General features: G+C 45.3%; 2 protein-coding genes, 1 long non-coding RNA gene and 1 pseudogene across 8 annotated transcripts in view; 2 read left to right on the top strand and 2 right to left on the bottom strand.

Moving 5' to 3' along the window:
* LOC139237912 (uncharacterized) overlaps nt 1-21,966 on the top strand; it is a 40,692-nt gene extending 18,726 nt beyond the window's left edge. For 2 of the 6 annotated variants that reach the window (XR_011588541.1, XR_011588546.1), the window contains 3 exons: nt 3,116-3,308; nt 13,886-13,997; nt 20,589-21,966. This is a non-coding gene — a long non-coding RNA (uncharacterized lncRNA). Of the gene's footprint in view, nt 1-1,598; nt 1,742-3,115; nt 3,309-13,885; nt 13,998-16,870; nt 17,026-20,326 lie in introns of all 6 variants that reach the window. The other 4 variants (XR_011588543.1, XR_011588545.1, XR_011588542.1 and 1 more) reach the window with 4 other exon arrangements.
* LOC139237911 (retinol dehydrogenase 8-like) overlaps nt 1-24,330 on the bottom strand; it is a 30,222-nt gene extending 5,892 nt beyond the window's left edge. Inside the window, exons 1-5 of the mRNA XM_070867204.1 lie at nt 24,225-24,330; nt 11,366-11,527; nt 9,077-9,256; nt 1,940-2,033; nt 1,007-1,190 (exon numbers count right to left, since the gene is read on the bottom strand). Coding sequence (XP_070723305.1) covers nt 1,007-1,190; nt 1,940-2,033; nt 9,077-9,256; nt 11,366-11,527; nt 24,225-24,330 — 726 coding nt within the window. The remainder of the gene's footprint in view (nt 1-1,006; nt 1,191-1,939; nt 2,034-9,076; nt 9,257-11,365; nt 11,528-24,224) is intronic.
* A 46,596-nt stretch (nt 24,331-70,926) lies between these two features.
* LOC139237910 (complement C3-like) lies at nt 70,927-206,942 on the top strand. The gene is made up of 25 exons (XM_070867203.1): nt 70,927-70,994; nt 74,551-74,743; nt 82,418-82,580; nt 84,549-84,619; nt 86,411-86,505; nt 90,823-90,905; nt 94,285-94,372; nt 94,450-94,549; nt 100,274-100,394; nt 101,105-101,220; nt 101,337-101,483; nt 113,984-114,196; nt 115,708-115,911; nt 118,618-118,782; nt 121,713-121,842; nt 131,228-131,299; nt 140,887-141,084; nt 149,849-149,957; nt 151,271-151,356; nt 158,626-158,765; nt 174,984-175,196; nt 175,483-175,537; nt 184,762-184,848; nt 190,788-190,991; nt 206,894-206,942. Exons 1-25 carry the CDS (start codon nt 70,927-70,929, stop codon nt 206,896-206,898), a joined length of 3,126 nt encoding a protein of 1,041 aa, XP_070723304.1. The 3' UTR covers nt 206,899-206,942.
* A 46,544-nt stretch (nt 206,943-253,486) lies between these two features.
* On the bottom strand, nt 253,487-287,749 carry LOC139238020 (retinol dehydrogenase 8-like; annotated as a pseudogene).
* Between the last annotated feature and the right edge of the window lie 609 nt (nt 287,750-288,358).

Raw genomic sequence — 288,358 nt, 5'->3', positions numbered from 1 at the left:
CTATGCCTCGGCTAATAAAGGCAAGCATTCCGTAGGCGTCCACCTGGCCTGCTACTTTCAGAGAAATATTTGTTGTCAGCTGTAGCTCAGTGGGTAGCATCCTCACCTCTGAGTCTGAAGATTGTGGGTTCAAGTCCCACTCAGGACTTGAGCACATAATCAGGGCTGATACTTCAATGCAGTGCTGAGGGAGTGCTGCATTATCTACCTGACCCCTTGTAAAACACTGTGTGAACAAGCACTCCAAGGTCCCTTTGTTCATCTACACTATTAAGTGGCCTACCGCTTAATGTGTATACCCTTTCCTTATTAGCCCTCCCAAAGTGCATCACCTCACACTTCTCTGAAATAAATTCCATTTGCCACTGCTCTGCCCACCTGACCAGTAGATTGATATCCTCCTGCAACCCATGACTTTCCTCTTCATTATCAACCACACAGCCAATTTTAGTGTCGTCTGTAAACTTCTTAATCATACTCCCTATATTCAAATCTAAACCATTGATATATACCACAAAAAGCAAGAAACCCAGTACTGAGCCCTGCGCAACCCCAATGGAAACATCCTTCCAGTCACAAAAACATCCATCAATCATTACTTTTTGCTTCCTACCTCCAAGCCAATTTTGGATCCAACTTGCCACTTTGCCCTGTATCCCATGGGCTTTAACCTTCATGACCAGTCTTAACATGTGGGACCTTATAAAAAGCTTTGCTAAAGTCCATATATACTACTTCGTACGCACTACCCTCATCGACCCTCTTGGTTACCGCCTCAAAAAATTCAATCAGGTTAGTCAAACACGATCTTCCCTTAACAAATTCCTCTGTGATTTGAGTGGAGATAGTAAACGATTTAAAATAAACTGGTTAACACCAGTGTTAAAATAGTCAACAGAAATCTATCATACAAACACGAAGTAATTTGCTCATTTTGACTTTAGTAATTTCTGTACTTGTACATTTTCAGCTTACGGTTTTCAGGCATTTTGACAAAACTGATTACCTTAGCAATTGTATCTGGAGTCTGCCCCATTGTCACAAAGATATCATGAGAAGCAGGCAGATAGACATCTTTAAAATACTGGATCGTCTCGGAGTCTGTTCCTGGAAATTCTGAGTGTGACACTTCTTCCATGAGTTTCATTTCGAATTCTGTGTTTACAGGACCAGGTTCAATCATTGAAACACTAAAGGAAAAAACAAAATACCCTTGTTGATATAGAATTGATGTTCTGAAGTTGATTGTATACTTAAGGGGTTTAGGGAAGGAGCTCCAGCAAATAGGATTAGTCCATCTTAACGCTCTGCTGTCAGTGATGGAATGGGGAAGGGGGGTGGGGTGGGTGGACAATATGCTACAGTCCGAGGAACACAGGGTGGGGGATATGGGAAATGGAGGACTGGAGGATATTGTAGAGATAGTGTGTTAGGCAATGGAGGGACTCTGTCCAAAGAGAGGAATCCTGCCCTTGATCTCAATTGGGAAATAGTTTAGTTCAGTAGTTCAATGACTTATTGTATTGATTTAGGCTGACTTTTTAAAATTTCTATTTGTATGGTAGCACTGAGGTACTTTTTTACATTTTTTGTTTCAGTGCTTTTAAGTGCCTTTTATTTCATCTGTCTGGCTTGATGGCTGCAGCTGACAGAGAAGATACGCATCCTGTTCCCAGAATGCTGTAGCCAGCAGCAAATGGCAAGAACCAAGAGACAGCACTGGCTCAGTTGAAACTTTTGGGTGACTCAAATTTGGAAAATTAACACTGAATAAAGAGTAAAAGAAACTATGCAAATAAGATTCATCTCTGTAAAGTTTTTTGAAGGGAACAGTATACATATTTATCCTAATCCTGATCCCTTCCTCTTCTTTGTGCAGACCAGAAAATACCTGCAATATTCTTGTTAATGGTATACCCAAGTAAATATATTTACTTACTATATATTGAACTTCAGAAGTTGAACTGCAAGACTTTCACAAAATCCCTCCATGGCAAACTTAGAGGCAGCATAGACATCATTGAATACAACTCCTGTGCAAAAGAAAGAATAGTTTCTTCATATTTAGGTTTTTGAAGACTAATTTATTGGTTTCATGTATTTTCTGACTTCCAGAATTAAACTTTATGGCACTCTTTATCTGCAATTAAGATTATTTGTACCTAGTAGCACTTGCTTTCCTTGGCATTTCCTCGATGTTGCAAAATTTAATCGAGTTTGTGTTTAGAAATTTGTAAAACTGGTGGGAGACATTGTTTGAAGATTCATTCACTGAAGTGGAGTGAGGTCATGAAGCTTCTTTGGGCACTGATGATGTGGTCCCACATTGTCCTTTCTGGAGGGCCTCCTGGCCTCTGTGGGTAGAGGACCACTCTTAAAGTGTTGACCCCCTGCACAAAGCTGGTGTTGCGTGCCCCTTCCCTGGCTTGCTGAGCTATTTGTGTTCCTGCTGAAGCGCTTTCCCCATTTTTTTTTTAGGCGTGGATGGCAATTGAGCTTTAACAGCTGAAGTCTCCTGTTATATATGTAAACTTGTATTTACTCTGTACAGCCATCAGAGGGCTCATCCCCTGGAATCCCAAGGGATCCCATAATCCCTTGGGAGCACAGGTATTTAAGGAGGCTTCACAGGTTGGAGAGGCACTCTGGAGACCTGCAATAAAAGACTAAGGTCACACTTTACTTTGAGCTCCCAGTATTCAGTCTGACTCTACATATATTTGAGAATTTGTTTTAATGCTAATTTATCTTCAGAATGCAGTTGAGCTGTAAGGGCTAAAAGCTCCCTATTTTTATATTAGATTTATTTTTTTCATTTCAGAAGGTTCCTTTAAGAGAGCGAACTGTTTTCTGAAATGACAGCCTCGCTTTCAGAGCAGGCTGTTCTATTTAGGAATAGGACCATAATAAATTTATATAATAGAAACAGTTACTGATATGGCAAAAAACAGGCATTACATTGGTTGATGACTTAGAGCAAAGGTGCAGCATAAGGCTTGACCAAGTGGGGCTGTGAAGTTTAACATTCCAGTTTAGTGTCTGAGCTATTAAGACGAACATTCTCGTAGTATTGTGCTCCTTTGGTTAGTGATGGTGCTGTGGTTCTCCTTCGCAGATACAACCGCTCTCCCAACACCTGACTGATGCTTCAAGTGCAAGCATCTTGGCATGAACAATCAAAGTTTGTTGGTATGGACTCAAGTCTCCCATTTCAAGGTCCCAGCTGCAGCACTGATACTGGTTTCTGTAGCCTGCAGGCCAGCAGAGGCCCTTCGACTTCAGAAAATAGAGGGAGTGAGGCAGAGCAAGTAAGCGACATTTTTTGACTGTTGAGTAAAAGAGAGAAACAGCTGTGCTGAATTCAAAAAAATAGATGTTTTTATTGGTGTAGTGAATTTCATCCTTTTATTTTTCCTTTGTCTTTGGAACCATTAAGTTCTTTCCTTTGTGGCCAGCTTTAGGGTTTCCTGGTTTAATTTTGCCGATACTTGATTTATTTGGGTTTATTTCTGTGGGCGCACTTTGGGTTTACAAGGTTGTTTTGTATGGACATCCTATGGGGTTTACATTTAAAGAGTGCCCTCAAAAAAAAAAACAGTCAGAGGTGCTTCACAGGATGGGGAGGAATAGACACTGATCAGGAGTTAGCTTTTGGTGGCTGGTTTTGATGGTGGGATGTAGTAATGCAGACAGGTTTAGGGGAGGAATTCCAGAATGCAGGAAAGCGAAGGCTGTGCTAGTAATGATAGAGCGGGAGATACACAGTAAGCCAGAGCTGACAGAATGAAGGGTATCAGGTGGATTGTAGAACGGGAAGAGGTTGCAGATACAGGGTGGGGCACGACCATGCAGGGAAATGTAAATCAGGTTAAGGATTTTGAAATAAATGCTTTAGAGACAGGAAAATACTGAAGGTTATTGAGGACAGGAGTAGATGTCTGATTTTGTTCAACCATACTAGTAAATAATGTCATCTGCCTTGACTTGGATAATTCCTGTGACTAAAATGGGTGAAGGTCATCTTTTGCTAAATTTTGTGTTGGTAAAGTTCAGTGCTGTGCTGTAACTAGCTCTGCTGAAGATTTGATCCTTTTAGAGCTAGCTCTAAGTTGAACCTAAAGGACCAGGGCCCTTAAATATGGAGAAACTACAACATGGTTTGCCCACCTCAGTTAATGAACTTAATTTGTTTTATAGGACAGCTCTTGTAACTTATTCTGACTTTGGAAATAAACATTAGAAACTTATAACCTTTGGCTCATGGATGAACATGTTAACACATTGAACATGGTAATTTCTGGGCGTCATACTGTTGGAAACATTCCAAGCCTGCAAAATTTCTTATTAAAAAGAATTGCAACTTCTAAGAATAAAATACAATACGGTAGTATTTCTAAATCAAACTTCTCTGAAACAATGTAAACTCAATTGATTTTATGTATTAGTTTACTGTTATGTATGCAATAAAGATACAAACTGAGTACTGTTTAACTGAACAAGGTACAACCTTGGCTCTGCTTTATTATGGCCTAAAGTGCCTGACTCACAAAATGGCTGGCCTTTTATACCAGAGCAGCACCAGGTGCATGCTGTTCAGTGGCCTCCAACAGTGACACCATCCGGTGGCTACAAACAGCATGTACATACATGACATACATACATTTTCAGAACATAAAAACAAGCTAAATTTAGGTTGTATATCTACCTACTGCGACTTTCTGAATAGGGTGTGTTTTGATATTCTGACACCTCTAATTATATTGACAAGTAGCTAGTTGCTATAGTTGCTATTAAAGACAAAATATTTTACACTGGATTTTCTCAACATGTAAATTATACAGAGCCCTAAAGTGACTGGATAATGCTCAGTTCCTACAAGTGTTTTCATATGAAGAAAGGTTGAGCAGGTTGGGCCTAGACTCATTGCAGTTTAGAAGACTGAGAGGTGATCTTATTGAAGCGTATAAGATCCTGAGGGGGCTTGACATGGTAGATGCAGAGAGGATGTTTCCCCTCGTGGGGGAATCTAGAACTAGGGGGCATAGTCTCAGATTAAGGGGTCGCCCATTTAAAACGGAAATGAAGAGACATTTTTTCTCTCAGAGGGTCGTGTATCTTTGAAATTCTCTACCCCAGAGAGCTGTGGAGGCTGGGTCATTGAATATATTTAAGGCAGAGATAGACGGATTTTTGAGAGATAAGGGAGCCAAGGGTTATGGGGAGCGGTCAGGGAAGTGGAGTTGAGGCCAAGATCCATATCAGATAGGGGGAGTGTTTGCTAGTGCTGTTGGGGAGGAGTTAAACTAATATGGTAGGGGGATGGGAACCAATGCAGGGAGACAGAGGGAGACAAAAGGGAGGCAGAGGCAGGAGACGGAGGGGAGATGGGGGGATGGGGGGGCGGAGAGGCCTGGGGCGGGGAACAGGAAGGGCCACTGTGCGGCAGAATTCTAAAAGGTCAAAGCGTGTTAAAAAAACAAGCCTGAAGGCTTTGTGTCTTAATTCAAGGAGTATCCGCAATAAGGTGGATGAATTAACTGTGCAAATAGATGTTAACAAATATGATGTGATTGGGATTACGGAGACGTGGCTCCAGGATGATCAGGGCTGGGAACTCAACATCCAGGGGTATTCAACATTCAGGAAAGATAGAATAAAAGGAAAAGGAGGTGGGGCAGCATTGCTGGTTAAACAGGAGATTAATGCAATAGTTAGGAAAGACATTAGCTTGGATGATGTGGAATCTATATGGGTAGAGCTGCAGAACACCAAAGGGCAAAAAATGTTAGTGGGAGTTGTGTACAGACCTCCAAACAGTAGTAGTGATGTTGGGGAGGGCATCAAACAGGAAATTAGGGGTGCATGCAATAAAGGTGCAGCAGTTATAATGGGTGACTTTAATATGCACATAGATTGGGCTAGCCAAACTGGAAGCAATACGATGGAGGAGGATTTCCTGGAGTGCATAAGGGATGGTTTTCTAGACCAATATGTCGAGGAACCAACTAGGGGGGAGGCCATCTTAGATTGGGTGTTGTGTAATGAGAGAGGACTAATTAGCAATCTCATTGTGCGAGGCCCCTTGGGGAAGAGTGACCATAATATGATGGAATTCTGCATTAGGATGGAGAATGATACAGTTAATTCAGAGACCATGGTCCAGAACTTAAAGAAGGGTAACTTTGAAGGTATGAGGCGTGAATTGGCTAGGATAGATTGGCGAATGATACTTAAGGGGTTGATTGTGGATGGGCAATGGCAGACATTTAGAGACCGCATGGATGAATTACAACAATTGTACATTCCTGTCTGGCGTAAAAATAAAAAAGGGAAGGTGGCTCAACCGTGGCTATATAGGGAAATCAGGGATAGTATTAAAGCCAAGGAAGTGGCATACAAATTGTCCAGAAATAGCAGCGAACCCAGGGACTGGGAGAAATTTAGAACTCAGCAGAGGAGGACAAAGGGTTTGATTAGGGCAGGGAAAATGGAGTACGAGAAGAAGCTTGCAGGGAACATTAAGGCGGATTGCAAAAGTTTCTACGGGTATGTAAAGAGAAAAAGGTTAGTAAAGACAAACGTAGGTCCCCTGCAGTCAGAATCAGGGGAAGTCATAACGGGGAACAAAGAAATGGCAGACCAATTGAACAAGTACTTTGGTTCAGTATTCACTAAGGAGGACACAAACAACCTTCCGGATATAAAAGGGGTCAGAGGGTCTATTAAGGAGGAGGAACTGAGGGAAATCTTTATTAGTCGGGAAATTGTGTTGGGGAAATTGATGGGATTGAAGGCCGATAAATCCCCAGGGCCTGATGGACTGCATCCCAGAGTACTTAAGGAGGTGGCCTTGGAAATAGCGGATGCATTGACAGTCATTTTCCAACATTCCATTGACTGGATCAGTTCCTATCGAGTGGAGGGTAGCCAATGTAACCCCACTTTTTAAAAAAGGAGGGAGAGAGAAAACAGGGAATTATAGACCGGTCAGCCTGACCTCAGTAGTGGGTAAAATGATGGAATCAATTATTAAGGATGTCATAGCAGCGCATTTGGAAAATGGTGACATGATAGGTCCAAGTCAGCATGGATTTGTGAAGGGGAAATCATGTTTGACAAATCTTCTGGAATTTTTTGAGGATGTTTCCAGTAGAGTGGACAAAGGAGAACCAGTTGATGTGGTATATTTGGACTTTCAGAAGGCTTTCGACAAGGTCCCACACAAGAGATTAATGTGCAAAGTTAAAGCACATGGGATTGGGGGTAGTGTGCTGACGTGGATTGAGAACTGGTTGTCAGACAGGAAGCAAAGAGTAGGAGTAAATGGGTACTTTTCAGAATGGCAGGCAGTGACTAGTGGGGTACCGCAAGGTTTTGTGCTGGGGCCCCAGCTGTTTACATTGTACATTAATGATTTAGACGAGGGGATTAAATGTAGTATCTCCAAATTTGCAGATGACACTAAGTTGGGTGGCAGTGTGAGCTGCGAGGAGGATGCTATGAGGCTGCAGAGTGACTTGGATAGGTTAGGTGAGTGGGCAAATGCATGGCAGATGAAGTATAATGTGGATAAATGTGAGGTTATCCACTTTGGTGGTAAAAACAGAGACACAGACTATTATCTGAATGGTGACAGATTAGGAAAAGGGAAGGTGCAACGAGACCTGGGTGTCATGGTACATCAGTCATTGAAGGTTGGCATGCAGGTACAGCAGGCGGTTAAGAAAGCAAATGGCATGTTGGCCTTCATAGCGAAGGGATTTGAGTACAGGGGCAGGGAGGTGTTGCTACGGTTGTACAGGGCCTTGGTGAGGCCACACCTGGAGTATTGTGTACAATTTTGGTCTCCTAACTTGAGGAAGGACATTCTTGCTATTGAGGGAGTGCAGCGAAGATTCACCAGACTGATTCCCGGGATGGTGGGACTGACCTATCAAGAAAGACTGGATCAACTGGGCTTGTTCAGAAGAATGAGAGGGGACCTCATAGAAACGTTTAAAATCCTGACGGGTTTAGACAGGTTAGATGCAGGAAGAATGTTCCCAATGTTGGGGAAGTCCAGAACCAGGGGTCACAGTCTAAGGATAAGGGATAAGCCATTTAGGACCGAGATGAGGAGAGACTTCTTCACCCAGAGAGTGGTGAACCTGTGGAATTCTCTGCCACAGAAAGTGGTTGGGGCCAATTCACTAAATATATTCAAAAGGGAGTTAGATGAAGTCCTTACTACTCGGGGATCAAGGGGTATGGCGAGAAAGCAGGAAGGGGGTACTGAAGTTTCATGTTCAGCCATGAACTCATTGAATGGCGGTGCAGGCTAGAAGGGCTGAATGGCCTGCTCCTGCACCTATTTTCTATGTTTCTATGATCTTATTGAATGACGATGCAGGCTTGAGTGGCCAAATTGTCTACTCCTGCTCCTACTTCTTATGACAAGGGGAGGATGTCTTTACCCCCATTACATTGCACCAAAATTCCCAGCGCTCCCACGAGGATAGCAGAGTTCCTGTGCATACAACAGACATGAACAGTAACGGCATGGAAATGGAGAGTGGGTCTAATGGCACCTTGCCTTATTTTTCTCTGGGGAATGTTGTTTGGACACTTGTATGTAGCAGTGCCCAGAGAAGCTGTAACCCTTGCAACTGGTATCGCTTAGCTTCGTGGGTCTGAAAGAAGTGGGCAGAAAGGTCAAGGAGACCTAAATAGGAGCCTCACAGGTGCAAATTGATCCTGATTGTCCTTCTGGCTGCTGTTTTTGGTCAGCCAGAATGCCCCTTAGTCAGCAGATTTGTAGTAGGAGCTGCTCCTCTTCTCCCAATCCTGAGTGTATGATCCTGCCGGCCGGTGGGCCTGTGTATCTGGTCTATTTCAGTGGCTCTGTCCCTGGCATGGAGTGAGAGGAAACTTTGTTCTATATGTTTTCAACTTCCAGCCCAGATCATTTGAAACAACAGAGCTCAACTCTTGATTCTAAAATTAAAAGCTGTGAGGTATCCCATATCTAGTTTCAGAACATTCAATATGCTTAATGAAAGAGTTCTATTCATCAGTTGAATTGCAGAGGTTATGATACCTTGAAGCCCCATCACACTGCTCATCATAACAATGTGACCACTCTTTCTTCTCTTCATATCTGGGAGCACGGCCTTGACCATCCGAACAACTCCAAAAAAGTTTGTGTCAAACATACTTTTCATTTCCTGGATGCTTAGACTTTCTATTGGTCCAATCTTTCCAACCCCCGCATTGTTCACTAGACAAATGTATAAGGCAAAAATATTTCTTTGTAATGGTCAATATTACCATGAATGATAAATGAACAAAAATGCCTTGTGTAGAATGGTTTCCATTGCAGTCTATAACAAGTAAACACAATTTTATTTTTGTGAAAATACAAAGTTGAACATTGTTTATAGGCTCAGATCCTGAATTGTGTAATATCAAGGTGGGAATGAGGTAACAATATGAAATGTAATCTCTGTAGCACCCAGAGGACTGGGCTGCAAATGTGGAAGATGACAGACCTGAGGAAACGTGCCAAGTTAATGCCAGCATACTTTTATAGTATGCTGATATAGCTTCCTTCGAATCTGTTAATCTTATACTGACGTCTCTGTGCTCCTCCAATTCTGACCTATCGCACATCTCCTATTTTCTTCACTCAATCATTGGCGGCCGTGTCTTCAGCTGCCGAGACCCTAAGCTCTGGAATTCTCTCCTTAAACCCATTTGCCTCTCTACCTCTCTCTCCTCCTTTAAGACGCTCCTTCATACCTACTTCTTCGACCAAGCGTTTGGTCACCTGTCCTTCTGTGGCTCAGTGTCAAATTTTGTTTTATAATCGCTCCTGTGAAACTATCTTGAGACTTTTTACTACTTTAAAGGTGCCATATAAATGCAATGTTGCGTGCCCCTTCAGAAAATTCAGAACTTTACAACCCTTTGAATGATTACCATGCGTGGTCACACAGTAGCATGTCACACGTACAGGTTGCAGCTTACATTTGAACTGTTGTTACACTGAAATCTTTAAGGTGCTTCATGAGGGGTTGACTTATGAAGATAGGTTGAGTAGGTTGGGCCTATACTCATTGGAGTTTAGAAGAATGAGAGGGGATCTTATTGAAACATATAAGATACTGAGGGGGCTTGACAAGGTAGATGCAGAGAGGATGTTTCCCCTCGTGGGGAATCTAGAACTAGGGGGCATAGTTTAAGAATAAGGTGTCGCCCATTTAGAACTGAGACGAGGAGGAATTTCTTCTCTGAGAGGGTCGTGAATCTTTGGAATTCTCTACCCCAGAGAACTGTGGAGGCTGGGCCATTAAATATATTTAAGGTGGAGATAGACAAATCTTTGAGCGATAAGGGAGTAAAGGGTTACGGGGAGCGGGCAGGGAAGTGGAGCTGAGCCCAAGATCAGATCAGCCATGATCTTATTAAATGATGGTGCAGGCTCTAGGGGCCGAATGGCCTACTGCTCCTATGTTCCCATGTTCATCAATAATTCTTCCGAACTAAGTTGAGCTTCGCAATGCATGTTTAATTACTGACACACAGGATGGCCTGCAGGTTGGCCATGTAACATAGAAATTACAGCCAAAATATGAGACCCACGTCCACGCTCCTTATAGCTCAGATCATATCAAGGCTAGTAATGTGATCAAAATGAAAGATGGCAAATAAGGGGATAGACCTGAACTGGGGGAGGTGCTGCTTAAGGAGGCCACCTTTCTTGCCTAAGAGAGCTTTGAGGGAGCAGGGGAAGATGGAACCAGATATCTTCCCAAACTCAGGATCTGTACTGTTGTACTAGTAATGTCTTGATTCCCTTTTCTCACTCACTGACATACAATAAAGACACAGTATACATACAACCACATAAATATTACAACAATGCAATGTAAGCTGAGGGTCTTGTCACCAGCATCCCCACACATGTTCCTTGTAATTGTAGGCTTGGTAGATCAGGAATGTGCAACCTTTTCAAGCTGAGATACCAGTGTTACAATCATGGAGTAGGCCACATATGATTACACAGAAATGTGAACCCTTGTGTACAAAAGGTTAGGCCCCATGTATACAAATTCTAAGCCCCCATACAAAAAAAGAGACCCACATACACAAAATTGAAATTTCAATACGGAACCATTTCAAGTCCCAATTGGAAGACCTCAATACACAAAAAAGGTGAGGGCCCCATTCACAACAATTCCAGGTCACACTCACCAAAGTTTGCAAACACCAACAAAGCTACACAAATCTGGACGATGCAGATATTGATCTTGTGGATGTAGCAGCCAAAGAAAAACGTGCTTGGGAACGTTTACTATTTAAGATGTGTAATGCTTCATTTCCTTACCCAGTACGTCAATTCTTCCATCTTGAATACTGTTGAGGCATTCCATCACTGACTCATCACTGCAAACATCTAGCTGGTTGATGTGTAATGTCTTGTTCAATGTATCTCCAGCAGCTGCTTGTAGCTTTCCTTTTCTACTTAAATTTCTCATAGTGGCAATAACTTTTTTGAAAAGAAAAATGTAAAAAATGTATCAGCATGTATTGTACTATCTCTATCTTAACCATCCATCTACATGGCACTTCCTGACCACTTTCTGTGTCAAGTGTTTCATAGAATCAAACAGCACAGAAGGAGGCCATCGTGTCTGATGCGGCTCTTTGAAAAAAACATTTAATTAGTCCGACTATGCAAACATTTCTAATGCAAATCCAAATGTTATAAGATCAACAGTCATCTGTAACTAATATAAAAACAGAATGCTGGAAATCTCAGCCGGTCAGGCAGCATCTGTGGAGAGAAAAACAGAATTAACGTTTCGGATCGATGACCCTTCGTCAGAACTGCCGAATGTTCGAAAAGAACACATACTTCAGCACTGAAAGGGAAGGGGAAGAAAGAATAAAAGGGAAGTTCATCTGTAGCAATTGCCTGTCGCATCACGAGCTGGAAATTCTAATTTTAATAAAATGACATGGACCTGCAATGATTACCTGTGACCAATAGGTGGCACTGTATTATCCACTTTTGGAAAATATTTTCATGTTTTTTTTTCTCAGTAACTGAAATTACTACATGGTTCAAAATAATCGTTTTTAAAAAAAAATTACATAGAATGTACAGCACAAACAGGTAATTCGGGCCAACAGGTATATTTATGCTCCACACGAGTCTCCTCCCACCCTTCTTTATCTAACCCCATCAACATATCCTTCTATTCCTGTCTCCCTCATGTGTTTATCTAGTTTTCCCTTAAATGCATCGATACTATTCGCCTGAACCACTCCCTGTGGTAGCGAATTCCACATTCTCACCACTCTGGGTAAAGAAGTTTCTCCTGAATACCTGGTTGGATTTATTAGTGACTGTCTTATATTTATGGCCCCATATTTTGGTATCCCCACAAGTGGAAAGATTTTCTCTACCTTATTGAAGCCTTTCATATTCTGAAAGACCTCTATCAGGTTACCCCTCAGTTTAAAAAAATCACATAATTAGATATTCCTCAACAACATGATTAATTCTATTGTGTTTTTTTTAATGCCCTCATTATTTTCCTTCATTTGAAAGCCTGATACTCTCTGAAATATCTGGACTTTGATTTGATATTTTTGCCCAGAACTATGACACTTATTAGCTGAAAGCACATTATGCTGCTCGAATAAATGCCTTTTACCCAATTTTCTAGGATTCATCAGTAACCAAACTGTTGGAATATTTTTCTTCAGCTTCTAACAATTTCTGCTCAGTTATTATGAGAAAAGTTAGAGAACAAACTTAATAATCAGGTAAATTTACACTGAATGTCAATGTGTATTGCAAATTTATGTGTCGTATTTGGAAAAATAAAGAAACATAAGCAGTAGTGGAGTCTGCAATGAAACGTGCAGAAATACAAGTCTATACCTTTTTAAATGTAAGTTTCTCACAAACAAATCCAACATTCTCATCTCCAGCCTAAAAAGCAAGTAACCTATAAATGAACTCAGACCGGGGTTCATTCATCAATTTCTTGTCTTAAAGGGACACTCAACTACACTTTCATAGAAGAATAATACATTGTGTTTCAGATGGTATAGTGTTCCTGCCCTTAATAAATGTGCAAAAATTGCCTCACCATGATCAGCGCCATCGAAGATTCACAAGTACCAGTGGTACATAAAGTGTACATTTTCTGTCCATTACACTATGACACATAAGAATAAACAAATAGAGCATTGTATACAGAAGCTCGCAGGAACAGAAAACATTGGAGTCAGAATTTCTGCATCCCCTTAATTTAGCTTGCCAATCACACTTAAATATAAAACAAACGTGTAAGTTGAATAAAAGGGAAACGTGCCCAGTATTTACGTATCAGCAATTAGACTTTTGAGCATAGAGACACTTCTTAGCAGCGAAATAATGCATTATACATAATGTTCTTGCCCCTTATAAAACAATGGGGACCATTTTAATAAGTAGCATTAATCGGGCGGGCATTGGGTGAGACCTGACCGAAGGAATCGGCAGTGAAAAGCACTTCCTATAGGGAGCTTGCCAATTGGGAGGGTGGGAAACGGGAAATCCAACGGAACTGCAGCACCCTAAAGGGGAGGTGCTTTTTTTGGTTTTGGATACAGACGGTGATATTGTGGAGCAACTTTGACCAGTGCCCCACAATTCACTAGTGGAGATGCTCATTGACCAGCAGGCTCATTAGGGGCATTTTCCTTTTTCTGTTCAACTCGCTCTCTCACACTCATAGTCACTCACTTGGTATGACAACCTAGTGGTGTACTGTGCTACCACTCATCTGCTATTGCTTACTCTTTGCCACTGTGTGTTAATCCTATCCTCCCCTTTTTCTCTGTCCATCAGATGACTCGGACTGTCATAGACGGAAGGGAAACTCTACAGAAGATACACCATTACTTGCTCTTGCCCTTCCAAGCACCCAGCACAGAAATTGTCTTCCTATGTGGTATAGATGGTGAGTTACAGAGAATATACAGCACAGAAACAGGCCATTTGGTCCAACCATTTTGTGCTGGTGTTTATACTCCACACAAGTCTCCTCATATTCCACCTACCTCATCTCAGCAATTCAGCATATCTTTCTGTTCCCTTTTCTGTCAAGTGCTCATCTAATTTCCTTTTTGAAAGCATCAAAGCTATTGGCCTCAACCACTTGCTGTGGTAGTGAGTTTAATATTCTAAGCACTCGGAGTAAAGATGTTTCCCCTTCGATAGTTGGAGGGCAGAAAGCAAAGGATGGATCAAAGGAAATTCTTTGGCCTGGAAAGATATGGTGAAGCATGCTCCATATCTGTGTTGGAAGCACTCTTTGAATAACCACCTTCGTTAACATCTCCATCCACAGTCCCAAAGTCCACCTGCTGCCTGAAAACATGGGGAAAGTACTTAAGTATTTCTACTGTTCCCTCACTCTCTGCAACAAGCTTGGGAGGGGTTTGCACTGGGTTATGCATTGAGTTAAAAGAAGGATGCTTTCTGCACATCAGTAATTGCTGAATGTATTGGACTGCATTGCAATATACCAGAGGGTTGAGTTCTGTGGCGATCTGAAAATAGCATTGACACCCTGCAGTCCACCATGGAGTGGGTGGTCACTTCAATAGATGATGCATCTGGTCCCTTCCTGCAGGAGTATCTGGCACGAGTGACAGCCTTTTCAGGGTTATGCTTGTGTGGATATCTGAACGGAATATATGGAATTAAGGACAGTAAAGTAAACGGGATATATGAAAATATATAAGCCATGGAAGAATAGCTGGGAGAATGTCAGATTGCAAATAGTGCAACATCAGCATAGCTAGCAGTCTTTCTCAAGGTTTCAAGTCACTAATCCTGCCAATAATATATAATTGTAACATGAAATACATCTGCAGAATTGCAAGGTCTCAGTTAATAGTCACACCATTAGATTGAAACATTTAGAGGCAATGCTTGAGCTTTCAAGAAGAACATCTCATATAGATTGACTAATGAGTGGCTGAGTTAGACTGTCAATCCATTTGTATTTTGTTATCTGATTTCAAAACTGTATAACTGTTAACGCTTTACGATGTAACTTCACCTATCCGTAGGGAGTGTGTACGCTCTATCCAGAGAGTATATCTTCTGTCTGATGGGTCTTACCGGCCGGTAATAAAGATTACTTTGTTCAAAGCACAAGAGGTATTCGACTCAGTAATTTTACTGAACCAGATTGAGGTAAAAGAATCCAGGAATTTACATTTGGTGTCAGAAGTGGGATCTCAATGGACGACTGCCGAAAACTTGCGAATTAAGAGCCAGACTAGCCTTGGACGAGACGAGGGGAAAGTGGCCACTGGAGTGAGTATGATTTCAATACTACTCCAGTTTCCCCCGGTTTCAAAAGTCTGAGGAAAGTTTAGCCACTCGCTGGTTCTCAGGTAGTGTCTGAACGAGATCCAGGACAATCTGGTGAATACCTTTCAAACTTAGAATAGGGATAGAGATAGGGAAATTGCGCGATGACGCAAACCAAGCGGCGACTTGGAAAGATAGGTTATAGTTAGAGCTAGATAGGGATAGATGATCAATCATGGATCCAAAAAATTAATAGGAAAGAAAAGAGACTCTAGTGAATGTCTGTTTAAATGAGAAATGCTTCTGTGATTTTTACTGAAAAAAAAAGCCGGGGAGTTGTGGTTTGTTTTATCTCAAACAGAATGAAAGTTTGTTTTAACCCTTCGTAGTGTTGTCCTGTATGTGGGAAGTTTAAGAGTGTGAACCTTATTGAATTACGTATATTCGGATGATAAGTTACGGAGCCAGGAAATGCACAAAGGATAGGTTTGTTAAAAAAAAAAGAAAAAAATTACATGGTCCCGGTAGTTAAAAAAAAGAAAAACTTGTTGAAAGAAAACATTCAGAGAAGGCACAGCAAAACAACTGAGATGGATTCAAAAGGATTAAAAAAAAATTATATTAAATAACACGACCTTGAGGCTGGAACAATTGAGATAACGAAAAGCAGTCCACAGCCTATGTGCCAGGCTTCTCTCTAGTCATGAAAAAAAAAGTAACGTACTAAATAGGTGCTGAAAGAAAAAAATGTTCTGAGATTTTAAATTATGAAAAAATTCCACTGCAGTAAAAAAAAAGAAATCACTCCTGTCCAGTTGGCAGAAAAACTCCATTAAATTAGGGCTTTCATTGACTGATTGGATTTAAACTGCGCAGTAATGCGAAAGGATAGGGAAATTTGGAGACTAAAAGAAATTAATTGAGGCTCATAAGAAATCAAAATTAGAAAATTAGGCTCAGAGGGAATAAAATGGGGATTTAAATAGAGGATAGGTGTTCAACTCAGGTATGACGTCGACCTTGAATATCACTTGGCCCGTCTAGACTCTGATTGAATTAAAAAAAAACCCCGCAGCAACTCGGAAGGTAGGGCCGACGCGAACGCGCAGCGGCGCAGACGCACAAACAACGCGAGACGCGCAGCGGCGCGAGTGTGCGGCCGAGAGGAGAAGGGCCGAAGCGAACGCGCAGGAAAGCGAATGCGCAGTGAAGCGAACGCGCAGCGACACTAACGCGTAGTGACGCAAACGCGCAGTGACGTAGACGCGCAGTGACGCCGACGCGTAGTGACGCAGAGGCGCAGCAACGCGAATCGCGAAAGTCAGTGCTAATGTCAGTAAGTCCTTGTAAGTCTTAAGTGTTTAAGAGTTTTAAGTATTTAAATCGCGCGGCGACGTGGTAAGTGTTAGAAGTCTTTGTCTATCTTGTATTGAAATCGCGCGGCGACGCGAACAGCGCGGCGACGCGGGTAAGTGTTAGAAGTCCTTGTTTATCTTTTAAAATTTTAAGTATCTTAACTCGCGCGGCGACGCGAGCCACAGGTTGACGCGGATTGCGTGGCGACGTGAACTGCGAGGCAACGCGGATTGCGCGGCGACGTGAACTGCGGGGCGACGTGGGATTTTTAAGAATCGCGCGGCGACGCGAACCGCGCGGCGACGCGGGTAAGTGTTAGCATTAGTAAAGTTTGTTTATTTGGAGTTAGTTAAAGTCAGTGTTAGTTCCTGTAAAGTCTGTGTCTATTTTTAAGTTTGTTTAAATTGCACGATGACACGAACGCGTAACGACACGGTAATACGAGGGGCAGCGTGAAAATGGGTAATCAGTTAGATAAAACCACGGATGCGGATAGTCCGCTACAAAAGTTATGTGAGGAATTCCCTGAAAGAGCTGAAGACTTTAGAAAATTATCAGGAGCCCTAACTAAATTATTAGGGGATGACCAGTGGCCTCTAGGTGGCACTAGAAGTGTAGAGGTAGAAAAAAAAGCACAGGGATTGTTAAAAAAAAAATTAATTAAAAGATGCATCACTTCTGTCAAGTTGGCAAACAAATGCTATTAAATTAGGACTTGCATTGACAGAGGGAACACATGTTAAAACTGTAGATGTCTTAAAGAAAGAATGTGCGCACGAGAAACTTGCTAAGAGATCCTCTGGGACCTCTGAGAAAGGTATTGATCAACTACAAGTTAAAATGGCTGGCTTTGTGTTAACCGAGGCTGATGATGAAATTGATGAGTGACCACTGACTCAGCGCCCAACGGCGCCTCCCGCACCCCCTGGCCTCTTGCTCCAGTCCTCTTCCCAACACCCTCCACCTAACACTCCGGTAAAAAGAGTTAGGAACAACCCCATATCACCAAAGCAACTAACCCAAACTGACTCCTCATCCTCTGATAGCGATTCGGATCCCCAGTTTATAAGCAATATAGCCGAAAGGACCAGATCTCACACTCGAAAGGGCAGAACTATATCTTGACATCACAAACAGTCCCGTAAATCTTCTAGTCAATCTACCAGTCCAAGTTGTGAAAGACATAGCAAACACCCCCGCCGATCGAGACGCAGAACTGTCAAGCAGTCAGACAGCTCCGAAACATCCACCGACCTAGAAATGATGGGAAGAGGCCGGGACTGGGTAAGAGGAATTGACTGTTTTAATTGTGGGCAGGAAGGACATTGGAATAAAAATTGCCCCTACCGTCAGCATGGAAAAGGAAGAGGAGGGGGGCAAGGGGGGAGAGGAGGATCTTACACTAACTTCTCCCAGAAACAACCCCTTTGGTCAATTGTCCCCCAATTGACTACACAGCTTGATTGTGCAGGGATCCTCCCCGGACGACGAACCCATTCTGAATGAGTGGCAACCCTTTTTGATAGATACGGGAGCCTTCATGTCTTCTGTACAATCAAAGCTTAAACTCCCTGCCTCTACTGAAACACAGGAACTTTCAGGATTCCTGGGACAAATCTCGACATTCCCAGTGTCAGAACCGGTTAAAATGGGTTACCAGGAAGAATCGGTGGAACATCGAGTTGTTATCACAACCAATCTGGACTGTAACTTGATAGCTCGAGACCTCCTTTGCAAATTCCAGTTGCATTTGGAGTGTGGAGATGATGGAATTATTGTAAAACAGGAAACCCTTAAGCGGCAGTATTATACCACTAGAACCCCTCAGTGGTGGTCTCCGGACCTGCCGCAGGCACCCTATCACGTGACCCTAGCATACGATCCCAGTGGAAAGAATCAGGACCTGCAGAACTTTTATCAGGATCACGAAGGGGAAGTGAAGGGAATTCTATTAAGGACTAGAGTGACTGGACTGGAAAGAGAGGCAGATTTTGTGGAAGTGGATAAGAATCTGTGGAAACAGCCCCTAACAATGGCACCGTATATTGCTCGTGAAGTATTAGCCCCTCACCATGCTAAAGATTTGGGAGTTATGGTACGCAAGGCCATAGATGAGGCTGACCCTACCAGCCGGGATGTGCAAATCGTAAAACATGGCCGAACAGTCCAATACTGGCTCGGACATACCTGACTATGTGGATCCTCATGTGTGGGCAGAGGACCCCTCCCAAGTGGGTTATACTCCCATTGATCCGATTGAGATCCCAGTGCAGGGCAATGTGGACTGGCCTTCTATCCGACAGAACCCACTGAAATCACAGGCAATCCTAAACTGACCTTTCGGCACTGTACTGCAATTAATCCAGCCTGTTTCCTTACTGAGCCACCCCAAGATGAGGAAGAACCCAGTCATGATTGCTTATCTTTAACTTAAGAGGCCACATCAGTCAGGGAAGATTTAGTTGATGTACCAATGGAAGATCCAGACTGTATTCTTACTGAGCCAACCCAAGATGAGGAAGAACCCAGTCATGATTGTTTATGTATGTTGACGGAAGTACTTCTATTAATCCAGAAGATACACGAATCTCAGGATACGCCATAGTAAACCAGGAGAATCAGGTCTTGGAATCTGCCGCTTTTGAAACCGCCTATTCTGCTCAACAAGCTGAACTATTCGCCCTCACCCGAGCCTGTATCTTGGCCAAAGATCTCAAAGTCAATATCTATACCGACTCTAGGTATGCCTTTGGGGTGGCCCATGATTTTGGACAATTATGGAAAAATAGGGGATTCCTAACCTCACAGGGGAATGAGATATCTCATAAACAGTTAGTATCTGATTTGTTGCAAGCCCTCATGTTCCCCAAACGCATTGCCATTGTCAAATGTACCGCCCATACTACCGAAAATTCTCTGGTTGATATAGGGAATCGTTGTCCTGACCAAGAGGCCAAACAGGCCTCTCGTGACCAACAGATGGTAGTGCCCAAAATTATGAGTCAGACTAAAAATCCTGCGAAGGATAAGTTAGCCTCGGAAAAACCAATGCCAACCATCCAAGATGTTATAAAAGCACAGGAGGACGCTCCTGAAAAAGATAAACTGTTGTGGAAATATTATGCATGTACTTATGACAATGTTTCTAAACTCTGGACCACTCCCGCGGAACAGACTTCTGACAAGTTGGCTCTATGAGTTATTGAATGTATGCATTTTGCTACTCATTGTGGAGCAAGGACCACGAGTGACACACTTTTGGCTACTTGGGGGCACCCTAGACTCCAGGCGCTCACCCAGAACATCAGTAGTCGTTGCCTGGTTGGCCAGCAACATAATCCAGGGAAGGGAGTCCCCTGTGATTGGGGTAAAAAGCCCCTACCCGAAGGTCCCTTTGAGACATTTCAGTTGGACTACATTGAGTTGCAAAAAGTTCAGTGTTACAAATATGTGTTAGTAATAATAGATGTGTTTAGCAGATGGATTGAAGCCTACCCTAACCTGGACAATAAGACTCAAACTGTTGTTAAGGTGTTAATGAGGGAAATTGTTCCTAGATATGAGATCTCAGCTCGACTGATGACCACCTATGTTCTTTCTCTGACTCAGGCTCTGCGACTAGTTCACAACCAGGTTCAAGATGCTCACCTCGACCTCCCAGTTTTACCCGAATTGTCCCTCGTGGCACCAGGGAAGTATGGATTCAGAAGGGATTAGAGCCACAATGGGAGGGGCCTTTTTAGGTGTCACTCACTACCCCCACTGCAGCCAAGGTTGAGGGGAAAAGTGCCTGGGTTCACCTGCACCACTGCAAGCTCATCACCATTTAAACAAATTTTGCTGGTTAGTCTAATTCCTGTTTCTGTTCCAGATCTTCCCCATAGCTGAACAAGGCAGTTGAAGGAGGATCAGTTTGAACTTTTACCCGTAAGACAGCCAAATACACTGACGGAGACCTGAAGAAGGGAAACGGGAAAACAGAACTCTTTTTATCAGCTAAATAATAGTGTTGATATGACAATTTTAGCGCACGGGAAGGAAGACAAAGGCGAGAGCTCCATGTAAACACCTTTTTGTATATGTCTTACGTTTATGCGGAAAAAGGGCACTTCACTAGATGCTGGGTGTGTTCACATATCCCTATACATTCCAAAGGGGGAATTCCTTTGCGCACCGTTCTCCTGACCCTAACTGAGACTGTTAGATGGATTCAAAGAAACGATATTGGAACAGGTAGCTAACCGCACTGCTGAGGCTCTGGAGGGCATCACAGCTGAAATGGTAGCGATAAGGACCGTAGCATTACAAAACCGAATGGCCCTCGATTACCTGTTAGCTGAGAAAGGGGGAACGTGTGCCCTGATAGGATCTGAATGTTGCACTTACATTCCTGATAGTTCAGAAAACATAACCCACCTTGCCGATCACATAAGGTGGGAGGTGAAGAAGTTATCCACACCAGCAAAGGAACTTAGCAGGTTTGATTGGTTTCTGGGTGGATCTTGGAGATCCTATCTAATACATGGGGCAATTGTTCTCATCGTAATTACCTGCTGTTTGATTGTTCGTTGCCTTAACCTCTGCTGTAAAGTAATGATGACAAGGTTAGCAGACCCTCTTGTGGTCAAGGGTTCCCGGGTTATGATCCAACAAACTAGAGAACTACTCAACAATGCAATACTCCTAGAATGATCCGAAATGTTATCATAGAATGATAAAAGGAGGGATGTGGATATCTGAACGGAATATATGGAATTAAGGACAGTAAAGTAAACGGAATAAATGAAAATGTATAAGCCATGGAAGAATAGCTGGGAGAATGTCAGATTGCAAATAGTGCAACATCAGCATAGCTAACAGTCTTTCTCAAGGTTTCAAGTCACTAATCCTGCCAATAATATATAATTGTAACATGAAATACATCTGCAGAATTGCAAGGTCTCAGTTAATAGTCACACCATTAGATTGAAACATTTAGAGGCAATGCTTGAGCTTTCAAGAAGAACATCTCATATAGATTGACTAATGAGTGGCTGAGTTAGACTGTCAATCCATTTGTATTTTGTTATCTGATTTCAAAACTGTATAACTGTTAACGCTTTACGATGTAACTTCACCTATCTGTAGGGAGTGTGTACGCTCTATCCAGAGAGTATATCTTCTGTCTGATGGGTCTTACCGGCCGGTAATAAAGATTGCTTTGTTCAAAGCACAAGAGGTATTCGACTCAGTAATTTTACTCAACCAGATTGAGGTAAAAGAATCCAGGAATTTACACTTGTTATTCAGGTACTGGGCTGGAACATCTTTTGAGTTCTCGGATGCAAACTAATTTCTAACCCATAGTTTTTTGATGGCTTCCCAGGAGAGAAAAAAAAGATGTGATTTTAAAGTTACAGAAGGATCGAAAAAGATCAACTAGAAAACAAAGTAAAATGAAAGATTAGAAACGAATATTAATGCCGATAAATAGGTTTGGAATTTGCGGACTGTGCCGAAGCAAACGCTGACCCCGGAGAAACCTACCCACAGAGATCTTGCAATTTCTGTGATGAGAAGTTTGCCTTTTCTGACAAGCAAGAGATTTCAGTGCAATATACTAGCGAATCCCGAATGCGATCTGCTGTGACGTCAACAAGCTGTCTAAGCAACCAATTACATGCAGAATTTTAACAGGCAGGAAATGAGAACTTGCTTTTATCCTGATTTTTACAAAATGTTAAGAGAATAAAACAAAGATTGGTGCTCTCATGGGGAAAAGGTAAACCTGAAATAAATACAAACAAACTTTAAAAAAAATTAAAACTTTTCTTAAAAATTGTAATTTTGAAATATGATTTAGTAGTTTAGGAATGATATTACAATAGTAATAACCTTCTTACTGTAATATTAATGTTTGCTTTCATGTCACAATGTGCGAACTGAAAATATAAAACTGGTCAGCCCAAGGCCACAGAAATATCCTTGTATCTGTTGATAGTTTAAGAGTTACATGATAGAAATCATATTTTTAAATTTGTAAAGAAAACTTAGCATTCATAGGGTTAATTTTGTTGATGGGGATTCCTGCATATTAATCACAGTTAAATAAAAGGGGTTTTAATGCAAGAGCACCACATGCTTCTGTAAAGAGAAATCCTCTTACGATAAGCAGCTCTTGGTTTCAAGCCTACAGAGGGCATACTGTGCATTTTAAATAAACAAGACAATTTGAATTACTGTAACTCTTAGTTAACATAGAGAATTAAGCAGTTGAAGAAAAATATTTAAAGAGGAGGGAAAAGGGATTAGATAGCTCTGGCTGGGAGTTAGCATCAGCACCAGCACATGACCTTGTATGTCAAAATGCAAGTGATTATTATGGATAAACTTGTCTATACCTCTCAAGTAATTTTGCTGAAATAAAAAAAAAGATGGTACCAAAATGATACAAGAAATTTAATTTGCTGAATATATGTACATGTTTACAAATTAATTTATTGAATACATTGATCTGTATCATATCTTTCTATCTAGGTAATTGTAGCTACTCGTATCCTCTCCAAGTGAATCAGAGGAGAATTGTAGTGGCTTATAAATTTTGGCTCAATGCCATTGTCTAGCTTTCTTTTCAAGATTGCTTTGAAGATAAGTGTTTGAAAATACTTGTGATCAACTGCCTTCCCTCATGGAGATTACATGAACACTGGCCTTCAAGGACGGAGTAAGTTTGCAGCTAAATGTCACAGGGTTAATTTTTGGCTTGTGTATTCCTGGCATGGATGTCTGCCCAGTGAGCGTACAGTCTACAGTTTTCCAGCTATTAACTTTTATTACTTATTAGATTACTTGTGTGCAATGCCATGGAGATCAATAGCATTCTGTCCCATTGTAAAGTTTTCAAATAAGATTAAAAAATACAGCAGAGATGGATTACCATTATCGAATAATAAATTGACAAAATTGAAATGTTAAATCATAGTATTGTTGAGAAAAGTGCACATTCAGAACCTTTGGTGCGCTTTCATACAATAGTGGTCAAATCTTGAACATTCAAAGAAAAACGTGCGCCTTTAATAAAGAATAATAGTTACCAAGGAGTATTTACATGGCAACAATTTAGTCAAGGGCTTCAGATAATACCATAACTAGCTAGATGCAATCTAGTACAGTTTATAAATTGTTTGAACTCCAAGGTTAGATTAGAGACTAGTTTTGAAATTACCTGCATTCTTTGGAGAAATTTTACTTGGTTTTGGCTCCCCTATCTCTGAAAATTTCTGTCAGAATGATTGTGCATCACAATGTACCTTTGTGACGCACAATAATGATCTCTTTAGAAACATCACTGTGGAAAAAAGACTTAAAAATCTATTAAGATAAAAGTAAAGATGTAATTCATATTTAGGAAAAAAGATCTCAATGTATTTAATGCACTTAAAAATGTAACATGACTAACCTTTATAATATACATTTGCAATACTAAATACTTTCTTTTGAATTAGTACTGAGTTAACCAAACACCTACCATAAAATTGCTTCTTGGCATCATTTGCAAGTTGTATAGCAAGCTTTAAACCAATTCCAGAGGAGCATCCAGTAATCAGTACAACCTTTTGCCTAGTATTTGCCATTGGTACTTCTATTGGAGAGCAAGCAAGGAAACTGAAGAGGATTAAAACTTGGACAAAGCAGGTCAGTCACATGATTGCTACAGTCAGCTGTTAATAAACCTGTAGACCTTATATAACCTTGCACACCAGTACTATACATGCATCCCAATAGTCTTCACTTAAGGGTCACGGAGAATTTCTACAGTCTGATTTTGTGTGATCTTATTTTGTTTTAACATGGTTTGAACGTCTACAGAAATGAAGTGAAGTTTGTGTCTTAATTTTAGTGAAAAAGCAGGCATGGGCACAAGTGGTAAAATACTGTTTTGTCTAGCCTTTTGCCAAAAATAATGGTCAGGAATGTTACCTTTCAAATGTACTGATGTTTTTGTGTGTACTCGAGTGTGTAAATAAATAAATAAATATATATGTATAAAATGATATTTATATATAAAAAAATCCTGTCCATATTTGTGACATAGAAATTTATAATAACAACTAAAAAAATGAAGGCTAAATTGTATGACTTTAAAATAAGTATCCAGTTGTATACATGCACCTTGGTCTGATTATGGCACACCCTCTAACTCCACTTCATCTGAAGACCACACTTGTTCTGATTCCCTGCATGTAACACCACAGGAGATCAACTATTTTATAAATACAGATATTGCACCGATGCACTGTTAAGACGATTAGGTTTCAAAACACCATCGCTTGGAAAAACGGACGGTTTGTGGCCTATTACATCCCCAATATGCCGGGCAGGAGGTGCGCGCACTAGCAGAAGTGCGCTGCCCACCCTATTGATAGTGGAGATTTTGGTTTTGTTGGCGGCAGGAGCACATGCTAATAGCATTCTTAGCTTTTCATAATCTATTTAAATTAGGGACCTGCGTTTCTTGCGGGACCCATTTGCCATTTTGAATAACCCCAGGGCTTGAGTTGCGATGTGCTGGCCTCACTCAGCAAAGCATGGTGCTAACCAGCAGTACAGTCTATTTATAGGCATCATGGTTAGTTGCTGGTTTAATGTTTCTGGCTACTTCTTGACTACTAGGCAGATTTTTGCTGTTGTATGACTGGAAAGTTCACTGTCTGCACAAAAAGGTATTGGTGCTCTTGCACTGTTGCTCTTTGCCTCACAAATAGTCTGGCTGCAGACATATGTGGTCCCATAGGACTGCCTTTGGGCTGGAGTACGAGGGGGAGCAGCAACGAAGACACCACCGAATCAGGAGAAGCTGCCAGAAGAGGAGGAGGGCAAACAGAAGGACATGTCAACAGAGGGTCTTCAGGAAGCACTCCTCCGACATCTTTACCAAGGAGGCTATTGCTGAGCCATGTCACCTGCTGCAGCCACAACTCCAACCTCAAACAAGGGCATGGACAGCACTTCCTGCAGCTGGCAAGGTCACTGGCGCTCTCACTTTTATGCCATGGACTTCTTTCAGGCTGCAACGGATGACACGGAGTAGCAGATTTAATGAAGTATGATGCCCTGATTGCAGGGTACTGGGGGAGGGCAGTGTTGAGTGCTGTCAGTGTTGCAATTAATGAGGCTGTAAGCGGTGTCCTCAGTGATTGTTTCCCATTGCCTCCTGAGGAGGGCTTCCTGTCCCCTGGGTGAGGGTGGGGGGGAGGGGTGTGAGGGGGAAGGATGTCCTTCCTCCTGGCCACTGCCTGCACCAAGGCACCATCAGAGAACCTTGGTACCCACTTGCTCCCTTCTTCAGCCATTTCTTCCATAACTTGTTGCACACTCTTTGCAATTAGAATGCATCTAGAATCATTGTAATTAGCACGGATGCTGAAAGTCAAATTGAACGGTTTTCTGGTATCAATGGAGTTGGACACGGGGGCGAGTCAGTCAGTTATGAGCCAAAAGGCTTTTGAGAAACTGTGGGGCAACAAGGCACAAAGGCCCAAACTGAGCCCGTTTCAGACAAAGCTGCGCATCTACACCAAAGAGTTCATACCAGTCATTGGCATTGCGGCAGTTAAGGTATCGTACGATGGAGCTGTGCATGATTTATCACTGTGGATTGTATCAGGCGATGGCCCAAAGCTATTCGGCAGAAGCTGGCTGGGAAATATTAGATGGAACTGGGACGACATCAAAGCACTATCTTCAGTGGATGAAACCTCGTGCGCCCAAGTGCTGAGCAAGTTTCTGTCGCTATTTGAACCAGGCATTGGCAAGTTCACTTGCGCCAAGGTACAGATCCATCTAGTCCCCGATGCATCACAAGGCTCGAGCGGTTCCATATATGATGAGGGAGAAAGTTGACATTGAACTGGACAGACTTCAACGAGAATGAATCATATCGGCAGTCGAGTTCAACGAGTGGGCCAGTCCGATTGTTCTGGTGTTGAAAAGCAATGGCATGGTCAGTGTCATGTATGTAACCTTCATGTAACAACACTGCATACTGTATACACCTAAGAAATGCACACCTTGACCACAGGGGGTGACCTTGTGGGAGACACTCTTCACCTCGTCATCCAGATATATAAAGGGAGGTCCCACGTAGGGTCATCACTTCTTGGTCTTGTGAATAAAGGTTCAGGTCACAAAGTGACCTTGTCTGCAGAATGTGCCTCATGTGAATTTATAGTAGTCGGTGAGCAGTGTACACATAGCCCAACACCGATTCTATACACACCGGCGTCAGGAAGGACAGAGCATTCCGGACTTAGGCGCTTGGCCAGCCTCTAAGTTCACAGACGCCTTCAGTGGGGAGATGTTAAGGGATTTCTTTATTGAGGGCATTGGTCATGCTGGGATTTTCAGAAAGCTAATTGAGACCAAGGACTTGACCTTGGAAACGGCGGCGTTAATGGCTCAGACCTTCGTGGCGGGGGAGGAGGAAACCAAGATAATATTCACGCGCAACTCTGCTTCCAAGGTGGCGATGGATCAGGGAGTTAACATGGTATACGCGACTCAGAACCCCGCAGGCAGGCAAGGGCAATTCGAAACCATCCAGGCAGCAACAAACTCTAGAGTGGGTCCTCAACAGAGACAATGGCAGGTTGAACGGACATTTACGTCATCGCGGTGGACAATGTGTCCCGGGATGGGGCCATTGACACCCACTAACAGAGTGCTCAAGAGTAATCATAGAGACAATCAGAGAGGAATGCCTGGTTCAGTCCTTTTGTTCACAACAATCTCAGCTCATGCTGGAGGTGCGGGGGCAGACATGTTGCAAAAACCTGTAGGTTTCAACAATTTATCTGTAGAATTTGTAACTGCAGTGGACATTTAGCCAGAATGTGCAGGAAGCCCCCAGTGAGGATAATTTACGAGGCAGATGAACCAGAAGAGGGGTCTGCAAAGCAGGTTGATGCTTGGGACAAAGCAATGGACGCTGAAGTTCAGCGGGTTCATGTGGCAAACATTCACAGCTCATATACCAAAACGTCACCTATGATGATGAAAGTCCTATTAAACGGCATCCCGGTCGGCATGGAGCTGGACACAGGGGCCAGCCAGTCACTTATGAGTGGCCAACAATTCGAGAAACTATGGCCACTCAGAGCTAGCAGACCCAAACTAGAACGCATTGACACGCAATTACGGACGTACATCAAAGAGATCATCCCAGGCAGTGCAATGTTGGTGGTCACACATAATGGATCAGAGAACCGGCTGCTACTCTGGATTGTCCCGGGAAATGGTCCCGCGCTTTTGGGGAGGAGCTGGCTAGCCGAGATGAACTGGAAATGGGGGGGATGTGCATGTCATTTCATCTGTGGAGCTAAGTTCATGCTCACAGGTCCTACAGAAATTTGAGTCACTATTTCAACCTGGTGTCGGGACTTTCAAGTGTGCCAAAGTAGTGATACGCATCACCCCGGACGCCAGACCAGTGCACCACAAAGCCAGAGCTGTGCCGTATGTGATGCGGGAGGAAATGGAGAGTGAGTTGGACAGGTTGCTAAGAGAGGGCATAATTTCGCCCGTTGAATTCAGTGACTGGGCAAGCCCCATCATCTCTCTCCTAAAAACGGATGGCTCGGTCAGGATCTGTGGCGACTACAAGGCCACTATCAACCGAGTGTCACTGCAAGACCAATACCCGCTTCCGAGAGCGGAGGATCTTTTTGCCACGCTAGCAGGCGGCAAGCTGTTCACCAAGTTGGACCTCACTTCAGTCTAAATGACCCAAGAACTGACCGAAGAACCCAAGCTACTGACCACCATCACCACGCACAAGGGGCTGTTTGTCTACAACAGGTGTCCATTTGGCATTCGATCAGCGGCCGCTATTTTTCAAAGGAACATGGAAAGTGCTCAAATCCATCCCTGGAACAATCGTATTTCAGGACGACATGCTTATCATGGGTCGAGACACCGAGGAACACCTCCACAACCTGGAGGAAGTGCTACACAGACTGGACTGGGTAGGCCTGCGACTAAAGAAGTCCAAGTGTGTGTTTTTGGCCCCAGAGGTCGAGTTTTTGGGCAGGAGGGTTGCCGCAGACGGGATCCGGCCCACCGAATCCAAAACTGAGGCGATTCGTCGTGCGCCCAGGCCCGGCAACACATCGGAGTTGCATTCATTTCTGGGACTCTTGAACTATTTTGGGAATTTTCTGCTGAACTTAAGCACATTGTTGGAGCCGCTACACGTGCTCCTGCATAAGAGTCGCGATTGGTTTTGGGGGGACTGTCAGGAACAGGCTTTTAATCGATTGCAGAACCTGCTTTGTTCGAATAAGCTGTTGACCCTGTACATCCCCTGTAAGAAATTGGTTTTGACATGTGATGCATCCTATGGGGTTGGGTGCGTGTTGCAGCAGAGTAATGATGAGGGCCAACTACAACCTGTGGATTATGCCTCCAGGTTGCTCTCCCAAGCAGAACGGGGATATGGGATGGTTGAAAAGGAAGCACCCGCATGTGTCTACGGGGTGGAAAAGATGCACCAGTACCTTTTTGGCAGAAGGTTCGAGTTAGAAACGGACCACAAGCCGTTAATATCCCCGTTGTCAGACAGCAAAGCTGTCAATGCCAATGCGTCAGCTCACATACAGCGATGGGCTCTCACGCTGGCTACGTATGACTACACCATACGGCAGCGGCCAGGCACCGAAAATTGCGCTGACACGCTCAGCAGGCTTCCATTGGCCATCATTGAGGGGGCAGCGGAACAAAGTGCTGAGATGGCCATGGCCGTTGATGCCTTTGACAGCGCAGGCTCCCCCATCACAGCCCGCCAGATCAAAATCTGGACCAACAGAGATCCCTCCTATCCTTGATTAAGAAATGTGTCCTGACTGGGGATTGGGCGCCCGCACACGGAGCATGCCCTGAGAAGGTTAGACTGTTTAACAGACGGATGGATGAGCTCTCCATCCAAACCGACTGCCTACTATGGGGCAGCCGGGTAGTTATGCCCCAGAGGGGCAGGGAAGCATTCATCAGGGAACTCCACAGCGAGCACCCAGGCATCGTGCTAATGAAGGCCATTGCCCGCTCACATGTACGGTGGCCGGAAATTGACTCAGACCTGGAACACTGTGTTCGCAGGTGCACGATGTGTACCCAGCTGGGTAATGCCCCCAGGGAGGCCCCACTCATCCCGTGGCCCTGGCCCACCAGGCCATAGTCACGTATTCACGTAGACTACGCGGGTCTGTTCATGGGAAAAATGTTCCTCATTGTTGTTGATACGTACTCGAAATGGATCGAGTGCATCATATTGAATTCGTGCATGACATCCACCACTGGAGAGTCTGCGTGCGGTCTTTGCGACCCACGGCTTGGTTAGCGACAACGGCCCGTGTTTCACTAGCTATGAATTCCGGGAGTTCATATCGGGTAATGACATCAAACGTGTCAGGACGGCACCGTTCAAGCCGGCTTCCAATGGCCAGGTGGAACGTGCGGTCCGAATCATAAAACAGGGCATGCTCCGGATTCAAGGACCCTCCCTTCAATGCCGCCTATCGCGCCTTCTTCTGGCCTATAGATCCCGACCGCATTCGACCACGGGGGTCCCGCCAGCGGAACTACTCATGAAACGTACAGTTAAAACTTGGGTGTCCCTCATTCATCCAGTCCTGTCAGACATTGTTGAGGGCAAGCGCCAGTCCCAAAATGAGTGCCATGACCATAACTCAAAGGGGAGATGTATAGAAATCGATGACCCTGTATTTGTTCTTAATCAAGCTTTGGGGCCCAAGTGGCTTGAGGGTACTGTAATTGGCAAAGAGGGGAATAGGGTCATAGTGGTCAGACTTAACAATGGACAGATATGCCGCAAGCATCTGGACCAAGTAAAAAAAAAGGTTCAGCATGGACACTGAGTAACCTGAGGAAGATCGTGAGATGGTATTCACACCACCGCAGCAAGTACATTCAGCAGCATGCACAGTCCCTGCAGCCAGCCCGGACAGGCCGGAATCACCACAGGTGACAGACACGCATACCAAGACTCAACAACCAAAGCCCCAGCTGCCACGAGAGAGCGTCGACCGCCTGAAAGACTTAATCTTTGACCCCATAAGACGTTGCGGGGGGAGGTGATGTCATGTATGTAAGCTTCATGTAACAACACTGTATACACCTAAGGAATACACACCTTGACCACAGTGGGTGAACTTGTGGGAGACACTCTTCACCTGGTCATCCAGGGAGGTCCCACACAGGATCATCACTTCTTGGTCCTGTGAATAAAGGTTCAGGTCACAGAGTGACCTTGTCTGCAGAATGTGCCTCGTGTGAATTTATAGTCGTGTGTAAGGACATTACAGTCAGAATCTGCGGAGAGTACAAGGTAACGGTCAATAGAGTCTCGTTACAGGACCAGTACTCACTGCCCAAGGTGGATGACCTGTTCACAACGTTAGCGGAGGTTAAGTCGTTCACCAAGTTGGACCTAACCTCCGCCTACATGACACAGGAGCTGGCTGAATCTTCGAAAAGATTGACGTGCATCAACACGCACAAAATACTGTTTATATACCACAGGTGCACTTTTGAGATTCGCTTGGCTGCTGCCATCTTCCAGAAGAAAATGGAGAGTCTGCTGAAATTGGTTCCGCACACCGTTGTATTTGAAGACGACATCCCGATCACCGGTCGTGGCACTCCGAACACCTGCACAACCTGGAAGAGGTTCTAAGTCGAATAAACTGTGTTTTCCTGGCGCCAGAGATCAAATTTTTGGGGAGAAAGATTGCGGCAGACGGTATCAGACCCACGGACTCAAAGACAGAGGCCATCAAGAATGCACCCAGATCACAGAATGTGACGGAGCTGCGTTCGTTCCTGGGACTCCTCAACTATTTTGGTAACTTTCTACCCGGGTTAAGCACTTTGCTGGAACCGTTGCACATATTGCTATGTAAGGGTGACGACTGGGTTTGGGGTAAATCTCAAGAGACAGCCTTTGAGAAGGCCAGAAACCTACTTTGTTCAAATAAGTTACTTGTACTGTATGACCCGTGTAAACGATTAGTGCTAGTTTGTGATGCATCTTTGTACGGGTTCGGCTGTGTGTTACAGCAAACCAATGTATCGGGCAAATTTCAACTGGTTGCATACGCATCTAGAAGTCTGTCTATGGCTGAAAGAGCCTACAGTATGTCGATGAAGCGGTGTTCGCATGTGTATATGGGATTAAGAAAATACACCAATACCTATTTGGATTTCGGTTTGAGCTTGAAACCGACCACAAACCGCTCATTTCGCTGTTTGCAGAAAGCAAAGGTATAAACACCAATGCTTCGTCCCGCATCCAAAGATGAGCACTAACATTGTCGACCTATGACTATGTTATCCGCCATAGACCAGGCACGGAGAACTGTGCTGATGCCCTCAGTTGGCTGTCATTGCCCACTACCAGATGAAAATGGCGCAGCCCGCAGACTTGCTTCTGGTCATGGATGCTTTTGAGAGCGAGGGGTCACCTGTCACTGCTCGCCAGATCAGGACCTGGACCAGCCCGATCCTGTGGTATCACTTGTAAAAAGTTACGTCCTCAATGGGAGCTGGTCGGCCGTTCCTGGGGAGATGCAAGATGAAATTAAACCGTTTCACCGACGTAAAGATGAAATGTCGGATTGTCTCTTATGGGGTAATCGCGTGGTTTTGCCAAAAAAAGGCAGAGAAACATTTATACGCGACCTACACAGTACCCACCCAGGCATAGTCATGATGAAGGCTATAGACAGGTCACATGTTTGGTGGCCCGGCATTGACTCGGACTTAGAGTCATGCATACACCAGTGCAACACGTGCTCACAACTGAGCAATGCACAAAGGGAGGCTCCATTGAGTCTGTGGCCATGGCCCTCCAAACCGTGGTCCAGGATCCACGTAGATTTTGCTGGCCCCTTTCTCGGAACGATGTTTTTAGTTGTAGTGGAATTACTCTCAATAGATTGAATGCATAATCATGTCATCCAGTACATCCACTGCCACCATTGAAAGCCTCCGGGCTATGTTCGCCACCCATGGCTTGCCCGACGTCCTTGTCAGTGACAATGGATCGTATTTCACCAGCTCAGAATTCAACGAGTTTATGACTCGCAATTGCATCAAGCATGTCAGGTCTGCCCCGTTTAAGCCCGCATCAAACGGTCAAGCGGAATGGGCAGTCCAAACTATCAAGCAGAGTTTGAAACGTGTGATGGAAGGCTCCTTGCAGACTCGCTTATCTCGAGTTCTGCTTAGCTACCAGACATGACCCCACTCGCTCACTGGGGTTCCCCCTGCAGAATTGTTAATGAAGAGAGCACTCAAAACCAGGCTCTCCCTAGTCCACCCGGATCTAAATGACCATGTGGAAATCCGACGTCAGCGGCAAAACATGTACCACGATCGCACGGCTGTATCGTGTGACATTGATGTTAACAACCCTGTGTTTGTCCTGAATTATGGTCATAGTCCTAAATGGGTTGCTGGCACTGTCTTGGCCAAGGAGGGGAATAGAGTGTTTATAGTCAAACTATTGAATGGACAAACGTGCAGAAAGCATTTGGATCAGACCAAACTGTGATTCACTGACAACCAGGAACAACCTGAAGAGGACATTACCATCATCGATCCACCAACACACACCCTGTTGTATATGTAAACCTGTAAATACCTTGTGTAACCACCAGAGGGCTCATCCTCTGGAGTCCCAAGGGATCCCACAATCCCTTGTGAGTACCTGTATTTAAGGAGGCCTCACAGGCTGGAGAGGGACTCTGGAGATCTGTAATAAAAAACTAACGTCACACTTTGAGCCCACAGTATCTGGTCAGACTTTTTATTCACACATAACAACTGTTGATGAGATACAGATGACGCACCCAACGATGTAGAGAACAGTGGGCATCCTTGAGAAATTTTCGAGGGAGATGATTGGGAAACCTTCATGGAGCGACTCGACCAATACTTCGTGGCCAACGAGCTGGAAGGAGAAACGAATGTTGCCAAATGAAGGGCGATTCTCCTCACCGTTTGCGGGGCACCAATGTATGGCCTCATGAAAAATCTGCTTGCTCCAGTGAAACCCACAGAGAAATCATACGATGATTTGTGCGCACTGGTCCGGAAGCAACTGAACCCGAAGGAAAGCATTCTGATGGCAAGGTTCTACACGTACAAAAGGTATGAAGGTCAGGAAGTGGCGGGCTATGTTGCCGAGCTAAGACGCCTTGCAGGACATTGCGAATTTGAAGGACATTTGGAGCACATGCTCAGGGACTTCTTTGTACTTGGCATTGGCCATGAAGTGATACTTCGCAAACTTTTGACTGTAGAGACCCCAACCTTGAGTAAAGCCGTAGCGATAGTCCAGGTGTTCATTGCTACCAGTGACAATACCAAGCAAATCTCTCAGCACACTTGCTGTTACAAGTACTGTGAACAGAGTAATGTTGTTTTCGAATCGCAACGTACAGAGCAGGCCTCACATGCCTACAGCTGCACATCTGCAGATGTCAGAGTCCACCATCAAGGGTGATGAATGCTAGGCCATTAACATCTTGTTGGCACTGCGGGTGTGATCATTGTTTCCATTCATGCCTCTTCAAAGGATACATTTGCAAAGTCTGGAACAATGGGACATCTCCAACGTATGTGCAAGCGACCTGCAAACCCTGCTAATCCTGCAAACCACCAGGTTGCAGAGGAGGACAGACCCACAGTGGATCACGACAAACCAGAGCTTCAGACTGAGGAGGCAGAGGTATATGGCGTGCACACATTTACCACAAAGTGTCTCCCGATAATGCTGAAGGTTGAATTAAATGGACTCCCGGTGTCAATGGAGCTGGACACTGGCCGTGAGCCAGTCCATTATGAGCAAAAAGACTTTCCATAAATTGTGGTGCAGCAAGGCCTCAAGGCCAGTCCTGACTCCCATTCGCACTAAACTGAGAACTTACACAAAGGAACTGATACCCGTAATTGGCAGTGCTACTGTAAAAGTCTCTTACGATGGAGCGGTGCACAAGTTACCACTCTGGGTGGTACCGGGCGATGGTCCCACGCTGCTCGGCAGGAGCTGGCTGGGAAAGATACACTGGAACTGGGACGACGTCCGAGCGCTCTCGTCCGTCGACGACACTTCGTGTGCCCAGGTCTTAAACAAGTTCCCCTCGCTGTTTGAACCAGGCATTGGGAAGTTCCAAGGAGCAAAAGTGCAGATCCACCTAATTCCGGGGGCGCGACCCATCCATCACAAGGCGAGAGCAGTACCGTTCATGATGAGAGAGAGGGTGGAGATCGAGCTGGACCGGTTGCAACGAGACGGCATCATTTCGCTGATCGAATTCAATGACTGGGCCAGACCGATTGTTCCAGTCCTCAAGGGAGATGGCACCATCAGAATCTGTGGTGATTACAAAGTAACTATCAATCGTTTTGCCCTGCAGGATCAATACCCACTACCAAAGGCAGACGACTTTTGTGTGACGCTGGCGGGAGGAAAGACATTCACGAAGCTGAACTTGACCTCGGCCTACATGACGCAGGAGCTGGAGGAATCATCGAAGGGCCTCACGTGCATCATCACGCACAAAGGTCTCTTCATTTACAACAGATGCCCGTTTGGGATTCAATTGGCCACGGCGATATTCCAGAAAAACATGGAAAGTTTACTGAAGTCGGTCCCGTGCACCGTGGTCTTCCAGGACGACATCTTGGTTACAGGTCGGGACACAGTCGAACATCTGCAGAACCTAGCGGAGGTTCTTAGTCGACTGAACCGAGTGGGGCTCAGGCTAAAACGCTCAAAGTGTGTTTTCCTAGTGTCTGAAGTGGAGTTCCTGGGGAGAAGAATCGCGGTGGACAGCATCAGGCCCACTGATTCGAAGACGGAGGCAGTCGAGAACGCACTGAAGCCACAGAACGTGACAGAGCTGCGGTCGTTTCTAGGATTCCTGAACTACTTTGGTAACTTCTTACCGGGTCTCAGCACACTGTTAGAACCACTGCATGTCTTACTGTGTAAAGGAGATGAATGGGTTTGGGGTAAAAGCCAAGAAAATGCCTTTGTAAAAGCTAGAAAACTGTTATGCTCAAACAAATTGCTTGTGTTAGACATAGAAACATAGAAAATAGGTGCAGGAGTAGGCCATTCGCCTCTTCGACCCTGCACCACCATTCAATAAGATCATGGCTGATCATTCACCTCAGTACCCCTTTATAGAAAACTGTTATGTTCAAACAAATTGCTTGTGTTAGACATGTGTGATCCATATAAGCATTTGGTACTAGCATGTGATGCATCGTCATATGGTGTCAGGTGTGTATTGCAACAAGCTAATGAATCTGGGAAATTGCAACCGGTTGCTTATGCATCCAGAAGTCTGTCTAAGGTTGAGAGGGCCTACAGCATGATTGAAAAAGAAGTGTCAGCATGTGCTTATGGGGCAAAGAAAATGCATCAATATTTATTTGGGCTCAAATTTGAATTGGAAACTGACCATAAGCCACTGATATCACTCTTTTCTGAAAGTAAGGGGATAAATACAAATGCATCAGCCCGCATGCAGAGATGGGTGCTCACGTTGTCCGCATACAACGACGCCATCCGCCACAGGCCAGGCACAGAAAACTGCCGATACTCTCAGCAGGCGGCCATTGCCCACCACGGGTGTGGAAACGGCACAGCCTGCAGATTTAGTCATGGTAATGGAAGCATTCGAGCAATTACCCATTACCGCCCGACAGATTAGAACCTGGATGAGCCAGGACCTCATACTGTCCTTCGTAAAAAAGTGCTTCCCGGGAGCTGGTCCAGTGTCCCATTAGAAATGCAGGAAGAGTAAAAGCCATACTAGTGGCACAAAGATGAAATGACTATACAGGCAGACTGCCTTCTGTGGGGTAATCGGGTAGTGGTACCCAAAAAGGACAGGGACACTTTCATTAGTGATCTCCACAGTACTCACCCAGGCATTGTAATGATGAAAGCGATAGCCAGATCCCACATGTGGTGGCCCGGTATCCATGTGGACTTAGAGTCCTGCATGCACAAATGTAACACATTTTCACAGTTAAGCAATGCACCCAGGAGGCGCCACTAAGTTTATGGTCTTGGCCCTCCAAAATGTGGCCTAGGGTCCATGTCGATGCAGGCCCGTTCTTGGGTAAAATGTTCCTAGTGGTTGTAGATGCGTACTGCAAATGGATTGAATGTGAAATAATGTCGGCAAGTACGTATGCTGCCACCACTGAAAGCCTGCGGGCCATGTTTGCCACGCACGGCCTGCCTGATTTCCTTGTGAACGACAACGAGCCGTGTTTCACCAGTGCCAAGTTAAAAGAGTTCATGACCCGCAATGGGATCAAACATGTTCAAATCAGCATCCAATGGTCAGGCAGAGAGAGCAATGCAAACTATCAAGCAGAGCTTGAAGAGTGTAACTGAAGGCTCACTGCAGACTCGCCTATTCCGAGACCTGCTGAGTTACTGCACGAGACCCCACTTGCTCACTGGGATTCCACCCGCTAAACTGCTCATGAAAAGGGCACTTAAGACAAGGCTCTCATTAGTCCACCCTGATCAACACGAACAGGTAGAGAGCAGGCAGCTTCAACAAAGTACATATGATAGCGCAAATGTGTCATGCGAAATTGCAATTAATGATCCTGTATTTGTGTTGAACTATGAACAAGGTCCCAAGTGGCTTACCGGCACTGTTGTGTCCAAAGAGGGGAGTAGAGTGTTTTGGGTCAAACTTTCAAATGGACTCATCGACAGGAAACACTTGGAGCAAACCAAACTCAGATTCACGGACTATCCAGAACAACCCACATTCGACCCGACCTTTTTCGACCCCCCAACACACACACACCAGTGGCAACTGACACAGCGGTTGACCACAAGCAGAACCCATCACCCGCAGCAGCCCAGCAGGACCCACAAGGCCAGCTGCACAGCAGCCCAGCGAGGGCCCAACAAACGACTCACCAAAACCAGCATTTGCACCGAGATGACCAACCAGGGAAAGAAAGGCCCCAGATCGACTCACCTTGTAAATAATTACACTATTGACTTTGCGGCGGGAGTGTTGTTGTATATGTAAACGTGTAAATACCTTCTGTAACCACCAGAGGGCTCATCCCCTGGAATCCCAATGGATCCCATATTCCCTTGGGAGCACCTGTACTTAAGGAGGCCTCACAGGACTCTGGAGACCTGCAATAAAAGACTAAGGTCACACTTTATTTTGAGCTCACAGTATCTGGTCAGACTCTTTATTCATCCATAACACACCCAACCAGCAATCGAACTCGATGTCAATCAAGAGGATGAACAGTCCTGTCAGACCAGCCACACCGCAGTGCAGCAATGGTCTGACCAACTCACCCATGCCAGAGTTTGAACTCAGACGATCAACCAGGGAGCGTAGGGCGCCGGATCATCTCAACTTATAAATAATTTGTATCAAAGACTTTGTGGGGGAGTGATGTTATGTATGTAAACATTGTAAATGTGTAAGACTTGCCACCAAAGGGCACAACTGTTGGAGGCCCAAGGGTCACCTGCACACCTCGTGCAAGGGAGTATAAAAGGTTGTTTGCCATGCTGCTTGGGCACTCTGGAGTTGTATTAAAGAGACTAAGGTCACATCAGTTTTAGTTCACAGTACTCAGTCTTGTGGAGTTCTTCCATACTTAACAGACGCCGCTTGCGTCTGCGCACACACAGAAGTCGAACTTCAAGCCATTGTCAACACCTTCACCAAGACGTACGGAAGAATGGGCCTTACGCTAAACATCCGTAAGACAAAGGTCCTCCATCAACTTGACCCCGCCACACAGCACTGCACCCCCGGTCATCAAAATCCATGGCACGGCCTTGGACAACATGGACCATTTTCCATACCTCGGGAGCCTACTATCGGCAAGGGCAGACATCGATGACGAGGTCCAACACCGCCTCCAGTGTACCAGCGCAGCCTTCAGTCGCCTGAGGAAGAGAGTGTTTGAAGACCAGGCCTCAAATCTGACACCAAGCTTATGGTCTACAGGGCAATAGTGATACCCGCCCTGCTATATGGCTCAGAGACGTGGACCATAGAAGCAGACATCTCAAAGCGCTGGGAAATACCACCAACGATGCCTCCGCAAGATCCTGCAAATCCACTGGGTTTGCACCAACGTCAGTGTTCTTGCTCAGGCCAACATCCCCAGCATCGAAATACTGACCACGCTCGATCAGCTCCATTGGGCGGGCCACATCATCCGCATGCCCGACACGAGACTACCGAAGCAAGCGCTCTGCTCGAAACGCCTAGACAGCAGGTGAGCCCCAGGTGGGCAGCGGAAACATTTTAAGGACACTCTCAAAGCCTCCTTGATAAAATGCAACATCCCCACCGGCACCTGGGAATCCCTGGCCCAAAACTGCCCAAAGTGGAGGAAGAGCATCTGTGAGGGTGCTGAGCACCTCGAGTCTTGTCGCCGAAAGCATGCAGAAATCAAGAGCAGGCAGCGGACTCCCAACCCACCCTTTCCTTCAAACACTGTCTACCCCACCTGTACCAGAGACTGTAATTCCTGCAATGGACTGTACAGCCACCCAAGAACTCATTTTTAGAGTGGAAGCAAGTCTTGATTCTGAGGGATTGCTTACGATGATGATGCTGCCCTTGTCCTTCCAGTTGTTAGAAGTCATGGGTTTGAGAGATGCTGCTGAAGAAGCCTTGGAGAGTTGCTGCAGTGCATCTTGTAGATGGTACACACTGCAGCCACGGTGTGCCGGTGGTGGAGGGAGTGAATGTTGAAGGTGATGGGTAGCGTGCCAATCAAGCGGGCTGCTTTGTCCTGGATGGTGTTGAGCTTCTTGAGTGTTGTTAGAGCTGCACTCATCCAGGCAAGTGAAGAGTATTCCATCACACTCCTGACTTGTGTCTTGCAGATGGTGAAAAAGCTTTGGAGATGCAGGAGGTGAGATACTCGCCGCAGAATACCCAGCCTCTGACCTGCTCTTGTAGCCATAGTATTTATGTGGCTGGTCCAGTTAAGTTTCTGGTCAATGGTGATCCCCAGGATGTTGATGGTGGGGGTTTCGGCAATGGTAATGCCATGGGGTGGTGGTTAGTACAGCACAGAACTTAAGAACATAAGAATTAGGATCAGGAGTAGGCCATTCGGCCCCTCAAGCCTGCTCCACCATTCAATAAGATCATGGCTGATCTTCTACCCCAACTCCACTTTCCTGCGCTCTCCCTGTATTCCTTGATTCCCTTAATATCCCAAAATCTATTGATTTCTGTCTTGAATATACTAAGACACAGCCTCCACAGCCCTCTGGGGTAGAGAATTCCAAAGATTTACCACCCTCTGAGTGAAGAAGTTTCTCCTCATCTCAGTCCTAAATGGCCGACCCCTTATTCTGAGACTGTGACCCCTGGTTCTAGACTCCCCAGCCAGAGGAAAACATCCTCCCAGCATCTACCCTGTCAAGTCCTGTTAAGAATTGCGTATGCTTCAATGAGATCACCTCTCAATTCTAAACTCTAGAGAATATAGGCCTAGTCTACTGTTAATGCTAACTCTAAATCTAATGCTAACCTTAAAACTAACGAAGAATCTGTCATGCCAAATCTAAATCTAACCCTAACTCTAAACCTAAGCACCAACATGAAGGAAGTAGACTGAACATAAGAACATAAGAATTAAGAGCAGGAGTCGGCCATACAGCCCCTCGAGCCTGCTCTGCCATTCAGTAAGAATATGGCTGATCATCCTCCTCAACTCCACTTTCCCGCCCGATCACCATATTCCTTGATTTCCGCTAGACCCCAGAAATCTTATCGACCTGAGGCTTGAATATACTGAAAACTGCTGGTCAATTCCGGATCATTCCGCTGGCGATATTTATGTGTGGAAGGGGATTGAAGTGTGCACTTGCCTGCACAGGTTGGCCAGCAGGCTGATGGGGAAAGATGCAGGAGAAAATGATGTGCTTTAAGGAACTTAACACGGTAAGAGCATCCAACATAACCATGTAGCATGTTGAAGTGGAAGCTGTTATGTCTTGAATAAGGAGTCAGACGAGATACTGCAATCTCAAAGTAAGGTGTGACTGTAGTCCTTTATTACAGATCTCAGAGTGCCTCTCCAGCCTGTGAGGCCTCCTTATATACAGGTGCTCCCAAGGGATTGTGGGATCCCTTGGGTCTCCAGGGGATAAGCCCTCTGGTGGTTAGACACGGCATTTAAAGATTTACATACATAACAACAGTCCCCATTCCCCCAGCCCAAAGTCAATAGTGTAACTATTTACAATGTGAGTTGATTTGGGGCCTTTCTTTCCCTGGTTGATCGTCTCTGTGCAATGCTGATTTTGGTGACTCGTTTGTTGGGCCCTTGCTGGCCTGCTGCGCAGCTGGCCTTGCTGGGCTGCTAGGGGTTGTGAGTCCTGCTGGGCTGCTGCAGGTGATGGGTTCTGCTTTGTGGTCAACCGCTGGGTCGGTTGCCACTTGTGTGTGTGTTGGAGGGTCAAAAAAGGTGGAGTCTATTGTGGGTTGTTGTGGATAGTCCGTAAATCTGAGTTTGGATTGGTCCAAGTGTTTCCTGCAGGTGAGTCCATTTGAGAGTTTGACCACAAACACCCAACTCCCCTCTTTGGCCAAAACAGTGGCAGAAAGCCACTTGGGACCTTGTCCATAGTTAAACACAAATACAGGATCATTGATCTCAATTTCGCGTGACACATTTGCGCCATCATATGTTTTCTATTGAAGCCGCCTGCTCTCTACCTGTTGATGTGGACCAGAGTGTACTAACGAGAGCCTTGTCTTAAGTGCCCTTTTCATGAGCAGTTCAGCGGGAGGGACCCCAGTGAGTGAGCGGGGTCTGGTGCGGTAACTGAGCAGGTCTTGGGATAAGCGAGTCTGCAGTGAGCCTTCAGTTACCGTTTTCAAACTCTGCTTGATTGTTTGAACTGTTCGTTCTGTGGATATCTGAACGGAATATATGGAATTAAGGACAGTAAAGGAAACGGGATATATGAAAATGTATAAGCCATGGAAGAATAGCTGGGAGAATGTCAGATTGCAAATAGTGCAACATCAGCATAGCTAACAGTCTTTCTCAAGGTTTCAAGTCACTAATCCTGCCAATAACATCTAATTGTAACATGACATAAATCTGCAGAATTGCAAGGTCTCAGCTAATAGTCACACCACTGGATTGAAACATTTAGAGGCAATGCTTGAGTTTTCATAAAAACATCTCATATAGATTGACTAATGAGTGGCTGAGTTAGAATGTCAATCTAATTGTATTTTGTTATCTGATTTCAAAACTGTATAACTGTTGACGCTTTACGATGTAACTTCACCTATCCATATGGAGTGTGTACGCTCTATCCAGAGAGTATATCTTCTGTCTAATAGGTCTTACTGGCCGGTAAAAATAAAGACTGCTTTGTTCAAAGCACAAGAGGTATTCGACTCAGTAATTTTACTGATCCAGATTGAGGTAAAAGAATCCGGGAATTAACATTTCTGCCTGACCGTTTAAACGGGGCAGATGTGACATGTTTGATCCCATTGTGGGTCATGAACTCCTTGAACTCGACACTGGTAAAGCACGGCCCATTGTCACTTACAAGGACATTAGGTCGGCCGTGTGAGGCAAACATGGCCCATAGGCTTTCGATGATGGCAGCGGACGTGCTTGCCGACATTATCACACATTTAATCCATTTGGAGTATGCATCTACAATCAGTAAGAACATTTTTCCCAAGAATGGGCCTGCATAGTCAACCTGGACCACGGTTTGGAGGGCCAGGACCATAAACTTAGTGGCGCCTCCCTGGGTGCATTGCTTAACTGTGAACATGTATTATATTTGTGCACGCAGGACCCTAAATCTGCATCGATACCGGGCCACCACACGTGGGATCTGGCTATCGCTTTCATCATTACCATGCCTGGGTGGGTGCTGTGGAGATCACTAATGAAAGTGTCCCTGCCCTTTTTTGGCACCACTACCCGATTACCCCATAGGAGGCAGTCTGCCTGTATCGACATTTCATCTTTGCACCGCAGGTACGGTTTTATTTCTTCCTGCATCTCTATCGGGACACTGGACCAACTCTCGTGGAGCACACAGTTTTTTTTACTAAGGACAGTAAGGCGTCCTGGCTTGTCCAGGTTCTAATCTGTCGGGCGGTAACAGGTGATTGCTCACTTTCGAATGCTTCCATTACCATGACTAAATCTGCGGGCTGTGCCATCTCCACCCCTGTGATGGGCAATGGCAGCCTACTGAGAGCATCGGCTCAGTTTTCTGTGCCTGGCCTGTGGCGGATGGCGTCGTTGTATGCGGACAACGTGAGCGCCCATCTCTGGATGTGGGCCGATGCATTTATCCCCTTGCTTTCAGAAAAGAGGGATATAAGCGTCTTGTGGTCCGTTTCCAATTTAAATTTGAGCCCGAACAGATATTGATGCATTTTCTTTACCCCGTAAACACAAGCTAACGCTTCTTTTTCGATCATACTGTAGGCCCTCTCGGCCTTAGACAGACTTCTGGATGCATAAGCAACCGGTTGCAATTTACCAAATTCATTAACGTATTATGTAGGGGAGGACGAAAACCCCCTCATTTTACCCAGAAGAAAAAGGGCTGTGGGATCAGCCTGTGCTGTGAATTGAAACAGATAACAGTTTGACCTTGGCAGAGCAGTGATTGGACGGGGGAGGACACCGGAGGGCCAATGGTGAGACAGAGTCAGCCCGAAGCATGCGGCTTTCAAGCCAATGGGAGAGCACTTGCTCGAAAACAGCCATTATCAGACTATAGTCTTCCCCATGTTTACACTATGGAAGGAAATTATGCAGGTCTTCAGAAAACTAGGGAACCCAAAACAAACCAAGGACCTACACAATGGCTACAGGAGGCCAACCCAATTAACACCTACTCAAACCTTGAGTAGGTTAGAAAAACTGAATTGAAGGAAAATTATGCAGACCTTTAGAAACCAGGGAACCCAAAACAACCCAAGGGCCTACACAATGGCTACAGGAGGCCAACGCAATCAACACCCATTCAAACCTTGAGTAGGTTAACATCTGTGGAAAAAACCCGCAATAATCTAAAACTGCTGCATTTTTCAAAATCACAAAGCCCACCAATGGGAAGAATCGATTTCAGCAGGAGAGGCGGATTGTATAATCTGGCTATAAAAAGGGGTTTCTGACGTAGTGTGGGCGGTTCCCTGCCCTCGTCATCCAACAACCACAACCAGCAAGACACTCGACACTGAAGGAAAACCAGTGTCCGAAGACACCAAAGATAGAAGAAACAAACCACTAGACTGCAGAAGGCACAGTAGTGAGTATAACCTCTGGTCTCCAGAACTCCCAACTCAGTTAGGCCAGGAAAGGTGAGAGGTTGGGCATTGTACTGCTAAACTTGTGTAAAGATTTTCGTTGTGTCCGTTTAGTGGGATTTAGGGGGATTGTTTTGTTGGTGTATTGCTGTTTGTTGAGATACACCTTGTCAAATAAATTAGAAGCCTAAGTTCCTCTTGGAATCACCTTGTCTCAGTTCTATTGTATTACATCTCCTGATCGTAAGGGAAGCTAGCAGCGCCTCGAAAACGCTCAACTGTGTGTCACAGGCGAGGGAAGAAGGGGTTAGGAGTGTTTGACACTCACAGGTGCCTCACAGGCTAGGCATAAGTTGTGGGGACGCACGAGTCTCAAAACCCCCTTCATAAGCTGTGGACACAGTCTCTCCAGGGGTGCTCTTGCAGCACTCAGGGTACCTCACAGGCCAGGCATAAGCCGAGAGGACAGAAGCCCAGAGAGCGACACCCAAGGCACAACAACACTCCCTGAAAACCCCTTACAATTGCAATACACACCCAACCCCATACGACGACGCATCATATGGTAGTACCAAACGCTTACATGGATCGTACAACACAAGCAATTTGTTTGAACATAACAGCTTCCTAGCTTTCTCAAAAGACATTTTCTTGGCTTTTACCCCATACCCATTCATCTCCTTTACACAGTAAAGAGTGCAGGCATTCTAACAATGTGCTAAGACCTGGTAAGAAGTTACCAAAATAGTTCAGGAGTCCTAGAAACCACTGCAGCTGCTTCACATTCTGTGGTCTCGATGTGTTCTTGATTGCCTCCGTCTTCGAATCGGTGGGCCTGATGCCATCTGCCGTGATTCTTCTCCCCAGGAACTCCATTTCAGGCGCCAGGAAAACGCACTTCGAGCGTTTTAGCCTGAGCCCCACGTGATTAAGCCGACTAAGAACCTCCTCCAGGTTTTGCAGGTGCTCGACAGTGTCCCGACCTGTAACCAAGATGTCGTCCTGGAAGACCAAGGTGCGTGGAACTGACTTCAGCAAGCTTTCCATGTTCCTCTGGAATATTGCCGCGGCCGATCGAATCCCAAACGGGCATGTGTTATAAATGAAGAGACCTTTGTACATGTTGATGCAGGTGAATCCTTCAGATGATTCCTCCAGCTCCTGTATCATGTAGGCCGAGGTCAAGTCCAGCTTTATGAACGATTTCCCTCCCGCCAGCGTCTCAAATAGGTCGTCTGCCTTCGGTAGTGGGTATTGATCCTGCAGTAAGAAACGATTGATAGTTACTTTGTAATTACCACAGATTCTGACAGTGACATCTCCCTTGAGGACCGGAGCAATCGGACTGGCCCACTCATTGAATTCAATAGGCTTAATGATGCCCGCTCTTTGCAGCCTGTCCAGCTATAGCTCCAACCTCTCTCTCATCATCTCGCCTTGTGATGGATGGGTCGCACTCCCGGATTCAAGTGGATCTGCACTTTTGCTCCTTGGAACTTCCCGATGCCTGGTTCGGACAGCGAGGGGAACTTGCTTGGGACCTGGGCACATGAGGTGTCGTCGATGGGCGAGAGTGCTCGGACGTCATCCCAGTTCCAGCATATCTTTCGCAGCCAACTCCTGCCGAACAGCATGGGGCCATCGCCCGGTACCACCCACAGTGGTAACTCATGCACCGTTCCATCGTAGGAGACCTTTACGGTAGCACTGCCGATTACGAGACTCCGTTCCTTTGTGTATGTTCTCTTAGTTTAGTGCGAATGGGAGTCAGGACTGGCCTTGAGACCTTGCTGCACCACAATTTATCGAAAGTCTTTTTACTCCTTATGTACTGGCTTGCGCCCGGGTTCAGCTCCATGGACACCGGGAGTCCATTTAGTTCAACCTTCAGCGTTATCGGGGGACACTTTGTGGTAAATGTGTGCACCCCATATACCTCTGCCTCCTTGGTCTGAGGCTCTGGTTCGTTGTTATCCACTGTGGATCTACCCTCCTCTGCAACATGGTGGTTTGCAGAATTAGCAGGGTTTGCAGCTCGCCTGCACATGCGTAGGAGGTGTCCCATTGTTCCACAGCCCTTACAAACGTATCCTTTGAAGCGGCATGAATGGAAACGATGATCACCCCGCAGCGCCAACAAGGTGTTATGGCCTTGTATTCACCACTCTTGATGGTGGATTCTGAGTCGTCTGTAGACGTGCAGTTGCAGGCGTGTAAGTCCTGCCCTGTACATTTCAATTCGAAAACAACGTTACTTTGTTCACAGTACTTGCAGCAGCACTCGTGTGCTGAGAATCTGTTTGGTATTGTCACTGGTGGCTATCGCTACAGTTTCACTCAAGGTTGGGGTCTGTACAGTCAAAAGTTTGCGAAGTATTACTTCATGGCCAATGCCAAGTACAAAGAAGTCCCTGAGCATGTGCTCCAAGTGTCCTTCAAATTCGCAATGTTCTGCAAGGCACCTTAGCTCGGCGACGCAGCTCACCACTTCCTGGCCTTCAGACCTCTTGTGCATGTAGAACCGATATCTCGCCATCAGAACGCTTTCCTTCAGGTTAAGATGCTCCTGAACTCATTGTATGACTTGTCTGTGGGTTTCGCTGGAACGAGCAGATTTTTCATGAGGCCATACGCTGGTGCCCCGCAAACGGTGAGGAGGAATCGCCCTTCATTTGGCAGCGTTCGCTTCGTCCAGGTCGTTGGCCACGAAGTATTGGTCGAGTCGCTCCATGAAGGTTTCCCAGGATGCCCACTGTTCTCTGCATTATAGTGGTGGAATTCGTTATTTGTATCTCGTCGCCAGTTGTTATGTCTTGAATAAAGAGTCAGACTTAGATACTGCAAGCTCAAAGTAAGATCTCCCGAGTGCCTCTCCAGACTGTGAGGCCTCCTTATATACAGGTGCTCCCAAGGGATTGTGGGATCCCTTGGGACTCCAGCAGATCCCATAGGACGCCAGGGAATAAGCACTCTGGTGGTTAGACTTGGTATTTACAGGTTTACATACATAACAGAAGCAACATATTTATAACAGATTCCTTTTCCTTATGACCTGCTGCACTGGCCAGTGCTACATCATTGCAGCTTTCATCATCCCCCACCCTGCCCCCACCCTGCCCCCACACACAAAAAGCTCTGAAATTAGAAATACGATGGAAATAAAACTTTGATAAATTAATAATTTAATGATGTGCCTACATAAAACTGACCTAATGTACTTCCTGCTCTGTGCTTTCCCCTTATGACTGATGAGGGAATGGTGGGTCCATTAATCAATCTTACACTAATGTGACGTGTAATGTGATGTACACAGGCTGTATTTTATACCTACCCCAGTATTAGCGAAAGGATAAATCTAATATTTCAGTTGGCAATAGTATATTCCCATTGCCCTTTCTTTTATGCAAAGAACCTTCATAAATTGTGCCTGAAAATGATAACTCTTAACTGTTAAGGGAAATATCCTAACAGTGTTTATGTTGGAAGTCCCTGATCATCGATTGCAGGGTCATGCTATCTGGTTCATTACTAGATAAATATGCCCTGTTGGATTATTTCTGATGTAATTTTTTATCAGACAGGATGAAGTCTACAATCTCATTTCGTGTTTACATATGTTGTAATATCGAATTGTTGTTTACAAGGGTGAAGACATTTGGTAATGCCGAACATTTCCTAAGCAGACTTTAGTTTGAAGGTTTATTCTATTTGCCATTCTGTTTTGTAAAAAATGTCTTTTTATAACAAACCTCCTTCATTTTACTGGTAACAACAGATCTTGTTTTAGTAGCAACTCAACCCTACCTACTTTAGTTAATGGAATTACTGTTACTTAAATTAGACAGCTTTCAAGAAGAGGTATGTGGTGTCGAAGCAGATGAGGTGAACCTGCAGTCTTCTGAACAGATTATGATTAGAATAGAGGGCTAGAACTTCCGACTTCAGCACCACCGCCCGAATCTTCGCGGTATTCCGGCGGTTGCGTCTTTAGAACCACCGGAATATCGCTAAGGTCCGTTCCTGCGATTTTTGTAAGTCTGATGTCGGCGGTACTGGGTGGTAGCGGTCCAGAGCGGGCGGTGGCGTTACTCCCCCGGCGTCGGTGATCTGCTTGCCTGTGTAAAGGCAAGTACGCCCCTAGCAACCAGCCTCTCTCCTCTGTGCACGCGCGGACATTCACCCGCGATTTCGGGGGTCAAGGGTGACCCTGCGCATGCATACAGTGTAATGTCTCTGCACCTTGTTACAAACTCACACGAGACATGGACACATCAGACACGGTCACTCTGACCTTCACTTTATTTCCAGGACTGAAGAGTGTTCATCCTGCGTGGGACCTCCCCTTTTATACCTGGAAACCCAGGTGAGACGCTCACTCCCTGTGGTCAGGGTATGCATTACAAGGGTACAGGTACAGTATGCATGAGTTACAGTTACATACTTATGGTCATTGCAAGATGGTGAAATACATGACATCACCTCCCCCCTTAGGTCTTTCAGTTTCAGAGGTTAAGCCTATCGGGTGGTCGGCAGTTGTGACTCTGGTGGTTGAGCCTCAGCTCGTGTCTCTATCACTCGAGGTGATTCGGGCCTGTCCGGGCTGGCCGCAGGGACTGTGCATGCTGAGGGCTATCTTTGTTGCTCGTGCGCTGGCAGTGGTGTGGGTGCTATCTCATCATGCTCTTCTTCTGGTTCCTCCGTGTCTGCATTGAACCTTGTCTTAACTTGGTCCAAGTGTTTGCGGCATATCTGCCCATTGTTTAGTCTGACCACCATGATCCTGTTTCCTTCTTTGCCAGTTACGGTGCCCTCAAGCCACTTGGGTCCTAAAGCATGGTTAAGAACAAATACCGGGTCACCTATTTCTATACACCTCCCCATTGAGCCTCGATCATGGAGCTTGGTTTGGGACTGCCGCTTGCCCTCAGCAATGTCTGCCAGGTCTGGGGGAATGAGGGACAGCCGTGTCTTGAGCATGCATTTGATGAGGGACTCCCGTGAGCGAGTGCGGCCGGGACCTGTAGGCCAGCAGGAGGCGCGATAGGCGCTACTGAAGGGAGGGTCCTTGGATGCGTAGCATGCACTGCTTTATGACTTGGACCACCCGTTCTGCCTGGCCATTGGAGGCCAGCTTAAACGGCGCTGTCTGGGCGTGCTTGATCCCATTGCCCGACATAAACTCCTGGAATTCATGGCTGGTAAAACACGGGCCATTATCGCTGACTAGGATGTCCGGCAAGCCGTGGGTCGCGAAAACCGTACACAGACTCTCCACAGTGATGGATGTCGTGCACGAGTTCAATATGATGCACTCGATCCACTTCGAGTATGCATCGACAACGATCAGGAACATTTTCCCCATGAACGGGCCCGCATAATCTACATGAATACGTGACCATGGCCTGGTGGGCCAGGGTCACGGGCTGAGTGGGGCCTCCCTGGGGGCATTGCCCAGCTGGGCACACATCGTGCACCTGCGAACCCTGTGTTCCAGGTCTGAGTAAATCCCCGGCCACCTCACGTGTGACCGGGCAATGGCCTGCATTAACACGATGCCAGGGTGCTCGCTGTGGAGTTCCCTGATGAACGCTTCCCTTCCTTTCTGGGGCATGACTACCCAGCTGCCCCATAACAGACAGTCGGCTTGGACGGAGAATTCATCCATCCATCTCTGAAACGGCCTGATTTCCTCGGGGCACGCCCTGTGTGCGGGCGCCCAATCCGCAGTCAGGACACATTGCTTTATCATGAATAGGAGGGGGTCCCTGTTGATCTGACGGGCTGTGATGGGGGAGCCCGCAGTGTTTAAAGCCTCAATGGCCATGACCATCTCGGCGCTCTGCTCAGACGCACCCTCGGTAGTGGCCAGTGGGAGCCTGCTGAGCGCGTCGGCGCAATTTTCGGTGCCTGGCCGTTGCCGTATGGTGCAGCCATACGTAGCCAGCGTGAGGGCCCATCACTGTATGCGAGCTGACGCATTAGCATTGACAGCCTTGCTGTCGGACAACGGGGATGTTAACTGCTTGTGGTCCGTCTCTAGCTCGAACCGTCTACCGAAAAGATGCTGGTGCATCATTTTCACACCGTACACACACGCGAGTGCCTCCTTCTCGACCATGCCTTATCCACACTCTGCCTGGGAGAGCGACCTGGAGGCGTAAGCCAACAGTTGGAGTTGGCCGTCATTGTTACCCTGCATCAAAACACACCCAACCCCTTAGGATGATGCATCGCATGTTAAAACCAGTTTTTTTTACAGGGGTCATACAAAGTCAACAGTTTGTTGGAACAAAGCAGGTTCCTCGCCTTATTGAAAGCCCGTTCTTGACAATCCCCCCAAGACCATTCACAACCTTTACAGAGGAGCATGTGTAACGGCTCCAACAATGTACTTAAGTTCGGCAGGAAGTTCCCAAAATAGTTCAAAAGTCCCGGGAATAATCGCAACTCCGACATGTTGCCGTGCCTGGGCGCCCGGCGAATCGCCTCAGTTTTTGATTCAGTGGGCCGGATCCCGTCTGCGGCAACCTCCTGCCCAGGAACTCGACCCCTGGGGCCAAAAACACGCACTTTGCCTTTTTCAGCTGCAGGCCGACCCGTTCCAATCTGCGTAGCACCTCCTCCAGGTTGCGGCGGTGTTCCTCAGTGTCTCGACCCATTATAAGGATGTCGTTTTGGAACACGATCGTTCCAGGGATGGACTTGAGCAAGCTGTTCATGTTTTGCTGAAAGATAGCCGCTGCCGAACAAATGCCAAACGGGCACCTATTGTAAACAAATATCCTTTGTGTGTCGTGATGGTGGTCAGAAACTTGGATTCTTCAGCCAGTTCCTGAGTCATATCGTGAGGTCCAGCTTCGTGAACAGCTTACCACCTGCCAGCGTGGCAAAAAGGTCCTCCGCTCTCGGGAGCAGGTATTGGTCTTGCAGCGACACTCGATTGATGGTGGCTTTGTAGTCGCCACAAATCCTAACCGAGCCATCTACTATGAGGACGGGAACAATGAGACTTGCCCAGTCGCTGAATTCAACGGGCGAAATTATGCCCGCTCTGAGCAGCATGTCCAGTTCACTTTCAATTTTCTCACGCATAACGTATGGCATCGCTCTGGCTTTGTGGTGCACTGGTCTGGTGTCCGGACTAATGCGTATCACTACTTTGGGTCCCTTGAACGTTCCGATACCGGGTTGAAAAAGTGACTCGAATTTTTCCAATACCTGCGAGCATGAACTTCGCTCCACGGATGAAATGGTGTGCACATCCCCCCATTTCCAATTCATCTCAGCTAGCTAACTCCTCCCCAAGAGCGCGGGGCCATTTTCCGGAACAATCCAGAGTGGCAGCCGGTTCTGTGATACATTATGCGTTACCACCAAGTTTGACTGCCCAGCACTGGGATGATCTCTTTGGTGTACGTACGTAGCTGCGTCTCAATGCGTTCCAATTTGGGCCTGCTAGCTCTGTGTGGCCATAGTCTCTCAAATTGTTGGGCGCTCATGAGGAACTGGCTAGATCCGGTATCCAACTCCATGTGCACCGGGATGCCATTCAGTAAGACTTTCATCATCATGGGTGGCGTTTTGGTGTATGAGCTGTGGACGTCGGCCACATGAACTCTCTGAATTTCAGCATCCATGGTAGCTCCCCAGGCCTCATCCTGCATTTCAGACCCCTCGTCTGGTTCGTCTGTCTCGCAGACTAGCCTCGCTTCTGCCTTTTTGCACATCCTGGCCAGGTGTCCCTTGACATTACAAACCCTACAGGTGTAAAGTTGGAACCTGCAGATTTTGTCTGTCTGCCCCTACATCTCCAACATGAGCTGAGATTGCTGTTAACAAAAGGGCTATTCCCAGACATTCCTCTCTGATGGCTCGTTTGGCTGTTTCTAATCGCTCTGATGGAGGGTGTTAATTGTCCCATCACAAGATGCATTGTTCCTCGTGATGGCGTGAATTGCCGATCCCTTTTCCATTGTCCCTGTTGCAGGCCCACCCTGGCTGCCTGGACGGTGTCTAATTGCCCTTGCCTGCCTGCCTGGATGGTGTCGAATTGCCCTTGCCTGCCTATGGGGTTGTGTGTCCTTTTTACAACATTAACTCTCTGGTTCATCGCAACATTGAAACCAGGACTGTGTGCGTAAATTAGCTTGGTTTCCTCTTCCCCTGCCATGAAGGTCTGAGCTATCAACGCTGCCCCTTCTAAGGTCAAATCCATAGTCTTTATGAGCTTCCTGAAAATGCCGCATGATTAATGCCCTCGATGAAAAAGTCCCTTAACATCTCCCCCCTGCAGGCATCGAAGAACTTACAGGGACTGACCAGACGCCGCAGATCCGCCACGAAGTCCGAGATGTTTTGACCCTCTCGACGCCGCTGCGGGTAGAACCGGTGCCGGGCCATGTGTATGCTACTTGCCGGCTTGAGATTCTCACTGATCAGGTGGCTGAGCTCTTCGAAGGACTTGTCTGCTGGCTTTTGGGGTGCGAGCAGGTCTTTCATCAGCACATACTGGTCAGTAGATGCGCCCTCCGCTTGTCAGCCGCTGCCTCTTCCAGCCAGTCCTTTGTGACAAAGCTCTGCTGGAGTCTTTCCACAAAGTCGTCCCAGTCCTCACCCACACAGTAGCGTTCCTCTGCCACCAGTGGCATCCTCATGATGCGGTGATTCTCGATTCTCGTCGCCAGATGTAATGTCTCTGCACCTTGTTACAAACTCACATGAGGCATGGATATATCAGACACGGCCACTCTGTGACCTTCACCAGAACCAGGGGAAGCAGTCTTAGGATAGGCCATTTAGGACTGAGATGGGGAGAAACTTCTTCGCTCAGAGAGTTGTTAACCTGTGGAATTCCCTGCCGCAGAGAGTTGTTGATGCCAGTTCATTGGATATATTCAAGAGGGAGTTAGATATGGCCCTTACGGTTAAGGGGATCAAGGGGTATGGAGAGAAAGCAGGAAAGGGGTACTGAGGGAATGATCAGCCATGATCTTATTGAATGGTGATGCAGGCTCGAAGGGCTGAATGGCCTACTCCTGCACCTGTTTTCTATGTTTCTATGTTTCACTTTATTTCCAGGACTGAAGAGTGTTGATCCTGGGTGGGACCTCCCCTTTTATACCTGGCAGCCCAGGTGAGGAGCTCACTCCCTGAGGTCAGGATGTGCATTACAAGGGTACAGGTACAGTATGCATGAGTTACAGTTACATACTTATGGTCATTGCAAGATGGTGAAATACATGACATACAGAGAGGCTCGTTGCTAGTGGAAAGAGAGAGGCTCGTTGAGAACAGTTGAGGGAAGTCTGAACCTTTGCATTGTATTTAAAACATTATAATAATACGACATAAATAATAATACATATAAATAATTTATAGAGTTTATAAAATATGCAAGGAGAAGAGATGGAGGTGGAGTGGGAGGAGGAGGGCCATGCAGTTTTCGGAGGAGGCGCAGGAATCGTTGGTGCACAAGGTGGAGGCTCGTTGGGAGCAATTGACCCGGAGTGGGCGCAGAAAACCTGCACCAATCGTCTACCAAAGAATCTGGCGAGAGATCGCAGAGGCGGTGTCAACTGCTGCACCCGTGATGCGGGGGCCAAACCAGTGCCACAAACATTGGATGATATCATTGGGTCGGCAAGAGTAAGTAATAACTTTTATCATGCACTGACTAATTACTCTTAATGTAGTGCCACGTTTAATTATTTTATACAGCTAGGTGTCACGCATTATTCCCATCATCGATCTCATTGGGTTAGTCTGTACTTTACTGTGTTCATCATGCATCACTTGCGTGCTAATGGTACTTAAATGATGCACTCATTGACAAAACGACTGGGGATGGTTAATTGGGGATGTCTTATCCATCTATGTGTTCCGTAATAGTAGCTGTGAAATTAGTTTACACATAGCTTTTCTCACCTTTGCAGAAAAGATTAGCCAGCAAAAGAGTGGAGCTCCGTAAGACGGGCGGAGGTCCGCCGAAGACGGTCGAACTGTTTGACCTACAGGAGTGCGCTGTAGCCCTGACGGGCGCACATGATCGCACTGCCACGCGTGTTGGTGCTGAACTGGTTCTCAAGGGTAAGTCCTGCATAATCCCTGGGCTGTACTGCGGTCATACAATTAAATGTTATGTCAATATAATGTAGAATGTAATGCAATGCTGGGAACACTAAATGTTGTTAGTTCTGACATGAATTTTTGGCTGATCACACTCTGCCACTTGGAAAGCAACGTACTGTTCGGGCCTCAAGTTTTTGTTATGTCATGTAATTTCTGTCTACTCTGCTTATGGTAATTTCATGTAACGATTCTTGGTAATATATGATGCAGCGATGTTGCTCCTCTACCGAAGCCTCCGCAAAATGAAGTGTACTCATGTCACCTCTGACCCCCTCCCCGGCCGCTAACCATTAATGTTATGTTTTACAGTTACACAGGAGGAGCTGCCTGCTCCTCCCAGAGAGGAGTTATTAGAGGAAGAGACGGTGGTGGAAGAGATGGTTGAAGAGGAGGATACTCCTCAAAACTTTGTGACAGGGGTGCTGGTGATGGAGGAGGAGGGAGGGATGGCGGGACTTGAAGTGTTCTTTCTACCTGCGGCTACCGGTTCCTTGTTGGAATCCAACTTTCTTGGATTCCGGTCCGAGGAGCCAGGACCAAGCGGCATGCAGCAGCGCACACTGACTCCCTTGCTGAATCCGCGGCGGCTGATCCGGCAAGGTGGGAATGCTGTAAGACAGGCAGTTGCGAACCGGGACATTATAGGACTGTAGGATGAGCATCGACGTGAGTCGAGAACTCCTCCAGGCCATTGCTGTCTTATCTGCCAACATCGGCGCTTTAGCAATCGGAGGACATGATTGTGGCGGTGAGGGAGAATAACCAGTCTGTCAGTGCCGATGCTATGCGGTAATCGATGGTCCTGGGATATGGCGTGAAGGGTGCAAAATTCACAGGAACTCCCTAGTGTTTGGGCTCATTCAAAAGGAAATTTAATTTGGGATTACCTACCGGAAAGTTTGAAATCCTAAAGTGCTTATGGAAAAAACAACGAATTTTAATCGAATTTTGGACTTTTACAAGACAAATTCAAGCCCGTGGGCGGGCCTAGGGAACTAAAGAGGCCCACTTGATTATTGGAACTGTCTGGTTGTTGAACGAAGTTAAATTGTCTGGAGGAATGGACATTCAAAAACCCTTCTTCACAAGAGACATTTACATTACAACAATAACTCAGAGATGGCCAGCCATCAAACTAAACTGAGAAAAGCCATCTTCAACATGAATAAGAACAAAGTGCCCACAGCAGCCTGTATGCGAAAAACTAAGCACAAAAGGACATTGCGATTACCAAGCTAATATTTCCATCAGGAAATAGATTTAAAAATGCAACCCACCCAAGACATATTAACTTTTAATGAGCCCGCCAAAATATTACAAAGAAAAGTCAAGCCCGCCAAATTTAAACAAAGAATTCTGGACTGATTTGGCGTGAAGATTAGAACAACTCACACCGTATAACTGGCCCCCTTTTTATAACAGAGGCTAAGTTGCTCCTACGTTAGGAGACACTGTATGCCATACTACATCAGGTGCGATACTGCGAGTATGTCATCAGAAGGGAGCGAAACCAATGCGAGTTGTAAACTAACTTCTCCAGCCTCGAAGTCCTGAAGTCCTGAAGGAAAGAAGAACATCACCATCGCGGCAGCAACCGAACACAGCCAACGTGGTACCAATGAAAAACCACCGCGATCGACCAAATGCGAAACAAAACTCCAACAGGAAGAAACCTAAGAATCGAAAGTTTCCACTCTACAATCTAAGGCCTATCTACCAACAGGTGAAAACATTACCTAAAGAGGCTTTGAACCTATTTCTAACAAAGAAAACCGGGTACTTACCACATAGATCCAAAACGCGTCTTACCGCATCAGCGGACTCAACCCAACTGAAGATTGCGCAGTAAGAAATCTTCTCCGACGTTCGTGGTATGGCAAGCAGAACCGACAGAATTCAACGAACCCCGAAATTGCGAACTATCGCTAACTGACCAGAAAGGATTGGTAAGCATAGTCCCTGCCCGCCCTGAAGTCTAACCTAGCTAGAATTAGGTATTGGGAGGTGGGAAGGGTAAATTTTACTGTAACCCCCTTTGAATGTGTAATGTATTGTTCTTTATTATAGTGATTATAAGTCTGACATTGTATTTTCTTGTCTGTAATAAAGTCAAAGTTCCTTTGCATCAAACCAGTTGTCCTTTGCACTTTATCATACCCAACAAATAAACCCAGAGTCTAGAACCCAAGAGAGTGGGAGCGATTCAAACCATTCAAGTAGGTCAGAGGTGAACCTGACTCCCGGGACCACCCCCTTACAGACGCGGCACCCCAAGGTGCCATACCACTGATGGCAACGGCACCTGGTCGTCGGAAGGATGTACTTTCTCCACAACACCACCCGCTTCTCCAGACCCCACACATATGGTACTGCCATTGTCGCCGCCCCCCCCCTCACCCCCCCCCCCCCCCGCCAGCAGCTGCACTCGAGATGCTCTGTTGCATGAAGTCCTGGGCCCGACGTGGGAAGGGCCAGGGGTAATAATAATGGGAGGAGGAGGGCAGGGCCAAGGGTCGGGGGATGGGGAGGAAAAGCATTGGGAAAGGTGGCTCCTGGTAGAATCCTAGAGGAGTGGGGAAGGTGTTGCTTTTACTGATTGTTGTTGGTGGTGGTTGTAGGTGAATATAATGTTTTTGTTTGTAAAAATGTTACTGAAAATAATTAATTATTATTTTATTTATTTTATTGTGTTGGGGAGATTGATGGGATTAAAGGCCAATAAATCCCCAGGGCCTAATAGGTTGCATCCCAAAGTACTTGGGGAGGTGGCCCTGGAAGTAGTTGGATGCATTGGTGGTCATTTTCCGGCATTCTATTGAAACATAGAAAATTGATGCAGGAGTACGCCATTCGGCCCTTCGAGCCTGCACCACCATTCAATAAGATCATGGCTGATCATTCCCGAAGTACCCCTTTCCTGCTTTCTCGCCATACCCCTTAATCCCTTTAACCGTAAGGGCCATATCTAACTCCCTCTTGACTACATCCAATGAACTGGCATCAACAACTCTCTGCGGCAGGGAATTCCACAGGTTAACAACTCTCTGAGTGAAGAAATTTCTCCTCACCTCAGTCCTAAATCGCCTACCCCTTATCTTAAGACTGTGTCTCCTGGTTCTGGACTTCCCCAACATCGGGAACAATCTACCCGCATCTCATCTGTCCCGTCCCGTCAGAATCTTGTATGTTTCTATGAGATCCCCTCTCATCCTTCTAAACTCCAATATATAAAGGTCCAGTTGATCCAATCTCTCCTCATATGTCAGTCCAGCCATTCCGGGAATCAGTCTGGTGAACCTTCGCTGCACTCCCTCAATAGCAAGAATGTCCTTCCTCAGATTAGGAGACCAAAACTGAACATAATATTCCAGGTGAGGCCTCACCAAGGCCCTGTACAATTGCAGTAAGACCTCTCTACTCCTTTACTCAAATCCCCTAGCTATGAAGGCCAACATACCATTTGCCGCCTTCACCGCCTGCTGTACCTGTATGCTAACTTTCAATCACTGATGAACCATGACACCCAGGTCTAGTTGCACTCCCCTTTTCCTAATCTGCCACCATTCAGATAATATTCTATCTTCGCGTTTTTGCCCCCAAAGTGGATAACCTCATATTTATCCACATTATACTGCATCTGCCATGCATTTGCCCACTCACCTAACCTGTCCAAGTCACCCTGCAGCCTCTTAGCGTCCCCCTCACAGCTCACACCACCACCCAATTTAGTGTCATCTGCAAACTTGGAGATATTACACTCAATTCCTTCATCCAAATCATTGATGTATATTGTAAAGAGCTGGGGTCCCAGCACTGAGCCCTGCGGCACTCCACTAGTCATTGTCTGCCATTCTGAAAAGGACCCATTTATCCTGACTCTCTGCTGCCTGTCTGCCAACCAATTCTCTATCCACGTCAGTATATTACCTCGAATACCATGTGCTTTGATTTTGCACACCAATCTCTTGTGTGGGACCTTGTCAAAAGCCTTTTGAAAGTTCAAATACACCACATCCACTGGTTCTCCCTTGTCCACTCTACTAGTTACACCCTCAAAAAATTCCCGAAGATTTGTCAAGGAAAATTTCCCCTACGTAAATCCATGCTGACTTGGACCGATCCTGTCACTGCTTTCCAAATGCGCTGCTATTTCATCCTTAATAATTGACTCCAACTTTTTCCCCACTACTGATGTTAGGCTAACCGGTCTATAATTACCTGCTTTCTTGCTCCCTTCCTTTTTAAAAAGTGATGTTACATTAGCTACCGTCCAGTCCATAGGAACTGATCCCGAGTCGATAGCTTGTTGGAAAATGATCACCAATGCATCCACTATTTCTAGGGCCACTTCCTTCAGTACTCTGGGATGCAGACTATCAGGCCCCGGGGATTTATCGGCCTTCAGCCCCATCAATTTCCTGAACACAATTTCCTGCCTAATAAGGATATCCTTCAGTGCCTCCTTCTCACCAGACCTTCGGTCCCCTAGTACTTCAGGAAGGTTATTTGTGTCTTCCTTCGTGAAGATAGAACCAAAGTATTTGTTCAATTGGTCTGCCATTTCTTTGTTCCCCATAAATTCACTGAATCAGACTGCAAGGGACCTACGTTTGTCTTCACTCATCTTTTTCTCTTCACATATCTGTAGAAGCTTTTACAGTCAGTTCTTATGTTCCTGGCAAGCTTCTTCTCGTACTCTATTTTTCCCCTCTTAATTAAACCCTTTGTCCTCCTCTGCTGAATTCTAAATTTCTCCCAGTCCTCAGGTTTGCTGCTTTTTCTGGCCAATTTATATGCCTCTTCCTTGGATTTAACACTATCCTTAATTTCCCTTCTTAGCCAAGGTTGAGCCACCTTCCCCGTTTTATTTTTATTCTAGCCAGGGATGTACAATTGCTGAAGTTCATCCATGTGATCTTTAAATATTTGCCATTGCCTATCCACCGTCAACCCTTTAAGTATCATTTGCCAGTCTATTCTAGCCAATTCACACCTCAAACCATCTCAAACTTACCTTTCCTTAAGTTCAGGACCCTTGTTTCTGAATTAACTGTGTCACTCTCCATCCTAATAAAGAATTCTACCATGTTATGGTCACTCTTCCCCAAGGGGTCTCGCACAACAAGATTGCTAATTAGTCCTTTCTCATTACATCTCTAGGATGGCCAGCTCTGTGGTTGGTTCCTCAACATATTGGTCTAGAAAACCATCCCTAATACACTCCAGAAAATCCTGCTCCACCACATTGCTACCAGTTTGGTTAGCCTAATCAATATGTAGAGTAAAGTCACCCATGATAACTGCTGTACTTTTATTGCATGCATCCCTAATTTCTTGTTTGATGCTGTCCCCAACTTTACTACTACTGATTGGTGGTCTGTACACAACTCCCACTAGCGTTTTCTGGCCCATGGTATTCCGCAGCTCCACCCATACCGATTCCACATCATCCAAGCTAATGTCCTTTCTTATTATTGCATTAATTTCCTCTTTAACCAGCAATGCCACCCTGCCTCCTTTTCCTTTCTGTCTATCCTTCCTAAATGTTGAATACCCCTGGATGTTGAGTTCCCAGCCTTGTTCACCCTGGAGCCATGTCTCCGTGATGCCAATTACATCATACCCGTTAACTGCTATCTGCGCAGTTAATTCGTCCACCTTATTCCGAATACTCCTCGCATTGAGGCACAGAGCCTTCAGACTTCTCTTTACACTTTGCCCTTTTAGAATTTTGCTGTAATGTGGCCCTTTTTGCTTTTTGCCTTAGGTTTCTCTGCCCTCCACTATAAGTTTTCTTCTTTCTATCTTTTGCTTCTGCCCCCACTCTACTTCACTCTGTCTCCCTGCATAGGTTCCCATCCCCCTGCCATATTAGTTTAACTCTTCCCGAATAGCACCAGCAGACACTCCGCCTAGGACATTGGTTCCGGTCCTGCCCAGGTGCAGACCGTCCGGTTTGTACTGGTCCCACCTCACCCAGAACCGGTTCCAATCTTCCAGGAATTTGAATCCCTCCCTGCTGCACCACTCCTCAAGCCAAGTATTCATCTGAGCTATCCTGCGATTCCTACTCTGACTAGCACGTCGCACTGGTAGCAATCGTGAGATTTTAATTTAGCTCCTAGCTCCCTAAATTCATCTTGTAGGACCTCATCCCTTTTTTTACCTATATCGTTGGTATCTATATGCATCATGACAACTGGCTGTCACCCTCCCTTTTCAGATTGCCCTGCACCCGCTCCGAGACATCCTTGACCCTTGCACCAGGGAGGCAACATACCATCCTGGAGTCTTGGTTGCGGCCGCAGAAATGTCTATCTATTCCCCTTACAATTGAATCCCCTATCACTATAGCTTTCTCACTCATTTTCCTGCCCTCCTGCGCAGCAGAGCCACCCACAGTGCCATGAACTTGACTCTAGATCGGTTCCTATGGTCTGGAGGGTAGCTAGTGTAACGCCACTTTTTAGAAAAGGAGGAAGAGAGAAAACAGTGAATTATAGACTGGTTAGTCTGACATCGGTGGTGGGAAAAATGTTGGAATCAATTTATTAAAGATGAAATAGCAGAGTATTTGGAAAGCAGTGACAGGATCGGTCCAAGTCAGCATGGATTTATGAAAGTGAAATCATGCTTGACAAATCTTCTATAATTTTTTGAGGATGTGACAGAGGGGAACCAGTGGATGTGGTGTATTTGGACTTTCAAAAGACTTTTGACAAGGTCTCACACAAGAGATGAGTATGCAAAATTAAAGCACATGGTATTGGGGGTAATGTATTGACATGGATAGAGTTTTGGCTTGTAAAAATGTTACTGAAAACTATTATTTTATTTATTTTATTTAAACTTGTTAAAGTTAGAATTTCAAATTACAACATTTATTAAAAAAAATGAACCATTCTTGTGCAGTGTCTCACTCACTTCTTGAAAATGAGGAGTAACAATCATTGTAAGGGTTACATACATGGCCATACAAGGGTGAAACGTAACTCTCAACGTTCAAGCAAAGCGTTCATTTATGAGCTGCTGACGTAACAGTTTTGCAGTTGCTAAAACGCCAAGAGGCTTCCCCTTTGGTGTCAGGTCGGGGGGGGGGCGGGGTGCGGTGGGGGGAAGGGGGCAGGTGTTACGGGTTCCTCGGCAGGCTCCTCGTCCTCCTCGATGTCCCTGTCTTCCTCCTCATCATCTTCCTCCACACCTCCTGAGGTGGTTTGGCAATCCCATCTGACAATTCCTGTCCCCTCTTGATGGCTAAATTGTGCAATATGCAACACACCGCAACGAACTCAGCGACCTGCTCAGGATGGTCTTGCAGGCTACCTCCGGCGTGATCCAGACATCGGAAGCATTGCTTCAACACTTCAATTGTCTTTTCAACTATATTGCGTGTGGCTATATGACTTTCGTTGTAGCGTTTCTCGGCTTTTGAGTCTTTTGCAGGGGGTTCATGAGCCAGCTGACAAGGCCGTATCCTTTATCCCCCAGCATCCAGCAGTGACCTTGTGGCTGACTCTTAAACAGGTCAGAGCCAATGCTCTCAATCAAGATGAATGCGTCATGGATGCTCCCTGGAAATTTTGCATTTACTGCCATGATTATTTGTTTGTGGTCGACAATGAGCTGCACTTTCAGGGATTAGAATCCCTTTCGGTTTCGGTACACCTTCGCTTCCTCTAAAGGTGCTCGCAGGGCAATGTGCGTACAGTCTACTGCACCCTGGACCTTGGGGAAGTTTGCTGTTCTCAATAATCCCAAAGCCCACTCATTCTGTGTCTCTCTGGTCATTGGAAAGTGAATAAAATCTATCCTATGTGCCTCAGTTACCGACTGAATGCAGCGATGTATGGCATACTGAGAGATTCTGCATAAAAAATTATTTCTACTCACCGACGACGCCGACGACAATTCAGGTGGGGCCCGCCCCCAGCAAGATGCCGGGCGGGCGGGCCCTGCTGGCGAGGAAGAAACCGGGCCCCCGCCGAGGACTTCGGGCGGGGCCCGCATGCAGACGACGCCGACGACAATTCAGGTGGGGCCCGCCCCCAGCAAGATGCCGGGCGGGCGGGCCCCGCCGGCGAGGTAAGATGTGTCAGGCCACTTGGACCGGCATAGGGGCGACCTCCCTTTGGCCTGGGATAGGGTTGTCGCCCGGAGACAGGACACGCTGCAAGAGTCAGGAACTACTGCGCATGCGCGCAGCCTCCACTGCGCATGCGTGCAGCTGCAGGCACTGTTTTTGACGCAGGACTGTAGCTCCACCCCCAGCAGCTCCTGTTGTGCCGTGCTGAGCTAGAAATGGGCCTACAGCTATCTGAGAATCGCGAGGTAAGTATTTGGCGTAATTTCTGTTCTACAAATTAGGCGGATCTTTCTGATGTGCGCCGTTCTAGCGGGAGTCCGAAACTTGAGCCCATCATTACTGAGCTTATATTAGTATTGGGTTGAAGATTCAGAATATTCCAAACTGCCCAGAATTTTCCATTCATGTCACCTGCCCTCTTGCTTTGTATCTCTCAAGGACAAAGTGACATTTTCTTGTATGGAGCAAGGCTTGGATCATTGCCTTGTTAAAATTAGGCGGGGGGTGAAGAGAAATCTACTTTAGCAGAGTACCGAGTAGAAAACTGGCAATAACATTCAAGTTGAGTTGAAATATTCTGTTTTCTATTCTAAATGTGGTGAACGCAGCTGCAGTTATATTTGTGTCATTGCTGTGTGAATAGGGATTTATTTAAGATTATTTGTTAAACTAGATTTTTCTCAGTGTTGACCTCTTTTCAGAAGCACAGCCTTCTAATGCACTGCATATTGGTCAGGTGCAGGTACGAGTGGTGCTCCCTGTAATTTCGTTGAGGGTAAGGTCTCCTCCTCCTCAAGAATCTGCATCCTATTTGATTGAGCACATAGTGCTCTTCAACGCATCTTCCAGCTCTATTCTGCATCACCTAAGTAGTCAGCAATATTGGCAGTGAAAGTACAGGCCTTATTTCTTTTAAAGTACTCAAAAATGTTCAGATGTCCACAACATTTTTTTTTGATTTAACGTCAATGCTATTATTATCCAAAATATAATCAAAATCAAAATTCCTTATTAACTACTCCAGAAATCACTCAAAAAATCAATTCCTGCTGCTGGCAACTTGACACAGCTTTTTCCGCCACAAAAAAAAGATTTTCAAAGATGGAGCCTACGCTGGGATAAGGCATGTTAAGTGTGTAAAAAATGGGCGGTACGTTTCTCCAGCGTAGCGGGCGGTAAAAACGGGCTATTTGGCATATTTCGCGGGGAGTTTTAGCGTTTTTTGGCAATAAAAATGGGCGAGCAGTCTCCAGCAACGCCAGCAATAATTGCATGCCGAAATTACCGCTGACGATGTACGGGCGGTAATTTCCATTTTGACCATATCCGGGCGGTAAACGGGCAAGCTAAGTAGAAATTCTAGCCCTCTGAGAATCTTTTGAGATATGTGTGTATAGAAAATATAATTTTATAAAAATATAAGTTCTTTCTACAGAATATGGGCAGGAATTTTAATTGGGGGGCGGGTTGGGAGTGGGGGCGGGCTAGGAAATGGTTGGGAAACTGATTTCCCACAGGACCTGCTGAATTTATTTGCATTTTAAACCTCTGTTTACCACTCACAGCCAGATAGCAAGAAAGGATAGCTGGCTGCGACTGTGTTGGCCTGCGGCACTAGGCTGCAGAGAGGAGGGAGGGAGGGATCGGCTGGGGGCCAGGTAGGTGATCGGCGGCCAGACCCAAGCATTGGTGGCGGCGGGGGGGCGGTGTTGTGAGATAGGACAGGATGTTTGGGGGGTGGTGGTGTTTCGGACATGGGGGCAGTGAGAGGGGACATCATGAACCGGATTTGTCCAAAACAGGTTCGGTGGAGGCTGGGGGGGGGAGGGGTGGGAAAGGACATTGCCGGAGGAGATGAGAGAGGACATTAGGGACCGGACTCAACTATCAGGCGTTTGGAGGAATGGGATAGGACATGGGGGGCGGGGGAGAGGGAGGAGTGAGAGAGGACATCAGGGACCGGACTCGACCATCACAGGAGAGGTGGAGTCTGGGAGGGTGGGATAGTACACTCAATCATCGTGGATGGATATTTGGGAGAGTGGAATAGGACATTGGGGGGTGGTAGTGGCACAGTGAGAGAGGACATCAGGGACCGGACTCGACCATCGCAGGAGGGGGTTTGGGAGAGTTGGAGAAGACATCAGGGGGTGGGAGAAGATATCAGGTGCCGGTCGAGCATTGGGGGTGGGGGGGGGGGGGTCGCGGGAGTTGGTGGGAGGTTTGAGAGAATGGGAGAGGACATCGGGGGTGGGAGCGATGGGAGAGGACATTGGGGATCATATTTGAACATTGGGGAGGGACGATGGAGGAAGAGAGGAACGGCCGGCCTCAAGATTATCGGGTGTGGGGGGGTAACGGATTTGGTAGGGCGATCGGAGATCTCTGGGGGGGGAAACGGCAGGGGGAATCGAAAGCCTGGGTGAAGTTTTAGAGGCCTTGTGGGCGTCTCCGATCGCGGGGGGTAGTGAGGCAGCAACGTTGGATCCAGAAGGTAAGTGTAAAGGCACATAGCTCCTGGATCCAGCAGTCTTCGCCCTTCCATTAGCTGTTGGCTTTCCTGAGGCCTGCGAAACCTGACCAACCACAGTTAAATTTGTAATGGTGATTAAATCTGAGGCATGTTAGCCTCATTATAATATTTCAGTGGGCGACCTGCCTCCTGGTAGCGGTTCGGTTGCCCGTCCCATTCCCCACCCCCTCCCCCGTCCCGCTCCGTTAAAACCAGAAAGGGTGGGTTGGAGGTGGGTGCTGGTCGGGATTCAGTCTCCTAACACTTTAACTTCTCACCAGACCCCAACCCAACCATTTTCTGGAGTTAAAGTCCTCCCCACATGGTGTTCCAATGCTGTTACTCTCTGCTACTTTCATGGCTTCTGGTGATGGTGCATCCAGGAGGGCGCTGAGCACCTCGAGTCTCATCGCCGAGAGCATGCAGAAATCAAGCGCAGGCAGCGGAAGGAGCGTGCGGCAAACCAGTCCCACCCACCCTTACCCTCAACGACTATCTGTCCCACCTGTGGCAGGGACTGTGGCTCTCGTATTGGACTGTTCAGCCACCTAAGGACTCATTCTAAGAGTGAAAGCAAGTCTTCCTCAATTCCGAGGGACTACCTATGATGATGATGGTTTGATTCAATGGCCTGCTAACCCTTTGATTTCAAATTAATCAAATTATAGGTTCTACCTCCATTTCAGCCATCCTGATAGAATTGTATTTTGCAATCTTAGATCTTAGGCTATGCTGAACCAAATCCACCTAGCATACCTCAGTGTCAAAATTGTTAACCTTTTGATTGCCTGACTATTGAGAAGAAAATTGATCTGTGAAGAAAAAGACAATCTGTAATGTGCGGAATCTCGTGGTCTTGCTTTATCTAACCTTTACAAGAATAGAATAGATGAGAAACTGTTTTAAGGCTGTATTTCAAGAATTTGCCGAGTAAAAAATTTACAGACTCTGGTGCCGATTTTCATCTCGCCGCTGGCCTGCTTACACATAATTGGGTAGATCTCGATTTGGGTGGGACGGCCTAAATGACCTCGATGATTTTTGTTGATGAATTTCAACACAGGCGTCATATATATATACTCTGTGTATATACCTTTTCTACTATACCCATGTTGTATTTTGATGTGGGTTCTCCCAATCTTCTGCTGTGGTGTCGGTTGAGATTCGATGGAACTCCAGAGAAATACTGGGACATCGGGAGAAACCCTCTGAAAATTGAGGATCCTTTGAGGTAGAAATTCAGGTCCTCCCGAAATGGATCGCACCTACCACTTCTGTTGTGTTTTCGCCGCCGCGGCGGATGAGGTGGCCTCTTTTGCAAATATCAGCTCTTTGGCATTTTTTTCCGGGTGGACCAGAAGTGGGTCATAATGGGGGTGGTAGTGCAGCGGTGAGCACTTTAGAGGAGTGGCGAGGTCGGAGCCCAGAGGTGGAGCAAGTGGACAAGACCAAGGGAAGGCGCAGCACGGGCCAATAGCGAGGCTGAGAGGTCGTGAGGCTCACATTGCGTACTATGAATTCCACATGGTGAGAGGTTCTGTGGGAAGGAGGGAAGGAAGTGGGACAGTAGGAGTATGATTGAGTTTGTGTGTACATATTGACACATGCGGCGGAGCCTGGTGGCCAGTCATCTTGGATCCTCTTGCCACTGGACCAAGACCTTACTCCGTCAAGCCCGAGTGCAACGGCCACCCCACGTTAAAAGAATTCACGTGAGTTCATCAGTTACCTGAGTACTCATTTTTAGTGTGGAAGCAAGTCAACCTCGACCTGGAGGGACTGCCTATTATGATGAGAGGGGCGGAAGTGGAGGTGGGACAGAGTCTCCGCTGCTGTTAGTCATCAGCCTGGCACCACTACGTCGCTCCCCTTCCCTTAAAGGGGAGAGCCGCTGCGAGCCACCAGGGAGGATTTCAGCCAGGCCACCAAGAGGAGGTGCCAGGCTGCCTGTTGGCGACCCGGCCAAAACCGGGGGCATAATTGTTGGGCCAACCTTGCAGTTGGCCGCCAAAAAAAATAAAACGGCGGCCACAGCAGTGAGCCCTTCCCTTGAATAGCCACCACACAGCTAAGTCGCACACACTTCGACCATAGTGCACCGACAGAATTGCTTGGCGTGCCGATGATTTTTGTTGCTGAATATCGATACAGGTGTCATATATGTATACTCTGTGTATATACTATGCTGGTACCACTAGAGGGTGCAACTGTGGGAGGCCCAGGCAGGAGCTGTATAAAAGGCTGGTCACCACGCAGTGAAGACACTCTGCAGTTACAATAAAGAGGCTAAGGTCACAGTAGTTCAAGCACAGCACTAGGCATCGTGGAGTTATTCTACAGATAAGTAGAGACATATTAACTGGCGACGAGTACAGATCACGGACTTACACGCAGAGATGGCTTCCGTTGATAGTTTAGCAAAGTTTACAGAGGGTGAAGCCCTTACTCGGGTATCGCTGGCCAGGTATCGCTTCTACACACACCGCCACACTGAGGGCTAAATGTCGTAGACCTACAAAGGCTTACGGAACCGTGCGAATTTGGCGAACTCCAACAATGTGTTGTGGGACGTTTTCGCGATGGGACAGGACGTGAAGCGGACCATCACCTCAAGCCAGGCGTTCACGACCTCAACGTTGAGATTCTCCCAGAATCAAAACTCACTGGCAAGTACTGTGCAGAAAATAACTTGATCAAAGAATTAGTCCGACTCAGAGTCTGCCAAGGGGCGTAAACGTGAATCGTTTCACATGCTGGCGTTGCGGAGGTAACCGTCTGTGTCAATTCAGACACGATGTGTGCAAAGGCTGCGGCCAAAAGGGCCACCCACAGCGAATGTGCAAAAGAATTGCGACTCAAAACGTGGTAGAGGATTCAGCAGGAGGTTTCCGATCCAGCAAGGATCACAAAGTACAAGCTAGAGAGGTGACTCAGCCCGAGGAAACAGTGCACGGGGTGCACACCTTCACTACCAAAAGTTCCCCCCCATGATGATGAAAGTCAAGATTAATGGCATTCCTGTTTCCATGGAGTTAGACACGGGGGCGAGTCAGTTACTTATGAGTCAGAAGGCATTTGAGAGGCTCTGGTGCAGCAAAGAACAAAGACCCAAGCTGAGCCCGATTCAGACAAAGCTGCGCACTTACACCAAAGAACTGATCCCAGTTATCAGCAGTGTAAGTGTAAAAGTATCCTATGATGGAGAGATACACGAATTGCCACTGAGGGTTGTACCAGGCGACGGTCAACGCTGCTTGGCAGAAGCTGGATGGGGAAGATTCGGTGGAACTAGGAAGATGTCAAAGCACTATCTTCAGTGGACGATGCTTCCTGTGCTCAAGTGCTGAGCAAGTTCCCATCCTTATTTGAGCCAGGCTTCGGCAACTTCACAGGCGCCAAAGTGCAGATCCACTTGGTCCCCGAGGCACGTCCTGTTTATCACAAGGCTCGAGCGGTCCCTTACATGATGAGGGAGAAAGTGGAGATCGACTTGGACAGACTTCAACACGAGAGAATCATATCACCAGACGAATTCAACGAGTGGGCCAGCCCGATTGTTCCGGTACTAAAGAGCGATGGCACGGTCAGAATCTGCGGCGACAATAGGGTAACGATCAACCAAGTATCATTACAGGACCAGTACCCGCTACCCAAAGCCGATGATCTCTTTGCGACATTAGCAGGGGGAAAGGTGTTCACCAAGTTGGTTCTAACCTCCGCTTACATGACCCAGGAACTGGCTGAGTCGTCGAAAAAATTAGCGTACATTAACACACACAAGGGACTGTTTTTATATCACATGTGCCCGTCGGGATCTGCTCGGCTGCAGCCATCTTCCAAAGGAACATGGAGAGTCTGTTGAAATTGGTTCAATGCACCGTTGCATTTCAGGATGACATCCTAATCACTGGTCGTGACACCACCGAACACCTGCACAACCTGCAAGAGGTTTTAAGTCGACTAAACAGTGTTGGAGTCCGGCTGAAACGAACCAAGTGTGTCTTCCTGGCGCCTGAGGTAGAATTCCTGGGGAGGAAGATTGCGGCAGACAGCATTAGGCCCACGGACTCGAAGACAGAGGCCATCAAGAATGCACATAGACCACGAAATGTAAAGGAGCTGCACTCGTTCCTGGGACTCCTCAACTATTTCAGTAACTTTCTTTCAGGGTTGAGCACCTTGCTCGAACCGTTGCACAAGTTGCTACGCAAGGGAGAGGGGGTCAAAATCAAGAGGCCGCCTTCAAAAAGGCCAGATACTTGCTGTGTTCGAACAAGTTGCTTGTATTGTATGATCCAGGCAAACGTCTAGTTTTAGCATGTGACGTGTCATCATACGGTGTCGGGTGTGTCTTACAGCAAGCAAATGTAGCGGACAAACTCCAATTAGTTGCATATGCATTTAGAAGTCTATCCAAGGCCGAAAGAGCCTACAGTAAATTGCGAATTACAGGTAACCAGGAACTACCGGGAGAGGACCTTATCTTCAGCGATCCACCTACACACACCCAATCAGCAACAGACCTAGCTGCCAATCACGAGGATGATCCCACCATCTCCAACAGTCCAGTCAGACCAACAGCGCTGCAAGACGGTAGTGGCCCGACCAGCTTACCCATGCCAGAAGTGACACTCAGATGATCAATCAGGCAGCGCAGATTTTTGGATCACCTCAATCTGTAACTAACTCGCATCAAAGACTTTGGCGGGGGCGGGGGAATATTGTCATATATGTATACTCTGTGTATATACTATGCTGGAACCACTAGAAGGTGCAACTGTGGGAGGCCCAGGCAGGAGCTGTCTAAAAGGCTGGTCACCACAGGGTGAAGACACTCTGCAGTTACAGTAAAGAGACTAAGGTCACAGCAGTTCAAGCACAGCACTAGGCCTCGTGGAGTTATTCTACAGATAAGTAGAGACATATTAACAGGTGTGGGAAATCAGCGGCATGCGCTTTGATGACGCACTTAGGAGGGATCAGCAGCAGCGGGGTGAAAGTGGGGACTGCCGGAAAAATCACCGAGGAGAATTTCACAAGCGGCGGACATTCGATTCCAAATCGGCGGTCACTCGACTGCCGCGTGGCTGCTGCTTTCTGGCCGTAAGAGGCATTTTCAGGAGGCTAAATTTTGGTCCCTTTGTCTTTCCAATTTTTTCACCATCTTTTCCTAAAGGCATTAAATTGCTGAGGTATGTATCATGGCAGGCACTAATGCATTAGTATCTCAAAATGATAGCTATTATTCTCTTGCAAGTTCTAATAGTGAGCGTCTACAGGCTGTTTAATTGGAGCATGACAGGGGAACTGAATCCTTATTTATGTTTGTATTTCAGAATAGCGCCTTTTGGCCAGCATTCAGAAGTGGGAATCTTGTCTGATTTATTTTTTTATATATATATCTATATATCTTCAACCCAATCGAGATGGTATTGGCTAGTTGAACTTGTTGCTATCCAGTAACTCAGCACAGATTGGGGGTTGCACCTGGGACCTTTCTGATCTAGCTCAGCTATTCATTGATAAACCCACTGAGGCAGGATTGGAAGTTTTGAGCAGTCTAGTCTGTGCTTTTATGCTTGAATTTAAAATGTTGTCGCACAAAATTATGACCAAAGCACTGTCCTTCATGGGGGCACCTCACACCTGATGTACGATGTGAATTTGAACTGGTCTGACTGCATTTTATGACCATTGCATCACTGCAACACTGAAATCGCATTGCATTGACACAAAATGTGAAGTACCTGTATAACGGCCATAAAAGTGTTCATCCCAAAACTTTGAAAACAGTATTTTGTAAGGCGTATTTATGCTTCTTATCTTAGGTTGCCAAGGTCAAACTCTAAATCCCAGGCAAAAAGCCATCAAATGTCAGGAATCGACTGTTCTTCCCGTAATTTCGGCAACCATTGGGTTTAAATTAACTCTTAATTAAAGAAGTATGAACAGAGAATATTTGTTTTTTTAAGAGCAACCAGCAGTACAAACATTCCAATTGTTAAAGATTAATAGAGCTGTGCTCGATTTTTATATAAACCGATAATATTATTTGGAAAAGGTTGCCCCAGTGAAGCAGTCTGCCACCATGAGGGGCACCTCTCTGTTATTTGCTCTGTTGGTGTTTTTTCCCGCACTATCCCAATGTGACCCACTGTAAGTATGAGAAAATGTTTCTGTTTTACGTTGAAATATACATTGTTTTCTAGTCCATTTAACTTTTTATATTAGACAACTTCCTTAGGTTATCTGAAAAGAAGTGGGATGTCTCCCTCTGTTTCCGATGTATCACTCTCTTAATTGGCTTTCTAGTTTATTTTAAAGAATCTTATTAGAGTACTATTATGTTTTGGTAAAAGGAAGGAATTCAAGGCCTTAGAGATTGTGCAGAGGAATGAAAGACATCAATTACGTGGGAAGACTAGAAAACTCGGGCTGTTCTCCTCGGAGCAGAGAAGGTTAAGGGGAGATATGATAGAGGTATTCAAAGTCGTCAACGGTTTTAATAGAGTAATAAGGAGAAACTGTCTCCAGAGGACACAGATTTAAATTAATTAGCAAAGAACCAGAGGAGATGAGGATTTTTTTTAACGTAGCGAGTTGTTATGATCTGGAATGCTCTGCCTGGACGGGTGGTGGAAGTAGATTCAATAATAGCTTTCAAAAGGGAATTGGATAAATACTTGAAGGGGAAACATTGATAGGGCTATGGGGAGAGGGATGAATTGGATAGCTTTTTCATAAAGCCGGCACAGACACGATGGGCTGAATAGCCTGCTGCTACGCTATATCATCATCATTAAATGCTAACTGGAACCACTTCCCTGCTGACGGTTATATATGCTGAACACAGGGAACAGCATCAAATAAGGGAAGTCATCTCAGCCAGATAACTTCCATGGAGAAGTAGATAGCTGTAATAACTTCCGTAACAGTAGCCTGCTCACAGAAAGACAAAAGAACTGAGGTCAACTTAAAAAATTTATTAAAGACACCTTTTATTTAAGGTCAGATGGAGATCTGCCTCCCTCAGATCTAGTCTAAAATCATTAAGAGCTATTGTTGTTGTTTGGTGCTGAACTTTGAGATAATTCGGGGCCGAAATAACCCAAACGGTGCGGATAATTCAAATAAAATTATTATTCTCTGCCCCAATCCATGGGGTGTAAAATAGAGGGGTTATGCCCTCCTTTCCTCTGTGATTTCGTTGGGGCGGTGTTTCGGGCGGCTGCGGGGTGGCAGTGAGTCATGAGCAGGACTGGAAGGCTGGCGGTGTCATCAGTGCCGCGCTGAGCATGTTAGTGGAATGTCAGCTCGATGCAGACATGTCACGCTAATGCGGAGCAAGTCCCTCCCCTTCAGTTACAGAAGAGGCCGCTGTGAGCTCTGCAGGCACTTTAGTGGCGCCTGCTGGGCTGCCAGGGAGGGCTTTGGCCGGGCCAGCGGCCCGGTACCCAAGAGGGGGTGGCGGGCTGCCTGTTGGCGAATCGGCCGAAACCGTAGCTGCCATTATTGGGCCGCCTTCAGAGTCAGCCGACAATTGAAGGGCGGACGCATCGCCCAGCCACTGGCAGGTTCCCGCCTATTCGCCTGCCCCCGGTTGGTAAGTCCTTACCGCCCCAATGGCGCAAATGGACCGTAAGGAGGGGGCAATTTCGGCCCCTTGACATATTGGCATTGACATTGAGCCCAAGATTCTCCTCTATGATTCTGCCTGAAATTTGGAGGGATTGTGGCAAACAACCTCACTGCTTCAACAGGAATTTTTGTACCCCATCACACTTGCTGAGGCCACTTTTGGCTTCCCTGTCCCTTCCTACCGCATGTGAATGGGGCAGTGGCATGGGGTTTGGCTCCCCCGAAGCATGTTCCAGTCTGACCCAGTTACCACTGCTTCCTGGATCAGCCATGAAGAAGGTGGTACGAAACCCCGGTAGCTCCAGTATGAATCCTTCGTTCCCCCAACCAGGTTTTTATAACAGGCTCTTTTCCTTCCATTCAGGCTTCCACTTAATCAACAATTTGTATTTATATAAACCCTTTAACGTAGTAAAATGTCCCAAGATGCTTTACAGGACTGTTTTAAAACAAAATTTGTCACCGAGCAACATAAGGAAATTTTACGGCAGATGACCCAAAGCTTGGTCAAAGAGGTAGGTATTAAGGAACACCTTAAAGGAGTAAAGAGAGGTAGAGAGGCTGAGAGATTTAGGGAGAGAATTCCAGGCTTAGGGCCCAGGCACCTGAAGGCACGGCCATCGATGGTTGAGTGATTGAAATCGGGGATGCTCAAGAGGTCAGAATTATAGGGGTGCAGATATCGCGGAGAGTTGTGAGGCTTTAGGAGATTACAGAGCTAGGGAAGGGCGAGGCCATGGAGGGATTTGAAACAGGAAAAGTATTTTAAAGCGAGGTGTTGCTTAACTGGGAGCCAATGGAGGTCAGCAAGCACAGGGGTGATGGGTGAGCGGGCCTTGATACAAGTCTGGACATAAAGGCATAGATGAAGGTTTCAACAGAAGATGAGCTGAGCCACGGACAGAGTCTGGTGATGTTCTGGAGGTGGAGCTAGGCGGTCTTAGTGATGGTGCTGATGTAGTCGGAAGCTCATCTCGGGATCAAATATGACACCAATGTGTCAAACAGTCCGGTTCAGCCTCAGACCATGGGTAGGTCTTCCCAATATTTGTTGGATAACCAGTCTGACAATTTACGTACAGTGGTGAGTTCGAGAGAGCTGGTGGTGAGATAGAGCTGGGTGTCGTCGGCGTACATGTAGAAACAAGCCTCAATCTCTATAGTTTGTTTAACTGCCCGGCTGCCTCTTATAATGTTGCAGTGGGTGTTCTGCTGTGGTTTCCTGGCCAGGTAATTTCAGGTTGCTTTTTCACAGTGGGGATCCTGCTGGGGCCCGTTGTACATATGGGATGAAACTGAAGCAAGTTTCCTGGTTCCGGTGCTGATGGACTGGTGAGTGGAGTTCACCATCCACTGGAACGCTGCTGCTGGGTGGACAGTCCTGGACTGAGAGCTTTACCAGCATTCCAATTTGTTCTGAAACAAAAGCAGCAACCACAGAGCAAATTGTTTGTTCTGAACATGCTCCCACACTGCAGATGGTGCCTCTCACCCATCCCGCAGTGGAGTGTATGATCAGGATTCCTTCTGGCTCCGAGTGTATGTGAATGTTTGGTTAATTGAAATTTTCAAGACTGAGACCAATAGATTTTTGTTGGGTAAGGGTATCAAGGGGTATGGAAAACAGGCAGCTAAATGTTGAGGTAAAGGTCCAATTGAATGACGGAACAGGCTCAAGGGGCTGAATCATGGCCTACATCTGTTCCTACATCTTATATGGTTCCAGTGCCTATTTAGCCTCAGTTCACTTTAAGAGCAAAGGATCTGGGCTGAGAGTGGGGATCCTGTTACTGGGGCTCAGAAGTAATGGTGACAAACCTCAATTAAATAAGCAATGTATCGATTCTCATTATAGATTCCACCAATCTTGTTTCACTTTTCCAAATATATTTACATCTATCTAGCAGAGGTTATGAAGATTTATTCTCCGTAATGATTGGTTGGAGGACCAAGATATTTGAGTTTGTAGCCCATCTGTCCACTAAATTGATCCCAGAATCAGCAGGCTATGCTTCTACTGTGTCACCTTAATTATTACTGTGGACTAAATGTTAATGTTTACTTATTCTGACAGATATGTACTGACTACTCCAAATGTTTTGCGAATTGAAGGCGAAGAAACTGCAGTTGTGGAAGGCCACGGTATCAACTTTGACGTAAACGTTGACATTCGTTTGCAATATTTCCCTGAAAAAAACAGCATAATATTTCAAGAGGGAACAGTGTTGTCATCAAATAATAATTATCAAGCTTCTGTAACTATTAAGGTAGTTGGACTGAAAAACTAAGCACTTAAAGCAGCTAGCTCAGTTATTCTGCAGCTCTCCAAAGTAGCAGTTTTTGTTCAGAATAGCAAGCAATGGCGAGATATTGCTGCCAAAATAAGGGTGAGTTTGATGGCGCTCGACGTTATTCATGTGTAAATAGTCCAGCAACTTGTGGCAGGGAAGATACACCTTGTGAATTGAGAATCTTCACAAGTTCTGGTTGATTTGGGCTGCTGCACCATTGGCCTTGCAAAAATGGCAGCTTGCCCTTAACCTCCCCCATACGTTTCATGAAATTGCTACATTTGCACATCCATTGCCACTTTAACTTGCTGCAGAAAGCTAGAGCTGGAACAACATGTGTGCCTTTTTAATTATGAAATTTATATTCTTGCAATGTCATGCAACCTCTGCAGTTCAGAAAGAAATCAATTTAAACTGGAATTTCATTTCTTCAGGTAGTAAATTGTTGTTAGAGATTTTTTTAACTAATAATTTTACATTTTAAAATTTTTTTGTATTTTTTCTTTCTGCCTCTTTTCTCGCTCTTAATCCGATCTTTCTTTCCCTCTTTATTTCTCTTTCTGCACCTGATCTGACTCTAATTGACCCTATTTCCTTCTCAGTCATTGCTGCCCTTAAATCTCATTGGTTTAGGAGATAGACCGTTGGTTCCATCATTCACCAAGGTCCCAGATGCCTAATTGCCCTCACTATGCCTTTAGCAGTTCACAGTTCCAGAAACTTACAGGGCAAATATTTTTGAGATGTCGGGTGAGGGAAAAGACTAACTAACAGGGCACACCGCAAAATGGCCCACTCCAGAAAAATCAGGGCCATTCAGTGTGGTGACTAACGTTAGGTTGAAACACATCATTGTGTTGCAAAACCATCACAAGATAACATGGTTTTAGCTCTTCTTTCTGCCAAGCAACCAAGACTGTTTGTAGCCATTGCCAAACAGTATATTTACACTAATTTGCAAGCTTTTCTATCCTTCATGATAAATCAAACAACAAAGATGCTTCCCTGAGCTGTCTTGCAAAGTAATGATCCCTGAAAATGCTTTCTCACTTCTTACATGGCAGAATTAAACTAGCATAGACTTCTGCTTGCCTGTACACTGACTACCTGGGCTTGGGCAACAACAGATAAATCCCAGCTCAAATTACTCGAGCTACAAAGCTTTCCATTAAAGGACTTCAACCAATAATAAACCTGCTGCTTCTCACAGGACTCATACAGCTGTTAAATCAGAACAATTCCACAAGATGCTTGATGTTCTGATCTGTGGCGGAGGATTTCGCCGATTTGTTTCAAGCTCCAGTGAGGACTCATTTGGCTGTTTTGTGTCTGGCACCAGTAATAAATGACCATGAAAGCTATGGGATTGTCCTAAAAATATAACTGATTCACTAATGTCCTCGGGGAAGGGAACCTGCTTCCCTTACCTGGTCTGGCCCAAACATAATTCTAGTCCCACGCTACAGGGTTAACTCTTAATGACCTCTGAAATGGCCTAGCTAGTCTACCAGTTATAAAACTATCAGGGCAACTGGAGATGGGAATAGATAGGTCTTGTCAGTGTTGGACACATCCCAAGAATAAATATTTTTAAATGTATTGTATGGGCAGGAGTGGGCTATTTGCTAACAATTCGAGAGTGTTCAACTCTATTCGCCACTCCTTTGATAATGAAGCAGTCAAGAGCAGGGTTTGGACAACAGCCACATAGCTGCTGGTAATGACCATCTCCAGCAAGAAAAGTAAAGCAACTCTCTCCCTGCAGCTTCAATGGTACCACCATATTTAAATCGCCCGCCATCAACATCATGGGCGTCACCATTGACCAGAACCTTAACTGGAATAACTATATCATATCCGGAAAAGGGCAGAGTCTTGAGTACTCTGCAATCAGCGATTAGTCTTCTCAACAACCAAAGCTTCTCTACCATCGACAAGGCTCAAATTAGGAGTGTGATGGTCAATGTCCCCCCCCGAAGGCCAGCGGGCATGTGGCCACGCAACAATCGGGAGGTCCTGTGCAGGCTGCTACTGAAAGATACTGCACAGCAAATTTAAAGGGACCGCGCACAAAGAAACATTAGATGGAACATTGGTGATGGCATGCTGATCACTCATCTGATTAGTTGTAGCTGCAATACTTAAGCACAAAACCATCCAGGTGAGAGCATTGTGCTTATTTAGCGCCCCTATCACTGTGGGCTGTGGCTGCAGCATTTCCTGTCTACACTGCAGCAACTCAACAAGCTTACTTTGACATTACCTCTCCCACAAATCCCACTACCAAGAGAGACAAAAAGAGCGATATCATAGGAACACCATGGCCTAGAAACAGAGCACAGGGAATGATTCCTGCACTTGAACAGAAGACCTGAGGACCACCTGATAATGGTCCTCATTACTGTAAAGTCCTTACTCTACAGTATGATACCACACGAGGCACATTCTGGGGACAAGGTCACTCTGTGACATTAACTCTTTATTCTCAGGACTCCAGACAACCTGACCCTGCGTGGGAACTCCCTTTATGATCAGGTATGGGCAGTCTCCCACAAGTGCACCTCTTGTGGTCAAGGTGTGCATCTAGGTTGAGTGTGTCCAGTAATACAATGGTGTTACATTGTGGTTGCATACATGACATCACCTCCCCTCCAAAGTCTTATTAGGATCATAGGTTTAGTCTTTCAGGTGGTTATGCTCCCTCGTGGAGCGTCGCAGTGGGGCTCCGGTTGTTGGACACTGATGTGAGTGTCTGTCACCTGTGGTGATTCTGGCCTGTCCGGGCTGACCGCAGAGACTGTGCATTTTTCTGATTGCTTTTGTTGCTCGTTCACTGGTGGTGGTGTGAGCTCCATCTCGTGGTCTTCTTCAGGTTCCTCCGTGTCGATGCTGAACCTTCTTTTTACTTGGTCCAGATGCTTACGGCATATCTGACCATTGTTAAGCTTTACCATGATGACCCTATTCCCCTCATTGTCAATTACAGTACCCTCAAGCCATTTGGGCCCCATGGCGTGATCGAGGACGAATACAGGGTAATTTATTTCTATACATCTCCCCCTTGAATTACGGTCATGGTACTTGTTTTGGGACTGGCGCTTGCCCTCAACTATGTCGGTCAGGACTAGATGAATGAGGGACAACTGAGTTTTGAGTGTCCGTTTCATTAGTAGCTCTGTGGGCGGGACCCCCATGAGTGAATGCGGTCGGGATCTATAGGCTACCAGGAGGCGCGCTAGGCGGCATTGTAGGGAGGTTCCTTGAATCCTGAGCATACCTTGCTTAATGATTAGGACCGCACGTTCCACCTGGCCATTGGAGGCCGGCTTGAATGGCGCTATCCTGATGTGGTTGATGCCATTGCCCGACATAAACTCCCGGAATTCGTAGCTTGTGAAACATGGGCCATTATCACTAACCCATGGGTTGCAAAGATCGCACGTTGGCTTTCCACAGTGGTGAATGTCATGCATGAATTCAGAATGATGCACTCGATCCATTTCGAGTACGCATCTACCACGATAAAGAACATCTTTCGCATGAACGGGCCCATGTAGTCTACATGAATGCGTGACCATGGCCTGGTGGGCCAGGGCCACGGGCTGAGCGGGGCCTCCCTGGGGGCATTACCCAGCTGGACACACGTCGTGCACGTGCGAACACAGTGTTCCAGGTCTGAATCAATTCCAGGCCACCAAACGTGTGACGGGCAATGGCCTTCATCAGCATAATGCCTGGGTGCTCGCTGTGGAGTTCCCTGCTGAATACCTCCCTTCCCTTCTGGGACATAACTTCCTGGCTGCCCCATAGTAGGTAGTCGGCTTGGATGGAGGGCTCATCCATCCGTCTGTGGAACGGTCTGACCTCCTCAGGGCATGCTCCGTGTGCGGGCGCCCAATCCCCAGTCAGGACACATTTCTTAATCAAGGATAGGAGGGGATCTCTGTTTGTCCAGATTTTGATCTGGTGGGCTGTGATGGAGCCTGCGCTGTCAAAGGCATCGACAGCCATGACCATCTCAGCGCTTTGTTCCGCTGCCCCCTCAGTGGAAGCCTGCTGAGCGCGTCTGCGCAATTTTCAGTGCCGGGATGGTGCCGGATGGAGTAGTCATAAGCAGCCAGCGTGAGAGCCCATCGCTGTATGCGAGCTGATGCATTGGCATTGAAAGTCTTACTGTTTGCCAATAGAGATATTAATGGCTTGTGGTCCGTCTCTAATTCAAACTTCCTACCAAAGAGGTACTGATGCATTTTTTTTACACCATGGACACATGCAAGCGCTTCCTTCTCGACCATCCCATATCCCCGTTCTGCTTGAGAGAGTGACCTGGAGGCATAAGCCACAGTTTGTAGCTGACCCTCAGCATTGCCCTGCTGCAACACGCACCCAACCCCATAGGACGATGCATCACATGTCAGAACCAATTTTTTTACAGGGGTCGTACAGGGTCAACAACTTGTTTGAACAAAGTAAGTTTCACGCCCGATCGAAAGCCCGTTCCTGACAGTCCCCCCAAAACCAATCACAACCCTTACGCAGGAGCACGTGTAGCGGCTCCAACAACGTGCTCAAGTTCGGCAGAAAGTTCCCGAAATAGTTCAACAGTCCCAGGAACGAACGCAACTCCGATGTGTTGCAGGGCCTGGGTGCTCGTTGAATCGCCTCTGTTTTGGATTCGGTGGGCCGAATCCCATCTGAAGCAACCCTCCTGCCCAGAAACTCAACCTCAGGAGCTAAGAACACACATTTAGACTTCTTGAGTCGCAGGCCTACCCAGTCTAGTCGGCGTAGCACCTCCTCCAGGTTATGGAGGTGTTCCTCGGTGTCTCGACCCGTGATAAGGAATATGATTGTTCCAGGAATGGATTTGAGCAGGCTTTCCATGTTACGTTGAAAAATCGCCACTGATTGAATGCCAAACGGGCACCTGTTCTCAACCAACAGTCCCTTGTGCGTATTGATGGTAGTCAGTAGCTTAGATTCGTCGGCCAGTTCCTGGGTCATATAGGCTGAAGTGAGGTCCAACTTGGTGAACAGCTTGCCGCCTGCCAGCGTGGCGAAGAGGTCTTCCGCTCTCGGGAGCGGGTATTGATCTTGTAGGGACCCCGATTGATGGTGGCCTTGTAGTCGCCACAGATTCTGACAGAGCCATCCGCTTTGAGAACGGGAATGATGGGGCTCGCCCAGTCGCTGAATTCAACGGGCGAGATGATGCCCTCTCTCAACAGCCAGTCCAATTCGCTCTTGATTTCTTCCCGCATCACATACGGCACCGCTCTGGCTTTGTGGTGCACTGGCCTGGCGTCCGGGGTGATGTGCATCACTACTTTAGTGCCTTTCAAAGTCCCGACGCCAAGTTGGAATAATGAATCGAATTGTTGTAGGACTTGTGAGCACGAACTTCGCTCCACAGATGACATTGCGTGAACATCCCCCCCATTTCCAGTTCATCTCGGCTAACTAGTTCCTCCCCAACAGTGCGGGACCATTGCCCAGGACAATCCAGAGCGGCAGCCGATTCACTAACCCATTGTGGTGACAGCCAACATTGCACTGCCTAGTACCGGAATGATTTCTTTAGTGTAAGTCCATAATTGTATCTCAATACGTGCTAATTTGGGTCTACTGGCTTTAAGTGGCCATAGCTTCTCAAGTTGCTGAATGCCCATGAGTGACTGGCTGGCCCCCGTGTCCAGCTCCATGCGTACTGGGATACCGTTTAATAAAACCCCTCATCATCATTGGTGGCGTTTTGGTGTATGAACTGTGAATATTCACCACATGGACCCGCTGAACCTTGGCATCCATCGATTTGCCCCAAAAGTCATCCTGCCTCAAAGAACCCTCTTCTGGTCCATCCGCCTCATATATTAGTCTGGTTGCAGGCTTCCTGCACATTCGAGCTAAGTGGCCACTGAGATTGAAGATCCTGCAGACAAACTGTTGAAATCTGCAAGACCTAGCTGAGTGTTTTCCCCCACACCTCCAGCATGAGTTAAAGTTTCCATTGTTGGGAATAAAGGGACTATGGCCAGGCATTCCCCGCTGACTGTCTCTTTGACTGTTCTTAAATATCCTATTATTGGGTGTCAATGGCCCCATCCCAGTCCACTGTGATGGCGTAAATGTCCGTTCAGCCTGCCATTGTCTCTGTTGAAGTCCTACTCTGGGGTCTATTGCTGCCTGGGGAGTGTCGGACTGCCCCTGCCTGCCTGCGGGGCTCTGAGTCGCATTGATGATATTGACTCCCTGATCCATCACCGCATTAGAGGCAGAATTGCGCGCGTATATTATTTTCGTCTCTTCCTCCCCCGCCATGAAAGTTTGAGCCATCAACGCCGCCGCTTCCAAGGTCAAATCCTTGGTCTCAATTAATTTGCGGAAAATTCCCGCATGACTGATGCCCTCAATAAAGAAGTCCCTTAGCATCTCCCCCCTGCAGGCGTCTGTGAACTTAGAGGCTGGCCAAAAACCGGAGGTCCGCTACAAAATCAGGTATGCTCTATCCTTCACGACGTCGGTGGGTGTAGAATCTGTGTCGGGCCATATGCATGCTACTCGCCGGTTTGAAGTGCTCCCCGATCAATTTGCTAAGTTCCTCAAAGATTTTGTCCGCCAGCTTTTCGGGTGCTAGTAAGTCTTGGTCCGCAGCTGGTCAAAAGATGAGCCCTGCGCTTGTCAGCCGCTGCATCCCCCAGCTATTCTTTCATAACGAAGCTTTGCTGAAGCCTCTCGACAAAATCGTCCCAGTCTTCCCCAACACAGTACCGTTCCTCTGTGCTACCGGTGGCTATTCTCGTGGGTCGTGAATTACCGTTTCTCGTCGCCAATGTAAAGTCCTTACTCTACAGTATGAAACCACACAAGGCACATACATAAGAACATAAGAATTAGGAACAGGAGTAGGCCCTCGAGCCTACTCCGCCATTCAACAAGATCATGGCTGATCTGGCCGTGGACTCAGCTCCACTTACCCGCCCACTCCCCATAACCCTTAATTCCCTTATTGGTTAAAAATCTACGTGTGATTTGAATACATTCAATAAGCTAGCCTCAACTGCTTCCTTGGGCAGAGAATTCCACAGATTCATAACCCTCTGGGAGAAGAAATTCCTTCTCAACTCGGTTTTAAATTGGCTCCCCCGTATTTTGAGGCTGTGCCCCCTAGTTCTCGTCTCCCCGACCAGTGGAAATAACCTCTCTGCCTCTATCTTGTCTATCCCTTTCATTATTTTAAATGTTTCTATAAGATCACCCCTCATCCTTCTGAACTCCATTTTGGGGACAAGGTCACTCTGTGACCTTCACTCTTTATTCACAGGACTCCAGACAACCCGACCCTGCGTGGGACCTCCCTTTATATACCTGGGTGATCAGGTATGGGCAGTCTCCCACAAGTGCACCCTTTGTGGTCAAGGTGTGCATCTAGGTTGAGTGTGTACAGTAATACAGTGGTGTTGCATTGTGGTTGCATACATGACAATTACCACCAAAACTAGCGAGCTGCAGACACCTACTAGGCATCACCAGCCAGTTCACCACTGAAGATTTGTGAAATTTCCACGGCTCGTGGGTAGATCTTAAAGCTGGGAGGAATGCGACCGGTCGGTATAATAACTCCAAATATTTTTCGTTATTTTTCCTTTCTAGATAGCTGCAAATAGAATTAAAAAAGAAACCAGATTGATGCAGTATATGGTGTTGGAAGCAGTATCACCGGTATTTCACTTGGAGAGAATCATTCTTGTTTCATACCAAAGCGGACACATATTTATCCAGACTGATAAACCAATCTATACACCAACTCAAACTGGTAACTATGGAATAAACAGTGCTGTACGGGTGGCATGTAGAAAATTGGTGGAGAGACCTTAGGGCCGAAATTGCCCTCCTCCCAAACGAGGTGCCCCATCCGATGTAAATGATTATTCTCTGCCCCAATCCAAAATAGAGGTCTTAAAACTTCTTTTTTGGTCCGGGTGGTGTTTGGGGCAGATGAAGGGCGGAAGTCGGTCGCTGGTGACATCTGCACGACGAGGACATCCCACATCGCGCTAACGCACAGCATCGTCTCTCCCCTTCAGCTCAAGGAGAGGGCTGCTGCGAACTCTCAGGCCACATTAGTGGCACCCACTGGGCCACCAGGGAGGGTTTCGGCCGGGCCAGCAGCTTGGCACCCAAGAGAAGTGGTGTCGGTCTGCCTGTTGGCGGCTCGGCCGAACCCGTGGCCGCTATTGTTGCGTCAACTTCAGAGTCGGCCGATAATGAAAATAAAATGGTGGCCGTGGCGGAGCACTATCACCTTTAAGGGTGGATGCGCCGCCCGGCCACTGGTAGCTTCCCGCCGAGAAAAGCTGTCGGGCGCACCTTGCGGCAGCTCCGCTCCCGTGTGGCAATTTCCCTCGTCGGGTGGAAAGGGATTGCTGTCGGGCGGTAAGGGGGCAGTAGGTGCCCGATGGGGCGGAAACACCTTACCGCCACATTACCCCCCACCCCACCCCCCCACTTCCTGCCTGTTAAAACCAGAAGTGGGCGGGTTGTGGTTGGGATTCCGTTTTTTAACCAACTCCCACCCGACCTGAACCCACACGTTTTTTGTGGTTAAAATTCCCCCCACAATTTCTGCATTAAACACTCCCAAATGACGCATAGTACTGCCAGATCCTCGATACGCATCATCATAGGCAATCCCTCGGAATGGAGGAAGACTTGCTTCAACTCTAAAAATGAGTCCTTAGGTGACTGAACAGAACCACAATACGAGAATACGAGAACCACAGTCCCCGTCACAGGTGGGATAGATAGTCATTGAGGGAAAGGGTGGGTGGGACTGGTTTGCCGCATGTTCTTTCCGCTGCCTGTACTTGATTTCTTCATGCTCTCGGTGACGAGACTCGAGGTGCTCGAGGTAGTCCCCCTCGGTGACGATCGGGCCTCCTCCCCTCTATATTACCCCAACTGCATATCTCAGTCCAACCTCAGTACAGCAGTCTCTACTGCACCAGAGCGATATTTTTTCCAATCGCTTCTCTGAGTCAGATTGTGAATTTGTGTCAAATTAGGAACAGTTTTGTGCTCACCTTGATAAGCACTTGTTCTTGTGTGTGCGCACACAAACTTAACATTGTTATGTGTGAGGAAAATATTTGTAATATTAAGTCCTGTAAAAAATTAGTGATTTTTCCAAAGCGGCTGGGTCTTGTAGGATATGAAGGATTCTTGCATCCCAAGGACATCTTGTTTGATTTTGTGAGGATCGCTCATTTATGTATTTATCCTGTGTTCCTGTATGCTTTGAGCTTCACATGGGAAGTACAGAGACCATGGGGAGGGATATCCAGGCATTTTTTTGAATTTGGATGATTGCAGCAGAAATCAAGTGTTAACAGATGGCTGTGAATAGTGCAAGGGCTCAGGTGGGTTATCAACTGGATTGAGACTGCCCAACTCATGTTGCCTAGCAACCAAACATCTAGCAGAAACTTTCATCGTATCACTCTGGACTGACTGTGAATCCAGGTCTCAGAGGCCAATGTCTAACCCACGGCACCACCCAGTTTCCATCATATATATTCTTAATGATTTGTTTTCCTTCAGCCTATCTAATAATATCAATGGCAGGTCCAACACATTGACATATATATATATAATTGCATTATTTACTGTGTGAGTATATCTGATTTGTAATGTCTTGAGTTTTATAATACCTGAGTAAAAATGTATATAAATTTATTGTGAACGCATATTGTGTAGATTAACCGTTGTGTCCTTCTTTCTCTAGTGCTTTACCGTTTGCTCACTGTGGACAATGAGCTGAAGCCAACCAAAAAAAATGCAATTGTTGAATTTGTGGTAATGTATACATTCATATATTACAAACAAAGTAAGATCTTTTTGACATTTTCATAATACATGGAAATTTGAAGCATCTCTGTTTGTAATTTGTAATTTACTGTCCAGGGTGGAACTGAGCCATACAGATTCAAAGGTGCTTGTTTCAATCCCTGGACAGTGCTGTGTTATCTGATCTCAACCAGGATCACAGCAACAACAACATCAACTTACATTTGTATAGCACCTTTAACATGGTAAAATGTCCCAAAGCGCTTCACAGGAGCGTAATCAAATAAAATATGACACCGAACCACATAAGGAGATATTAGGACAGGTGACGAGACGGTTTTAAGGAGCGTCTTAAAGGAGGATAGTGAAGTGGAGAGGTTTAGGGAGGAAATTCCAGAACTTAGTAATTGAAGGCACGACCGCCAATGATGGGGCAACTAAAATGGAGGGTGTGCAAGAGGCCAGAATTGGAGGAGCATAGAGATCTCGGAGTGTTGTTGGGCTGAGGGAGAGGATTGGAGGCCAATAATCCCTGCTACTTATTCATGAGTATGGATATTGTGTAATAACAATATTAGGCCCCCATGGTGAGCAGTCTGGCAATATTCACTATCTGCACTGACACAAGAATAACAACCTTGTGTGAGCTACCAGAGGGTGTTGTGGAATGGGCCCCTAGCATGAGTCAAAATCTTCAGAAGAGGAGCAGAGAAAATAACCAGAAGCAAATGATGAAGGATCTGTATTTCATTCAGAATAGTTGCACAAAATTTGGGGGAAAGATTCATGTTCGCCAGCCAAAACACCGGCAACTGAAGCTAACGGCCGCTGAAAATGGCTGCAACTCTGACCAAGTGAAATTGTTCTGGGGGCATGGAGATAAGTGGTGCAGCGCTCACCTTGCATGCAACGCCATCCTGGTTCGTTTGCTGGAGAGATCCGGGATGAAGTTTCTGTCCAGGTCTGGTGTTGCAGGTTTCCACAGCCTCTAAGTGCAGCTGTGGAGCTTACAAGGAATTGTGGGCCATGAAGAGCTCTGAGAATTAAAGGGGCCATGCACACTGAAGCAATACAAAACAAAGTGCAGTGAATCAATACATTGTTTAGCCCTTTCTGCCTTTTAAGAAATATTCAATATTAAAAAGAAGTTCCAAATGTGAATATTCAGCTATTCAAGCTGAATTACCTTCCTAACCTCAACAAATGGGAAAGCTGCCTTAGACTAACACAAATGGCTCAGCAAGCCAGGAAAGGGGCACCGAAGGTCTCACACGCAGCACTCCAGCTTTGTGTAGGGGTTTACCCACAATGGCCAGGAGGCCCTCCAAAAAGAACGATGTGGGAGTACATCACTAAGGCCGTCACAGCCAGCAATGCCCAAAGAAGCATCATGACCTCAAACCACTGGTCAAGGTCAGTGAATGCATCTTTGAAAGCTATCTCCTGCCAACTGCATTATTAGCTTCACATACTTCTCAATGCACAGCCCCCAATCGCTCACTTACCAACAATCTGCACCAATGACAAGGCACATCTCCCGTTCCTAGCCTCACCTCACCCTCTTGGAGGGTGCAGACCTTGCAGCCTTTGTTGGAACTGACCATCAGTGTTTCTGTCTGTGTTTTTATTCTGTAATCACAGCCAGAAGGGGAGGCCTGCTCGAAAGTCCCCTGCCAGGTACCCAGGATCAATGACATCCTAACACATCTTCCCAACAGATGTTTATCACTGGGACATCTGGTCGTGAAAGGCGCTATATAAATACAATTCTTTCTTTTTCACAGCTAATTTTTCTTTCAGAATCCACAAGATGTCATCGTGGCTCGGACTGAAGTATTTGCCAAAGATGCTATTGGCATAACTGGAAACACCTTTAAAATACCCGAGATTGTGAAGTAAGTACAAATAATTGACACAGAAGAAACAGTGTAATACAATTGGAACTGAGCGCTGAAGCATATTGTCGAAAGATTTTCTTCATTGTTCATTGACTTGGTTTGTGTTATATATGCAAGCACTCTAGTAATGTCTCCACAAGGTAGGGTATTGTACTTGAACTGTTGTGACCTTAGTCCATTTATTGTAGCTGCCTGAGTGAGGACACAATGAGGTGAGCTCCCTTTTATACTTGGTTATCTGCAGTGTGCAGGCGACCCTTAGGTCTCCACCAGTAGCACCCTCTGGTGGCACAGGTATGGTGTATACAGTGTGGAAATACATTCAGTGGTCTAATGTATGTTATAGTACATACATTATACATAACAGTTCGCAGTTCAGAACTTTTCCACAACAGTGACAAATACAAGAGGCATTAAATGATGCAGTAGGTGAAATTCCTGTCTTAGTTAATTTTTATGAAAATGTAGTCGTGAGTAAATAGTATTTCTTCAAGATATACTCATGTCGACTTTCTTGAAAAAGTTGGCATTAGTGGAAAATATGTCTTAAGTTCAATACTCTTGAAGATTGGTGTGATGAAAGATTTATTTTTCTCAAAATGCTTCTGGTGTTTAAACTGAAATTTGGTTGTGGCAGTCTTCACTGTGTGTGGAATGGACTCTACGGCCGGAATTTTACCAACGCTGAGAGGACGGGATCGGAGGCGGGTCAGCTGTGAAATTTGAAATGATTGACAGCGGGTCGGTACCCAACACCAGCATCACCAGGCACACCAGCAGCATCAACAACAACACCAACCTTCTCCGCAATCAACTGATGCTGCACAGCACACAGCATCAGCACCTGACCACATTGCTGCCAGGGATGGCCACATCATGGCCAGATTTACTTCACTTGAAACTGAACACCCTGGCTGCCACATGATACACCCCACACTAACATCATAAAGCACCCTGACAATGCCCAAGCCATTCCTTTCACACTCATCACCATTGCAGGTCTCACCGTTCACTGCAACTCACTAAGCCACTTCCAAAGCACACAATCCTGTCCAAGAATGCAAAATGTTGAAAATAAAGATTTCAATGTTTGACAACACATTAACGGAAGCTTTACATGAACATTGGCTAAAATACCCAAGTGACTACTCTTGTGTGTTGTTAGTTTTAAGCTTGCACTAGGATGAGTGTGGGGGGTGTTTAATGAGATTGATGTGATAATGTAGATAAAGAGAGAGAGGGATGGGTGGAGGTGCAAGAGCAAGGTATGTTGGTGTGTGTAAGAATGTGCAGGAGTAGGAGTAGGAAAGGCAGAGTGATAAAGATGTGATGAGTGGCACAGCAGGATGAGGTTGAGTGTGGCTTTGCAGTAACATTTCGTGATCTACTGAAATAATTGATAGGTTTGTGCCACTGCAGCCTGGTCCTCCTGATGACATCCCTGCTTGTGCCCTCCTGTGCAATTTGCAACCAGGCTGCGTTGGTGTCCTGGGGAGGTCTCCTTCGCCCATTGGAAGAGATGAGAACCTCCCTGCGTGCTGTGACTCCCTCCATAAGCATATGGAGGGAGTCATGGGAGAGCCGTGCACCTCTCTGCCGTGTTTGTCAGTGTTTTCAGCACCTCAATACTGTAGAACACTGACAGCATAACTGTCAAAATCACTGTGGACACTGTCCCTTCAAGGAAATTGTTGATGACATCAGACCCGCTTCCTTTTAATTGGTCGGGAACCTCACTGGACCGGCTTAACAAGCCCAATCATCATAAGATCACTTCAACAGAGTAGGCTGGAGCCGACAGTGTGCTGGGACCTCGCTACAGACCTAATCTGCACCGAAATCGCCTTAGTAGGCGAAATCGCGGCCTGCAGTACAAAATAATTTGATCAATTGACACTACAGTACAAAACAATTTGATTAACTCATTGGTCAACCTTACTCCTGATTCAGAAATGGAAATACGGAGTGCATCCTTGGTTGCATTTCTTAATTTTGGATTGCAATACTTTTACACTAATCTTAAAGGTTTCAGACTGCAATTTCATGGAAGTTTGGCAAAAAGTTTTCCTGGAATAACACATTGATAACAAGCAGAGGAGGTCTTTTAAAGTTCTTTGCATCCGTATGAATGATGTGTTCACACGTGCACATTTTATTGAAGCCTCATGCTGTGTTTCTCAGACTGATTTAGCTGTAGCCACTCTGATTCTAGTGTGAACTAGAACAAGATAACCGTTCTAAGCATTTATAAGCCAGGCAAAGGGTGGTACTGCATAATGCAATTATGGACTCACCATTTCCACCACTCATACCCGTTATGCTATATATATTTCAAAGTGATGTTGTACCAAATCCAAAAAGTCGTCTGATAGCACTTTAAATCTATCTTGTATAATAACCTTTTATGTGGCACCTTATCGAATACCTTTTGGAAATCCAAATATAAGTCAGCCACAGGTTCCCCTTTATCTACCCTGCAAGTTACAACCTCAAAAAACTCTTAATAAATTTGATAAACACATTTTTCCTTTTTTAAAACCATGTTGTCTTTGCCTAATCATGTTATGTCGAAGTGCCCTGATACCACTTCCTTAACAATGGATTCCAGCATTTTCCCGACAACTGATGTCAGGCTAACTGGCTTGTAGTTCCCTGTTTTCTCTCTCCCTCCTTGAATAGCAGTGTTACATTTGCTACCTTCCAATCCCCTGGGGCCATCTAGAATCTAGAGAATTTTGGAAGATCAAAACCAATGCATCCACTATCTCTGCAGCCACCTTTTTTAGAACCTGAGGATGTAGGCCATCATGTCCAGGGGATTTGTCGGCTTTTATTCCCATTAGTTTCTCAAGTTCTTTTTCTCTACTTATATTAATTACATTAAGTTCCTCACCCTCATTCAATCCTTGGTTCCCCATTTTTGGTATGCTTTTTGTGTGTTCGACAAAATAATTGCTTAACGTTTCTGCCATTTCCTCATTCCCCATAATAATTTCCCTGGTCTCAGTCTCGAAGGGACTAACCTTTACATTTGCTACTCTCTTTTTTACATACTTGTACAGCTCTTACCATCTGTTTTAAAACATTTTTTGCTAGTTTTCTGTCATTCTATTTTTTCCCCTTTTGATCAATTTTTTGGTCATCATTTGCTGGTTTCTAAAACTCTCCCAATTCTCAGGCTTACTTCTATTCTTTGCAACATTATAAACTCGTTCTTTCTATCTAATGCAATCCTTAACTTCTTTAGTTAGCCACGGATAGATCACTTTTCCCTTGGAGTTTTTGTTAAATTATGAGATATTTCTTTAAATGCTAGCCACTGCTTATCTACCGCCATACCTTTTGATCTATTTTTCCAATCTACCTTAGTCAAATCGCCCCTCATACCTATGTAATTGGCTTTATTTAAGTTTAAGACTCTAGTTTCGGACTTGGGCATGTCACTCTCAAACTTAACGTGAAATTCTATCATTATAATCACTCTGCCCCAGAGGATCCTTTACTATGTGATTGCTAATTAACCCTGTCTCATTACACAATACAAGGTCTAAAATAGCCTGTTCCTTGGTTGGTTCCATGACGTATTGTTCTCGGAAAACTCCCCGAATGCATTCCATGAACTCGTCCTCCAGATAACCTTTGGCAATTTGATTTGTTCAGTCTGTATGAAGATTAAAGTCCCCCATGATTATTGCATTACCTTTGTTACAAGCTCCTACTATTGCTTGATTAATATTCTGTCCCAACGGTATAGCTACTGTTCGGGGGCCTATATACTACTCCCATCAGTGTTTCTGCCCCTTGTTGTTCCTTATCTCCACCCATACTGATTCTATTTCCTGATCTTCCGAGCCGAGATCCTTTCTCTCTACTATCCTTGTGCCATTCTTTATTATCAGGGCTACCCGCCCCCCCGCCCCCTCACTCTCCTTTTCCATTCTGCCTGTCTTTTCGAAATGTCAAGCAGCCTGGAACATTTAGTTCCTTATCCTTGGTCACCTTGCAATCATGTCTCTAGTAATAGCTATTAGATCAATCCCATTTATCTCTATTTGTACCACTAGTTAGTCTAACTTCTAAGGAATGCTTTGTGCATTCAGGTAAAGAGCCTTCAATTAAATTTTTTAAATCATTTTATTGTTTGGTATTGTCTTAAGATTTAAACAAAACCTGAGGACAGTTCATTTTATCTAGAACTAGAAATATCCTTTGATTAACAGTAAATTCATAAATAGTAATTATTCATAGAGTTGACCTATATAATACATAAAGCAATGGTTTTAAATTAAATTACTTAACTAATATATTTTCTAGTATTGGAGTATGGAAAATTGTTACGAGTTACAAAGAAACCAACCTTGTGAATTACACAACTGAATTTGAAGTCAAGGAATATGGTGAGGAAAACATAATCGTCTACTCTGTCTGAACTGGTTTCATTGAAATGTAAATTAAACATAAAGCTTTTCTCGGGATAGTTTTAAATAAACTGGTAGAAAGGTTACAGTTTGTTAATCTGGGGCATCCACTTTGTTTCTCATAGTTGTATTTCTGTGAAACTTACTGCAGAATATTTTAGTGCTGCTATTCTAATTTGACATGTATTGTTTTTTGGTTGGACATCAATATTTGGTTCTATTGTTAATCTAGCAGTGGATCGCTCCTGCCCCCATTCCCCAAGGTGATGCTCACAGGTAGTCTCAGGTAGCAGCATGGTTGTGATGTTTAACCGACATCCCCACTCAACTCAGGAAACCATAGTTCTCTCACTGTGTCCCAAATGATGGCCCCATCAACTCTGAGAAACACAATGAGAAATCAAGTTTGTTATCTTCCTGTGCCTGTGATATTGCTGTACCATATGTGTAACGTGAAATTTTGGGTCTCTTCAATATGCGCAGATTTCCATTGTCTAACAAGTCTCCACTATTGTGGATAATGGAGGTTAAACACTTCACAGGACTTTTGCATGATTAGGAATATAGGAACAGGAGTAGGCCTCAAGCCTGTTCTGCCATTCAGTTAGATCGTGGCTGATCTGTACCTTAATTCCATTTACTCATCTTAGAGGGAATTTTAGCCTAAAAAAAAACAGGTGGGTTGGGACGTGGGCATAGTGAAAGTGTTAAAATCTGAATCCCGACCTCAACCCTTCCACTTCCAATTTTAATGGAAGCAGGATGAGGATGGGCTGCCAGGAGGCGGGTCGTCTATTTAAATATAATGAGGATGAAAGCCTCTTTAATCTCCATTTTGTATTTAAATTCAACTGGTTGGATTTTGCACCCCAACCATTAAAATTCAGCCTTTGATATACATCAAGAGATACTTTTTAATGGAAAAAAATAACTATTAAGTTCTATTACGCTGCCCGATTGCCCTGGTTCAGGGATGATTTTACTATATGAATTTTAACATAAATTTGAACTGTAAGCTAATCAGCGCAATTTCAAGTGCATTTTGCATGCAGTTTCCAGATTGTGCGTAAAGTGGGACCTCCACCAAATAATCTAGGCAAAGTCTTCAGGGCAGTACTGAGGTAGTGCTGTATTGTCAGAGGTGCTATCTATCAGATATGATGTTAAACCAAGGTCTGTGTGATTGCATTGCTGTAAGAGATTCTATGGGCCCAAGTTTCGGCCTCAGTTGCTCATGATTTTTTGGAGTATCTTAGAAATTCAAATTCTCGGCATTTAGTTTGCTCCAGTTCTAGTCAGTTAGAACAGTTTCACTTTGGAACAGAATTTTTTTTTCAAAAGGGGGCGTGTCCGGACACTTACGCCTGTTTTCAAAGTTTCGGCAGTGAAAACTTACTCCAAACTAACTTAGAATGGAGTAAGTGAAGATTTTTGTACGCTCGCAAAAACACTTTAGAAAATCAGGCGTAGGTTACAAATCAGGCGTAGGGAGTGGGGGGAGGGGTTTAAAGGGAAGTTTACAAACGTTAAACACAACAGTTTTACAAATAAAGCGCCATCATCAATAATAAATGATAAAAACATCAATAAATCAACCAATAAATCAATCAGAAAAAATTAATAAGAAATAATTTTTTTTTTAAATCAATAAATAAAACATTTTCTACTTACCGACTGTAGCACCGGGAGCACTCCAACAGCGTGCTGGGATGCCCGCCCCGCCCCCCCCCCCCCCAGTGTGTCTCTGTCAGTGTCTCTATCTCTCTGTCTGTCTGTCTGTCTGTCTGTGTCTTTCACTCTCTGTCTGTCAGTGTCTGTGTTTCTGACAGCGAGGGGAGGGGGAGGAGGGGGGTAGAGGGAGAGGGGGGGCGTGGGTAGGGGCGGGAGGGAGGCAGAGGGGGAGGAAGGGAAGGGGGAGGGATGGGGGAGAAGGGGGAGGGAAGGGGAGAAGGGGGAGGGGGGGAGGAGGAGAAGGGGAAGTGGGGGAGGAGAAGGGAAGGGGGGAGGAGAAGGGGAAGGGGGGGAGGAGGAGAAGGGGAAGGGAGGAGGAGAAGGGGAAGAGGGGAGGAGGAGGAGAAGGGGGGGAAGAGGAGAAGGGGAAAAGGGAGGGAAAGGAGACGGAGAAGGGGAAGGGGGGGAAAGGAAAGGAGAAGGGGGGAAAGTAGAGGCAGGGGGAAAGGAAAGAGGGGGGAAAGGAGAATAGGGGAAAAGGAGAAGGGGGGGAAAGGAGAAGGCAGGGGGAAAGGAGAAGGGGCGGGGAGGCTGAACGAGCCGGGCCCGGCCGGGCCGGGCCCAAGACTTTGGGCAGTGCCCGTCCCCAGCACCAGATTTACAGGTAGGTGGCGTTAGGTCGGATTGGGTCCGGGGACCGGGGTCAGGAGCGTGGGTCGGGTCGGGGGGAGCGCGGGTCGGGGTCGGGAGTGCGGATCGGGTCGGGGGGGCGGAGGGAGGTTGGTTCGGTTCGAGTCGGGGAGGTGGGGGGAGGGAGGGAGGGAGAGGGAGGTCAGGTCGGGTGAGGGGGGGGGTGGGAAACGCACGTCGGGTCCAGTCCGGGGGGTCGGGTCCGGTCCGGTACGGGGGTGGGGGAAGCGGGAGTCGGGTCGAGGTCGGGTCCGGTCCGGGGGCGGGGGGGGGTGGTGGTGGGGGGAGAAGTGGGAGTCGGGTCGGGAGGAAGCAGGAGCTGGGCGTGGGAGGCAGCCTTATGCACGCAGTCCCAGTAAGGCCATTCGGCCAGGGCTAGGGGCTGCATGCTTCGGGCCCCTCCCACATAGTTTTAGGCGCCTGGAGCTACTGCACATGCGCGCCCACTGTAGCGCGCATGTGCAGAGGTCCCGGCACTGTTTTCAGCGCAGGGATGTAGCTCCACCCCCCACAGCTTGTGCTGCGCTGCGCCCGACTCAAGAGGACCTGCAGGGAGCCGGAGAATCTGTAAGTTTTTTTTAGGCGCACTTTGTGGCGCGAAAAACAAGCGTCCAGGTCGGGGCTGCGCCGTTTTAGGCACGGCCCGAAACTTGGGCCCTATAAAACTCGTTAAAGAATTGTAAAGGAATCTTCTTGGTTTGCTGGCCAACATTCCTTTCTCAGCTAACACCATCAAAAACATTATCTGGCCATTCATTCCTTTGCTGTTTATGGGACCATGCTGTTTCAACATGTAACAATATAACAATCATATATTGTTTGTGACTAGACTTAAAAAATAAGTAACCCATTGGTTGTAAAACAATTTGGGAAATCCTGAGGACATAAGATACCATATATATGCAAGTTCATTTTTTTAAGTTCTGTAAACCTGTCTGGATTTGACTGGCAGTAATTATAATATTTCAAATGTTTTAACTTGGCTTGTTTTTGTTAGTGCTACCGAGCTTTGAAGTCACCATTGACTCAGACCAACATTTTTTCCACGTTGATGACAATAAATTGGACGTTTCCATCACTGCAAGGTTGGTATTCTTCTATCAGAGAACAGGCTTTCCAGAGTTTGTTTCAGTGGCATTTTAACTTTTTTTTTTCATTTTAGATTCACTTATGGAAAACCTGTAAACGGTCGTGCATTTGTTCTGTTTGGAATAATGGATGGTGAAAAGAAAAGCATTCCATCATCACTTCAATCAGTAGCTGTAAGTAAAAAGCTCAGATTAAAAATGCAGGACATGCCCAAATATTGACATGTTAAGGAAGTAGAAAATATTTATTGTTTGTTCTAATTCTGTTAAAATTGTAGTGGAGTTCTTAGAATTAATCAGCAAGAAAGTGTTTGCTTTCTTCATCAGAAAATGTTTTAATATTGAAGGATACTTATATTGGTTTATTAATAGCTGTCCATTTTGTATGACAAAGGTATTTAATTTTTTTGAACCGTAAACTACTATGGGATTTGAATTCAGGGCCTAGAAATTTGATGCGGTGCATCGATTTTTCAGGTGCTAAATGGATGCATAAATGTCCAATAATGGCGGGCAGGAAGAGGGCTCTCATTACGAGGTGGAATTGCACCGCCCGCCATGTTGGATTGGGCTTCTCCACAGGCATGCAGGATGCACGATGGAACAATGGAAAACACTGATTAATTTATTCAAAATAAGATTCTGCACTTGTTGGAGGACCCTTACTTGATATTGGCATGCCTCGCGCTTGACTTACCATGGGGGATAAACTCGTCCGACAACTTAAGGCACTAACAGGCAGGAAGGACTCTTCAGGAAATAAGGGATGGTATCAAATTGAAAACAAGGGCATACAAAGTAGCCAAAACTAGTGGGAGGCCAGATGATTGGGGAACTTTTAAAAGCCATCAAAGAATGACTAAAAAAATAATCGAGAGGGAAGATAGTTTATGAAAGTAAACTAGCACGAAATATAAAATCAGATAATAAGAGTTTCTACAGGTATATAAAAAGGAGAAGAGTGGCTAAGTAAATGTTGGTCCCTTGGAGGATGAGACTGGGAAATTAATAATTGGGAACCGAGAAATGGCAGAGCCTTTGAACAAATATTTTGTATCGGTCTTCACGGTAGAAGACACTAAACACATCCCAATAGTGGATAATCAAAGGGCTACAGGGAGGGAGGAACTTAATACAATCACTATCACTAAAGAAGTAGTACTCAGTAAAATAATGGGAGTAAAGGCGCTCAAGTCCCCTGGACCTGATGGCTTGCATCCTCAGATCTTAACAGTAGTGGCTACAGAGATAGTGAATGCATTGGTTGTAATTGACAACCAATGTGAGGTCCCAGCGATTGGAAAACTGCAAATGAAACACCCCTATTTAAAAAAGGAGGCAGACAGAAAGCAGGGAACTATAGACCAGTTAGTCTAACATCGGTCGTTGGGAAAATACATGGCAAACAGTAACTAGTGGGGTGCCGCAGGGATCGGTACTGGGGCCTCAACTATTTACAATCTATGTTAATGACTTGGATGAAGGGACCGAGTGTAATGTAGCCAAGTTTGCTGATGATGCAAAGGGAAAGCAAATTGTGAACAAGACTACAAAAATTTGGCAGAAGGAATAAAATGTGGGAAAATGTGAGGTTATCCACTTTGGCAGAAAAAATAAAAAAGCAACTTATAATTTACATGGAGAAAAATTGCAAAGTTCTGCAGTACTGAGGGACCTAGGGATCCTTGTGCATGAAACACACAAAGTTAGTATGCATGTACTGCAAGTAATCAGGAAGGCAAATGAAATGTTGGCCTTTATTGCAAGGGGGATGGAGTATCAAAGCAGAAAGGTCCTGCTACAACTGTACAGGGTATTTGTGAGGCCACACCTGGAGCACTGCAGATAGTTTTAGTCTCCGTATTGAGGTAGGATGCACTTGCATTGGAGGCTGTTCAGAGAAGGTTCACTTGGTTGATTCCGGGGATGAGGGGGTTGACTTATGAGGAAAGGTTGAGAAGGTTGGGCCTCTACTCATTGGAAATCAGAAGAATGAGAGGTGATCTTATCGAAACGTATAAGATTGTGAGGGGGCTTGACCAGGTGGATGCAGAGAGGATGATTCCACTGATGGGGGAGACTAGAACTAGGGGGCATAATCTTAGAATAAGGAGCCGCCCATTTAAAACTGAGATGAGGAGGAATTTCTTCTCTCAGAGGGTTGTAAATCTGTGGAATTTGCTGCCTCAGAGATGTGGAAGCTGGGTCATTGAGTAAATTTAAGACAGATATACAGTTTCTTAACCGATAAGGGGTTATCGGGAGCGGGCAGGGAAGTGGACCTGAGTCCATGATCGTATTAAATGGCGGAGCAGGCTCATGGAGCTGCATGGGCTACTCCTGCTCCTATTTCTTATAAGCCCCTCGAGCCTGCTCCGCCATTTAATACGATCATGGCTGATCTAATCATGGACTCAGGTCCACTTTCCTGCCCGCTCCCCATAACACCTTATTCCCTTATCGTTTAAGAAACTGTCTATTTCTGTCTTAAATTTATTCAATGTCCCAGCTTCCACAGCTCTCTGAGGCAGCGAATTCCACAGATCCACAACCCTCTGAGAGAAGAAATTTCTCCTCATCTCAGTTTTAAATGGGCGGCCCCTTATTTTAAGATTATGTCCGCTAGTTCTAGTCTTCCCTATCAGCGGAAACATCCTCTTTGCATCCAACTTGTCAAGCCCCGTCATAATCTTATATATTTCGATAAGATCACCTCTCATTCTTCTGAATTCCAATGAGTAAAGGGCCAATCTACAAAACCTTTCCTCATAAGTCAACCACCTCATCTCTGGAATCAACCTTGTGAACCTTCTCTGAACTGCCTCCAAAGCAAGTATATGCTTTTGTAAATATGGAAACCAAAACTGCAGTACTCCAGGTGTGGCCTCACCAATACCCTGTACAACTGTAGCAAGATTTCCCTGCTTTTATACTCCATCCCCTTTGCAGTAAAGGCCAAGATTCCATTGGCCTTCCTGATCACTTGCTGTACCTGCATATTAACCTTTTGTGTTTCATGCATCAGTATCCAGGTCCCGCTGTACTGCAGCACTTTGCAATCTTTCTCCATTTAAATAATAACTTACTCTTTGATTTTTTTCTGCCAAAGTGCATGACCTCACACTTTCCAACATTATAATCCATCTGCCAAATTTTTGCCCACTCACTTAGCCTGTCTATGTCCTTTTGCAGATGTTGTGTGTCCTCCTCACACATTGCTTTTCCTCCCATCTTTGTATCATCGGCAAACTTAGCTACTTTACACTCAGTCCTTTCCTCCAAGTCGTTAATATAGATTGTAAATAGTTGGGGTCCCAGCACTGATTCCTGTGGCACCCCACTGGTTACTGATTGCCAACCCGAGAATGAACCATTTATCCCGACTTTCTGTTTTCTGTTCATTAGCCAATCCTCTATCCATGCTAATATATTACCCCGAACCCCGTGATCTTTTATCTTATGCAGTAACCTTTTATGTGGCACCTTGTCAAATGCCTTCTGGAAGTCCAAATACACCACATCCACTGGTTCCCCTTTATCCACCCTGTTCTTTACACCCTCAGAGAATTCTAGCAAATTTGTCAAACATGACTTCTCTTTCATAAATCCACGCTGACTCTGCCTGACCAAATTTTGCTTTTACAAATGTTCTGCTACTGCTTCTTTAATAATGGGCTCCAACATCTTCCCAACCACAGATGTTAGTCTAACTGGTCTATAGTTTCCTGCTTTTTGTCTGCCTCCTTTTTTAACTAGGGGCGTTACAGTCGCAGTTTTCCAGTTATTCCTGTTATTAAACCTAACTTAGACCTCTTTGTATTTTCTATGATCCTATCTAATTGTTTATTATTTCCAACTCTTAACTGTCTCTCCCAGTCCTCTATGCACCTTGTTTCTACTTTTAAATACAACATCTTGGTGTCCAACCCCTTTCCAAATTAGTTTAAACCCACCCCCACAGCACTAGCTAACCTCCTCGCAAGGATATTGGCCCCAGTTCTGTTCAGGTGCAACCCGTCCATCTTGAACAGGTGCCTCCTATCATAGCACTGTCCCAGGAACCTGAATCCCTCTTCTGCACGATGTCTCTAGCTATACATTAACCTGCCATATCCTCTTATTTCTGCAATCACTGGCACATGGCTTCCTTTTGAAGTCCTGCTTTTTTACTTTTTCCCTAGCTCCGTAACCTCTCGCTGCAGGACCTCATCCTTCGTCCTCCCTATGTTGTTGGACCATGGACCATGACTTCTTGCTCTTCCCCTTCACCCCGCAGAATGTTCTGCACCATCTCCGTGATATCCCTGACTCTGGCAGAAGGGAGGTAACATACCATACCGGTCTCATGTCGCCGGTCGCAGAACTACCTGTCTTTGCCCCTGAGTATCGAATGCCTAATTACTAAGACGTTTCTACACTTTGCTGTACCGTCCTCTTCTCCCCCCACCCCCCAGGCACCATGAAGTCCTTTGCCTCACGGTGCCAGGCTTGGGACTGCACTCCTTCAAGGTTTCGTCACCCTAACCAGTATGTAGTGTTGAATATCGGTTTGAGTGCCACGCTCCTGATTCTGGCACTGCCTGCCTTTTCCTACCTTTCCGGAACAAGTCTCCTGTGAAAAAATTGATTTTTTTTTTAATGCTCTCATTGCATTGTCAAAATTGGACATTTTAAATTTTAAATCTTTCCAAAGTCTCTTGATACTGTTAGATATACCCTTATCCTATTATTGCTACGTTCCCACCAGGATGTCCCTGGAGATGGAGCATGCGGTGTCCACTAGCACACTTGGACACCAGAGGGACCGGAGTGCTTCATCACCGCCCACCGCCCCCCACACCGCAACCCCCCCGCCCCTCACTCCCCCGAACCAAACTTTAAATATATTTGTTAAGTTTTCTTTAAAATTTGTATAATTTGCAATTTATGGTTTGTGCCCCTTGAAGAAGGGGGCACTTGCTGCTTTTTTACTGGCGATAATAACGTGATTAGCATAAAAGGTAAAGATCAATGAATTGGAGCGTATGTGTATGACTTATTTTCCTCGCTTGGGGTGCATGCGTTATATGCCAGCCCACAAATCCTACAAAATTTTGGCAGGCGAAAAAGAGCTGCGGACTAATCATAACCAGGACCTGTTTCAAATTTAACTCCTGCTCACCCAAATTATGTTATTCTGTTACAACATCCTTGCCTCCAGATGCCTTTTGTTGCCTTAACACATAGTACTCATTAACTCAATGGCGTTTTCTTGCCCCGCATTTATGCATGACCTTGGTCATGTCACTTGTACATGAAGGATCTTCGTCAGACCTCAGGCACATAATTCGTTGAAGGAAGAAGACTATTTTGCCATATTATAAGATCATGAACCTATCTTCTGGAAGTTTATGAGCCAGACTATAAGTTGCATTCCTCAAGTAGAATATCTGAGCCAAGTTCCCGTCCATTGTTTCCAGCGCAGTCGAGTCAAGATGCTGATAGCAGTCCCAGACCTGAGGAGTTCACTGGTTGAGATGTTAGCCACTCGAAGAAAATACATTGTAGCTGTATTTAATCCAGATGAGAACAGTTCTACCGAATGTATTGAAATCCTGAACAATAAAGTAAAAAAGATGTAATCAGAAAAAGAGAAAAAAGGTCACCGTCGGAAAAGTGAGAATACATGGTCAGACAGAGAGAAGCAAAAGAAAGAGACACTGAAAGAGTGGAAGATATACAGAAAATAAGAGAGGGAATTGGAAAGAAACACAGATGGGAGAGAAATAGAAAGTTAGTTGCAAGAAAAAAAAAATTCCTTGAAATGTTTTTTCATGAGCAATGCCACAGAAGATCAGCTAGTATCATTGAAAATGCAAATGATCAGTTTCAAAACTGCACTAAACTGTTTAACTTCAGATTACAGGTGGGCGTGGGAAAGCTACCCTAAGACATGAAGATATAAAAATCAACTTTCCAGACATTAGTGAACTTGTGGGGTGTTCAATCTATGTTACTGCCAGTGTTATAACACATACAGGTGTGTAAGTACCGTGTATCTTATAGCAGTTAAAGAACAATCTAGTACTATATATGAAGCCATGTAAGAAAGTTTGAGTTCTTGCTTTAGTATTTCTTTTTATATATGTTCATATATAATCCAGGTATCTCTGGCCCAATAGTTTTATTTTAGATTGAGGTAGGGTTTCTACTCGTTTACACCAGTAATATCGGTGAAATCTGGTCGGAATCTACTGAACCAGCGCCAAAGATTGAGGAAATTGAAACTTAAGTTATGCCCAATACCAGTTGTATTTGTATTTTCCTTGATCTTTTACACTGATTTAAGATTCAATTTGCCTAGATCAGGCCCCGCCCACAAAATTGGCACCACCCTCGGGTCAAAATTCTGCCGAATGCACTGGTTTGGGAAGGCTCTTCAAATTGCGTCATTTTTTTTGGCTTGTAGACACATTTTTAAAGTTTTATAATATCAAAAGATATTTAATTTGCTAAGAAACTGATTTGTGTACACCAATGAAACCATTAAATATTTCAGTATAGTTTTTTTTAAAGTAGTTTCAGTGATTTGAAACAGGTTGTGGATTCTATTGTGTGATTCTGTGAAAACTACAAATCAGTGACCATGCTCGTGTTACATTTTTAGCATGCCCAGAGCAGAAATACTTCACTTTTGCAATTTTGTAAAATGCCTAATGCCTTTTCCCTTAATTCTATTTCTTTGAATAGGTAGTGACATCGTAGAAGCAGAGAAATCAGATATAAAAATAGTTACCTCTCCATATACCATAGAGTTCAAAAAAACATCCAAGTATTTCAAGCCCGGCATGCCATTTGGTCTTATGGTATGAATATTTCCATTTCCTTGCTCTTTCCTACTTTTCTTTCTATTTCTTATCCATGTACCTTTGCTTTGTGAGGAATAGGATAATTATTCTTTTCTTGTTCTTTATTATCTGAGGTCTATGTAACGAATCCCGATGGTTCGCCAGCCAGTAGAATCCCTGTGACAGCCAACGATAATGAGGTCACGACGAATACCCAAGCTGATGGACTTGCCAGGATGACGATAAATACAGCTGGTGAAGCAAATACTCTAAACATAACCGTGAGTAATAAGGCACTTAATATCGAGCCATGGAATGATATAGCACAGAGGAGGCCACTGGATGAGATGTTAACCATTCTAAGAAAATACATTTATTCTGGATGAGAACGATTCTACCGAACATATTGAAATCCTGAACAATAAAGTCAAAGATATGTAATCAGAACTAGGGGGAAAAAGGTCACAATTGGTCCATCATGCCTGTGCCGACTCTTTCAAAGAGCTATCCAATTTGTCCCAATTCCCTGCTCTTTCAAATAGCCCTTTAAATTATTTCCTTCAATTTTTCTCAAATTCCCCAGTGAAAGTTACTATTGAATCTGGTTCCACTACCCTTTCAGGGAGTGCATTCCACAACATCATATAACTCACTGTGATCCCCCTGGCTCAGGCTGACAGCAGCAGACACCCAATCCCATGTATGTTAGAATATTGAATTCAGTATAAAATCATGTACATAAAGCAAAATAAAGAGAAGGAAAGAATGCTGCGGTTAAGAGAGAAATATAAGAGACAGAAAGATAAAAGTAATTTATTTTTGATTTGATTTTTTAAATAGTTTCAACGATAATTAAAATAGGAATGAATGAGACTCCACACTTATAAAAGTTCCAAGTAGTGTGGCATACATCTACATTCTTGCACTAGGAGATTCTTGTTAATTTCTAAAGGAGTGCCACATTTTCCTTACTCAAGAACCATTAAGTTCTTTGTCGGTCATTTTAAAATTTGATCACTGAAATTCAATGATTGATTCAAAGATTTCCAGCTGAGCTGATCTTAATTTTAAGCAAGTATCCTTTGCGAATATTAGTAATGCATCTTAGACTTGGTCTCCAGTTGTTTTGGTTAACCCTTGCAACTGGACCAAGACCTAGCTCTGTCAAGCCCGTGTGGTGACTAGTGTGCAACGGCCACCCCACGTTAAAAAAATCCACGCACAGGCATCTTCCGCCCTTCAATATGTAGTTCGAGACCTAGAATGTCAGGTCCCTCATTGAAACACCTGTGAACTTATCCATTTTGTGAGGAAGTGGCTCATCCTCGATACGAGGGACTGCCGAATACTACTAACTCACTGCGTAAAAAAAGTTATTTTCATCTCGCCTCTGGTTCTTTTGCCAATTACCTTAAATCTGTGTTCTCTGGTTACCCACCCTTCTGCCACTGAAAACAATCTCTCCTTATTTACTCTATCAAAACACAATAATTTTGAATGCCTCTATTAAATTTCCCCTTAATCTTCTTTGCTCCGAAGAGAATAACCTATATTCACAGCTTTAGAACTTTTTTCACCATGAGCGATTGAAGAAAAAATGACTATTGTGATATGAATTTACTTTGAAGGAGTTTACTTGCATTCAGAATTTCATTGTGCAATATTGAATATAGAAAAATAATACATGTCACAGATGCACTTGGGTTCCTGAGTCATTTCCTGATTCATTTCCTATACATGGAACTTATTTTTTTCCATTTAGTTTTGCTATTTGGAACAATTTATGTTGAAATAAAAGTCTTGGGTGCAGCACATTGAACAAATATTTTATATCGGTCTTCATTAAAAACATCCCAATATTGGATAATCAAGGGGCTATAGGAAGGGAGGAACTTAAAACAATCACTGTCACTAAAGAAAAAGTACTCTGTAAAATAATGGGACTAAAGGTAGACAAGTGCCCTGGACCTGATAGCTTGCATCCTAGGGTGTTAAAAGAAGTGGCTGCAGAGATAGTGGATGCATTGGTTGTAAAATTCCTTGGATTCTGGGGAGGTCCCATTTTAAAAAAGGAGGCAGACAGAAAGCAGGAAACTATAGACCAGTTAGCCTAACATCTGTCGTTGGGAAAATGCTGGAGTCCATTATTAAGGAAGCAGTCGCAGGTCATTTGGAAAGCATAATTTTGTCAAGCAGAGTCAGCATGGTCTTAGGAAAGGGAAATCATGTCTGACAAATTTGCTGGAGTTCTTTGAGGATGTAACGAGTAGGGTGGATAAGGGGGAATATATAAGGATGTGATGTATTTGGATTTCCAGGAGGCATTTGATAAGGTGCCACATAAAAGGCTACTGCACAATATGAACGTTCACGGGGTTGGGGGTAATATATTAGCATGGATAGAGGATTGGCTAACTAACAGAAAACAAAAAAATCAAGATAAATGGGTCATTATCCGGTTGATAAACAGTAACTAGTGAGGTGCCGTAGGGATCGGTGCTGGGGCCTCAACTATTTACAATCTATATTAATGATTTAGATGAAGGGATGTAGCCAAGTTTGCTGATGTTACAAAGATGGGTGGGAAAGCAAATTGTGAAGAGGACACAAAAAATCTGCAAAGGGATATAGAAAGGCTAAGTGAGTGGGCAAAAATGTGGCAGATGGAGTATAATGTGGGAAAGTGTGATGTTATCCACTTTGGCAGAAAAAATAAAAAAGCAAATTATAATTTAAATGGAGAAAAATTACAAAATGCTGCAGTACAGAGGGACCTGCAGGTCCTTGTGCATGAAACACAAAAGGTTAGTATGCAGGTACAGCAAGTAATCAGGAAGACGAATGGAATGTTGACCTTTAATGCAAGGGGGATAGAGTATAAAAGCAGAGAGGTCCTGCTACAACTGTAGAGTACAGTACAGTTGGTGAGACCACAGCTGGATTACTGTGTACAGTTTTGGTCTCCTTCTTTAAGGAGGGATATGCTTGCATTGGACGCAGTTCAGAGAAGGTTCATTCGGTTGATTCCTGAGAAGAAAGGTTGAGCAGGTTGGGCCTGTACTCATTGGAGTTCAGAAGAATGAGAGGTGATCTTATTGAGACATATAAGATAATGAGAGGGCGCGACAAGGTCGACTTTAGAAGATGTTGCCACTCATGGGGGAATCTAGAACTAGGGGGAATAGTTTTAGAATAAGGGGCTGCCCATTTAAAACTGAGATGAGGAGGAATTTCTTCTCTGAGGGTTGTAAATCTGCGGAATTCTCTGCCCCAGAGAGCTGTGGAGGCTGAGTCATTGAATATATTTAAGGCAGAGATAGACAGATTTTTGAGCAATAAGGGAGTAAAGGGTTATAGGGAACGGGCAGGGAAGTGGAACTGAGACCATGATCAGATCAGCCATGATCTTATTGAATGGCGGAGTAGGCTCAAGAGGCTAAATGGCCTACTCTTGCTCCTATTTTGTATGTTCTTATGTATTTTGTGTCACGCCCTTCAATGGCATCACATTTGAAAGTGTCATACATTGGTGATTTAATCTGTTAAATTACCAACCTAATATCCAAATGCCTAAACCAGGAACAAATCAAAGGCAATTTGATTGAGTCAGAAATCAAATCGCTCATTCTTTTCCTGAAAGTCACCAGCCCAGAGCTGGAAAATTTGTGACATATCCCCATCTAGAGGTGGTATCCAACTCCCCCATCTCCTGCTTCCATTATGTTCGCGTTGGAAGGGGTTTTCCCTGAGCAGCTACTCTCCTTGTTATGGACAGTCTTCTCCTGCAAGTAGAGTAGAAGCAGGTAAATTACTGATGTTGGGAAAAAGACTTTAAGCCTTTTGCCATTGAATTAGCCTACTGATCATAGTGTAAATGGTGCCAGGAATAAGAACATAAGAAATAGTAGCAGGAGTCGGCCATTTAGCCCTTCGAGCCTATTCTGCCATTCAATAAGATCATGGCTGATCTTCGACCTCACCTTAACTTTCCTGCCCGATCCCCATAATCCCTTGAGTCCCTTAATACCCATAAATCTATCGATCTTTGTCTTGAACATACTCAACAACTGAGCATCTACAGCCTTGTGGGGGAGAGAATTTCAAAGATGCACAACCCTTTGAGTAAAGCAATTTCTCCTCATCTCAGTCCTAAATGGCCGACCCTTTATTCTGAAACTGTGACCCCCCTACTTCCAGACACTCCAGCCAGGGGGAAACATCCTCTCGGCATCTATCCTGTCAAGCCCCTTAATTTTAGATGTTTCAATGAGATCACATCTCATTCTCCTCAACTCGAGGGACTATAGGCCTCGTCTACTCAATCTCTCCTCATAGGACAATCCCCCCATCCCAGGAATCAGTCTAGTAAATCTTTGTTGCACTCCCTCTATGGCAAGTTTATCCTTCCTTAGGTAAGGAGACCAGAGCTACACACACTATTCCAGATGTGGTCTCACCAAGGCCCTATATAATTGCAGTAAGTTCTTTTTTCTCGTTCTCCTATCCTTTTATAACAAAGGCTAACATAACCATTTGCTTTCCTAATTGCTTGCTGTAACTGCATGTTAACTTTCAGTGATTCGTGTACAAGGATATCCAGGTCTCGCTGACATTTTCCAATATCTCACCAATTAAAAAATATTCTGCTTTTCTATTTTTCCTATCAAAGTGGATAACTTCTCCACATTATACTGCATCTGTTGCACACTCATTTAACCTGTCTACTTTCCCCCCAAAATGCATCAATACTTTGCAGTAGCTGAAAAGAGTTATCCCAGAGAGCAGCTTTTTAGTGTGTGTGGCAAAAAAGAGGTGCAAAAGAGTCTTCTTTTCTGTCTAATGGGCAACCATGTGGAGCTTAAACAATTTGGTAGTGGGGAGGGGTGGGGGGTGCCCTTTAGAATGGAAGCAATGAGAGTTTGCTACCTTGGCTCATCTCGTGAGATTATTGAACTTCTTTCACACTGTAGCCGGTTCTGCTGCTGGCTTTGATATGTTAGCAACCTCTTGCTGAGCCTGTCCTCGAATGATCTGTGAGTTACAATACCTATCTAAGGGGAGATTACATGTTCCACTTTTTCCTAACTTGCCTCACCAAGATATACATTTCCCTTGTCCATAAACTATGACTCCCTATCACTTCATTGATTACTTCCGAGGCATGCACCTTGTCCGAAAAGTGCACTGCCCCTTTAAGCTGCTACAGCACCTGATTTCCTCAAAGGGTGCTCTTTCTGCATGTCGCGTGGCTACAAACTGGAAATGGTAATGAACATCAATCTCAGTTAGTTTCACAACAATGACTACACTTCAAAAAGTGCTTCATCGGCTGTAAAGCAGCAGGGATGTTCTGAAGTCGTGAAAGGCATTATATAAATGCAAGATCTTTCTTTCTCTGATTCAGATAGCTAACAACACATCTTGCTTTCATATAGTGCCTTTAACGTTGTAAAATGTCCTGCTTCAGCATTTTCAAACAAAATTTGACACTAAGCCACAAAAAGAGATACTAGAGCAGGTTAGCTAGAGAGGTGGGTTTTAAGGGGTGTCTGAAGGAAGGAAAGGGAGATAAAGAGGTGGAGAGGTTTAGGGAGTGTAAGGGGATAAAAAATGGTCACGAAAGTGGATACTGAAGGTAGTGAATTGATCTGACATGTAAAATGGTCCAGATTAAAAGGGCTTATCAGTATTAGGAGGTTCTGAGCAATCAGGAGTTCTTCTGTATTCAGGTAGGGATTGTGATTGAATGATTATATGTAAAACTCGCTTATAGAAACATAGAAACATAGAAAATAGGTGCAGGAGTAGGCCATTCGGCCCTTTGAGCCTGCACCACCATTCAATAAGATCGTGGCTGATCATTCGCTCAGTACCCCTTTCCTGCTTTCTCTCCATACCCCTTGATCCCTTTAGCCGTAAGAGCCATATCTAACTCCCTCTTGAATATATCCAATGAACTAGCATCATCAACTGTCTGCGGCAGGGAATTCCACAGGTTAACAACTCTGAGTGAAGAGGTTTCTCCTCATCTCAGTCCTAAATGGCCTACCCCTTATCCTTAGAATGTGTCCCCTGGTTCTGGACTTCCCCAACATCGGGAACATTCTTCCCGCATCTAACCTGTCCAGTCCCGTCAGAATCTTATACGTTTCTATGAGATCCCCTCTCATCCTTCTCAACTCCAGTGAATAAAGGCCAAGTTGATCCAGTCTCTGCTCATATGTCAGTCCATCCATCCCTGGAATCAGTCTGGTGAACCTTCGCTGCACTCCCTCAATAGCAAGAATGTCCTTCCTCAGATTAGGAGACCAAAAATGAACACACTATTCCAGGCGAGGCCTCACCAAGGCCCTGTAAAACTGCAGTAAGACCTCCCTGCTCCTATACTCAAATCCCCAAGCTATGAAGGCCAACATGCCATTTGCCTTCTTCACTGCCTGCTGTACCTGCATGGCAACTTTCAATGACTGATGAACCATGACACCCAGGTCTCGTTGCACCTCCCCTTTTCCTAATCTGCCGCCATTCAGATAATATTCTGCCTTCGTGTTTTTGCCACCAAAGTGGATAACCTCACATTTATCCACATTATACTGCATCTGCCATGCATTTGCCCACTCAAACCTGTCCAAATCACCCTGCAGCCTCTTAGCATCCTCCTCACAGCTCACACCGCCACCCAGTTTAGTGTCATCTGCAAACTTGGAGATATTACACTCAATTTCTTCATCCAAATCATTAATGTATATTGTAAAGAGCTGGGGTCCCAGCACTCAGCCCTGCCGCACTCCACTAGTCACTGCCTCCCATTCCGAAAAGGACCCGTTTATCCCGACTCTCTGCTTCCTGTCTGCCAACCAATTCTCTATCCACGCCAGTACATTACCCCCAATACCATGTGCTTTAATTTTGCACACCAATCTCTTATGTGGGACCTTGTCAAAAGCCTTTTGAAAGTCCAAATACACCACATCCACTGGTTCTCCCTTGTCCACTCTACTAGTTACATCCTCAAAAAATTCCAGAAGATTTGTCAAGCATGATTTCCCTTGCATAAATCCATGCTGACTTGGACTGATCCTGTCACTGTTTTCCAAATGCGCTGCTATTTTCATCCTTAATAATTGATTCCATTATTTTCCCCACGACTGATGTCAGGCTAACCATCCTATAATTACCCGTTTTCTCTCTCCCTCCTTTTCTAAAAAGTGGTGTTACATTAGCTACCCTCCAGCTCATAGGAACTGATCCAGAGTCGATAGACTGTTGGAAAATTATCACCAATGCATCCACTATTTCAAGGGCTACTTCCTTAAGTACTCTGGGATACAGACAATCAGGCCCTGGGATTTATCGGCCTTCAATCCCATCAATTTCCCCAACACAATTTTCTGCGTAATAAGGATATCCTTCAGTTCCTCCTTCTCACTAGACCCTCGGTCCCCTGGTACATCCGCAAGGTTATTTGTGTCTTCATTCGTGAAGACAGAACCAAAGTATGTGTTCAATTGGTCTGCCATTTCTTTGTTCCCCATTATAAATTCACCTGAGTCCGACTGCAATGGACCTACTTTTGTCTTTACTAATCTTTTTCTCTTCACATATCTATAGAAGCTTTTGCAGTCAGTTTTTATGTTCCCGGTAAGCTTCCTCTCATACTCTATTTTCCCCCTCCTAATTAAACCCTTTGTCCTACTCTGCTGAATTCTAAATTTCTCCCAGTCCTCAGGTTTGCTGCTTTTTCTGGCCAATTTATATGCCTCTTCCTTGGATCGAACACTATCCTTAATTTCCCTTGTTAGCCACGGTTGAGCCACCTTCCCTGTTTTATTTTTACTCCAGACAAGGATGTACAATTATTGAAGTTCATCCATGTGATCTATAAATGTTTTCCATTGCCTATCCACCACCAACCCTTTAAGTATCATTTGCAGTCTATCCTAGCCAATTCACACCTCATACCGTCGAAGTTAGCTTTCCTTAAGTTCAGGATCCTAATTTCTGAATTAACTGTGTCACTCTCCATCTTAATAAAGAATTCTACTATATTATGGTCATCTTCCCCAAGAGGCCTCACACAACAAGAAGGCCAGCTCTCTAATTGGTTCCTCGACATATTGGTCAAGAAAACCATCCTTAATACATTCCAGGAAATCCTCCTCCTCCGCATTGCTACCAGTTTGGTTAGCCCAATATGTAAATTAAAGTCGCCCATGATAACTGTTGTACCTTTATTGCACACATCCCTTATTTCTTGTTTGATGCTGTCCCCAACCTCACTACTACTGTTTGGTGGCCTGTACACAACTCCCACCAGCGTTTTCTGCCCTTTAGTATTCCGTAGCTCCACCCATACCGATTCCACATCATCCAAAAGACAGAAAGGAGATGAGTAAAAGTGGAGGGTAGAGAAAACCAAGGCAAAAAACTAAAAGGGCCACTGTACAGCAAAATTCTAAAGGGTCAAAGTGTAATAAAAAGGCAAGCATGAAAGCTCGGTGCCTCAATGCAAGGAGTATTCGGAACCCAGGAAAGGGCTCTGAGCTAGTTAGAGCGGGTGAGAGCTCAGATGAACAGGACCCCAAGAAAGAATGCAAAAGGCAGGAGGCAACAGAGCAGAGTAGCACTGGGGTAAGTGTAAACCACAAGGGGATAGGAAGGGACAATATGTATGAATATAAAGGGGCTGCAGGAGGGGTCAAAACTAAAAATCATGGTTTAAAAACTAAGTATTAAAACACTCTACCTAAACGCACGCAGCATTCGAAATAAAGTAAATGAGTTGACGGCACGAGTCATTACAAATGGGTATGATTTGGTGGCCATTACAGAAACGTGGTTGCAGGGGGGCCAAGACTGGGAATTAAACGTACAGGGGTATCTGACAATTCGGAAAGATAGACAAGACAGGGGAAAGGAGGTGGGGTAGCTTTGTTAATAAAGGATGATATCAGGGCAGTTGTGAGAGACGATATTGGCTCTAATGAACAAAATGTTGAATCACTGTGGGTGGAGATTAGAGATAGTAAGGGGAAAAAGTCACTGGTGGGCGTAGTTTATAGGCCCCCAAATAATAACTTCACAGTGGGGCGGGCAATAATCAAGGGAATAATGGAGGCATGTGACAAAGGAACGGCAGTAATCATGGGGGATTTTAACCTACATATCGATTGGTTAAATCAAATTGCACGGGGTAGCCTTGAGGAGGAATTCATTGAATGCATATGGGATTGTTTCTTAAAACAGTATGTTACAGAACCTACAAGGGAGCAAGCTATCTTAGATCTGGTTCTGTGTAATGAGACAGGAATAATAAACGATCTCCTAGTAAAAGATCCTCTCAGAATGAGTGATCACAGTATGGTTGAATTTGTAATACAGATTGAGGGTGAGGAAGTAGTGTCTCAAACGAGCGTACTATGCTTAAACAAAGGGGACTACAGTGGAATGAGGGCAGAGTTGGCTAAAGTGGACTGGAAAATCAGACTAAACGATGGCACAGTTGAGGAACAGTGGAGGACTTTTAAGGAGCTCTTTCATAGTGCTCAACAAAAATATATTCCAGTGAAAAAGAAGGGCAGTAAGAGAAGGAAATAAAGGAGAGTATCAAATTAAAAACCAATGCGTATAAGGTGGCCAAGGTTAGTGGGAAACTAGAAGATTGGGAAAATTTTAAACAACAGCAAAGAATGACTAAGAAAGCAATAAAGAAAGGAAAGATAGATTACGAAAGTAAACTTGCGCAAAACATAAAAACAGATAGTAAAAGCTTTTACCGATATATAAAATGGAAAAGAGTGACTAAAGTAAATGTTGGTCCCTTAGAAGATGAGAAGGGGGATTTAATAATGGGAAATGTGGAAATGGCTGAGACCTTAAACAATTATTTTGCTTCGGTCTTCACAGTGGAAGACACAAAAACCATGCCAAAAATTGCTGGACACGGGAATGTGGGAAAGGAGGACCTTGAGATAATCATAATCACTAGGGAGGTAGGCTGGACAGGCTAATGGGACTCAAGGTAGACAAGTCCCCTGGTCCTGACGAAATGCATCCCAGAGTATTAAAAGAGATGGCGGAAGTTATAGCAGATGCATTCGTTATAATCTACCAAAATTCTCTGGACTCTGGGGAGGTACCAGTGGATTGGAAAGCAGCTAATGAAACGCCTCTGTTTAAAAAAGGGGGCAGACAAAAGGCAGATAACTATAGGCTGGTTAGTTTAACATCTGTAGTGGGGAAAATGCTTGAAGCTATCATTAAGGAAGAAATAGCGGGACATCTAGATAGGAATCGTGCAATCAAGTAGACGCAACATGGATTCATGAAGGGGAAATCATGTTGAACTAATTTACTGGAATTCTTTGAGGATATAACTAGCATGGTGGATAGAGGTGTACCGATGGATGTGGTGTATTTAGATTTCCAAAAGGCATTAGATTAGGTGCCACACAAAAGGTTACTGCAGAAGATAAAGGTACGCGGAGTCAGAGGAAATGTATTAGCATGGATAGAGAATTGGCTGGCTAACAGAAAGCAGAGAGTCGGGATAAATGGGTCCTTTTTGGGTTGGAAATCGGTGGTGAGTGGTGTGCCACAGGGATCGGTGCTGGGACCACAACTGTTTACAATATACATAGATGACCTGGAAGAGGGGACAGAGTGTAGTGTCACAAAATTTGCAGATGACACAAAGATTAGTGGGAAAGCGGGTTGTGTAGAGGACACAGAGAGGGTGCAAAGAGATTTAGATAGGTTAAGCGAATGGGTAATGTTTGGCAGATGGAATACAATGTCGGAAAATGTGAGGTCATCCACCTTGGAAAAAAAACCAGTAAAAGGGAATATTATTTGAATGGGGAGAAATTACAACATGCTGCGGTGCAGAGGGACCTGGGGGTCCTTGTGCATGAATCCCAAAAAGTTAGTTTGCAGGTGCAGCAGGTAATCAGGAAGGCGAATGGAATGTTGGCCTTCATTGCGAGAGGGATGGAGTACAAAAGCAGGGAGGTCCTGCTGCAACTGTACAGGGTATTGGTGAAGCCACACCTGGAGTACTGCTTGCAGTTTTGGTCACCTTACTTAAGGAAAGATATACTAGCTTTGGAGGGGTACAGAGACGATTCACTCGGCTGATTCCAGAAATGAGGGGGTTACCTGATGATGATAGATTGAGTAGACTGGGTCTTTACTCGTTGGAGTTCAGAAGGATGAGGGGTGATCTTATAGAAACATTTAAAATAATGAAAGGGAAAGACAAGATAGAGGCAGAGAGGTTGTTTCCACTGGTCGGGGAGACTAGAACTAGGGGGCACAGCCTTAAAATACTGGGGAGCCAATTTAAAACTGAGTTGAGAAGGAATTTCTTCTCCCAGATGGTTGTGAATCTGTGGAATTCTCTGCCCAAGGAAGCAGTTGAGGCTAGATTATTGAATGTATTCAAATAACAGATATATAGATTTTTAACCAATAAGAGAATTAAGGGTTATGGGGAGCGGGCGGGTAAGTGGAGCTGAGTCCACGGCCAGATCAGCCATGATATTGTTGAATGACGGAGCAGACTCGAGGGGCTAGATGGCCTACTCCTGTTCCTAATTCTTATGTTCTTATGTTCTTATGTCCTTTCTTACTATTGCATTAATTTCCTCTTTAACCAGCAATGCCACCCCACCTCCTTTTCCTTTCTGTCTATCCTTCCTAAATGTTGAATAGCCCTGGATGTTGAGTTCCCAGCCTTGGTCACCCTGGAGCCATGTTTCCATGATGCCAATTACATCATATCCATTAACCTCTATCTGGGCAGTTAATTCGTCCACCTTATTCCGAATACTTTATTTTATTTTATGTATGTAAAGCACACTTATACACTCTATACATTGCGTTAAGAAGAGGGAAGCAGCAATGCCTGATGGATAATGAACCAGCCGTTGGATTAACCTTCAAACAGACTCATGGAAGTGTACATATTCAGTACAGAACACGGACACAAATGTTAGGGAACATGAATTATAGCAGCATGGGAACAGGATGGTTATTGACTGGGAGTTTTGACTGGAGTTTTTAGGAGAGGAATAAGGAGGTACCACCCTGGAAAACAAAGTTAATCAACACGTCATGAGAAACTGAAGCAAAGTTGACACCATTGAATAACACATTCCAGAAGGGTGACATGTGATGAGAGATGGACAGGTGGGGGAGAGCCACCCAGAGCCAGTCTGAGCAGTAGGCCAACTGGTAGTTTTGTCGGAGGGTCGCACACCTTGAAAACCTGTATAATTGTAATTGTAAAACCTTTGATCGGAGAAGTGTTCATTAGAACCTTCCCGAGCATGCTTGAATAAAAACCGGTTGAACCAAGGTTTAGTCTGAGTGATTCCATGGTGACTATACGAGAGAGGGCAGGTGTCGATTCCTTATATCAGGGAGTCCACCTTGAGGAAGAGAAGTCTTTTTACCCCAACAGGGAGGGAATTCCTGAGCTTAGGGCCTTGGCAGCTGAGCACGCGGCTACCAATGGTAGAGCAACTAAAATAAGGAATGAGCAAGAGGCCAGAAATATAGGACCACAGATAACTCGAAGGCTGCATATCCTATCCCATCTCCTGCTGATTTTACATCTGATATGAGAAATTGACCCCACTCTCGTAAATGTTTGCTAATTGTTCAAGGCAACTAATTGACTTGTAAAACGATGTTGTACCTCAAATATTGCTTAATATAGACAGTTAATATAAACTCAGTGGTCTGAGTTTAATTTTGCTTTCTGTCTTTCTACTTACAGGTTAAAACAAATGATGCGACCATTCTCAAAGATCAGCAGGCATCTATAAGTATGGTGGCAAAACCATATAGGACACAAGCTGGTTCAAGGAACTATTTGCACATTGGTATTCACCAAACAGAACTCAGTGCAGGACGTGATTTAAATGTTCAGCTGAATCTCCACAATGACAATGCAGCAATCCAGGCCCAGATAACATACTTCACCTATATGGTATGTTTTTCTGTATGCCAGTCATGTCTTATTATTCTGACATTCAAAAAGAGGCAGTTCAAGGATCTTTATCAGCTTCAGTGAAAACATAAATTGTGGAACGAGATGAGGTCACTCTATCCAGTGAGACCATTCCTTCCATCAGGTCATGTACACTTCTCCTCATGGGGCTAGAAATTGGTCTTTTGGTGATGCAGAGTAGCAGTATTTTTCGATACCCCTAATCACTCTGCTATTTTTAAAAGGCCTAAAATTGACCAAAAAATGTGCCCAGCGGTAAAAGTTGACCACCACTGAGAACGATAGATGAGAGCAAGGACCAAGATCCTGCTTCTGCATCAGAGAATGTTGCCCCCTCGGTACCCCCCACTCCCGTACCCGTGCAATGACCACATCTGCCTTCCTCCCTCCCAATGAGGTACCGCCTGAGGAGCTCCTCGGCCAGGTGCCATGGAGCGAGGAGGGGAAGGAGTAGAGGTGGGGTGGAGAGGGGGGAAGGAAAGTGAGGTGCATGTCCGCAGGTGATGGCCGTGTTATATCTCCATCTAGGTGTATGCAATTTGTTGCAATGTATGGGGGCTAGGGACCACCCTACTGCTTTGCCTTTGTCAATCCGCTGGACATGTTGAACATTTGATTGATGTCAATGGTGGAAAAAGTGGGGTGTGGCGGGGGTTGGGTGTTATTGGCTGTGATACTTATGATGTCAGACCAATGTTGTTATAACATTTTTGTTATTGAACATAACCTTGTTGCGCATTGTCTCAGATAGCTGCACCGTTACACACTGGTGATTCCTTAACATGAAAGGGTTAAATACAACTTAACATCAATCAACGTAAACTTTAACTGGCACCAAGATGATGGGCACCATGGATGTCTGAGCTGCACAGTGTATCAGCGTTGTCACTCACATCGACGCTCTTTCAGATATCAGCTCCTCAAATTGTTCAGATATCAGTTCCTCACGTAAGAGTGTGATGTTAAAAATGCCAGCCACACCGCTGGCATTCGTTCAGAACAGTTCCACTTTTTCTGGGCGTTTTTTTGGGCGAGCGATATTGTGGATGATGTGTGCGAGGTGGTGAAAGTGACGCTGGGTGATCTCCTGGGCGTTAGTTTCGCCAGATGTGCTCTTTACGACAAAAAAAAGTGGGCAGGCGGTATTATTGAATCTCGGTGTTAATTCCTTGTAGAAAGTAACGCTGGGCGATATTATGGGTGTTGATTTCGCCCATTCTGATAATTCCGCCCAAAAAAAGTGGGCGGGCGGTAATATTTTTCCCCGGCGTTAAGCACATGGGGAAAGTAATGCTCGGCAACAAGTTTCCTATAAATGCCACCAGTTTCCATTTTGTGCCAAAATGGGCGCTATTTGGGCGTTATATGTCATTTCAGCGGTAAAGTGGGCGTTAAGCATTCAAAAAAAGTGGAGGTTCCAGCGCACCATCTCTTCAAAATTGTTTATATTAGATGTTCCTACTTTTATTTATTTTCTTTTACTTCAACAGCTGATAAACAAAGGAAAGATAGTGCGTGTTGGACGGCAATCAAGAGAGAGCGGTCAAGTCCTGGTGTCCATGTTAATTCCAATTACCCCAAATCTAATACCATCATTCAGATTGCTGGTTTATTACTATGTAACAAAGGGATCGCAAGTAGAATTGGTTGCTGATTCTGTATGGATTGACGTGAAAGACACATGCATGGGAACAGTAAGTATTTTTGTTTTGTTTGGAGTGAGAAACTGCAACGTTTTACTATCAGCTCTGCTGCTCAAATGTGAGTTTGTGTCAGAGATCGGATTAATGTTAGTGGCTGGGAAAAACAGATCGGCTCAGTCCTAGGAGCATCTGCTGTGAACAAGATCTGTAATGTATGCAGACTAATATCTGTTCACTATAGCTTGGAGGATAGCTATTTTACAAAGACGGACGTGTATAACATGCAATGCTCAATATTATTCGGATACTAAAGTGCAGGTGTGGTTATGGGTATATTTATGGATATACAGTGGATATTTCCTCAAATTCTGCATCACTGGTTACTGCTGCAAGCAGACCCTGTGTCCCCTATGATCCGGTAAGTTCCTTTACTGCTCAGTATCTAGTTAAACAATGGTGTAACCCATGTACCATAACAATAAGACCCTGGATACAATAATCTCACAGACGGTGCTATGTGCATTCTCATTTTTAAAACATTTTAATGCGATGAGGCCAATTGTAAACTAACAAACGACTTTATTTTATGTGAAATATATGAATGAACAGTATGTAATTTTCTAGTGAAATGCATTTATTTCCTACCGTTCCTTGCAATTTCAAAATAATAAAATATGTGACCCTGACTTTTATAGGCTAGATTCACAAGATAGCAATCTCTGAGCTACCTGGCACAAAACTTCTCTTGCAGGCCATGTGTGTTCATACACATCTAACTGATTAAAAGGCAAGATCTCCCTCTGTGTCTCTCACTGTTTCAACTCAAACTGCTGACTAACTTTTCCAGAGGGATAGATTGTGTGGCCCTACTGCCCTGATAGTGGGACAGATTAAGGACAGATGAAGCAGCTGAAAACTGGGCATCCATGCTGTGCTGTGCTGTGCTGTGCTCCCTGAGCAGTAGCAGAATGATACCATCACAATCTGTAACCTCATGCACATATCTCACTCCTTCATCCTCATTGAACCATCATGTGTAGTGTGGAAGAACATGCCTGGAGTTGCACTTATCATACTTAGAATGAGGTACTAACCAAACACCAGAATCAGCAGTCTGTATATAGAGTTAAGTGGTCCCACAACCAACAGATCACAGGAAAGCTCTGCAGTCCTACCACCTCAAATTGAGATTGATGGTGGGCAATCGAGCAACTAACAGGAGGAGGAGGAAATTTCATGAACATCCCCATCCTCAACCATGGTTGGGCCCAGCATGTGATTGCATGACAAAAGACTGAAGTATTTTCAAGCATCTTCAACCAAATGTTCCAAGTGACCAAATTATATTCGACCTCATTCCAAAATTCTCACCATCATAGATGTCAATGTTCAGACAATTTGGTTCACACCACGCAACATTAAGTGCGAAAGATTTGTGCACCAGAACAAGCTCCCTTCCCCCAGCACAGCCATCCATCGTAGCTATGATTGTGACATCTACCCGTCAATGTGGTAAATTTTCCAGGAATATCCTATCCAGAATAAAACAAACTGGAGATTGAATTTTTAAAGCCTTTATTTCAGGGAAATTATGAATTTCTATAAATATGTTGCCAATTGTGATTTTTTTAAAATAAACGCCTTAAAGACAAACAACAGCTCTGAGAAGCGGTATGTGAACAGCAAGGGCTCTTATTGTAGTTTTTTTGTTTTCTTTACAACCATCAAAAAAGATTATTTATAAAGGATATGTTTTTGAGGCATAAGGAAAATATTTGAGCTTTAAAAAGGAAGAGAAATGATGAGAAAAGGTTCGAAAAAATAAGATTAACAGGGCAGAGAAAATAAGGAGGAAAAACACAGTTCATTGAATCATAGAACACAGAAGGATTCCATTTGGCCCATCGTGTCTGCGCTGGCTCTTTGAAAGAGCAATCCAATTAGTCCCACTCTCCCTTGCTCTATCCCCATAGCACTGCAAATTCCATTTTGAAAGTTAAATCTGCTTCTGCCACCCTTTCAGGCAATGTATTCTACATCTTAACAAGTTGCAGCCTTAAAAAAAATCCTCATCTCCCTGCTGGCTTTTTTGACCATTATCTTAAATCTGTGTCCTCTGGTTACTGATCCACCTGCCAGTACAGAGTTTTTCCCTATCTGCTGTATCAAAACCCCTCAGAATTTTGTACACCTGCAGTGTTTAAAAAAAATGTTTATGCATGTAAAGTTATTTTTGGGCAATTGTTCAGTAGTTTACAGTTAACAATGTTCTTTCTTATATCTTTATAGCGTTATTACTGTCATGCTCATTCCAGTACCACAGTATGTAATCTGAAAATGAACCACAATCAGAAGTTCCACTGAACCACCAGCAGTTGAAAAATATCTAGTGACAAGAAATAGCTATTTTCACTGCACTCAGTGCTCATATTCCCATACTATGGAATTAACTGCCAAGAAGTACTAAGTGGCACAGTCTGAAAGCCTGGTGAAAGCAGATTTAGTGATAACTTTCAAAAGGAAATTGGATAAATACTTGCAGGGCTATGGGGAACGAGCACGGGGAGTGGGACTAATTGGATAGCTCTTTCAAATGAATGAAGCTGAATGCCTCCTTCTGTGCTATATCATTTTATGATTGTATCATTTTAGTATGCAAAGCCTAATTTTACAGCAGCCAGCAGTGATTATGATGCATAATTCGACAGTAATTTGATATTTGTGACTATTTTCAGACTAACATGCATTTCCTCACAGCTGATAGTGTCTGCTGCAGATGAGAATGATGACACGAAGATTTACGAACCTGGCGAGCAGTTTGCACTGAAGCTCACAGGGGATCCTGGGGCAAGAGTTGGCCTAGTTGCTGTGGATAAAGCAGTGTTCATATTGAATAAGAAAAATAAATTAACACAGAGTAAGGTAAATAAACCTTGATGTTTAATCCTGATCATTACTGTTGCCGCTCATAATGCATGTTATAGTGGATGAACGCTTAGCCCATTTGTATGACGTTTCTCAGCCAGTTGTTTTAAAGAATGCACTTAATCATTTATTTTAAAAGAATAAGGGCTTGAAAAGAAGTCGCCAAAAATTGGCCAGAGGTGCACACAGGTGGCTGGCACATCTGGGCCAGAATGGGATATAGCAAGGAGCAAATAAAGGGCTGGAGGAGGTGATGGTGGAGGCAGACTGTTGGGAGCGACCACACTGGTAGTACCAACAGTTGGGTGAAAGTGTGAGGGCAGAAGCAAAGATTTATCACAAGTTTTTTGGTTGTCTCTAGTTTTTAAAACAAACAATATTTTACAATAAGCGATAACAATAGATGCTCGAATTGTGCATCAAAAGCATGCTTGTTGCTTTGTGAAAAGAGAAAAAGTTATGTTCTGATGAATTCTATTCCCAAAACATAAATCCAACTTCCCGATGCTAACAGATCTGCTGAGCATCAGCAACATCTTATGTACATACGAAACTAACGGCAGGAGATGACCAGCTGTCCAATCAAGCCTGCCCCACACGATGATGGTCGGGTCATCATGACGAAACACATCTTCCCTCCCATCCTCACAGCCATGTAAACTCCTGGGAGAGGCAAAAAAAGAGAACAAACCCTGGGTCAAAAAGCATCATTTCTTATCTATATATTTATTTCTATGTAAAATAAGGAATTACTTTGAACAAAAATGACATTCTCTAGACTTTCCTTCTACTCTATTTAAATACCAAAATTTGAAAATATGGTTCTTTCTACCTTATAAAGCAGTTGTGTCTAAATTTAACTAGTACTACTTAGAGGGGGACTATATGGGAAGGAGTTAATATTAAAATTATTCCCCTCTTCAAGTCCTGACATTGAGGAAAATATATTGGCCCTGAAATTCCGGCAGAGCTCTTCCCACGGAAGAAAGAAAAAGAGAAAAAAGATCCGCACTTACCTGTTGATGCTGCGCCCATTGGAACTTCGGAGCCTGAGGCCTCCCGTGACTGTGTGTCGCAGCGCGTGCACGTGGGGACGTGCGCAGGCCGGGATCTGGTGACAGCAGCCAATCAGGTGTAGTATAGATTCTCGTTCATAGTAATAGGAGTTCCGTAAGTGCGGAACTCCTATTACTATGAATGAGAAACATCCCCCCAGCCCAGCCCCCCGCAAGCACCCAAACCACAATGAAAAATAGAAAATAAACTACATATTTAACATTCATTTAAATTAAAGTTGGTATAAAAAAAAATTTCCAGACTTTTTCAAAAGTTTTTTTAATTAAGCCTTAAAATAAACTTACCGTAGTGGGGAGGGTTTTTAACAATAAAGTGTGTTTTTATAGCTTTATTTTAAAATGTTTTAGTGTATTTTTAAACACTTGCGCCTGTAAAAGTGGGCTATATGCCTGCTTTTTCAGGCGCAGGATTTTAAAGAACATTTGCAGAGCAAGATATTCGTAAATATCGAAAATCTTACCCTGCAAGTATCCTCGCTCCCGATATGTATTGGATCTGTCAAGCCGGAAACTTGACAGATCAGAAATTCCGGTTTCCAGTGCATGCGCATTGTTCGCTGAAAACCGGCTTTTCCGATGCCTTTCCGGGTCCCTAGAAACTTCGGACAGACCCGGGACATCAGAATTTCAGGGCCAATATTAAATAACAACAAATGAGTCTCTGGAATTCCCTCCCTAAACCTCTCCGTCTCACTACCTCTTTCCTCCTTTAACACGCTCCTTAAAACCTACCTCTCTGCCCTAATATCGCCATATGTTAATGTTCTGAAGTTAAATTTTGTTTAATACAGCCCCTCCGAAGTGCCTTCAGACGATTTGCTATGTTAAAGGTGCTATATAAATACAAGTTGCTGTATGCTGGGGCTCTGCTGCAGATGTTCCCTTTTATAAGTTACAGGGTTTTAGGAGGGAATGATAGCACCTGCCCTAAGTTCCATTACTTCCACCTTCCCATCCGCCCTTGAGAACCCGACACAGGTTAAAAGATGCAGTTTGCTAGTGCCTGTTCATCAAGGCAGAAGTAAACGAACACTACTGAATTAAGATTGATCGTTGGCTCGTTGCCCATATGTTGGAATTCACTGCAGGTGTGACTTTTATTTGCTGTCTGAAAAGCATAGTATTTCAAGACAAATACGGAACTAGGATCTGAGGGCTATACAATGGGCTTCCCAATAACAATCTCACTTTACATGATCTAAATGTTGGAGGAAGAACAACAGGGATCTCTATTACGAGGTTGTCTATGGCTGCTTGAAATGAGCCTGTGCCATAAAGGTTGAGACGCAGTGGTCAGCTTCATAGCCACGGAAAGATCAGTGTGGGCCTATGAGATTAGTGAGTCTCTTCTGGACTATGTGGCAGTTTTTGGGGTGGTGGAGGTAGCATGACTGCCTCAGCTACCTCCCTTCAGGTAACAGTGCTGCACCCACTTATAGGGCTCCCTGCCCTCAGTGCCCAACAGTCTTGCTCTTTGGGCCCTAACTTCTGCCACAGGATGTGTCCGAGAATCTGGGAGCCCTTCCAACTGCTGACACCCCTGGGACTGCTGCTGCTTCAGCCATTCTCGCAGAGAAGTGATGCTGCACTTTAACAGGCTGCAGCCTTTTAAAAGCTACACGAGAGCTGTATCCCCTCCTCTCCTCTCCAATGGCAAGTAAAGTTTTTCAGAGTGGTATTATTGCCCCAAACTTACCCTGGGAGAAAACAACAGCAGGTGGATACACATTGGCCAGTGCTATTCCTGCTCTACTACTAACCTGCCAACCGCAGGGAAGTCTATGCTGATGTGGCGTCGCATTATTAACTTAGTTAACTCATGTGCCCGCTTTGTGTGTGTGTTTTACATAGATCTGGAGTGTTGTGGAGAAATATGACATTGGTTGCACAGCTGGAAGTGGCAGCGATGTTCTTGGTGTTTTCTCAGATGCAGGACTAGCCTTTACAACAAGCACTGCCATCCAGACTGATACAAGAACAGGTACTGTTTTCTGTAAGCACTCAACATTGAATTAACTTCCACCATCAGCAGCCCCTCGTCACAACCTCTCCAAACAAACTCCAATGGGATTCCCAACCTACATGATCTAGGTGTTAGAGGAAGGTGAGCAACTTGGATCAGTAAAGGAAGCCAGATAATAAGAAAGTACCAGAGGAGAGCCAGTGTATCATTGTACTACCCATCCATCAGAATGTATAGATCTGGAGGCACTTTCTGACACCTTTCCCTGGAACTCTGTGCTTCAGTAATGAAACTTTGAAGAAGTTCTACTTACTGCTGCAGCTAGATCTGCAACCACAGTCCACAGCATGTATAGCTCTGACTGGAGGATAAAGTGACCAAGATTCTGAACAAGCTCATTCTAGGGAACCACAGGAGATTTATAGCAGATCAGCTAATTTTCTGTGCAGTCTTCGAAAAGCAAGTTACTAATGCCCTCTTTGTAAGGGCAGCTCAGTTTATACAATTTGACAGTGCTCCTACATAGATGACTGAGAACGCAGTCAAATTTTCCATCCAGAATTACCAGATTCTCTAAGTGCATGGAGCTGTTGATTGCATCCATGCGACATTGGTCGGCTCAAATGTAAACTCTGTACTGAGACGAACTGCAAAGACTATCATTCCATAAATGCGAAGTTGAATTTTAATGACAGATACAGCGGCCTCGATTTTAATGCCAGCCCCCCGACCCATGGGTGGGAGATAGCATGGAGAGGGGCGGTGGTTAAAGCAACAGGATCAAGCAAACCAACTCCATTCCTGACTCTTCTCATCTACCCCGTCCCCACCCATATGATGGTCCCGATCTCTGTCCTCCCCCCGGCCCGATCCTCAGCCTCCCCCCTTCTGTTTGTGAGATTTCCCCCCTCCTGAAGATCGCGAGTCTCTGCCCCCCACCCCTCCCCTCTCGAGTGCTGGGCGGGAGGCAGCACTTGAAAGGAAGTCCTGGTATCCACGTCCCCAGACTTGCCACATTCTTCGGTCAGTTGTAGCCTCCCCTACACTCTTTCCGGCTCGCTTTTAATATCAGGGCCAGCATGTTTCACAAGAATTCATATTGTGCTGGGAGCTGTTGTTCTTCATTCGTCCTGTGTCTCAGATCTGTTGCAACAACAGAGCAAGGAACAGGATGGCTGCTCGGTAGCCATAGGAATATTTGTCACCACCGTGGCTTATGACACTTCTTTGTGGGGCCACCAGTGCTGCAGAGGAGCTCTACAATAAAGCAAATATGAAAACAATTATAAGAACTGAACAAGCCATTAGTATCTGAAAGGAAGTGTCTGGAGAGGCCACTGCAGCATGTGAGAGATAATTCACAACTTTGCTGTTAAGAAAGGACATGTCCCAGTGTATTCCAGAAAGGCTGATGATGATACTGCATAATAACTGAGAGACAGACTCATTTAGCACACCTTCACAGAGCACAGAGCACGTGTATTTAGGAGTGTCAGCACATTAAAACTTTTCCTCTTCTCACCAACCTCTCAATAGTAGAATCGTTGCTCTTCACTGCTAGCTATGAACCTGAATATCAGCGCATTACCTGTTCTCATTGTCATGGAAGAAATCCAAAAACCAAGCAGTCCTTACATCAAATATTCTAGTGAATTGATACTATTTACAAAAACATGGTTCTGCCACCATGCATATCCCTTGTGAACACTTTTCTCTGCAGTATTCATAACTTCTACAATTATGTTCAGCCAACTGTCTTCCCTCTGTGGTTCACAGCAACACACGTCAAGTAAGACGTTCACCACACAGTTGAGTATATGGAACAGAAATTATTCAACAACATAGGTGATCAATCTATCCAGTACAGGGTAGCATCGCGTTTCTCTCTCTCTCCAGCTACCTAGCTAGCTCTGGAAACCCTCCTTGTATGACCTCGTTGTTTACTTCAAAATTATATTTCACAGATAAGTGGAGCTTCAGACTTCTAACTGTCTAACTCCCTTATGATTATCTACATTCACACTTCATAAAAACATAAGAAATAGGAGCAGGAGTAGGCCCTCCGGTCCCTCAAGCCTGCTACGCCATTCAGTAAGATCATGGCACATCATCGACCTCAACTCCACTTTCCCGCCCGATCTCCATATCCCTTGATTCCCCTAGACTCCAAAAATCTATTTACCTCAGCCTTGAATATATTCAGAAACTCAGTATGCACAGCCCTCTCGGGCAGAGAATTCATGAGTTAGCTGTCTCCAGAGTTCCCAAGGACAACTATTTACCCAATTGTAACATTCTATATTATGGCTAATTGATCTCTCTGCTTATATTTATTACACTAATCACTGAAGATATACACTAATCACTCATGGTCGAGGGATATATTTCCTTGCATAGACATTCCTTGCAGATGATAAGCAGAATATAATTCCACCCTACCCCACCGCCGCTCACAGGCAGCTTCATCCCTCCTCATATCCCTAGTGTTGTGTATGCAATAACTCAATAGACTGAATACTGTAAACTCCGAACAGGTACAAACCTAGCTCTACTTTATTAAGGCCAAAAGTGATTACATTACAAGATGGCTGGCCTTTTATACCTGGGCCGCACAAACGTGCACACAGCCCAATGATCTCCGACAGTGGCGCCACCTGGTGGCTAGTAAACCCAAGCATACATACATGACAATATCTCCCTTTAAGATATTAGTAACGGCCTTTTTACAAATTGAGATGGTCCAGGGCTTTCCGCTCCCGAGTTGAACGTCTCAGTTCAGTTCCAGCCTTGGGCGAGTGCTCTGAGTCTGTTACGACTGGGGGCTGGGTAGCCGATCTGATGGGAGTGGCAATGACCATGTCAGTGATTGAAAGTCCAGATTTTTTGATGACAGCGGAGTCCTCTGATGACTGAGGGTAGTTTGTTGGTCACTGATTGTATCTTCTTCAGACTGTTCCGGTTCAACCGTGTGCCGCAGCTTTATCTGATTGATATGTTTCCTGCATGTCTGCCCATTCTTGAGCTTGCCTATAAACACTTTGTTACCATCCTTGGCTGCAACAGTACCGGCGATCCATTTGGGACCTTGACCATAATCCAGTACATACACAGGATCATTGATAGAAATGTCAGATGACACAGTAGCGCGATCATGATACCCTTGCTGACTTTGACGTCTGTATTCTTCACGATAATTCAAGTCAGGGTGGACAAGAGAGAGCCTGATCTTGAGACCTCTCTTCATCAATACTTCAGCAGGGGAGACCCCGGTAAGCGTATGGGATCGTGTCCTGTAACTAAGCAATATGCGACAAGCGAGTTTGCAGTGAACCTTGAGTTACACATTTCATACTCTGCTTGATGGTTTGGGCCGCACGCTCTGCTTGTCCATTGGATGCGAGTTTGAATGGTACTGACTTCACATGTTTGATACCATTGAGTTTCATGAACTCTTGAAACTCCATACTGGTGAAGCAAGATCCGTTGTCGCTTACAACTATGTCAGGCAGACCATGCATACATAACAAACATGACACGAAGGCTCTCAATGGTAGCTGTGGATGTGCTGGATGACATGATTGTACACTCTATCCACTTGGAATAAACATCTTTCCCAGGAAAGTCAATGTGGATCCTGGACCATGGTTTAGATGGCCACGACCACAAATTCAGCGATGATTCCACTGGTGCTTTACTAAGCTGCATGCAAGTGTTGCACTGATGCACGCATGATTCCAGATCAAAGTCAATTCCAGGCCACCATACACGAGACCTGGCAATGGCTTTCATTCATGACAATACCAGGATGCGTGCTATGAAGATCATGCACAAGTTTCTCTCTGCCTTTCTTGGGCATAACGACATGATTACCCCACAGTATATAATCTGATTGAATGGATAGTTCGTCTTTGCGACAAATGTAAGGTTTGGTCTCCTCACACATTTGCTTGGGTATGGCAGATCAATCACCACTAAGGATACAACATTTCACAACCAATAATATCGGGTCCTGGCTGATCCAGGTCTTAACTTGTTGGGCCGTGACAGGAGTTCCTTCACTTTCAAAAGCATCCATGACTAACAATAGGTCTGCCGGTTGTAGCGTTTCCACCTTCGGTGTGGGCAACGGCAGACTGCTCAGTGCATTGGCACAATTCTCAGTGCCAGGTCTATAGCGAATTACATAATCATAGGCAGATAATGTCAGCGCCCACCTCTGGATGCGGTGGGCATTGCTATTGATACCTGTGTTTTCCGAAAACAATGAAATGCGTGGCTTGTGATCTGTTTCCAGTTCAAACCAAAGACCAAACTGATGCATCTTTTTACCCCATACACACAGGCTAGTGCTTCTTTCTCTACCATGCTGTAGGCTCTTTCCACCTTTGACAAACTTTTTGAAACATATGCAACAGGTTGTAATTTGCCCGACTCATTAGCTTGTTGGAGCACGCAACCAATTCCATGTGACGAAGCATCACAGGCTAATACTGGACACTTACATGGATCATAATGTACCAGCAGCTTGTTAGAGCAAAGCAGATTAGTAGCTTTCTCAAAGGCTCTATCATGAGACGCAAACCCAGTTGTCGCCTTTTCTTAGCAGCATGTGCAGTGGCTCTAATAAGGTGCTCAATCTAGGTAAGAAATTATCGAAGTAGTTGAATAGACCAAGGAACGAATGCAGCGCTGTCACATTCTGAGGCTTGGATGCATTTTGATAGCCTTGGTTTTTGAGTCCGTAGGCCTGATACCATCAGCAGCAATTTTCCTCCCCAGGAATTCGACTTTGGTGCCATGAAGAGGCATTCGAGCATTTCAGTCTGAGTCCCGCTTTGTCCAGACGATGTAGAACCTCTTCCAGGTTGTTCAGATGTTCGGCAGAGTCATGACCTGTGACCAGTATGTCACCTTGGAACACGACAGTTCTGGGGACGGACTTCAGTAGACTCTCCATGTTCCTCTGAAATATGGCTGCAGCCGAGCGAATTCCAAAAGGGCACCTGTTGTAGATAAACACTCCTTTATGAGTGTTGATGCACGTACATTTCTTCAACATGTCGACCAGCTCCTGTGTCATGTAGGCCGATGTCAGATTCAGTTTTGTGAACAACTTCTCTCTGGCTAGTGTTGCAAACAGGTCATCAGCCTTCGGTAACGGGTATTGATCTGTTTCGAACCTCGGTTGATCGTAACCTTGTAGTCTCCACAAATCCTGACAGTGCCATCATTTTTCAACACGGGAACAATGGGGCTGGCCCATTCGTTAAATTCCACCGGTGATATGATCCCTTCACGCTGGAGTCTGTCCAGTTCGATTTTGACCTTCTCCCTCATCATGTACGGAACTGCCCGAGCTTTATGATGGACGGGTATTGCATCCGAGTCCACGTGGATCTGCACCTTGGCTCACCTGAAATTGCTGATGCCTGGTTCAAACAGCTCAGCACTTGAGCACATGGAGTATCCTCCGATGACAATGCTTTGATATCGTTCCAGTTCCATTAAATTTTTTCTAACCAGTTTCTGCCGAACAGCATTGGACCATTGCCTAGAATAATCCATAACGGTAAATCGTGAACCGCACCATCATATGACACCTTGATTACAAACTGCCAATCACCGTTATGAGTTCTTTAGTGTACGTACTTGACATTGACTGGACTCACAGCCTCAGTGTCCCACAGCCTGTCGAATGTCCTCCTTCTCATTATTGATTCACTCGCACCCGTGTCCAATTCCATCGATACCGGGACACCATTAAGTTTTATATTAATCATTATTGGGGATTGGCTCTTTGTTAGGAACAAATACAGTCCATGCACTTCCTCCTCTGGTACGTCGGATTGCATATCCGGATCCGCGCTAGACTGGTCATCATCCTCCACGCTTGCTTAGTTGCAGACGCATACGCTGGAAACGCCCCACTCTCGAACAGCCTTTACAAGTATACTGTTTAAACCGACACTGATGCTGCCGATGATTTCCCCCACAACGCCAACATGGTGATATCGGATTCATTCCCGATGGCGGACTTTGAGCAGCCACAGGTTTCGCGTACGCAGTCGCCATATGCAGCTCTACCAAACGACAATACTATCTTGTTTATAGTACTTGCCGAGTTCCGATTTTTCAATGATATTGCTTTAAGCTTTTGTCTGTCGTCATGCATGATTGGGCAATTGTGATGGCCTTCTCAAATCCAGCGTCTCTGCTGCCAGTTGCTTACGCAGGATCACCTCGTGGTTGATGCTGATTACAAAGAAGTCCCGCAGCATGTCTGCCAATGCAGTTTTGAACTTACATGGTCCAGCTAAACGTCTTAGGTCGGCAACAAATTCCAATACAACCTGGCCCTCAGAGCGAACGTGCATATAGAATCAATATCTTGAGATGATGATGCCTTCATCTGGTTTGAGATCGTCACGTACCAGAGCACACAATGTTTCATAGCCCTTGTCCGTTGGACTTAAGGGCGAGAGGAGATTCTTTATGAGTCCATAGATTTTCGGACCGCAAACCGTGAGGAGGACCGCCCAGCGCCGAACTGCGTCTGCCTCTTCCTCTATTTTGTTGACCACAAAGTATTGGTTCAAGCGGGCTACAAAGTCTGCCCAATCTTCTCCCTCCACGAATCGCTCCAGAATTCCAATTGTGCTCATTTTTGCATGCGAAGGTTCTTGTTACCTCGTCGCCAAATGTTGAGTATGCAATAACTCAATAGACTGAATACTGTAAACTCCGAACAGGTGCAAACCTGGCTCTCCTTTGTTAGAGCCCAAAGTGATTACATTACAAGATGGCTGGCCTTTTATACCTGGGCCGCACACACGTGCGCACAGCCCAATGACCTCCGACAGTGGCGCCACCTGGTGGCTAGTAAATCCAAGCATACATAGACACCAAGGCAGCCTGTTGTCCCATCGACCAGTTACGGTTTATACTGTTCAGTTTGATTATTAACTCTTAACTCTCCAACATGTCCAACAAAGGGCAGGGGGCATGGGATTAATTAGGTAGCTCTTTCAAAGATCTGGCACAGGCATGATGGGCTGTATCATTCAATGATTCTGTGAAGCCAACTGAGGACCTGTGGTGTGAGATATGAATAGTGGTTGCAAAATATACTGAGCCTCTTTGAATGGAGGTTGGCCCAAATCCTGAGATGGGACATGGGATGAAAGCTGTTGCAGGAAGTTAACGGAGAGCTCCTCTGCAGTGCTGCTGTGTGAGGAAGCAACTTCTTAGACAGGCACACCAACTATTCTAATGGTACTGGGAAAAATATTCTAGTTACCATTGATCAGCGGGAGAATGGACCTCATGGAATCAGAAGGATCCCTGAATCCCTAACACAGTCATATGAACATCCTTTAGTCCCTCTGAAATGCTGCCCAGTATATTGCAATCCAAATAATACTGACCTGTCCAGACTGTCTCAAGATCTACGCTCCCTTGTTCAATAGCTTCACATTGTGTTGACTGCTACTCCCTTGTGCTTTATGTTTTGTTTCAGACCAAACCTACCATTCCTTTTGAGTGATTCCCTTGTGAATGGAGGAAGCGTACTGGCTGTCTGCAAGGTTTCACCTGTAGCCTGTTGGGAGTCTGATGGCTCCATAGCTCCTTGGGTTGTTCATTGCAAGGCTTCTGCATGAGTCAGTCGCATTCAGGATTTTGATGGCTGACTATTGGCTGCCTTACTTTCAGCCAACTCCACCTGTACTGAGTTCTTTTTGGGGGGAGGAGGGGTGGCTGCCATCCCAAAAGTAGTCTGCATTGTCTCCTTGATTCTCCTTACAGTACTAATTCAGTGTCTGGCCTGTAAAATTGCAGTTACTCATTCAGTTATGCTCAATTCTACAGCAATTAAACTGAGCAAGTAGGTTGCCTTTGCCTTTCTACTGCTTTTCAGGTGCTTTAATGTTCCCTAATTGCAGCTCACAGGTGATTAAGAAGATTAGGGCTAGAAATTGTCCTTCGTCCCGATTGAGGACGGTAACCTTCCAGGGCTGGATGTCCCACCCCCGAGCCGTACACCCTTCTTTTAAGAGCCGCTCCCGAGGCGGTAGTGGGGCGCTGAGTGCAGCACCGTGTGGATCAGGTCAGTGCTGTGCAAATGCTGCTCGTAGCGCTGACTCGCTACAACGCCCTTCCCTTTCCATTAAAAGGGAGAGACACTGCGCACTCTGCAGGCCATGTGGTGGCAGCCATTGGCCACCAGGGACGTGTTTGACCGGGCCAGCAGCTCGGCACATAAAACGGAATGTCAGGCTGCACGATGGTAGCCTGGTCAACGCGAGGACCGCCATTGTCGGGCTGACCCAAGAGTTGGCCGACAATTGAAGATGGCAGCCCCTGGGCGCTAAATGCTTTCCCTTAAGGGGCGCCCTGGCGGTAGATGTCCACCAGCTTTGCGACTCACGAAGCTGGCATTGACATCTGCCCGCGCCAGCCTCGAGGGCCACGGGGCAATTTCTCCCATGGGCGGTGAGGGGTCGACGCGCATGGTGATGACGTCATCGCCGGTTGCGCGGCGTTGCTGGGGCAGCACACCCCAAACCTGTGGGACAATTTCCCGGGAGCAGCCCCCCCCCCCCTCCCCCGGGTGAAAACGCCATTGCGTCCCTTGGAGGCATTAACAGAACTGTAAAAAGGGGAAATTTCGACCCCTTCATGTTCTGATGTTGTGTTGGAGATATAACCTTTATTTTAGCCCAAAGAATGAAAACATGAAAATGTGTATTAATCAACAAGCTTTGCTACTCCTAAGCATTTTCAGTAACCCATAGTTGAACTCCTGATTAGCGCACTGGTACCTTCTAAACTTGTATTGTCTTTACCTTAAGTTTGCCCATCAACCCGATGTTCTTTTGTTTCTCATACCTTGTGTTCATGACCACTCATACAATATCATAACTAAATTAGCTTTCTCAGCACCTCCTTAGTTCATCAGTTGTTATTTCTTATCTTGGCCCTTTAAACAGTACTAATGATATCCCTCTAAAACTCACCATTAAGTTCTGTGATATTGGTTTGCCCACCGACATCTCACCTTTTATCACTTGTACAATTTCACATCATTTATTTCCTCACAATTTTATGTCGCTTCTCATCCTTTGCTTCCCTTTTGGAGTTTCCGTACTGGCTTCACTTAGCACATTCTAACATACTCCACTCATTGTTAGAAAAAATTAATTTTCAATAGCATCCTGGCTAACTAATTCTGGTTGATCAGTTTAATTTTTGGAGCCTGCTGTTATTTTCCTGGGATCATTTGCACAATAAGGACATTAGATGTGTGCATTTGTGTTTGTAAAATTCATATTGTCGTCAAGACTATATGAAACTACAGAACTTAATTAACATTTTAAATTATATATATTTCAACTGTTTATTACAGAGCTCAAGTGCAAACAGCCAATGAAACGTAAACGTCGTTCACCGCGCCGAATAGAGTGGCAGACGAGAAAAGGTATCTGTTTATGATTTAAGAAATAGTTCATTGAAATGAATCACATTTGTAAGGATAATTTTGATGGCATTTTTTTTAACCTATGATGGTAGTCCAGCTAAAATGACACTCAACACAGGTGTGTTTAAAAATAATTAACGTACAAGAACCAAAGGGGAAGAAATTTGCTAACCCCGAAATCAGGCGTGGGGATCGCTGTGCGCAGGGGACCTGATATTGTGAGTGGCTAGCGCTACTTAAAGGCAGCCTACAACTTTTAAAGGGGAGGTGCATTGTGGCTGAAAAAGTGGTGGGAGTCATTTGAAAACTGAATCTGGATTGTGATACTTTGAGGAATGGCTGAACATGCGACAGCTGAAGCTGCCTCTCTGTGTATAGAGAGTCTCAGTGACCTCCCATATGCAGCAGGGTATTGCAAACAGATGTTGCTTATATCTCCAGCAGTAACCTGGAAAGAGCTAGATGCCTAAAAGTTAAGTGCCATGGTCACCTTGACAGCCACAGACAATGCAGTCCTTGTCCTGCTTTGAGGGTTGGAGTTCTGGCTGCAGCAGTTGCCAGATTTCAGTCACAACCTATTTGGTGAAGCAAAGACGTCTCAAGTGTTGGTCCTTGCTGAAATTTAAGCAAGAGAATTGCTCCCTAAAGATGCTCGGCGGATATTGCCTCCTTTTGAGAGCCCTTCTTCCCCTCCTCCTCCCGCTTCTGCCAGCTTGTCCTGCTCTACGTGATCTCTCTTCATTCTCCCAGTCATGCTTAATTCTAAAAGGAAGCCTTTCCAGTTCACCGATGTCTGGAAGCAACTTGTGTAATGTATTTGCTTCATGGGTCATTTGCTTAACAATTCATAGCAACACATTGCTATTAATAACTAGTTGGTTTATTAGCAAGAGGTTTAACAACAAGGCTCACAACCACCTGCTACATCGTGGATTCCCCAAATCCAACTGGCTGGGGTTTTATTGAGTCTTGTGAACATTACGTGACTGGATAATGTAAAGGCCTGTCCCTGCTGTACAGAGTCACACGAGGCACATACTGAAGTCAAGGTCACTCAGGACCTGCACCTTTATTACACAGCTCTCGAATGCCACATTTGCCTGAGACCAGTCCTTATATACCTGTATGGGACCTGGGACAGGTATCCAGTGTCTCCTGCAAGTGCACCCCTGGTGGTAAGGTAAGCTTGTGGTTACAGGTCAACTTTAGCTACAGTCATGTATAGCATGGTAAGATACAGTTATGTACAGTGATGTGAGATACATGACATCACCCTCCCCCAAGGTCTTATTGTCTTGATAAGTTCAGTCCCTCAGGTGGTCTACGCTCTCGTGTGGAGCGTCTTAGTTGTGGTTCAGTTGTTTGCCTTGGTGCCTGTTTTTCTTTCGGTGTGATTGCTGGTATCTCGCCTGGGCTGTCTGTTTCGTTCAGTATGATTGTTGGTGTCTTGCCTGGGCTGTCTGTTGGGATTGCCCTTTCCTCAGGTTGTCCACCAGGTGTGGTGTGAGTTCCACATTGTAGTCTGCTTCTGGATCAGCAGTGTTGTTGGTAAATCTACTTTTGACTTGGTCTACATGCCTCCAGCAAGCTTGGCCATTGTCCATTTGTACCACCAGTAGCCTGTTTCCTCCTTGCCTGTTACTGTCCCTGCAAGCCATTTAGGACCCCTGCCATAGTTTAGCACAAACACTTTGTCCCCTATCTCATTCCACCTCCCCCTCGAATTTCGGTCATGGTACTCAGTTAGCTTACGGCGCTTTGCCTCAACGATTTCATGCATGTCTGAGAGGATTAATGAGAGCCGAGTCTTTAAGGTCTGTTTCACCAATAGCTGCGCGGGGGGAACTCCAGTCAATGAATGCGGATGAGATCTGTATGCCAGCAGCAGTCGCGACAGGTGGCCCTGCAGCGTGGGACCTTGAATTTTGAGCATGCATTATTTAATGATCTGCACTGCTCGCTCCGCCTGATCGTTGGAGGCCGGCTTGAACGGTGCCTTCCTAACGTGATTTATGCCGTGGTCACTCATAAAATCTTGGAATTCTGCGCTGATGAATCACAGACCATTATCACTGACCAATATGTCAGGAATGCTGTGCGTTGCGAACATGGTTCCAAGGCTTTCCACAGTGGTGGAGGTGGTGCTCGAGTTTAAAATGATGCATTTGATCCACTTTGAAAATGCATCTACAACTACGAGGAACATTTTGCCCATGAATGGGCCCGCATAGTCTACGTGCACCCGCGACCATGGTTTGGTGGACCAGGGCCAGGGGCTCAGGGGGTCCTCCCTGGGGGCATTACTGAGTTGGGCATAATTGGTGCACCATCGGACGCAGAGCTCCAAGTCCGCATCAATGCCAGGCCACCAGACGTGGGATCTGGCTATGACCTTCATGAGAACGATCCCCGGGTGCTCGCGGTGGAGCACCCGGACAAATGCCTCTCTGCCTCGCAGAGGCATAACTACTCGGCTGCCCCACATCAGGCAGTCTGCTTGTAGTGACAGCTCATGCATGCGCCGATGGAAAGGTTTGATCTCCTCGGGGCAGGCATCGCGAGCCTCTGCCCAGTCACCAGTTAAGAGATATCTTTTTACTAGGGATAACGTGGGGTCGCTGGTCGTCCAGGCTCTGATTTGGCGAGCCGTCATGGGCGAACCTGTGGACTCAAAGGCATTGATTGCCATGACTATCTCACAGTCCTTTTCGTCAGATCCTTCCGTGGTCACCAGGGGTAGCCTGCTAAGTGCGTGGGCACAGTTGTCTGTGCCTAGTCTTTGCCTTATGGTTAATCGTAAGAGGCCAGCATGAGTGCCCACCGTTGAATGCGCGCCGAGGCGTTGGCGTTTATTGCCTTGCTCTCGGATAGGAGGGACGTGAGGGGCTTGTGGTCAGTTTCTAACACGAACTTGGTCCCGAAAAGGTATTGGTGCATCTTTTTGACACCGTACATGCACGCGAGCGCTTCCTTCTCCACCATTCCGTACCCGTGCTCCGCCCGCAAAAGTGACCTGGAGGCATAAGCTATGGGTTGTAATTTGCCCGCACTATTGACACGTTGCAAAACGCACCTGACCCCATACGCTGACGCATCGCATGTGAGAACTAGCTTTTTACCTGGGTCAAAGAAAGCCAAAACACTGTTGGAACACAGAAGGTTGCGTGCCTTATTGAAGGCGCGTTCCTGGGCGTCCCCCAAAACCAATCGCACTCCTTTCTGAGTAGCACGTGGAGAAGCTCCAGCAGCGTGCTTAAGTTCTGCATAAAGTTCCCAAGAGTAGCCCGAGAAAGGCGCGCAGTTCTGAGGCTTTCCAGGGCCTGGGTGCCACGTGAATTTCTTCGGTTTTGGACTCTGTTGGGCGGATTCCATCAGCGGCAATCCTTCTGCCCAAAAATTCAACCTCGGGAGCGAGAAACAGGCACTTGGATTTTTTTAACTCCTTAGGCCTACCCGATCCAACCGCTTTAATACTTCCTCCAAATTGCGGAGATGGGAGTCGGTGTTCCTGCCCGTGATAAGTATGTCGTCTTGAAATACAACCGTCCCCGGGATGGACTTGAGCAGGCTCTCCATGTTGCGCTGGAATATAGCAGCTGCCGACCTGATGCCGAATGGGCATCGATTGTACATGAAAAGGCCTCGATGTGTGTTGATAGTGGTGAGTAGCTTAGACTCGTTGGTCAATTCTTGCATCATATACGCAGATGTGAGATCTAGTTTTGAGAAAAGTTTTCCTCCAGCCAACGTGGCAAATAAGTCCTCCGCTGTGGGCAGCGGGTATTGGTCCTGATGGGAGACTCTGCTTATGGCAGATTTGTAGTCCCCACAGATTCGTACGGATCTATCAGGCTTCATGACTGGGACAATGGGACTTGCCCAGTCGCTAAATTCCACGGGTGAGATAATGCCTTCCCGCAGAAGCCTGTCCAGTTCATGTTCAATCTTTTCCCTCATCACATAGGGTATAGTTCTAGCCTTGTGATGGACCGGTCTAGCATCCTGTGTGATGTAGATTTTGATTTTAGCCCCTTTGAAGGTGCCCACACCTGGCTGAAAGAGATGTTCAAAACGACTTAGAACTGTTGAGCAGGAGGTCCGTTCCTCTGATGACATGGCATGAACATCATCCCATTTCCAGTTTAGTTTTGCCAGCCAGCTTCTCCCCAGCAGTGCTGGGAGATCTCCGGGGACAATCCACAGGGGAAGTTGGTTCACTGTCCCTTTGTGTGTGACTGAGAGCATGGCGCTGCCAAGGACTGGGACGATTTCTTTGGTATAGGTCCTTAGTTTGGTGTCGACCCTTGTGAGCTTTGATCTGTCTCTTTTGTGCGGCCACAGCTGTTCAAATTGTTGATGCTCATGAGAGATTGACTCGCTCCCGTGTCCAGCTCCATGTTGACGGGTATCCCGTTGAGTATAACCTTCATCATTATTGGAGGCGTCTTGTTGTAAGAGCAGTGGACATTGATCGTGTTGACCCGCTGTACCTTGGCGTCCCGGGTACTGTCCCCACCGTCTTCTGATCCGCTTTCCGACCCTTCCGATTCGTATACCGGCCGAGCTGCCATTTTTCTGCACATGCGGGCCAGTTGCCCTATATAGTCACAGTTTCTGCAATGGCATGCTGAAATCGACACCCCCTTGATGAGTGCCTTCCCCCACATCTCCAGCACAGACCGCTTCCATTGTTTCCAAAGGATGAGCTGCGTCTGGCTGATCTCTCTTGAGCTTCTCTCAGTTTGTAGTTGATTGCTCACATTGTGGGTTGATGAGGTGTGAACGGCCATTCATGTGGCCCTTGATGGCTTCTGGTGCCACTGCCTGCTGTTGAGGGCCTGCTCTCCTGCCTTTGTCTGTGTGTCGGGGTAGCGACTTGTTTCACGCTGTGAACCCCTTGTTCCGATGTTTCGTTAGTTGTCGTACCCGCAGCATAGATCAACCTCGTTTCTTCTTCTCCTGCCAAGAATGTCTGTGTAACCAGTGATGCAGCCTCTAGGGTCAAGTTCTTGGTCCCGATGAGCTTTCGGAATATGCCTGCGTGGCCTATTCCTTCAATAAAAAAGTCTCTCAGTACTTCTCTCCTTAGTTCATCGGAGAACTCACATAAGTTAGCCAACCTCCGAAGTTCCGCCACGAAGTCGGGTATGCTCTGGCCCACACAGCGTCTGTAGTTGTAGAACCTGTGTCTGGCCATGTGTAGGCTGCTCGCTGCCTTCAGGTGGTCTCTTACCAGTGTGCTCAACTCTTCAAACGACTTGCTTGATGGTTTCTCGGGTGCCAGCAGGTCCTTCATTAAGGCGTATGTTTTTGAGCCACAGCTGGTCAAGAGATGGGCTCTTCTCTTGTCTGCCTTATCGTCACCTAACCAGTCTTTGGTTGCGAAGCTTTGCTGGAGCCTTTCTATAAAGTCCTCCCAATTATCTCCCGCATTGTATTTTTCATCTGAGCTGTTGTTCGACATTCTGTGGATTTTGTAATCCCGTAACTCATCGCCACTGTAAAGTCCTGTCCCTGCAGTGCAGACTCACACGAGGCACATGCTGAAGTCAAGGTCACTCAGGACCTGCACCTTTATTACACAGCTCTCGAATGCCACACTTGCCTGAGACATGTGTTTATATACCTGTCTGGGACAGGTATCCAGTGTCTCCTGCAAGTGCACCCCTGGTGGTAAGGTAAGCTTGTCGTTCCAGTCATGTATAGCATGGTAAGATACAGTTATGCACAGTGGTGTGAGATACATGACAGCTAAACCACTCCCACTCAACAGCTCTACAACTATTTTAGTTGTGTACTTTAATCAAGTGCCCCCTGATTAAAGGGGGTGGTACATTCCAAAATATTGCAAGTGCCCTCTTGTGTTTTTTTTTTGAGGGCACAAAAACACAAATTATACAAGTGCCCTCTGACTAAAAGGGGGAGGGGGGCACTAAAACCGACAAACATAGACAAATTAAATTTTAGGCACTAACAGATCAAATCAAAATTTGGTTGCCGGGGCTGATGATGCACTCTAGTCCCTCCGGTATCGGTGGACACCGCGTGCTCCATCTCCAGGAACACCCTGGCTCGGATGTAACCGCGGAAGAGAGTCGGGCTGAACGACCCCCTCGGCTGCCCGCTGCCTTGATGGCCCCCTTGGCCAGGCCCAGGAGCAGTCTTACGAGGAGGCCTTCCGACCTGCCCGCTCTCCTCCGCGCAGGGTGCCCAAAGGTCAGGAGTGTGGGACTGAAGTGCAGCCAGAATTTGAGGAGCAGCCCCTTCAGATATTGGAAGAGGGGCTGTATCCTCGCATACTCAATAAAAACGTGGAACACGGACTCTTCCAGACCGCAGAAATTGCAGGCGGCCTGGGAGCCCGTGAACCGACTTAAAAACTTATTGCACGGGATTGCTCCGTGCAACACCCTCCAGGCCAAGTTCAACAGCTCTACAATTATTTTGTTGTAATACTTTAATCAAGTGCCCCCTGATTAAAGGCGGGGGGAGCACACTCCAAAAACTTTTCAGGTCTCCCCTTGTTTTTTTTTGATTTTTGAGGGCACCAAAACACAAATTATACAAGTGCCCCCTGGCTAAAAGCAGGGGGCGGGGGGGGGGGGGGCGCGGGGGGCACTAAAACCAGCAAATTAAACAAATTAACCTTTAGACACTAATGGTTGAAATTAAAATTTGGTTGCCGGGTGTGATGATGCACTTCAGTCCCTCCAGCGCCCACCTCTCGCGGAAGGCCGCGAGCACACAGGTGGACACCGCGTGCTCCATCTCCAGGGACACCCTAGCTCGGATGTAACCGTGGAAGAGAGGCAGGCAGTCGGGCTGAACGACCCCCTTGACCGCCCGCTGCCTGGACCGGCTGATAGCCCCCTTGGCCGAGCCCAGGAGCAGTCCTACGAGGAGGCCCTTGGACCTACCTGCTCCCCTCCGCACAGGGTGCCCAAAGATCAAGAGTGTGGGACTGAAGTGCAACCAGAATTTGAGGAGCAGCCCCTTCAAATAGTGGAAGAGGGGCTGCAACCTCGCACATTTAATAAAAACATGGAACACGGACTCTTCCAGACCGCAGAAATTGCAGGTGGCCTGGGAGCCCGTGAACCGACTTAAAGATTTATTGCATGGGACTGCTCCATGCAATACCCTCCAGGCCAAGTTGACACTCTCTATAAACCTGAGAGCATCCTCACAGGTGCATACATTACAACACGTTTAGCACAAGGTTTCAAATCAACAAAAAAGTTCCAGGCAGACCACTCCTCGTAGAGTATTGAAACTTTAGGCAGTTACAGGAAAGCTCCAAAAACAATTGCACCAATAGCCAGAAAAAAATAATCCAGCAACTAACCTGTAAGTAGCTCATGTTCTCTTTAAGTAGCAATGGTAGGGGTCCTTCATGCCGTTTAATGTCACGCCTTGAGTATTGTGTGCAGTTTTGGTCTCCTAATCTGAGGAAGGACATTCTTGCTATTGAAAGAGTGCAGCGAAGTTTCACCAGACTGATTCCCGGGATGGCGGGACTGATATATGAAGAAAGACTGGATCGACTACTTATATTCACTGGAATTTGGAAGAATGAGAGGGGATCTCACAGAAACATATAAAATTCTGATGGGATTGGACAGGTTAGATGCAGGAAGAATGTTCCCGATACTGGGGAAATCCAGAACCAGGGGTCACAGTCTAAGGATAAGGGGTAAGCCATTTAGGACTGAGATGAAGAGAAACTTCTTCACTCAGAGAGTTGTGAACCTGTGGAATTCTCTACCATAGAAAGTTGTTGAGGCCAGTTTGTTAGATATATTCAAAAGCGAGTTAGATGTGGCCCTTACGGCTAAAGGGTTCAAGGGGTGTGGAGTGAAAGCAGGAATGGGGTACTGAAGTTGCATGAATCAGCCATGATCTTATTGAATGGTGGTGCAGGCTCGAAGGGCCGAATGGCCTACTCCTGCACCTATTTTGTATGTTTCTATGTTCAGCTGTGTGAGGTGTAGGTTGGAGCGTGGAGTTTGAAAATGGCAGTGTTGTCGACAAATCAGCATTGTACACTGTTGTCATAATCTGCCTGTTGGCGCGCAAATTCCTTTACCAAGATGGCATCCGTCACACTTCCCGTCGGAGGTACATTCCGGACACCATTTATGAGTGTTACGAGGGCATGTTACGAACATAAGAACAATGATAAGCAGGTAAAGATCATCCGAACCAGCGAGCCTGTTCCACACAATCAACAGCTGCTACAGAGCCCAATTTCTCCCCCAAACTGTTTCCATTGTATACACGTAGCACCGATCATTAGAATTTAAAACTAATCTCTTAATATACTCTCATCTCAGATGCTAATGGACCTGAATAACTCACTGGTGGCGGTCTTTCTTCCTCATGTAAATACAATCTACGATGAGAAATTGCTGCTGAGTTTGATTCTATTAATTTAATATGCATGTCGCCCATATTTCCGTTAGAACTGTTCCAGTAATATACACTGGTCCCGCTGTGACAAATATGCCTTGTTTATACTGCGGGCTGGAGACGTCACAGGAAATGGATACACCTTGCTAATCTGTCTACATGTTTTATCCTGATTTGGATGAAAATCTCTAGGAACAGGCATGCTTAGAGTGCATTGTTGACCTTTATATATACAACTAGCTATACTAGCAGGTTAATGCATGTGTAGGCAGACCATAAAATGATGACTGGATGACAAATGTTGCCACGTTGAAGTGGTCAAACTTGCTATTGCTGGCAGCATTTTGAGGTTTAGAATGGGAGTGTCGGGATGGTGCACGAATGTTGGGTGCTTTGTTCGATAGGCGTGCCTTCAGTTGCATTTTCGGTATTAAAAGCTTTCAGAATAGTGGACCTATTAATTATTAATGATCAAGGTGCACTAAGCTAAATGTTAAACCTAACTTTAAAAAAAATTAAGTATAAATTTGTATTTAGAGATTGATGTTCAGAAAATAAAATAACACTATATAATTTGTTTTATTATTCACCTTCATATCTGTGCCTTCAGCTGTTTGGGTCCTAAGCTCTGGAATTTCCCTCCTAAACCTCTTGCCTCTCTATCTCACTCTGCTCCTTTAACACGCTCTTTAAAACCTAACTCCTTGACCAAGCTTTTGCTCACCTGCCATAATATCTCTTTATGTGGCTCGGTGTCAAATTTTGTTTGATAATCGCTGCTGTGAAGCACCTTGAGATGTTTTACTATGTTAAGCATGCTATATAAATGCAAACTTTTGTTGTTGCTAAACATAAGAAAGCAACTTTTCTACCAGTGCAATTGTCCACATTTTTCACCAAAATTATAATATCCTCAAAAATCAGGCATAACTTAGGCTGCACTTCCACTGCCACTTTTCACCCCTGCAATTATATTGGAAAACTGAGGGAGAGTCACTCGGTTAGTAAAAAAGTGTTGTTTTATCTGTGACCCTAGGTAGAACGATTTCTATGTTCAGTCTATTCCTTGAAAACTTGAATTCTTATTTTTCAAAGATCCTATTTCATTCCCATGTCTTTTGTTTTTCTTTGTTATTTTCTACATATTTATTTTTTCTGTTTTATTTGTTTTATTTTAGCGAGACAATACCAAACCGAACCACAGAGGATGTGTTGTAAAGATGGAATGAAGAAAAATCCCATGGGCTTTTCATGTAGCAAAAGAGCAAGGAGGATACGACTTGGGAAAGAATGTAAAGACGCCTTCTTAGATTGTTGTAATCACATACGAAATTTAATGGCTCAATATCAAGTTGCTGAATTGAGTTTAGCAAGAAGTAAGTATCAATTATTTCTCTCGAGGGGCATCTCAAGTGAAATTATATATTTTATTTAATATTTTATGTATTGCACCAGCTATATATTCTATTAACATTACAAATAACAGGTTTTGAGTACCTTTTAAGAGAGGAGGAAAGAAAGTATTATTCCATGAAAGGGAGAGACATGGTGTACAAATTTGTCGTGGGCAGTATCGGATTGGCCACCTGGTTTACTCCCTGCTCAATATTCAGTTCCATTGATTGCAATAGAACTGAATAAGAAGTAGGTGTATACTCGTGGCCGAGGCGATACTGCCCATTTAGGGCTACTGTCCAAGGTGAAGTTTCACCTCTTAGTATACATAACAGTGGCTAAATTACAGCGCCAGAAATGACCGAATAGCCAAGCAAAATATTTTTAAAATATCAAGCAACAAATGCTGAAGAGGGCTGGAAAATTAGTTGAGGATAAGTAATGTAATAGTCAAAGGGTTAAAGACCTGTTGAATCATTTTAAGTGATTAGAGAAAGAAAGATACTAACTTCTAACATCCTCAAGATGTCTTACAATACTTACTAACCAATCAGTTACTTTTGAAGCATGGTCACTGTTCGTTGTGTCGCAGCCATTTTGCACACAGCAAGATGCCACAGACAATGAAACTATGGATCTAGCCATTTTAGTTCAGTGACCTATAATTTAAGTGGATGTCAATGAATACATGCTATGAAGAAACTCAATGTCAAATGCTTGGCTAAGAAAGTATGGAATTTTCGCGGAAACGGAAGGATAAATTGGCAAAGCTCTGGTTATTTTTAGAAGAACCTAATATTCATAAAGGGAATGAGTGAAGGTACGAGAGATTGACAACCTTTGAAGGAATCTACATGGGCTGAGGAATGGTAATTAGATTTTAATGTGTATGTGAATATAAGTTAAACGCATTGGAAAGAGAAACATGAAGTGGATCAACATGATGAAGGCTCACAATTAACAATAATGTCACATTTTACATCAGTATTGCTCCCCTTTATCTTCTGCAGTAAACATGTCAGTCTGAAATGGGTGGCCAGGGTTGCTAGACACAGGAGAAAAGTGGATTTAAACAGAAACAAACACAGATATTTTATAGCTTTGAATTGTTGTTGCTTGATTGATTTGTATCATTGAAATGTATACAATTCTTAGCAGGCTTGACAGGGTAGATGCTGTGACGCTGTTTCCCCCGGGCTGGAGAGTCTAGAACTAGAGGTCATAGTCTCAGGATAAGGGGTTGGTCATTTAAGACTGAGATGAGGAGAAATTTCTTCATTCAGGGTTGTGAATCTTTGGAATTCTCATTCAGAGGGCTGTGGATGCTCAGACGATGTATTTTCAAGACTTTGATCGATACATTTTTGGGCACTAAATGAATGAAGTGAATGAAATGTAAATGGGGATAGGGCAGGAAAGCGATGATGTAGATAATCAGCCATGAACTTATTGATTGGTGGAGCAGGCTCGAAGAGACATATGTCGTAATCCTGCTCCTATTTCATATGTTACAGCACAAAAATAGGCCATTTGGTCAGTATTTATGCTCGCTCCACACAAGCCTCCTCCCACTGCTCATCATCTAAGTCCATCAACATATCCTCTGTTCCTTTCTTCCTCATGTGCTTATCTAGATTCCCCTTAAATGTATGTATGCCATTCGCCTCCACTACTCCCTCCTTGAGTAAAGAAGTTTTTCCTGAATTCCCTAATGGATTTATTGGTGTTACTATCTTGTACTGATGTCTCCTAGTTTTGGTATCCACCTGGGGCAGGATTTCCAAATGGGAGTGAGAGGTTCTCATCCCTTGGAATTTTAAAACCACAGCGTGTGTTTTTTTCAACAGATTCCCCTCCCAGAAGCCAGCCTGATTGACAGCCTTGGCTTCCTGCTGGATGGGGAACATTGCAGAGGAGGTTGTCTACCTTACGTAGCGGGTATTGGTCCTGTAGTGAGAAACAATTAATAGTTACTTTATAATCGCCGCAAATCCTGACCGTGCCATCACTTTTGAGTACTGGAACAATCGGGCTGGCCCACTCGCTGAATTCCACTGGGGAGATGATGCCCTCACGTTGCAGCCTGTCCAGCTTGATTTCCACTCTCTTCCTCATCATGTGAGGTACCGCTTGCGCCTTGTGGTGAATGGGTCGTGCCTCTGGGACCAAGTGGATCCGCACCTTCGTCCCAGAAAAGTTTCCAATGCCTGGCTCAAAAAGAAAGAAAATTTGTTAAGAACCTGGGTACATGAGGCCTCATCAACATGTGATAGCGCTCGGATGTCATTCCAGTTCCAACGGATTTTGCCCAGTCAGCTTCTTCCAAGTAATGTGGGGCCATCGCTCGGGACAATCCAGAGTGGCAGTTCGTGCACCGTGCCCTTGTAGGTGACCTTGACCATGGCGCTGCTCAGGACAGTGATAAGCTCTTTGGTGTACGTTCTCAGTTTCGTGTGGATGGGGCTCAGGGCTGGTCTGAGTGCCTTGTTGCACCACAGTCTCTCAAACATCTTTTTACTCATGATGGATTGGCTAGCGCCAGTGTCCAGTTCCATGGCTTCGGGTAAGCCATTCAATTTTACATTTAGCATTTTAGGTTGACATTTCTTCAAAAATGTGTGCACCCCGTGTACTTCAGCATCTGCCTCCTCTCTCTGAGGCTCGAAATTGCTTTGATCCACCATGGACCGATCTTCCTCTGCCACGTGGTAGTTCGCAGGTTTTGCAGAGCTTGCAGCTCATCTGCAAGCTCGTTGGAGGTGCCCCATTGTTCCACAGCTCTTAAAAACATACCCTTTGAAGCAGCATGAATAGGCTGAATGGAAGCCTCCACAACGCCAATAAGGTGTGAATTGTCTTGCATTCATCCTTTGTTGCGGACTCTGAGTCATCTGGGTCACCTGAGGCCTGCTGGCAGTTGCAGACTCGTGGTTTCTGCCCTGTACATTTCTGCTTGCAAACACAGTTCCATTTAATTTATGAACATTGCTAGCACTTGTGTGCTGAGAGATTTGTTTGGTGTTATCACTGGTGGACATAAATGCCTGTGCTATCGCAATGGCCTTACTGAGGGTCGGTGTCTCTACAGTCAAAAGTTTTCGTAGGATGGTCTCATGGCCAATGCCCAGTACAAAAAAGTCTCTGAGCAGGTAGCCATCAAACTCACATTGTCGCTCAAGTCGCCTTAGCTCGGCGATGTAGCTCGCCACTTCCTGACCTTCAGATCGCTGGCACGTGTAGAACCGATATCTAGCCATCAGCACACTCTCCCTCGGGTTAAGATGCTCCCGAACCAATGTACACAGCTCCTCATACAACTTATCTGTGGGTTTCACCGGAGCCAGAAGATTCTTCATGAGGCTGTAGGTCAGTGCCCCGCAGACCGTGAGGAGGACCGCTCTCCTTTTTGCAGCGCTTCCTTCTCCGTCCAGTCGTTGGCTACAAAGTACTGGTCTAGCCGTTCGACATAGGCTTCCTAGTCCTCATCTTCCGAGAACTTCTCCAGGATGCCCACAGTTTGCTGCTTCTTTGCATTGGATTTGTATACTCGTTGCCAGTTATTGCGTTCCTAACACAGATGAGACTGCACACAGGGAGGTTAAAGTAACAGTGACCTCAGTCTTTATTAAGACACTCCAGAGTGAGGAACAGGCCTTAGGGGCTGGCTTATATACAGTGCACCCAAGGAATGCTGGGATCCCTTGGGACTTCAGGGGATGCACTCCCTGGTGGCGGAACATGGGAGTGCATGTTTTACAGATACACAACACCCGGACTCCCACCATCTCTGCCCACAATCTTTCACCAACACCCCACACACAACTTCTGACCCTACAAACCACATTGTAACCATCCTCATTTCACGATTGCTACCTGAAGCAGCAGGAAACCTAACCTTGCTGGCAGGAGGCAAGACGTTCAGCAAGCTCGACCTGACTTCGGCTTACATGACACAGGAGTTGGAGGAGTCTTTGAAGGGCCTCACCTGCATCAACACGCACAAGGGACTGTTCATCTACAACAGATGAACAGTCCCTTGTGCGTGTTGATGCAGGTGAGGCTGCAGCGATCGAGAGAAACATGGAGAACCTACTCAAGTCGGTACCACGCATGGTGGTTTTTCAGGACGACATATTGGTCACGGGTTGGGACACTGTCGAGCACTTACAAAACCTGGAGGAGGTCCTCCAGCGACTGGATCGCGTAGGGCTGCGGCTGAAGAGGTCGAAATGCGTCTTCATGGCAACAGAAGTGGAGTTTTTGGGGAGAAAGATCGCGGCGTACGGCATTCGGCCCACAGACGCCAAGACAGAGGGTTTCAGGAACGCGCCCAGGCCACAGAATGTCACGGAGTTGCGATCGTTCCTGGGACTCCTCAACTATTTTGGTAACTTCCTACCGGGGTTAAGCACCCTCTTAGAGCCCCTACATGTGTTATTGCGTAAAGGTGAGAACTGGGTATGGGGAAAAAAACCAAGTAATTGCTTTTGAGAAAACCAGAAACATTTTATGTTCCAGCAAGCTGCATGTATTGTATAACCCGTATAAAAGACTTGTGCTAGCATGTAATGTGTCGTCGTACAGAGTCGGGTGTGTATTACAACAAGCTAACGTTGCGGGGAAGTTGCAACCTGTCGCCTGTGCCTCCAGGAGCTTGTCTAAGGCCGAGAGGGCCTACAGCATGATTGAGAAAGAGGCATTAGCGTGTGTGTTCGGGGTAAAGAAAATGCATCAGTACTTGTTTGGCCTTAAATTTGAGCTGGTAACCGATCACAAGCCCCTCATATCCCTGTTCGCTGAAATCAAGGGAATAAATACTAACGCCTCAGCCTGCATACAAAGTGGGCACTCGAGCTATCAGCGAACACTATACCATCTGCCACAGGCCAGGCACCGAGAACTGTGCGGATGCTCTCAGTCGGCTACCATTGCCCACCATGGGGGTGGAAATGGCGCAGCCTGCAAACTTGTTGATGGTGGCACAGCCCGCAGACTTGTTGATGGTCATGGAAGCGTTTGAAAATGATAAATCACCTGTCACCGCCCACCAGATTAGGACTTAGACCAGCCAAGATCCTCTGCTGTCCCTAGTAAAAAACTGTGTGCTGCATGGGAGCTGGACCAACATTCCCGTTGAAATGCAAGAGCTAATCAAGCCGTTCCAGCGGCGAAAGGATGAGCTGTTCATTCAGGCAAGACTGCCTGTTGTGGGGTAACCATGCAATGCTACCCAAAAAGGGCAGGGAGACGTTCATCTCGGATCTCCACAGCACACACCCGGGTATAGTAATGATGAAAGCAATAGCCAGATCCTACGTGTGGTGGCCCGGTACCGACTCTGACTTAGAGTCCTGTGTACGGCAATGCAGCATGTGTGCTCAGTTGAGCAACGCGCCAAGAGAGGCACCACTATGTTTATGGTCCTGGCCCTCCAGACCATGGTCAAGGATCCATGTCGACTATGCGGGCCCGTTTCTCGGTAAAATGTTCTTGGTGGTGGTGGATGCTTTTTCAAAATGGATTGAATGTGAAATAATGTTGGGAAGCACCGCCACCGCCACCATTGAAAGCCTGAGGGCCATGTTTGCCACCCACGGCCTGCCTGACATACTGGTCAGTGACAACGGGCCATGTTTCACCAGTGCCAAATTTAAAGAATGGGATTAAACATGTTACATCGGCCCCATTTAAACCACCTCAAATGGGCAGGCAGAGCGGGCAGGACAAACAATCAAACAGAGCCTTAAATGAGTCACAGAAGGCTCACTCCAAACCTGCCTGTCCTGAGTACTGCTCAGCTACCGCACGAGACCCCACTCGAGCACAGGGTGCCCCTGGCTGAGCTACTCATGAAAAGGACACTTAAAACCAGACTCTCGCTGGTTCACCCCAACCTGCATGATCAGGTAGAGAGCAGGTGGCAGCAACAAAATGTAAACGATGGTCGCGCCACTGTGTCACGGGAAATTGACCTGAATGATCCTGTGTATGTGCTAAACTATGGACATGGTCCCAAGTGGATCGCGGGCACGGTGATAGCTAAAGAAGGGAGTAGGGTGTTTGTAGTCAAACTAGACAATGGACAAATTTGTAGAAAGCACCTGGACCAAACGAGGCTGTGGTTCACAGACTGCCCTGAACAACCCACAGTAGACATCACCTTTTTTGAGCCCACAACACACACGCAAAGGATCAACGACACCACGCCGGACCAGGAAATCAAACCCATCATGCCCAACAGCCCCGCAAGGCCAGGCTTACCCAGCAGCCCTGCAGGGCCAACAACACGCCAGCCCAGTGAGGGCACCAGAACAGACATTTGTACCGAGGCTGTTCACCAGGGAAAGAAAGGCTTCACCTTGTAAATAGTTTTCACTTTGACTTTGAGGGAGTGATGTTGTGTATCTGTAAAGCATGCACTCCCATGTTCCGCCACCAGGGAGTGCATCCCCTGAAGTCCCAAGGGATCCCAGCATCCCTTGGGAGCACTGTATATAAGCCGACCCCGAAGGCCTGTTCCTCACTCGGAAGTGTCCTCATAAAGATTGAGGTCACTGTTACTTTAACCTCCCTGTGTGCAGTCTCATCTGTGTTAGGAACACAATACCGGGGATCACGGTGGGGGGGCGAGCGGTGGTCAACAATCACAGGAGGGGTGAAAGTGCCCGGTTGCCTGGATGGGGTAACAGGTTTGCTTGGGGTGCTGGGTGGAAGCACTTCTGTTCCTAGCTCACAAGCAGTGCTGGAAAAGCAGTTGCCTGTTCCATCAGTTCTCGTCTCCCTTTAGCTGCTGGGTATCCCGAGGTCTGAGAAACCTGGCGGCCAGCGTTAAAGCTGGAAGAGAGATAAAATCTGAGGCATTCAGCCTCATTAAAATATTTAAATGAGGAAACCGCCTCCTGATACTGACTGGTTATCCGTCCCCCATCCTGCCTTCATTGAAACTGGAAGTGGGCGCGCTTGAGGCTGTTTGGGTTTGGGTTTGAGATTTTTTATATTTTAACATTTCACCCAAACCAAACCGGGCCATTATTTGGTAGATGTGGCTGGCTCCTTTTACTTACTAGACCTGTTAAAATCATTAAACTTTTGCCGGCAGTCGGTTGTTGTGTGTGGGGTCCTCCCAGGTGGCATTGACTAACTGGCCTGCACCTGCTGCTGTTTTTTCCAACTGCTGGACGATGTTTCAGAGTTCCAGTGAGCATTTCCACAATCTCATTGCTGACCCTTGGGGTTCTTATTCATCCTGCAGACCTGATAGACATATTTCTCTGGAAAGCTTTCAGAGCTGCTTAAAATCCACCGTTTTGGTTTGCTGATCTTTGAAGATGATGCAACCATTAAATCCTGTAGCAGTATTCAAGTTTCCATTCACGCCCCTTCCCCCCACTTCCAACCCTGCTCCCCTTGCCCCTCCCCCTCCATCCCTGAAATCAAAAGCTGTCAGTGAGCGGTGTTCCTGATATAGAAACATAGAAACATAGAAAATAGGTGCAGGAGCAGGCCATTCGGCCCTTCGAGCCTGCACCGCCATTCAATGAGTTCATAGCTGAACATGCAATTTCAATACCCCATTCCTGCTTTCTCACCATACCCCTTGATCCTCCTAGTAGTAAGGACTACATCTAACTCCCTTTTGAATATATTTAGTGAATTGGCCTCAACTACTTTCTGTGGTCGAGAATTCCACAGATTCACCACTCTCTGGGTGAAGATGTTTCTCCTCATCTCGGTCCTAAATGGCTTATCCCTTATCCTTAGACTGTGATCCCTGGTTCTGGACTTCCCCAACATTGGGAACATTCTTCTTGCATCCAACCTGTCTAAACCCGTCAGAATTTTAAACGTTTCTATAAGATCCCTTCTCATTCTTCTGAACTCCAGTGAATACAAGCCCAGTTGATCCAGTCTTTCTTGATATGTCAGTTCCGCCATCCTGGGAATCAGTCTGGTAAACCTTCGCTGCACTCCCTCAATAGCAAGAATATCTTTCCTCAAGTTAGGAGACCAAAACTGTACACAATATTCCAGGTGTGGCCTCACCAATGCCCTGTACAATTGTAGTAACACCTCCCTGCCCCTGTACTCAAATCCCCTCGCTATGAAGGCCAACATGCCATTTGCTTTCTTAACCGCCTGCTGTACCTGCATGCCAACCTTCAATGACTGATGGACCATGACACCCAGGTCTCGTTGCACTTCCCCTTTTCCGAATCTGTCACCATTCAGATAATAGTCTGTCTCTCTGTTTTTACCACCAAAGTGGATAACCTCACATTTATCCACATTATACTTCATCTGCCATGCATTTGCTCAGTCACCTAACCTATCCAAGTCACTCTGTAGCCTCATAGCATCCTCCTCGCAGCTCACACTGCCACCCAACTTAGTGTCATCCGCAAATTTGGAGATACTACATTTAATCCCCTCGTCTAAATCATTAATGTACAGTGTAAACAGCTGGGGCCCCAGCACAGAGCCTTGCGGTACCCCACTAGTCACTGCCTGCCATTCTGAAAAGTACCCACTGACGGTGGGGATTTGCAGTCATTATGTTAATTAGGCTAGCCTCAGAAACTCTGGCCTGGCCAGCCCACTTCTTGGTGGACAACTGAATCATGCCGTGCCATTTTTCCACTCGGAGTGGAAAATGAAAGCAAGAATCTTTCAACTTTTTAGTCTTTATATGTAGGGATGAAACTCTGCATCAAAATCAATAATTTACCGATAACACTTTTCCTTTAGGTGATGATGATTTCTATTCTCCCTATGAAGATATAATATCCAGAAGTGACTTCCCAGAAAGCTGGCTTTGGCGCCTGGTAACTCTGCCCACACCTGCTAATAGAGATGGGTACGTATTGTAATGAAATTCCACATACTTGTATGAATGCGTAATATTTGAACTGCTTCGGAATGATTTAATTCATGAGACTGGTAGTCAGTAGGATTCATTCGGCCCAAAAGTTGACTGTAAGAGAAAGAATTGTATTTCTATAGCACATTTCTCAACCTCAGGACGTCCCAATGAGCTTACCAGCCAAATAAATATATTTTTTAAGGATTTGTATGGAATGTAATTTGAAGGATTGCATTTATAATGTAGGAAACACGGCAGCCAATTTGTGCACAGCAAGGTACGACAAACAGCAATGTGATAATGACCCTATCATCGGTTTTAGTGGTGTTAATTGAGGGATAAATATTGGCCAGGACACCGGGGAGAACTCCCCTGCTTATCTTCAAATAATGCCATGAGCTCCAGCTGAGAGGGCAGACGGGGCCCCGGTTTGACGTCTCATTCACATGACGGCAGCTCCGACAGTACAGCAATCCATCAGGATTTAGATTTTGTGCTCAAGTCTTGGAATGATATTTGAACCCACAACCTACTAACTCAGGCGAGAATGCTATCAACTGAGCAACGGCTGATACAGTAATAATCTTAGCAATAGATGTAAAACTTTGGAATACACTACTCGTTACAGAAGTGTTGATCAGGAACTAATTGCTAATGAGCTGGTTTTAATACCATGTAATGCCGTGTTATGGCATTAGAAAACTGGAAAACATTGTAAGATCATTTGATATAGAGAAAACAATAAATGAGATTCAGTTTTTTAAAAAACCTATCTGGTTAATGGTCCAATTATTTTCTGTGATGAAAGCGAAGGTAGTTGCTCGAGAACTGCCAGCATTGTTCAGCTAGAGATATTGATTAATGGACTTTTATCTTCCACACATATATTAGGTTTAGTTATGTTATATTTGTGAGATTTATGGATTTAGATGTTCCCAATTTCTGATTTAATTAAAAATTCAAACGCTGATTATTTTCATTGCACTTGGTGCAGACTCAATTAAACTGCTTAATGTGGGATATTCTGTTTGATCACATTAATAGAAGGATTCCACGAAGCAAAGCATTCATTTTTACTCTCAAATGTTTGGATTATTCTTAAATGGTTTGGATGACTCTCAAACAGATGATACAGTTAACTTCCTGAATAGTCAAGTACAGGGTAGCAATCTACAGAAAAATAAGACTATTTGGTGTAACTTGTCCAATCGCTGATTTCACAAACAAAATACGGGTATTACAGAACAAAACAAGATGTTAATAGTATCAAGATGTGCTCAATGGAAAAACATTTTTTTCTTAAACAGCTTTGTGACAAAGGTGATATCTGATTACCTTAAAGACTCAATCACTGCTTGGGAAATACAAGCTGTCAGTGTGTCTCCAGAAAAAGGTAAGACTATTTTGGATTATTAGATTGTTTGTTGAAACCAATGATTACTCAAGCCAATAAAAGGATTCCAATATGCAGTGCTTGTAATTAAAAAGTTAGTATTTTATGTCTTTTCATATCTCGAGTTTGTGAGCTCAAGGAATAGGAGGATGTGGAACTGCCAGCACAGCAATAACTGAAGGAAATAGTGCCCACTAACTTCTTTGTAAATTAAGATGTGTGAATTTAATGATCATTGGCAAGAATATTGCAGTGCAGCCAGGAGAGGGTAGTTTGGGAAAGCAGAGGATACAAAAAAGATGCAAGGCTCATATTATGCTTCCTTGTGAACATCAGTGTTAGAATCTCCTGTAGTGCATGTATCTGTGCTGGTGTCTGATGGAAATGAGTATGGCGAGAGACAGTTGGTGATTTCCTGAGCTCCTACTAAAGGTGCAACCTCGGAAATCCGGAAACCTCGGGACCGAGGCATTCCGGTTTTGGGTTTTTCCGGATTTCGGAAGAGAAATCCGACGTTCCAAATCTGGAAACCCCAGGGCCAAGTTTCGGGTATTTTCGGATTTCGGAGATAAGTCTGAAGTCCTGAATCCGGAGACCCTAGGGCCGATCATGTATTTTCTGATTTCAGGTGAGGCTGACTCGGGTTGCACGTAGGTTAGGTTGGGCGGGCTCGGGTCACATGTGAGTCGAGGTCATGGGGCATTCTGAAAGGCTCAGGCCAATCACAGGTCTGTATTTGCGCCGTTTAAAAAAAAATTCCGGTTTTTGGAACAGATTTCCAGATTCCGGCCGACGATTCCTGCGATCTGCGCAATGTCCGGTTTTCTGAACATTTTGGTTGATAGAATTTCGGAGGTTGTACCTGTGTGTGTATTTAATATATATAGGGTAGCTTACAAGAAGAGAATCATTTCATGTCAGAGGATCCATCCACCATGTGTTCAATGCTGGGACCACTGGTTGTGTCCAGGTTTAGCATTTAAATATTAAACCAGTGAGGATTAAGACAGGTCAGTTCCTTCGTACAGTACATTCTCTTTCCATCATTTCACCTATTATGTAATTTCACTGCTATTTTCATTTTTTCATTTTTACTATCTTATTTGCAATATCCTTGCTATGATTCTCGGTGACAGCAGGAATTTGAGCATATACCTTTAAAAACTATTGAAGGTGGAGATAGATTGAAGGGCTCAATGACTTACTCCTGCTCCTATTCCATATGTCCTTATGTTCGCTAAACCTACTGTGTTCCTTTACTTCAACTATTCGGTTAGAAGGAAGTCCCAATATCAAATTCCCGTTTGTTGGTTATCTCACCTCTTCTATCAGAAAAGATTCTTGAAAGACTTCAATAAACTCCTGCAATCATCAAGATATACCCCACCACAAGTCACAGTTTACACCAAGAAGATTAAAATCTCCATATTTCCAACTGAGGCCTTTTCACCATTTTTAGATGATATCCCACAGCAGTAACATCCATCTTCTTTTTTATTTTGGTGTGGCCTATAACATATTCCTGCCATTAACCTTTCCACTTCTCTGATTTCCAGCTTAAACAAGAAACACTGTCAACCCCTAGTTCCATCTTTTCAGCAATGTATAAACCTTCCACGACAAACCGTGTCACTCTGTCTTCTCTCTTTCTATTCCCTCCCCTTTCTTCCTGCAGATTTGTCCTTACTCATTGAATCATATAGCATAGAAGGTCATGCTTGTGCCGGCTCTTTGAAAGAGCTATCCAATTAGTCCCACTTCCCTGCTCTTTCTCCAGAGCCCTGAAAGTTTTTCCCCTTCACATATTTATCCAATTCCCTTTTGAATTTGACATTGAATCTGCTTCCACCTCCCTTTCAAGCCGCACATTCCATATTATAACCACTCGCTGTGTTTATAAAAAATACATTCTCCTCATCTCCCCTCTGGTTCTTTTACCAATTACCTTAAATCTGTTTACTCTGGTTACCGACCCTTCTGCCAATATTTACTCTTAGCAAAACTCCTGCTAATTTTGAACACCTCTACTAAATCCCTCAACCTACTCTACTCTAAGGAGAACAACCCCAGCTTCTCCAGTCTATCAATGTAAGTGAAGTCCCTCATTTCTGGAACCATTCTTGTAAATCTTTTCTGCACCTTCTCTACAGTCTTCGCACCCTTCCTAAAGTGTGGTGCCCAGAATTAGACACAGTACTCCATTTGGGGCCAAACCAGTATTTTATACCGGTTCATCATAATTTCCACACTTTTGTACTCTATGCCTCTATTTATGAAGCCCAGGATCTTGTAAGCCTTTTTAACTGCTTTCTCAACCTGCCCTGCAACCTTCAATGATTTATGCACAAATATCCTCAGGTCTCTATTAGTGCACCCCCTTTAGGATTGTACCATTTAGTTTATATGTCCTCTCTTCATTCTTTCTACTAAAATGCATCACTTCACATTTTTTTGCGTTAAATTTCATCTGCCATCTCTTTGCCCATTTCACAGCCTGTCTATCTCTTCCTGAAGTTTATCACTCTCTTCTTGACTTTCAAGTTTTGTGTCATCTGCAAATTTTGAAATTGTACCTTGTAAATCCAAGTCCAAACCATTAATATATATTAAGAAAAGCTTCTTCTTAGGCGGTCCCTCGTATCGAGGATGACTTACTTCCATCTCAAAAGGGGATGAATTCACAGGTATTTCAATGAAGGACCCAATGTTCCATGTCCCGAACTACATATTGAAGAGTGGAAAATGCCTGTGCGTGGATTTTTTTAATGTGTGGTGGCTGGTGCACACCAGCCAGCATACGGGCTTGACAAAGCTAGATTTTGTTCCAGTGGGAAGGATTAACCAAGACAACTGGAGACCAACTCTGCTGCATGGATCTAGTGCACACACATATGGCAGTGTGGGCTAGCCCATGCTGCCCCTGGGCCCTCGCCTCTTCTGGACCCTGAACACACGCCTCTCCTGGGCCCCGATGACGTCTCTCCAATCTCTCACTGTTCCTTCGCCCCGACCTCGCCGTTCCTCTGCTGTACCTGCCCACACTCCAATCAGCGACCTTGGTTTTGGTGATGTCCAATCCAGTCACCTTTCTCCAAGTCGTCGCCCTCCTGCACCAGCTTGCACTGTTCCCGGATCACCACACCTCTGCTCCTTTTATGGCCCCGACCTGCAGCTGATGGTTTCTTGCAGTTCGGGGCCTCCACGCTGCTGTGATTATCAGCAGAATCCAACCGCTGCATTTAGTTGTCAACTCGCTGGTGTCGGAGCAGAGTGCATGACTGAGCGAATCCCTTCCCACACGGAGCAGGTGAATGGTTTCTCCTCAGTGTGAGTACATGGTGTGTCAGCAGAACCTTTGTGCTTTTAAAGCTCTTCTCACAGTCAGATGATTGTCCAACCTGGAGAGACACAAGGACACTCGCACCACAGAGAAACCGTGGAAATGTGGGAAGGGATTCAATTACCCATCTCAACTGGATATTCATTGATGCATTCACACTGGGGAGAGGCCAGTCACTTGTTCCTTGTGCGGGAAGGGATTCTCTCTGTTATTCAAGCTCCAGACACACAAGTGAGTTCACACTGGGAAGAGTCTATTCACATGCATTGAGTGTGGTAAGGGATGACTTCAGTCATGCCATCTTCTGACACATCGACTTGTTCACACTGTTAAGAGATCATTTAAGAAAAGCTGTGGTCCGAGGACCGATTCATGGGAAACACCACTGTCCAAAAAGCAACTGTTCACCACTACTCTGTTTCCTGTCACTTAGCCAATTTCGTATCCATGCTGCCACTGACCCTTTTTAATTCCATGGGTGTCGACTTTGCTGGCAAGCCTATTATGTGGCACTTTGTTGAACGCCTTTTGGAAATCCATGTACACTACGTCAACCGCATTGCCCTCATCAACCCTCTCTGTTACCTCATCAAAAAACTGGATCAAGTTGGTCAAACACGATTTGCCTTTAACAAATCCGTGTTGGCTTTCCTTAAGTAATCCACTCCTATCCAAGTGATTGTTAATTTTGTCCCTGATTACTGTTTCAAATAGCTTCCCCACTACCGAGGTTAAATTGACTAGCCTGTGGTTGCTGGATTTATTTTTGCACGCTTTTTTGAACAATGGTGTAACTGTTGTGTATGGAGAAAGAATCAGACTGAACACTGTGAGCTCAAAGTAAAGTGTGACCTTAGTCTTTTATTGCAGATCTCCAGAGTACCTCTCCAACCTGTGAAGCCTCCTTAAATACCTGTGCTCCCAAAGGATTGTGGGATCACTTGGGACTCCAGGGGAAGAGACCTCTGGTGGCTGTACAGAGTAAATACAAGTCCACATATATAACTGTACCATTTGTAATTCTCCAGTCCTCTGGCACCACCCCCGTATCTATGGAGGATTGGAATTTTACTCTGCGATTTTCGCCCTCACTTCCTCAGTATCCTAGGATGTATCCCATCCGTTCCTGGTGATTGATCTCTGTTTATAAATCCAAGGATCCTGAATGCTTTTGTAATAGCTTTATCAACATCATCTCAACATCTTACTCATATTCTTTCTTTCGCTAGGCTTCAGATCTTCTGGTGAGGCTTGCAGAAGATGCTATCAATGCCTTTTACTATGGAATCCTGTACAACTTTAGTGTTCCCCTTAATCTTATCTGTTTTCTTTGCCCCTAAGCAAAGGTGGCAGCCCAGTGTTATTGGCTTGTTTGTGGTTACCATCCTCTGGAATTACAATCTTGTCCACATTCAGTATTGAGAATCTGTTGGACAACTCTAGTTCCACAGGTTCCCTCTAATCTATTTAACATGGCCCAGGAGCTGCCACCCATTCCTCCCTGCCTGCTGCACTACCTTTCCCGATTTGGAATGTGGTGGCCTCACTGATATCTTTCCTTTGCATATAGTGCAGCATAGTTAGTTGTGCTTGGCAATTCGTTTCTTAAGGGCCTTGTTTAGTCAACATTTCATACAATTGTACTGCCCTGCATATTTTGGGGATACACGATGACTGATATCATGTAATGGAAATGCATACCATAGGCCAAGTTTCCACAACAGTTTTCTCAATTGAGATGCAGGGGACAGAGTGTTTGGTTCTTACATTTATAGTCATCATCATCATCATAGGCAGTCCCTCGAAACGAGGATGACTTGCTTCCATGCCAAAAAGGGACGAGTTCACAGGTGTTTCAATGAAGGACCTAATATTCCAGATCCTGAACTACATCCTGAAGGGTGGAAGATGCCTGTGCGTGGATTTTTTTTTTATCGTGTGTTGGCCGTTGCACACCAGCCACCACACGGGCTTGACAGAGCTAGGTCTTGGTCCAGTGGCAAGGATTATCCAGGACGACTGGAGACCAGCTCTGCTGCACGGACCTAGTGCGCACACATACCCCTGGGCCCTCACCTCTTCTGGGCCCCAAACTCACACCTCTCCTGGGCCCCGGTCACTTCCCTCTACAAAACTCTTGCTGCTCCTTCACCCCTCCTGCTGTGCCTGCCCGCACTGCAATCAGCGACCTGACTTCGCAGCCATCGTTCTCCTGCAGCAGCACGCACTGCTTCCTGAAGTGGTATGCCGCCACACGCTGCTTCGTCCAATGGTCCCGGCCTGCTGATGGTCTTGTACAGCATTGTACAGCACAGAAGGAGGGCATTCGGCCCATCATGCCTGTGTCGGTATTTAAGATTTAAAAAAACTTAAATTAGGGGCAAACAATACGCACCTTGCTTTCTGGTTGTGGCGCTGGGAAAGGTGCTCCTTCTTAACCCTCTTCTTCTTTGGCTCTTTGCGTTTGTTTAGGTTCTTGTGCTTAAACGTAGGCAAAAACCACTCCCAGTTCTGTACTCTTACATAGAATAACTCCTCCTCACTCCCAACTACTTCAAATAAAAAACATCCTCACTCCCTATATAACACTCCACATGACTTTTTTTAACTTTTCATACCCTTTCTAATTAGGACTTCACACAAATGTCAATGAAAGTGGGTGGAAGTTGTAGGCATTGATTTGAAGAGAAGCGTTTGGCGAGTTTTATTCAAAGAAAATAGGGAGGTGACGAGGAGATGGGAACTAGATAGGGATTTCCAGAACATAGCAGAGCTTGAACAAGTAGCTACTAGTGATAATGTGGAGGACAAGTGCACACCAGGATAGATGGGGGCCCAAATTGCCCCCCTACTGACAGTCGGCAGGCACACCTACTGTTTCTGAAGATTCTTCTCTGCCCCAATCCATGGGACAGAGAGCGATATTGAGGACTTTGTTATTTTTGTTTCCAGCGGTGTTTTGGGTGGCTGCCGGGCGGAAGTGCATCTGGAGTGGGGTGGAATTCGGTCAGCCTGACCAGGAAGTGCCACGTCGCGCTGATACATCACAATGTCCCTCCCCTTCATTTATGGGAGAGCCGTTGCGAACTCTGCAGCCATGTTAGTGGCAAACACAGGGAAGGTTGCAGCTGGGCCAGTGGCCCGGCACCCAAGAGGAGGTGCGTGCTGCCTGTTGGCGGCCTGGCCGAACATGTGGCCGCCATTGTCGGGCCGACATCGCAATCGGCCAACAATTATAACAAAATGGCGGCCGCGGCAGTGCGCCCTCCCCTTTAAGGGTAGACACGCCGCCCAGCCACTGGCAGCCTCCCGCCGGGGAAAGTTGTCAGTGGCACAGAGTGGCGGCGGACAATTTCCCACGCGGGGCGGAAAGTGGGTCACCGCCGGTCGGAAGGGGGTCAGCACGTCCCAGATGGGGCGGTAACATGGGCGGCACGGAAACCTGTTTCTGCCATTCCAGGCCATTCCATTTGAGAAGGGTTGACCCATCCGCCTGCCCCTGGTAATAGACCTTAAGGAGGAGGGCATTTTCGGCCCCATACAGTCTCCAAGTATATTACTCAGTGATCATCCAAAGGGAAACAATGGCTGTTTCAAACTATAGCATCTCCAGTTTGGAGCAGAGATCTTAAAAATTGTGGGTGGACTTTAGAAGAATACAATACTTTTTAAAACATCAATGGAAGCAACAGTCACACTTACAGACATACAATTCCATATGCATGGAAATGATGACAGTCACTCCATTCAAACGCCAAGTTAAAATTGGGGAGAATGAAGATGAAATTTCAAAATTTAGCGATTGTCATTCTCTGTTAACTCTTTTAAGCTTTGAAAGCAATTCTGTTTCTTCATGCAGTGAAAAATGAACAGGTCAGCCTTTTATAATAAAGATTGTGACACCTTTTATGGATTTTATCCTCATCCAGGAATATGTGTTGCTCAGCCATATGAGCTAAAAGTGCAAAAAACTTTTTTCATTGACCTTCGACTTCCATATTCTGTTGTCCTCAATGAACAAGTGGAAATTAGAGCAATCCTATACAATTATGACAACAGCGATATCCGAGTAAGTTTTTCAATGTATTTATCTCACCAATGCATCCTTATTTACCATCTTTACATAAGAGGTACTTAAAGATAATGACCCCTAAATTCTATCAGAGGTTCAGAGGTCTTCAGCTATAACTTCACTCAGAGACCAGTGTAATCCCCAAAGAACCGGCGGAATCCTTTTTAGGTCAGGTCTCTGCCATTACTACCTTGTAAGGAGTGTAACTTCCTAATCGGGTAATCAATAATAAATTGGATTATATAGCATCTTTAACAAAGAAAAATGTCCCAAGGTGTATCATAGAAGTATTCTCTGACTAAAATGGATGGCACGTTAAAGAAGAAGAGATTAGGTGGAGTTTAGGGTGTGTTAAAGGAGGAGAGATGAAAAGGTGTAAAGAGAGTATTACGGAGTGTTGGGCCCAAATGGATGAAGACTTGGCCACCAATGGTGGGGTGAGGGGAGTGGGGATCTGCAAGAGGACAGAGTCAGAGGAATGCAGATTTCTCGTTAAGTTGTAGGGCTGGAGGAGATAATGGGTGGCAGGGCAAGGCCATGAAAGGATTTAAACATGAGAATGAGAAATTTAAATTTGAGGTATTGTGGGACCATAAGAACATAAGAACATAAGAATTAGGAACAGGAGTAGGCCATCTAGCCCCTCGAGCCTGCTCCGCCATTCAACAAGATCATGGCTGATCTGGCCGTGGACTCAGCTCCACTTACCCGCCCGCTCCCCATAACCCTTAATTCCCTTATTGTTTAAAAATCTATCTATCTGTGATTTGAATACATTCAATGAGCTAGCCTCAACTGCTTCCTTGGGCAGAGAATTCCACAGATTCATAACCCTCTGGGAGAAGAAATTCCTTCTCAACTCGGTTTTAAATTGGCTCCCCCGTATTTTGAGGCTGTGCCCCCTAGTTCTAGTCTCCCCGACCAGTGGAAACAACCTCTCTGCCTCTATCTTGTCTATCCCTTTCATTATTTTAAATGTTTCTATAAGATCACCCCTCATCCTTCTGAACTCCAACGAGTAAAGACCCAGTCTACTCAATCTATCATCATAAGGTAACCCCCTCATCTCTCCGGAATCAGCCGAGTGAATCGTCTCTGTACCCCCTCCAAAGCTAGTATATCCTTCCTTAAGTAAGGTGACCAAAACTGCATGCAGTACTCCAGGTGCGGCCTCACCAATACCCTGTACAGTTGCAGCAGGACCTCCCTGCTTTTGTACTCCATCCCTCTCGCAATGAAGGCCAACATTCCATTCGCCTTCCTGATCCAGGAGCCAGTATAGGCCAGTGAGCAGGCCAGGACTTGGTGCAGGATAGGGCAACAGAGTTTTGGATGAGCTGAAGTTTATGGAGGATAAAAGACTGGCCAAGAGAGCATTGAAATAGTTGAGTCTGGAGATGCCAAAGGCATGTTTCAGCAGCAGATGGGTTGAGGCAGAGGTGGGTAATCTTATGGAGGTGGAAGTGGTCAGTACAGTGTATATAGGGTCAGATGTTGTGGCTCATCCAAGACTGGATATCAGACAAGCTGTCTGACAACACAGATGATGGAAGCCTCAAGGGAGGTGGTAGAGAGGTCGAATTGGGTATTGTCAGTATACATGTGGAATCTGACCCCATATCTACAGGAAGAGAAGCCAATACTAGAGATGCTCTGGCTATGATTGGATAGATATAAGTAGAACCAAGCAAAGGCAGTCCGACTGAGCTGACAATGGAGGAGAGGTGTTGGATGTGGATGGTGTGGTGGACTGTGTCAAAGGCTGTAGAGAGGTCGATAAAGCCAAGAAGGGAGAATACACCATCCTCACAATCACAAAGAATGTAATTTGTAACTTTTGTTGGGGACATTTCAGTGCTGTGGCAGGAGAAAAACCTGGAGAGGTTCAAATATGGTGTTGTAAGAAAGATGAGTAAGGATTTGGGAGAATATTCAAAGACTTTGGAGAGGCATGGGAGGTTGGAGATGGGGTGGTAGTTTGCAAGGACAGATGGGTTGAGGATTTTCTCCCTCTTGAGAAACCACCTGGCTCCATGCAAATGAGATACACTTCCACTGACTCCACAAACCCTGGCTGAGGTTAGTGCTGGAGGGCACTAGCAGATGTGATACTGGTTGGTGGACTATTGGGGCCAATCTCAATATTGATCCACAGCATAGCATCTTAATAAAGGTAAGCAAAAAAGAATCTTAACAGCATGGATTTCTTCATAGTTGATTTGATCAACAGGAGCATTGAGAAGTGGAAGTGGTGTCTCAGTGAGAAAACAGAATATAAACAATTAGAAACTCCAAGGCTGGTTACAGGTTTACAAATGACAATTTCCAAGTGATAAATTTTATTCATTAATACACTTGTGGCGCTGATAACAATATGATGATGTTTCATAAAGATAAGAGCATTTTACCATTTACTGCAGAATATAATGGGCCATAACTTGCGGTCCTTACGGGCGCGTACGAGTTGCGCATGTGTCCCTAGGGGCCGCGTAAGTTACGTGTTTAGGCATGCGCTAAGACCCGGAGAGTTCTCTCGACAGATCGTACGAATCCCAGGGAAAAGTGCATCCACTAGCGGAGAGTTGGACTATTCTGCCCAGCGAATGCCGTGAAATTTTTACGCCCGGTAAAGTTTTTAAAAACAGAAAAATATAATTTAATCATTCATTTATACTTTTCTAATCCTGTGCAATAAGGTAGATTTATTGTTAGCCCCGTAAAACATATAAATTTATTTTTTCAAAAAATTAAATTTTTGTTTTAAATATTTAATTAAATGCTGTTTTCATTCATTTTAAATATGTAATTTAAAAAAAATGTTTTGATGTGTAGAGGTATTTTTTATGCGATCACCATTCATACTTATGGGAGTTCCGTACATTCAGAATCCCCATAAGCATGAATGGGGATTCCCTTGTTTGATTGGTTGGACAAGCCCACGAGAATGGGGCGCTTGTGAACCACATGCGCTCCTGGGATAGGTGGGCCTCTACGCAGGAAAACATAGAAACATAGAAAATAGGTGCAGGAGCAGGCCATTCAGCCCTTCTAGCCTGCACCGCCATTCAATGAGTTCATGGCTGAACATGAAACTTCAGTACCCACTTCCTGCTTTCACGCCATACCCCTTGATCCCCCGAGTAGTAAGGACTTCATCTAACTCCCTTTTGAATATATTTAGTGAATTGGCCTCAACTACTTTCTGTGGTAGAGAATTCCACAGGTTCACCACTCTCTGGGTGAAGAAGTTTCTCCTTATCTCGGTCCTAAGTGGCTTACCCCTTATCCTTAGACTGTGACCCCTGGTTCTGGACTTCCTCAACATTGGGAACATTCTTCCTGCATCCAACCTGTCCAAACCCGTCAGAATTTTAAACGTTTCTATGAGGTCCCCTCTCACTCTTCTGAACTCCAGTGAATACAAGCCCAGTTGATCCAGTCTTTCTTGATATGTCAGTCCCGCCATCCCGGGAATCAGTCTGGTGAACCTTCGCTGCACTCCCTCAATAGCAAGAATGTCCTTCCTCAAGTTAGGAGACCAAAACTGTACACAATACTCCAGGTGTGGCCTCACCAAGGCCCTGTACAACTGTAGCAACACCTCCCTGCCCCTGTACTGAAATCCCCTCGCTATGAAGGCCAACATGCCATTTGCTTTCTTAACCGCCTGCTGTACCTGCATGCCAACCTTCAATGACTGATGTACCATGACACCCAGGTCTCGTTGCACCTTCCCTTTTCCTAATCTGTCACCATTCAGATAATAGTCTGTCTCTCTGTTTTTACCACCAAAGTGGATAACCTCACATTTATCCACATTATACTTCATCTGCCACACATTTGCCCACTCACCTAACCTATCCAAGTCACTCTGTAGCCTCATAGCATCCTCCTCGCAGCTCACACTGCCACCCAACTTAGTGTCATCCGCAAATTTGGAGATACTACATTTAATCCCCTCGTCTAAATCATTAATGTACAATGTAAACAGCTGGGGCCCCAGCACAGAACCCTGCGGTACCCCACTAGTCACTGCCTGCCATTCCGAAAAGTACCCATTTACTCCTACTCTTTGCTTCCTGTCTGACAACCAGTTCTCAATCCACGTCAGCACACTACCCCCAATCCCATGTGCTTTAACTTTGCACATTAATCTCTTGTGTGGGACCTTGTCGAAAGCCTTCTGAAAGTCCAAATATACCACATCAACTGGTACTCCTTTGTCCACTTTATTGGAAACATCCTCAAAAAATTCCAGAAGATTTGTCAAGCATGATCTCCCTTTCACAAATCCATGCTGACTTGGACCTATCATGTCACCATTTTCCAAATGCGCTGCTATGACATCCTTAATAATTGATTCCATCATTTTACCCACTACTGAGGTCAGGCTGACCGGTCTATAATTCCCTGCTTTCTCTCTCCCTCCTTTTTTAAAAAGTGGGGTTACATTGGCTACCCTCCACTCCATAGGAACTGATCCAGAGTCAATGGAATGTTGCAAAATGACTGCCAATGCATCCGCTATTTCCAAGGCCACCTCCTTAAGTACTCTGGGATGCAGTCCATCAGGCCCTGGGGATTTATCGGCCTTCAATCCCATCAATTTCCCCAACACAATTTCCCGACTAATAAAGATTTCCCTCAGTTCCTCCTCCTTAATAGACCCTCTGACCACTTTTATATCCGGAAGGTTGTTTGTGTCCTCCTTAGTGAATACTGAACCAAAGTACTTGTTCAATTGGTCTGCCATTTCTTTGTTCCCCGTTATGACTTCCCCTGATTCTGACTGCAGGGGACCTACGTTTGTCTTTACTAACCTTTTTCTCTTTACATACCTATAGAAACTTTTGCAATCCGCCTTAATATTCCCTGCAAGCTTCTTCTCGTACTCCATTTTCCCTGCCCTAATCAAACCCTTTGTACTCCTCTGCTGAGTTCTAAATTTCTCCCAGTCCCCAGGTTCGCTGCTATTTCTGGCCAATTTGTATGCCATTTCCTTGGCTTTAATACTATCGCTGATTTCCCTAGATAGCCACGGTTGAGCCACCTTCCCTTTTTTATTTTTACGCCAGACAGGAATGTACAATTGTTGTAATTCATCCATGCGGTCTCTAAATGTCTGCCATTGCCCATCCACAGTCAACCCCTTAAGTATCATTAGCCAATCTATCTTAGCCAATTCATGCCTCATACCTTCAAAGTTACCCTTCTTTAAGTTCTGGACCATGGTCTCTGAATTAACTGTTTCATTCTCCATTCTAATGCAGAATTCCACCATATTATGGTCACTCTTCCCCAAGGGGCCTCGCACAATGAGATTGCTAATTAATCCTCTCTCATTACACAACACCCAGTCTAAGATGGCCTCCCCCCTAGTTGGTTCCTCGACATATTGGTCTAGAAAACCATCCCTTATGCATTCCAGGAAATCCTCCTCCACCGTATTGCTTCCAGTTTGGCTAGCCCAATCTATGTGCATATTAAAGTCACCCATTATAACTGCTGCACCTTTATTGCATGCACTCCTAATTTCCTGTTTGATGCCCTCCCCAACATCACTACTACTGTTTGGAGGTCTGTACACAACTCCCACTAACGATTTTTGCCCTTTAGTGTTCTGCAGCTCTACCCATATAGATTCCACATCATCCAAGCTAATGTCTTTCCTAACTATTGCATTAATCTCCTCTTTAACCAGCAATGCTACCCCACCTCCTTTTCCTTTTATTCTATCCTTCCTGAATGTTGAATACCCCTGGATGTTGAGTTCCCAGCCCTGATCATCCTGGAGCCACGTCTCCGTAATCCCAATCACATCATATTTGTTAACATCTATTTGCACAGTTAATTCATCCACCTTATTACGGATACTCCTTGCATTCAGACACAAAGCCTTCAGGCTTGCTTTTTTAACACCCTTTGTCCTTCTAGAATTTTGCTGTACAGTGGCCCTTTTTGTTCTTTGCCTTGGGTTTCTCTGCCCTCCACTTTTCCTCATCTCCTTTCTGTCTTTTGCTTTTGCCTCATTTTTGTCTCCCTCCGTCTCCCTGTATAGGTTCCCATCCCCCTGCCATATTAGTTTAACTCCTCCCCAACAGCACTAGCAAACACTCCCCCTAGGACATTGGTTCCGGACCTGCCCAGGTGCATACCGTCCGGTTTGTACTGGTCCCACCTCCCCCAGAACCGGTTCCAATGCCCCAAGAATTTGAATCCCTCCCTGCTGCACCACTGCTCAAGCCATGTATTCATCTGCGCTATCCTGCGATTCCTACTCTGACTAGCACGTGGCACTGGTAGCAATCCCGAGATTACTACTTTTGAGGTCCTACTTTTTAATTTAGCTCCTAGCTCGTTAAATTCTTTTCGTAGGACCTCATCCCTTTTTTTACCTATGTCGTTGGTACCAATGTGCACCACGACAACTGGCTGTTCTCCCTCCCATTTCAGAATGTCCTGCACCCGCTCCGAGACATCCTTGACCCTTGCACCAGGGAGGCAACATACCATCCTGGAGTCTCGGTTGCGTCCGCAGAAACGCCTATCTATTCCCCTCATCATCGAATCCCCTATCACTATCGCGCTCCCACTCTTTTTCCTGCCCTCCTTTGCAGCAGAGCCACCTACGGTGCCATGAACTTGGCTGCTGCTGCCCTCCCCTGATGAGTCATCCTCCCCAACAGTACTCAAAGCAGTGTATCTGTTTTGCAGGGGGATGACCACAGGGGACCCCTGCACTATCTTTCTTGCACTGCTCTTCCTGCTGGTCTTCCATTCCCTATCTGGCTGTGGACCCTTCTCCTGCGGTAAGACCAACTCACTACACGTGATACTCACGTCATTCTCAGCATCGTGGATGCTCCAGAGTGAATCCACCCTCAGCTCCAATTCCGCAACGCGGATTGTCAAGAGCTCGAGGCGGATACACTTCCCACACACGTAGCGCCCAGGGACACCGGAAGTGTCCCCGAGTTCCCACATGGTACAGGAGGAGCATATCACATGGCCGAGCTCTCCTGCCATGTCTTAACCTTAGATACCCTTAAATTGGTAATAACAATAAAAAGAAAAGAAAAGCTACTCACCAATCACTAGCCAATCACTTACTGGAAGCCTCTGACTGTAAATTCAGCCCCATTGTGTTGCTACTAATGTACAGTTAGTTGTCCATAGCTTAATATCCTGGCCAACCACTATCTCTGAAGCAAGTCCTAAAATAGACAAATTTGTTTGAATTCTTTGAGGATGTAACGAACAGGGTGGATAAGGGGGAACCAGTGGATGTGGTGTATTTGGACTTCCAAAAGGCATTTGACAAAGAGCCACATAAAAGGTTACTGCACAAGATAAATGTTCATGGGGTTGGGGTAATATATTAGCATGGATTGAGAATTGGTAACTAACAGAATACAGAGAGTCAGGATAAATTATTCATTCTCGGGTTGGCAATCAATAACTAGTGGTATGCCGCAGTGATCAGTGCTGGGACCCCAACTATTTACCATCTATATTAACGACTTGGAAAAAAGGACCGAGTGTAATGTAGTCAAGTTTGTTGATGATATAAAGATAGGAGGAAAAGCAATGTGTGAGGAGGACAAAAGGACATAGACAGGCTAAGTGAGTGGGCAAAAATTTGGCAAATGGAGTACAATGTTGGAAAGTGTGAGGTCATGCACTTTGGCAGAAAAAAATTAAAGAGAAAGTTATTATTTAAAGATTGCAAGGTGCTGCAGTACAGCGGGACTTGGGGGTACTTGTGCATGAAACACAAAAGGTTAATATGAAGGTACAGCAAATGATCAAGAAGACCAATGGAATCTTGGCATTTATTGCAAAGGGGATGGAGTTTAAACGCAATGAAGTCTTGCTCTAGTTATACATGGTATTGGTGAAGCCACATCTGGAATACTGCGTGCAGTTTTGGTTTCCATATTTACGAAAGGATATACTTGCTTTGGAGGCAGTTCAGAGAAGGTTCACCAGGTTGATTCCGGAGATGAGGAGGTTGACTTATGGGGAAAGGTGGAGTAGGTTGGGCCTCTACTCATTGGAATTCAGAAAAACCATGTAAGATTATGAGGGAGCTTGACAAGGTGGATGCAGAGAGGCTGTTTCCACTGATAGGGAGACTAGAACTCGAGGGCATGATCTTAGAATAAGGGGCCGCCTATTTAAAACTGAGACGAGGAGAAACTTTTTCTCTGAGATAGGCGTTTCTGCGGCCGCAATCAAGACTCCAGGATGGTATGTTGACTCCCTGGTGCAAGGGTCAAGGATGTCTCGGAGCGGCTGCAGGGCATTCTGAAGGGAGAGGGTGAGCAGCCAGTTGTCATGGTGCATATTGGTACCAACGATATAGGTAAAAAAAAAGGGATGAGGTCCTACAAGCTGAATTTATGGAACTAGGAGTTAAATTAAAAAGTAGGACCTCAAAGGTAGTAATCTTAGGATTGCTACCAGTGCCATGTGCTAGTCAGAGTAGAAATAGCAGGATAGTGAAGATGAATATGTGGCTTGAAGAATGGTGCAAGAGGGAGGGATTCAAATTCCTGGGACATTGGAACTGGTTCTGGGGGAGGTGGGATCACTACAAACCGGACGGTCTGCACCTAGGCAGGACCAGAACTAATGTCCTAGGGGGAGTGTTTTCTAGTGCAAACTAATGGCAAAAGCTTCTATAGATATGTGAAGAGAAAAAGATTAGTGAAGTCAAATGTAGATCCCTTGCAGTCAGAATGAGGTGAATTTATAATGGGGAAGAAGGAAATGGCAGACCAAATGAACAAATACTTTGGTTCTGTCTTCACGCAGGAAGACACAAATAACATAGAAACATAGAAAATAGGTGCAGGAGTAGGCCATTCGGCCATTCGAGCCTGCACCGCCATTCAATAAGATCATGGCTGATCATTCCCTCAGTACCCCTTTCCTGCTTTCTCTCCATACCCCTTGATCCACTTAGCCGTAAGGGCCATATCTAACTCCCTCTTGAATATATCCAATGGCATCTCTGCGGCAGGGAATTCCACAGGTTCACCACTCTCTGGGTGAAGAAGTTTCTCCTCATCTCAGTCCTAAATGGCCTACCCATTATCCGAAGACTATGTCCCCTGGTTCTGGACTTCCCCAACATCGGGAACATTCTTCTTGCATCTAACTTGTCCAGTCCCGTCAGATTTATGGACGTTTCTATGAGATCCCCTCTCATCCTTCTAAACTCCAGTGAATAAAGGTCCAGTTTATCCAGTCTCTCCTCATATGACAGTCCAGCCATCCCTGAAATCAGTCTGATGAATTTTCGCTGCACACCCTCAATAGCAAGAACGTCCTTCCTCAGATTAGGAGTCCAAAACTGAACACCATATTCCAGGTGAGGCCTCACTAAGGTCCTGTACAACTGCAACAAGACCTCCCTGCTCCTATACTCAAATCCCCTAGCTATGAAGGCCAACATACCATTTTCCTTCTTCATTGCCTGCTGTACCTGCATGCCAACTTTCAATGACTGATGAACCATGACACCCAGGTCTCGTTGCACCTCCCCTTTTCCTAATCTGCCGCCATTCAGATAATATCCTACCTTCGTGTTTTTGCCCCTAAATGGATAACCTCACATTTATCCATATTATACTGCATCTGCCATGCATTTGCCCACTCACCTAACCTGTCCAAGTCACCCTGCAGCCTCTTGGCATCCTCCTCACAGCTCACACTGCCACCCAGTTTAGTGTCATCTGCAAACTTGGAGATATTACACTCAATTCCTTCATCTAAATCGTTAATGTATATTGTAAAGAGCTGGGGTCCCAGCACTGAGCCCTGCGGCACTGCACTAGTCACTGCCTGCCATTCTGAAAAGGACCCATTTATCCTGACTCTCTGCTTCCTGTCTGCCAACCAGTTCTCTATCCACATCAGTACATTACCCCCAATACCATGCGCTTTGATTTTGCACACCAATCATTTGTGCGGGACCTTGTTAAAAGCCTTTTGAAAGTCCAAATACACCACATCCACTGGTTCTCCCTTGTCCACGCTGCTAGTTACATCCTCAAAAAATTCCAGAAGATTCGTCAAGCATGATTTCCCTTTCATAAATCCATGCTGACTTGGACTGATCCTGTCACTGCTTTCCAAATGCGCTGCTATTTCATCCTTAATGATTGATTCCAACATTTTCCCCACTAATGATGTCAGGCTAACCGGTCTATAATTACCCGTTTTCTCTCTCCCTCCTTTTTAAAAAAATGGTGTTACATTAGCTACCCTCCAGTCCATAGGAACTGATCCAGTGTCGATAGACTGTTGAAAAATGATCACCAATATATCCACTATTTCTAGGGCCACTTCCTTAAGTACTCTGGGATACAGACGATCAGACCCCGGGGATTTATCGGCCTTCAATCCCATCAATTTCCCTAACACAATTTCCCGCCTAATAAGGATATCCTTCAGTTCCTCCTTCTCACTAGACCCACTGTCCCCTAGTACATTTGGAAGGTTATTTGTATCTTCCCTCGTGAAGACAGATCCGAAGTATTTGTTCAATTGGTCTGCCATTTCTTTGTTCCCCATTATAAATTTACCTGAATCTGACTGCAAGGGACGCACTTTTGTCTTCACTAATCTTTTTCTCTTCACATATTTAAGAAGCTTTTGCAGTCAGTGTTTATGTTCCCTGCAAGCTTCCTCTCATACTCTATTTTTCCCTTAATTTAACCCTTAGTCCTCCTCTGTTGAACTCTAAATTTCTCCCAGTCCTCCGGTTTGTTGCTTTTTCTAGCCAATTTATATGCCTCTTCCTTGGTTTTAAAAATATCCTTCATTTCCCTTGTTAGCCACAGTTGAGCCACCTTCCCCATTTTATTTTTACTCCAGACAGGGATGTACAATTGCTGAAGTTCATCCATGTGATCTTTAAATGTTTGCCATTGTTTATCCACCATCAACCCTTTAAGTATCCTTTGGCAGTCTATTCTAGCCAATTCACGCCTTATACTATCGAAGTTACCTTTCCTTAAGTTCAGGACCCTAGTTTGCGAATTAACTGTGTCACTCTACATCTTAATAAAGAATTCTACCATATTATGGTCACTCTTCCCCAAGGGGCCTCGCACAACAAGAATGCTAATTAGTCCCTTCCCATTACACATCACCCAGTCTAGGATGGCCAGCTCTCTAGTTGGTTCCTCGACATATTGGTCTCGAAAACCATTCCTAATACACTCCAGGAAATCCTCCTCCACCGCATTGCTACCAGTTTGGTTAGCCCAATCAATGTGTAGATTAAAGTCACCCATGATAACTGCTGTACCTTTATTGCACACATCCCTTATTTCTTGTTTGATGCTGTCCCCAACCTCACTACTACTGTTTGTTACAAATAACCTTCTGGAAATACAAGGGGACTGAGGATCTAGCGAGAAGGAGGAACTGAAGGAAATCCTTATTAGTCAGGAAATTGTGATGGGGAATTGATGCGATTGAAGACCGATAAATCCCCAGGGTCTGATAGTCTGCATCCCAGAGTACTTAAGGAAGTGGCACTAGAAATAGTGGATGCATTCCCGGTCATTTTCCAACATTCTATAGACTCTGGATCAGTTCCTATGGATTGGAGCGTAGCTAATGTAACCCCACTTTTTAAAAAAGGAGGGAGAGAGAAAACAGGGCATTAGGGAAACATAGAAACATAGAAAATAGGTGCAGGAGTAGGCCATTCGGCCCTTCGAGCCTGCACCACCATTCAATAAGATCATGGCTGATCATCATCTCAGTACCCCTTTCCTGCTTTCTCTCTATACCCCTTGATCCCTTTAGCCGTAAGGGCCATATCTCACTCCCTCTTGAATATATCCAACAAACTGACATCAACAACTCTCTGCGGTAGAGAATTCCACAGGTTAACAACTCTCTGGGTGAAGATGTTTCTCCTCATCTCGGTCCTAAATGGCTTACCCCTTATCCTTAGACTGTGTCTCCTGGTTCTGGACTTCCCCAACATCTGGAACATTCTTCCTGCATCTAATCTGTCTGTCCAGTCAGTATTTTATATGTTTCTATGAGATCCCCTCTCATTCTTCTAAACTCCAATGAATATAGGCCCAGTTGGTTCAAACTCTCCTCACATGTCAGTCCTACCATCCCGGGAATCAGTCTGGTGAATCTTCGCTACACTCCCTCAATAGCTAGAACGTCCTTCCTCAGATTAGGAGACCAAAATTGAACACAATATTCCAGATGAGGCCTCACCAAGGCCCTGTACAACTGTAGTAAGACCTCCTTGCTCCTATACTCAAATCCCCTAGCCATTTGCCTTCTTCACCACCTGCTGTACCTGCATGCCAACTTTCAATGACTGATGTACCATGACACCTAGGTCTCATTGCACCTCCCCTTTCCCTAATCTGCTGCCATTCAGATAATATTCTGCCCTCGTGTTTTTGCCACGAAAGCAGATAACCTCACATTTATCCACATTATACTGCATCTGCCATGCATTTGCCCACTCACCTAACCTGTCCAAGTCACTCTGCAGCCTCTTAGATCCTCCTCACAGCTCACACCACCACCCAGCTTAGTGTCATCTGCAAACTTGAAGATATTACACTCAATTTCTTCATCTAAATCATTGATATATATTGTAAAAAGCTGGGGTCCCAGAACTGAGCCCTGCGGCACCCCACTAGTCACTGCCTGCCATCCTGAAAAGGATGCGTTTATCCCGACACTCTGCTTCCTGTCTGCCAACCAGTTCTCTATCCACGTCAATACATTAACCCCAATACGATGTGCTTTAATTTTGCACACCAATCTCTTGTGTGGGACCTTGTCAAAAGCCTTTTGAAAGTCCAAATACACCACATCCACTGGTTCTCCCCTGTCCACTCTACTAGTTCCATCCTCAAAAAATTCTAGAAGATTTGTCAAGCATGATTTCTCCTTCATAAATCCATGCTGACTTGGACCGATCCTGTCACTGCTTTCCAAATGCGCTGCTATTTCATCTTTAATAATTGATTCCAACATCTTCCACACCACTGATGTCAGGCTAACTGGTGTATAATTCCCCGTTTTCTCTCTCCCTCCTTTCTTAAAAAGTGGTGTTATATTAGCTACCCTTCAGTCCATAGGAACTGATCCAGAGTCGATAGACTGCTGGAAAATGATCACCAATGCATCCACTATTTCTCGGGCCACTTCCTTAAGTACCCTGGGATACAGACTATCAGGCCCTGGGGATTTATCAGCCTTCAATCCCATCAATTTCCCTAAAACAATTTCCTGACTTATAAGGATTTCCTTCAGTTCCTCCTTCTCACTAGACCCTCTGTCCCCTAGTATTTCCGGAAGGTTATTTGTGTCTTCCTTCGGGAAGACAGAACCAAAGTATTTGTTCAATTGGTCTGCCATTTCTTTGTTCCCCATTATAAATTCACCTGATTCTGACTGCAGTGGACCTACGTTTGTCTTCACTAATCTTTTTCTCCTCACGTATCTATAGAAGCTTTTGCAGTCAATTTTTATGTTCCCAGCAAGCTTCCTCTCATGCTCTATTTTCCCCCTCCTAATTAAACCCTTTGTCCTCCTCTGCTGAATTCTAAATTTCTCCCAGTCCTCAGATTTGATAGACTCGTTAGCCTGACATTGGTAGTGGGGAAAATGTTGGACTCAATTATTAAAGATGTAGTAGCAACGCATTTGGAAAGCAGTGATAGGATCGGTCCAAGTCAGCATGGATTTATGAAAGGGAAATCATGCTTGACAAATCTTCTGGAATTTTTTGAGGATGTAACTAGTAGAGTGGATAAGGGAGAACCAGTGGATGTGGTGTATTTGGACTTTCAAAAGGCTTTTGACAAGGTCCCACACAAGAGATTGGTGTGCAAAATTAAAGCACATCGTATTGGGGTTAATGTATTGATGTGGATAGAGAACTGGTTGGCAGACAGGAAGCAGAGAGTCGGGATAAATGGGTCCTTTTCAGAATGGCAGGCAGTGACTTATGGGATGCTGCAGGGCTCAGTTCTGGGACCCCAGCTATTTACAATATACATTAACGCTTTAGATGGAGGAATTGTGTGTAATATCTTCAAGTTTGCAGATGACACTAAGCTGGGTGGCAGTGTGAGCTGCGAGGAGGATGCCAAGAGGCTGCAGTGTGACTTGGACAGGTTAGGTGAGTGGGCAAATTCATGGCAGATGCAGTATAATGTGGATAAATTTGATGTTATCCACTTTTGTGGCAAAAACACGAGGGCAGAATATTATCTGAATGGTGGCAAATTAGGAAAAGGGGAGGTGCAACGAGACCTGGGTATCATGGTAGATCAATCATTGAAGGTAGGCATGCAGGTACAGCAGGCGGTGAAGAAGGCAAATGGTATGTTGGCCTTCATAGCTCGGGGATTTGAGTATAGGAGCAGGGAGGTCTTACTGCAGTTGTACAGGCCCTTGGTGAGGCCTCACCTGGAATATTGTGTTCAGTTTTGGTCTCCTAATCTGAGGAAGGACCACCTTGCTATTGAGGGGGTGCAGCGAAGATTCACCAGACTGATTCCCGGGATGGCAGGACTGACATATGAAGAGAGACTGGATCGACTAGGCTTTTATTCACTGGAACTTAGAAGAATGAGAGGGGATCTCATAGAAACATATAAAATTCTGACGGGAATGGACAGGTTAGATGCAGGAAGAATGTTCCCGATGTTGGGGAAGTCCAGAACCAGGGGTCACAGACAAAGGCTAAGGGGTAAGCCATTTAGGACCGAGATGAGGAGAAACTTCTTCATTCAGAAAATTGTGAACCTGTGGAATTCTCTACCACAGAAAGTTGTTGAGGCCAGTTCGTTAGATATATTCAAAAGGGAGTTAGATGTGGCCCTTATGGCTAAAAGGATCAAGGGGTATGGAGAGAAAGCAGGAATGGGGTACTAAAGTTGCATGATCACATGATCATATTGAATGGTGGTGCAGCTTCGAAGGGCCGAATGGCCTTCTCCTGCACCTATTTTCTATGTTTCTATGAGAGGTTTGTATTCGCTGCCACTGTGGAATTCGCTGCCTCAAAAAGCTGTGAAAGCTGGAACATTGAATAAGTTTAAGACAGAAATAGACAGTTTTTTAAACGATAAGGGAATAAGGGGTTATGGGGAACGGGCACGGAAGTGGACCTGAGTCCATGATCAGTTCAGCCATGATCGTATTAAATGGCGGAGCAGTCTCGAGGGGCAGTATGGCCTACTCCTGCTCCTATTTCTTACGTTCTTATGATCTGGTCATTTATTTTATTGCTGTTTGTGGAACCTTACGCTATGTAAATTGGTTGTATCCTTTCCTACATTACAACACTTCAAAAGTACTTCATTAGCTATAAAGCACGTTGGGACATCTTGAGGTCGTGAAAGGCGCTATGTAAATACAAGTCTTTTTTAAAGCCTTTAAGTTAACGGTGTAATTGCTGTGTATTCTTGGGTTAATTAAAGGCTAATTGCTCTTAGGCTGGGTCATTTAGTCACACTGGCTTTACTTTTAAGGTTGATGCCAAAGCTGTGATTTCTTTTCCCCTTGAACAGAAATCTGCTGTAAAGTCAGTGGAATGGGTTTTTGCATCGAACATATGCTGACCATAGCGAATTTTACAGGGTCTGCCTCACTTGAGCAATTTTGACAGGAGAGGAAATCACTATTGCAGGCCTCGTGTGCTGCAGGTCTCGGGTACTGTTGCCTGGGGAAGATTTGCTACTTTAAAGGCTCTATATAAATATTAAGTTGCTGTTGAAAATTGTTCCATTACCAAATGTACTGCGTGCTTTTCAAGCAGCTTAGAGGCTGCCTCTTCCTCCGTTAGCAGCAGCCCTCTAAGGCCATTGCAATTAGTTTCTTGCCCCAGTTCTGACACTTCTGCACCATGCATTATTCTACTGCTAAGATGACGCTATGTGAATTTAAGGCCACAAAGTTTAAACGTATACTAAAAGTCAATCCCAGTTTAATTGTTATTTTTTCGAGGAATATTGCCGATTGAAGGTAGTTTATTTCGATTTCAGCTTTCAAATCAGAAGTGCACTTTTGAAACAAATAAGTTGGGAGTATTACGCCCACAGTTTTTGACATAATGTAGATGTGTGTTACTACATATAAATTTTTCGAATCAATAGTTCCACCGTTTAATAATCCTTTAGAATTTAATTACATTTTAAATTCTAGGTGCGTGTAGAGTTTGCTTACAATGCGGACATATGCAGCAGTGCAAAACCAACCGCGAGATTCAGACAAACAGTTGATATTGATGGAAAGTCATCTACTGCAGTGCCTTTTGTCATAGTTCCATTGAAAATTGGAGAAGTAGAAATTGAAGTCAAGGCCTCCGTCTATGACAAACTTGTTACTGATGGTGTGATAAAATCCCTTCTAGTGGTGGTAAGTACAATATAATGAAATTTCCAGGTGTTTTTAGCATTCGTAACCACTCTAAGCGATTGTAATAAACTAGTTTATCTTAGACTCGAATTTCTCAATTGGGATTGAGTCACAAACAGAAAATTGGATTGTTAGGAATCTAAAAGATTTTGGAAACAGCCACCAACCCCGCAAGATGCAAACGCTGACATTTAATAGAAATCATGGCAAATGATAAATTATGATAAATCCAGACCTATTAGACACCAGACTCTAGCATATTCATTGTATTCTTGTTTTTTTGCAGCCAGAGGGGAAAAAAATTGAACGTCCAGTGCAAGCTTTCATTTTGGATCCCAAAGGTTAGATCCTTTCGCATCATTAACACTTTTATAACAAATGGTTGTCAAAACATCATTAATCCTATTTTAGTTGGGTTTACACAGCAACAACAACCTGCATTTATACAGCGCCTTTAATGTAGTAAAAGTCCCAAGGTGCTTCACTGGAGCGTTATCAAACAAAATTTGCCACCGAGCCATATAAGGAGCCTAAGGACAGGTGGTAGGTTTTAAGGAGCCTATTAATGGAGGAAAGAGAGGAGGAGAGGTTTAAAGAGGGAATTCCAGAGCTTGTGGCCGAGGCAGCTGAAGGCACGGCCTCCAATGGTGGCGTGATGAAAATCGGAAATGCATAAGAGGCTAGAATTGGAGAAATGCAGAAATCTCGGAGGTTGTTGGGTTGGAGGAGATTACAGAGATAGGGTGGGGGGGCGAGGTCACAGGGGGATTTGAAAACAAGGATGAGAGTTGTCATGTATCTTACATTATTATATATAACTGTATCCCAACATGCTATACATGATTGTAATAAGATATGACCTGTAACCACCAGCATACCTTACCACCGGGGGTGCACTTGCAAGAGACACGTATATAAGCACAGGTCTCAGGCAAGTGCAGCATTCCAGAGCTGTGGAATAAAATGTTCAGGTCCAGAGTGACCTTGACTTCACTACATGCCTCGTGTGAATCTGTACTGAGGGGACAGGACTTTACAGTGGCGACGGGTTACGGGATTACAGAATCCACAGAATGGTGAACAACGGATTAGATGAAAAGTATGCGGGAGACAATTGGGAGGACTTTATAGAAAGGCTCCAGCAAAGCTTTGTAACCAAAGACTGGTTAGGTGATGATACAGCAGACAAGAGAAGAGCCCATCTCTTGACCAGCTGTGGCTCGAAAACCTACGCTTGAATGAAGGATCTGTTGGCACCTGAGAAACCAGCAAGCAAGTCGTTTGAAGAATTGAGCACACTGGTAAGAGACCACCTGAAGCCAGCGAGCAGCCTACACATGGTCAGACACAGGTTCTACAACTACAGACGCTGTGTGGGCCAGAGCATACCCGACTTCGTGGTGGAACTTCGGAGGTTGGCTAGTTTATGTGAGTTCTCCGATGAACTGAGGAGAGAAATGCTGAGAGACTTTTTCATTGAAGGAATAGGCCACGCAGGCATATTCTGAAAGCTCATAGAGACCAAGAACCTGACCTTAGAGGCAGCAGCACTGGTTGCATAGACATTCTTGGTAGGGGAAGAAGAAATGAGGTTGATTTACAATGCAGGCATGACAACTAACGAAATAATGGAACAAGGAGTTCACAGCATTAGAAAAGCTGCTACCCCCACACACAGACAAAATCGGCAGAACAGGCTTTCGACAGCAAGCAGTGGCAACAGAAGCCATCAAGGGCCACAGGAACGGCCGTTCACACCTCATTAACCACAATGCGAGCAATCAACTACAAACTGAGAGAAGCTCAAGAGAGATCAGCCAGACGCAGCCCATTCTTTGCAAGCAGTCTGTGCTGGAGGTCTGGGGGTGGGCACTCATCAAGGGAATGTCGATTTCAGCAGGCTGTTTGCAGGAACTGTGAATATACAGGGCATTTGGCCCGCATGTGCAAAAAAACAGCACCTCGGCTGGTATACAAATTGGATGGGTTGGAAAGCGGACCTGAAGACGGTGGGGACAGTACCCGGGACACCGATGTACAGCGGGGCAAAGCGATCAATGGCCGCTGCTCCTACAACAGGACCCCTCCTGTAATGATGAGGTTCCTACTCAACGAGATATCTGTCAACATGGAGCTCGATACAGGAGCGAGTCAATCTCTCATGGGCGCTCAACAATTTGAACAACTGTGGCCGCATAAAAGAGACAGACCAAAACTCACAAGGGTCGACACCAAACTAAGGACCTATATCAAAGAAATCGTACCAGTCCTCGGCAGCACCATGCTCTCTGTCACACACAAAGAGACAGTGAACCGACTTCTCCAGTGGATTGTCCCGGAGACCCCCCAGCACTGGTGGGGAGAAGCTGGCTGGCAAAACTAAACTGGAAATGGGATGATGTCCATGCCATGTCATTAGAGGAACGGACCTCCTGTTCAACAGTTATAAAGCGATTTGAACATCTCTTTCAGCCAGGTATGGGCACTTTCAAAGGGGCCAAAGTCAAAATCTACATCACACAGGATGCTAGACCGGTCCATCACAAGGCCAGAGCTGTACCCTATGTGATGAGGGAAAAGATTGAACACGAACTAGACAGGCTTCTGCGGGAAGGCATTATATCACCTGTGGAATTTAGCGACTGGGCAAGTCCCATTGTCCCAGTCATGAAGCCTGATGGATCCGTACGAATCTGTGGGGACTACAAATCTACCATAAACAGAGTCTCCCTACAGGACCAGTACCCGCTGCCCAGAGCGGAGGACTTATTTGCCACATTGGCTGGAGGTAAACTTTTCTCAAAATTAGACCTCACATCTGCGTATTTGACGCAAGAATTGACCGAGGAATCCAAGCTACTCACCACCATCAGCACACATCGAGGCCTTTTCATGTACAATCGATGCCCATTCGGCATCAGGTCGGCAGTTGCCATTTTCCAGCACAACATGGAGAGTCTGCTCAAGTCCATCCCGGGGACGGTTGTATTTCAAGACGACATACTTATCACGGGCAGGGACACCGACTCCCATCTCCGTAATTTGGAAGAAGTACTAAAGCGGTTGGATCGGGTAGGCCTACGAGTCAAGAAATCCAAGTGCCTGTTTCTCGCACCCGAGGTTGAATTTTTGGGCAGAAGGATTGCTGCTGATGGAATCCGCCCAACAGAGTCCAAAACAGAAGCAATTCGCCTGGCACCCAGGCCCCGGAATATCTCAGAACTGTGCGCCTTTCTCGGGCTACTCAATTACTTTGGGAACTTTATGCAGAACTTAAGCACGCTGCTGGAGCCTCTCCACGTGCTACTCAGGAAGGGGTGCGATTGGTTTTGGGGGGACGCCCAGGAACGCGCCTTCAATAAGGCACGCAACCTTCTGTGTTCCAACAGTGTTTTGACTTTCTTTGACCCAGGTAAAAAGCTAGTTCTCACATGCGATGCGTCAGCGTATGGGGTCGGGTGCGTTTTGCAACGTGTCAATAGTGCAGGCAAATTACAACCCATAGCTTATGCCTCCAGGTCACTTTCGCGTGCGGAGCGCGGGTATGGATGGTAGAGAAGGAGGCGCTTGCGTGCGTGTACGGTGTCAAAAAGATGCACCAATACCTTTTCGGGGCCAAGTTCACATTAGAAACCGACCATAAGCCCCTCACCTCCCTCCTATCCGAGAGCAAGGCAATAAACGGCAACGCCTCGGCGCGAATTCAATGGTGGGCACTCATGCTGGCGTCCTACGACTATACCATAAGGCACAGGCCAGGCACAGACAACTGTGCCGACGCGCTCAGCAGGCTACCCCGGCGGCCACGGACGGGTCTGATGAACATGGATAGTCATGGCAATCAATGCCTTTGAGTCCACAGGTTCGCCCATGAAGGCTCGCCAAATCAGAGCCTGGACGGCCAACGACCCCACGTTATCCTTAGTAAAAAGATGTGTCCTAACTAGTGACTGGGCAGAGGCTTGCGATGCCTGCCCCGAGGAATTAAAACCCTTTCACAGGCGCATGCATGAGCTATCACTACAAGCAGACTGCCTGATGTGGGGCAGCCGAGTAGTCATGCCTCTGCGAGGCAGAGAGGCATTTATCCGGGAGTTCCACAGCGAGCACCCGGGGATCGTTCTCATGAAGGCCATAGCCAGATCCCACGTCTGGTGGCCTGGTATTGATACGGACTTGGAGCTCTGCGTCCGAAGGTGCACCATTTGTGCCCAACTCAGCAATGCTCCCAGGGAGGCTCCACTGAGCCCCTGGCCCTAGCCTACCAAACCGCGATCGCGGGTGCACGTAGACTATGCGGGCCCATTCATGGGCAAAATGTTCCTCGTAGCTGTAGATGCATTTTCAAAGTGGATCGAATGCACCATTTTAAACTCGAGCACAACCTCCACCACTGTGGAGAGCCTCGCAACCATGTTTGCAACGCACAGACTCCCTGACACATTGGTCAGTGACAATGGTCCGTGCTTCACCAGCGCAGAATTCCAAGACTTTATAATTGACCACGGCATAAATCACGTCAAGACGGCACCGTTCAAGCCGGCCTCCAATGGCCAGACGGAGAGAGCAGTGCAAATCATTAAACAAGGCATGCTTAAAATCCAAGGTCCCACGCTGCAGGGTCACCTGTCGCGACTGCTGTTGGCATACAGATCTTGTCCGCACTCACTGACTGGGATCCCCCCGCACAACTGTTGGTGAAAAGGACTTTAAAAACAAGGCTCTCATTAGTCCTCCCAGACATGCACTAAATTGTTGAGGCAAAGCGTCGTAAGCTGACTGAGTACCATGTCAGAAATTCGAGGGGGAGATGGAATGAGATAGGGGACAAAGTGTTTGTACTAAACTATGGCAGGGGTCCCAAATGGCTTGCAGGGACAGTAACGGGCAAGGAAGGAAACAGGCTACTGGTAGTACAAATGGACAATGGCAAAACCTGCCGGAGGCATGTAGACCAAGTCAAAAGCAGATTTACCAACAGCACTGCGGAACCAGAGGCAGACTACAATGTGGAACTCGCACCACACCTGGTGGACAGACAGAGGGAACAACCTGAGGAAAGGGCAATCCCAACAGACAGCCCAGGCGAGTCAACAATAATCACACCAATCGAAACAGACAGCCCAGGCGAGATACCAGCAACCACACCCAAAGAAAAACAGACATCAAGGCAAACAACTGAACCACAACTCAGACACTCCACGCGAGAGCATAGACCACCTGAGAGACTGAACCTATAAAGACAATAAGACCTTGGGGGAGGGTGATGTCATGTATCTTACATTATTATATATAACTGTATCCCAACCTGCTATACATGACTGTGATAAGATATGACCTGTAACCACCAGCATACCTTACCACCGGGGGTGCACTTGCAAGAGACAGGTATATAAGCACAGGTCTCAGGCAAGTGCAGCATTCCAGAGCTGTGAAATAAAAGATACAGGTCCAGAGTGACCTTGACTTCACTACATGCCTCGTGTGAATCTGTACTGAGGGGACAGGACTTTACAAGTGTTAAAATCGAAGCGAGCACAATGGTGATGTGTGAGCAGGACTTGGTGGGAATAAGAATATGGAAATTAGAGCTTTGGATGAGCTCAAGTTTATGGAGGGTACAAGGTGGGAGGTTGGCCAGGAGAGCATTGCAGTAGTTGAGTCTAGAGACAACAAAGGGTTTCAGCAGCAGATGCGTTGAGGCAGGGGCGGAGACAGATGATGTTATCGAGGTAAAAGTAGATCGTCTTGGTGATAAAGCGGATATGGGATCGGAAGCTTAGCTCAGAGTTAAATAGGATGCCAAGGTTGTGAATAGTCTTGTTCAGGCTCAGACAGTGGCCAGTGAGAGGGATGGAATTGGCAGCAGATAAGATTAAAATACAGCTTTGTTTCCCTCACAAGAAGATAAATATCATGAATTAAACCAAGATGACACTTACCGTTATATACCCCTGCTCTTTTAATATAAGGGGTAAGGGTAATTTCATGGTCTCGTGCTCCCAATGGGGGAGTAATGCTCGTTGGAAGCACATCTCAGAAACTCAGGTGCACAGAAAATCAAGAAAAAGCACGCACAGTGCATGTCTGTATGTGCTCCCAATGGGCAAGGCTCCCTAACTGGGAATGCAAAGTTAGAAAATTACCCCTTATGCTCCCATATTGGGATGAATTGGCTTCTTCTAGAAGCATAAAACTTTTTTTTGCACGAAGCTAGCAGCAGATTTCGGGTAGCTTGGCAGGTTGTCTGGAATGCTGTATTTACTCTGAGAATAAGTATTTTTAATGGAATCATCTTATACTTGTATAATACCCAGACTTAATTTCAAAGTAAACTGCCATAAACTTTTCATATTTATCTATAGTGCGGTGTTGTTCAGTCGGTGTTCTGAGATCTTGCCTCATCTTCCTTGGCCCCTTTCATGCTACTTTTGTGTGTGCCAGGAAACGTTTTCTCAGAGCAATAAAAAAATTACTCTCAGGATTCAAGTGGTTGGAGAGGTCCTTTAACTCCCCGAATAAACTCAAAAGTGATTAAAATTTCCATTTCAGCTGGAGGATTCCAAATAATGTAAAAATATTGGATTGATATTTTCTGCCAGTGAAGCTGCCATTTGAGACTTTTCACCAAACAATAATGGGCCTGAAATTCCAATTAGGATGTACAATCGAGGCATCTTTTTCCTTGGTGAGCAAGGTGGAGCAGAATCCATTCCATCTGGTTTCCTGCCTCGAAATTGATTTCCTCCTTGCCCCCTCCTCCCACTGTCGAGATTTCAAATGTGATTTGGCCTTCACCATGATTTGCCTGCTAACTCACCATCTGCCTCATTATAATATATGGTAATAAAGGTTAGCTGCCCCGAAATATCTGGTTTTATGTTCGCATTGATTTGGGGTAGCTTATAATGAGAAATAAAGTGTTCAGCCATTGCCACGATTAACTGAGACAGGTGCAACTGAGGATTATTTGAGCCTGAGATTGTTAAAAGTTTGAGAAGTTATTACTGTAGCTGGGAGAGACTTGTTTCGCGGTTGCGGGGTTGGGGGGAGAATTTGACCTTCACAGCCTTGGGTTTGTTTGTGACTGCTTCTGGAAGTGTAAGACCATTGGCAGATTTTGACCCCCTTAACGCCACCCACAGTGAGGATTTGTTGAGAATAATTATTCCCTCTGGATACACATTTTTAAGCCATTATCATGGAGGAAAGGAGAGTTAGGTTGCATTTAAGTAGGATGCACCCCACCAGATATTGCGCGCCCCAAAGAATTAACAGGCAACACAGGTCTGATGAGGAGCTGAGTGAGAAGATGTGTATTAGAGAAGTGCGCTTCACCAAAGATGTAGTAGTTAAGTGATGCATGAGGACCTGCAGCAACAGACATCTGCCCGCACTGCTCTGTCTGTAACTGTAGAATGGGGTTTATTTCAATCGGCCACGGGGATTATATACCAGCAGCTAGGGTGGAGTAAGGGCATTCATTCATTAGATAACTGATGTGTTTTATAAGAGAGCTGAGGAATTCATCACCGAGGACATCACATCATATCAAGGCAGCAGCGAGAGACAATTATCCAGTTTTGAGGTTGCTGGCTTTCCAAGGTTCAGGGTCCATTACCCCATCATCCTTTCACCTGAGCTCAGGCTGATTGGATGAAATTCTTTTCTTTTCTGGCTGTAATGATTTTAAATGAAATGGATTAATGGCCTACTCCTACTCCTATTTCTTATGTTCTTATCTTGTGTTCTTATAATCATAATGGCTGTTGGCTACAGTACAAAACTAACCACAATTTGGACCAAATGGGTAATCATTTGAAAGAAAGAATGAAAGAAAGACCGACTTGGATTTATACAGCGCCTTTCACGACCACTGGACGTCCCAGAGCACAATGAAGCACTTTTTGGAGTGTTGCCACTGTTGTAATGTAGGAAAGGCAGCAGCCAATTTGTGCACAGCAAGTTCCCACAAACAGCAATATGATAATGACCAGATAATTTGTTTTTTTGTTATGTTGATCGAGGGATAAATATTGGCCCCAGGACACTAAGACTAACTCCCCTGCTTTTCTTCGAAATAGTGCTGTGGGATCTTATTATGTCCGCCTGAGAGAGCAGATAGGGCTTCGTCTCATCCAAAAGACAACACCTCCAACAGTGCAGCGCTCCCTCAGTACAGCACTGTGAGTATCAGCCTAGATTTTTTTTTTGTGTTCACATCACTGGTGTTGGACTTGAACCGCCAACCTTCTAAGGTAGATGCCAGTGTGCTACCCACTGAGCCACAGCTGACATTTGTAATCTGAGGCTGGCTAGACAGTCTAACTGCTTGGAAGAGGTGCTTTGCTGTTATTGAACGAGGAGCATTGTTGGGGCACAGTAAAGGGATTCTCTGAATCTGGTGCGCCTGGGATTAGTAAAGGAGGAATGGGTTTGTTAATCAACAATAACATCCCTTACCTTGAGTACAAATAATTTCGTAAAATAAATAATGGGAAGACGAGTGGTTTGAGCTTTAATTTGGTGCCTTAATAGTGTTGCAGCGCACACTCCCGTAGTGTAATGTGAAAAATGAGAAAGAAAGCAAAACAGCAATTTGAACAGGTTTATGGCAGAAAGAAATAATTACATAAAATTTACAGAAAGAGAGCATTTGGCCCAACTGGTAGTTTAGCTGGTGTTTATGCTCCACACGAGCCTCCTCCCACCCACCTTCATCTAACTCTATCAACATTACCTTCTGTACTTTTCTCCCTCATGTATTTATCTAGCTGTTCCTTAAATGCTGCTGCTAACCTATCTGTCTCAACTTGCCTTGTTTCAGCGAGTTCGAAATTCTAACCATTCTCTTGAGTAAAGACGTTTCTCCTGAATTCCTTACTGGTGACTGTCTTATATTTATGGCCCCTAGTTTTGGAGCCACCACAAGTGAAAACATCTTCTCTATGTCTACCGTAAGAAACCTCTAACAGGTCACTCGTCAACCTCTTTTCTAGAGAAAAGAGCCCCAGCCTGTTCAATCTTTCCTGATAGGTAAGCTCTCAGTTCTGGTATCATCCTTGTAAATTTTTTTTGCACCTGCTCCAGTGTCTCCAATATATACTTTTTGTAATATGGAGACCAGAGCTGTTCACAGTACTCCTAAGTGCGGTCTAATCAAAGTGCTATACAAGTTTAACATAACTTCTCTGCTATCAATTCTATCCCTCTACCAAAATTTAAGCAAAATAAGGCAAGCTGTTTAATATTACGAATCATTTCTCACTCTTACTAATTTGTACTACACAGTGAAAATTGGGACGTGGATTGAAAATTCAGTCAGCTTGAGGTTACCATAATAGAGTTATCTAAGAATCTTGGTGGTTCCTTCTTCATTGGTGGAACATTGGGTGGAATTAAAATACTGGAACTCCAGGAGTGTTGAGTAACTTGGGTACAGAGAAGACAACCGAGGTGATTTAAAAAGACAATCCCAAACCAATACTTGTTGAGAAAATAAGTAAAGGATTTTTATGAAGAGTTTTAAAAATATATAAATCAATATATTCTTTCCTCAATTTAGGTGAAGAACAAGTGATTAATGTTAATGTCAAAGTCCCAGATGACATGGTTCCACGTACAGAACCATTGACATTCATCAGTGTTCAAGGTTTGTTGATTGTGGTGATAGACTATAGTCCAAATAGAACAATGCAATTTTCTTGTAGAAACTGAAGGGACAAACACATTGGGCTGGATTTTCCGCTTGTTGCCTCTGTTTTCGCCCTGGAAGGATGGCAATGGCGGCAGTAAGCTCTTGTGGGCTTCCAGTGTCCCGCCAGGGTTTTCGGAGCCGGTTTCGGCGGGAACCACCCGGAAGAGGTGAGCTGGTGTGCAATGCCCCTGGTTGCGACACCGGCTCGATTTTTGGATCCAGCCTGATATGTATAGCGCCGTCACAGGCGGTCCAAGCTGTAGTGGCTGCAGAGACATAAATAATGTCCACCTCAGTTAAGTATGATTGTTTTGAGTTTTAGTTTTTGCGATTTATGTTGTGCTGGTGTGAGTTACTTGTTGGGAATGTTTTTGGTGGCTTTTTTGTCACGCTTTTTTCCCCTAGGCCTCTGAGAGCGCTCCCAGGCTGTTTAGCTTGGGATTTTCGCTTGCTCAGCCAGCCTAGTGCCCTAAGAGAGGTGTAAACACCTCCCTTAGCGCTCCACCCCAAACTCGGGGCCCAGCTATCCAATTTTGCTGACTGAGGCACAAACTGTTCCCGGGCAGTATCAGGACCACCCTGTTGCCATTACCACCCCAAAATGAACAAATCCAAAAATCCAGCCCGTTGCTAGATTGTGCATATTTGGAGTATTCAAGATAACAGAACATGAGCTTTCCATCTTTACAATAATAATTTACTCTGGATTTTGATGCTTGAACAAAGATTGAAAATTGAGGGGAAATTTATGAGCTGCCTTGCCTCCCTGCTGAGTAATAATTATCACCCTTCGAAAACAAATGGTACAAACATGACCGTGTTTTTCCTTTATTTTTACTGGTTGGAATGTGGATCTGGGAACTGCACTTGGCTTTTTTTCTCTTCTCAGTGGTGACTTCCCTTGATAGATTTGCTTCTCAATGTAAGAAGTTTAAAAAAAAAAATTGTATGCTTGTTATTTTTTTCCAAGATGTGGGGATTATTTTCAAAGTGACTTTTCAAAGCATTCTTTCCAAGAGAATGAAAGAAATCAAAGATTTGTGGTTGTGAATGAGAGGCATTGCCTTTTGAGAGTCAAAGGGCTCAATTTTTCCCAAAGCATTTTTTTGGAGTACTTGAAGAGTTCCGCCCGATTTTTTGGGGCCCAAGTACGCCAAAAAAATATATTCTGAAGTTTCCCTGTTGGATTTCTTCATTTTGGCCTGGCGTAACCCGACCTTTAGCTTTGGGGATGGAGTCTTGATCTGCGTCAAAAAGATCACGCTGCTATGGTAACCAGGGACACAGTGCGAGCTGAGGCTGAAAAGTGAAGCACACAGCCAGCTCCCAACACATTAAAAGAATTGAAAAGCACATAGCAGCCACTTACCTCCAACTCCCCCATCTGTTCAATTCTCCGATCTCCCTCTCTCTCTCTCTCTCTGTATCATAGAAACATAGAAAATAGGTGCAGGAGCAGGCCATTCAGCCATTCTAGCCTGCACCTCCATTCAATGAGTTCATGGCTGAACATGAAACTTCAGTACCCCCTTCCTGCTTTCACGCCATACCCCTTGATCCCCCGAGTAGTAAGGACTTCATCTAACTCCCTTTTAAATATATTTAGTGAATTGGCCTCAACTACTTTCTGTGGTAGAGAATTCCACAGGTTCACCACTCTCTGGGTGAAGAAGTTTCTCCTCATCTCGGTCCTAAATGGCTTACCCCTTATCCTTAGACTGTGACCCCTGGTTCTGGTCTTCCCCAACATTCTTCCTGCATCCAACCTGTCCAAACCCGTCAGAATTTTAAACGTTTCTATGAGGTCCCCTCTCACTCTTCTGAACTCCAGTGAATACAAGCCCAGTTGATCCAGTCTTTCTTGATAGGTCAGTCCCACCATCCCGGGAATCAGTCTGGTGAATCTTCGCTGCACTCCCTCAATAGCAAGAATGTCCTTCCTCAAGTTAGGAGACCAAAACTGTACACAATACTCCAGGTGTGGCCTCACCAAGGCCCTGTACAACTGTAGCAACACCTCCCTGCCCCTGTACTCAAATCCCCTCGCTATGAAGGCCAACATGCCATTTGCTTTCTTAACCGCCTGCTGTACCTGCATGCCAACCTTCAATGACTGATGTACCATGACACCCAGGTCTCGTTGCACCTTCCCTTTTCCTAATCTGTCACCATTCAGATAATAGTCTGTCTCTCTGTTTTTACCACCAAAGTGGATAACCTCACATTTATCCACATTTTACTTCATCTGCCACGCATTTGCCCACTCACCTAACCTATCCAAGTCACTCTGCAGCCTCAAAACATCCTCCTCGCAGCTCACAATGCCACCCAACTTAGTGTCATCCGCAAATTTGGAGATACTACATTTAATCTCCTCGTCTAAATCATTAATGTACAATGTAAACAGCTGGGGCCCCAGCACAGAACCTTGCGGTACCCCACTAGTCACTGCCTGCCATTCTGAAAAGTACCCATTTACTCCTACTCTTTGCTTCCTGTCTGACAACCAGTTCTCAATCCACGTCAGCACACTACCCCCAATCCCATGTGCTTTAACTTTGCACATTAATCTCCTGTGTGGGACCTTGTCGAAAGCCTTCTGAAAGTCCAAATATACCACATCAACTGGTTCTCCTTTGTCCACTTTATTGGAAACATCCTCAAAAAATTCCAGAAGATTTGTCAAGCATGATCTCCCTTTCACAAATCCATGCTGACTTGGACCTATCATGTCACCATTTTCCAAATGCGCTGCTATGACATCCTTAATAATTGATTCCATCATTTTACCCACTACTGAGGTCAGGCTGACCGGTCTATAATTCCCTGCTTTCTCTCTCCCTCCTTTTTTAAAAAGTGGGGTTACATTGGCTACCCTCCACTCCATAGGAACTGATCCAGAGTCAATGGAATGTTGGAAAATGACTGTCAATGCATCCGCTATTTCCAAGGCCACCTCCTTCAGTACTCTGGGATGCAGTCCATCAGGCCCTGGGGATTTATCGGCCTTCAATCCCATCAATTTCCCCAACACAATTTCCCGACTAATAAAGATTTCCCTCAGTTCCTCCTCCTTACTCGACCCTCTGACCCCTTTTATATCCGGAAGGTTGTTTGTGTCCTCCTTAGTGAATACTGAACCAAAGTACTTGTTCAATTGGTCTGCCATTTCTTTGTTCCCCGTTATGACTTCCCCTGATTCTGACTGCAGGGGACCTACGTTTGTCTTTACTAACCTTTTTCTCTTTACATACCTATAGAAACTTTTGCAATCTGCCTTAATGTTCCCTGCAAGCTTCTTCTCGTACTCCATTTTCCCTGCCCTAATCAAACCCTTTGTCCTCCTCTGCTGAGTTCTAAATTTCTCCCAGTCCCCAGGTTCGCTGCTATTTCTGGCCAATTTGTATGCCACTTCCTTGGCTTTAATACTATCCCTGATTTCTCTTGATAGCCACGGTTGAGCCACCTTCCCTTTTTTATTTTTACGCCAGACAGGAATGTACAATTGTTGTAATTCATCCATGCGGTCTCTAAATGTCTGCCATTGCCCATCCACAGTCAACCCCTTAAGTATCATTCGCCAATCTATCTTAGCCAATTCACGCCTCATACCTTCAAAGTTACCCTTCTTTAAGTTCTGGACCATGGTCTCTGAATTAACTGTTTCATTCTCCATCCTAATGCAGAATTCCACCATATTATGGTCACTCTTCCCCAAGGGGCCTCGCACAATGAGATTGTTAATTAATCCTCTCTCATTACACAACACCCAGTCTAAGATGGCTTCCCCCCTAGTTGGTTCCTCGACATATTGGTCTAGAAAACCATCCCTTATGCACTCCAGGAAATCCTCCTCCACCGTATTGCTTCCAGTTTGGCTAGCCCAATCTATGTGCATATTAAAGTCACCCATTATAACTGCTGCACCTTTATTGCATGCACTCCTAATTTCCTGTTTGATGCCCTCCCCAACATCACTACTACTGTTTGGAGATCTGTACACAACTCCCACTAACGTTTTTTGCCCTTTAGTGTTCTGCAGCTCTGACCATATAGATTCCACATCATCCAAGCTAATGTCTTTCCTAACTATTGCATTAATCTCCTCTTTAACCAGCAATGCTACCCCACCTCCTTTTCCTTTTATTCTATCCTTCCTGAATGTTGAATACCCCTGGATGTTGAGTTCCCAGCCCTGATCATCCTGGAGCCACGTCTCCGTAATCCCAATCACATCATATTTGTTAACATCTATTTGCACAGTTAATTCATCCACCTTATTGCGGATACTCCTTGCATTAAGACACAAAGCCTTTAGGCTTGCTTTTTTAACACCCTTTGTCCTTTTAGAATTTTGCTGTACAGTGGCCCTTTTTGTTCTTTGCCTTGGGTTTCTCTGCCCTCCACTTTTCCTCATCTCCTTTCTGTCTTTTGCTTTTGCCTCATTTTTGTTTCCCTCTGTCTCCCTGCATAGGTTCCCATCCCCCTGCCATATTAGTTTAACTCCTCCCCATCAGCACTAGCAAACACTCCCCCAAGGACATTGGTTCCGGTCATGCCCAGGTGCAGACCGTCCGGTTTGTACTGGTCCTACCTCCCCCAGAACCGTTTCCAATGCCCCAGGAATTTGAATCCCTCCCTGCTACACCACTGCTCAAGCCACGTATTCATCTGCGCTATCCTGCGATTCCTACTCTGACTAGCATGTGGCACTGGCAGCAATCCCGAGATTACTACTTTTGAGGTCCTACTTTTTAATTTAGCTCCTAGCTCCTTAAATTCTTTTCGTAGGACCTCATCCCTTTTTTTACCTATGTCGTTGGTACCAATGTGCACCACGACAACTGGCTGCTCTCCCTCCCATTTCAGAATCTCCTGCACCCGCTCGGAGACATCCTTGACCCTTGCACCAGGGAGGCAACATACCATCTTGGAGTCTCGGTTGCGGCCACAGAAACGCCTATCTATTCCCCTCACCATCGAATCCCCTATTACTATCGCGCTCCCAATCTTTTTCCTGCCCTCCTGTGCAGCAGAGCCAGCCACGGTGCCATGAACTTGGCTGCTGCTGCCCTCCCCTGATGAGTCATCCCCCCAACAGTACTCAAAGCAGTGTATCTGTTTTGCAGGGGGATGACCACAGGGGACCCCTGCACTATCTTTCTTGCACTGCTCTTCCTGCTGGTCTTCCATTCCCTATCTGGCTGAAGGGCTTGCCAGTACGTACTCCTGCCCCTAGCCCTGGCCAAAGGGCGTGCTGGTTCGCTCCCCTGCCCCGAGCCCAGGCCGAGTGGCCTCCCGTCCGCTTCCCCGCCCTTAGCCCAGGCCGAGTGACCTCCAGGTCTGCTACTCCGCCCCTAGCCCAGGCCAAGTGGTCTCCTCCCAGTCCACGCACCTAACTACACCCGAAAGGCTTCCCACCACCCCCTCTCCCTCCCCCCACCTCTCTTTTCCTCCCCCACTCTCTCTTCCCCTCTCTCTTACCTTTCCTGCTGCTGCTGTCCGGCATCTGCTGCACTTACCTTTGCCAATTTCCTTACCTGTGCCGATTACTTTAACTCTCTGCAAAGGTTTTCTGGAGAGGCCACATACGCTGGCTTAAGTAAAAATTGAGTAACTATTAGCTGGCCAAAGTTGCCGAAATGGCCAGAATTGGCGTCGGTGGCTGGTGAAAAAAATTTTACCTAAAAAAACGTAACTGAGTTACGCTGATGCAAATTAATTGGGGACACTGGGGATTTTTAAGTTAGGCCAGAAAAAGCAGCCTGCTCCAAAATAAACAGCGCAAATACTGGGGAAAATTGAGCCCAAAGTGTTATAATTCTATCGACTAACCCTGACTTAAAAAAAATATTTGGCAGAATACTTATAAATGTATTTTGTTAACAAAACAGGAGAACCTTTTGCTGAAACTATTGAAAATTCTATTGATGGAGCGAAACTGAAACATCTAATTAGAATTCCTACTGGCTGTGGAGAACAGAACATGGCTTCAATGACCCCAGGTGTGATTGTCACACACTACCTCGACAAAACCCAGCAATGGGACAAGGTGGGAGTGGAGCGCAGAGCTCATTCATTGAAGAACATTCAACAAGGTAAATACCACTATTTTTATATATAAGTATTAAGATAAGGAGCATCATATTTTGGAAATTGAACTGTATACGTTGATGCATATTGTGCCTAAGCATAACCACTGATGGTATAACATAAGTCAGGTTCAGGTTTGAGTGCTGATACAAAATTATAGATTGCAACAACGTGATACTGTAAATTCATATTGTATCCTTTCCTTATATTTTAATGCAGAGATTCCAAAATATTTTTTCGCTGAGTCGCCCCACTCCTAATCTGAGATTCATGTCCCTTTTTAAAAAAAGAAACAGCAGGGCTGAAATTCCCCTGTTCTGCGCCTCTCATTATGTCTTCGGGGGCGTTACTGGGGCACGAAAGTGTTTTCGTCCGGGGTGTGGGGGCACTACCGTCTCCTGTGAAATTGTGTGGGAGTTAGCAGAGGCGCGAACACGGTAGCGCTACGCCCCTTCCGGCAGCACCCCGGCTGCTGCGCCTCCGGCGATGATATCATCGGCGTGTGCGGCGATCCCTTTTTGCCCTGCAGCTGAAACTGGCTAGCGCCCCTAGAGGCCACCACAGTCAATGCCTGTGCTGGCCTCGGAGGTCGCGAACTGGGCTTGTGACCCATCCTGAGGCGAACCTTAAAGAGGAACTGCGTTGCACTGCACGCCGCCATCTTGGTTTTTTCCCGACTCACCGGTCGGGCTGATTGCCATTTCTTTCTCAGGGTCCGGCCGCCATCGTGCAGCCGAGCACTCTGACTCGGTGCCGGGCTGCGGCCACAAAACCCCTTAGCTGGGTGCTCCACTGGAGGCCTCCAAATGGCCTGCAGAGTTCACAGCGGCCCTCCCCTTTAACGGAAGGGGCGGGGTGTTGCAACGCACAGCATAACACAGGCAGGCCATGTAATTGCCACCGAACCCACCCTGAAAGGAAATGGAGTTTCGACATTGCGCTCCACTTCCTGTGGGAGGCAGTAACCGTAATTCAGCGGCTGGGCAGGACTTCCGTGCTGAGTGCAGGAAGTCCCACCCCCCTCACTTACTGTCCCCAAAAAGAAGACGCAGAGTTCAATCCTACTGGTTTTTTAAAAAGTTGGGAAATAATTGAGAGAAGTTCAAAATGCCATGCGATTGAGTAGAATAGGGGGAAGTAAATGTCCTGTTGGGGACAATGACATCAAAGGTGGAGGCGAATGAGTGGGCGGGGAAATCGGCAGCAGCTGGAGGTATTGTGGTGAATACAGGGCCAATAGTTAGGTAGTTGGAAGTTCGAAAGCACGTTTGTAAATAAGGTGGTGAAAAGTCCTTTTTTTCCAGTTATGGACTTGGATGCAGAAGGAAGTGGGATTAGAATGGGATATGGGTGGTGAGGGATACAGTGGCGGCCGGACGTGATCTTATCAATGATGGAGGCCATTGAGGCCACGAGAGATGGCAAGGTCAGAGGGGTGGCTGTGAATATGGATGGGGGAGTTTATATGGAGGGAGAGATTTAGAAAGGACAGAAGGGCTGTGAATTCAGAGGCAGTCAAAGGGAGCCGAGATGGAGATTGATATCATCGATGATGATCCGTAGCTCCGTGCAGAGGATGGGCAAGGAAAGGGGGGAGAATATCATTGGGAGGAACCTCAAGAGTGAGGTTTTGGACTCAGGGTGATGGACCATAAGGTTTTTAAATTCGAGGTAAGATGGAACAAGTTGAGGTGCTCAGTGGTGCTGTAGAAGTATTGGGAGAGATGAGGGGTGATTTCATGATACGGGCCACACTGCCACCATGGTGGTTTGAATGGGGCAGATGGTGGAAAGCATAGCTCGGCAAGGAGGAGGCTTCAGTAATGGGCAAGCTGTCTCATGTGAGCCAAGTTTCCATCAAAGTTAAAATCTCACTGCAATCTATCTGCAATAAAGTTGTGATGGCAACAACCTTGTTTGTGAATAAAGGTAACTATTGGGAAGAAATGAAGAGTGGATGGTGATTGTTGATCTGCTCATGGGGTCCCAAAGCAACACTGATGAGTGCCAATGTTTGGCAAGGTTAGCCTCAGTAGGTGCATTGGGGCTATCCTTGCAGGCTAGCAGGACAAAAGAATGGGGCATTTAAGGCTGCTCCTTATAAGGAGGCAGCAACAGTATCTTGCAAAACTTTTTGGAGATTGTGAAGAAAGGCACTGAGTGTAGATCTGTGCTTGGTCAAAGCGAGATTCACACTGGGACAGCTGTAAGACATTAAGAAATAGAGCAGTACTGTGCATTGGGATAGGAATTGGAGGGCAATGTAGCTGCGGGAGAAAACATGAAAGTTGGCTTGACTGGTTAACAGGTAGGAGAGGGGACAGGAGAGAAGGTAGGAGAGGGGACAGGAGAGCAGGTAGGAGAGGGGACAGGAGAGAAGGTAGGAGAGGGGACAGGAGAGAAGGTAGGAGAGGGGATAAGAGAGAAGGTAGGAGAGGGGACAGGAGAGAAGGTAGGAGAGGGGATAAGAGAGAAGGTAGGAGAGGGGACAGGAGAGAAGGTAGGAGAGGGGATAAGAGAGAAGGTAGGAGAGGGGACAGGAGAGAAGGTAGGAGAGGGGATAGGAGAGAAGGTAGGAGAGGGGACAGGAGAGAAGGTAGGAGAGGGGATAGGAGAGAAGGTAGGAGAGGGGACAGGAGAGAAGGTAGGAGAGGGGATAGGAGAGAAGGTAGGAGAGGCGACAGGAGAGAAGGATCTGAGAGGGGAAAGAGGAAACAAATCGATTGATGAAATAGGCTTCGATGAGGAACACCAGCCAAAATGCACATGCGAATGGACACTGGGAACAAAGAATTTGAGGGGTTGAAATTTGGTACTGCCGTTTCACCGCCAGGTGTTAGGTGCAGCCTCAAACTGCCAAAATTCAGTTTTTACGGCCAAAGATGAGAGAGCAGCGCTAAAAAGTGACGTTGCACATTCTTCCTCGGACGGGAGCTCAGGAGGCCGACTGAATTTCCCCATTGGGAGGCTGCTAGCTGGAAAACGGGAAGGCAAGTGAAAAAAGAAAAAACCCTCAAACTTCCCTGACCGACACACAAATTTCCCCACTGATACAATGAATGACAAGATGATGAAATAAAGAAAGAAAAAAACTTACCTTGATCTCTGGGCGAATACGCCCGAGCACCGTGATGTTCCCCCCACGTTTCCCAGGCTGTACGGACACCTTACCGTTAGGTCCGTACAAATCAAATATCGCGGGAGCGGCACAAGGTGGGGTTACACAATGGATGATGTCATGACTTGGGTGGCATTAGAAGGCGCAGCGTTACCTCTTGGCGCCTCTACCAAAGAGCCTACCGAATTTCTCTGGAGCTGTGGATGCCACTTGACACCGACTGTAGACCTTTGCTGCCAGTTAGCAATGCTAATGGGTGGCGTTATTAAGGAAATTTCGACCCCTAAAAGTTCAAAGTTAATATTATGGTCATAATAAAGGATGAAACTTGAGTACTGTATGCAATGAGTAAATGTGACCTTAGCTCTTTTAATTGAACTACAGAGTGTTGGTACAGCGTGGGAGGCCTGCTTATATACAGTGCTCCCAAGGGATGCCGGGATCCCTTGGGACTCAAACAGGTAGGCCCTCTGGTGGTGGGGTGATACAGGTTGCCAAGGGATAAATACATAACATCACTCCCTCGTAAAGTCAATAGTACACTTATTTACAGGGTGAGACGATCTGGGGCTTTTCACTCCCTTGTCGATCATCTAGCTACAAATGCAGGTGTGGGTGAGTTGGTTGGTTCTTCACTGGGCTGCTGGGCAGCTGGCCTTGACGGGCTGCTGGGGATGGTGAGTTTAGCTTCGTGGTCAACCGTGATGTCAGTTGCCACTTGTGTGTGTGTTGGAGGGTCGAAGTTGGTGGTGTCGTCTTCGGGTTGTTCGTAGCTGTTAGTGAACCGTAATTTGGTTTGGTCCAAATGATTTCTGCACATTAGTTCATTGCCCAATTTGACCTGAACCACCCTACTCCCTTCTTTGGCTATGACTGTGCCAGCAAGCCATTTGGGACCTTTCTATAATTGAGTACAAACACAGGGTCATTGACCTCAATATCGCGTGACAAGTTTGCGGCGATCATGGTACACGCTTTGTTGATGCCGCCTGCCCTCGACATGATCATGGAGGTCAGGGTGGAAAAGAGAGAGCCTTGTTTTGAGCACCCTTTTCATGAGCAGCTTGGCTGGGGGAACCTGGTGAGTGAGTGGGGTCTGGTGCGGCAGCTGAGTAGGACTCGGGACAGCCGAGTCTGCAGGGAGCCTTCCGACATGTGTTTCAAGCTTTGCTTGATGGTTTGAACTGCCCGTTCTACCTGGCTGTTGGATGCGGGTTTGAACGGGGCAGATGTGATGTGTTTGATCCCATTGTGGATCATGAATTCCTTGAATTCAGCACTGCTGAAACACGGCCCATTTTCGCTGACAAGGACATCAGGCAGGCCGTGTATGGCAAACATGGCTCGTAGGCTTTCGATGGTGGCGGTGGACATGCTTATAGACATTATTACACATTCAATCCATTTTGAATAATCATCCACAACAACCAAGAACATTTTGCCTAGAAATGAGCCCACAAAGTCAGCGTGGATCCTCGACCACGGTTTGGAGAGCCACGACCACAAACTTAGCGGTGCCTCTCTGGGTGCATTGCTCAATTGAGAGCAAGTGTTACACTGGCGCACACATGACTCTAAATCTGAGTCGATGCCGGGCCACCACACATGGGATCTGGCTATGGCTTTCATCATTACTATGCCTGGGTGGGTGCTGTGTAGGTCACGTATGAATGTTTCTCTGCCTTTCTTGGGCAACACCACGCGATTACCCCACAAAAGGCAGTCCACCTGTAAGGACATTTTGCCTTTGTGCCTGTGGAACGGCTTAATCTCTTCCTGCATCTCCACTTGGATGCTGGACCAGCTCCTATGGAGGACACAGTTTTTTACCAGGGACAGTAAAGGATCCTGGCTGGTCCAGGTCCTGATCTGATGGGCCGTAACGGGTGGCTTTTCGTTTTTGAATGTATCCATCACCATGAGCAAGTCTGCAGGCTATGCCATTTCCACCCCGGTGATGGGCAATGATAGCCGACTGAGGGCATCAGCGCAGTTCTCTGTGTCAGGTCTGTGGCGGATTACATAGTTGTACGCCGACAGCGTGAACGCCCATCTTTGGATGCGGGCAGAGGAATTGGTGTTAATCCCTTTGCTCTCTGAGAATAGCGATATGAGCAGCTTATGGTCAGTTTCTAGCTCAAACTTGAGACCAAACAAATACTGGTGCATTTTTTTCACCCCGTAAATGCACGCCAGAGCTTCTTTTTTAATCATGCTGTAGGCCCTTTTGGCCTTGGACAGACTCCTGGACGCATAGGCGACCGGTTGCCAAATTCCCGATTCGTTAGCCTGTTGCAACACACACCCGACCCCATATGACGACGCATCGCAAGCTAGCACTAATCGTTTACATGGGTTATACAGAACAAGCCGTTTGTTTGAACATAACAGATTTCTGGCTTTCTCAAAAGCAGCCTCTTGTGAATTCCCCCATACCCAGTCATCTCCCTTGCGCAGTAGCACTTGTAGGGGTTCTAGCTAGGAAATTACAAAAATAGTTTGAGTCCCAGGAACGACCGCAGCTCTGTCACGTTCTGTGGTCTTGGTGCATTCTTGATGGCCTCAGTCTTGGCATCGGTGGGTCTGATGCCGTCTGCTGCGGTTCTTCTTCCCAAGAACTCGACCTCTGGCGCCAGGAAAACACACTTCGAGCGTTACAACCTGAGTCCCACGCAATCTAGCCGACTTAAACTTCTTCCAGATTCTTCAAGTGTTCGATGGTGTCCTGACCTGTGACCAGTATGTCGTCCTGGAAAACCACGGTGTGTGGAATCGACTTTAGCAGGCTCTCCATGTTCCGTTGGAAAATTGCCGCGGCCGAACGAATCCCAAACAGGCATCTGTTATAGATGAACAGAGCTTTGTGCGTGTTGATGCAGGTGAGGCCTTTCGAAGATTCCTCCAGCTCCTGAGTCACGTCGGCTGAGGTCAGGTCCAACTTGGTGAATGTCTTTCCTGCAGCCAAGGTCGCAAATAGGTCATCTGCCTTGGGTAGCGGGTACTGGTCCTGTAGCGAAAAACGGTTAATCGTTACTTTATAGTCCCCACAAATTCTGACCGTGCCGTCACCTTTGAGTACCGGGACAATCGGACTGGCCCACTCATTGAATTCCACCGGCGCGATGATGCCTTCTCGCTGCAGCCTGTCCAGCTCAATTTCCACTTTGTCACACATCATATACGGTACCGTCCGTGCCTTGTGGTGGATGGGTCGTGTACCGGGAACCAAGTGGATCTGCACCTTTGCCCCCGAGAAACTTCCAATGCCTGGTTCAAACAACAATGGGAATCTGCTCAGAACCTGGGCACATGAGGCGTCGTCGACAGACGAAAGTGCTCAGATGTCGTCCCAGTTCCAGCAGATTTTTTTCCAAATATTACAGTTACTCTCTGAGGTTCTGCAGTGGATGAAGTCGACTTGCAGAGTAAACTTGGAGTATCCGAGAATCAGCACACAGGTTTGGACAGTGTGAAGAGGGAATAGATCTCGGAACGATTCGATGGGCCTTGATATTGCACTTTTTTTTCTCTGTTGGGGATTGTTTATGATTTATCAGTATTTCTGTTTTATGTCGGCCGGAATTTTCTCCAGGGAGGTGGATTGGGGGTGAGGCCTCCGAGGCAGGTCTGAATCCTGGGAGGTCAGGTTTCCCGCAGACCCTGCCGACTTCAATGGCACGCCTGGTTGACATGTAAGGTCTCGGATTCCCGCCCGCGCCAGCCAGAGTTAGCGGATGGCTGACTGGACGGGAATGCCCCAGTTGCTGAGAGGGAGCAAGGGGTCGGTCGTGGCGTGGGGGTGTGCAGTTGGAGATCGGGGCTGGGGGATCGCGAGAGCGGTCTGGAATTGGCTGACTGGGGGATCAGGGGAGGGCAGGATTGGGAATATGGGAGGGCTAGAGGAACAATAGGGGGTCAGGAATTGGTGAGGGGAGGAGTGTTGAGGATCATGGGGGGTGGCTGGGGTCAGCCGGAGATTGGCGGGGGTTAGAGAGGATCGGGCCGGCCACCGGAAGTTTGTGCCCGGCCTCAGCATCATTGGTTAGGTGGGCAGGGAGGCCTCATGGTAGGATTTGGAAGCCTAGTGGAGGGGTCTCCAATCGTGGAACCCTGGATCCAGGAGGTAGGTATAAAGCCACTTACCTCCTGGATGCAGCAGTCCCAACAGGTTTCACGAATTGTGTGAAACCCGTCTTTCATGTATGTAACACCACTGTATTACTGTACACACTTGACCTTGATGCACACCTTGACCACAAGGTGGGAGACTGCCCCATACCTGGGCACCCAGGTATATAAAGGGAGGTCCCACGCAGGGTTGGGTTGTCTTAGTTCTGTAAATAAAGAGTTAAGATATGTGTGTGACCTTGTCCCCAGGATGTGCCTCGTGTGGTTTCATACTATAGAGTAAGGACTTTACAGTGGCGACGAGAAACGGGAATTCACGAGCCACGAGAATGGCCACCGGTAGCACAGAAGAATGGTACTGTGTTGGGGAAGATTGGAATGATTTTGTTGAGAGGCTTCAGCAGAGTTTTGTTACGAAGGAATGGCCGGGGGATGCTGCTGCTGACAAGCGCAAGGCTCACCTCTTGACCAACTGCGGACCAAAGACTTACGCGCTCATAAAGGACTTACTAGCACCCGAAAAGCCAGCGGACAAAACCTTTGAGGAGCTCAGCAAGTTAATTGGGGAGTACCTCAAACCGGCGAGCAGCGTACACATGGCCCGACACAGATTCTACACCCACAGGCGTCGTGAAGGACAGAGCATACCAGACTTTGTCGCGGACCTTCTACGTTTGGCCAGCCTCTGTAACTTCACAGACGCTTGTAGGGGGTAGATGCTGAGGGTCTTCTTTATCGAGGGCATCGGTCATGTGATAATTTTCCGTAAATTAATTGAGACCAAGGATTTGACCTTGGAAGCTACGGCGTTGATGGCTCAAACTTTCATGGCGGGGGAGGAAGAGACGAAAACGATATACGCAATTCTTCCCCGAATACGGCAATGGATCAGGGAGTCAATATTATTAATGCGACTCAGCGCCCTGCAGGCAGGCAAGGATATGACATGGTTGCGAAAGAAGCGCTTGCATGTGTCTATGGTGTGAAAAAAATGCATCAGTATCTCTTTGGTAGGAAATTTGAATTAGAGACAGACCACAAGCCATTAACGTCCCTGTTGTCAGACAGCAAGGCTGTCAACGCCAATGCATCAGCTTGCATACTGCGATAGGCTCTACGCTGGCTGCTTATGACTACACAATTCGACATCGACCCGGCACCAAAAATTGCGCAGACGCGCTCAGCAGGCTTCCGCTAGCAACCACTGAGGGGGCAGCGGAGCAAAACGCTGAGATGGTCATGGCTGTCAATGCCTTTGACAGCGCAGGCTCCCCCATCACAGCCTGCCTGATCAAAATCTGGACAAACAGAGATCCCCTCCTCTCCCTGATTAAGAAATGTGTTCTGACTGGGGATTGGGCGCCCGCACACGGAGCATGTCCTGAGGGGGTCAGACCCTTCCACAGACGGATGGATGAGCTCTCCATCCAGGCCGACTGCCTACTATGGGGCAGCTGGGTAGTTATGCCCCAGAAGGGCAGGGAGGCATTCATCAGGGAACTCCGCAGCGAGCACCCAGGCATTGTGCTGATGGAGGCCATTGCCCGGTCACACATTTGGTGGCCTGGAATTAATTCAGACCTGGAACACTGTGTTTGCAGGTGCACGACGTGTGCCCAGCTGGATAATGCAGTTTAGGTGCCCTTGTACATGAATCACAGAGTTAGCATGGAGGTACAGCAAGCAATTAGGAAGGTAAATGGTTTGTGAGCCTTTATTGCAAGGAGGTTGGAGTATAAGAGAAAAGAAGTCTTGGTGCAATTATATAGGGCCTGGAGTAGGGTGTACAGTTTTAGGGGCAGAAATTGAGCGCACCTACTGGGTTTGAAAGTATTTCTCTGCCCCAGACCATGCGACTTCCCTTTAAGGGCGGCCAGGTCGCCATGTTACAGCAAAAGCTGCCAGGGGCACCGACCTGTGGCGGGGCCGTTCCCACAGGGTAATTTCGGAAAGGGACAATTTCCTGAGGGGCAATTTTGCGAGTGGGTCCCCGGCAGTCGGAAAGGTGTCGGCGCGTGTACGCTGTGGCGGGAAAACGGGCGGAGCGGTCCCGGATGCCACTCCAAACCTGAGGTGGGGCAATTTACAAAATGGGAGCTCCTCCGCGAAGAGTCGGCGACCATTCTGCACTGCCCCGTGGCCGCCGCTTTCATGCGGCCCATGGCCTTATCGGGGTGGGGGTGGGGGGCGGGATGGGTGTCAATTTCGGCCTTTTAGTCTCCTTACCTAATGAAGGATATACTTGCCTTAGAGGGGGTGCAATGAAGGTTCACTAGGTTGATTCCTGGGTCAAGAAGGCTGTCTTATTAGAAGAGATTAGGTAGAATGTGTTATGTATGTAAAACTAATTACCATGTCTAACCATCAGAGGGCTTATCCCCTGGAGTCCCAAGGGATCCCACAATCCTTTGGGAGCACCTGTATATAAGGAGGCCTTACAGGATGGAGAGGAACTCTGAGATCTGTAATAAAAGACTACGGTCACACTTACTTTGAGCTTGCAGTATCTAGTCTGACTCCTTATCCAAGACTTAACAACTGGCGATGACATACAGATGGCGAACCCCCAACGCAACAATGCAGAGAACTTTGGGCATCCAAGAGAAATTTTCAGAGGGAGGTGATTGGGAAACCTTCGTGGAGCGACTTGACCAATACTTTGTGGCCACCATGCTGGAAGGAGAAGGGAACACTGCCAAACGAAGGGTGATCCTCCTCACCGTTTGCGGGGCACCAACGTTTGGCCTCATGAAAAACCTGCTTGCTCCAGCAAAACGCACAGACAAGTCGTACGATGAGTTGTGCACACTGGTCCTGGAGCATCTAAATCTGAAGGAAAGCGTTCTGATGGCGAGGTATCGGTTCTACATGTACAAGAGGTCTGAAGGCCATGAAGTGGCGAGCTACGTCGCCGAGCTAAGGTGCCTTGCAGGACATTGCGAATTTGAAGGACACTTGGAGCATATGCTCAGGGACTTCTTTGTACTTGGCATTGGCCATGAAATAATACTTCGCAAACTTTTGACTGTAGAGACCCCAACCTTGAGTAAAGCCATAGCGATAGCCCAGGCGTTTATCACCACCAGTGACAATACCAAACAAATTTCTCAGCACATGAGTGCTGCTGCAAGTACTGTGAACAAAGTGATATTGTTTTCAAATCGAAATGTACATGGCAGGACTTACACGCCAGTAGTTGCATGTCCGCAGATAACTCGGAGTCTGCCATCAAGGTTGGTGAATACAAGACAATTAACACCTTGTTGGCTCTGCGGGGGTGATCATCGATTCCATTCATGCCGCTTCAAAGGATACGTTTGCAAGAGGGCTGTGGAACAGTGGGATACCTCCAACGCATGTGCAGGTGAGCTGCTAATCCTGCAAACCATCGTGTTGCAGAGGAGGACAGATCCACAGTGGATCATGACGAACCAGAGCCTCAGACCGAGGAGGCAGAGGTATATGGTGTGCACACATTTACCACAAAGTGTTCCCCGATAATGCTGAAGGTTGAATTAAATGGCCTCCCGGTGTCCATGGAGCTGGACATGGGCGCAAGCCAGTCCATAATGAGTAAAACGACTTACGATAAGTTGTGGTGCAACAAGGCTTCAAGGCCAGTCCTGCCTCCCATTCGTACCAAACTTAGAATGTACACAAAGGAACTGATTCCCGTAACTGGCAGTGCTACCGTAAATGTCTCCTGCGATGGAGCGGTGTATGATTTATCACTCTGGGTGATACCGGGCGATGGCCCCACGCTGCTCGGCAGGAGCTGGCTGGGAAAGATATGCTGGAACTGGGACAACGTCCGAGCGCTTTCGTCTGTCAACGACACTTCATGTGCCCAGGTCCGAAGCAAGTTCCCCTCGCTGTTCGAACCAGGCATCGGGAAGTTCCAAGGAGCAAAAGTGCAGATCCATTTGATTCCGGGAGCGCGACCCATCCATCACAAGGCGAGAGCAGTAACTGATATGATAGAGAGGGTGGAGATCGAGCTGGACCGGCTGCAACGAGAGGGCATCATTTTGCCGATCGAATTCAGTGAGTGGGCCAGTCCGATTGTTCCACTCCTCAAGAGAGACGGCACCGTCAGAATTGGTGGTGATTACAAAGTAACTATCAATCATTTCTCACTGCTGGATCAATACCCACTACCAAAGGCAGACGACATATTTACGATGCTGGCGGGAGGGAAAACGTTCACGAAGCTGGACTTGACCTCGGCCTACATGGCGCCGCACATGGAGGAATCTTCGAAAGGCCTCACCTGCATCAACACGCACAAAGGTTTTTTCGTTTACAACAGATGCCCATTTGAGATTCGATCGGCTGCGGCGATATTCCAGAGGAACATGGAAAGCTTGCTGAAGTCGGTCCCACGCACCGTGGTCTTCCAGGAAGACATCTTGGTTACAGGTCGGGACACTGTCGAGCACCTGCAGAACCTGGAGGAGGTTCTTAGTCATGTGGGGCTCAGGCTAAAACGCTCGAAGTGCATTTTCCTGAGGAGAAGAATCGCGGTGGACAGCATCAGGCTCACCAATTCGAAGACGTAGGCAATCAAAAACGCACCAAGACCACAGAACGTGACGGAGCTGCGGTTGTTTCTAGGATTCCTGAACTATTTTGGTAACTTCTTACCGGGTCTTAGCACATTGTTAGAACCCCTGCACTCTTTACTGCGTAAAGGAGCCAAGAAAATGCCTTTGAGAAAGCTAGGAAGCTGTTATGTTCAAACAAATTGCTTGTGTTGTACGATCCATGTAAACGTTTAGTACTAGCATGTGATGCGTCGTCGTACGGGGTCGGATGTGTATTGCAACAAGCTAATGAATTTGGTAAATTGTAACCGTTTGCTTATGCATCCAGAAGTCTGTCTAATGCCGAGAGGGCCTACAGTATGATTGAAAAAGAAGTGTTAGCATGTGTTTACGAGGTAAAGAAAATGCATCAATATCTGTTCGGGCTCAAATTGAATTGGAAACTAACCATAAGCCGCTTATATCCCTCTTTTCTGAAAATAAGGGGATAAATGCATCGGCCCTCATCCAGAGATGGGTGCTCACTTTGTCCGCATACAACTACGCCATCCGCCACAGGCCAGGCACAGAAAACTGTGCCGATGCTCTCAGTAGGCTGCCATTGCCCACCACAGGGGTGGAGATGGCACAGCCTGCAGATTTACTTATGGTAATGGAAGCATTTGAGAGTGAGCAATCACCTGTTACCGCCCGACAGATTCGAACCTGGATGAGCCAGGACCCCTTATTGTCCTTAGTAAAAAAAACTGTGTGCTCCACGGGAATTGGTCTAGTGTCCATTAGAGATGCAGGAAGAAATAAAGCCGTACCAGTGGTGCAAAGATGAAATGTCTATACAGGCAGCCTGCCTCCAAGGGGTAATTGGGTAGTTGTGCCAAAAAAGGGCAGGGACACTTTCATTAGTGATCTCCATAGTACCCACCCAGGCATTGTAATGATGAAAGTGATAGCCAGATCCCATGTGTGGTGGCCTGGTATCGATGCAGACCTAGAGTACTGTGTCCACAAATGTAATACATGTTCCCAGTTAAGCACTGCACCCAGGGAGGCGCCACTAAGTTTATGGTCTTGGACCTCCAAACCGTGGTCTAGCGTTCATGTCGACTGTGCATTCTTGGGAAAAATGTTTCTCCTGCTTGTCGATGCGTACTCCAAGTGGATTGAATGTATGATAATGTCAGCAAGCATGTCCGCTGCCAGCATTGAAAGCCTACGGGCCATGTTTGCCACGCACGGCCTGCCTTATGTCCTTGTAAGTGACAATGGGCCGTGCTTTACCAGTGCCGAATTCAAGGAATTCATGACCTGCAATGGGGTCAAACATGTCACATCTGCCCCGTTTAAGCTAGCGTCCAACGGTCAGGCAGAACGAGCAGTTCAAACAATCAAGCAGAGCTTGAAAAGGGTAACTGAAGGCTCACTGCAGACTTGCTTATCCCGAGTCCTGCTTAGTTACCGCACAAGACCTCACTCGCTCACCGGGGTCCCTCCTGCTGAACTGCTCAGGAAAAGGGCACTTAATCCTGATCTACAAGAACAGGTAGAGAGCAGGCGACTTCAACAGAATACCTATCATGATGGCGCAAATGTGTCACGCAAAATTGAAGTAAATGATCCTGTATTTGTGTTGAACTATGGACGAGATCCCAAGTGGATTGCTGGCACTGATTTGGCCAAAGAGGGGAGTAGGGTGTTTGTGGTCAAACTTGCAAATGGACTCACCTGCAGAAAACACTTGGACCAAACCAAACTCAGATTTACGGACTATCCAGAACAACCCACAATAGATTCTACTTTTTTCGACCCTCCAACACACACACCGCGCAGCGGTTGACCACGAAGCAGAACCCATCACCCGCAGCAGCCCAGCAAGGCTCACCACACCCAGCAGTCCAGCAAGGCCAGCCAGCGAAGGCCCAACAAACAACTCACCAACACCAGAATTTGCACCGAGACGATCAACCAGGGAAAGGAAGGCCCTAGATCGACTCACATTGTAAATAGTTTCACTATTGACTTTTGGGGGGAGTGTTGTTATGTATGTAATCCTGTAATTACCATGTCTAACCACCAGAGGGTTTATCCCCTGGAGTCCCAAGGGATCCCACAATCCCTTGGGAGCACCTGTATGTAAAGAGGCCTCACAGACTGGAGATGTACTCAGATCTATAATAAAGGACTACGGTCACACTTCCTTTGAGCTTGCAGTATCTAGTCTGACTCCTTATCCAAGACTTAACAGAATGGGCCTATATGCTCTGGAGTTTAGATGAATGAGAGGTGATCTCATTGAACCGTATACCTGTATAATTCTTAGAGGGCTTGACAGGGTAGATGCTGAGAGGCTGTATTCCCTGGCTGCGGAATCTAGAACTAGGGGTTACAGTCTCAGGATAAGTGGTCGGCCATTTAGGACTGATTGAGGAGAAATTTCTTCACTCAGAGGGTTGTGAATCTTTGGTATTCTATACTACAGAGAGCTGAGGATGCTCAATCTGGTGTATATTCAAGAGTGAGATCTAAGTGGCACTAAGAGAATCAAGGGATATGGGGATCGGGCAGGAAAGTGGAGTTGAGGTAGAAGGTCAACCATGATCTCATTGAATGGTGGAGCTGGCTCGAGGGGCTGTAAGGCCCACTCCTGCTCCTGTTTCTTATGTTCTTAACCTTATCATGTCCGAGAAATGTCTCAAAATGCTTCACTTACCTTGAAGTAACATAGAGCTGTTACATAACCAGCCATGTGTACACAGCAGGAGATCTCACAACCAACAAGATAAATGAGCAATTGTCTGTTTTTGGTGGTGCGTGTTGAGGGAGGAATGTTCTTATCATCATGGTTGCAAATGCAAGGCTGAGATAATATTTTCAATTAGGATTTAACCCAGTTTGGCTATCCTGTTGGAGAACACTGATCTTAAAAATCTCCGTGCCCTCTCTTGTAGCAGAAGCACTCTACGTCATCAGATGTTAAAATAGAACAGTGATTATGCAAACAACTGTATCTCTTGAAAGCTCAATTATACAGGTACAACGTCTGAAATCCGGAATCTTCAGGACTGAATCCATGCCGGATTTTGGGTTTTGCCGGATTTCGGACCTCACCGCGGACCGAGTCCGTGCCGGATTTCGGGTTTTGCCGGATTTTGAACGTTGCCGCTCCTCACCGCTTGTCAAAATGTCTGGTTTTCGGACAATTCTGGTCTTCGGAAGTCCGGATTCGGGCCGTTGGACCTGTAGTTCTATATTCTTCAAGTGATCACAGTATTACTTTTCTATCTAGCACTAAAATCTGAGAAGAAACTTTCCTTGCACTGGTAAATGTTAAAAATGCAACAGGCAATTTTCTGTCAACAGATTTAATAGTTCCTGGCCTCAAACTCCTTGGGTGCTTGAGTCATTGGCAGCTATTTGACTGCATTCAGTTGTTTTACAATATCGCAAAGATTTTGGGACATTCTACATGTGCAACAGCCATAAGAGAAGCAAGGCTGCATAATAAACTGGGAATAGCCCACACATGTTGAATCAACCATTATCAATTTGATCTAAATTGAAAGATATGCAATTTGAAGATTGGTGTTTGCCCTTCCACATAGACATATCCTTTCTTCTTCCAATGAAGGACTAATTTGGAAGAAGTATACAAGCTATGTGGAACATAAACAAATGCAAAATATTTAGTAAATATAAATGTTGTAGTCCTTATTCTCTCACCTGCCCCATAGGCATGCGAGAACTCTTCTCCCTCACTTTCACTTCACACAAGTGTTCCCTCCGCACCGCCACCCATCCCCCCGCCCCCCTCTCCCCCACGGCCCAAAGAAAAATTCAAGTTGCCCTCCAACCCGAGTTCATGCTGCTACACTCTTACTTCCTCTAGTCCAGACTGGCATTCCTCGCACTTGCCCTTTCAGCAGTATTCATAAGTAATACTATGCAATCAGAACTGTACTTGTGTCGATGCATCAGCAATTGTTTTTGAGATTTTTAAGCAAATGATGGATTTCTGCAGATGCCAAACAGCTGCCTGACCAAATTATTGTAAAATTATTATTTCCCCTTGCTGTATATATTAGCAAACCATAACGTAACAATTAACATGCTTTAATGACAGCTTAAAGATGGAGTGGATGTGTACATATCAAGCTATGAACAAGACAAGAAATTATCAATCAGAGGATCTCTGATCATTTATTTGGATTCGGTAAGAAGCTACCTATATTTTTGGCAATTAAGAGATAAAGAAAAAATACTCAGGACGTCCCAAAGTGCTTTACAGCCAATTAAATACTTTTGAAGTGTAGTAAACTGCTGTACTGTAGGAAACGCAGCAACCAATCTGCACGCAGCAAGATCCCACAAACAATATCATGATAATGGGCTGGATTTTCACGGGGAAGACGGCTTGGGGACGTGTGGGCAGGAAACCTGGGAGAGCCGGGGGGTGGAAAGATCAGACCATGGCTGGCCACCAGAGAGGATCATGGCCTGTCATCATCGGGGTACGGAGGCTAAGGTGAGGACAACATTGGCCCCGGTGTTAGGATGATCATGGGGGCAGTTCGGGAAGGTGATCGGAATCTTCATAACTGGATTTCTGTTCATGGGGACTGAGCTAGGCAGGAACCCTGGATCCAGGAGGTAAGTGTCGAGGAACATCAGCCCAGTGATAGTCCCAATATTGCTGTACCAATTTCTTTGTTTCACTTCTGCAAATTAATCCTTTCAGCTAATCTGTAACTCATCAATTGTGTTCGGATACATATGCTTTGATTGTTTTTTCAAATTCCAAACAGGTTTCAAATGTAGAGGACACTTGTTTTGGATTTCACGTATATCAGTACTTCAAAGTTGGACTTATCCAACCAGCTTCTGTCAAGATTTATGAATATTACAATACAGGTGAGTACTTATAACTGCTTTGCTGATTTAGTTCAATTCTCTTGGAAGGAGTATAAAATGAGACGATATATGTGTGAAGTTGCTTGAAGAATAGCACAATGAGCACATGATAGTCCTGAGAAAGATATGAATTAAAGATTTTTAAAATAATAAAATGTAAGTGTAAAGCTTAAAATATTTCTTGATTTGTCAACATAAAACATTAGTAAATACTCAAAAAGAATAGTTGCCATGGTCAAGAATCTCAATGTATTCATTGCCATGATTAGTTTATTTTTATTTGGTATATTTTCTGTTTGTGGACAGAGAACAGTTATACAGTTAACATAGCAAACGGTAATTTCTGGGCTAATATTATAAAATGCCCCATTCTCTGTCAAACTCGATTGTTCTGAATTGAAAACTGAAGACATTTTTTTGCAAGTCATGTTTCAGTGTTTTAATAAATCATGTTTAAATAGGTTATATAGCTTGTCTTACTACATTTGATCATTTTTGTTTTTTGCATACAGAAAACAGTTGCACTAAATTCTATCATGTCAATGAAAGCAGTGCTATGCTTGGCAAAATCTGTCAAGGTGATGAATGCAGATGTGCAGAAGGTAAAATTCAGTTAAAAGTTTTATATGGATATATTTTTCATTTAATGCACTGTGCTATTCTTTTATTCATTATGTTTGGGAAAAAAATCAAAGTTACATTATCTAGGAGTACTGTGAATTCCAATGTAGCAATCATCATGGGACGAAGTTCCATTGAATGCTAGCATCAACTGACATACATGTACCAATCTCCATGACTTAGTTAGCAGCACAAACTTGAGCTAACCCAGTTTTGATAGCACAGAAAATGCATACCATTTTAAATAATTTTGTACAAGTATGAATTTAACAGCCAATCTATATAGCTGATTCTACAATCCTGCTCTATTGGTGAGTTCCACTTGCATGAGATGGAGATATAGCTACAAGTTGTAGTTAGATTCTTTGACCCACACTCCCTGTGAGTGGGCTTCCTGCTTGGAGCATAGTCCCCGCATAATATAAAACCATTGTGCCTATCCTACATTTTATCCATCACCTAACACTTCCTATGTTAGACTTTGCTGCCATACATGTATATATGCTTAAATTTCATATTCATAAAAGAACATCAAGGCCATAGTAGAGGATGCAGGGACTGTAGGAACACGAGTACAATGTTTGGATAAACTTTCACTGAAGTTTGTGACAACAATAAAACAACCATTAGCAGGCATTAAAATCTAGCACTAAAGGAAAGGGCATTTGCAAGAAATCAAATGGTTGTAAGTATTTCAGCCATCATCTTTCTCCAATAAGCGTAGTACTTGTTACTGGAAAAACAATTTGTAACATAATAAAGGCATAAAAAATTGCACAAGAAAATGAAGAAATCAAGCCGTCCAAAAGCATTTTTGCATCCTGTGTCTACTTGAAAAATTTACGCCCTTTGCAGATGGAGCTTCCCTGACCTATACATGTTAGCTGATTGACTCATTAGCATCTGTGCATACAACTTCAGGAATTTTTAAAGTACTGATATCAAAACTGACCATTTGTATAATTTGTAAGCCCTACTCTCTCCTCAACTCTTCTGTCTCATTGGAAAGTTACTAAGAACGAAACCTCCCATGAAACTATTTTTAAAACAATAAAGGTAACCAGAATTTTTGTTTGTTTGTATAAAACATCATGAGTAAAGCATAAACGTTTTAACTTTTTCTGATGTAGTTTTCCTGAAAAAAATGTAGCTTACCCAACTTGAAGTCAAAATTTCAAAATAGAATCTTTCGATCTTGTAATAATATATTCTAAATGCTTTCCTTTTATTTATGTTTAGACTGTGAACTCAAAAATGTTCGTCTGAAGTTCCGGTACAACTGTGTCGTCATTCATGCTTAGAGGGAGATTCTGAATAAAAGCCCTGAATTGAAATTTTTTTTTACCAAAATGTTTTACTTAAATACACTATTACCAAGATATTAAAGAATGAAATATGCAAATAGAAAAGGGTGTCGTTTTCTATCACTTCAGTATATCAACAACAACTTTAGCAAGGACTAAAGTAAGAAGTAAGGGAGAGAAAAATCTCTTATAATCAGGAAAATAACTAAGAAAGGGACAGGGGAAGATAGAGGAAATAAATAAAATATTTGGATGAGTAAACACTGCAAATCCACCATAGAAGAAAAAATAATTATATTAATTCTAAGATGATTTGGGGAAGGAAGAAGAAATGTTCTTGTAACTAATGCAAAAACAAGATAAAACTAAAGTATATTATTTGTAAATGCAATTAGGAGTACTTTCATGTATTACTAATAGCTCGTTAAGGCAAAGAGTAAAGGAAGTTTCCACTTTCATTTTAAAGAATTTTCTGAAAAAATTTGAATTGCCGCACAGTTATTTCAGAAATCAAATTCTATTTCTTCTTGCATTTGTAGGAAGCTGCATATCAGTTAAACTGCCTGAGCAACGTATTGATTCCAAGGTGCGTGAAGAAAAGTCGTGTAACTCTGGAACTGATTATGGTAAATTCATCATTCAACCTACTGTATTATAAAACTAATCCGTCCTTTTTGACTGATCTCTCAAAGAGCTTGATACGAACCTGGGGTGGAGTACATGTACAGCTTTGAAATGTATCTTTCAGACTTGACGCAGCACATAACTAAAAATGTTTTTTTTTAAATCAGTCTGACCTCTGATTTATCCAAGATATCTTATCATTTTATCTGTAATGGTGATTGTTCACAGTATTGATTTATATCATTTGTATCCAAGAAATTCAATGAAATGTTAGATTAGTATAAACAAAAAGCTAAGTGTGTAATTATAATTTGAAATTATCAAAACGAATCTTACTGATTGTTGATAACTTCCCCCTCACAAAAATGTGTTTATTTTCTAGTTTCTTTTCTTCCACCTTCTCTTCAACCCAAGAGAATAGGCAGGTACCCAACTGCCAAGCGTCTGAAAATTCCTCTTTTGATTTATTTTACAGGAGATTTGTGAGAATGGCCTATGTTAACCAGTTTTTCCTCCTTTTTGGGAAATACTCGACTTTTCATCTGTGCCTATCACAGCAAAGCTGAACTAGGGAGCCCACAAAGGGCTCAAGTTGCGGCCTGAGTTGCTCCTATTTTTTTGGAGCAACTAGTTTAGAATGGAGCATCTTAGAAATTGCAATTCTCGGCATTTAGTTTGCTCCAGTTCTAGTGAGTTAGAATAGTTGCATTTTAGAACAGTTTTTTTTAAAAACGGGGGCGAGTCCAGCCACTTACGCCTGATTTGCAAGTTTAGGCAGCGAAAACTTACTCCAAGCTAACTTAGAATGGAGTAAGTGTAGATTTTTGTACGCTCAGAAAAACCTTGCCTACACTTTAGAAATTAGGCGCAGGGAACGAGAGATAGGGTGGGGGGGTTGGCAGTGGGGGGGGCACGGGAGGTGAGGAAGGGAAATTTATAAGCATTGAACACTTCACTTTTACAAATAAAGAGCCATCATCAATAACGTATGATCAATAAATCAACCAATAAATCAATCACTATAATGTTTTGAAAATGATTACACCATCCCACACTCTAACTACTTTTTGATGTAGTAAATTTGCCAATTAACTGTTGACATGCTGAATCACAACCGACTATCTCAGCCAGTTCCTCCGAACGTACGTCTTGGATTACAAGCTTACTGCTTCATGCATTGCTAAATCAGACGTGCTTCAGAAATGCCCCTCCTTTACCATATTGATTGCTTTTACAGAATCCTAAGTAAACTAACACAAATCTACACGCAACAGGTAGGTGGAGATAAAAGCTGAATAAAGTATTTTAAAACATCCAGTAATACAGGATCTTTACACCCTCAAGTGATTTTTATATAGTTTATCAAATTATTTGAAGCTGTCTGCACAACAATACATTTTTAGCTTTGTCATTGTAAACCCCCAAATGGCTGAGCCACTATGAGAAAGCTCATTGTCATTGCTTCTTCAGAAATTAATGCAAAAACACACAACTCCATGGGGTGGGGGAGAACAGACAAATGTTTAGGGATGTCTTTCAGACTTGACGTATCACACATTCTGTGCCACACTAAAAAAGTTTTTAAAACATCAATCTGACCATTGATTTCTGCAAAAACGCGCTAACAGCAATCGGCCTCTGAACTGAGGAAACCATAGCAATTACAATTACCCTCTGATTGACCATACCTGGGTTTTCCTACTTAGAGCAGTGGTCTTCAGGGCACACACCTGGTTAGCAGCTAAACATTGTAACTGTGCTCCACACTCTTGAGCAAAGCAACAGCTTGTATGGTGCTAATAATACACAAACAACAATATTTAACATTCTTTTTTAAACTATTTTCTCTTCTAGTATTCAAAGTAAAATTTCTTCACAAGGAAAAGAAAGGTAGTTACATATACTATCGAATGAAAATTCTGACTGTGATAAAGCAAGGTGAGTTATTTTCATACTTCTTGAACCCTGCCACTATAAAGAAAGCCCAGTATCAGAAAAATAAATACATTATGCACATATGGATTGAGCAAAACATTGTTCTTTCTGTATTGTTGCATATTACTTATGAAGCAGGTATATAAGGAGAGAACTTATAACGGTTTATAAGATATTAAGTAGAATAGGAAACCCTAATCCTGGACAATATTACTAAACTACAACTGCAGGACATCAACAACATGCATTTATATAGCGCCTTTAACATAGTAAAACATCCTAAAGCGAACGTCCCAAAGCACTTCACAGGAGCGTTAATGAACAACATTTGACAGGAGATTCTCTGGCTAAGACTAGATCGATAAGAATGGAACCAGACGAGAGCACTCCCACTTGGCCGTTCAACAGAGGAAAGGAGATGGAGAAAGGATAGTGTGTCAAAGGCTGCAGACATGTTGAGGAGGATGAAGGAACATAAGAAATAAGAGCAGGAGTAGGCCATTTGGCCCAACAAGCCTGCTCCGCCATTCACTAAGATCATGGCTGATCTGATCTTGGCTCAACTCCACCTCCCTTCCTGCTGCCCATAACCCTTTACTCTCTTATCGCTCAAAAATCTGTCTATCTTCGCCTTAAATATATTCAATGACCAAGCCCCCACAGCTCTCTTGATAGAGAATTCCAAAGATTCAGGTCCCTCAGAGAGAAGAAATTCCTCCTCATCTCAGTTTTATATGGGTGGCCCCTTATTCTGAGACTGTCCCTAGTTTTAGTTTCCCCTATGAGTGGAAATATCCTTCCTGCATCCACCTTGTCGAGCCCCTTCATTATTTTGCATGTTTCGATAAGATCAGCTCTCATTCTTCTGAACTCCAATGTATAATTCATAATGGGGAACAAAGAAATGGCAGACCAATTGAACAAATACTTTGGTTCTGTCTTCACGAAGGAAGGCACAAATAACCTTCCGGAAATACTAGGAGACCGAGGATCTAGCGAGAAGGAGGAACTGAAGGAAATCCTTATTAGTCAGGAAATTGTGTTGGGGAAATTGATGGGATTGAAGGCCGATAAAACCCCAGGGTCTGCATCCCAGAGTACTTAAGGAAGTGGCCCCAGAAATAGTGGATACATTGGTGATCATTTTTCAACAGTCTATTGACTCTGGATCAGTTCCTATGGACTGGAGGGTAGCTAATGTAACATCACTTTTTAAAAAAGGAGGGAGAGAGAAAACAGGGAATTATAGACCACTTAGCCTGACATTGGTAGTGGGGAAAATGTTGAAATAAATTATTAAAGATGAAATAGCAGCGCATTTGGAAAGCAGTGACAGGATCGGTCCAAGTCAGCATGGATTTATGAAAGTGAAATCATGCTTGACAAATCTTCTAGCATTTTTTGAGGATGTAACAAGTAGAGTGGACAAGGGAGAATCAGTGGATGTGGTGTATCTGGACTTTCAAAAGGCTTTTGACAAGGTCCCACACAAGAGATTAGTGTGCAAAATTAAAGCACATGGTATTGGGGGTAATGTATTGACGTGGATAGAGAACTGGTTGGCAGACAGGAAGTAGAGAGTCGGGATAAACGGGTCCTTTTCAGAATGGCCGGCAGTAACTAGTGGGGTGCCGCAGGACTCACTACTGGTACCCCAGCTATTTACAATATACATCAATGACTTAGATGAAGGAATTGTGTGAAATATCTCCAAGTTTGCAGATGACACTAAGCTGGGTGGCAGTGTGAACTGTGAGGATGATGCTAAAAGGCTGCAGGGTGACTTGGACAGGTTAGGTGAGTGGGCAAATTCATGGCAGATGCAGTATAATGTAGATAAATGTGAGATTATCCACTTTGATGGCAAAAACATGAAGGCATTATATTATCTGAATGGCGGCAGATTAGGAAAGCGGGAGGTGCAACGAGACCTGGGTGTCATGGTACATCAGTCATTGAAAGTTGGCATGCAGGTACAGCAGGCGATGAAGAAGGCAAATGGCATGTTGGCCTTCATAGCGAGGGGATTTGAGTACAGGAACAGGGAGGTCTTACTGCAATTGTACAGGGCCTTGGTGAGGCCTCACCTGGAATATTGTGTTCAGTTTTGGTCTCCTAATCTGAGGAAGGACGCTCTTGCTATTGAGGGAGTGCAGCGAAGGTTCACCAGACTAATTCCCGGGATGGCAGGACTGACATATGAGGAGAGACGGGATTGACTGGGCCTGTATTCACTGGAGTTTAGAAAAATGAGAGGTGATCTCAGAGGAACATATAAAATTCTTACGGGACTGGACAGGTTAGATGCAGGAAGAATGTTTCCAATGTTGGGGAAGTCCAGAACCAGGGGTCACAGTCTAAGGATAAGGGGTAAGCCATTTAGGACCGAGATGAGGAGAAAGTTCTTCACTCAAGAGAATTGTGAACCTGTGGAATTCTCTCCCGCAGAGAGTTGTTGAGGCTAGTTCGTTAGATATATTCAAGGTGGAGTTAGATATGACCCTTACGGCTAAAGGAATCAAGGGGTATGGAGAGAAAGCAGGAAAGAGGTACTGAGGTGAATGATCAGCCATGATCTTATTGAATGGTGGTGCAGGCTTGAAGGCCGAATGGCCTACTGCTGCACCTATTTTCTATGTTTCTATGTATAGGCCTAACCTACTCAACCTATCTTCATAAGTCAACCCCTTCATTTCCGGAATCAACCTCGTGAACCTTCTCTGAACAGCCTCCAATGCAAGTATATCCTTCCTTAAAACTGTACACAGTACTCCAGGTGTAGTCTCACCAATGCCCTGTACAGTTGTAGTAGGACTTCTCTGCTTTTATACTCTATCCCCCTTGCAATAAAGGCCAACATTCCATTTGCCTTCTTGATTACTTGCTCTACCTGTACACTAACTTTTGTGTTTCATGCACAAGGATCCCCAGGTCTGTACTGCAACACTTTGCAATTTTTCTCCATTTAAATTGTAATTTGCTTTTCTATTTTATTTTCTGCCAAAGTGGATAACCTCACATTTTCCCACATTATACTCCATCTGGAAATGTTTGCCCACTCACTTAGCCTGTCTGTATTCCTTTGCAGATTTTTTGTGTCCTCCTCACATTTTGCTTTCCCACCCATCTTTGTATCATCAGCAAACTTGGCTAGATTACACTCAGTCCCTTCATCCAAGTCATTAATATAGATTGTAAATAGTTTGAGGACCCAGAACCGATCCCTGCGGCACACCACTTGTCTGTTTGCCAACCGGAAAATTACCCATTCATCCTGACTCTCTGATAATGCACCACGATCACAGTCATATCGGATGTCATTTGTGACTGAGAGCCATTTCAGTGCTTTGACAGGAAAGATGGGTACAGATTTGGGGGGATATTCGAGGACTTCGGATAGGAAAGGGAGGTTGGAGATGGGGTGGTAGTTTGTAAGGACAGAGAGGTCAGGATGTTTTTTTTTTTAAGAAGTGGGGTGATGGTGGCAGATTGGAAAGTGAGGGAGACAGTACCAGAGCACAGGTAACTGTTAACAATATCAGCTAGCATGGGGACCAGGAAGGGAAGTTGGGTGGTCACTTTAGTGGGAATAGGGTCGAGCTAGCAGGAGGATTATAGATACTAGATGGTAAAGAGAAAGTTCAGAACTGGTCAGGCAGTATTGATTTACATAGAGAGATTAATACCTGGAATATTGGAGGCAAAAAGTCTATAGTCATTCAAAACACAATTGGATTCTGTGATTGGGAGTGTTGTAGTATTCCACAGAAGGATGAGTTAAATGAGCCAAATGGCCTCATCTGTACTTATCTTTGTGTAGATTAACTTGGTTGTTGGCTTTGAAACCATTTTGCTTTATAATAACATGGGAACTGCCAAATAGACCAGCTTTGAAAGTACTGGCCAAGCCATCAGGGGAAGGAAAAGCCACCCAGGATGGGGAGGGGAAGTAGGGAGGTGGATTCCTTTATGTGCCACTGAACAAAACTTCTGGCAAATAAGCCAAAGACCAGAATTGAGAGGATGCATGACTTTGATAATAGACTAAACCATCACCTTCCTGATCAAGAATAATAGTGTGAATAAATGGCACTAACTTATGGAAGATGAGGGAAAATTTATCATGAAGAAATACAATTACGTGCAATAGCTTTCTTTCTGTTTGGCATGCAGCTTGATTTTTGACATCTCTTTAATATATATTTGTATATATGTCAGTCAAATTAGAAGAACGAGAGATGATCTCATTGAAACTTATTCTTAAGGGGCTTGACAGGGTTAATGCTGAGAAAATGTTTCCCATAGCTGGGAAATCTAGAACACAGGGTCACAGTCTCAGAATAACATAAGAACATAAGAAATAGGAGCAGGAGTAGTCCATCTGGCTCCTCGAGCCTGCTCCGCCATTCAACAAGATCATGGCTGATCTGATCATGGACTCAACTCCACTTCATCACCCGCTCTCCATAATCCTTGACTCCCCTATCTTTCAAAAATCTGTCTATCTCCACCATAAATATATTCAATGACCCAGCCCCTACAGCTCTCTGGGGTAGAGAATTCCAAAGATTCACGACCCTCTGAGAGAAGAAATTCCTCCTCATCTCAGTTTTAAATGGGCAACCCCTTATTCTGAAACTATGCCCCTTAGTTCTAGATTCCCTCACGAGGGGGGAAATATCCCCTTTGCATCTACCTTGTCAAGCCCCCTCAGAATCTTATATGCTTCAATAAGATCACATTATTAAGGGATCGGCCATTTAGGACTGAGATGAGGAGAAATTTCTTCACTCAAAGGGTTGTGAATTTGGAATTCTCTACCCCAGAGAGCTGTGGATGCTCTGTTGTTGAGTATATTCAAGAGAGAGGTCAATACATTTTTGGGAACAAAGGGGATTAAAGGATATTGGGAAAATGCGGGAAGGTGGAGTTGAGGTAGAAGATCAGCCATGATCTTGTTAAATGGCGGAGCAGGCTCGAAAGGCCAAATGGCCTACACCTGCTCCTAATTCTTAAGTTCTTATGTCAGAGAAATAACCCAAAAGCATCATCTTAGAGATAGGTTATGAGGAAGCTTTTGAATGTAAGAAGAGCAGCAGCAATATGGAGACAGTTCCAGAGTATAGGATCCAGGTAGTTGGTCCAGGAAATATGCTTTATGTCAGAGGAGCTTACACTTTCCCAGTTGTACTGTTTCTTGGCACCCTATAATAATTGTAAACACAATTCCTTCCATGTTGCTAAAGTATAATTTGCATGTAGGACACCTCTTATCCAGAGTGGCTAGACTCTGTTACTTCCAAAGTAGCTTTTGGGTCCATCTCGGGCAAGTGGTCAATGCTCTCAGGGATTGATTACCTGCCTCTCCCATGCATTTTGGGGCCTTTGTAAGTCCCATATAGAAGCTGCGCCTGCAGGCATAGGCGCTATTTAGCCTATCAAGAGGTGGACTCGGCAGAATTTCCCAGGAAAGGCCAGAAACCCCCCCAGGCATATACTCCCTTGATGTGACCTGAGAGGGGATGGGGTGGGGGGAGGAGGTTTGGTTACAGAAGATCCGCCCAAGGTCCACTAACCATAATTTCCTGGCCTCATCTGAATGAGGAGGAATTCTGCCAGAACAAGATTCCACTCTATTTTCCAGTCCTGCCTCCAGCACTTGTAACAGAGATGCATTTGGAACTAGATCTGAATTTCAAACCCTGGGTCTTTATCCATTATGCAACTATGGCAGTACAGGTTGAACCTTCCTCATCCGGCACCCTCAGGACCTGGCCTGTACCGAACATGGGATTTTACTGGATGAGGGGAGGTCAAGGGGAGAGGGGGGGGGGGGGCGCAGGCAGCCTGAGGTCAGCGAGAGGGGGGAGGAGGTTGGCGCCCTGGGTGGGTCCAAAGTGTCAGCGGGTCACGAAGGAAGTCTCAATGGGCCCCCCAGCGGGCTGCATGTCGGTGGGCCCCCAGCAGGCCGCATGTCAGTGGCTCCACTGGACCAGGTGTCGGCGGGCCGAGTGTCGGCGTGGCTCCCAGCGAGCCGGGTGTTGACGGGCCCCCAGCGGGCCAGGTGTCGGAGCAACCCCAGCAGGCCGGGTGTTGACGGGCCCCTATCGGGCCGGGTGTTGACGGGCCCCCACCGGGCCGGGTGTTGACGGGCCCCCAGCGGGCCGGGTGTTGACGGGCCCCCAGCGGGCCGGGTGTTGACGGGCCCCCAGCGGGCCGGGTGTTGACGGGCCCCCAGCGGGCCGGGTGTTGACGGGCCCCCACGGGCCGGGTGTTGACGGGCCCCCACGGGCCGGGTGTTGACGGGCCCCCAGCGGGCCGGGTGTTGACGGGCCCCCAGCGGGCCGGGTGTCGGAGCAACCCCCACGGGCCGGGTGTTGACATGCCCTCAGCAGGCTGGGTGTTGACGGGCCCCCAGCGGGCCGGGTGTCAGAGCGGGCCGAGTGTCGGAGCGGCCCCAAAGTCAGGATGGAGGTCGGCCACGTTCTGCGCATGTGCCGCCTGCCGCCGGAATCATGCTGGAAGAGGGATGGTGCCGGATAAGGGTGGTCCAAATTATATTGTTCAATCGAGAATTTCTGGCATGGCTACAGCAACACTATTTTAGCCATATGCACTCCACACTATAAGTAAACGCCTTCGCGTATATATTTACTTAAACATCTACACTATTCGGGAACAAAGGAAGTGAAGCATTCACAACAATCAAAAACACTCGTACACTCTGCTTTTCGTTTTACCATTTTACGAGCAAATGCACAGAGGTTAAAGCACACATGCATACGCCTTGAGATCACATGTCCAACTGCAGTGTCTGTGTAATGAATGTAATGACTCAAAAGACTTGTTACTGTAAACTGCCTCCGGTGTAAACCTGATCCAACTTTATTTGCGCCCAAAGTAACTCGCGTGACATGGTACCCATGCTTATATACCAGTGACCGCGCCCACGTGCGTACGGCCCGATGACCTCGAACAGTGGCGCCCCCTGGTGTCTGGTGACCCCAAGAATAAATACATAACAATATCCCCTTTCAAGATCTTAATATCAGTCTTTTTATAAATTAATACGGTCTGGGACTTTCTGCTCATGAGTTGATCGTCTCAGTTCAACTTGAGTTCTAGGCGAGCATTCTGAGTTAGTTGTGACTGAAGGCTGAGTAACCGATCTGATGGGAATGGGAATGACCATATCAGAAACTGGAGGTCCAGTTTCAATAATGACAGCAAAGTCCTTTGATGAATGAACATTGGTTAGTTGGACACTGACTGCATCTTCCTCAAATAGTTCCAATTCATCCATGTGCTGCAGTTTTATCTGATCAACATGTTTCCTGCATGTTTGCCCATTCTTGAGCACGATAATAAACACTCTGTTACCCTCCTTAGCTGTAATAGTACCGGCGATCCACTTTGGATCTTGACCATAGTTCAATACATAAACTGGATCGTTGCCCGTAAAATCAATGTGGATCCTCGACAATGGTTTAGATGGTCACGACCAAAGACTCAACGGCGATTCCGTTGGTACTTTACTTAGCTGCATGCAAGTATTATACTGATGCACACATGATTCCAGATCAGAGTCAATTCTTGGCCATCATACATGAGCTCTAGCAATGGCTTTCATCATAACAATACCAGGATGAGTGCTATGTAGTTCACATACAAATTTCTCTCTACCTTTCTTAGGCATAACAACACGATTACCCCGCAATAAACAATCTGACTGAATGGACAGTTCATCTTTGTGATGGTTGTAAGGTTTGGTCTCATCACACATTTCCATAGGTATTGCAGACCAATCACCACTGAGGACACAATGTTTCACAACCGATAAAGTAGGGTCATGACTGATCCAGATCCTAACTTGTTGAGCAGTGACGGGTGTTCCTTCACTCTCAAAAGCACCCATTACTTACAGTAGATCTGCAGGTTGAGGCGTCTCCACCTCAGGTGTGGGCAACGGCAGATGACTCAGTGCATCGGCACAATTCTCAGTGCCCAGTCTATGACGAATAACATAATCGTAGGCAGACAATGTCAACGCCCACCTCTGGATACGGGACGATGCATTGGTATTAATCTCTTTGTTTTCCGAACACAATGAAATGAGTGGCTTGTGATCCGTTTCGAGTTCAAAACCAAGACCAAACAGGTACTGATGCATCTTTTTGACCCCATACACACAAGCCAAAGCTTTTTCTACCATGCTGTAAGCTCTTTCCACCTTTGACAAACTTCTCGAAGCATACGCAACAGGTTGTAGCTTCCCCGACTCATTTGCTTGTTGGAGTACCCATATGATGAAGCATCACAGGTCAATACAAGATGCTTACACGGATCATAATGAACAAGCAACTTGTTTGAACAGAGCAGATTCTTAGCTTTCTCAAAGGCTCTATCTTGAGACACACCCCAGACCCAGTTGTCGCCTTTTCTGAGTAGCACGTGCAGTGGCTCTAACAAAGTGCTCAATCTGGGTAAGAAATTACCAAAGTAGTTGAGTAGCCCAAGGAATGAACGTAGCTCCGTTACATTCTGAGTCCTGGGTGCATTTTTGATGGCCTTGGTTTCCGAATCAGTAGGCCTGATGCCATCAGCAGCAATCTTTCTCCCCAGGAATTCAACTTCAGGTGCCATGAAGACACACTTCGAACGTTTCAGCCTGAGTCCCACTTTGTCCAGATGATGTAGGACTTCTTCAAGATTGATCAGATGTTCAGTAGTGTCGTGACCTGTGACCAGAATGTCATCTTGAAACATTACAGTTCTAGGAATGGACTTCAGAAGACTCTCCATATTCTTCTGAAATATGGCTGCAGCCGAACGAATTCCAAAAGGATACCTGTTGTAGACAAACAGTCCTTTATGGGTGTTGAAGCAGGTGAGTTTCTTCGAAGTGTCGACAAGCACCTGTGTCATTTAGACTGACATCAGATCCAGTTTAGTGAACGACTTTCCACCAGCTAGCATGGCAACAAGTCATCAGCCTTCGGTAACGGGTACTGATCCTGGTTCAAAAATCGCTTAATCATAACCTTGTAGTCTCCACAAATCTTGACAGTGCCATCACTCTTCAACACAGGAACAATAGGACTGGCCCACTCGTTAAACTCGACTGGTGATATGACCCCTTCACGTTGGAGTCTGTCAGGTTCAATTTCATCCTTCTCCCTCATCATGTAGGGAACAGACCGAGCCTTATGATAGACGGACCTTGCATCAGAATCTAGGTGAAAATCTGCACCTTGGCTCCAGTAAAATTACCTGTTATGTATGCAAAACCCTGTAACCAGCATTCTACCGCCACCAGAGTGCGCATCTGTTGGAGTCCCAAGGAATCCCAGCATCCCTTGGGAGCACTGTATATAAGCAGGCCTCCCATACTGTGCTGGCACTCTGAGTTACAATCAAGAGATTAAGATCACAGCAGTTCAAGCACAGCACTAGGCCTCGTGGAGTTATTCTACAGATAAGTAGAGATATATTATTACCAATGCCCGGTTCAAACAAAGAAGGAAACTTCTTCAACACTTGAGTATACAAAATGTCATCCACCGATGACAACGCTTTGATATCATTCCAATTCCACTTGATTTTCTCGAGCCAATTCCTACCGAACAGCATTGGACCATTACCTGGGACGATCCGTAACGGTAGATCATGAACCACACCATCATATGACACCTTGACTACTGCACTGCCAATCACCGATATGAGTTCCTTAGTGTAAGTATGCAACTTGGCATTGACTGGACTCAGCTTAGGCTTCACAGCCTCAGTGTCCCACAGCTTGTCGAATGTCCTTTGGTTCATTATCGACTGACTCGCACCCGTGTCCAGCTCCATTGATACAGGCACGCCATTCAGATTCACATTAACGATTATCGGCTGGCTCTTTCCCAAGAACGAATACACTTCCTCCTCGGGTTGTGTATCCGGGCCAGCACTGGACTGGTCATCATCAGCAATGTGATGAGCGCGCTTGCTCAGTTGTGGGTACATTCTCTGAAGATGCCCCACTCTCGAACAAGCATTACTGTTTAAACCGACACTGATGAGGCCGATGATTGCCCCCACAACGCCAACAGGGTGAAATCGTATTCGTACCAGTTGGCGGACTTTGAGCAGCTACAAGTTTCACATAAGCAGTCGAGTAGGCCCTGCCATAAGCAGCTCTGCCAGACGACGACACCATCTTGTTTACAGTACTTGCCTTGGAGCTCCGATTCTTCGATGATATCTGTCTAAAATTATAATCAGTCGTCATGCATGCCTGGGCAGTCACGATGGCCTTGCTCAAATCCAGCTTCTCTTCGGCCAATAACTTCCAAAAAATAACATCACGAAGAAATCTCGCAGCATGTCTTCCAACATGTTCCCAAACTTATATGGCTCAGCGAGATGTCGCAGGTCGGCAACGAATCCCGACACATCCTGGCCCTCAGCATGAACATGTGTGTAGAAGCGATAGCGTGAGATGATGATCCCCTCTTTTGGCTTAAGATGGTCACGCACCAAAGCTCACAAATCCCCATATTCTTTGTGCGTTGGATGTAAAGGCAAGAGAAGATTCTTGATGAGGCCATAAATTTTTGGACCACAAACGGTGAGGAAAACTGCCCTACGCCTAACTGCGTCAGCATCTCCCTCCATTTTGTTGGCCACAAAATACTGATCCAGGCAGTCGACAAAATCCGCCCAATCCTGGCCATCCGCGAATCTCTCCAGAATCCCAATAGTGTCCATTGTACATGCAAAGGTTCTTAAGTTACCTCGTTGCCAAATGTAATGAATGCAATGACTCAAAAGACTTGTTACTGTAAACTGCCTCAGGTGTAAACCTGATCCAACTTTATTCGCGCCCAAAGTAACCCGCGTGAAATGGTACCGGCACTTATATACCAGTGACCGCGCACGCGCGCGTACAGCTCGATGACCTCCAACAGTGCCACCCCCAGGTGTCTGGTGACCCTAAGCATAAATACATAACAACCTGTTACTGAGTTTTTATTTTAATTAGAAATGTAATTAGCTGAATGTGGATTACCAATTAGCCACATGTAGCTAGCTAGTGGCTAACATTGGACAATTTTGAACTATCAGAATAAACTTCCACTTGACGCGGTGGATTTTGTTTTTAGGAACTGATGCAGTTAATAACGATGAAGAAAGACAACTAATCATTCATGCCAACTGTGAAGATATATTTAATGTGGTCGTGGATAAAGATTATCTAATAATGGGGCAGCGATCAGATTTGTGGTCTGATAATGAAAGGTAAGCTGTAAATTCGGAACTGATTTTACTCTTATAGTTTCCTGCATTCTCACACAATTAACATTTTATGAGTACAGTGGAAAAACAAACTTAGAAAATGAAACAGTTCCAGCCTCATGATATCGTATTGTAAAGAAACCATCTGTCTTAATGCTTGCTGAGAGATGGAACGTAGGGTGAACTCTTCGGACAACAATTTAGAACTAGTTAACTCGTTCAGGTCACTCACACTTGGCCTTGGGTGGGCAGATTCCTATCAGGTTAACAATTTTCACCTTCCTCTGTAGCAGCACATCCCAACTTTTTTGTTGAATGGGGCAGTTGTCACACTCGTTACAGACATTAGGAACCCTTTTATTTAACAGTGTAACTATTTGTATTGAATTTATTTGACAGACATGCGTCTGTACAAGCCCTGCCCACCCCCATGCGACATCTGCACAAGCCCCGTACCCCATGCCATGTCTGTCCAGCTCCGCCCTCCCGGCCCCAAATCATTCCCTCCAATTGGTGCCGAGAAGCAGGACCTGAGGCCCAAGCCTGCCGACCTAATCTCTCGTTCCCCTCCCCCACCACCCCCCCAGTCTCTCTATCCCCCCCCGCCCCGATCTATCTCTGCCCTCCCTCCCCAGTCTCTCTTCCCTGCCCCCCTCAGTCTCTCTCTTCCCCCCTCCCGTCTCTCTTCCCCCATCTCTCTGTCTCCCCCCTACCCCCCTCCTCCCCAGTCTCCCTCCCCCCTCCTCCTAGTCTCTCCCCCTATTCTCTATCTCCCCTCCCCCAGTGTCTCTCTCCCCTACACCCCCCCCCCAGTCTCTCCCCTCCCCCCCAGTCTCTCTCTCCCGCTCCCCCCCAGTCTCTCTTTCTCTCTGTCCCTCCTCAGTCCCTTTCTCTCTACTCCCCAGTCTCTCACTCTCTCCCCTCCCCCCCACCCTGCAGTCTCTCTCGCCTCCCCCCCCCACAGTCTCTTTCTCCCCCCCCGTGCAGTCTCTCCCCCAAGCTCTCTCTTTTCCCCCCTTCCCGCAGTCTCTCTCTTTCCCCCAGTCTTTCCCCCCCCCCCCCGCAGTCTCTCCCCACCCTCCGCCCAGCCTCTCTCTTCCCCCACCCCCACCGCAGTTTCTCTCTCTCTCGCTCACTTTCTCTCTTCCCCCCCCCTCCCCACCTCCGCAATCTCTCACTCTCTCTCTCTCTCTCTCTCTCTCTCTTCCCCCCCCCCCGCCACCAGTCTCTCTCTCCTGTAATTGGTTTTGCCATTGGTGATTTTGAACCACCCGCCTTACAATAGTTCTAGACACTGGAATGATAGTGGTGAACAGAAATACACAGTTACAGTCAGATCTTTCGCTCTCAACCATCACAATGCTTTTATTTAAGTTAAAGCACACACCTGCACGCAGTAAAACAAACACACACAGTACAACACTCAACTCTGGCCCATCTAAACAAGCCCCTAAAGCGAAGTACCCACGACTAAAACACCCCTGCTTGGATTCAAAAGTGCAGCACCGAATCTGTCCAACAGAATTGTGCGTATGCTTGCAATCCGTGCAAAAACCTCCCCACTACACCCCTAAGGCTTGATTGGGACACACGACACCCTCTCACACTATGCGTGGTCTTAAAGATGTTTGGGCTGTGATAAATGCTCACCAATTACCCCTCTGGCTTACTCGCTGCTTCTCCCGATGAATCGTATCTTCTGGTTCTGTACCAATCTGTGGTATTCAAGTCCAGTCTCAAGGTCAGCTTCCCAGTCGAAATAGCAAGGCTCTCTTTGCTCGTAGATGATGTTTCTTCTCTCCGTCCCAGATGGAGTGCTCAGTCCTTGTGCGATGAATGAAGCGAGTAAGCGTTGAAGAGGAACGAGAGAGAGATGGCAGCCGAAACCTGCCACTCTTATACCTGCAAAAATGCTTCTTCTCGTGCCAAATGTTCAACTGTTCTTCGCCTGAGGCAGTGCAACTGAGAGCAAAAGCATGTCTTTGGCCTGTTCTTTTGTTACTGGGCTGTTTCCTCGATAAGGCTCCGACAAGTCTGTGTGGTCGAAGAGCTTTCTTTTTTTTCTTGAGCATCGAGCAATCTTGTTGATCTCTCACTGATTGCATGATAAAGGGCCTGTCCATCAACCATTTCAGCCATTGATTCATTCCTGTCCACCTGATGTGTATTCCTGTGAAACACGTCTGAACCTGTCCCAAGTCAGGGTGCCTGCTTCTCTGCAGCAACAGCAAATGTGTCCAAGCAATGTCCAAAAGTATATGCTTTTGCTGTTGATGTTTTTGCCGAATTCTGACACTCCCCCCACCATTCTCTCTCTCTCTCTCTCTCTCTCTCTCTTCCCCCCACTCCCGCCCCCAGTCTCTTTCCCCCCCCCCCCCACACAATCTCTCTCTCTCTGCCCCTCCCTCCCCAAGCTCGCCTTCCGCCGGCCGCTCTCTTCATTCAAATTGCCGCTCGAACTGGTCCTGGCCGATGGATTGGAGGCAACGTGTGAAGCCGGTTCCAGGGAGAGAGAGAGGCTGGGGTGGTGGTGGGGGCGGCGGGGGGGGAAGAGAGAAGGAGAGAGAGAGAGAGACTGGAGGGAGAGTGAGAAAGAGAGGCTTGGGGAGAAAGAACGAGGCTGGGGTGGGGGGAGGAAGAGAGGCTGGGGGAAGAGTGAGAGACTGGGAGAGTGGGAGGGAACTCAGGGAAGACGGATCACGTTCTTCCAACCCCCCCTGCCCCTACAAGGGACATCGTTGGAGTGGACGATATCCAGAAGTCACGACACTGTCACTATTCACTTCATACCCAATAAACCTGTTAACAATCCATACACAATGCTCCATCTGCGGTGGGTGGGGGGGCGGTGGGTAGGGGGGGGAAGGATGAACTTACACTGGAGTAAGGCACTTAGCTGGGGGAGGCATGAACTTACACTGGAGTAAGGCGCTTGGCTGGGGGAGGCATGCACTTACACTGGAGTAAGGCACTTGGCTGGGGAGGGATGCACTTGGACTGATGTAAGCTACTTTGGCTGGGGAGGGATGCACTTGGACAGGGTAAGGCACTTTGGCTGGCCCTTGTCTTCTGGGAAGCTCTGTCCTCTGTCGCTTCAGGAAATCAAAGTGGTTAAATTACAATTTGCAAAGTCAATAAGACCTTGGGATGGGCAATTCCAGTTACACATTCCTGTGAAACTTCAGGGTGTGGCTTATCCTCCAAGCGGACCAATCATAGATAAAGGGTGGAACATGGTGGCCATTTTTTCAATACAAATAAGCGCATCCTTTATTTATATGGGGGAGAAAGTTATGTAAATAGATTATAAGAATGACAAAACAACTTGAATTTACACAGCGCCTTTCACGACCTTAGGACGTCCCAAAGTTCTTTATAACCAATGAAGTACTTTTGAAGTGTAGTCATTGTTGTAATGTAGGAAAAGCATTCATGTAGAATGTGTGTGTTAGTAATGTCATGAAGAACATCGTGGCCCACCCCGACCTGCGACAGGACACCACCGCAGGTCGGGAGAAAAAGAGCTGGAGCATGCCACTAGAACTTCCAGCGCGAGCCATTCCAAGTGTGCAATGGCTTCGAGGTGGGTGACTGGGTGACGTCATCAAAGCCCAGGTCACCGTTTGGAGCATGGGCAGGAACATCGATGGGTCCCAGGTACAGCAGAGGAGCGGGAAGGTCGGGGCGGATGAGTGGCGAGAGATTGTGGCGGAGGTGCGGCGAATGGTTGCGGCAGAGGAGCGGCGACAGATCGGGGGAAGAAGTGGTGAGAGATAGTGACTGAGATGTGGCAAGAGATTGTGGCGGAGGTGTGACAAATGGTGCGCAGGTGCGGTGAGGGATCGTGGCGGAGGAGCGGCGAATGTTTGTGTCAGAGGAGTGGTGCATGCTTGGTGCGGAGAGCGATTGTGGCAGAGGTGCGGCAAATGCTTTGTGGCGGAGGAGCGGTGAGAGATCGTGGTGGAGGTGCGCCGAATGTTTGTGGTGGAGGTGCGGCGAATGAGGGTACGGGGCCCAGAAGAGCCGGGGGCCCAGGAGCAGAACGGGCCAGCCCACACTGCAATATGTGTGTGCTCTAGGTCCGTGCAGCAGAGCAGGTCTCCAGTCGTGCTGGTTAACCCTTGCCACTGGACCAAGACCTTACTCTGTCAAGTCCATGTGGTGGCTGATGTGCAACGGCCACCCCACAGGCATCTTCCACCCCTGGAGTTCAGGACTGGAATATCGGGTCCTTCATTGAAACATCTGTGAACTCAATTCCTTGTGTGGAAGCAAGTTCGAGGGACCGCCTATGATATCGGGAAAAGCGGCAGCCAATTTGCATACAGGAAGCTCTCACAAACAGCAATGTGCTAATGACCATATAATCTGTTTTTGTGATGTTAGTTGAAGGATTAATTGTTATATAATAATTTGAGATTATGGAAAATCATACTCCTTTTTTTCAGTCTTCAATCCCATATAACCTAAACTATTGCAAATGCATTATGGTTTTTGGAAATGTGAAGTAGAATAGTTACATTAGGCTCAAATTTGCCCAGGAATTGCTCAGTTTTTTTTGGAGCAACTTGATTTTTCTGGAGTATCTTAAAAATCCCCATGCTGCACATTTAATTTGTGATAGTGTAAGTGAGTAGTTAGGATTTTTTTTACTTTCGTTTTTTTTTCAAAAGGGGGCGTTACCAGCCACTTACGCCTGTTTTGGCCATTTAAGACAGTTTGGACAGCTAATAGTTGCTCCAAACTAAATTAGTCCAGCGTATGTGGCCACTTGTGGTCGCACAGAAAACCTTTGCGAAGAGTTAAGAAATTAGCGCAGGTAACCAGAGATGGGGGGGGGGGGGGGAGGAGCAGAGAGGACCTTGCAAAGCGCTAAACACCTTCACAACAACATTCAAGAAGCATAAAAACCATCAATAATAAATAATAAATAAATAAATAAATACATAATAAAGGTAAGTCCAGGAAGTCAGCGGGCCTGCCGGTGTGAGAGGCCACTCTATTGGGGATAGGTGTGGGTAGGTAGGACACCCAGACGGGAGAGAGAGCACAGGTAACTGGCCACACACAATACACAGCAGGCTGGGCTCGCAGAACACGGAGGCTGCAAGAGTGACTCTCTCTGAGGGACTTCTCTCTCTGAGGGACTTCACTCTCCCCATATCAAAACTCCCCCCCCCCCCCCCCCCCCCCACTGCTCCACTTTTAACTGGCCGGCCAAGCTAGCTTCCGAAGAAAGGCGCTCGACTTGCCAGCCCCCCCCCTTCCACCCAGCAACAATGATTGCCCGGCATTGGGTCCCACACTGCAGAGGAGCTACTGCACATGGGCAACACCTCCAGTGCGCATGTATTGAGCTGCCGACAATCCTTTGAATGTAGGGCCCTAGCTCTGCCCCCCACTGTAATTGCCACTCCGCGCCAAGCACAAGGATAGTCGACAGAGTGGGGAGAATACGGCGATATATTTTCGGCACCGTTTAGAGAGTAGAAAGTTGACGCACCTCACATAAGTGCGCTGAAAAAAATGGTGGGCCAAATTTGGGCCCATGGAATACACAGCACAGAAACGGGTCAGTCGGTTAATCTGGTCTTTGTCAATATTTATGCTCCACATGAGCCTCCTTTCATCTCTCTTCATCTAATCTCATCAACATATCCTTCTATTCTTTTCTCCCTATGTGTTTATCTAGCTTCCCCCTTTGATGCTATTCGCCTCAACTACGCCTTGTGGTAGTGAATTCCACATTCACACCACTCCCTGTTTAAAGAGGTTTCTCCTGAATTCCTTATTGGATTTACATCTTCTCTACCATCTACCCTATCAAACCCTTCATGATCTTAAAGACCTCTATAACTGGTCAATCCCAGACTATTCAATCTTTGCTGATTGGTATAACCGCTCTTTTCTGGTATCATTCTTGTAAATCTTCTTTGCACCTTCTTCAATGCCTCTAAATCCTTTTTATAATATGGAGACAATGAGTTTAATATCACATTTCAATAAAACATTTACTAATATTAGAAATAGTCACTAGCTATCACAAGTTCTTGTTAATTTAGAAAATATTGAGAAAGTATTCATTATTAGTGTCCTTGTGAGTTTTCCTCCTCATAATCATTGGATCACTCAATTTCAGAAATCACTATCTGATTGGAGAAGATACCTGGATGGAATTGTGGCCAAGTGAAGCCGAGTGCCAACAACCAGCTTACAGGTCACTCTGTCGACGCTTAGCTGTGTTTTCCAGAAAACTAAGGCTTCATGGCTGTGACGCTTAATGATTTTACAGCTTGAAGAAAGTTGGTAACAAACATTATTTTCATCTAGTAACTAAAAATAAATATAGCTTTATAATCAAATATAAAATGATGTTGAAACTAATTGTTTTTTAGCGGTGCAAATTTTTGCAGGGAAAATATGCAGCAACATTGCATTCAGTGAAACCTGGTTTAAAGATCGTTTCTATATTGTAACATCTGATGTCAGTCCTAAGAAGAGGCTAATGACTAGATCACCTGTCTATAAAGGACACAGAAAGTGAGTCCCAAAGATAGTTTTGAGATGTGTTTCTCTGATCAATAATTGCAGCATTGATATGGTTATATTTCTTGTGCAGTATTTACTTTACTTCATCATTATGCTGATGTTCTGCATTGCAGTGCGATTATTGTCAATAAAAAGATGTTGAAAACTGTTTTATCTCACTGTGAAATTCATAAGTCAAGTAGCTCCATGCAGATTGACAACTATTTTTCTGACACCTCTTTGTTTATCAGTGCACAAACTCCTTGTACTCTCTTGCGTTTACCAGACATATTTCCAATACTCCTCCATATTTTAGCTGATTTTTCCCCTTTATTATTGTGTAAATACAAGTGAGGGCATACCAAGAAAAAATTATAATTATTCCTTGGTTGTATTAGTGTATTCTCATCTGCACACACAGGAAAGAGTATACAAGAATATACAGATCAGACAGATTTCTAATAATGTTAAAAAGACAAATTCAAAAGTATTGTATCTGAATGCGCGAAGCATCGGTAATAAAGTAGACAAATTCACAGCGCAAATAGATGTAAACGGATACGATATAGTTGCATTACGGAGACATGGTTGCAGGGTGACCAGGGTTGGGAACTGAATATCCAAGGATATTCGATATTTAGGAAGGACAGGCAAAAAGAAAGGAGGGTGGCAGGGTGGAGTGGTGTTGTTAGTAAAGGATGAAATCAGAGCAAGAGTGAGAAAGGATATTGGCTCAGAAAATCAAGATGTAGAATCAGTCTGGGTGGAGCTAAGGAACACCAAGGGGCAGAAAACATTGGTGGGACTTGTCTATAGGCCTCCAAACAGCAGTGGTAGTGTAGGGGACGGCATCAAACAGGAAATTAGGGATTCATGTAACAAGGGTACTACAGTAATTGTAGGTGACTTTAATCTACATATAGACTGGCCAAATCAAATTAGTAATAATACTGTGGCAGATGAATTCCTGGAGTGTGTACGAGATGTTTTTTTTAGACCAATATGTTGAGGAGCCTACTAGGGAACAGGCTATCCAGATTGGGTGTTGTGTAATGAGAAGCGGTTAAGTGGGGTCCTTTAGGGAAGAGTGACCATAACATGATTGAATTCTTTATTAAGATGGAAAGTGAAGTAGTCCAGTCCGAAACTAGGGTCCTAAATCTAAACAAAGGAAACTACGAAGGTATGAGGAATGAATTGGCTATGATAGATTGGGAAGATTTGTTAAAAGGCATGATGGATAGGCAATGACTAACATTTAAGGAACGAATGCATGAATTGCAACAGTTATACATTCCTTTCTGGCATAAAGATACAAAAGGAATAGCGGCCCAACCATAGCTAACAAAATAAATTAAGGATAGTATTAGATTCAAAGAGGAGTTATACAAAATTGCCAGAAAAAGTAGCAAGCCTGAGGATTGGGAGCAGTTTAGAATTCAGCAAAAAAGGACCAAGAGATTGATTAAAAGGGGAAAAATAGTGCAGGAGAGTAAACTTGCAAGGAACATAAAAACCGACTGCAAAAATTTCTACAACTACGTAAAAAGAAAAAAATTAGTGAAGACAATTGTAGGTGCATTACAGACAGAAATGGGAGAATTTATAATGGGGAACAAGGAAATGGCTGAACAATTAAATAAATACTTCAGTTCTGTCTTCACGGAAGAGGACACAAATAATGTTCCAGAAATGCTAGGGAACCAAGGTCTAGTGAGCAAGAGGAATTAAAGGAAATGATTATTAGTAAGAAAATAGTGCTGGAGAAACTAACAGGACTGAAGGCCAATAAATCCCCAGGGCCTGAAGATCTGCATCGCAGAGTACTAAAAGGTAGCCATGGAAATAGATGCATCGGTTTTCATCTTTCAAAATGCTATAGATTATGGAACAGTTCCTGCAGATTGGAGGGTGACAAACGTAACCCCACTATTTAAAAAAGGAGGGAGCGAGAAAACAGGGAACTACAGACCGGTTAGCCTAACATCAGTAGTAGGGAAAATGCTAGAGTCTATTATAAAGGATGTGATAACGGCATACTTAGATAATATCTATGGATTAGACAAAGTCAACATGGATTTATGAATGGAAAATCATGTTTGACAAACCCGCTGGAGTTTTTTGAGGATGTAACTGATAGAATAGATAGGGAGAACCAGTGTATTTGGATTTTCAGAAAGCCTTTGATAAAGTCCTACATAAGAGGTTAGTGTGCAAAATTAAAGCACATAGGATTGGGAGTAATGTACTGGCATGGATTGAAACTTGATTAACTGACAGGAAACAGAGAGTAGGAATACACGGATCTTTTTTGGGGTGGCGGGCAGTGACTAGTGGGGTACCACAGGGTTCAGTTCTTGGGCCCCAGCTATTCACAATATATATCAATGATTTGGATGAGGGAACCAAATGTAATATTTCCAAGTTTGCTGACGACACAAAACTAGGTGGGATTGTGAGTTGTGAGGAGGATGCAAAGACGCTGCAAGGCGATTTAGATAGATTGAGTGAGTGGGCAAACACATGACAGATGCAGTATAACGTGGATAAATGTGAAATTATCCACTTTGGTAGGAAAAACATAAGGACAAAGTATTATTTAAATGATGATGGCTTGGGAAGTGTCAATGTACAGAGGGACCTGGGTATCCTTGTACATCAGTCATTGAAAGCAAACATGCAGGTGCAGCAAGCAGTTAGGGGGGCAAATGGTATGTTGGCCTTCATTGCAAGAGGGTTTGAGTACAGGAGCAAGGATGTCTTACTACAGTTATACAGGGCCTTGGTGAGACTGCACCTGGAGTATTGTGTGCAGTTTTGGTCTCCTTACCTAAGAAAGGATATACTTGCAATAGAGGGAGTGCAGCGAAGGTTCACCAGACTGATTCCTGGGATGGCAGGACTGTTGTATGAGGAGAGATTGAGTAGACTAGGCCTATATTCACTAGAGTTTAGAAGAATGAGAGGGCATCTCATTGAAACATATAAAATTCTAACGGGGTTGGATAGACTGGATGCGGGGAGAATGTTTCCCCTGGCTGAGAAGTCTAGAACCAGGGGTCACAGTCTCAGGATACGGGATAGGGAATTTAGGACCGAGATGAGGAGAAATTTTTTCACTCAGAGGGTGGTGAACCTGTGGAATTCTCTACCACAGAAGGCTGTGGAGGCCAAGTCACTGAATATATTTAAGAGGGAGATAGATAGATTTCTAGACACAAAAGACATCAAGGGGAATAGAGAAAAAGCGGGAATATGGTGTTGAGATAGAGGATCAGCCATGATCATATTGAATGGCGGTGCAGACTCGAAGGGCCTACTACTGCTCCTATATTCTCTGTTTCTACACGGTAAATTTGTACAAAACATTTTCAAAGTTTATTTAAATACTCATGACAAGCAGCCTCCACATTTGGGGTACTGGCAGGCAGTTTGTTGATGAAAGGGCAAGAAACTTGGAAAATCATCTCTGAGCAACATTTTCTGACGAAGGAGGATTGGGGTGGAGTGGGGGCGAGGGGAACGATTCTGTGGTAAGTGCCACAGAAGATTGGGCATCAAGCGGCTCAGTTTTTGTGGGGCCAGGAGGAGCATGAAAATTGCTATATTTAAAAAGAAAACAGACCTGCCCAATTCTTGGAGAAGCTTCCAGCAGTCCCTTTGAGGCCCATTGATTCAGCCACTCTTTGTCCAATCATCATCATCATAGGCAGTCCCTCGGAATCGAGGAAGACTTGCTTCCACACTTAAAATGAGTTCATAGGTGGCTGAACAGTCCAATACAAGAGCCACAGACTCTGTCACGGGTGGGACAGATAGTCGTTGAGGGAAGGGAAGTCGTTGATCAAATGTGGTCAGTCTTGAATGACCACACTTATGTATATGTATGAATGAAGAGTCTGACTAGATACTGTGAGCTCAAAGTAATGTGTGACCTTAGTCTTTTATTCCTGGTCTCCAGAGTGCCTCTCCAGCCTGTGAGGTCTCCTTAAGTGGGTGGGACAGGTTTGCCGCACGCTCTTTCCGCTGCCTGCGCTTGGTTTCTGCATGCTCTCGGCGATGAGACTCGAGGTGCTTAGCGCCCTCCCGGATGTTTCTATGCACTTCCTCCACTTAGGGTGGTCTTTGGCCAGGGACTCCCAGGTGTCAGTGGGGATGTCGCACTTTATCAGGGAGGCTTTGAGGGTGTCCTTGTAACGGTTCCGCTGCCTACCTTTAGCTCGTTTGCTGGCTGTTTCGAGTAGAGCACTTGCTTTGGCAGTCTCATGTCTGGCACGTGAACTATGAGGCCTGCCCAGCGGAGCTGATCAAATGTGGTCAGTCTTGAATGACCACACTTATGTATATGTATGAATGAAGAGTCTGACTAGATACTGTGAGCTCAAAGTAATGTGTGACCTTAGTCTTTTATTCCTGGTCTCCAGAGTGCCTCTCCAGCCTGTGAGGTCTCCTTAAGTTCAGGTGCTTCAGGAATTATGGGATCCCTTGGGGCTCCAGGGGATGAGCCCGCTGGTGGATAAACAAGGTATTTACAGGTTTACATACATAATAACATTCCCCCCCCCCCCGCCCCCCCAAAGTCAATAGTGTAATTTCAAGGTGAGTCAATCTGGGACCTTTCCCTGGTTGATCGTCTTGGTGCAAATGCTGGTTTTGGTGAGTCGTTTATTGGGCCCTCGCTGGGCTGCTGTGCAGCTGGCCTTCCTGGGCTGCTTGGTGTGGTGAGTCCTGCTGGGCTGCTGCGGGTGATGGGTTCTGCTTCATGGTCAACCGCTGTGTCGGTTGCCACTGGTGTGTGTATTGGGGGATCAAAAAGGTGGAGTCTAATATGGGTTGCTCTGGATAGTCCGTGAATCTGAGTTTGGTTTGGTCCAAGTGTTTCCTGTAGATGAGTCCATTTGAAAGTTTGACCCGAAACACCCTACTCCCGTCTTTGGACACGACAGTGCTGGGAAGCCACTTAGGACCTTGTCCATAGTTCAACACAATATAGAATCATTAATCTCAATTTTGCGTGACACATTTGTGCTATCATGATAGGTACTTTGTTGAAGCCGCCTGCTCTCTACCTGTTCGTGTAGATCAGGGTGGACTAACGAGAGCCTTGTCTTAAGTTCCCTTTTCATGAGCAGTTCAGCGGGTGGAATCCCAGTGAGCGAATGGGGTCTCATGCGGTAACGAAGCAGGACTCGGGATAGGCGAGTCTGCAGAGAGCCTTCAGTTAACCTGCTTGATTGTTTGCACTGCTCTCTCTGCCTGACCATTGGATGCTGGTTTGAACGGGGCAGATGTAACATGTTTGATCCCATTGCGGGATCTTTGAACTCGACACTGGTGAAACATGGCCCGTTGTCACTCGCAAGGACATCAGGCAGGCCGTGTGTGATAAACATGGCCCGCAGGCTTTCAGTGGTGGCAGCGGACGTGCTTGCCGACATTATCTCGCATTCAATCCATTTGGAGTATGCATCTACAAACACTAGGAACATTTTTCCCAAGAACGGGCCTGCATAGTCGACATGGACCCTAGACCACGGTTTGGATGGCCAAGACCATAAACTAAGTGGTGCCTCCCTGGGTGCATTGCTTAACTGTGAACATGTGTTACATTTGTGCACGCAGGATTCTAAGTCTGCATCGATACCGGGCCACCACACGTGGGATCTGGCTATCGCTTTCATCATTACAATGCCTGGCTATGGAGATCACTAATGAAAGTGTCCCTGCCTTTTTTTGGTAGTACTACCCGATTACCCCACAGAAGGCAGTCTGCCTGTATAGACATTTCATCTTTGCGCCGCTGGTACGGCTTTATTTCTTCCTGCATTTCTAATGGGACACTGGACCAGCTCCCGTGAAGCGCACAGTTTTTTTTACTCGGGATAGTAAGAGGTCCTGGCTCATCCAGGTTCTAATCTGTCGAACGGTAACAGGTGATTGCTCACTCGAATACTTCCATTACCATGACTAAATCTGCGGGCTGTGCCATTTCCACCCCCAGTGGGCAATGGCAGCCTACTGAGAGCATCGGCACAGTTTTCTGTGCCTGGCCTGTGGCGGATGGCGTAGTTGTATGCGGACAACGTGAGCGCCCATCTCTGGATGCGGGCCAATGCGTTGGTATTTATCCTCTTACTTTCAGAAAAGAGGGATATCAGTGGCTTATGGCCAGTTTCCAATTCAAATTTGAGCCTGAACAGATATTGATGCATTTTCTTTACCCCATAGACACATGCTAACGCTTCTTTTACAATCATGCTGTAGGCTCTCTCAGCCTTAGACAGACTTCTGGATGCATATGCAACCGATTGCAATTTCCCAGATTCATTAGCTTGTTGCAATTCACACCCGACACCGTATGACGACGAATCACATGCTAGTACCAAACGCTTACATGGATCATACAACACAAGCAATTTGTTTGAGTTAACAGTTTTCTAGCTTTTACAAAGGCATTTTCTTGGCTTTTACCCCATACCCATTCGTATCCTTTACGCAGTAAGACGTGCAGTGGTTCTAATAGTGTGCTGAGATCCGGTAAAAAATTACCAAAGTAGTTCAGGAGTCCTAGAAACGACCGCAGCTCCGTCACGTTCTGTGGCCTCGGTGCGTTCTCGATTGCCTCCGTCTTCGAATCGGTGCGACTGATGCCATTCGCCGCGATTTTTCTCCCCAGGAACTCTACTTCAGGCGCCAGGAAAATGCACTTCGAGCGTTTTAACCTGAGCCCCACGCGATTAAGCCGACTAAGAACCTCCTCCAGGTTCTGCAGATGCTCGACTGTGTTCTGAACCGTAACCAAGATGTCGTCCTGGAAGACCACGGTGGGACCGACTTCAGTAAGCTTTCCATGTTTCTTTGGAATATCACCGCGGCTGATCGAATCCCAAATGGGCATCTGTTGTAAATGAAGAGACCTTTGTGCTTGTTGATAATAAGAACATAAGAACATAAGAATTAGGAACAGGAGTAGGCCATCTAGCCCCTTGAGCCTGCTCCGCCATTCAACAAGATCATGGCTGATCTGGCCGTGGACTCAGCTCCACTTACCCGCCTGCTCCCCATAACCCTTAATTCCCTTATTGGTTAAAAATCTATCTATCTGTGATTTGAATACATTCAATGAGCTTGCCTCAACTGCTTCCTTGGGCAGAGAATTCCACAGATTCACAACCCTCTGGGAGAAGAAATTCCTTCTCAACTTGGTTTTAAATTGGCTCCCCCGTATTTTGAGGCTGTACCCCCTAGTTCTAGTCTTCCCAACCAGTGGAAACAACCTCTCTGCCTCTATCTTGTCTATCCCTTTCATGATTTTAAATGTTTCTATAAGATCACCCCTCATCCTTCTGAACTCCAATGAGTAAAGACCCAGTCTACTCAATCTATCATCATAAGGTAACCCCTCATCTCCGGAATCAGCCGAGTGAATCGTCTCTGTACCCCCTCCAAGGCTAGTATATCCTTCCTTAAGTAAGGTGATCAAAACTGCACGCAGTATTCCAGGTGCGGCCTCACCAATACCCTGTACAGTTGCAGCAGGACCTCCCTGCTTTTGTACTGCATCTCTCTCGCAATGAAGGCCAACATTCCATTCGCCTTCCTGATTACCTGCTGCACCTGCAAACTTAACTTTTTGGGATTCATTGACAAGGACCCCCAGGTCCCTCTGCACCGCAGCATGTTGTAATTTCTCCCCATTCAAATAATATTCCCTTTTACTGTTTTTTTTCCCAAGGTGGATGACCTCACATTTTCCAACATTGTATTCCATCTGTCAAACCTTAGCCCATTCGCTTAACCTATCTAAATCTCTTTGAAGCCTCTCTGTGTCCTCTACACAACCCGCTTTCCCATTAATCTTTGTGTCATCTGCAAATTTTGTTACACTACACTCTGTCCCAGGTGATGCAGGTGAGGCCCTTCGATGATTCCTCCAGCTCCTGCCTCATGTAGGAGTCCAGCTTTGTGAACCTCCCGCCAGCGTCGCAAAAAGGTCGTCTGCCTTTGGTAGTGGGTATTGATCCTGCAAGGAGAAACGATTGATAGTTACTTTGTGATCACCATTCTGATGGTGCTGTCTCCCTTGAGGACTGGAACAATCGGACTGGCCCACTCGTTGAATTCGATCGGCGAAATGATGCCCTCTCGTTGCAGCCAGTCCAACTCAATCTCCACCCTCTCATCATGTGCGGTACTGCTCTTGCCTTCCGATGGATGGGTCGCGCCCCCGAAATTAGGTGGATCTACACTTTTGCTCCTTTGAACTTCGAGCAGCGAGGGAAACTTTTTTAGGACCTGGGCACACGACGTGTCGTCGACGGACGAGAGCGCTCGGACATCGTTCCAGTTCCAGCGTATCTTCCCCAGCCAGTTCCTGCCGAGCAGCTTGGGGCCATCGCCCGTTACCACCCAGAGTGGTAACTTGTGCACCGCTCCATCATAGGAGATTTTACAGTAGCACTGCCGATTACGGGAATCAGTTCCTTTATGTAAGTTCTCAGTTTAGTGCGAATGGGAGTCAGGACTGGCCTTGAGGCCTTGCTGCACCACAATTTATCGCAAGTCTTTTTGCTCATAATGGACTGGCTCGCACCCATGTCCAGCTCCATTGACACTGGGAGTCCATTTAATTCAACCTTCAGCATTATCGGGGGACACTTTGTGGTAAATGTGTGCACCCCATATATCTCTGCCTCCTCGGTCTGAGGCTCTGGTTCGTTGTGATCTGCCGTGGATCTGTTCTCCTCTGCAACATGGTGGTTTGCAGGATTAGCAGGGTTTGCAGCTCGCCTGCACATACGTTGGAGATGTCCCATTGTTCCACAGTCCTTGCAAACGTACCCTGTGAAGCGGCATGAATGGAAACGATAATCACCCCCGCAGCACCAAAAAGATTTTAATGGCCTAGCATTCATCACCCTTGATGGTGGACTCTGAGACATCTGTGGGCATGCAGCTGCAGGCCTGTGAGGCCTGCCCTGTACATTACGATTCAAAACAACATTACTTTGTTCACAGTACTTGTCACAGCACTCGTGTGCTGAGAGATTTGCTTGGTATTGTTACTGGTGGCGATGAACGCCTGGGCTATCGCTATAGCTTTACTCAAGGTTGGGGTCTCTACAGTCAAAAGTTTGCGAAGTATTACTTCATGGCCAATGCCAAGTACAAAGAAGTCCTTGAGCATGTGCTCCAAATGTCCTTCAAATTCACAATGTCCTGCAAGGCGTCTTAGCTCGGCGACGTAGCTCGCCATTTCCTGGCCTTCAGATCTCTTGTACGTTTAGAACCGGTACCTCGCTATCAGAATGCTTTCCTTCGGGTTAAACTGCTCCCGGACCAGTGTGCACAAGTCATCATACGATTTCTCTGTGGGTTTCGCTAGAGCAAGCAGATTTTTCATGAGGCCATACGTTGGTGCCCCGCAAACGGTGCGGAGAATCGCCCTTCGTTTGGCAATGTTCGCTTCTCCTTCCAATCGTTGGCCACGAAGTGTTGGTCGAGTCGCTCCACAAAGTTTTCCCAATCATCTCCCTCCGAAAATTTCTCCAGGTTGCCCACTGTTCTCTGCATCGTTGTGGTGGGGTTCGTCATCTGTATCTCGTCACCAGTTAGTATGTAAAAATGAAGAGTCCGACTAAATACTGTGAGCTCAAAGTAAAGTGTGACCTTAGTCTTTTATTGCAGGTCTCCAGAGTGCCTCTCCAGCCTGTGTTGCCTCCTTAAGAGATTGTGGGATCCCTTGGGACTCCCTGGGATGAGCCCGCTGGTGGATAAACAACGTATTTACAGGTTAATTATATAACACTTCAGTGCTGTCCAATACCACTGGGCAGAGCCCTTACTCTGCCCATTGTTACTTCCAAATTGCATTAGGGTCATAGGATCCCAATTTGCTATTTCCGCTTACCTTAACACCTCAATCAAAATGATGGTGGGGATGGGGAGTTAAGTTCTGCTCAGCAATTTTGAGCATTGTTCTGGCCCGAAAATGAATGAAATTTGAGCCCATGGTGTATGGTGTGTCTATGTTGTGATCAGGAGGATATTGGCAATATACTCGCACATTTAATAATAAGTTTTACTTCTGACTATACGGCAAGATTTCCAAAAAGGCGTTTGACAAAGTTCCATACAAAGGGCTATTATTGTGCAGCTATATTACCAAGCACCTTGCCCTGCATATCAAGGCCAAATTCGGTGTCAGCATTTGCTCAGTGCTAATACACTTGCTTCTGAGTCAGAAGGTTGTGGGTTCATGTCCCACTCTAGAGACTTGAGCACAAAATCCAGGTTGACCCTTCAGTGCCTTTTTTTGGATCAGATGTTAAACTGAGGTCCCGTGGTCTATCAGATGGGCGTAAAAGATCCCATGGCACCATTCAAAGAGCAGGGGAGTTTCCCCTTGGTGTCCTGGCCAATATTTATCCCTCAACCAACCTCACCAGAACAGATTATCAGCTCATTATTTCATTGCTGTTTGTTGGACCTTGCTGTGTGTAAAATGGTTGCCACATTTCTATTACAACAGTGACAACACCTCACAAGTACTTACACTGGCATCTACCCAACAATGTGGAAAATTGCCCAGGTATGTCCTGTCCACAAAAAACAGGCAAATCCAATACGACCAATTACTGCCCCATCAGTCTATTCTCAATCACCACATGGACTGCAGTTCAAGAAGGCGGCTCAACACTACCTTCTCGAGGGCAATTAGGGAAACACCCACATCCCGGGGACGAATAACAAAAATGGCTGTAAAGTGATTTGTAGTGTCCCGAGGTTGGGAAAGGAGCTGAGCTATATAAGCTATTTTTCTTTAGTTACTCAGGAAGCTGCCATGACATTTTTATCACTTGACAATCTACCATATCAACCCTCATGATTTCGAATATATCTGAATTGTTGATTGGTGATCAGGGATATCTCTTGAAGTACTGGCTTATGATGCCATATGGCCATTGGAGACAGAGAAGGACAACAGATATGAGGCCTGTACCACTACAAGAAATGTCATACATACAGGAATTTATGTCTTGTTTTCGGTGTTTGGATAAATTTGGTGGAGCCCTGCAAACCAGCCCAGCAAGAATCATTGTAGCTTGCTGCATACTACATAATGTCATCGTAAGAAAGGCTTATTGTTTTTGGAATCTGAAGGCAACGATGAAAGGGCGTGGAAGGACCTCCCTTCCCACAGTATCAGGGGGGTGCAGAGGAAGAAGATGATGTGGATCAGAACAACCTGCAGCCAGAGAAAGGACAGCACAGCTATTAGCACAACAACATTTTCAATAAATAAATGTTGACTCACCAAAAAAGAGTCACTTCACATCTGCCTGTTCTCCCCCATCACCCTCACAAAGTACCTGACTCTTAAAGACTTTCAATGTTAACCCAGAAGGCATTTTACAACTGGAGGTCCTGGGCTGCAACATCTTTGAGAGCATCCTTCTTGTCCAGGACCTGATCCATGAAGATCAGAGGGCTAGTTTGTCAAGCACCTTACATACTTAGGATTACATAGAATATACGTCACAGAAACAGGCCATTCGGCCCAATCAGTCCATGCTGGCATTTATGCATTACTCGAGCCTCCTCCCGTCTTTCCTCATCTAATTCTATCAGCATAACCCTTCTCCCTCATATGCTTATCTAACCGCCCCTTAAATACTATTCGCTTCAACCACTCCCTATGGTAGCGAGTTCCACATTCTCACCATTCTTTGGGTAAGGAAGTTTATTCTGAATTCCCTATTGAATTTCTTGGTGACTATCTTATATTGATGGTCTCTAGTTTTGGTCTTCCCCACAGATGGAAACACTCGCTCTGTATCCACCCTTTCATCATTTTAAAGATCTTCCTGTTCCTCGAACAGGAGAAGGTATTTTGCAGGCTGCATCACCAATAGCTTTTTGGAGCTCTGTGGGCCTTGGAATTTGTGTTGAATTTTTTCTGTTACATCTGACTTTTGGAGATCAGAATACGATTCAGGTCAGCTTTGATGGATAAAATAGTCTGCTAACACTTCAAGTTAAAGCTGCCGTGAACAATATCTGCTTTGGTGAGTTGCTGCTTGGGTGAGATCGATCAGCATTAGTAGAGCTGTAATCCAGCAACAATTGCACCAATGGAGAAGAGGGAGAGAATATTGACGAGAAGAAAAAAAAGATCTATTCTCGCCCAAATGGTCATGCTTGAACCTAGGTAATGAGTTTCAGGTGGCTATTCAGCAAAGTAGGGCAATAGTGTAGATCACACTAATCCTGTTCACTTTTCAAACCCACACATGATTTTCAGTGGCAATCGTGGGACAGTCATTAGGAACAGCAACCCTGATTGATCTTTCCCTGCAGCCAATTGTAGCCCTCCCCTCTGTCATTGATCAGCTAACTCAGCACTGACCAGAGTGCAAACACAAGTCCTTTTTGGTTTGTGTGGGTCACTACCACATCCCTTGTGGTGTATTTAATCAGTGAGTCACAGGGGAGAACCCTCCATTATCATAGCTTTGGTTTGTATCTAAACTGCCATGTTTTTGTTAACATTTATTTCTTCATAAATCATGTATTTGTGCTGTGATGCAGCTTGACCACTGGGTGGTAGTAAAGCACACAGATTCATTGCATGGACTGAGACGGAGAAATGTTTCAGACATAAAACAGCGGAATTGCTTTGTGGATGCATGAGACACCCCCAAGAAGGCACCTCACCAACACTTACTCCAGGGCAATTTGGGTTGGCAATAAATACCGTCCTTGCCAGCAACGGCCACATCTCAGGAACGAATAAATAAAAAACGTTGGCCCAGAAATCCCGATCGAGGTCTTCCCGTGGGCAAACTACTGAAAAAAGGAAAGAAAATGCGCACTTACCTGAAGGTGCTGCGCCCGCTCGAGCTTCCGATCCTGAGGCCTTCACTCCCAACGCATCGGAGCGCGTGCACGTTGGGACATCCGTATGCTGGAGCTGGAGTCACATGGCTCTGGGCAGCCAATCAAGGTACAGTATTTTCTCATTCATAATAATGGGAACAAACACACAAGACACTAATAAAAAATAGAAAAATACACTGCATATTTAAGAATCATTTAAATTAAACTTCTTAGGAAAAAATATATTTTCCTGACTTTTTAAAAAAGTTTTTTTAATTATGCCTTAAAATAAACTTACTGTAGCGGGGAGGGTTTTTAAACAATAAAATATGTTTTCATATGTGTTTATTTAATTTAATTTTAATGTTTATGTATGTTTTTAAACACTTGCGCCTGTAAAAGTAGGCTATACGCCAGCTTTTTCAGGCGCAAGATTTTTGAGGACATTTGCTGGGCATGATATTCGTAAATATTGCAAATCTTGCCCTTGCAAGTGTCCTCGCTCCCGATCTGCGGATGATCTGTCAAGCTCTAGTTTGACAGATCGGAAAAGCCGGTTTTCAGTGCATGCGCATTGCACGCTGAAAACAGGCTTTTCCGCTGCCTTCCAGGGTTCATAGAAACTACATACGGGTCCGGGACACCGGAATTTCAGACTTCGTGAGGTCTGTGCCGCCTCCAGCCAACATAGGTGGACAAGATTGGCCCCGCTGACCTCCTCCACTCCAGACATTTAAGCTCATCTTTAAAAAAAATGCTGCTGCTTGCAGTTTCTCGTAACAACAGGAGGAGGCCATTCAGCCTCTTGAATCTGTTCATCAGTCCATTCAATTAGATCGTGGCTGATCTGTATCTTAACTCCATCTACCCGCCTTGGATCCATAACCTTCACCTAACAAAAATCCATCAATCTGAGTTTTGAAATTTTCAGTTGACCCTCAGCCGTGGCTCTGGGGAGCACCTCGCCTCTGAGTCAGAAGGTTGTGGGTTCAAGTCCTTATCCAGAGACTCGAGCACAAAAATCTCGGCTGACACTCACGATGCAGTGCTGAGGGAGCGCTGCACTGTCGGAGATGCCATCTTTCAGATGAGACATTAAACCTCTCAGGTGGATGTAGTTCAAAGAAGAGCAGGGGAGTTATCCCCTGTATCCTGACCAATATTTATCCCTCAATCAACATCACTAAAGCAGATTATCTGGTTATTATCACATTGCTGGTTATGGGAGTTTGCTGTGCGCAAATTAGCTACCGCGTTTTCTACATTACAACAGTGACTACACTTCAAAACCACTTCATTGGCTGTAAAGCGCTTTGGGACACCCCGAGGTCATGAAAGGCGCTATAGAAATGCAAGTGTCATATATCTCACACTACTGTATATAACTGTATTTTACCATGCTATACATGACTGTAACTAGATATGACCCTTAACCACAAGCATACTTTACCACCAGGGGTGCACTTGCAGGAGACACTGCATACCTGTTCCACACAGGTATATAAAGGCAGGTCTCAGGCAAGTGTGGCACTCGAGAGCTGTGAAATAAAGGTGCAGGTCCAGAGTGACCTTGACTTCAGCATATGCCTCATGTATGTCTGTACTGCAGGGTCAGGACTTTACAGTGGCGACGAGTTATGGGATCACAGAATCCACAGAATGGCTGCCAATGGCTCAGATGAGAAATACAATGCTGGAGACAATTGGGAGGACTTTATAGAAAGGCTCCAGCAAAGCTTTGTAACCAAAGACTGGTTGGGCGACGATAAGGCAGACAAGAGAAGAGCCCATCTCTTGATCAGCTGTGGCTCGAAAACATACGCCTTAATGAAAAGGACCTGCTGGCACCCGAGAAACCAGCAAGCAAGTCGTTTGAAGAGTTGAGCACACTAGTGAGAGACCACCTGAAGCCAGCGAGCAGCCTACACATGGCCAGACGCAGGTTCTACAACTACAGACGCTGTGTGGGCCAGAGCATACCCGACTTTGTGGCGGAACTTCGGAGGCGGGCTAGTTTATGTGAGTTCTCCGATGAACTAAGGAGAGAAACACTGAGAGACTTTTTTATTGAAGGAATAGGCCATGCAGGCATATTCCGAAAGCTTATAGAGACCAAGAACTTGACCCTAGAGGCTGCATCACTGGTCGCACAGACATTCTTGGCAGGAGAAGAAGAAACGAGGTTGATCTATACTGCGGGTACGACAACTAACGAAACATCGGAACAAGGGGTTCACAGCGTGAAACAAGCCACTACCCCCACACACAGACAAAGGCAGGAGAGCAGGCCTTCAACAGCAGGCAGTGGTGCCAGAAGCCATCAAGGGCCACATGAACGACCGTTCACACCTCATCAACCCAGAATGCGAGCAATCAACTACAGACTGAGAGAAGCTCAAAAGAGATCAGCCAGACGCAGCTCATCCTTCGGAAACAATGGAAGCGGTCTGTGCTGGAGATGTGGGGGAAGGCATTCAATAAGGGGGTGTCGATTTCAGCATGCTGGTTGCAGAAACTGCAACTATACAGGGCATCTGGCTCGCATGTGCATAAAAATAGCAGCTCGGCTGGTATACGAATCGGAAGGGTCGGAAAGCAGACCAGAAGATGGTGGGGACAGTGCCCGGGACGCCAAAGTACAGCGGGTCAACACGATCAATGTCCACTGTTCTTCCAACAAGATGCCTCCAATAATGATGAGGGTCCTACTCAACGGGATACCCGTCAACATGGAACTGGACACGGGAGCTAGTCAATCTCTCATGAGCGTCCAACAATTTGAACAGCTGTGGCCGCACAAAAGCAACAGACCAAAACTCACAAGGATCGACACCAAACTAAGGACCTATACCAAAGAAATCATCCCAGTCCTTGGCAGCGCCATGCTCTCAGTCACACACAAAGGGACGGTGAACTGACTTCCCCTGTGGATTGTCCCTGGAGGTCTCCCCACATTGTTGGGGAGAAGCTGGCTGGCAAAACTAAATTGGAAATGGGATGATGTTCATGCCATGTTGTCAGAGGAACGGACCTCCTGCTCAACAGTTCTAAGTCGTTTTGAACATCTCTTTCAGCCAGGTGTGGGCACTTTCAAAGGGGCTAAAGTTAAAATCTACACCACACAGGATGCCAGACCAGTCCATCACAAGGCTAGAGCTGTGCCTTACGTGATGAGGGAAAAGATTGAACACGAACTGGACCGGCTTCTGCGGGAAGGCATTATCTCACCCGTGGAATTTAGCGACTGGGCAAGTCCCATCGTCCCTGCCATGAAGCCTGATGGATCCGTACGAATCTGTGGGGATTACAAGTCTACCATAAACAGAGTCTCTGTGCAGGACCAATACCCGCTGCCCAGAGCGGAGGACGTATTTACCACGTTGGCTGGAGGAAAACTTTTCTCGAAACTAGATCTCACATCTGTGTATATGACGCAAGAACTGACCGAAGAGTCTAACCTACTCACCACCATCAACACGCATTGAGGCCTTTTTATGTACAATCGATTCCCATTCGGCATCAGGTCGGCACCTGCTACATTCCAGTGCAACATGGAGCGTCTGCTCAAGTCCATCCTGGGGACAGTTGTGTTTCAAGATGACATACTTATCACGGGCAGGGACACCGACTCCCATCTCCGCAATTTGGAGGAAGTACTAAGTCGAGTTAAGAAATCCAAGTGTCTGTTTCTCGTGCCCGAGGTTGAATTTTTGGGCAGAAGGATTGCTGCTGATGGAATCCGCCCAACAGAATCCAAAACCGAAGCAATTCGTCTGGTACCCAGGCCCCGGAATGTCTCGCGTCTTTCTCGGGCTACTCAATTACTTTGGGAACTTTATGCAGAATTTGAGCACGCTGTTGGAGCCTCTCCACGTGCTACTCAGAAAGGGGTGCAATTGGTTTTGGGGGGACGTCTAAGAACGCGCCTTCAATAAGGCATGCAACCTTCTATGTTCCAACAGTGTTTTAGCCTTTTTTGACCCAGGTAAAAAGTTAGTTCTTACTTGTGATGCATCAGCGTACGGGGTCAGGTGCGTTTTACAGCATGTCAATGATGCGGGTAAATCACAACCCATTGCTTATGCCTCCAGGTCACTTTCGCGGGTGGAGCGCGGGTACGGTATGGTTGAGAAGGAGGTGCTCGCATGCGTGTGCGGTGTCAAAATGATGCACCAATACCTTTTCGGGGCCAAGTTCGCGTTAGAAACCAACCACAAACCCCTCACGTCCCTGCTATCCGAGTGCAAGGCAATAAACGCATTCAGCAGTGGGCACTCATGCTGGCGTCTTATGACTACACAATAAGGCACAGACCAGGCACAGACAACTGTGCCGACGCGCTTAGCAGGCTACCCCTGGCGACCATGGAAGGGTCCGACGAACAGGACTGTGAGATGGTCATGGTAATCAATGCCTTTGAATCCACAGGTTCACCCATGACGGCTCGCCAAATCAGAGCCTGGACGGCCAGCGACCCCACGTTATGCTTAGTCAAAAGATGTGTTTTAACTGGTGACTGGGCAGAGGCTCGCGATGCCTGCCCCGAGGAGATCAAATCTTTCCATAGGTGCATGCATGAACTATCACTACAGGCAAGACTGCCTGATGTGGGGAAGCCGAGTAGTTATGCCCTTGCGAGGCAGAGAGGCGTTTGTCCGGGAGCTCCACCGCGAGCACCTGGGAATCGTCCTTATGAAGGCCATAGCCAGATCCCACGTCTGGTGGCGTGGACTTGGAGCTCTGCGTCTGGCAGTGCACCATTTGTGCCCAACTCAGTAATGCCCCCAGGGAGGCCCCCCTGAGCCCCTGGCCCTGGCCCACCAAACCATGGTCGCGGGTGCATGTAGACTATACGGGCCCATTCATGGGCTAAATGTTCCTCGTAGTCGTCGATGCATTTTCAAAGTGGATCGAGTGCACCATTTTAAACTCGAGCACCACCTCCACCACTGTGGAGAGCCTTAGAACCATGTTTGCAACGCATGGAATTCCTGACATATTGGTCAGTGATAATGGTCCGTGCTTCACCAGCACAGAATTTCACGATTTTATAGTTGACCATGGCATAAATCACGTTAAGACGGCACTGTCCAAGCCGGCCTCTAACGGCCAGACGGAGCGAGCAGTGCAAATCGTTAAATAATGCATACTAAAAATCCAAAGTCCCACGCTGCAGAGCCGCCTGTTGCGACTGCTGCTGGCATACAGATCTCGTCCGCATTCGCTGACTGGGGTTCCCCCTGCGCAACTATTGATGAAACGGACCTTAAAGACTAGGGTCTCATTAATCCTCCCAGACATGCATGAAATTGTTGAGGCAAAGCGTCAGAAGCTAACTGAGTACCATGACCGAAATTCGAGGGGGAGATGGAATGAGATAGGGGACAAAGTGTTTGTGCTAAACTATGGCAGGGGTCCCAAATGGCTTGCAGGGACAGTAACAGGCAAGGAAGGAAACAGGCTACTGGTTGTACAAATGGACTATGGCCAAACCTGCTGGAGGCATGTAGACCAAGTAAAAAGTAGATTCACCAACAACACTGCAGAACCAGAGGCAGACTACAATGTGGAACTCACACCACACCTGGTGGACAGACAGAGGGAACAACCTGAGGAAAGGGCAGTCTCAACAGACAGCCCAGGCGAGATACCAGCAATCATACTGAACGAAACAGACAGCTCAGGCGAGATACCAGCAATCACACCGAATGAAAAACAGGCACCAAGGCAAACAACTGAACCACAACTAAGTCGCTCCATGCGAGAGCATAGACCACCTGAGAGACTGAATCTATAAAGACACTAAGACCTTGGGGGAGGGTGATGTCATGTATCTCACACTAATGTATATAAATGTATCTTACCATGCTGTACATGACTGTAACTAGATATGACCTGTAACCACAAGCATACTTTACCATCAAGGGTGTACTTGCAGGAGACACTGCATACCTGATCCACACAGGTATATAAAGGCAGGTCTCAGGCAAGAGTGGCACTCGAGAGCTGTGAAATAAAGGTGCAGGTCCAGAGTGACCTTGACTTCAGCATATGCCTCGTGTAAGTCTGTACTGCAGGGTCAGGACTTTACAAACAGATTTTTGGAGGAATGAGTTCCAGATTTTCACCGGCCTTTATGTGAGGCTATTCTGCGATACAGCTTGGCTGAGGTATCGAAGATTGCTTCAGGGGTTAGACTTCTGTTTTAACACAGTTTGAGCTGAGAATTGGTCTGAGAAGAAATAATATTTTTAACTCAATTGAGGGTTGTTGCTGAGAGGTTTTTTTTGGCTGCTGGAGAGTCTAGAACCCAGGGGTCACAGTCTCAGGATAAGAGATTGGTCATTTAAGACTGAGATGAGGAATTTCTTCACTCAGAGGGTTGTGAATCTTTAGAATTCTATGGGTAATCAAGGGATATGGGGATCGGGCAGGAAAGTGGAGTTGAGTTCAACGATCAGCCATGATCTTATTGAATGGCTGGACAGGCTCGAGGAGCCGTTTTGCCTACTCCTGCTCTTATTTCTTATGTTCTTATGGCCCAGGAAAGCACAACAGCACCTTGTGGTCTTAAGAAGTGCTGAGAATTTTGTCCCTGTGTAGGCCAGCTGTTCTGTGATTCAGGTGCAGGAATTAGTTGCCCTTATCTGATAATGATGCCAGCTCATATAATTTTCTGATCCTCTAGGGGTGTCGCTCATGGTGCTTGTGGGAGTGCCAGACCCGAGATTCCGGGAGCCACAAGCCGGAGGAGTGCTGGAAGCTTTTTCTGGTGTTGGAATATGAGATGAATGGGGAAGCGAGGTTGAAAATAGCACCAGGTTGAGGTGACACCGAACATGGGTATGAATTTCTTGGCCTTTTTCATTAATTTAGGATCTTTTATGTGTGTGGGATGCTGTTCAGATGTGGGTCACTTCCTTCTCCCAACCCCAATTTCAATATTTTCTGGACTCCTAATGGGCCTTCTGCATTGCTTGAATAGAGGCTGCCTCAGGCCTTCATGCTCGATTTATATGGGGAACAGATGTCCAATTTGTTGGAAGCACGTCAGGTGCTTTCCATCAGATTATCATGTCTCTACATTACACACAGCTGCAGATCTTAGTGGGCAGATTGATGTGATTTGTTCTGTGGTCTGGGACTCATGGCCACAGTCGCACTTCGGGTGTCCCTCATCGTCCACTTGTGGAGCACGTGGCTGCATCGTGAGTGCCCCGTGCTGATTCTTCGAGGGCAGTCGAAGCCAGGGACCACAGCTGCACTTAAACTGCAGAATATAAATGGTGTTATATGGTGAGATGTTCATATGTCTTAATCTCTGCCTTGTGGTTGGTATCTGTTTTCCTTACATCTGTTTGAAGTGCCTTGGGAGGTTTCCTTGTGTTAAGGTGCAATTATAAATGTAAGTTTCTGCTCTTGTCCTTATACCATGAACAGCACTACAGCACAAATGCAAATATTTCATGAAAATGATCATCATTTCGTACAAAGAATAACACTTAACCGGCAACAGTGTGTATTCCAGAATTTATTATAGTGCAAATTCTCTGCATAAAAAAAAATAGTCTCTTTAGTGGTTGCTGAAGACATCAGCAGATAGGATGAGTTACTTAGCCACGTAGTTCAGGAGAGCCGAATTAGTACTAGTATTTGAGAAATTATTTTTTTACTTTCTGTTTTGAATAGGAGTTTCTTAAACTTCTCCAAATCAACTTTTCACTTATAGTACAGTGGAACTTTGCTTATCTACTACAATGTACCACATGGGATTGGGGGTAGTGTGCTGACGTGGATTGAGAACTGGTTGTCAGACAGGAAGCAAAGAGTAGGAGTAAACGGGTACTTTTCAGAATGGCAGGCAGTGACTAGTGGAGTGCCGCAAGGTTCTGTGCTGGGGCCCCAGCTGTTTACATTGTACATTAATGATTTAGACGAGGGGATTAAATGCAGTATCTCCAAATTTGCGGATGATACTAAGTTGGGTGGCAGTGTGAGCTGCGAGGAGGATGCTATTAGGCTGCAGAGTGACTTGGATAGGTTAGGTGAGTGGGCAAATGCATGGCAGATGAAGTATAATGTGGATAAATGTGAGGTTATCCACTTTGGTGGTAAAAACAGAGAGACAGACTATTATCTGAATGGTGACAGATTAGGAAAAGGGAAGGTGCAACGAGACCTGGGTGTCATGGTACATCAGTCATTGAAGGTTAGCATGCAGGTACAGCAGGCGGTTAAGAAAGCAAATGGCATGTTGGCCTTCATAGCGAGGGGATTTGAATACAGGGGCAGGGAGGTGTTGCTACAGTTGTACAGGGCCTTGGTGAGGCCACACCTGGAGTATTGTGTACAGTTTTGGTCTCCTAACTTGAGGAAGGACATTCTTGCTATTGAGGGAGTGCAGCGAAGGTTCACCAGACTGATTCCCGGGATGGCGGGACTGACCTATCAAGAAAGATTGGATCAACTGGGCTTGTATTCACTGGAGTTCAGAAGAATGAGAGGGGACCTCATAGAAACGTTTAAAATTCTGACGGGTTTAGACAGGTTAGATGCAGAAAGAATGTTCCCAATGTTGGGCAAGTCCAGAACCAGGGGTCACAGTCTGAGGATAAGGGGTAAGCCATTTAGGACCGAGATGAGGAGAAACTTCTTCACCCAGAGAGTGGTGAACCTGTGGAATTCTCTACCACAGAAAGTAGTTGAGGCCAATTCACTAAATATATTCAAAAGGGAGTTAGATGAAGTCCTTACTACTCGGGGGATCAAGGGTTATGGCGAGAAAGCAGGAAGGGGGTACTGAAGTTTCATGTTCAGCCATGAACTCATTGAATGGCGGTGCAGGCTAGAAGGGCTGAATGGCCTGCTCCTGCACCTATTTTCTATGTTTCTATGTTTCTAATGTACCCAGTTGGCAGTGTCCCCAAATTACATCCCCTGATTGTTACTCTGAACTTTGAAACCTCTACCTTGCCTCTGCTGAAATCAGTTTTCTTCAGAATTACTCACTTCAGATTGTCCTGCTAATCCATTACATAATTTGGGCGCTCATTGTTTCTCCATGTACCCTCGCACGATTGTGGACGTCGAACCTGCTATGAGAGTCAAGCACTGCAGCAGTGTGTTTAAACAGGCATGCTGTTGCTTTTAAAATTGATAGCTTTGTTCTGATCAATGTCCCAGAGGCTGACAACAGGATTGCCGGAGGTGATTTACATATTAACTTTAGTGCTTACCTCGAGCTGGGGCGGGAGTGTGCAGGCACAAGAGTCGGTCTTTGCCATTGGTGGAATGCTTTTTACCAGGGATTTGTGGGTCAAGGCTGGTACTTGGAAGGGTGATGAATCGATGTACTCACTTCTGCTTGCAGAGTTGAAAGAGTAGATAATCAATATTCCAGTGCAATAGAAATATATCCCTTTTTGGGCTAATTTCTTATTAAAGTATATTTTTTATAATTGACCAACTAGTTTTTTTCCAGTTCTGACGGTGGGGGGTGGGGGTGGGGGGGGGTCATCGACCTGAAACATTGGGCTGGATTTTCCGGTTCTTTGTGCTCTGTGTCTCGCTCTGGAGCAGTGTGAAAGGCGGCGATCATGTCTCCCACGCCCCGTCGTAATCCTCCGGTCAGGTTTTGCAGCGGCGCTGATCGGCACCACCTGGAAGAGCCCGGATGTGCAACGCCTCTGTTGCAACACCAGCAGTAGATTGGACTTTTGCCCGATCCGTCCGCCTGGAAGTGCGTCTGCAATGACCACCTGGGAAATCAGTGCGGTCCAGTATAGCCAGCGGCAGAGAGGAAAATAAAGTATTCCTAAGATACTGCCTGACCCGCTGAGATTTACAGCATTCCCAGAAGAGCCGAGGGCCCAGGGGCAGCACGGGCCAGCCCACACTGCGATATGTGTGCGCACTAGGTCCGTGCAGCAGAGCTGGTCCCCAGTCGTCCTGGGTAATCCTTGCCACTGGACCAAGACCTAGCTCTGTCAAGCCCGTGTGGTGGCTGGTGCAACGGTCACCACACGTTAAATAAATCCATGCATAGGTATCTTCCACCCTCCAAGATGTAGTTCAGGACCTGGAATACTAGGTCCTTCATTGAAACACCTGTGAACTCATCCCTTTTTGGCGTGGAAGCAAGTCATCCTCGCTTCGAGGGACTGCCTATGATGATGAGTAGAATACAGAGAGCTTCAGTAGGGCCAACTGCAGTAACACATCCTAGAGAAAGAATGAAGATTGGGGATGAATTATTAGTAATTGGAATTTTGTGGTCTACATTGATGCATGTAATCTTTGAATATTTAAGGAAGTTTGTTATTTCAACTGTGTGTGTTAGTTTAGGTCCTTCAGTTTTTTAAGCAAGTCATCTAATGTCATTATCCATGGCTGTGAGGTTTTCAAGACCAGAATATTTCCATTTGCAATACATTTTTTCACTCTGAACATAATTCTTGTATCTTTTCTATTCTCTATGTATTTTAGCACCTCTACTTTGTAGAATCCATGCAAAAACAATCAATTGGCTAAAGCACTTCTAAGATGGCTGTATACTGCAATGTAGTGGACAACGCCGTTATAAACAACAGTTTGGTCACTGGTGTTTCTTAAAAGCCAGTTCTTCATATTTATAATCAGGTTGGTGAAATAGCACCATTACGAAAGCAGTTGCATGTTACAATTCTGAGAAAGTTCAAACTTATCTTAAACAGAGTTCCATGATTAAAAAGTAGGTTGTAAAACATTCGAACAGACAAATTTCTTGTATTGTCAGCGTACTTCAGTGCTGTTAGTGGTGTATAGAGCATGTTGGTTTGGTAACAAAATACTGGCTGTTCTATTTTTATCACTTTGATGGTTGCCTTAAAAAAATTGGTGAAATGTAAACAAATTATTTATATTAACTATATCAGCAAATCACCTATCCCCTTGTTTCTGAAAATCTTCATATTGGAATGAATCTTAAATTAGTCATCATCCTTGGCAACCTCCACACATTACTGAAACCAGTTAGTCTGTTTTTACAGGCAAAAACAAATCATAAGGTGATGTCCCTTCCTTTCCTTTTTTAATTTTTTCACACATATTGCTGTTTGCTTATTTCTGAAGTTTTAAACTTTAATGAGGGTGTAAAATGGGCTGTAGTATTACTTGATTTGAAATGGACAGTCAATCTGCTATTGCCTGTTTTGCGCCTCTGCCGAAGCTGAATTTTATCCCAATTGTAGTTTTTTTGATCAAACTTGTCAACTGGTGTCAGCCTTGCATTTAGTTTAAAATGTTTTAAGTAAGTGTTCGTTCAATTTTTTTTCAACTCAATGTAATTTTCCGGCATTAGCCAGTGATATCTTCACTGCCAGCATTTTTTAATGCTGGCTATAAACATTGTACTGAACTAGTTGGTGTCTCATTGCTCACAGTCAGGGGAAAGTCTACCCCTTGTTGTCATTTGAGTGGGACGGCTTGGCGAAACAGATGTACCTTTTCCCTTAGTCAATAGCATTACTTGTGCCAGATTCTACCATTCCCCGCTGCTGCTAGGCACACACAAGCATAATCAGAGATCTTTGCAGGAGCAGGCTGATGAGCAGCAATGAGATTCTCGAAGCCCTGTGAGTATAGAGAAGACAGACTACTGTAGATTGCAGCTCAGCCAAAGTGTGAAGTGCTGAGAAGACTGCAGCCCAGGATCTCAAAACCCAAATATTTAATTGGGTAAGGAAGTCTGGTATCTTGGCCAAGGAGGCACCGCTATATAAGATTCTGGTGTGGCCACACTCTTCAAGATAGTCTGCAGCTTAGTCAGATGATCATGCCACACTGGACAGATGAGTGTTGTGAACTCCTACATTGATATCTCAAGCTGCTTGTCATATGCTCAAATGAGTGCATGAACTGTCCATATTGAGCTACTAAACTGGCTATTTGAGACCCATGGGTTCAGCATCTGCTGTAGTCCTTGAGCTCAACCTCGCACCAACAAATTGCAGCTTCTCTAATTGGACTTTCACTTGCTATTTTCCATTTGTGTTCTGTACTGTGTTCTATGCTGCACCAAGCTTTTAAGTGGCAGCCAATGGCTCAGTGGGTAGCACACTGGTCTCTGAGTCAGAAGTCCCACTCCAGGAACTTGAGTGTATAAATCTAGGCTGACACTTCAGTGCAGTGCTGAGGGAGCAGTGCTGAGGGAGCACTGCACTGTCGGAGGTGCCGTCTTTCAGATGAGATGGTAAACTGTTCTCTCAGGTGGACTTAAAGATCCCATGCCACTATTTTGAAGAAGAGCAGGGGAGTTATCCCCGGTGTCCTGGCCAATATGCATCCCTCAATCAACATAACAAAAACATCATCTTGTCATTATCACATTGCTGTTTGTGGGAGCTTGCTGTGCGCAAATTGGCTGCCGCTTTTCCCACATTACAACAGTGACTACACCCCAAATAATACTTCATTGGCTGCAAAGCGCTTTGAGACGTCCTGTGGTCATGAAAGGCGCTATATAAATGCAAGTCTTTTCAAGTTTCCCTTCCTACAACTGACCCTCTGATTGAGTCATTTGTGATGGGGCTTGTCACTAAGATTGGGTGACATAAGGTGCTGTGAACTGCTAGAGCGCTGTTTAAATTGTCCTCTGGAATCTCCTTGACATGGGAACCTATAGGATGAGAGGAACATATGTTACAATGCAGCCAGTGAAACACAAATTGGAATACAACTTGTGTGGCAAGTGTGTTGCACTGTTGTGGGTCACTGAATGGCTGTGCTTCAATGAGGGACTGAGTAGGAAGGGAAAGAATAAAAAGCAAAGCATGTCCTAGCTCTGAACTGAAGGAGAAATTGGACCACCCCTTCTGCACTTTCTTGATTTGGCTCCAACCCCACATTCACCAGGTCACTCCTTGTAAGGCATTAAGGTTGTTAGGGATTGAGGTTGTTATAAAAACAGAGAAACATAGAAAATAGTTGCAGGAGCAGGCCATTCGGCCCTTCGAGCCTGCACCACCATTCAATATGACCATGGCTGATCATGCAACTTCAGTATCCCATTCCTGCTTTCTCTCCATACCTCTTGATCCCTTTAGTCGTAAGGGCCAAAACTCCCTTTTGAATATATCTAACGAACACGCCTCAACAACTTTCTTTGGGAGAGAATTCCACAGGTTCACAACTCTGAGTGAAGAAGTTTCTCCTCATCTCAGTCCTAAATGGCTTACCCCTTATCCTTAGACTGTGACCCCGGGTTCTGGACTTCCTCAACATCGGGAACATTCTTCCTGCATCTAACCTGTCCAATCCCTTCAGAATTTTATATGCTTCTATGAGATCCCCTCTCAATCTTCTAAATTCCAGTGAATATAAGCCTAGTCGATCCAGTCTTTCTTCATATGTCAGTCCTGCCATCCCGGGAATCAGTCTGTGAACCTTCGCTGCACTCCCTCAATAGCACGGATGTCCTTTCTCAGATTAGGAGACCTGTTTTTGCCACCAAAGTGGATAACCTCACATTTATCCACATTATACTGCATTTGCCATGCATTTGCCCACTCACCTAATCTGTCCAAGTCACTCTGCAACCTCTTAGCATCCTCCTCACAGCTCACACTGCCCACCCAGCTTAGTGTCATCTGCAGACTTGGAGATATTACATTCAATTCCTTCGTCCAAATCATTAATGTATAGTGTAAATAGCTGGGGCCCAGCACTGAACCTTGCGGTACACTAGTCACTGACTGTCATTCTGAAAAGGACCCGTTTATTTCTGCTCTTTGCTTCCTGTCTGCTAACCAGTACTCTATCCACGTCAATACATTACCCCTGTAAGGGGGGTGGTCTCTATGAGGGGGTCAGATTCCCTTCTGACCAACTTGAGCGGTTCGAATCACTCCCACTCCCTTGGGTTCTGTACTCTGGATTTATTTGGGGGGGGGGTGACAAAAGTGCAAAGGACACTGGCTTGATGCAAAAGAACTTTGTTTTTATTACAGTCAAAGTAATACAGTCTTATTACTCTAGTAAGAAAAATACAAGGCCAAACTTACATTCACTCTAATAAAGAACAATACAAGGAAAGGTACAAGGTCAAACATAATCACTCTAATAAAGAACAATACACTACACATTCAAAGGGAGTTACAGTAAAATGATACCTCCCACCTCCCAATACTTAATCCTAGCTAGGTTAGACTCCAGGGCAGGCAGGGACCATGCTTACCAATCCTTTTGATAGTTAATGGTAGATTGCGGTTGTTTTTCTCTTGATACCACGTTGACTGTGGTCGGTCGCTGCTGCGATGGTGATGTTCTTCCTTCCTTCAGGACTTCGAGGCTGGAAAAGTTAGTTTACAACTGTCGCGTTGGTTTCTCTCCTTGCCATGATGACAGCGTAGTGTGTTACTAGTCTGTCAGTCAAAGTGTCATCTGAGGTAGTAGCAGCCTTGTAGCTTCCTAGCAACCACCTAACCTCTGTTGAAAACAGGGGCCAGTTATACGATTTCAGTGTTCTAATCTTCCCGCCAAATCTCTTCAAAATCCTTTGTATAATTTTGGCGGGCTTGGTTCTTCTTTGTAATATTTTGTCGGGCTCGTTAAAAGTTGATACGTTGGGGGTGAGTTGATGTTCGAAAACTGTTTCCTGATGGAAATATTAGTTTGGTAATTGCAATGTTCTTTTGTGCTTAGTCTTTCGCATACAGGCTGGATTGAGCCTCTTTGTGATGTATATGCTGAAATGGTTGACCAGACCTATGTTGATGGGTAGCTACCTCTGGGTGATTTTGTGATGTTAATGTCTCTTGTGGAGGAAGGATTTTCGAATACTCATCCAGACAGGTTAACTTAGTTCTCACACCCAGGTAGCTTCGATTTGGATTGACTACCAGGGTCCCTCTACCCTCCTGATATGTCCCATAGACACCTTTCTTTTCTGGGGGTCGGGGTTGTTGGCCGCGCACACCAGACACCTAGCACAGAACTCGCGGACGTCTTCCCTGAGTCCTGGCCACCACCCTGCCTGTTCCACTCATTGCCAAGTGGTCTCAGGTCTGGGGTGTCCTGCTCCTGGACCCTCGTGGGCCAGCTGGAGGAATTCCCTCCGGTGTTGTTGCGGTACTGCCAATTGCTCCCCCTTGAACAGCTGCCTTTAATGGCAATTGCTGCAATGCCATACGGGCCATCTATCCTTTCCCCTTTAGCTAGCGTGTTCAGGACAGTTTTGAGGACGGGGTCTTGAGTCTGGACCGTTTAAAGGTCTGGGGGCAAAGCTATCCCTGCATTCCCTGCCATCCCCATCCTGCCCCTGACTGCTGCTATGGGTCCTGGGTTGTACGGATTCCAGAGCTTTCCCGTGCGGGCCCCCTGCTTGGCCAACATGTCAGCCTGCTGGTTTCCCTTGCTACGGGGTTCGGTGGTGGAATCTGCTTTCACCTTATGTATGTAGATACTCCCTTCCTCCCCTATGACTTCCATGATCTTTTCCAGTAGGGGATTAATTGCCAGGGGTCTCCCGTCTGCGGATGTGTATCCGCAGCGGGACCAGATAGCCAGGTACTCCATACACGAATTGCATGTGAACATACTGTCCAAGCAAATCGTGTATGGGGTAGGCAGTTCTTCGGGGTGTGTGACTACATACACCACCGCAGACAGTTCAGCGTGCTGGGCATTCATAGCACTGGGGCGTTTAATTGCCAGGGCAATGCCTGCCTCAGGGTCATAAACTCCGCAGTCTGTGAGTCGTTCACCCGCAGATACTGTGCTTGAACCGTCTACATAGATCTCTCGGGCTGTGGCGTGTAACCCAGCCCGAAAACCTATGTCAATTTCCCATACCCCTTCTATGGAACACCGATGGGCTGTCCCTGGATAAATCATGTTGGCTGCGAGTCGTGGCTCGCAGAGACACTTTACCTTTAGGTCCATTTGGGAGAGGAGCGGGGTCCAGAGAGCAATGCGGGCAATGCTCACTGTCCCGTCCTTAATTCTCGCGTCCAGGAGAATTTGCGTGGGCGTATGGTGGGTAAGGAGTGTGATAGGGGACCCCCCTGTGAAGATCACAGTGAGTGGCTAGGAGGTGCAGCTCACAGTTGGAGTATCCCTTCTCCACATCCGTGAATATTCTGGAGGAGTAAACCACTGGTCTCAGCCGGCCGAGCCGCTCCTGGAGCAGTACTGCACTCAGGCTGTCCCCACTGGCTGCTACCTCCAGGAAAAATCTTTACCCCCTTCTATGGCCCCTAGAGCTGGCACGGTCTACAGGTCTTAAGTTGGATAAATGCTGCGTCGCAACTTTTGTCCCATTCCCAGTCCACTCCCTTGTGTAGGAGACGGAGCAGAGGGGCTGCTGTGGCTGCATAATCCTCAATGAAATCGCTGTAGTACCCGGTTAGCCCTAGCAAAGATCTTACTCCTGTTACTGTGTTGGGGACGGGTAACTTCTGCACTGCTTCCCTTCTAGCTTTGTCAATGGCTCTTTCCCCAGTGTGCACAGCCAGACCCAGGAATTTAGCTGTGCCTTCTTGGGGTTTACTTTAAATCCTTTTTCTTTCAGCAGCTCCAGCAGTGGGCCATGCTCCTCCCCCTCATCGGTGAACAGGAGCAGGTCATCCACATACTGTACTAATTGCTGGGGTCTGCTGAAACTCTTTAAACAGTTGGCCATACACTGATGGAAAATACTGGGGCTGTTGTGGAAGCCCTGAGGGAGACAGTTCCAAGTGTATTGCTGTCCCTTAAAGGTAAAAGCAAACTTGTACTGATCGTCCCTTCTTAAAAAGTATGGACCAGAACCCGTTAGAAATATCCAGCACCGTGAAGGTGGTCGCAGAGGCTGGGATACTTTCAATCAGGTCGGCGACAGCAGCAACAGTGAGTGCACAGGCAGGGATATTACGGTTGAGTACTCGATAGTCCACCGTGGCTTTCCAGGAGTTGTCCGGTTTCTTAACCGGCCACAATGGAGAGTTCACATGGGTAGCTATTGGTCTCAATACCCCATGTTCAACCAGCGAACCCAAGGCTGTTTCCATGTCTGCCTCCGCCTCCCGGGGAAGTTGTACTGTTTCTGTGGTCGGGTCATGGGGTCCCCATCTATGCTAACCTTGATCCCGTTTATTCTCCCACAGTCGTGTTTGAGAGAGGCAAAAGCTGCAAGGTTTTTCCTCACATATTGGTATTCTATCGGGGTGTTACTGACCAGTGATTCAAGGTCGTAACCCTCCTTTGGTTTCATGGTGCATACCGTCCCTTTTCCCTGTTTTCCTGGGATAACCATCATCTCACTCTCCTATCCCATGCAGACTGACCTCCAAAGACAGTGGTTTCTTAAATCCACTAGGATCCCGTGGCCTAGAATGAAGTCAGCCCCCAGGATCCCTCTCCCTTCCTGCTCCAACTTCATCAGGACACAAGTCCACTTAGTGTGGAGTGTACCTAAATGAATGGAGAGCGGAACGGAGAATGAGCCAGTCTGTTCAGTGCCTGTGAAACCCACCAAGCTGTAGTGACCCCGTTAGACAGAGGTGAGGTGGCGGGGTTAGCTGCATAGGCAAGGGTGCTTGAGGCACCAGTGTCCAGCAGGTAAGTCCCTTTCACCTTTTCCACTTCCATCTGTACGGTCGGTCTCCCCCACACATCATACTCGAGGGCACACAGGTGGACAGGCTGTGCCTGTCCTAGTCGCGGTTGGGAGGGGGCAGATGGGATCTTGGTAACCGGTGGTGGTGGCTATCTTCCCAGGGCGATCCAACATGGCTCGGAGCGCAGTTAAAAAGGTCTTAAATGAGTGGGGAGGCACTGGCTTATCTGTCTCGGTCTTTTGGGCAGGGGCTGGAGAATTCTTTCTTGCGCTATTCTTCCAAGGATTTTTACAATCCTTTCTCCAGTGCCTACTCTGCATCCGAAGCAGGTAAGTATTTTATCGGAGGGTGCCACTCCCTCTTATCTTGGCTAGGTCAGATTTCGTGAACCCTTCCCTTTTGTGGGTGCTCTTCTGTCCCTCTGCCGTTTCTGTAAGCTAGGGTCAGTTGCCTAAGCACTCCCTGTTCTGTGGCTTGGGGATCTCTGGGGTCGAACCAGGCCTCAGCCTTAGTTCTTATTCTGGGTAAACTGTTAGCTACTAGGCTTTTGAGCCAGTTTGCTAATTTGTCCGGATTTAATTGATCCCTGTCTATGTACCCACTACAGGCGCTCTGGTACACCGGCTACAGTCAATCTGCGAAAGCCTGTGGGGTTTCCCCTGTGAGCTGCACCATTTTCTCCACTCTGGAGAAGGTACTCCCGTCATTGCAGCCCATAGCTTCTAAAATGTCCTTTTGGACGGCAGCAAGTGTTTTCTGCCCTCTTTTGCTCTCAGTAGTGATGGACTGGTACAGTTTGCTGTCTAGGGATAGAAGAAGCATCTTTGCCATTTCTGCATCATCGCACCCATTAATATCCCCTGCCTGTTCCACCTCCACAAAGTGAACCGAGGGGACTCCCTTTGGAGTTAGCTTTCCCAGGTGGCTTATCAAAGCCCTAAGCTAGTGGGGAGTGTGGGGGAACACACTGACTTTCCAGGGGCCCTGGAACCCCGGCACTGGTGGGCGGGCCAAACTTCTGTGCCGGACCGGGCACATTGGCCCTGGTTCTGGCTCTCCCTGTTCTGGCTCGCCTCCCTCTCTTCCCTGCAGCCAAGCCGAGCTGAAACTCGGTGCTACAGGTGGTGGTGGTTCACAATCCCTGTCCGCCCCGCAACTGATTTGCCCCTCCTCCTGCTGCACCGGTGTAGTCACCGGTGCCACAGGTGGTGGCCAGGTAGTTTCCTCCTTCTCTTCCAGGTTTACCTGGGGCATACCTGGGCTTATTAGGTATACCATACCTTTTACCTTGGACAGAGCAAGGTTTAAACTCTTAATTTGTTGCTGGCAGGAACTGTGGTCTCCCGATTCAAACCCATTAGTGCTAGCTACTTTACACATTGCTTGCACATCTTTTAATCTTTCCTGGAGCTCTTTTATTTGTAGGGTGAGGCGAGTGCTTTCCTCCCTCAGTGACTTTTCATTACTTTTAGCCTCAGTAACCTGGCATTGAAAATAGTCCTGACTGTTTTTAAACCTTTCCATTTTTTGGGTTCTTTCCTGCTTTAGCTTACGGAGTTCTCCCAATAATCTTTCTTCTGACATAACCCTGGTAGTTCTCTGTGCATTCCCATAACTCTGCCTGTAATGTTTCATTCATTCTGTCTAGGAGTTGGACCTGCCGCTGTCGACAGACCAACCAAATTGCTTTCTCTACTGCTTCCTTGTGATCTTTGCTTGCTGTCCACTTGACTGCAGCGTTAGCTGGACGCTCAGCGCGCAATAGACTAAGCACCCATTCTTTAGTTACATTCACTTTCTTATACATAGGAGGAAATCCTCTCTTCCATTTTGGTTTTTTGCCCCAAACCAGCACTTTCCACATCACACACCTTGTACCAGAGTCGTCCCTTCGTGGTCGCCATTTTCTAAGGGGGTGGTCTCTATGAGGGGTTCCGGTTCCCTTCTGACCAACTTGAGCGGTTCGAATCGCTCCCACTCCCTTGGTTTCTGTACTCTGGATTTATTTGGGGGGGGTGACAAAAGTGCAAAGGGCACTGGTTTGATGCAAAAGAACTTAGTTTTTATTAGTCAAAGTAATACAGGCTTATTACTCTAGTAAGAAAAATACAAGGCCAAACTTACAATCACTCTAATAAAGAATACAAGGAAAGGTACAAGGTCAAACATAATCACTCTAATGAAGAACAATACACTACACATTCAAAGGGGGTTACAGTAAAATTATACCTCCCACCTCCCAATACCTAACCCTAGCTAGGTTAGACTCCAGGGCAGGCAGGGACCATGCTTACCAATACTTTTGATAATTAACGCTAGGTCGCGGTTGTTTTTCCCTTGATACCACGTTGACTGTGGTCAGTTGCTGCTGCGATGGTGATGTTCTTCCTTCCTTCAGGACTTCGAGGCTGGAGAAGTTAGTTTACAACTGTCGCGTTGGTTTCTCTCCTTGTCGTGATGACAGCGTAGTGTGTTACTAGTCTGTCAGTCAAAGTGTCATCTGAGGTAGGAGCAGCCTCGTAGCTTCCTAGCAACCACCTAACCTCTGTTGAAAACAGGGGCCAGTTATATGATTTCAGTTATCTAATCTTCCTGCCAAATCTCTTCAAAATCCTTTGTATAATTTTGACGGGCTTGGTTCTTCTTTGTAATATTTTGTCGGGCTTGTTTAAAAGTTGATATGTTTTGAGTGAGTTGATGTTCGAAAACTGTTTCCTGATGGAAATATTAGTTTGGTAATTGCAATGTCCTTTTGTGCTTAGTCTTTCGCAAAAAGGCTGGATTGAGCCTCTTTGTGATGTATATGCTGAAATGGTTGACCAGACCTATGTTGATGGGTAGCTACCTGTGGGTGATTTTGTGATGTTAATGTCTCTTTTGGGGGAAGGATTTTCGAATACTCATTCTTCCAGACAGGTTAACTTAGTCCTCACACCCAGGTAGCTTCACTTAATTAGACTGTCTCTTGCTAGTTCCATAGGTCCGCCCACAGCCTTGAGTTTGTCTTTTAAAATCCAAAATTCTATTAAAGTTCGTAGTTTCTTCCATAAGCACTTTAGAGTTCCAAACTTTTTGTTAGATAGTCCCAAATTAAATTTCCTTTTGAATGAGCCCAAACACAGGGGGGTTTCTTGTGAATTGTGCATCCCTTCATCCCCAATACCATGTGCTTTAATTTTGCACACCAATCTCTTGTGTGAGACCTTGTCAAAAGCCACTAGTTCTCCCTTGTCCATTCTACTAGTTACATCACAAAAATTCTCGAAGATTTGTCAAGGATGGTTTCCTTTTCATAAATTCATGCTGACTTGGACTGATCCTGTCACTGCTTTCCAAATGCCATGCAATTTCATCTTTAATAATTGATTCCAACATTTTCCCCACTACCGATGTCAGGCTAACCGGTCTATAATTCTCTCTCCCTCCTTTTTAAAAAAGTGGGGTTACATTAGCTACCCTCCAATCCATAGGAACTGATCCAGAGTCTAGAGAATGTTGGAAAATGACCACCAATGCATCCACTATTTCTAGGGCCACTTCCTTAAGTGCTCTGGAATGCAGACTATCAGGCCCTGGGGATTTATCAGCCTTCAATCCCATCAATTTCCTGAACACAATTTCCTGACTAATAAGGATTTCCTTCAGTTCCTCCTTCTCGCTAGACTCTCGGTCCCCTCGTATTTCCGGAAGGTTATTTGTGTCTTCCTTAGTGAAGACAGAACCAAAGCATTTGTTCAGTTGGTCTGCCATTTCTTTGTTCCCCATTATAATTTCAACTGATTCTGACTGTAAGGGATCTACATTTGTGTTCAATAATCTTTTTCTCTTCACATATCTATAGAAGCGTTTGCAGTCAGTTTTTATGTTCCCTGCAAGCTTACTCTCATACTCTATTTCCCCCCTTCTAATTAAACCCTTTGTCCTCCTCTATTGAATTCTAAATTTCTCCCAGTCATCAGGTTTGCTGCTTTTTCTGGCCAATTTATATGCTTCTTCCTTAGATTGAACACTATCCCTAATTTCCCTTGTTAGCCACAGTTGAGCCATCTTCCCGTTTTATTTTTACGCCAGACAGGGATGTGCAATTGTTGAAGTTCATCCATGTGATCTTTAAATGTCTGCCATTGCCTATCCATCGTCAACCCTTTAAGTTCAGGACCCTAGTCTCTGAATTAACTGTATCACTCTCCAACTTAATGAAGAATTCTACCATATTATGGTCACTTCCCCAAGGGGCCTCGCATAACAAGTTTGCTAATTAATCCTCTGTCGTTACACAAGACCCAGTCTACAATGGCCTGCTCTCTTGTTGGTTCCTCGACATATTGGTTTAGAAAACCATCCCTCCAGGAAATCATCCTCCACCGTGCTGCTACCAGTTTGGTTAGCCCAATCAATATGTAGGTTAAAGTCACCCATGATAACTGCTGTACCCTTATTGCACGCGTCCCTAATTTCCTGTTTGATGCCATCCCCAACCTCACTAACACTGTTTGGTGGTCTGTATACAACTCCCACTAGCGTTTTCTGCCCTTTGGTGTTCTGCAGCTCTACCCATACAGATTCAACATCCTCCAAGCTAATGTCCTTCCTTACTATTGTGTTAATCTCCTCTTGAACCAGCAATGCTACCCCACCTCCTTTTCCTTTCTGTCTATCCTTCCTGAATATTGAATATCCTGGATGGTGAGTTCTCAGCCTTGGTCACCCTGGAGCCATGTCTCCCAATTACATCATATCTGTTAACAGCTATCTGCGCAGTTAATTCATCCACTTTATTACGAATGCTCCTCGCATTGAGACAGAGCCTTAAGTCTTGTTTTTTTTTTTTAACCCTCTTTGTCCTTTTAGAATTCTGATGAAATGTGGCCCTTTTTGATTTTTGCCTTTGATTTCTCTGCCCTCCACTTTTACTTATCTCCTTTCTACCTTTTGCTTCCGTCCTCGTTTTACTTCCATCTGTCTCCCGGCATAGATTCCCATCCTCCTGCCATATTAGTTTAAACCCTCCCCAACAGCACTAGCAAACACTCCCCCTAGGACATTGGTTCCGGTCCTGCCCAGGTGCAGACCATCCGGTTTGTACTGGTCCCAACTCCCCCAGAATCGGTTCCAATGTCCCAGGAATTTGAATTCCTCTTGTTATGCTTGTTATGTTCTCTTCCATTTGCTGATTCCTGTTATGAGACGTTCTCTAAGTAAATAGAATAATTGGGAAACATGTTGAAATGAGGGAAGATGAGAGATAATGTGTCATCCAGGTACGCAGCCCAGGTCTTGCCTCATGTGAGTTTCTGAATATTAAGCATACAGGTAGCTTCTTTTTTACAATGTCTTTTTGCAGTTTGCTACATTTCTTGGGTCACAAAACAAAAAGAATGATTCTGCGTTTGAGAAGTAAATTAACCTTTATCCAAGTGCTGGGCATTCTCCATCTGTAATGCACACCAAACCTAGTGAAGTTCTGTGAGAACACATTGTAAAACAATATGGTAACATTTGGTCAAGTGTGATGTTCACCATTGCAGCTTTTCAAACATTTGCATTTTTTTTGTGCACCTGCGCCCACATTCTGTGGACAGGTAAAATAGCATTGACCTTTTCTACTACCTCCACCAATGCTACTGTCACACTGCTCTTCACAGCAAGCTATCCCTTGCTATCAAAAAAGGACTGCCCTCTGATCAACACTTTTTGCGGCATGACCTCAAGCTGTATCTAAATGGCTTGCTCTTCTTACAGCTCTTTCATCTTTTTACTAGCACCACTGCTTTAAGATGACCAGCAGTCCTATAAGTGCTGCTGGAACCAGATAATCTGCCACTTAACCTGTGTGCATGTCAATGCACTATGCACAGAGCAGAGCACCACCACTGGCAGGAGGGTGTAATTACAGTCTGACAAGTTTACATAGGCAGTTGCCATTGTAAATGTGGAAATAGTTGATAGAACATGCACACAGATACAAGATTTTGACGGTGTTCAGATGCAGTGGGGTTAGAGGTGAGAAAATAATTGGATCAGGATGTGCAGATGTTATTTAGCCCCTATTTTAAAGTCATGTGCATTTTGTCTTTATTTTTATATAATACTTCGATTTTATAATAATTAAACAATAAAACCTGCAGCAATTTGGGAAGTATGGCTGTAGAGTTGATTAGAGTACCTCTGTCCTACCAGTAGCAGGAGGATACAATTACACAATGACAAGTTTATATAGGTAGTTTCTATTGTAGGTATGGGCATAGGAATTTGTAATGGAAAAAATTAACACAAAAGTGAGATTGATTGATTAAAAAGGGGACAACGGGAAGTAAGACTTTGCAGATAGGCACCTTATGCAGGTTTCTAATATATAGATTTGTATATTTTATAACTGCAATTATTGTTAGCAATATTAACATGAACACTTCAAACCTTTTTGACATTCATAGAAACATATAAATTTACAGCGCAGAAGGAGGCCACATCGGTCCATCGTGTCCGCGCCGGCCAACAAAGAGCCGCATGGCCCTTGGTCAGCAGGCCTAAAGGTTACATATAAACCTATGAATAATGACGGAAAGGCAAAGAGCACCCAGCACAACCAGTCCATCTCACACAACTGCAACACCCCTTACACTGAAACATTCTACACTCCACCCCAACCGGAGCTATGTGATCTCCTGGGAGAGGCAAAAATCAGGTAAAAACTCAGGCCAATTTAGGGAGAAGAATCTGGGAAAATCCTCTCCGACTCATCCAGGCGATCGAAACTAGTCCAGGAGATCACAGGCCGTTTTCTATTCTCTGCAGTACTTACCAATATATCTGTACCGTCCAACAAAAGGTCATCCAGTCTAATCCCAATTACCAGCTCTAGGTCCGTAACCCTGCAGTTTACGACACTTTAAGTGCCCATCCAACCAAAGTGATGAGAGTTTCTGCATCCACCACTCTTCCAGGCAGTGAGTTCCAGATCCCCACACCGTCTGCATAAAGAAACCCCCCCCCCACAAATCCCATCTAAACCTTCCACCAACCACCTTAAAAATATGCCCCCTCCTAATAGACCCCTCCACCAATGGAAATAGACCCTTACTATCCACTATGTCCAGGCCCCCCAATATTTTGTACACGAGTTCTCCCCGCAACTTCCTCTGTTCCAATGAGAACAAATCTAGCCTATCCAATCTGTCCTCATAACTAAGATTCTCCATTCCAGGCAGTGTCCGAGTAAATCTCTGCACCTTCTCTAGTGCAGTCACATCATTCCTATAATACGGCGACCAGAACTGCACGCAGTACTCCAGCTGTGGCCTAACCAAAGTATTATACAATTTAAGCATAACCTCCCTGCTCTTATATTCTATGCCTCGGCTAATAAAGGCAAGCATTCCATAGGCGTTCTTAATCACCTTATCCACATGGCCTGCTACTTTCAGATAAATATTTGTTGTCAGCTGTAGCTCAGTGGGTAGCATCCTCACCTGAGTCTGAAAGTTGTGGGTTCAAGTCCCATTCAGGACTTGAGCCCATAATCAGGTTTGATACTTCAGTGCAGTGCTGAGGGAGTGCTGCACTATCTACCTGACCCCTTGTAAAGCACTCTGTGGACAAGCACTCCAAGGTCCCTTTGTTCATCTACACTATTAAATGGCCTACCATTTACTGTGTATACCCTTTCCTTATTAGCCCTCCCAAAGTGTGTCATCTCACACTTCTCTGAAATAAATTCCATTTGCCACTGCTCTGCCCACCTGACCAGTGGATTGATATCCTCCTGCAGCCCATGACTTTCCTCTTCATTATCAACCACACAGCCAATTTTAGTGTCGTCTGCAAACTTCTTAATCATACTCTCTATATTCAAATTTAAATTGATGATATATACCACAAAAAGCAAGTGACCCAGCACTGAGCCCTGCGGAACCCCACTGGAAACATCCATCAATCCTTACCTTTTGCTTCCTACCTCCAAGCCAATTCTGTATCCCATGGGCTTTAACCTTCATGACCAGTCTCCCATGTGGGACCTGATCAAAAGCTTTGCTAAAATCCATATATACTACTTCGTACGCATTACCCTCATCGTCCCTATTGGTTACCTCCTCAAAAAATTCAATCAGGTTAGTCAAATACGATCTTCCCTTAACAAATTCCTCTGTGATTTGAGTGGAGATAGTAAACTATTTAAAATAAACTGGTTAACACCAGTGTTAAAATAGTCAACAGAAATCTATCATACAAACACGAAGTAATTTGCTAATTTTGACTTTAGTAATTTCTATACTTGTACATTTTGAGCTTATGGTTTTCAGGCATTTTGACAAAACTGATTACCTTAGCAATTGTATCTGGAGTCTGCCCCATTGTCACAAAGATATCATGAGAAGTAGGCAGATAGACATCTTTAAAATACTGGATCGTCTCGGAGTCTGTTCCTGGAAATTCTGAGTGTGACACTTCTTCCATGAGTTTCATTTTGAATTCTGTGTTTACAGGACCAGGTTCAATCATTGAAACACTAAAGGAAAAAACAAAATACCCTTGTTGATGATATAGAATTGATGTTCTGAAGTTGATCGTATACTTAAGGGGTTTAGGGAAGGAACTCCAGCAAATAGGATTAGTCCATCTTAACGCTCTGCTGTCAGTGATGGAATGGGGAGGGGGTGTGGGTGGACAATATGCTACAGTCCGAGGAACACAGGGTGGGGGATATGGGAAATGGAGGACTGGAGGATATTGTAGAGATAGTGTGTTAGGCAATGGAGGGACTCTGTCCAAAGAGAGGAATCCTGCCCTTGATCTCAATTGGGAAATAGTTTAGTTCAGTAGTTCAATGACTTATTGTATTGAATTAGGCTGACTTTTTAAAATTTCTATTTGTATGGTAGCACTGAGGTACTTTTTACATTTTTTGTTTCTGTGCTTTTAAGTCCCTTTTATTTCATCTGTCTGGCTTGATGGCTGCAGCTGACAGAGGATGCGCATCCTGTTCCCAGAACGCTGTAGCCACCAGTAAATGGCAACCAATAGACAGCACTGGCTCAGTTGAAACCTCTGTGTGACTCAAATTTGGAAAATTAACACTGAATAAAGAGTAAAAGAAATTGTATGCAAATAAGATTCATCTGTGTAAAGTTTTTTGAAGGGAAAAGTATACATATTCATCCTAATCCTGATCCCTTCCTCTTTGTGCAGACCAGAAAATACCTGCAATATTCTTGTTAATGGTATACCCAAGTAAATATATTTACTTACTATATATTGAACTTCAGACGTTGAAATGCAAGACTTTCACAAAATCCCTCCATGGCAAACTTAAGAGGCAGCATAGACATCATTGAATACAACTCCTGTGCAAAAGAAAGAATAGTTTCTTCATATTTAGGTTTTTGAAGACTAATTTATTGGTTTCATGTATTTTCTGATTTCCATAATTAAACTTTATGGCACTCTTTATCTGTAATTAAGATTTTTCGTACCTGGTAACACTTGCTTCCTTGGCATTTCCCCGTTGTTGCAAAATTTAATCGAGTTTGTGTTTAGAAATTTATAAAACTGGTGGGAGACAGTGTTTGAAGATTCATTCACTGACCTTCCATGGTCACTGGACTGAGATCATGAAGCTTCTTTGGGCACTGGTGATGTGGTCCCACATTGTTCTTTCTGGAGGGCCTCCTAGCCTCTGTGGGTAGAGGACCACTCTTGCAGTGTTGACCCCCTGCACAAAGCTGGTGTTGCGTGCCCCTTCCCTGGCTTGCTGAGCTATTTGTGTTACTGCTGAAGCGCTTTTCCCATTTTTTTTTTAGGCGTAGAAGGCAATTGAGCTTTAACAGCTGCAGTCTCCCATTTAATGCTAATTTATTTTCAGAATGCAGTTGAGCTGTAAGGGCTAAAAACTCCCTATTTTTATATTATATTTATTTTTTTCATTTCAGAAGGCATTCCCTTTAAGAGAGCGAACTGTTTTCTGAAATGACAGCCTCGCTTTCAGAGCTGTTCTATTTAGGAATAGGACCATAATAAATTTATATAATAGAAACAGTTACTGATATGGCATTACATTGGTTGATGACTTAGAGCAAAGGTGCAGCATAAGGCTTGACCAAGTGGGGCTGTGAAGTTTAACATTCCAGTTTAGTGTCTGAGCTATTAAGACAAACATTCTCGTAGTATTGTGCTCCTTTGGTTAGTGATGGTGCTGTTGTCCTCCTTCGCAGATACAACCGCTCTCCCAACACCTGACTGATGCTTCAAGTGCAAGCATCTTGGTGTGAAAAATCAAAGTTTGTTGGTATGGACTCAAGTCTCCCATTTCAAGGTCCCAGCTGCAGCACTGATACTGGTTTCTGTAGCCTGCAGGCCAGCAGAGGCCCTTTGACTTCAGAAAACCGACTTCAGAGGGACTAAGGCAGAGCAGGTAAGCAACATTTTTTGACTGTTGAGTAAAAGTGATGAACAGCTGTGCTGAATTAAAAAAAAATAGATGTTTTTATTGGTGTAGTGAATTTCATCCTTTTGTTTTCCTTTTGTCTTTGGAACCATTAAGTTATTTCCTTTGTGGCCAGCTTTAGGGTTTCCTGGTTTAATTTTGCCGATACTTGATTTATTTGGGTTTATTTCTGTGGGCGCACGTTGGGTTTACAAGGTTGTTTTGTGTGGACATCCTATGGGGTTTACATTTAAAGAGTGCCCTCAAAAAAAAAAACAGGCAGAGGTGCTTCACAGGATGGGGAGGAATAGATACTGATCAGGAGTTAGCTTTTGGTGGCTGGTTTTGATGGTGGGATGTAGTAATGCAGACAGGTTTAGAGGAGGAATTCCAGAATGCAGGAAAGCGAAGTCTGTGCTACTAATAATAGAGCGGGAGATACCCAGTAAGCCAGAGCTGACAGAATGAAGGGTATCAGGTGAATTATAGAACGGGAAGAGGTTGCAGATACAGGGTGGGGCACAACCATGCATAGATATGTAAATCAGGTTAAGGATTTTGAAATAAATGCTTTAGAGACAGGAAAGGACGAAGATTATTGAGGACAGGAGTAGATGTCTGATTTTGACAAACTGTTGGATGCATACGGGACAGGTTGAAGTTTCCCCGACTCATTAGCTTGTTGTAACACGCAACCAATTCCGTATGACGATGCGTCACAGGCCAAAACTAAATGTTTACATAGGTCATAATGTACCAGCAGTTTGTTCGAGCAAAGCAGATTGGTGGCTTTCTCGAAAGCTCTGTCTTGCAATGCGCCCCACACCCAGCTCCGTCACCTTCTGCGACTTGGGTGCATTCTTGATGGCTTTGGTTTTCGCGTCAGCAGGTCTGATGCCATCAGCGGCGATTTTCCTCCCGAGGAATTCGATCTCCAGTGCCATGAAGACGCACTTCGAGCGTTTAAGTCTGAGTCCCACTCTGTCCAAACGCAGTAGAACCTCCTCCAGGTTGTTCAGATGTTCCTTGAAGTCACGACCGGTGATCAGGATGTCATCTTGGAACATGACGGTTCTGGGAACGGACTTCAGTAGACTTGCCATATTCCTCTGGAATATTGTTGCAGCCAAGCGAATTCCAAACGGGCACCTGTGGTAAATAAACAGTCCTTTGTGCATGTAAGTCTCTTCGACGTCTTAACCAACTCCTGCGTCATATAGGCTGACATCAAGTCCAGTTTTGTGAACGACTTCCCTCCGGCTAGCGTCGCAAACAAGTCATCAGCCTTCGGTAACGGGTACTGATCTTGTTTCGAAACCCTGTTGATCGTGGCCTTGTAGTCTGCACAGATTCTGACTGTGCAATCACTTTTCAGCACAGGAACAATGGGGCTGGCCCATTCATTAAATTCGACTGGTGATATGATCCCTTCACGCTGGAGTCTGTCTAGTTCAATTTTGACCTTCTCCCTCATCATATACGGAACTGCCCGAACTTTATGATGGACGGATCTTGCATCTGAGTCCACGTGGATCTGCACCTTGGCTCCCGTGAAGTTGCCGATATCCGGTTCGAACAGCGAGGGGAACTTGCTCAGTACTTGGGCACATGTATCTTCCTCCGACGACAACGCCTTTACGTCGTTCCAGACGCATCTGATTTTCTCCAACCAGCTCCAGCCGAGCAGCGTTGGGCCATTGCCTGGAACAATCCACAGTGGTAACTCGTGAACCGTATCGTTATACGACACATTAATTTGTGCACAGCCAATCACCTTTAACAGTTCTTTGGTGTATGTGCGCAGCTTGGCATTAACAGGGCTCAGCCTGGGCCTTACAGTCTTAGTATCCCACAGCTTATTAAATGCCCTCACGTTCATGATCGATTGACTTGCCCCTGTGTCCAGTTCCATCGATACCAGTATCCCGTTAAACTTCACATTAATGAAAATTGGTTTACTCTTGGTTATGAAAGAGTACAGTCCATACACTTCCTCCTCTGGCATCTCGGATTGCGTATCCGGATCCGCGCTAGTCTGACTCTCATCCTCCATGTGGTGTGTCGCAGCACGCTTGCTCATCTGCCGGCACTTGCGCTGGAGATGCCCCACTCTCAGACATCCTTTGCAACTATATTACTTAAATCGGCACTTCTGGTGTCGATGATTTCCCCCACAATGCCAACACGGAGAATTTGGATACATTTCCGCTGGCGGACTTTGGGCAGCCACAGGTTTCGCGAACGCAGTCGGGTTGGCCCTGCCATGTGCCGCTCTGCCGAACGCCGAATCAATCGCATTTACAGTACTTGCCGAGGTTCGGTTCTTCATCGATATTTACTTTGAACTCCTGTCCGTCGTCATACATGATTGATGGCCATTTTTAAATCCAACTCCTCCACCGCCAGAAGTTTGCGCAGGATCACCTCGTGGTTGATACTGGTAACAAAGAGGTCCCACAGCATGTCTGCCAACACCGTCCCGAACTTGCATGGTCCCGCTAGACGTCTCAGGTCAGCAATGAATTCTGCCGCGCTCTGGCCCTCCGATCGAGCGTGAGTATAAAGCCTGTATCTCGAGATGATGATGCCGTCGTCTGGCTTGAGGTGCCTCCCGTACCAATGTACACAACTCCTCGTATGTTTTCTCTGTTGGATCACTAGGTCATTATCAGACATTAGATCTTTGAACTGCACACAGTGAGGAACACGGCCCGGAGCCGATCTGCAACGCCAACCCCCTTCATTTTGTTGGCCACGAAGTACTGGTTCAAACGGTTAACAAGGTCTGCCCAATCTTCTCCCTCCACGAATTGCTCTAAAAATCCAATCGTGCTCATTTTGCAAAGGTTCTTGTAAACATAGAAACATAGAAAATAGGTGCAGGAGTAGGCCATTCGGCCCTTCGAGCCTGCACCGCCATTCAATGAGTTCATGGCTGAACATGCAACTTCAGTATCCCATTCCTGCTTTCTCGCCATACCCCTTGATCCCCCTAGTAGTAAGGGCTACATCTAACTCCTTTTTGAATATATTTAGTGAATTGGTCTCAACACCTTTCTGTGGTAGAGAATTCCACAGGTTCACCACTCTCTGGGTGAAGAAGTTTCTCCTCATCTTGGTCCTAAATGGCTTATCCCTTATCCTGAGACTGTGACCCCTGGTTCTGGACTTCCCCAACATTGGGAACATTCTTCCTGCATCTAACCTGACTAAACCCGTCAGAATTTTAAACGTTTCTATGTATTCTCGTCGCCAAATGTTATGTATGCAACAAAGATACAAATTGAATGTTTAGCTAAATAAGGTACAACATTGGCTCTGCTTTATTACGGCCCAAAGGGCCCAAGTTTCAGCTGTCCCGCAGAATGGTGCACCTCTGAGAGGCCCGCCTATTTTGTAGAATTAAAAGCGTGCCTAAAACTTACCTCGCAATTCTCGGTGTTCATCAGGCCTGTTTAGCAGTCAGCGCAGCACAAGCAGGTGGGGGCGGATCTACAGCCCTGCGCCGAAAGTAGTGCCGGCAGCTGCGCTCTGCGCACGTACACAGTAGCTCCTGGCCCTATCCCTGGCCGAGTGGCCTGCTCATCTCACTGTCCCTCGCCTTGCCTCGTTGCCACTGCCCTTACCTCCTTGGCAGCGGGGCCCGCCGCCCGAACTACTTCCCGGTGGCAGGCCCCACCCGAACACCTCCTTGGCGGCGGGGCTCGCCCGACCATTAGCTCTTCAGCGGCAGGGCCCGCCTGAACTCCTCCTCGGTGGCAGGCCCCGCCCACCCAAACTCCTCCCCGGTGGTGGGCCCCGCCTGAACACCTCCTTGGCAGCGGGGCTCGCCCGGCCAGCTCTTCGGCAGGCTGTTGGAGGGCTTCCAGTGCTCCCGAATGGATAGGTGCTGCAGTAGGTGAGTAGAAACTAATTGATTGATTTTAAAAAAAAAATATTTTTGATTGATTGATTTATTGACTTATTCGTTGATTTATTGATTTATTTATCATTTATTATTGATGATGGCTCTTTATTGCTAAAAATGAAATGTTTAACGCTTTGGAAAATCCTCTAACTTCCCTTCCCACCCCCACCCCTCCCATTCCCATCCATCTCTGGCTACCTGCGCCTAATTCTCAAGTGTATGCAAGATTTTTCTGAGCATACAAAAGTCAACACTTACTCCGTTCTAAGTTAGTTTGAGTAACTTTTCGCTGCCTAAACTTACAAAACTGGCGTAAGTGGCTGGTAACGCCCCCTTTTGAAAACAAAAACTGAACTAAAACAAAACTAAACTAACTCACTAGAATAGAGCAAACTAAATGCCCAGAATTGTGATTTCCAAGATACTCCAAACTAAACTAGTTGCTCCAAAAAAATAGGAGCAACTCCAGCCGAAACTTGGGCCCAAAGTGCCTGACTCACAAAATGGCTGGCCTTTTATACCAGAGCAGCACCATATGCATATTGCTCAGTGGCCTCCGACAATGACACCATCTGGTGGCGACAAACAGCATGTACATACATGACATACTTACATTTTCAGAACATAAAAACAAGCTAAATTTAGATTGTATATCTACCTACTGTGACTTTCTGAATAGGGTGTGTTTTGATATTCTGACAGCTCCAATTATATTGACAAGTAGCTAGTTGCTATTAAAGAAAAAATATTTTACACTGGATTTTCTCAACATGTAAACTATACAGAGCCCTAAAGTGACTGGATAATGCTCAGTTCCTACATGTGTTTTCATATGAAGAAAAGTTGAGCAGGTTGGGCCTATACTCATTGCAGTTTAGAAGGCTGAGAGGTGATCTTATTGAAGCGTATAAGATTCTGAGGGGGCTTGACATGGTAGATGCAGAAAGGATGTTTCCCCTCGTGGGGGAATTTAGAACTAGGGGGCATAGTCTCAGAATAAGGGGTCGTCCATTTAAAACTGAAATGAGGAGAAATTTCTTCTCTTACAGGGTCGTGTATCTTTGGAATTCTCTACCCCAGAGGGCTTTGTGGAAACTGGGTCATTGAATATATTTAAGGTGAAGATAGACGGATTTTTGAGAGATAAGGGAGCCAAGGGTTATGGGGAGTGGTCAGGGAAGTGTAGTTGAGGCCAAGATCCAGATCAGCCATGATCTTATTGAATGACGGAGCAGGCTCGAGGAGCCAAATTGTCTACTCCTGCTCCTATTTCTTATGTTCTTATGACAAGGGGAGGATGTCTTTACCCCCATTACATTGCACCAAAATTCCCAGCGCTCCCATGAGGATAGCGGCGTTCCTATGCATACAACAGACATGAACAGTAACGGCATGGAAATGGAGAGTGGGTCTAATGGCACCTTGCCTTATTTTTCTCTGGGGAATGTTGTTTGGACACTTGTATGTAGCAGTGCCCAGAGAAGCTGTAACCCTTGCAACTGGTATCGCTTAGCTTCGTGGGTCTGAAAGAAGTGGGCAGAAAGGTCAAGGAGACCTAAATAGGAGCCTCACAGGTGCAAATTGATCTTGATTGTCCTTCTGGCTGCTGTTTTTGGTCAGCCAGAATGCCCCTTAGTCAGCAGATTTGTAGTAGGAGCTGCTTCTCTTCTCCCAATCCTGAGTGTATGATCCTGCCGGGCGGTGGGCCTGTGTATCTGGTCTATTTCAGTGGCTCTGTCCCTGGCATGGAGTGAGGGGAAACTTTGTTCTATATGTTTTCAACTTCCAGCCCAGATCATTTGAAACAACAGAGCTCAACTCTTGATTCTAAAATTAAAAGCTGTGAGGTATCCCATATCTAGTTTCAGAACAGTCAATATGCTTAATGAAAGAGTTCTATTCATCAATTGAATTGCAGAGGTTATGATACCTTGAAGCCCCATCACACTGCTCATCATAACAATGTGACCACTCTTTCTTCTCTTCATATCTGGGAGCACGGCCTTGACCATCCGAACAACTCCAAAAAAGTTTGTGTCAAACATACTTTTCATTTCCTGGATGCTTAGACTTTCTATTGGTCCAATCTTTCCAACACCTGCATTGTTCATGTCATGTATGTAACCACAATGTAACACCACTGTATTACTGTATACACTCAACCTAGATGCACACCTTGACCACAAGGGGTGAACTTGTGGGAGACACTCCTTACCTGATCACACAGGTATAAAAAGGGAGGTCCCACGCAGGGTCATTGTCTTTGGAGTCCTGTAAATAAAGAGAGAAGGTCACAGAGTGACCTTGCCCCCAGAATGTGCCTCGTGTGGTGTAGAGTAAGGAGTTTACATTGGCGACGAGAAATGGGAATTCACGGCCCACAGAATGGCCACCGGTAGCACAGAGGAACGGTACTGTGTTGGGGAAGACTGGGACGATTTTGTCGAGAGGCTTCAGCAAAGCTTCGTTACGAAAGATTGGCTGGGGGATGCAGTGGCTGACAAGCGAAGGGCTCATCTTTTGACCAGCTGCGGACCAAAGACTTACGCGCTCATGAAGGACTTACTAGCACCCGAAAAGCCGGCAGACAAAACCTTTGAAGAACTTACCAAATTGATCGGGGAGCACCTCAAACCGGCGAGTAGCATACATATGGCCCGACACAGATTCTACACCCACTAACGTCGTGAAGGACAGAGCATACCAGACTTCGTAGTGGATCTCCGGCGTTTGGCCAGCCTCTGTAAATTCACAGATGTCTGCATGGGGGAGATGCTAAGGGACTTCTTTATTGAGGGCATTGGTCATGCCGGAATTTTCCGCAAATTAATTGAGACCAAGGATTTGACCTTGGAAGCGGCGGCGTTGATGGCTCAAACTTTCATGGCGGGGGAGGAAGAGACGAAAATAATATACGTGCGTAATTCTGCCTCTAACGCGGTGATGGATCAGGGAGTCAATATCATCAATGCGACTCAGAGCCCCGCAGGCAGGCAGGGGCAATCCGACATTCCCCAGGCAGCAATAGACCCCAGAGTAGGACTTCAACAGAGACAATGGCAGGCTGAACAGACATTCACACCATCACAGTGGACAATGCGGCCCGGGATGGGGCCATTGACACCCACCAATAGGGTACTTAAGAGCAGACAAAGGGACAGTCAGCGTGGAATGCCTGGCCATAGTCCCTTTGTTCCCAACAATGGAAACTTTAACTCATGCTGGAGGTGTGGGGGAAAACACTCAGCCAGATCTTGCAGATTCCAACAGTTTGTCTGCAGGAACTGCAATCTCAGTGGCCACTTAGCTCGAATGTGCAGGAAGTTTGCAACCAGACTAATATATGAGGCGGATGGACCAGAAGAGGGTTCTTTGAGGCAGAATGACTTTTGGGACAAATTGATGGACGCCGAGGTTCAGCGGGTCCATGTGGCGAATATTCACAGTTCATACACCAGAACGCCACCAATGATGATGAGGGTTTTATTAAACGGTATCCCTGTACGCATGGAGCTGGACACTTGGGCCAGCCAGTCACTCATGGGCATTCAGCAATTTGAGAAGCTATGGCCACTTAAAGCCAGTAGACCCAAATTAGCACGTATTGAGACACAATTACGGGCTTACACGAAAGAAATCATTCTGGTACTAGGTAGTGCAATGTTGGCTGTCACACACAATGGGTTAGTGAATCGTCTGCTACTCTGGATTGTCCCGGGCAATGGTCCCGCACTGTTGGGGAGGAGCTGGTTAGCCGAGATGAACTGGAAATGGGATGTTCACGCAATGTTATCTGTGGAGCGAAGTTCGTGCTCACAAGTCCTACAACAATTCAATCCACTATTCTAACCTGGCGTCGGGACTTTCAAAGGCACTAAGGTAGTGATACACATCACCCCGGACACCAGGCCAGTGCACCACAAAGCCAGAGCGGTGCCGTATGTGATGGGGGAAAAGATCGAGAGCGAATTGGACCGGCTGTTGAGAGAGGGCATCATCTCGCCTGTTGAATTCAGCGACTGGGCGAGTCCCATCGTTCCCGTCCTAAAAGCTCTGTCAGGATCTGTGGCGACAAGAAGGCCACCATCAATCGGGTGTCCCCACAAGATCAATACTTGAGGAGGACCTCTTCGCCACGCTGGCAGGCGGCAAGCTGTTCACCAAGTTGGACCTCACTTCAGCCTATATGGCCCAGGACTTGGCCGACGAATCTAAACGACTGACCACCATCACCACGCACAAGGGACTGTTTGTTTATACCAGGTGCCCGTTTGGCATTCGATCAGCGGCTGTGATTTTTCAATGAAACACGGAAAGCCTACTTAAATCCATTCCTGGAACGATCATATTCCAGGACGACATCCTCATCACAGGTCGATGGAACACCTCCACAACCTGGAGGAGGTGCTACGCCGACTGGACCGGGTAGGCCTGCGACTCAAGAAGTCTAAATGTGTGTTTTTGGCTCCTGAGGTTGAGTTTCTGGGCAGGAGGGTTGCTGCAGATGGGATTCGGCCCACCGAATCCAAAACAGAGGCGATTCGACGAGCACCTAGGCCCTGCAACACATCGGAGTTGCGTTCATTCCTGAGACTGTTGAACTATTTCAGGAACTTTCTGCTGAACTTGAGCACGTTGTTGGAGCCGTTACACGTGCTCCTGCGTAAGGGTTGCGATTGGTTTTGGGGGGACTGTCAGGAACAGGCTTTTGATCGGGTGCGATACTTTGTTCAAACAAGTTGTTGACCCTGTCCGACCCCTGTAAAAAAAATTGGTTCTGACATGTGATGCATCATCCTATGGGGTTGGGTGTGTGTTGCAGCAGGGCAATGCTGAGGGTCAACTACAACCTCTGGCTTCTGCCTTTAGGTTCTCTCAAGCAGAATGGGGATATGGGATGGTCGAGAAGGAAGCGCTTGCAAGTGTCTATGGTGTAAAAAAAAAATGCATCAGTACCTCTTTGGTAGGAAGTTTTAATTAGAGACAGACTACAAGCCATTAACATCCCTGTTGTCAGACAGGGCTATCAATGCCAGCGCATCAGCTCGCATACAGCGATGGGCTCTCACGCTGGCTGCTTATGACTACTCCATCCGGCACCGGCCCGGCACTGAAAATTGCGCTGACGCGCTCAGCAGGCTTCCACTGGCCACCACTGAGGGGGCAGCGGAGCAAAGCAACGAGATGGTCATGGCTGTCGATGCCTTTGACAGCGCAGGCTCCCCCATCACAGCCCGCCAGATCAAAATCTGGACAAACAGAGATCCCCTCCTATCCCTGATTAAGAAATATGTCCTGACTGGGGATTGGGTGCCCGCACACGGAGCATGCCCTGAAGAGGTCAGACCGTTCCACAGACGGATGAATGAGCTCTCCATCCAGGCCGACTGCCTACTATGGGGCACCAAGACATTGTGCTGATGAAGGCCATTGCCCGGTCACACGTTTGGTGGCCTGGAATTGATTCGGACCTGGAACACTGTGTTCGCAGGTGCACGACGTGTGCCCAGCTGGGTAATGCCCTAGGGAGGCCCCGCTCAGCTCGTGGCCCTGGCCCACCAGGCCATGGTCACGCATTCATGTTGCCTACGCGGGCCCGTTCATGGGTAAGATGTTCCTTATTGTGGTGGATGCGTATTCGAAATGGATCGAGTGCATCATTCTGAATTCATGCACGTCATCCACCACCGTGGAAAGCCTACGTGCGATCTTTGCAACCCATGGTTTGCCGGACATCCTGGTTAGTGATAACGGCCCATGTTTCACAAGCTACGAATTTCGACAGTTTATGTCGGGCAATGGCATCAACCACGTCAGGACTGCGCCGTTCAAGCCGGCCTCCAAGGGCCAGGCAGAACGTGCGGTCTAAATCATTAAGCAAGGGATGCTCAGGATTCAAGGACCTTCTCTACAATGCCGCCTGTCGCGTCTCCTGCTGGCCTATAGATCCCGACCGCACTCGCTCATGGGGGTCACGCCCACAGAGCTACTAATGAAACAGACTCTCAAAACTCGGTTGTCCCTCATTCTACCAGTCCTGACTGACATAGTTGAGGGCAAGCGCAAGTAACAAAATGAGTACCATAACTGTAATTCGAGGGGGAGATGTATAGAAATAAATGATTCTATATTCGTCCTCAATCACGCCATGGGGCCCAAATGGCTTGAGGGCACTGTAATTGACAAAGAAGGGAATAGGGTCATCGTGGTAAAACTCAACAACGTTCAGATATGCTGTAAGCATCTGGACCAAGTAAAAAAAAGGTTCAGCACCGACACGGAGGAACTTAAAGAAGACCATTAGATGGAGCTCACAACACCGCCAGTAAACGAGCAACAAGAGCAATCAGAAGAATGCACAGTCTCTGCGGTCAGCCCGGACATGCCGGTATCACCACAGGTGACAGACACATCAGTGTCCTACAACCAGAGCCCCAACTGCGGCGCTCCACGAGCGAGCGTAGACCACCTGAAAGACTAAATCTATGATCAGGATGGACTGCAGGCTGGCCATGTAACATAGAAATTACAGCCAAAATATGAGACCCACGTCCACGCTCCTTATAGCTCAGATCATATCAAGACGAGTAATGTGATCAAAATGCAAGATGGCAAATAAGGGGATAGACCTGAACTGGGGGAGGTGCTACTTAAGGAGGCCACCTTTCTTGCCTAAGAGAGCTTTGAGGGAGCAGGGGAAGATGGAACCAGATATCTTCCCAAACTCAGGGTCTGTACTGTTGTACTAGTAATGTCTTGATTCCCTTTTCTCACTCACTGACATACAATAAAGACACAGTATACATACAACCACATAAATATTACAACAATGCAATGTAAGCTGAGGGTCTTGTCACCAGCATCCCCACACATGTTCCTTGTAATTGTAGGCTTGGTAGATCAGGAATGTGCAACCTTTTCAAGCTGAGATACCAGTGTTACAATCATGGAGTAGGCCACATATGATTACACAGAAATGTGAACCCTTGTGTACAAAAGGTTAGGCCCCATGTATACAAATTCTAAGCCCCCATACAAAAAAAGAGACCCACATACACAAAATTGAAATTTCAATACGGAACCATTTCAAGTCCCAATTGGAAGACCTCAATACACAAAAAAGGTGAGGGCCCCATTCACAACAATTCCAGGTCACACTCACCAAAGTTTGCAAACACCAACAAAGCTACACAAATCTGGACGATGCAGATATTGATCTTGTGGATGTAGCAGCCAAGGAAAAACGTGCTTGGGAACGTTTACTATTTAAGATGTGTAATGCTTCATTTCCTTACCCAGTACGTCAATTCTTCCATCTTGAATACTGTTGAGGCATTCCATCACTGACTCATCACTGCAAACATCTAGCTGGTTGATGTGTAATGTCTTGTTCAATGTATCTCCAGCAGCTGCTTGTAGCTTTCCTTTTCTACTTAAATTTCTCATAGTGGCAATAACTTTTTTGAAAAGAAAAATGTAAAAAATGTATCAGCATGTATTGTACTATCTCTATCTTAACCATCCATCTACATGGCACTTCCTGACCACTTTCTGTGTCAAGTGTTTCATAGAATCAAACAGCACAGAAGGAGGCCATCGTGTCTTTGCGGCTCTTTGAAAAAAACATTAATTAGTCCGACTATGCAAACATTTCTAATGCAAATCCAAATGTTATAAGATCAACAGTCATCTGTAACTAATATAAAAACAGGGAATGCTGGAAATCTCAGCCGGTCAGGCAGCATCTGTGGAGAGAAAAACAGAATTAACGTTTCGGGTCGATGACCCTTCGTCAGAACTGCCGAATGTTCGAAAAGAACACATTCTTCAGCACTGAAAGGGGAGGGGAAAAAAGAATAAAAGGGAAGTTCATCTGTAGCAATTGCCTGTCACATCACGAGCTGGAAATTCTAATTTTAATAAAATGACATGGACCTGCAATGATTACCTGTGACCAATAGGTGGCACTGTATTATCCACTTTAGGAAAAGATTTTCCTGTTTTTTTCTCTCAGTAACTGAAATTACTAAATGGTTCAAAATAATCGTTTAAAAAAAAATTACATAGAATGTACAGCACAAACAGGCAATTCGGGCCAACAGGTATATTTATGCTCCACACGAGTCTCCTCCCACCCTTCTTTATCTAACCCCATCAACATATCCTTCTATTCCTGTCTCCCTCATGTGTTTATCTAGTTTTCCCTTAAATGCATCGATACTATTCGCCTGAACCACTCCCTGTGGTAGCGAATTCCACATTCTCACCACTCTCTGGGTAAAGAAGTTTCTCCTGAATACCTGGTTGGATTTATTAGTGACTGTCTTATATTTATGGCCCCATATTTTGGTATCCCCACAAGTGGAAAGATTTTCTCTACCTTATTGAAGCCTTTCATATTCTTAAAGACCTCTATCAGGTTACCCCTCAGTTTAAAAAAAAAAATCACATAATTAGATATTCCACAACAACATGATTAATTCTATTAATTGAGTGGTATTGTGTTTTTTTTAATGCCCTCATTATTTTCCTTCATTTGAAAGCCTGATCCTCTCTGAAATATCTGGACTTTGATTTGATATTTTTGCCCAGAGCTATGACACTTATTAGCTGAAAGCACATTATGCTGCTCGAATAAATGCCTTTTACCCAATTTTCTAGGATTCATCAGTAACCAAACTGTTGGAATATTTTTCTTCAGCTTCCAACAATTTCTGCTCAGTTATTATGAGAAAAGTTAGAGAACAAACTTAATAATCAGGTAAATTTACACTGAATGTCAATGTGTATTGCAAATTTATGTGTCGTATTTGGAAAAATAAAGAAACATAAGCAGTAGTGGAGTCTGCAATGAAACGTGCAGAAATACAAGTCTATACCTTTTTAAATGTAAGTTTCTCACAAACAAATCCAACGTTCTCATCTCCAGCCTAAAAAGCAAGTAACCTATAAATGAACTCAGACCGGGGTTCATTCATCAATTTCTCGTCTTAAAGGGACACTCAACTACACTTTCATAGAAGAATAATACATTGTGTTTCAGATGATATAGTGTTCCTGCCCTTACAAAATGTGCAAAATCTGCCTCACCATGATCAGCGCCATCGGAGATTCACAAGTACCAGTGGTACATAAAGTGTACATTTTCTGTCCATTTCACTTCAACTATGACACAAAAGAATAAACAAATAGAGCATTGTATACAGAAGCTCGCAGGAACAGAAAACATTGGAGTCAGAATTTCTGCATCCCCTTAATTTAGCTTGCCAATCATAAATATAAACCAAATGTGTAAGTTGAATAAAAGGGAAACGTGCCCAGTATTTACGTATCAGCAATTAGACTTTTGAGCATAGAGACTCTTCTTAGCAGTGAAATAATGCATTATACATAATGTTCTTGCCCCTTATAAAACAATGGGGACCATTTTAAGAAGTAGCATTAATCGGGCGGGCAGTGGGTGAGACCTGACCGAAGGAATCGGCAGTGAAAAGCACTTCCTATAGGGAGCTTGCCAATTGGGAGGGTGGGAAACGGGAAACCCAACGGAACTGCAGCACCCTAAAGGGGAGGTGCTTTTTTTGGTTTTGGATACAGACGGTGATATTGTGGAGCAACTTTGACCAGTGCCCCACAATTCACTAGTGGAGATGCTCATTGACCAGCAGGCTCATTAAGGGCATTTTCCTTTTTCTGTTCAACTCACGCTCTCACACTCATAGTCACTCACTTGGTATGACAACCTAGTGGTGTACTGTGCTACCACTCATCTGCTATTGCTTACTCTTTGCCACTATGTGTTAATCCTATCCTTCTCCCCTTTTTCTTTGTCCATCAGATGACTCGGGCTGTCATAGACGGAAGGGAAACTCTATAGAAGATACACCATTACTTGCTCTTGCCCTTCCAAGCACCCAGCACAGAAATTGTCTTCCTGTGTGGTATAGATGGTGAGTTAGAGAATATACAACACAGAAACAGGCCATTTGGTCCAACCATTTTGTGCTGGTGTTTATACTCCACACAAGTCTCCTCATATTCCACCTACCTCATCTCAGCAATTCAGCATATCTTTCTGTTCCCTTTTCTGTCAAGTGCTCATCTAATTTCCTTTTTGAAAGCATCAAAGCTATTGGCCTCAACCACTTGCTGTGGTAGTGAGTTTAATATTCTAAGCACTCGGAGTAAAGATGTTTCCCCTTCGATAGTTGGAGGGCAGAAAGCAAAGGATGGATCAAAGGAAATTCTTTGGCCTGGAAAGATATGGTGAAGCATGCTCCATATCTGTGTTGGAAGCACTCTTTGAATAACCACCTTCGTTAACGTCTCCATCCACAGTCCCAAAGTCCACCTGCTGCCTGAAAACATGGGGAAAGTACTTAAGTATTTCTACTGTTCCCTCACTCTCTGCAACAAGCTTGGGAGGGGTTTGCACTGGGTTATGCATTGAGTTAAAAGAAGGATGCTTTCTGCACATCAGCAATTGCTGAATGTATTGGACTGCATTGCAATATACCAGAGGGTTGAGTTCTGTGGCGTTCTGAAAATAGCATTGACACCCTGCAGTCCACCATGGAGTGGGTGGTCACTTCAATAGATGATGCATCTGGTCCCTTCCTGCAGGAGTATCTGGCACGAGTGACAGCCTTTTCAGGGTTATGCTTGTTATTCAGGTACTGGGCTGAAACATCTTTTGAGTTCTCGGGTGCAAACTAATTTCTAACCCATAGTTTTTTGATGGTTTCCCAGGAGAGAAAAAAAAGATGTGATTTTAAAGTTACAGAAGGATCGAAAAAGATCAACTAGAAAACAAAGTAAAATGAAAGATTAAAAACGAATATTAATGCCGATAAATAGGTTTGGAATTTGCGGACTGTGGCGAAGCAAACGCTGGCCCCGGAGAAACCTACCCACAGAGATCTTGCAATTTCTGTGATGAGAAGTTTGCCTTTTCTGACAAGCAAGAGATTTCAGTGCAATATACTAGCGAATCCCGAATGCGATCTGCTGTGACGTCAACAAGCTGTCTAAGCAACCAATTACATGCAGAATTTTAACAGACAGGAAAGCAGGAAATGAGAACTTGCTTTTATCCTGATTTTTACAAAATGTTAAGAGAATAAAACAAAGATTGGGGCTCTCATATGGGGAAAGGGTAAACCTGAAATAAATACAAACAAACTTTAAAAAAAAATTAAAACTTTTCTTAAAAATTGTAATTTTGAAATTTGATTTAGTAGTTTAGGAATGACCTTCTTACTGTAATATTAATGTTTGCTTTCATGTCACAATGTGCGAACTGAAAATATAAAACTGGTCAGCCCAGGGCCACAGAAATATCCTTGTATCTGTTGATAGTTTAAGAGTTACATGATAGAAATCATATTTTTAAATTTGTAAAGAAAACTTTGCATTCGTAGAGTTAATTTTGTTGATGGGGAATCCTGCATATTAATCACAGTTAAATAAAAGGGGTTTTAATGCAAGAACACCATATGCTTCTGTTAAGAGACAAATCCTCTTACAATAAGCAGCTCTTGGTTTCAAGCCTACAGAGGGCATACTGTACGTTTTAAATAAACAAGGCAATTTGAATTACAGTAACGCTTTCTTAATTAACATAGAGAATTAAACAGTTGAAGAAAAATATTTAAAGAGGAGGGAAAAGGGATTAGATAGCTCTGGCGGGGAGTTAGCATCAGCACCAGCACATGACCTTGTATGTCAAAATGCAAGTGATTATTATGGATAAACTTGTCTATACCTCAAGTAATTTTGATTAAATAAAAAAAAGATGGTACCAAAATGATACAAGAAATTTAATTTGCTGAATATATGTACATGTTTACAAATTAATTTATTGAATACGTTGATCTGTATCATATCTTTCTATCTAGGTAATTGTAGCTACTCGTATCCTCTCCAAGTGAATCAGAGGAGAATTGTAGTGGCTTATAAATTTTGGCTCAATGCCATTGTCTAGCTTTCTTTTCAAGATTGCTTTGAAGATATGTGTTTGAAAATACTTGTGATCAACTGCCTTCCCTCATGGAGATTACATGAACACTGGCCTTCAAGGACGGAGTAAGTTTGCAGCTAAATGTCACAGGGTTAATTTTTGGCTTGTGTATTCCTGGCATGGATGTCTGCCCAGTGAGCGTACAGTCTACAGTTTTCCAGCTATTAACTTTTATTACTTATTAGATTACTTGTGTGCAATGCCATGGAGATCAATAGCATTCTGTCCCATTGTAAAGTTTTCAAATAAGATTAAAAAATACAGCAGAGATGGATTACCATTATCGAATAATAAATTGACAAAATTGAAATGTTAAATCATAGTATTGTTGAGAAAAGTGCACATTCAGAACCTTTGGTGCACTTTCATACAATAGTGTTCAAATCTTGAACATTCAAAGAAAAACGTGCGCCTTTAATAAAGAATAATAGTTACCGAGGAGTATTTACATGGCAACAATTTAGTCAAGGGCTTCAGATAATACCATAAATAGCTAGATGCAATCTAGTACAGTTTATAAATTGTTTGAACTCCAAGGTTAGATTAGAGACTAGTTTTGAAATTACCTGCGATGTTCTTTGGAGAAATTTTACTTGGTTTTGGCTCCCCTATCTCTGAAAATTTCTGTCAGAATGATTGTGCATCACAATGTACCTTTGTGATGCACAATAATGATCTCTTTAGAAACATCACTGTGGAAAAAAGACTTAAAAATCTATTAAGATAAAAGTAAAGATGTAATTCATATTTAGGAAAAAAGATCTCAATGTATTTAATGTACTTAAAAATGTAACATGACTAACCTTTATAATATACATGTGCAATACTAAATACTTTCTTTTGAATTAGTACTGAGTTAATCAAACACCTACCATAAAATTGCTTCTTGGCATCATTTGCAAGTTGTATAGCAAGCTTTAAACCAATTCCAGAGGAGCATCCAGTAATCAGTACAACTTTTTGCCCAGTGTTTGCCATTGGTACTTCTATTGGAGAGCAAGCAAGGGAACTGAAGAGGATTAAAACTTGGACAAAGCAGGTCAGTCACACGATTGCTACAGTCAGCTGTTAATAAACCTGTAGACCTTATGTAACCTTGCACACCAGTACTATACATGCATCCCAATAGTCTTCACTTAAGGGTCACCGGAGAATTTCTACAGTCTGATTTTGTGTGATTTTATTTTGTTTTAACATGGTTTGAACTTCTACAGAAATGAAGTGAAGTTTGTGTCTTAATTTTAGTGAAAAAAACAGGCATGGACACAAGTGGTAAAATACTGTTTTGTCTAGCCTTTTTCCAAAAATAATGGTCAGGAATGTTACCTTTCAAATGTACTGATATTTTTGTGTGTACTCGAGTGTGTAAATAAATAAATATATATGTATAAAATTATATTTATATATAAAAAATCCTGTCCATATTTGTGACATAGAAATTTATAATGACAACTAAAAAAATTAAGGCTAAATTGTATGACTTTAAAATAAGTATCCAGTTGTATACATGCACCTTGGTCTGATTATGGCACACCCTCTAACTCCACTTCATCTGAAGACCACACTTGTTCTGATTCCCTGCATGTA

This window comes from Pristiophorus japonicus, chromosome 24 (genome assembly GCF_044704955.1).
Source record: "Pristiophorus japonicus isolate sPriJap1 chromosome 24, sPriJap1.hap1, whole genome shotgun sequence".
NCBI lineage: Eukaryota > Metazoa > Chordata > Chondrichthyes > Pristiophoridae > Pristiophorus > Pristiophorus japonicus.
Note: the sequence above shows the minus strand (reverse complement) of the source record. Positions and strands in the feature narration are given on the sequence as shown.

Coding starts and splice junctions, on each gene's coding strand:
- LOC139237910 (XM_070867203.1), top strand. CDS start 70,927: ATGAGGGGCACCTCTCTGTTATTTGCTCTGTTGGTGTTTTTTCCCGCA. Junction 94,373..94,449: donor GACGTTTCCATCACTGCAAG/GTTGGTATTCTT, acceptor TTTTCATTTTAG/ATTCACTTATGGAAAACCTG. Junction 115,912..118,617: donor AAGACACATGCATGGGAACA/GTAAGTATTTTT, acceptor ATTTCCTCACAG/CTGATAGTGTCTGCTGCAGA.